Source organism: Antedon mediterranea, chromosome 2, assembly GCF_964355755.1.
Source record: "Antedon mediterranea chromosome 2, ecAntMedi1.1, whole genome shotgun sequence".
NCBI lineage: Eukaryota > Metazoa > Echinodermata > Crinoidea > Comatulida > Antedonidae > Antedon > Antedon mediterranea.
The window spans coordinates 15,111,780-15,400,137 of record NC_092671.1 but is presented as its reverse complement, the minus strand read 5'-3'; the positions used below and the strand labels follow the sequence as shown (position 1 = coordinate 15,400,137).

Genomic DNA, 288,358 nt, shown 5'->3' with positions numbered 1-288,358 from the left:
GCATAAACATCGCTCTTATCCAAGGCTATATAACTACAGGACACTGAGCTCGCCACGCCAACATAGGAACTCGTAACAATCCTTTGATCTTATGTTTGGCTGCGACAAACACCGACAGTATTACTGTACCATTATTTTCCACGGCGCGGTGTCTGTTAAGGGTCGTGGAACTAATAGTGTCGCAGTCGGAGCTCAGCATCTAGTTGTTAATTGCCTTGGTTTATCATTCACCAAATCACAGCATAGCATTGACTAACCAACCACCTGAGATTGAAAACAACTTTTGTTTTTATATTGTTTGTTAATTTGCTTCCATGCGCCTTCGTTATTCATGTATTGACGTCTGCGATTTTCATCTCATAAATAACATGGTTTTCGCTTATTTATCGTACGGTTCATTCGTCCTATGCAACTTGTTTCTTTTGTTTCGATTTGAAGGTTGCAAACTTAGATCCTCCTCATGGGAAATGCCAATCTTCTCGCAAACTAACATATTATGACCAGTATACGCTGTCTGGTTGTTACATTGAATGTCGTTTGGACAGGATACTAACTGAATGTCAATGCCGACCAATCAGGTAAGTGAGTTTGGACAGGATACTAACCGAATGTCAATGCCGACCAATTAAATAAGGTACGTGAATACACATTAACACTAATTTTAATTCGACGGATGGAAAAACAACTGTATGCCGATTTCGCCTAGGCGAATTTGTTCGCGCGAATTGAAAGCGTCAAGTTTATACGCATGCGTATTAAGATAAGATAAGATAAGATAAGATAAATCTTTATTGTCATGAACACAACAAGGCGAACATGAAATTGGTTTTCCTTGATGCTTAAAAACACATACAATATATAAAACATTAAAAATATCAATACAATACATTAAAACTATATACAGTGGTAAACAAGTAAACAAACTATCTTTGGAATGTTGTGTTGGAAACATGAATAGAGTTGTGGACAAATGATTTCCTACATCGAGTGGTATTGCACATTAAAGTACGAATTCTACCTGATTTATTAACAACACATTTATCATTCAATGGGTGTGAGTTATCTTCCATTATTCTTGGCTAATAACATCGCGCCTGTAAACTGCGTCGGTAACATTGACATTCCTTCCTATTATTTTACTAGCAGTTTTCATAGTACGGTCAAGTTTCTTTTTAGTCGCGTGGAAGCGACTCTATAGTTCACTATGTCGGTCGGTCGGTCTGTCTGTCTGTCTGTCGGTCTGTCGGTCTGTCTGTCTGTCTGTCGGTCCGGTATCACTATGCGTTTTATCGCTTTATGACCTTATCTTGATATCAGTTTAATCTAGCTAAGTCAATTTTTCACAGAATATTCCTTATGGCCAGGAATCGATGTGGTTATGTTTTCACGGTGCGCAATAAAAAATTACGCGGTCTACGCACGATTTAACGAAATCACGTTTGTAATCATATCTTAACAACCATGAATCACAATTAAATAAAATTTGGTACTCATAAATTTCAGGGCATAAATCATCATATGGCAATACAATTACGTGCGTAGCGCATGTAACGCATGCGTACGCGCGCTTAAAATTTTCAAAATTTATTTTCGATGAAATAAGAGTACGTTTCAGGCAATTTTAAGCGTTTATAAAATTGCCATGAGTGCGCAGATTTTTGCGCGCGCACTGCGCGTTAAATGTTATTGCGCACTCTTTTTGCCCGATTTCTGTTTTCTTTACTTACTTTTCAACTCGAAATTACGTTATACGAGCACGTCAAAAGTGACAGGCTACGCACGTGTAAATTAAAAAAATATAAATGTTTTTAAACATTTCAACATTTTTAAACATGTTCAGTAATTTCGGTCAGTATAGTTCAGTATGTCGGTCGGTCCGTCTTTCTGTCGGTCTGTCTGTCTGTCGGTCTGTTTGTCTGTCGGTCCGGTATCACTATGCATTGTAGCACGCGACTTAATGGCTGTTGGCCTTGTTATCATTTATAGCACTCAGACTATTGTACCAAACAACACAGTTGAAAGTTACAACACTAAGAATAACACTCTGGTGAAACATATTCATGTATTCATGTTTCCTTCTTCTAAATCCTTCTTTACGCATGCGTATAAGCTGACGCATAAAAAAGAATATTAAAATGCACGTCACGCTTGTTCGTGGTAAACCCAAAGATTGGCGGCGCTATACAATCTTTGGTAAACCCTCCATTCATACATTCATTCACAAAGCCGTTAGCCTTAACAAAACCAGAGCCAGCATTGAAACATTTTTGTGTGAAATTATAGAGGGCATCCTAGAATATTATCTAAAATATCCTTATTAAATACTGTATAAATAAGAATACATATACACTGTATGCATTTCTTATATAATTCAGTAGAATATTAAACATTATAAGACGAAATATTGTTATTATTGGTTTTTAGATACCCTGGTAAAGCAACAGAGTGTACACCAAAACAAACGAACTCATGTGCAAAAGATGTACTTGGTAAGCGCCAATGGGCCATGTTCTGTCAAAAGAACAATTTACACAGAAGAGCGGTAGCTTGTACCACATAGAATCTGTAATGCTCATAATAACTACACTTTTACTCGGGGTACCCGAATCTAGGACTAGGCTCTATTGAGCCACCTTTCAAGTCCTACTAGTTCTGACTGCTCTGAAATATGGCATGCATATACCTAGGGTAATAGGTGAACAAAGCTATAGAGAGAAAATGTTCGTACTGCAACCGGATGCAGAATTATGATGTCATAAAGATGGTACCAATCGAGTATTACTCCTCCTTTATTCGTTGTAGTATTGAGCTGGGATTTTGGCATGGGTATACTACAGGGACATTTCCTCAAAGCTATAAAGCCGGATTTTTTAATTTCAAACCGGATGCAGTCATATGACGTCTCGAAGATGGTACCTTGGTGCCAAACGATTTTCGCCGTAATATAGCCGTGTTTGGTGTCATTTCAAAGGTCTTGACTTGGAGAATAAGTAAAAAAAACCTATCTATGACATCACTTCTGCTCCCGGAAATAGCAAAAAATCACTTTGAGATTTCATAATTTACCTTAATTATGCCATTTCCGGTTATGTGACGTAACTTTCCGGAATATAGCCGTATTTGGTAGCGAGGTTATTGATGTGTATATGACGTTACATCCCGTCTTATGACGTCATTACAGCTTCTTTTGCTGTACCCTGAGTATCGCACATTCGTGCTTGATATCATCATCATCATTATTATCATTTTGATTTCTAGAGAAGTTAAAGAGTGGCAAAATACGAGAATGCGACTGTCCAGTACCCTGCAAATACACAACGTTTGATACATCGGTAAATTACGCATCAATACCGAATAAAAACGCCGAAGCTGACTTTGACGCCACACCGGCATATATCACGTGAGTGGAAAAATGCAATGACATATAAAGCGTCAAATGTTCGACGTTAACGCGATTAAGTCTACATCAGAGCGTTCAAGAAATAATTTCTAACAAATACAAAATTTGTTATTCATTAGCTTATGCTTGGTTCCCACTAGAGAAGGACGTAACGCAATGTAAGTAAGCTGACCAATCACAAGCAAGCCTGGGATTATTCGAACGGTCGCTTGACATTGGTCAACACGCTTGCATTGCGTTGCGTCCAAGCTTAAAAAACGTTAAAGTACAAACAATAAGAAGTAGTTTTTGATGTGCATCTATTTAAAATAGTTAACAGTGTTCAATTTAAATATTTTAGTAGATTTATTTTTTTGTTTACTGGTTAAATTTAAATGTTTCCATCTTAACAGAGAAAACTTTATCTTACTGGACGTGTACTACGCAGAACTTAACTTCCAGGAGTATAAACAGAATGCAGCCATGACTTTCTCAGCCCTTCTAAGTAAGTGTCGCTGATTTTAATCGTTTTAAAGCGCAAAGTTAGGCCTATAGATAGAGTAAATGTCTACAAAAATTTAAATGAATTGAGTAAACTATACGTTGTGTACTGGAAAGGGCGGGAACTCACTAGAACACTTAAAGCTCTGTCTACACTGTCAAACTGTAGTTTGACAGTACACAAATAATGTGATGTGCCCAAATATGGTAGTGCTATGACATCATCATGTCCATGTATGGGCACATCACAGTTTTTTTGTCACATAAGGTTTGATAGTGTAGACAGAGCTTGAGAAATGTTTCAATTCTTGGAGGCATAACAAGATTGTTCTATTCTGTAGGTGATATCGGTGGCCAGTTAGGCCTTTTCATTGGTGCTAGTGTCATAACATTTGCTGAGCTTGGTCAGTTTTTTGTGCTGAAAGTACAATCTTTGTTCCAAAAAATCAGCAAACCAAGAATTGGAATAGATAACAACGAATTGGAAATGAATTAAGATTCAGTGTTGGAAGAATACCAGAACTAAGTGGACGTCATAGTATAAATGGTGACGATACCTGACACATTTCTCGGACAGGCGACGTAATTTGGTAAAGTTATCCAAAGTACCCTCCAGGATTACAGCAAAATCAGACATATATATATATTTCAAGAAAACTCTGCTAAATTTTCTGGCTGTTTTACTTTATCGTTTTTATTTAGCGTTTTGCTATTTTATTGTGAGATCCAGCTACTGATACTCACAGCATTGTCATTAGTTTTAGTAATTTGCCTTTGGATTTATATATTTGTATAATTATGTACAATACATTATTTATAACATAGAATTGAAGTAAAAGTGAGATGAACTCATCCAAGAAAAAAATAATATATATTTGAATCATCAACTTCAAGATGTTCATAAACAACGCAATAAAAAGATGACGATACAATTGATTGATGCTTAGTACATAAAAACAACGCATCTGAAAAATAGCCAAATGGTATAAGGCGTGTATTGAAAACGTGTGTCAACAATAGGGAAACGCTCTTCTTTCGTCACCTAGACTTTTATATCTAAAAAGTATCGATCTCAACCCGCCTATAAATTAGTGTATTATAATAGCATACTTAAAATACATGTTCCTAACATAAATATTAATTCTTGACGTCATTTCATTAAACGCGTGATAGTTTTAATACAATAAACGTATACAGGAGTAGAACCTGTATTAAGGGGACACTGCCGGGGCCCGATAAAAGTTTGGTTGTAACTTGCAACGCAGGAACGACATCAACGCACCGGAATTGACTGTTGCTTGCGATCATTCACGTTGCGCCTCGTACGTCCTTGTAGTCCATGGGATTTAGCTAAAAAATGACCCTTTTCTCACACAAATTGCAAGAAAAGATTTTTTTGATGAAATGTGTTCTTTAGACCCTACTGAACACATTTATCAACGTTAGGACATTTTTCGACAACGGAAAGTAGCCCAATTTGCATAATTAAAAATGGCCGCCATTTTTAATAACGTACTCTGTATCTTGGAAACCGCTAGTCACAGATACTTAATTATGGTGTCAAAATCATTATAATATATGTTTTTATATTCACTTTATTGAAAAAGTTTGTCCAAAAATGAATGGAAGTGCTATTTCTAGCATTATTGACCTTTGACCTTGAATTCTCATATCTCAGCAACCACTAATCGGAGATATACAAATTAGGGCTTAAATTGTTCAGAAACTAAACATTTATATCCAGTCTAATGGCATGTTTTTGCAAAAAATGGCGGATTCTAACATTATTGACCTTTGACCTTGATTTATCATATCTTAGCAACCACTAATCTGAGAGACACACAATATGGCTCAAACTGTTCAAAAACTACATATTTATATTTAGTCTAATGGCATGTTTTTGCAAAAAATGGCCGATTCTAACATTATTGACCTTTGAACTTTGCACTACATAAAATCGCATAACTTTGAAAATATTGTACATATGAAATTATTTTTAGTGTCAAATTGTTCAGAACATACATGTTTCTATAGAGTCCAATGACACATTATGTCCAATAATGGCCTATTGTATGGTTATTAACATTTGAACTATATTTGAAAAGTCTTTCAATCCGGAATCTTCTTCATGTGGACATCCATTAGAACATGTGATTTGGCACTCTAAAATGTAAGAGTTGCCACGTTGACTTATTATGTTTAGTTTAAAGTAGGCCATGGTACATTAAATGTATAAGCATAAACTATTGCATTCATCCATAAACTGCCTACAAGTTTACACATTTGTTTATTTTATTTCTTATCGTTTTCGCAGCTGAAGCTGAATTACAAGATATTTCTATTAAAAGCATTAAAATTGATGGTTAAAAAATGGTAAAAATTAAACCACATAGAAACATGGTACATACAATACAATACATTCACGTAAAAAAAGTACAAAAACAAGTTATAAAAGGTTAAAAACTATACACCACTAGTAGTCGTACTGTATATGGTTATTGAAATAAATAAATAAATTCCACAAGAAACTGAGGTTTTTACTGTATACGGCGAAAATATTGCAAGTGGTGGTCAGCCTAATTATGAGTCTCGATAGCCAATTAATTAAACTAAACTAAATATGTTGCATTAATATCGATCTTTTAAAATTCCAGTTGTCAACAATGCGTCTATAGTAGAAAATGCCTTCTTAATAAGACTATGTTTCAACCTAAAATAATGCCCTCAAGAGTGATGCTATCCTATCCAAAATATAAACTAAATAATCTTTAGAAATTTGTTTTTTTGAATATGCCATTTAATGGCAATTTAATTTGATCAAAAAATAAATTACTAACTTGAAAAAAACGTTCATAAACCTGCAAAATGGCATGGCCTATTTAAAGTATGTACAATATATCATTAAAAAAAACTACATTTTTGTTGGCTCTGTTAACCCTTTCACTGCGGAGCATTATTCCCACCTCTGTGCGTAATGTATATTTAAGAAAAACATATGGTATTTTAATAAATTGCAAAAAAATACTAATTGAGATAATTGTGTAATTATTTTTGTGGTGTGTGATGGGCAAAGGGTTAGTCTACAGTTAGGTATAAAAAAAATGTAATTTGCATATTGATGACGTCATGTGACGTCATTACAGGTATTTTGGATTTCGTGTTTTTTATCGAATCAATGATAAAAACTATATTTTCTATAAGAAATTCTTATGGAATACGTTTTTCCAACTGGATATTGATAAAGATACGTATAACAAATAAAAATATAAAAAAAAATTGAATTATTTTTATTATTTTATAAAAATTATGCACAAATCAAAGTTTTGGGGCAAAATCGTGAAAATAATGACATTTCCCAAAAATTCACTATAGTACAAAACTAACTATTGTTTCAGAATTTTTTTTTTTTGCGTGTTGTGATAAACACAATGTTGCCCTATTGGGGCTGGTAAATTTTGGTTACTTTCAAAATGGCCGCCATTACGCTACACTATACTATATATAATATAACTATAGAGGGCGCATGATTTTCAAGACAATAATACAGCTATAGAGGGTCGTTTTTTTTGCTGGAAAATTTTTTTAATGACTTGCAAAAATATTCAAGTTCATCGAACAAATATAGAGGGTGCTATATATTATAGGCAAATACGATTAAATCATTGTTTTGCCCATACCCGGTATTACCGGGTATACGCACTTAAACGACGTTTGTTTATACCCGGTAGTACCGGGTATACGCAGTGAAAGGGTTAATAGTGTCAACACCAACTTTCTTCTGAGTAAGATGTAAGACCTAATTAAAAATGTATTAATAATCCAAACCTATTATGTATGTATATATAGTCTAATATTTTTTTTTTAAAGTGAATATTTTCAGTTTTTAAATTTAATTTAAATCAACTGGTTACATGCACTTTAAATTACCACCATATTCTAAACAAGTAGTGCCAAATCACATGTTCTAATGAATGCCTACATGAAGAAGATTCCGGGTTTAAAAATCTTTTTCAAATATAGTTCAAATGTTAATAACCATACAATACGTCATTATTGGACATAATGTGTCATTGGACTCTATAGAAACATGTATGTTCTGAATAATTTGACACTAAAAATAATTTCATATGTACAATATTTTCAAAGTTATGCGATTTTATGTAGTGCAAAGTTCAAAGGTCAATAATGTTAGAATCGGCCATTTTTTGCAAAAACATGCCATTAGACTTAATATAAATATGTAGTTTCTGAACAGTTTGAGCCATATTGTGTGTCTCTCAGATTAGTGGTTGCTAAGATATGATAAATCAAGGTCAAAGGTCAATAATGCTAGAATCCGCCATTTTTTGCAAAAACATGCCATTAGACTGGATATAAAAGTGTAGTTTCTGAACAATTTAAGCCCTAATTTGTATATCTCCGATTAGTGGTTGCCGAGATATGATAAATCAAGGTCAAAGGTCAATAATGTTAGAAATAGCACTTCCATTCATTTTTGGACAAACTTTTTCATTAAAGTGAATATAAAAACATATATTCTAACGATTTTGGCACCATAATTAAGTATCTGTGACTAGCGGTTTCCAAGATACAGAGTACGTTATTAAAAATGGCGGCCATTTTTAATTATGCAAATTAGGCTACTTCCTGTTGTCGAAAAATGTCCTAACGTTGATAAATGTGTTCAGTAGGGTCTAAAGAACACATTTCATCAAAAAAACCTTTTCTTGCAATTTGTGTGAGTTAAAAGTCTAAATCCCATGGACTATTGCGTTGCGTCTAAAGCTTAGTTAAGCTGCGTTCTAGTGGGAACCACGCTTTATCACTAGAAACGCAGCGCAAGCGAGTTGACCAATGACAAGCGACAGTTCGAATAATCCATCGCTTGTGATTGGATAAATCACTTACGCCCATAGTCGGAACAAAGTATTACTATTAGCGGGAACCAAGCTTTAGGAGTGCGCAGGGGGAGTATACATTTGTTTTGTAGTTTGTTCACTAAAACTGTTAGTATTATGAGAGATATATTACATGGATTCAGTGTAAGGAACACGAAAGTAAAACAATAACTGTTCTGTACGTGATAAGTAAAATTGATTTTTTCTAAAAAGACGAAATAAACAAAGAATTATCCTGCTATATAATATATATAATATTTTTCTGATAATGATTTTGCTTTTACATTTTTTAATACATGATTTATGAGGAGAATTCAAACGTGTTTATTGCCTATTCATAACTGCCGGTGTATTTAATAGGAACATAAAACATCTAAATGAGGAGAAAGTAAAACAATAACTGTTCTATACGTGATAAGTAGAATGGAGTTTTTCCTAAAAAGACGAAATAAACAAATAATTATCCTGCTATATAATAAAAACGAATAATAATGATTTTGCTTTTAAATTTATTATAGCATATAGCATATAACTGTCGGTGGTTGTTTTTAATTGCATATTACTGTAGTAACAAGCTAGCAAAAAAAGTCATGATTTTCAAAATCGATGATGAGAAAATAAAACTAGATGAAAGATCAATTGTGTTATTCTATTGTGAAAGTTTATAGTATATATATATATACTATTAGGCAATGAACATTAATTCGAAACCGCCCGGTGATATACTGAAATTTAATTAATTAATTTGAAACAATAAAGATGAGGAAATCTGTGAGAATGAGAAAAAGTCGCCCCAACCGAGACTCGAACTCAGACCGCCTGCTTGATATGCAGATGTACTAACCATTAGACCACTGAGGCTTTCATGCTATTGTTCAAACTCGATTGGATAGCGCTAGCGACTCTCTAACATTCTCGGCGTGGTGTACGGCGGAACAGCACTAGTCCTCAGTTGTACGCACGCGCACCAGAGATCAAATTGATACGCCCTCATCTTTCAGTATTTTTATTCACGAGGCGGGATCTCCGAGATACTTTTATATATATAAACACATTAGGCAATGAACATTAATTCGAAACCGCCCGGTGATATACTGAAATTTAATTTTATTATTTATTTAATTTGAAACGATAAAGATGAGGAAATCTGTGAAAATGAGAAAAAGTCGCCCCAATCGAGACTCGAACTCGGACCGCCTGCTTGTATATTTACAACAAGATGAAATTAGAAGGAAAAATATGACGACAAATATAATAAATCGTCGGGTCTGCAGCCGATGAGGTAATGATTGACAGTATTACACCACCTGACGTCAGAGAGAGTACCACATTGAAAAGTGTAGAGGCGCATTTTGACAGTTGAGATCCGTGTAGAGTTACATGTATCCTATTCTTTATCACTTTTCTCAAGTTTACCAAAACGACTATAGTTGAGAACAGTGTTAAACTACATCATACATTAATGTTATATTATTTGTTGTATATTGTTACGTGTATCCTATTCTTGATCACTGTGCTCAAGTATACCAAAATGACTATAGTTGAACTTTGAACAGTGTTAAACTACATCATACATTAATGTTATTTGTTGTATTTTGTTACGTGTATTCTATTCTTTATCACTGTGCTCAAGTATACCAAAATGACTATAGTTATCGTATATTAATGTTGTGTAATTGTATATTGTTAAGTTTATCCTATTCTTTATATTTCTATTAATTGTACTAAATTATTAAAAGAAACAGTAGTAAGTATAACATTTCCCCACTCCTACATTAGCATGGTAGGACATGGTCGCAGTTAGCTCAACTTTATTTTAACTGTAATAGGATGGACATGGTCCTACTACCACCAGTACAAGGAAATCAGCCTATCCGATTATACCAGTAGACTTCGTCGTACAGTAGTTCTGCGGTAATAGTCGAGAATTCTCACTAGTCAATTTGGTATGTTTTATAAATTAAACTTTATTGAACATACGCATTTAAATTGGCGGCACACGTTCTTCTGGGGGGTGCGTTCTTACATACATTACATACATTATGTTAGCCTGAAGGTTAAATAAAAGTATAAAGAGAAAATAAAAAGAAAAAACATTTATAAGAAAGGAAACGGATTGTACAAAAAAAGAAACTATAAAGAGCGGAAAAGTACAATACTTAACTTTGATTGAGTGTTATTAGGCCTACACATTCTATTTAACAAGCTTGACGCAATTAAAGTTGATTCACTGCAATGGTTTAAGTCATATCTAAGTGATAGAAGCCAAGTTGTTCATGTCAATTGAATTTGTTCCAATAAACTTTCAATTGATTGTGGTGTTCCCCAGGGGAGTATACTGGGTCCATTGTTGTTTTTAATATACATTAATGATATATCTATCGGGGTGGATTCTGATTGTAAACTTATACTATGCCGATGACAGCACCTTAATTTATGATGATAAAGACCCTTTGATAATTAAAAATAAATTAACAACTAACTTAAATAGTTGTAATAACTGGCTTATTGAAGCTATCATTGCATATGGGTAAAGCTGAGTGTATATTACTAAAGCAAATTGATCAATTTAAAATAGAAACTTTGGATTACTCTATTGCTTCAACTGTTAATACTAGGTTAAAGTTTCTCTACAGATAATCTGATTATCTTAATTTTAATTGTAGAAAACGTCTATCAACGGCCCTTATCCTATGTCTTTTCGATTATTCATCTTCATCGTGGTAGCCTATGTCGGTATATCCAAGAAATATCAAAATAAACTTCAAATTGTTCAAAACAATGTAGTTAGATTCATTAATAAGAAAGGCCCCCGGACTCACGTCGGTCAAAACGAGTTGAATTTGTTAGGATTTCTGAATGTTGATGATCGAGCAAAGTTTTTAAGATTATGTCATGTCTATAAAGTTTTTCACAATAGCAGCCCACAATACTGTACAACATGCATTACAACTTCCATAGAATTGTTCATTCCCACAACTATAACACTAGAAATAGTTCATTTAATTTTAGAATTCCCACTAAATCATCAAATACATTCTTCTACAACTCTTTGCCCCTACCAATTAAAAGTAACCCGACAATCTACTCTTTTAAATTAAACGTTAAGAAACATCTAAAAGACAAAGCACTACATACATAATAATAATTACGATAAAAATAATAATAATAATAATAATAATAATAAAAACAATATAAAATATCTATTGTTCTGTTTGCTGTTTTTATTATTTGTTCTTTTTGCTATTTTGTTATGTCTTCTGTTTAAATTTTATTATTTTTAAAGGACCCCATTGGAAATAAGTCCTATAACTAGGACTTTCATGGGCTATCCTTGAATCTCATAGTCCGTTTTTTTTCCTGATTTTAATTGTATTATTGAATTGTAGTTAAGTACAAATAAAAGAGATTCAGTAAAAAAAAAAATGCTTAAAAACAATGAAGGAAAATTTTTAAAATGATTGTAATAATGTATGATGTATTTTTTGTAGAATAACTTTTTAACTTGATTTTGTGTATTCTTGTATTTCCCCACGTCATATTTATTGAGATGCAAATAAAACAAACCAAACCAAGACGGTTACTTTGGTAAAACTAAGTTCGTCTGATGTTATTAACTTAATACGCGCAAATTAAAATAATTGAGCTTGATTGGCTTGTTGTTTCATGCATAATCTGAATCCTCATCACAGATGGACGACGTTTTGACGTTTTTATAGATGGCGCTGACATTAAGCAATTATGATAGTCTTTATTTAGGTATATAAATAAATATGGTTAACAAAACACTAAAAATAAGATTAAATATTAAAATTAGAAAATCAAAATAATAATAAAAATAATACCACTTTAACTAAATAACAAATAAAGATCATAACTCATAATATACAGTATTAACGAGAACATAAATAATAATAAACAATATAATATTTAAATTAAATGACATCTTTAATAATAGGTCTAATAATATTTTCTTTAAAAAATAACATACTAATAACATTGATAATAATACTAATAATAATTAACGGTATCAAATTCTTTTTGTAAATCCAAAAGCACCATCCCAGTAAGTTTGCCAAGTGACATTTGGGTTTGAATGAAGTCCAATAAATGAATCAGACACGTTTCAGTGGAATGGCCACTACGAAATCCGGACTGAAATTCATAATTGGTTTGTTTCTGAATATTTAACAAGCTGTTAATGTATTGCCCTTTCGAGGATTTTCGAAACTACAGGCAGAACACTTACAGGCCGATAATTATATACGTCAGTCCGACTGTTCTTTTTGAATAGTGATTTTACTTTAGCCACTTTGAAATCATCTGGGACAATACCGTTAATAATTGACAGGTTTACAATATACATGTTTAAGTACCGAAGCTCCATCTTTTAAAAATCAAGCAAGAATATTATCGAGACCTGCGCTTTTGGTTGCATTCAAACCTTTAAGTTGATCTTCGATGAATTCGTCATCGATAGTACAGGGAGAACCTATTTTGTAATTTTACCTTGGTAGAATGACAAATTCGCTCTGTGTACAAGCTTCTTACAATTGGAAGCTTATTTACTTATTTACGTCCGGCGGTTAAGTTTATGAAACAAACAATAGCAGAGCATCGGTAGCCTGGTAGGTACTAATTAATTATTGTTCAATATAATTAAAATACCCAATTTTTTAATGCAAGTTTAAGTTAGGCCTAAATATTTGTAAGTATGTTAAACATCATATCTATAAATCTGAAACTACGTAGGAGGAGCTGAGTTGGAGACGTTTTAGACCATTGATAAAACTTTTTCACAAAAAACATCAAAGTCATGCATGTTCATGTTCACGCCACGATGTATTGGGTCGGAAGCCCTTCTACTCACTAGGCCTAACTAGCCTAGGAGTCTATTAATTTTCATTATATATAATTTTGTCATTAAATTAATTATCCATTTAAAATTGAAATAATGAATATAAGGCCGAACAACAAATCCATAATATTTATATTTCAGTATAATCATGGAGTAAAGTCTTTACTCCATGGTATAATGTGTTTTTCCTCGTTTTTACTTTTAGTAAATAAATTAATTAATTAAAACGTTACTGGTATGAAATAGCTTTTCATTATTTTATAAATGATCAATGATTTTCATTAAATGTAAATAATTGGCTATTATCTAGTTATTGCAGTAGCTTAATTGATTTAAGCCTACTGTGAACATGGAGGTATAAAAATACTGTGAACATGGAGGCATAAAATTAGGTCCATGACATGACTCGCGACCAACGTACACTGCTGCTGAAATTCTCTTTCCAGTTCTTTATCAAATGAATATTCATGTTATGCGCGATTTGAACGATTTGCGCAATTTGAAATTGCGCAAAAAAATCCTTGCGCAATTTGAAATTGCGCAAAGAATTCTTGCGCAATTTAAAATTGCGCAAGGATTTTTTTGCGCAATTTCAAATTGCGCAATCAACTTGCGCAATTTCAAATTGCGCAAGAAAATCTTTGCGCAATTTTAAATTGCGCTGCACAATTTGTAAATTGCGCAAGATAGTTCTTGCGCAATATGACACCTTTGCGCAATTTGAAAACGAACTGTAAATTTTCAAATTGCGCAACAAAATTCTACCAGACAATCGGTATTATAATAATTTATTGGAAACTAAATAACTCAAAATAAAACATAATAAATGCGAAGATAACATGTGTATAATAAATACATAACATTTATTATTACAATTAAATAATATTATCACTGTAACTTGAAATAAATCAAAATAAATGTAAAAATTAAGTTTTTAATATTAGTTTAAGCTAGGCCATGTAACCTAGTCAGTATCAGTAGTCCAGACCCTAGCTAGGCTAGAGTAGTATAGCCGGCCGCCCGCGCCGCGCCCGCCTGGTGGAACACCACCGCTTCGTTTTCCTTCGTCGGTTCTTCGACGGTATGCTAACTTATAACAATATTTGCACTACTAAAATAAGGAAATGCGATATTTATCTTTAATTTTGAATCATTCTTAGAAATTACTATAAAAATATGGGTGTGCATGATTTCACAATCTGTCGAAAAACCTTGCGCAATTTGCAGATTACTTGCGCAATTTAATACGTTGCTTGCGCAATTTGAAACACATGTTTCAATTCAAATTGCGCAAGGATTTTTTTTGCGCAATTTCAAATTGCGCAAATCGTTCAAATCGCGCATAACATTCATAATCGTATTATGTACGATAAGAAGACATCTCTCGTTCGTCGTCACGTACACCATATTGGTGAACAACATATGGCACAGATTTCCTCAGATTTTTAAACGGGTTAGTTGTACTTCATTTAGTATTTTCAACATATATTCAGTATTTATTCAATGTACATGTAGCACCTTTTAGTAGTAACCCAAAGTAGTGTTTATTGCACTGACAGTATTACATTTACTATAACATGCTAGGCTAGTAGTACTTATAGTAGGAGGCCTCTCTCTGTTTGTAGCCTGGTTAACCAAAATGGAAGGATCACATATCTGAGCAGAAGCATGTTGGCTTTGGTTGAGGTCGTTTCGCCCTACATTTTTTGACATTTAAATTTTTATTACCAGGGTAGTCACTTTTTTCAATGTTTTTATTTTAAACCACTTTACTTTACACTTCCCTTTTGTACACTACTACCAACAATTGTGCTTTTTGCAGGAACAAGTAGTATTATTATATTACTATTTATTAAGTTTAAAGTTTATTCCAGTAGTAGGCCTAGTAAATACTAAAATACAATAATTGATTGATTGATGTATATTATTCCATACCAGCCTATGTAGCAAGTTGACACACAACAATGTCTGACTCAAGTGCAGATAACCTTCCTATTGATATTTCATCGAATAAGCTTCTTGGTAAGTGTATATTTTATATTAATATTATTAACATTTTCTTAAATTAATCCTTTTGGATTGTCTCGTTATAAAATATAAATTTAGAAAAAGATAAAAATGTACACAACCGAAATAATATAACAGCAAACATGAATGGCATCAAAGCCTAGGCAAAGTATGGAACTGGAGTAAATGCGAAAGCTATCACAAATGTGGATTGAAAGAGACAGAAATTCAAAAATAATAAATATGATATTAATGTATTCTTATTTCATTTTTATTTATTTACTTTCCTGCAAGAGTTTATAAATTTCCATTTTATTTATTTTATTTAGATTGGCTGATTGATCGTAGACATGTTCAACCTAAATGGACTTCGGTGGCGCTGTCTGTTCGTCAGAAGATTAATCATGCGATTCAAGATATGCCAGAAGTTGATGAGATCAAACAGCTAGTAGTTGGAACATGCAAGTATTCTTAAGCTCTGTCTACACTATCAAACTAGTTGGAAAAAAAAAGTGTGATGTGCCCAAATATGGTAGTAATATGACATGTCCATAATATGGGCACATCACATTTTGTTGTCACATAAAGTTTGATAGGGTAGACAGAGCTTTAATACAGAATTATTGTCACAACCTAATTTTCAAATAATATACAATAAATAAGCCCAGATTGTGATAAAATAAAAATTGATACGAAGCCCAGTAGAATGGTAACCTTCTAGATCTACATGTCCTGTGGTTGTTTCCAGGGTTCATTCCTGACCTAGTGTCTCACTGCTCTTCCAACTCCACTCCCTGTGGACCTAAAGTGAGACTTAGTTTATATTATAAAAAAATTATAATTTTTAAATAGTTTATCCATACTGTAATTGGCAAGTTACTCGCTGTTGGATGCATATGGAATTTAAAAAAACACAAAATGAACATCTTTTAGACTGATTTTTTTTCTTTTAATTTTTTCTAGATATTAATTATTTCCATTGTAAAAAGATTGTTGAATTATTGAAAGTATCAGAATCTAACACAAAGAACATATTTGGACGTTACTCCTCACAACGCATGAAGGTAAAAAGTAGCTTGGTGGTTAACATGCATGCAAAGTCCACAGCTGTTCATTACTGGTTGTAATTCATGACTGTTTCTACTTCGCTACATAACCCTTAAACAAGATTTAAGCCCTGTCTACACTATCAAATTTTATGTTTAAGTGATGTGCCCATATATGGACATGATGATGTCATATCACTACCATATTTGAGCATATCACTACCATATTTGAGCATATCACTACCATATTTGGGCACATCACACTTTTTAATCAAAGTATGCACAATGTATAGTTATTTGTGTTGTATTAGTCCTTCCTACCTATCATCAATTATGTGATAATATCCATTTTTGGAAAAAATTGTAAATTCTCGCATAATTATTTCCAAAGGCTTTAAAATCTGATGAATATTGAATGCATGATTTTATATAATGAATGTTATGTTATGTTTTTTATAGGATTGGCAGGAAATTGTATCAATATATGAACAGGATAATCTATGCCTTGCAGAATCGGCTCATCTTCTGTCTCAGAATGTCAATTATGAGATTCCTGCACTTAAAAAAGCTATATTCAAATGTAAACAACTACAAACGGTATGTATTTTAAAAGCTCTGTCCACACTATCAAAATATATGTGACAAATGTGATGTGCCCATATATGGACATGATGATGTCATATCACTACCATATTTGGGTATATCACTATCATATTTGTGCACATCACACTTTTTTTGTCAAACTAGTTTGATAGTGTAGACAGAGCTTTACAGTGTGGAAATGTGCAGATATTGAACAGGAAACAAGCATAATGTTTTTTATTAAACAAAAATATCTTTACTACTGTAATAAATTACCATTCCCTAACATATAGAGTAACATAGTATTTACATGAACATTCTAGAATAAGATGTTTTGATTTAAGAAACCATGTATAATTAATAAGAACAATCAAGAACATTCCAGAAGTGCTATTAATAGAAACTGTAATCATGTAATAATGAGAAGTATAAGGAATGATCTAGAAGGTTATGAACATATTGTATATAAGGGGAAGTATGACAATTGTAAGGGAGAGAAGGATTTTGATTGAAGCATTTATTTTGAAGAAGGTTGTTGGATTAGAGGTTGGATTAGAGGTTGGATGTTATATTGTAAAGTCATTGTAAAGCTGTTGTTTAAAGTGCTTACTGGATTGTTAAAAGTTGAAGTTGATTGAAATTAAAGCTTTGTTTTTGAGTTATTTTACAACTTTGTGGATTTTGTGTGTATACTTTTTTATGTCACAAGGGAGTTCCTAAAGTATTTTCAACCGCTCGGAAACATACGTGAGAGGAGTTTGTGACATAATTTGGTGGCAGCGGTTATTTCGATCTACTGTTCGACTTAACTGTGTATTTATCTACTGTTGTGATATTTTGTGGTAGCAGTTTGATCTACTGTATTTTGCCATAGATTGGTGGCTGTTTTAGGATCAACTGTACTTTATTGATATTTTGAGGAAGCGGTACTTACGATACTGTGATATTTTACGGAAGCCGTGGTGCTACGTTTTGTTTAATCGTAAGTACACAAACATTGTTTAAAGAACAGTAGATTATTTTATTTGGAACAGTAGACTTGTGAACGTCTCGGTAACTACGATTAACTAGTAACAAGACCCTCATCCAGATTTAAAATATGGCTGATAAACAATCAACAACAAGATCCGGTAGAGAATACAGCGGCGGCGATGAATCTGATTCTGAGGTAGAATCGGTTCAGTCAATACAACCTGAACAACAGGCAGAAGAGTCTGGACCAACCAGTGGACATAACCCTACAGGGGCTGACTCATCTTCAAAAGATGTTTTGTTGTTGATGCAGCAGCAAATGCAGCAGCAAATGCAGCAGCAAATGCAACAACAGAATCTTATGATGCAGCAGATGATGGAACAACAAGAACGTTTACGCAAAGAAGATATGGAAAGACAAGAACGTTTACGTAGGGAAGATATGGAGAAACAGCAAGCATTAGTAATGGCGTTAATGGATAAGCAAAAGGACAGTGAGGAGAAACGATTAAAAGACATAATGAGATTGAAGGAAGTTCAGATTGCAAAGCTTTCTGATAGTGATGATATTGAAAATTATCTCACTACGTTTGAACGAATTGCTAACACCTATGAGTGGCGAAAAGAACACTGGGTAGTAAAACTGATACCACATTTGACAGGCAAAGCAAAAGCAGCCTATGCATCATTACCAGTGACAGAAAGTAACCAGTATGACATAGTGAAGAAAGCAATATTACAAAGGTATGACATAACTGAAGAGACATATAGACAAAGGTTTAGGTCAATTAAAAAGAAAAGTGAAGAAAGTTATAGAGAAATGTATGTTAGGTTAAAAGATTTATTTACTAAGTGGGCTAGGCCTGCTGATAAAAGCAAAGATGATTTAGCTGAAATTGTTATTTTAGAGCAATTAATAGATATTATGCCCACAGGGGTACAAATTTGGGTTAGAGAACATAAACCAGATTCTGGATTAAATGCTGCAGAATTAGCAGATAATTATTTTCAAGCTAGAAAAGGTATCGATTTTGAGAAAAAGTTTCAAAATAGAAAACACGAACATAGAAACAACCAGGAGAAAACAGTGAAAGGCACTCCTGAAGTTGACAGTAAGGGTAATAATAATCCCCCTGATAACTTTCATAAATCACAATCTGACGCTAGACAACCTCTCGTTTGTAGACGGTGCAAAAAAGTAGGCCACATAGAACGATTTTGTCGAAGTAAGGATGGCTTTTTGTCGACAAAGACAGATACTGTTTCAAAACCATGTACACCTTACGTTTGTAGAGGCCTAGTTGAAGGATGTGATTGTGAAATTTTGATAGACTCTGGATGTGATATGACACTTGTTCATTCTGATTTAGTAGCGGCTAAGAAAATTAATCGCGCGAAGCAAGCTAAAATTACATGCAGGTGCGTCCATGACCATGTCCAAGCCTATCCTACTGCATTCGTCAATATTAAGGTTAATAACGAAGACCATAATTTGTTGGTTGGCGTTTGCAGCGATTTACCAAGAGATGTAATTCTTGGTAGGGACTTTCCTAAATTTGGAGACTTATTAGGGAAGGGGGATAAGAATCATGATAGGCATAGTTTTGTTGCCACTAGAGATCATGCTAGAAAAGAAAAACTAAGAGAGGAAAACGAATTAAAGTCGGAAAAAGCTTCTGGGGTTATTTCACATCAGTTAGATGATGTGGTTAATTTTCAAGAAGAATTTGGACATTTAGATGGCCAACTACTCAGTAACAACCCTCCCAAGGAAAAAGTTCATAAAACCAGAAGTGAGAAACGAAAAGTTAGGAAAGAGTTTGCAAAAACAAAGGAAGCTCAATCTAGCCAAGATAGTGAATTAGACATTTTAGATATTGGCAGAGATAAAATTAAGGATTATCAGGTTAAGGATAGAACTTTAATTTCACTTCGAGAACAGATGTTAGTACAGAAGGATGATGACACTATAAAGATAGTCTGTAAGGATGGAATTTTATTTAGGCAGGTTTTCACTAAACACCAGACAGAACCAATAGACCAATTAGTAGTTCCATACCCTTGCCGTAATAGTGTATTGAAAGTCTCACATGATATTCCTTTGGCAGGTCATTTAGGTAGGAAAAGACATTAGATAGGATAAAGCAGAGATTCTTTTGGCCTGGTATTAGAAAGGATGTGACTGAATATTGCAACACTTGTGAGATTTGTCAGAAAACTTCAAAGTATAAAACTAAATTTAAGGATTTTATGATTCCTATGTCAGTAATTGTTAGTGAACCATTCCGACAAATTTACACGAATATTGTTTGTTCATTATTAGTAATTATTAATGATTATGTTGTATGTTATTATGGCGTAATTAGGTTTTATAGACTAGGAGTGGGTTAAGTTTTGACACGTCCGTGTATACTTGCCCCTCAAAACTCCAAGAAAGAGTTTTGAGCTCAGAAAGAGGGGGGAGTGTAATAAATTACCATTCCCTAACATATAGAGTAACATAGTATTTACATGAACATTCTAGAATAAGATGTTTTGATTTAAGAAACCATGTATAATTAATAAGAACAATCAAGAACATTCCAGAAGTGCTATTAATAGAAACTGTAATCATGTAATAATGAGAAGTATAAGGAATGATCTAGAAGGTTATGAACATATTGTATATAAGGGGAAGTATGACAATTGTAAGGGAGAGAAGGATTTTGATTGAAGCATTTATTTTGAAGAAGGTTGTTGGATTAGAGGTTGGATTAGAGGTTGGATGTTATATTGTAAAGTCATTGTAAAGCTGTTGTTTAAAGTGCTTACTGGATTGTTAAAAGTTGAAGTTGATTGAAATTAAAGCTTTGTTTTTGAGTTATTTTACAACTTTGTGGATTTTGTGTGTATACTTTTTTATGTCACAAGGGAGTTCCTAAAGTATTTTCAACCGCTCGGAAACATACGTGAGAGGAGTTCGTGACAACTACTATAATTGGGGAAAAATTATTTATTTAGTAAACTAAATTAAGCTAGAAATAATCAAGTTGTAATTTCAGATGTAAATTAGTATTGAGAACTAAAATATATAAAATAAGAGCTACACATTTATTTATTTATTTATGTATTTTATTTTATAGGAATGTGATAGAAAAGAGAAGGATTATCTAAGCCAAGCATCATCAGCTAAAGATGACTTCAAGTCCTCATGTAACAAGCTTGGAATCAAGGTTAGAAACAAATTAACTTAGCAATCAGTGGCCATATTCACCAATCATTTCCCTTAAATATCAAGTATTTCACTTACCTCAATATATATTTAAGTATCTCTCTTAAATTGTATTCACTTAGATAGGAGGTTTTTTTTTATTTTAAGGGTAAGTGTATCCCTCAGTCTAAGTGTGAATGGTGAATACGGCCACTGTGGAATAAAAGAAAAGTCAATTTTTAAAGATCTAATTTATTTTCTGTTTTTTTCTTATTTCAGGGAGAAAAAATTAAAACTGAGCTAACACAACTTGTATCAGATTTACCACTCATCTATGATAAAATCCTGTCAAAGACAAAAAAGCTGGACAAGGTCTCTGAATTTTATGAGGCATTTGTTCAATTTACAGTTGAAAAGTAATTTTTACATTTTATTCTATTTAATAATACTTAATTCTGAATTCTGATTTGATTTCATCATTTAGTATTAACAATTCTCATAAAATTCAATTTTCTCAATATTTTTATATTATTCCTAAAACCAAGGAAATCACACAACAGGATGATAAGCTCCAGATCAAAGGTTTTACCCCTAGTTGCGACTTGGTCAGTTTCCACCCTCTAAACACTTGACTGAATTTTGATTGTACAATTGGCTTCCTCCATGTTTAGCAAAATGGTACCATGCATAATCTGTACACTTATTGATAGCCTTGATTTGATTCAAAACCCTTTCCATTCAAAGTCTATTACGATAGCCTATCTTGGCAAGTCGGGCTTAGTGTCCTGTTGTTAGCCTTGCTAAAACTGGATTCACCAGATAACCAGACCAGACATACATTCAAGTTTTAATTCTGTTTCATTTTAGTCAGGAGAGTGGTGCGGTAGATAAGTTTCCTATCTGCCCAACATTACGTTACATGCTACAGCATGGTAACACTACAGTATATCGCTGGAGGACAGGTGAGGAACCAAAATCAATAGAAGAGGTTAAATTGATAGCGCCTGATGAAGAAAAAGATATTCAGGAAGACGAGGTATATTAATTAACTTGGATGATTCGTTATACAATGTAACATAAAAATAAATGCCAGAAAATTAAGAAAAATACAAGTTACTATGAATTTTTAAAGATGGAGAAATAATTCCATTCCATCCTTTATATCTCTCTTTTTTTTAGATTGATTGGGGTGATGGAGAAATAGATTTTGGTATCTCGCTTGATGAGCCGGTCGGTGTTGATGTAAGTCACACACTAATCTACGTTTTCTATTCAATACTTTCTATATTTGATAGATAATAAATTAATATTTGAGAAACTTGTTTGCAAAGTCAGGGTTTGGAACTGTGTCTACACTGGTGGCACAATGTTAGATTATTTTGTTTATATATTTAGGCGAATTGCCAAAGATAGCCATAAGCGAAATCATTCACTATCCTTTTTAAAGGTGGCAATCTTTGGGAGTGAAGTTGTAAATTGTCATTAGAAAATATCCTGAAGTGATAGTACCTGAACCCAGGACCATTGAATTGGTAGCCAAACATCATAACCACTAAGCCACAACTCCTCTCCATTGAATTGGTAGCCAAACATCATAACCACTAAGCCACAACTCCTCTCCATTGGATTGGTAGCCAAACATCATAACCACTAAGCCACAACTCCTCTCCATTGAATTGGTAGCCAAGCATCATAACCACTAAGCCACAACTCCTCTCCATTGGATTGGTAGCCAAGCATCATAACCACTAAGCCACAACTCCTCTCCATTGAATTGGTAGCCAAGCATCATAACCACTAAGCCACAACTCCTCTCCATTGGATTGGTAGCCAAGCATCATAACCACTAAGCCACAACTCCTCTCCATTGAATTGGTAGCCAAGCATCATAACCACTAAGCCACAACTCCTCTCCATTGGATTGGATTATTTAAAAAAATTTTTTTTAGGAAGAAGCTAAAATCGACTGGGGAGAAGATACTAGTGGTATTACTTTAGGGTGTGATTTAAAAACTGCAGATGATGGTGTTGCTAGAGGTACTGATGCTCTGACCCTCCTTGATAACTTAGAAACGAGAAATGCATTTGTGAATGACATGCTAGAAGTAAGTTAATTTATACCTTCAGAAGGTGGTAAAAGTGTCTGCTACTACAGTAGCAGATTATATCTGACTGAAGATAAGGTATTAAATTCAGTTACCTGCTGTCAAAGATGTATACTTTACTTTTATTTCTTTTATTTAGTTATATTGATTATCATGCATATAACCTTACTGATTTTTTCAGAATCTTTATTTATTCTTTTTTTACCATTATTTTGTATGTCAATTGAGATTAATTACATAGAGCTACGTCAATTTTTCAGATTCTATTCTGTATGACCAGGAATCGATGTGGTTAGCTTTTCACGGTGCGCAATAATAATAATAATAATAAATACTTTATTTTAACATGGAAAAGCTTGTGTCACCATAAAGGTGTTCTTCTACAAGGCTGTGATCAACTAACAGTAATACATTACACATTTAAAAATAACAAATTTTAAAAATAACAAATTAGAGAAAAAAATATATCAACAGAAACCTTAATTACATTTATGCTAAGAGAAATAAAAAATAAATAATAAATTACACCAATAATTTTTTTAAAGTATTTAAATTTGTGGCATTTTGCATTGGTTTTTCTAGAGTATTCCATAAACTAGCACCATGATATGAAAAACTTTTTTTTTATATTCTGTTTTGGGTTTATCCAATTTTAATACATCCTTTGATCTTGTATTGTATGTGTCTAGTTTGGGTGTAAATAGTTCGCAATCAAAAATTAGATCTTCACAAGCATGTATCATAATTAAACCAAATTTGGTACTCATAATTTTCAGGTCATATTTCATCATATAGCAATACAATTACATGCGTATTTCTATTGTGACGAATTAAATCTAGTTAAGTATTATTTTCGTTTTGACAATTACAAAAATCTGTCCAAGCATGAAAACAATAAGCACAAAAGCCGCTGAAACACTAATTACAGTAATTATTCTCATCCTGTACCATATTTAAGTTACTTCTTGTATAAGAAGTTAGATGTATACAAAATAGTGGAAAACTACTACAGCGACAACTCTATAATACCAATTTGGTTGAGTCACAAATTACCAACTAAATTCCAAAAGAAAAAGACAAAAAATTGATAGATTTGGCTAATGTATGTGTAATCATTACAATTGCTTATATTAAATTACTTGACTCATTTCAGCTTGAGTTTTTCTTACGACAAAGATTAAAAGAAATGGGAGGTGACGTAGACATTATATCTGTCAATCAGTTTCAAGGAGCACCCTCTATATGTCAGATGCAAACAGTTCACGATGTTACGTGCATGTTAAATTTGGTACAAGATGTATTAAGTCATCTTCGTGATTCCACTGTACAACACTTTTTAATGATTAAAAGCTCTCGAAGGTTAGTTTACTGACAAAATCTCTTTTCTCTTTTTGTATATCTAATCATTTTTATGTATATTTTATATGCAAATGACAATAAAAGTAAGTTTCCACTGATGAATGAATCTATCAACAAGGCTGAAGTTCTCATCTAATACAGATCATTTTCATAGATAATTGTATTTTACTTTTTTTCAAGCTATTTTTACATTAAAAAGAGATCCCTTCATTTTTAGGTATGTTGATAGACTTGCAGACTCGCTAAAAGAAAAACTTGTTTATGAAGAAAAAATGATTGCAAGTAAAGTTGCAGTAGTGGAGAAAAGACAAGCTTCTCTGGAAGAACAAAGAAAGCTTGAACCTAAACTAGATATCTTGATGGCCAAAACAAGAGAACTAAAACAACAAGTACGTTTTTCAAATTTATTTTTGTGTAAAGTAATGGAGTTGGGTAGCTGAGTGATGACACTTTACTGTACTAATACAGAAAGACCCAGAAAGAAACTGGCCACCCTACCACATAATGCAGAGGCTAGTACAATGAGCTCAGCTCATTCACCTATGTTCAGAGTGAACACAGGACTCACTTTTACCTTTAGTGTAAAGTAAATGCTTTGCTTTCTAATAATTGTGTTTGTTGATATAAAGTTTGCGGTACACAACATACATGATTCTGAAAAGAACTGTTGAATTTCTCCCAGAATTATATATACTGTACCTGGTGTACCTCAAACTTTATATCAACATTTGATTTCGCCATGCAAACCTTCAAACAATATTTGTGTTCAATTTAATATTAATTAAATGGTTTGTATTACAATACTGTTCCTCCGTCTTTTATATAATTATTTCCATATTTTGTCCTCAGATTGAACAAGAAATTTCTAAAAAGTATAAGAACAGACCAGTTAACTTAATGGGAGCCATTAACGCGGCACTTTAAACAAAGCAAGCAAATATGTATTCATAAAAAGGACATAAATGTAATTAGTACAAACATAAGCCTATAAATAATTTATGAGAATGAGAAAAAGATTCGAGCTGGAACTATCTTGATATGCAGATGTCCTAACCATTAGACCACAGGAACTTCCATTGTATTGTTCAAAATCAATTGGATAGCTCTTTAACACTCTCCATGGTACAGCGGAACAGCATTACAGTAGTTCTCACTTGTACGCATGTGCAGCAGTGATATTCACTCATCATATACACATTCACAGCAAGACTCTTAACTACCCAGTGGTGTACTGAAATGTTTAATTCATTAACCAAGAAGATAAGTGAGAATGAGAAAAAGTCACCCAAAACGAGATTTGAACCTCGATATGCAGATGTCCTATATTACTTATTTTGACACAAATGAAAATTCATATTGTTTATTTTTGGCAAGTAGCATTTTATTTGCACAAATTGTTAAATTACAGTCTATCCAATGGTAATGAAATAAACAGATCTTATTAATATTTAACTATTATTGTGTTTATACAACATTCTTTTTTATCATGATGAAGTTCTGAAACTAAGCATTCACATACACTACAACAGTATGAATAGCACCATTGATTTGTGAAATGGTTTTAAAACATGGGGAAATTACCATATACAGTATTTTAAAACTATTATTCCTCCATGGTTTAAAGCTACACTAATCAAACTAGTTTGACAAAAACGATGTGCCCAAATATGGTTGTGATGCTTAAATATGGTAGAGATATGACATCATCATGTCCATATATGGGCACATCACATTTTGTTCTCACAAAAAGTTTGATAGTGTAGACAGAGCGTAAGTCTCTTATTTATTTAGCAGAGATAGTTTATAATGGGTAAATATTCTAACCAGCTGTCTAGACCATTTAGGATCCCTGCATAAATGTATAACCAGTGAATGAATATAAACAGTACAGTAAATAGCACAAACTCTGAAGCCATGCAATACCACAATACATTACTTGAGATTTTACCTGAGATCAACCCAATGTTACACGACACAGAAAGCGGACAATATAACAATGAAGAACACAAACATACAGTTCCACAATTTTTACAATAGTCTACATCAACAATACAAAATATGTTTATATAATATGTATTTTTTAGATTTAATTATTATTTTGTTTTACATGCTGTACATGTTAATGTTACTATAGTAATTCATTATACAATACTCTATACACAATAAATATTCAAATTTCTATTAACAAAACATGAGTACAAAGAAAGCTATGATACTGGTACAATAAATATAATTCACAAAACAAAGGAATAGAAAAAGTAACCATAAGAAAAAACATGGATGGACTTAATATTGTATACTATTTGCACTAAAAAGCTTGGCGATCCCACAATGCTTTGCTTGATGAAACAACCTTCTCATAAATAATTATGACTCAAGTTGTTTTGTCAAAATTGTAATCTATACAAAATATGTACATTAAAAATGTATGTAATGCTGTATACATATTCATAAACATTGTCTTGCAATAGTATCTAGACAATAGTTTCTATAATAATATTCTAGAGTGATCAGAAAGACTATTTTGCAATGTATATCTCTTTGGTGAGCATATAGACAGTTATGTTATGTGGTTGAGCCAGGAATTAAGATCTTTGATTCAAAAACATTATGTCTATATTTTTTCTTGTCCTAAAAAAGCTGCTGTGCGACTTGTTGGCTAAACACTTTGAGTAGATTATTTTTAATTCCTAAAACTTTTCTTTACATTTAATAGTAGAATATAACTGTATTTTCACGGTCACAACTGTATATATACAGAGAAACATACATTACAATACCTTATACCTTAATCACTTTCACAAACACCATATATCTTACAATAATGATTTTACATGTTTACATCCTCTATTGAGTGTGAAAAGGCAATACAATACAAATATCCAAAATATAATTTTGCTATACATACAGTTATCCTACCAATAATTGCACATTATTTTTAATGGACACAGTTTATATTTACATAATAATGTTAGTGAAAACATTGTCTGTTATCTGTACTGCAACAAAACTAAATAAACTTTCTGAGATTTGGTTCAAGCAAAATAACATTCCTATTGAAATTACTATAATATGCTCATTATAAAAAAAGAATAAAAATATCAACGCATGCACCATATTTAATATACAATTATATACAATAAATGGTAAATTGTTTAGTGAGATTTCAGCAGATTTTAAGTATCTAACATTCATCAGGCCAATTGCTATTGGCTTTGATAACTCCACTTGTTAATAAACCCTTTGTTTTTTTATACATAGCACTAATAAGTTTAATGCAATTGAGTACACTGAGCATGCCTGCTATCGGCACAAAAAATAATAAGCCTTGTAAGTAATGACAACTTCTGTCACTACCCCAAATTTTAGAATTCAGTCCATGCGAATAATTCATTTGCAAAAGCCTATAAGTCTTGTTTAATAGGGCAGGTTACATGGCAATGTTTCTTTATAATATTTAATACTTTATATGATAAATTGCACAATTTTTAAGCAGGATGATTGATTTATCATTCAAACAGGTTAAATAAAATACTATATTAATATTTTAAATATGACATTACTTCCACAAAATGAATGTGCAACATACTTTCTGTTAATAATAACTATGTCAATTAACACTCATGATGAAAATTCCATAAACAAAATGATAATAGTGGTATTAAATAGCAAACTATTTTGAAATTGAAATAAAAGGACAAAATATAATTAAATTTTTTATGAGATACCAGGTGTTATTGTGTTACCAGTTATCTGTGATGGCATGGTAATGATGGTGAAACCAGGTGTGGAAGATTTAGTCATAACAGATGTTGGTGAGCCTAAACTGATTCTAGTTCCTGGAGTTACAGGCGTGCCAGGCTCAACCGATTTCACTACACCTGCAGATGTTGGTGTCGCTAACACGTTATTTAGCTGCGTCAGGATGATACCTTTAGACGATGTTGGCGTCAACGGCGTTGTTGGAATGCTTAGGTTTGGCAAGGTGGTTGCTAGTAGTGGTGTAGAATTCTGCTGAGGTATCTCTAATGGCTGAACTGCCTTCGGTGAAGGGGAAGGCGTAAGCACTGTTGGTGGGTGATGCGAAATCATGTGGTGACGAAGGCCTTGAGCAGTTTTGTAACTTTTGCTACATCTACATTTATACGTTTTCTTTATCTGTAAAATCAAAATAAAACCGTTTAATCATTAAATTGTATATTGCTAGAATGCTTGTTATATTAATCATAATAATAAATTGTAGCACTTTGGGAAGAAAAAAATTGATAGCCCTTAGTTACTGTAAGATGTTTTTAATTATAATTAGTTGGAACAAGCATAAACAAAGTGTCTATTCTAAAGCTAGTCAACGCCTATTTTTTTTTAGGAAGCTTAAGAAATTTAATGTTGGACAAGATACGCTGTTCCTAATTTCCCAAAGTGAATTAAATCTGTTATGATGTTCTGTTGTATCGCCTGGTATTCAAATTTAAACAAGAAAAACATCAATCAAATATGTAAAATAAATTAAAAAGTAAAATAATTGGCGTAGAAATTAAAAGGATAGGTAATCTTTGTGTCAGATAAAATGGCTCTGAATAAATTAGAATGGATAATTAAAGATGTGACCCAGCCACTAAATAGTATTGTAAGTTTTAATAGATCTGGTAGAATTGGGCAATGCAAAGTTAAAACCAACTGTTTTAGAGACTCTTTTTACCATATGCTTGTTTTTATATTGTGTTTTAAATTGTATTGTATCTATGTTTCTAAGCTCAGGAAAACAAATGTATTGTTAAACTTTAGAAATGTGGCGGCCATAAGCAATGATCAGAGTGAAATTAAAATACCAAATTACTTTTATTTCTTTCCTGTGGCCATTCCTTGCATGGTACTTGATTCCATTTGCATTTTTGTAACGTTTTTTACAGCCAGGCACTGGACAGACGAACGGTTTATCATCTGTACCACTAGAGCTTGCCATCCGTAGAATTAGATCCGAGCTAAATTCATCTTGTGTGGTCCATGAATTGTCACTGTCCGATTCGCTCCCAAGTTCTTCATCAAATTCACTTCCTGAAATGAAATCCAATGGTGGAAAATTAAATATAAATTTACTTTATTTTCGTCCTCACATATAAGAACCACATCAATGTTACAGCTAGGAAAATATCTCGATATGTAGGCATACTATATAAAGTAAGACATTTTTTACCAACCTATGCTCTCTGGACAATATACAAATCACTCATTGAACCAGTATTAAATTATTGCAACATAATATGGTGTAGCACATTTCCAAGTTATTTAGATGAGTTATTTAAACTCCAGAAAAGGGCATTACGAGCTATAACATGGTCAAAGTTTAATGATTCAATGACTGAATGTTTCTATAAATTTAAACTTCTTAAAATTGCTGATATCAATAAGTACCAAATTGGGCTTTTCATGTATAATGTTACTACTAATCAGGACGTGCGTTTTTCATCGCTCTTTATTAAAAATGGTTCTTACCATAATTATAATACAAGATCTAAAGACAAAATGAGACTCAGAAAACGTAATCGTACTTCTACTAGTTTTACTGTGTCATGTGTGGGACCCAAATTGTGGAATGACTTGAATTACGAACTACAAAGTACCAAATCAATATATATATTTAAATCATTGTTTAAAGAACATTTATTATCATTTTACAAATAATTTTAAAAATTATACTTGTTGCAGGATTTAGCTTTTTTTATTATTTATGTTTTAGTTTTTTAGGCTAGTTAGGGACTTAGGGGGACACAACTAATCAAGCTCTTTTGAGTTTTTATGTGTTTCCTTTTCATCTTTTTTATGTTCTCATATATTGTTGTTGTATATTTTCATGATAGAGGATGAATAAAGAATATTTGAATTTGAATTTGAAATAGGAAAATATTTTGAGTGTATTTCATAGAATATAAAAATATACAAAACATTAGGTTAAAAGTATAAAAATATTTATATATAAAACACATCATAATAGTATACAGATAAAAATGATAAAATCACAAATACGTCATTTAAAAGTCTGATGGAATACGTACAAATTGCATTGCAAAAAACGACTATTGCACGATCTCAGCAAGTATTTTTTATCTCATTTTATCATAGTATTTATTTAAAGGATAATTTAAATCATCACATGTTTTCGTAGCGTTAGTAACTATAATTTTGTTGCATAGATCAAGAACCAAGTTAGGGTTTTACAGATCTTTGAAATATCAAATAATTAATTTGTATCAAGTGTGAATGGGACTGGTTAATCAGCCTCTATTAAGTACCTGTTGGAGTTGAGCTTCGAGGTGTTGGCACTGGTGTGGACACATGATGAATCATAGAATTTAAATGATTCTTCAACTTCTTACGACTTTGAATTAATGGAATTGGTGAATTCTGCTGGCCATTTTTGGCAGCTTCAGTAACAAATCTGAAAAGAAAATATATAGTCAGGGACAGGCCTACAAAAACTGTAGGGAAAGTACTGAAAATTGAGGAAAATGACAAGATAATTTCTTCATTGATAATTGAAAAAATAAAATTAACCGACAAAAAATAACCCATTGAGCCCCCATACTCACATTTATCAATTCTAATTTTGAAATCATTATTTATTTTAATCCTAAATATTTACTAAAGAGGTGATTTTTATAAAATTGGAAATTTGTTTGATATCTAACGCCTTGTCTACACTATCAAACTTTATGTTACAAAAAATGTGATGTGCCCAAATATGGTAGTGATATGCACAAATATGATGGTGCTATGACATCATCATATCCATATATGGGCACATCACATTTTTTTTTCACATAAAGTTTGAAATTGTAGACAAGGCTTTAGTATTGTATCAAACAACAAATTTCCAATTGTATTACTGTTTATGAATATTGGACAATAACAGTTTTTGAATTTGAATATTATTTAAAAAAAATAGAAACAAATAAATGAAATGTGTGGAACAAAGCTTTATGAATAAAAGTAGGAAATTCAGGTGCATACTGTAAATCACACTAACCTATACTCAAACGAGTATCTATGTTCATTCTTCATACAATAAATGTTAAATTTTGTTCACAGGTAATAATAATTGATTAATACGGAAAATGTCAAACCTTTTTACATAGCTGAGTGCTAGTGAAGTAGGCTGTTGCAGCTCTTGCTTTTCTAGGAATCCAGGGTCTTTGTCTAGGGAACAGTAAAACACATTCAATTATGCAAATATATAATACTACAGTATGATATATTTTACAATAAATAAAAATATTATTTAAAAATGTCAAAAATATAATTTCAAATCTATACTATAGTAACCTAATCTTTAGTTACTTTACTCATTTTATATAATAATTAATTTACTTATTATTTTAATGATTAAATATACAACTATTAATTTTAAAAGGTATGAAGTAAAAATTAAATATTATCAGATACAAATTTGAAGAGCACTATTTTTAATATAAAATAATACTATAAATACTAATAATTACTTATAAATAATATAATAGATCAACAGTTGGCAAATATGTCATTAATATTAAAGATGTATTGTCCCTTTGTCAAATTCCAAAAAAATAAAAATAAAAAGATTTGGAAAAAAAGTGGGTCATTTTGAAGTATCATAATAGTTATTAACTTTCACCAAAAATTTGTCGAAAAAAAAAATCATTTAACTGAAATAGACGTTTTTTGGTTAAAAAAATAACTTTGACTTCCAGTCAAAGTTTTCGATCAAAACATATATAATACAATGCGCTAATTTGGCTACTCTGTATGCATAATCATAAAACTTCCTCGTGATCTGTGTGAAAACACCTTCTCAACCGTGACGAGTTGTAAACAATCCTAATTAGCATCATGCATAACAGACAGACGAAATGTAATTAAATTAATTTAGCTGTTAATTACGTAAAATTGTTGTTTTTGGCTCGAATTTTTGACTTAAAGTGAATAACTTTAATATTACTTTTGATATGGCCAATTAAAATTTAGTATATTTTGACCTTCATTTTTTTGTGTTTCAAGGGACAATACATCTTTAACTAATAAGATATTTATTGTTAAATTTATTTAAATTATTTAAGGACTTGTGTATAACGTGTGTTTTTAGTACAGATAAACCAAATTTATTATGACATAGCCCGGAAGGGTAATTTGTAAAACCTAGGCACAGAATTAACTCTTGAAATAAGCATCACACCCTATAATGATAGTACAGTACAGGTTGATATTTTTCTCTTTTTGTATCTCATTATCAGTCATAATAATCGGTTATCCTATATTTCTTAAATTATAAAAAAGATTGGAAATGGTTTTTAGGCTAAAAAAAATATAGGTATAACACATTATTATATTACATATATTAATGTGTGACTGTGTATCATAATTGATCATACTAGGCCTAGGCCTATATAAACTATATATCAGTATTTAACTAAAATGAGAAATTATAAATTAATTATATGCTGCTACACTATCTGATTGTATGAGTCTGTGTGCTACACAAAAAGTATAAAAATAAAACATTCATCAGCTTACTGTAAATAAGTTATAATATCCTAGAAAGTTTATTTATACTTTCTTTTACGATTTAGAGTCTAGAGATCACACCTAAATAAAGTCCTAACTAACACCTGCCTAGCTAGAGGATAACCTAGGCTTACTAAGTACTAACAGTGGGTCTATGCAGTGGCCTGTACCTAGGCTAGGCCTAGTCCAGCTCCTAGTTTTAGGTTTTAGAGTAGTTTTAGGTCTAGCCTGGCGCCCAGACCGTACCTCTAGAGCCTTTATTTTTTAGCCTAGGCCTAGCCTAGCCCTAGAGTTAGGCCTAGCCAGTCAGTAGGGCCTACTATCTACACTACCTCGAGATAAAAACAGTTCTAATATTTACCGATATGTGCATCCTCAATGTGTTCAATTAAGCGATTAACAGATGAAAAGTTTAAGTTACATCCTGAAAATCTGCAGACATTTACGAAAAAGAAAGCCATACTAAATTTACATCTCGATCATCACACACAGTGGACAAAAACACCAGAATGACTTTTGTTCTTCCTTTAATTAACATATATTTACATATGCAAAACAAAAATGAATATTAATAGCCTCTCTAGGAATTATTTCCAGGTCACTAAAAATCCGATAAATTTCACGTGATAAAAAGAATTGATTATTCTCACATTATTCTGTTCAAATTTTTCAAATACTATTAACTAATTTCACTGCTAATAAATTACATTTATTAATTGAAATAATTCTATTGAATCAATAGTAGTATTTTTATAAAGAAAGAATTATTAGATTCGATGACCAGCCATGTCCATGTTATGCACAATAATGTTTTCCTAATGTGTAGTACAATACACAATTATATATACTTACTAGTATTATATTATTTTTAATAATTTATTTCAAAAGAATTTTATTTTTTTAATAAATATTTATAAGCAGATAGTTTATTACAAACATTTTAATATCACTACTCAATGTATTCCAAATCGGTTTGGCTGCGGGCATGCGCAGTGTGCGAATACTCCTTAGTACGGTAACCGGCGATCATTAATTGTCTGATTCTGTGTAGGTATGATAATCCTTTCATTTATTCGCGAACTCTCAACCATCAGCTTTCAATAGTATTTGCAAGCTTTTATATATATGTAGTTTTATTGATTGCAAGTGATAATATTTCTTTTTTAAGCTTAATTGTAGGTTGTTTTATTGCATTTTTATATGCGTGAAGAATAACCGGCTTCGCCATTTTGATTTGCATTTTTCAGGTCAAGTGTGCCAAATTCACCTTCAAATTCACCATGTATTGTGCAAGACTTTCTATTCCTTCAGCACAAGTTGTTGTAAGTTATATTTTGTGTTTTTACGAAAAAGTGCATTTATTCTTACTAAAATATGTCAAGTATTTTCATTCACACTAAATTTCTGGTCCCGGTTAGAAGTTGATTACTTTTGATTGGTGGACCGGTCGGTGGGGAATCTGGTTAATCTAGGCCCTACTGCTTCAACTTCTCTAGTAGAGGAGGCATAGTAGAGGGCCTAGCTAGGGCAATCCCTAGCTAGGCACATACTTTATTAATAGATGGCACTGTGGATCGTAATTATTGATACTAGGCCTAGTATCACAAATTCCTGAGTGAATGTATTTTACAGTCGATCAACTAAAATTAGCCGTAAATGTTCACAAGAGAAGAAGCAAAAGCGTGGGCTTAGTAGTTATACACATGGATATTCATTTTTCAAAATCCCTCTTTGCGTCAATTTCTAGTTTGCTCCAGTGAAATTGGTAGTTTTTCTAAATCGAAAAGCTCAGCAGACATGCAATGAACATGAAAATCACAGCTACTCTTCATAATCATAGTATTAGTAGTGCAATTTTTTTCCTGTGAAATTTTGAATTTGCACTCTCTCTAAAACACAAACATAAAAAAAGGTGATTTAAATTTTTTTATAAATATTGTTTTAATTACATTTACAGGCCAGAAGTTCAAGAGTTATAAGACCTGCTGCTAGTATAGTAAGCTCTTCAAATGGTCAAGAACAAGTAAACAGGTAAATTATCAGTAAGAATAGATTGAGAACTGCACACATTCAATTAATTTAGATTGTGTTGTCCACAGTATATAGTAATTTTTGAAATAATTAATTCTTTTGCAGACGTTCTCTAGCTACATACAATGGACTCCCTGGTTTGAACACAGTATCAAGTCCATCAACACCAAATGTATCGGCAATAGTTAATCAGGTAAAGGGCATTATAATACCATTTTTTACTCATAAAAATTGCATGGCATGGTAAATTTTACATTAAAATCTTTGGTTAAAATGTATACAACTTACAAATTTGTTTTGGTATAATTTGTTAACTGTATGAATGAATTCTCTCAAAAAATGTGTATGGATAAGGTATGAAACGAATGAATTTGTTAAAATATTGCAGGTCTTAAGCCGTGGATTCCAAACCTCAGCTGTCCAACAAGATGTAGAAGCAGCTGCCAAATTTATTGGTGCTGGAGCTGCCACCGTAGGCATGGCTGGATCAGGAGCTGGTATCGGAACAGTCTTTGGTAGTCTAATTATTGGTTATGCACGAAATCCATCTTTAAAACAACAGCTTTTCTCATATGCTATCCTTGGATTTGCCTTGTCTGAGGCCATGGGTCTTTTCTGTTTGATGGTTGCGTTCCTTATTCTTTTCGCAATGTAAATTGTGTATAAATAGTTTGAAATATACCAGAGTGTTAAGGCTGTTTTCATTAGAGCTGCAATCTCCACGAGAATGCCAGTTTAAAATGCAGATAATAGATTTATGGAAAGAATTTGAATTAATATCCTGTTGTATCTTATAAATAAAATACTTATTATAGACAATAATAAATCTCTTTATACAATTGAAATTTTTCACAATGATTGTGAAACTAATTATTATGAATTGTAATTGTCGGAAATTCCTGGTGAATCAAATGTCTCTGAACCATGCTTGCAAAAAATCACTTTGATATTTGCATACAACTCTATTCAAACAACTCACAATTTGTAAACTCTTCCATCATAAGTATTGCAAATACTATAATTTGATAGACCAAACAGTCCTGTGTGTTATAAAGTTTGGTTTGTTTTCACCTTTGTAATATGTGGTTAGCCATAGTATCACCTGGGACAATAATTAACGCTATTCCACAATGTACACCGTTCTATAATAAGAGTGTTGATAACAAATAAATACTTGAGAAAAATAAATTGAAGGCTTGTTGGATATTTGTTAATGTGAAGACTACCTTTGATATTATTACTTACATATTGCTACACTTGGATGTACTCAAGGGGTTTTGGTAAATCTGCAGCAAAAATGGAAGCATGCTTTAATTGATCAGATCTGTCAGACTACCCCATCATATAGTAAGTAACATTTCTAAAAACATGGATATCGCATGATGAAGTCGACAACACAGCATTGGCGGCTGCCAGGCATGATGCCAAGAAAAATAAAGTCCACTCTCCCAATGAAAACGAAAACTCAACAAATATTCTTTGAGTCAAAACAATCTAATCCATCCCAAATTCATTTTTACCATTAAAAACACCAAACTTTCTGGAAAAACTGACATGTTTGGGCAGCTCAAAGTAAGGTGTCCGGAATTGGGAGAGTTGACTGTACGTCAAAGGTAATGACCGAAATTCGTCGTAGTCTGATGTTCACAAAGATGGTTAGCATAACAAGTTCATCACTGTAGCTCATATCCATCTATCACATAATAAAGTAAATTCAAACATTTACCAATTATTTGATTGTTTATTTTACAATAGAAAATGGATTGTTTCAATCCATACCTTTTTAAAAATAAATTTCAATATTGCATTTAGAAGTTATTTAAATTGCATACAATATGATGTTATAATTTTAAATTGTGTTGAAATAAGAACATCCTTTATAAATTATATTATTGTACCAACACATTCTACTTATAATATATTTTTACATCAATTTCTAAAAACCATGCTTCTATTGGCCTCTCAAGCTCTGTCTACACTATCAAACTCTATGTGACAACAAATGTGGTTTGCCCATAATGAACATGATGATGTCATATCACTGTCATATTTAAGCATATCACTACCATATTTGAGTGTAGAAAGAGTATAAGTCAAATAGGCTATTGTTCAATCCAGAGTGATCTCTCATGACCATTTATCAATATTATTAAGAACTTTCAACACTCGAACATCATTTAAAGCATCTGTAGATAGTGACTGGTGTGGTACACTTAAATCCTCTTCCTCGCCTCCTCCTTGCTGTATCTCAGCATCCATGCGATCTTTGACCACAGGTTTACAGTCGGAGAACAGAAGTTGCTGTAAATAGCTTAATCGATCTTCAACTTCAAACAATTCCTTTGAATTCCACTCATAAAAGGGAATCTATTAATTAACAGAAAAAACAATTTAGGGAAAAGGGAGCTTTAAAAACTCACTCAAACTTTTCATTTCTTTTACTTTGATGTTTTTTCTTCATAATGCAAAAAAGCAGTATTATTATTATTAATAAAACAGTACACTGTACAATTACTGTACAACCTTTAATCTGTGTAATGTATGTGTGCTATAACTCGCATGCTTTTATTATTATATATTCCAAATAAAGACGAGAATTTCAGAACCGTTTATAATCTGGACAGCCTATCCCCAAACTTGAATACATTCAGCAGAAATGTCGCGTGCACACATACTACAGAAACAATAATACATAAACACTACAATCTGTTCTGTGTGTAGGGAGGACTGTATGGAGTATCTTACCTGAATAACTTTATAACCAAGTAACTCTAGATTGTGTTTTTTGACAGTAGAGTTAGCTTTACGATGTTGAGACTTCAAACAGAACTGACTGGGGAACAAGAAGTCAATAGCAACCCTGAACAGAAAAACAAGAAATCAATTATGTGTTTAAAGTGTAAGGCATGCAACTGGAGATTATTTTTAAACAAATTTTCACTTGCCTTTGTGCACCTTGTGGCAATTGTTTAACACTAACCCCCCATTTTGGAGAATGGGATGTTCCAATCGTTACATTGTTGCTTTTATTCAGTATACTGCCATAGTCAGCACTGTGTAGTATTCTACCATCTGTATCTAGCAAACATTCAAAATCTGAAAGAATATATTTTGGAATGTGAAATATTGTAATTGTACAATACAAGTTTAAATATAGAAATGTCAATAAGAAATAAATAAATCATAAAGCAGATTTTGTTTTTTTTTATAATAATTTTCCTCAGCAAATAGAAAGAAAGAATTAGATCAGGCTTTAACAACGTATGTATAGCTGTGAATAACTTCAGGTTGCATCCAATAATTTAATTAGAGTACATCATCATCACAAACATCTTCCATCATAGCGCACTTAACAAGTCTTCTCCAATCAGAGCGATTATTGGCCACAGCATGCATAGACTTATTTTTCTTTTTGTATCATCCTCTAGTTTTTATCCAGGTGGTTCTGGGCCGTCCCACTAGTCTCTTGAGTTCCGATAGTGCTCATTGTTCTGGGATATCAGAATCTAGACAAAGAAGGTATCAACTAATGCCTAAAATGCAACTTTCTGTGAAATATATCAATTTCATCTTCCATTGTGAGTCAGAGTACAAAGTTCACTATTATTTTTTTTATATGCATCCAACAGCGAGCAACTCGCCAATTAAAGGTTGGATGGTTGCTGGTGACAAAGGTATTAAAGCACAGTTTAAGTGTAAGTAGCATCTTCTTATGATGTATGTCATGATTTATTGAACACAAGGATGGCAAGCCCTTTTCTTCTATGTCATTCCTTGTCTCAAGTTTACTTACTACTTTTTTTCTTTCATTCCTCATCTTTTTTTCTTTCATTCCTCATCTTTTTTTCCTTCATTCCTTATCTTTTTTTCTTTCATTCCTCATCTTTTTTTCCTTCATTCCTCATCTTTTTTTCTTTCATTCCTCATCTTTTTTTCTTTCATTCCTCATCTTTTTTTCTTTCATTCCTCATCTCTTTTTCCTTCATTCCTTATCTTTTTTTCTTTCATTCCTCATCTTTTTTTCTTTCATTCCTCATCTTTTTTTCTTTCATTCCTCATCTTTTTTTCCTTCATTCCTTATCTTTTTTTCTTTCATTCCTCATCTTTTTTTCTTTCATTCCTTATCTTTTTTTCTTTCATTCCTTATCTTTTTTTCTTTCATTCCTCATCTCTTTTTCTTTCATTCCTCATCTCTTTTTCTTTCATTCCTCATCCTTTTTTCCTTCATTCCTCATCTTTTTTTCCTTCATTCCTTATCTTTTTTTCTTTCATTCCTCATCTTTTTTTCTTTCATTCCTCATCTCTTTTTCTTTCATTCCTTATCTTTTTTTCTTTCATTCCTTATCTTTTTTTCTTTTATTCCTCGTCTCTTTTTCTTTTTATCGTGTTGGAAAGAATAATGTTTAAAGTTAAATGTCTTCACTTGATTTGGATTTTTTTTTTTTTACATGGTTGATGGGTCATTCCATTGCTAGTCCTGCACGTTTGTACGTCAGTCCAAGCAATGGGGGAAACCAATACAGATTCTTCATCAATAAGTAGTCAATTTTGGCCCCCAATTAAGATGTCTACTTACGTATACAATAATGGTAAGGTGTTAGAACATTTGTCCGTAGATAGGATGGGCCTCCGCAAAGTTCTGTCAGATAATATTTCATCTCCTGTATCGTTGGATGCATCATTCGATCTTTTTTACCTGAAACAACATTTGATTTTGGCAACTTCTTTAATAACAGAATTTTATCAATTCCAGACTTAAAAAATATGGGGATTTTTAATTAACTAAACTGAAAAAAAATTACAGAGAATAATATTAAGATAAAAAAAGCACCTATAAAGCAGGATCTTGTGATAAAATTCATGTAAAATGGTTATAAAGTGTTCTTAAATAGAAACATTTCATCAAGTTAGTTTGGCTTGGTATGAATTCAGATTGGTGGGCTAGGTGTGGGTGGTTTACACTCTTGGCTAGATGTGAACATGGCTTAAAGGGGGAGATATAAGATGTATTGAAAGTTATTTAATGTCAGTTGTATTGTATTGTAATATTACATTAATCAAGTACAATGCATTGTAAACGAACATTTTATTGATGAAGAAATAAAAGTGGGTGGTTTACAAACTTGGCTAGGTGTGAACATGGTTTAAAGGGTGTTAGTGGTTTACAAACTTGGCTCGGTGTGAACATGACTTGAAGGGAGTGGGTGGTTTAAAAGTTTGTGGGTGGTTTATAAATTTCTATACTTACCTTGATGACTAAATGTTTCAGAATAATCATGATGAAACCAAGGAATGTTGTATTGTGGGCACTGCAGTACTACTGACCTATTCACCAAAAACAGTCTATGTAGGTTGATCTCTTTCGTCTTAGGTGAAACTAAAGTATACATAAATAAAATAACAGTAAACACTTTCAGTATTTATTACACTGTTAATTCATAGGCAAACATTTCATCAAGTTATACTAGACAGGATGTCTAATTTTTGAAGCAGAATGACACCTGGTGTGGATGGGAAAACATAAAACAGTTCTTTCCTATAAGGCTTGTTTTAGTTGGATGCTGTTTTGTTGGAAGGCCTTGTGTGGAAAAGTTAACCAGTCACCAGCATAATTAGGAACATTATGATTTTTTTTAACACTAAATATAAAGACTTACTACAATTGATTTGTTGTCTATCAAACTTCAGTAGAAATTCCACACTGAAAATTGTTCTAATGAGAGGCTCTGGAAAACTGCCATTTAAACTCAGCAAGTATGCAAGATGAAGAAGATGATTTAATGATAGCACTTCCAAAAATGGTAGAATCATTTCAGCACAAGTGTCAACGAATTTGGGCACAGAAGCAGGAAAGTAGTCAAACACACAGTAAGGTATTAACAGGTTTAAAATATGATTCAACGAAATACATTCCAGATTATCTGAAATGACCTCAGCAGCTCTGTCCAAGACATCCTTCTGCAGATATCCCGATTTTCCAACCCTGTTGATACTCTGAACTGCCATCTTTGGACTCAAGCCATATAAACAGTTACTGTACTGATCCATGGCGTACACTAGAATGTCTTTTTCAGCTCCTGATCTCATTAAATAGTCAAGGTGCTGGTTCAGATAAACTATGCTTTTAAAATTACAGATGTTCACTTCAGAGTAACTGTGAACCTTTGAAACAAATGCCTGTAACCTACTCTTTACATAACCACTTAAAAATGTTCTTTCCAAAAAAATATTTAATATTTTTTTAATTTGATGGATATCTCCAGGATGAAAAGAAGACCACATATTTTCTAGTCGTTCTATAACCATTATATCTAGAGACTCACTCGGCAAGAGGGATAAACAATATGCTACATTTTTTACTCGTCCAGGTGTAATGGCAGTTTCTAAGATTTCCAAAAGTCTTTTTGTTAAAATGTCAAATATTTTGTCTTTGGGTGAGATGTCAACATTCTTAAGGCACTCGCATACACGTACTAGGTCATATATTGTGAGGTCAGATGAGAATTCTATAATCATATTGGTAATTTTTCTCATAATGGGCGATTCCAAATTGTACTTCATTAAACGCAGTCCATTACAAACCCCTTGTATGAACTCTATAGATATATCTTGGGAATTTGCAAGAAGCTTTTGTTCCAATCGATGTCTAACAAATGAAGATAGGCTTGGTCCTAAAACTTGCATTGCGCATATAATATCCTTGATTTCTTTAATTTCTGGAAGCTCTTTCAAAAACCGTGCACGTATAGATGAATTAATTTGTTTGTGACTGAATCCAAGGAAATACAAATTCTGGTGAATAGAGCCAAGATCACTTAATGACAAATTCATCAACCGTGGCAAAAGTATGTTAACACAATGCTTTAAAATCGCTGTATGGCAATTCTTCATGCCTACTAGTGTTTGCAGAATGAGCTTAACAGTTTGAGCAGAAACCAACTCAGGATCTGACGTTTCTATGAGGCATAATGCTTGTTTCAAAGACTCTTCACCAAATTCTTGGCTACATATTGGCATAACAGCTACCATCAATCGTGCAAAGGTTTCCAAATCATTTATCTGGTACAATTCTTTCTGGTAAATTGCAGCAATCTGCCCCAAAGTGTGATTCTTAATCTGTTTTCTCTTATGAAACCAATTAGCTACATAAGACAACTGACTATGGTTGAACAAATGTAAACGGTTATGACACTCGGATTGAACAACATTTGATAGACTCAAACACTCATCTCTACATATTATATACAGACTGTGTAAGATAACTATTAGCTCATCATTGCTGGTTTCTGAAACAAGATTTTCTGCTAAAATGCAAAGATCTGCAAAACTCTTATTTTCTTCAAACAAATTATCAACTTTAATGTTGTCATTGTTTTCTACTATCTTGCTGAGTTTTATAAATGCTTCGGAGATTAGCATTGGGTTCATCAAAGATCTTCTTTTCTCTACAACATTTAAAATGTCTTCAAATGTGTTCCCGGCAATAATTTCATCTTTTACAGACACAGCATCTGAAAAAGAGAAGATTCTCCAAGGAATAAAATGTCTTGATTGATTGTTTGCAAAGTTGAGTGACCTCCTTGATGACGTATTCAAAGCTGATTTCAATCTTTGTTGGTAATACTTTCGAGTCTGCAGTTGACTTGCTAATTTCTGAGACAGTAGATTCTTCTTCTTGTTCAAAAGTGACAATGTTGATTCTGGTGAAAAAAAGCCCCACGGAGGGCAAAACGGTCGTGCCCTGTTACAAAACAACATTTTTTTAATGCTTTACCAGTGTACTCTGTAATTACAGTAAGACCATGATCACCTTTTTCCTGTAAAATAATAATAAACCATTATTTCTAATAGAGGATTGTGCTACAAAATTTATCTAATATAACAATTAAATTAATTAAACTCTGTGGATAGGTACGCCCAGCAAACCTTTATATCCTAAATTGATAAATAAATGTAATATAATAATATTATTGAAATAAATTAACAGAATACAATTTCATAAATAAATAAAAAGATTTAGGCCTATGTTTTTATAATAGAGAAGAGAAGATAAATTAGACGGCACAATTAGGAAGATGCGATTCTCTCACCGCCGCATGGATGGGTGTTATATGATGAGCTAAAGTTGCCTAGTGCAACCAGATCAAGTTTAGCTGATGACTTTGTGTTACTTTGTGTTCAAAAAATTGCCCAAGGATATCCTTGTGCAATTTCAAACAAATTGCGCATAGGCCTAGGCCTAGGCTAATAACATTGGCCTAGATATTTTGATGCAATTGTCAAATGTCTTGTTTGCCCAGTGCAGTGGGGCTAAAGTATAGGCCTAGGCCTAGTACTAGTAGCTACGGTAGTAGAGGATCCAGTAGAGGCATCGGATTCCATAGTCTAGCTTAGCTAGCTTCTATATGTTACCTAGTAGTAGTAGGCCTAGTAGTAGTACTAACTACTACTAGAGGACTAAAAAAAACAAAGTCTGACATGACACATAAAATTAAAAACATATTCATATCATACAGATAATTAAACGCCTAGCCTAGCTAGACCTAGGCCTAGCTAGGCTACATTCCCTACTAAAGTAATGTACTAAAATCCGTACTAACTTAGCCTATTATCATTTGTCAACAAATTTAGGCCTAGGCCCATTACACTATTACCTGGCCTTCCTTCCTTTTCAAAAGGAACGTGGTCGGCAAGCGGCATGGGGTATCCAATATGTCAGCCTCCATGAACATTTTGCCAGGATATTTTATAATTCTATTTATTAACAACAATATAATTAAGAATATAGTATAGCCTATATAAACATGGTTATACTAGGTATAATCTGTTTATTTCTTATGACTATATCATTAAATAATAATCGTAATAAATAAATTAATCATATTTGCTTTCAAATTGTATTTCTTTTTTTAGATGGTTGTCTGGCAATACCGTTTCGATTTGTAAAGTTCTTTTTATTTTAATCGCACGCGATGCACGGGGTCAGTCTAATTACCGAAAACAACCGAAAACAACCGAAAACAACCGAAAACAACCGAAAATAACCGAAAACAACCGAAAACAACCGGAAACAACCCTAAACAACCGAAAACAAACCGAAAACAAACTAAAACAAATCTAATTACCGAAAACAAATTTTTTGTTATGTCGCCCTCTATATTAATGATATATTGAAGTAGATAGCACTGCGTTATTACACGTGAGCCTTGGTTTGGTTGTCAGGATCTGACGAGTATTCGGCACCAAAATCAGGGGCGGATCCAGGATTTTGAAATAGGGAGATGTGGGGGGGGGGGGAGCAAAGGTAAAGTTTTCCCCTATGACATGTTCATTTCAAACTGAGAAGCAAAAAGCAAAGCTAAATACGTCAGAGGTGTTTTTTTGTTTTATAGTAGGCCTATACCCCCAAGTACCCAACAAATAATCCACTGAAAATTAATTAAATAGTCTATTATTTATTAAACTTTGTTATTCGGTGGCCATATAACAGCTAGAAGGCCTACTAAGAAATTTGTAATGCCTGAGATGATCATTGTGGGTGGGTGGGTAAGTTTAGTTCTGATAAAATGATAAGAAGTATTGGAACCATGGTGGGGCCTGTGACGAAGCTAATTTACTCCCATGACACCCCTAGCTAGATGGCCGGAAATGGGTACTCTCGCGCGTAAAATTCATGAAAAATGGAACCTCATAACTCATATCATTTGACGTTATTTTAATGTTGATTCTTGAATTTATTTGTTCACTAAACGAATAACTGTAATTTATTTGAATGCAAATAGAGAGAAAATGATGCCTATGTGCTCACGCATGAATTTGTTCAAAGTACTTGTTTCATTAAAAAATCAATTTGAAAGAAAGAGTATAGCTAGCCTTCTGGTGTAATGCCCAATTCACCACTAGACTAGACAAGTATTGTAATACAAATTAAAATCAAGGTTAAAATAAAAAAGAAAAATATATAAACATTTATTAAATAAGTTAAATTCTTAATTCCAGCAGTGTGCGTTTTAGAGAGGATTCATTTTAAGTCTTTTGCAGCGACAGCTTAATTTTGATTAAGTTGTTTAACAATTAAACGTAATGTTGTTTCCCCTGATTAATGAGTTAATGAATGTTTTTCTCCGTTGAAATATATATATATATATAATAGTCTGACAAAAATGATGACAGGAAGTGAAAACACAAACATGTTTCATTAACTTGTAAATCTTTATTAACCTTAGGCCTAATCATATTGAGAGAACATGAGAACACAACTCAAGTCTGTAACATCTTTTTAGTACTAAATTTCATTTTGTTTTCGAGGTACAAACTCGATTCAAGATATCAGATGTATTATCAACATCTAGCCATGTTTGTTTAACTACAACAAACTAAATTTAAATAACATAGTGTAGTAAATAAATAACATTTTTCATGTTTTAAATAATACATGAGAACACAACTGAAAATCTGTAACATAATTCCTTTTTTATTTTTTTATTTTTTATTTTATTAAAATAAAAACCAACAGCGATAATTACCGCCACTAACAGGTTTGATACAAACAAAGCCAGGACTGTTTAAAGCACCTTGATTGGTCCTAACATTGGTCAAGGGCTTATCTCGTCTCTTGACCAGAGGAAAGGCATTAAATATAATGTTTTTGAGGTATACAAACTTGATTCAAGATATCAAATGTATTATCAACATCTACCTAAATTTAATTTGTAAAAAAAAACACACAAAACATACTGAAATCTAATGTTTTTTTAGGTATAGGTTGAAACTCAATAAAATATCAATTTGTGAATTTTTTTTTGAAAAAGAACAAACTTAATACACATGTTTGTTGAAGGCAAAGTGATTTATATTCTATGTGGAGAAAAAATACAAATTATCGAACAAAAGTTTAAAAGAAAAAAGAAATTTTATAACTTAATGCTAATTGCAAAACTGAATATTTACAACTGCTAAGTTGTCAATCTAAATCGGATACGATTGCATTGCTTTTAAAAATTGTTAGACAGAGAACGTATGTTTTTAGGAAGTAGTGTTATACAAACCATGGAGGACCTCCATGTACAAACCAATATAAACATATTTAAAATTGCAATAATAATCTGTAAATGCTATCTAGTAAATGCGTTATTAAATAATAAAAATTTAACACTGTGACAAATACTGGAGTAAATACATAAGTATATTTAAAATGCGACTTAACTTTAACAATAATTAATATAAAAAGATAGATTTAATAAGTGCAAACAGAATTAATAACACGAGAAACTAAGGTAGGCCTACCTTTAATAATAAACGTTTCATTGTTAAAGTAATAGTAAAACGTACGAGATGTGGAATTATTAAATGTGCGACATAAAACACAACTGAGAACATTTAATCAAATTACTAGCTTTTGACACATTGATGGCGTGGATAATGGGGTTCTTCGACAAAATTTAGGGAAACCGATTGAATAAGCTTAATGCACTTTTTATTTTTTTTTTTGGTGTAAAATGGTTCAATAGATATCTCGGAACCTCTTCAATATGAAAACTACAATACAATTACATCACGACGTGTTAAATAGAGTAAAAATTAGTTTGTGTAATTGTCGCCCTAATTAGAGGGGTTGGGTTGCATTTATTCAATTTATTCGAATAAATACGGTACTATTTTTTTCACATTCAAATCTTTGTATTATACAAGTATATACTGATTTAATATAAATGATATTAAGTTAAAAACATATACAAAACAATATTATTATAAAAAGAGTGTAATTATTGTAGATTATGAGTTTCAAATAAGTGTGAATATAAAATAGCCTAAGTAAAATCTTCACCATTAATTCTTTCAAGTCTTGATACAACTCTTATTTCTTACTGAATGATGTGGTTTTTGCAACTCTGGTTCTTTTTTTTTGTCCTGGTTTTTTAGCACATTGTGGTGTTGCAGGAATAATTAATTTCCCGTCTTTAGATGTTGTTGTTTTTGCAACTGTTTTGTTCAGTGATATTTTCAAAAATCGTAAAACATATTTGTTTTTTTCATCTTCAGATTTCCCTATCCAAACCGAATTTGGCACTGTATATTTCTTTAATCTAGGGATAACGTAAAAATTGCCTTGTCCGTGAATTGCACGCCGGGCGTCTGCATATTGTAATTTCGCAATTTTGTGTAGAATTTGTACTAAATCTGGAAGCCTTTGTGGTTTCCAGTTAATGGATAGTTTTAGAATGTGATTTATGCTTTCGCAGTTGTTGTTTGTCCAACGGTCCGGAATCACTCGGTCGGTAATATTGGGTCTGAAAACCTTTTCTTTTAAGGTTGGGCACAGTTTATCTCTAAAATAATTTCCAAATAGTGGAACTTGTTTTTGGAAATCTATTTCCAATTGTAGTGAACGTTTGTCAAATTGTGAAATGTTTGTACTCCCAAGTAATCCGGACGGCGAAAAGATTTTGTTTAGTATTATTTGTCGGTACTTATTATTTGCTCCTTGCTTTTCAAGCAAGTAACGAGATGCATTTTGCTTGATATGCCTTGTGCACAATATGTGTCGCGAATTGGGGAAAGAAAAGTTTAAAGCTTTCAAAATTGCCTTTTCTTCGTCGGAACCTATGACCATATTACAACTCATACCAACTTCGGAATTGTTTATGTCACTGTCAAGCTGACAACGCAAATGTGTAAAGAAATCAAGATACGTGCTGTACCGACCATCCCAGTGTAATAGCATCGGGCCGACAAAAATGGGATGATCATTTGCTTCTTTTTTAAGCAATAGAGTGTTTTTAAAAACAGTAACCGTTAAATAGCAAGCCCCCAAGTTAAAAGTCCTATCGATCCCTAGTATACTTTGAGAAATATTGCCACAACAAAACCTTCGTAAGTCATTAATTTGATTGTTTGTGTACAGAATTACACAAGGAGGCTGATTAGGTACAGCAAAGACTTTTTTTACAAATTCATGTTTTGTTAATTCGGTTATTAAATTTTGTATATCATCGGCAACATTAGACCTACTACCTGTGGTGAGTTTTTTTGATCGGTTATATTTCAAATTTCTCAGTTGTTTCATATCTCTGGGTGCGCTTTCGGGGTTAGAAAAAACCATATCTGCGTAAGTATCCCTGGGTTTGGAATGGACAAGTCTACATTCAGCATCACGTAGAACTTTCGGATGAGTACGTACGTATTCTGTGTGTGTATGTCTGTCATTACCATGTGACGAAATGGTAAAAGGAAAATTGCCAATGTATTCAACTACTGCTTTAGGCCTATTGAAGTTGTTCATTTTTTCGTTTTCGTTTTCTATCCACGACACTCGTTTTTTGTACCCTTTGTCTCGTTTTAATTTACAATAACACCTATGCAAAGTTATAATATTAGTCGGTTGTGGTACGAGCGGGACCCAAGTACCGTTTTTTTTAATGCAAAATCTATCACACTTAAAGACAATGGTGATAAGCCTTCCAGCTACTCTTGTGAACTGTGTCTTCGGAGTACTACTACTTGACGAGTCCCATACACCACAATCATCAGGAAAGAAGCTACGACCACCTCCAAAACGTTGTTGTACATTGCCTTCATTGTTGACAACAAATAACATATTTTCTTTAACACCCTGCGGAATGTCTGGGAATGTTGCATTTTCTGATGTTTTCATGAGGATTTGGTATAGTTCAGACACCTGAACAAATTTTTTGTTTAACAACCGCTTTGTGAACCTTTTGCACGACATTCGGTCACCTAAAACGAAGCATATTGAAAATTTCAAAATATTTAATAACAGTAATAGGCATGTTTCCTTTTTTGCGGGCACTGTTTATAAACTTTATTTCAATAGTTACTTTTGAGCAAATGTATGATGCATGCATTTTCTATTTTATATGTAATATTTTCACAATAGAATATTAGTATATTAGTAACATGTAATTGTACCTTAAGAACACGCTAAAACGTAGTCGATACATCTAAAGATAGTTTTATTTGGAAAATAAAAGATATCAGCCGTCACAATTTCCCACAAAAATAAACAGAATTATTTTAATTTTAATTGCATATTGGAAATGATAATGAATTTTGTTTTCGAATATTGTGTCACACAAAGATAATGTAGATTTTATTAATATAGTGTTTCAATTAGGTTGTGTAAATTAAATAACGAACCTTGCTTTTCCAGATCAGAACTAAATGAATTGTTTATGTGACTGTATCGTGTTTCGGAATTACTTAGAGCAACTTCAGACTCGGACGAAGAAAATATAATTGGTGAATTATCGCCGACGTCTTCAATCTTGACAAATGCAGTGTGTCCCCTCTGTTTTTTTCCTTTTTAAAAATATATAAATATTTGTCAAACCATAAAGCAATACATAACTTACAAATGTATTCCCCTATATTTTCATGCTATTGCTGGGAGCTTTTCTTTTGCTTTTTAACGGTAAATAACATACAGTACATGATAAACAATCAGACATTGAATCGTGTTCTATATCATGATACATTTTATCCGCATTTTATGCAGGTTGACCGCAGTACTATTGCAAATAACAGTACTTACAATGATAGGTGTATTTTAAACACTACCCTCTTATTAATAATGACACGATTTACTGTATTTGGTGATTTGAGTTTTCTATTTGAATAATGAAACTCGAATCTTGTTATTGAAATATCATAAATTTAAGAAACTCAAATATCTGAGTTTTTTAGATCTAGGAAACTTAGATATATTTAAAACTTGTGTTTTCTAACACAGATCTTGTAATGCGAAGATCAAAACGAACAAAACACTTACTTTCATGTTGCATAGTTTTTGTGGTTTTCGAGTCGGGCGTTGTCATCGACGTGCTTTTTTCCTTTATGATTTCGCTGTGGGGGTTACAAATTGGGGATTGGAAAATCACACTATCGCCGGAAGGCCTTCCTGTTATAGGCGTATGCAATACATCATTACGATTAGGTAGTAACTTTTCATTGGTGTCTGTATGATCACTGCTGTCGTTGTTGGAGTCAGAAAATTGATGTGATAATGAAATCAAATCAAAATCTATATCGGAAGATTGGCTAAAAAAAGAGGTAGCTGGAATGCCCTTAAAATTAGCCATCGTGGCATTTGTGTCTGTCTTTTTGCTGTTGTCGCTGTTTGGTGTGGAGCGTGGAGATATGGAAATCATATCACGTTTATGGAAAGGTTGTCTATCAACAGAAGTGGAGGGAACGTCTGTAGGATCAACCTGTGGTGTTGAGTCAACGGAATCAGATGATATGGTTGCGATTCGTTGCTTCTTCTTCGGTCGCCTTGTTTTCTTTTTCCGCACTATAAAATGTAGATTCATATCGATAAGTAAAAACACACAATGTTATATGATCTAGATACATTCAGATATCTCAGTTTCCTATAGACACCTACACTTATTGAATAAAACATTACTTTGTTAAAAAAAAAAACAACAGATCAAAACACTACCTCCTGCATGATTCGTTACTTTCGTGGTTTTTAAGTCGGGCGTTGTCATCGACATGGGTACGTTGTCGCTATTTGGTGTGAACAGTGGAGATATGGAAATCATATCCCGTTTATGGAAAGGTTGTGTATCAACAGAAGTGGAGGGAAAGTCTGTAGGATCAACTTCAGACTCGGACGAAGAAAATATAAATGGTGAATTATCGCCGACATCTTCAATCTTGAAAAATACAGTGTGTCGCCTCTGGTGTTTTCCTTTTTGAAAATATATAAAATATTTGTCAAACCATAATGCAATGCATAACTATACATGTATTCCCCTATATTTTCAGGCTATTGCTGGGAGCTTTTCCTTTGCTTTTTAAAGGTAAATAACATACATGATAAACAATCAGACATTGAATCGTGTTCTATATCATGATATACATTTTAGCCGCATTTTATGCAGGTTGACCGCAGTACTATTTTTGGCAAATAACAATGAGTACTTACAATGATAGGTGTATTTTAAACACTACCCTCTTATTAACAATGACACGACTTACTGTATTATGTGATTTGATTTTTATATTTGAAGCTTGAAACTCGGATCTTGTTATTTAAATTTCATAAATATAGGAAACTCAAATATCTGAGTTTTTTAGATCTAGAAAACTTAGATATATCTAAAATTTGTGTTTTCTAACACAGATCTATTCTTGTAATGCGAAGATCAAAACGAACAAAACACTTACCTTCATGTTGCATAGTTTTTGTGGTTTTCAAGTCGGGCGTTGTCATCGACGTGCTTCTTTCCTTTATGATTTCGCTGTGGGGGTTACAAATTGGGGATTGGAAAATCACACTATCAGAAGGCTTTCCTGTTATAGGCATATGCAATACATCATTACGATTAGGTAGTAACTTTTCATTGGTGTCTGCATGATCACTGCTGTCGTTGTTGGGGTCAGAAAATTGATGATCAAAATCTATATTGGAAGATTGGTTAAAAAAAGAGGTAGCTGGAATGCCCTCAAAATTAGCCATCGTGGCATTAGTGTCTGTCTTTTTGCCGTTGTCGCTGTTTGATGTGGAGAGTGGAGATATGGAAATCACATCACATTTATGGAAAGGTTGTCTATCAACAGAAGTGGAGAGAAAGTCTGAAGGATCAAGTGTTGAGTCAACGGAATCAGAAGATATGGTTACTGTGGTTGCGATTCGTTGCTTCTTCTTCGGTCGCCTTGTTTTCTTTTTCCGCACTATAAAAATGTAGATTCATATCGATAAGTACAAACACACAATTGTATTTGATGTAGATACAATCAGATATCTCAGTTTTCTATAGACACCTACACTTATTAAATAAAACATGTCTTTGTTAAAAAAAAAAAAAACAGAACAAAACACTACCTCCTGCATGTTGCGTAGCTGTTGTAGTTTTCAAGTCGGGCGTTGTCATCGACAAGGGTACGTTGTCGCTGTTTGGTGTGGAGATTGGAGATATGGAAAACATATCCCGTTTATGGAAAGGTTGTGTATCAACAGAAGTGGAGGGAAAGTCTGTAGGATCAACCTGTGGTGTTGAGTCAACGGAATCAGACGATATGGTTGCTATGGTTGCGATTCGTTGCTTCTTCTTCGGTCGCCTTGTTTTCTTTTTTCGTACTATAAAAATGTAGATTCATATCGATAAGTACAAACACACAATGTTATTTGATCTAGATACAATCAGATATCTCAGTTTCCTATAGACACCTACACTTATTGAATAAAACATTTATTTTTTACAAAAAAAAAAACAGAACAAAACACTACCTCCTGCATGTTGCGTATCTTTTGTGGTTTTCAAGTCGGGCGTTGTCATCGACATGGGTACGTTGTCGCTGTTGGGTGTGGACAGTGGAGATATGGAAATCATATCCCGTTTATGGAAAGGTTGTCTATCAACAGAATTGGAGGGAAAGTCTGTAGGATCAACTTCAGACTCGGACGAAGAAAATATAATTGGTGAATTATCACCGACATCTTCAATCTTGAAAAATACAGTGTGTCGCCTCTGCTGTTTTCCTTTTTGAAAATATATAAAATATTTGTCAAACCATAATGCAATACATAACTACAAATGTATTCCCCTATATTTTCAGGCTATTGCTGGGAGCTTTTCTTTTGCCTTTTAAAGGTAAATAACATACATGATAAACAATCAGACATTGAACAGTGTTCTATATCATGTTATACATTTTAGGCGCATTTTATGCAGGTTGACCGCAGTACTATATTGCAAATAACAGTACTTACAATGATAGGTGTATTTTAAACACTACCCTCTTATTAATAATGACACGATTTACTGTATTATGTGATTTGATTTTTATATTTGAAGATTGAAACTCGGATCTTGTTATTTAAATTTCATAATTCTAGGAAACTCAAATATCTGAGTTTTTTAGATCTAGAAAACTTAGATATATCTAAAATTTGTGTTTTCTAACACAGATCTTGTAATGCGAAGATCAAAACGAACAAAACACTTACCTTCATGTTGCATAGTTTTTATGGTGCTTTTTTCCTTTATGATTTCGCTGTGGGGGTTACAAATTGGGGATTGGAAAATCACACTATCGGAAGGCTTTCCTGTTATAGGCATATGCAATACATCATTATGATTAGGTAGTAACTTTTCATTGGTGTCTGCATGATCATTGCTGTTCTTGTTGGGGTCAGAAAATGGGTGTGATAATGAAATCAGATCAGAATCTATATTGGAAGATTGGTTAAAAAAAGAGGTAGCTGGATAGCCCTCTAAATTAGCCATCGTGGCATTTGTGTCTGTCTTTTTGCCGTTGTCGCTGTTTGATGTGGAGAGTGGAGATATGGAAATCATATCACGTTTATGGAAAGGTTGTCTATCAACAGAAGTGGAGGGAAAGTCTGTAGGATCAAGTGTTGAGTCAACGGAATCAGATGATATGGTTACTGTGGTTGCGATTCGTTGCTTCTTCTTCGGTCGCCTTGTTTTCTTTTTTCGCACTATAAAAATGTAGATTCATATCGATAAGTACAAACACACAATTGTATTTGATGTAGATACAATCAGATATCTCAGTTTTCTATAGACGCCTACACTTATTAAATAAAACATGTCTTTGTTAAAAAAAAAATAACAGAACAAAACACTACCTCTTGCATGTTGCGTATCTGTTGTGGTTTTCAAGTCGGGCGTTGTCATCGACATGGGTACGTTGTCGCTGTTGGGCGTGGACAGTGGAGATAGGGAAATCATATCCCGTTTATGGAAAGGTTGTGTATCAACAGAAGTGGAGGGAAAGTCTGTAGGATCAACCTGTGGTGTTGAGTCAACGGAATCAGATGATATGGGTACTATAGTTGCGATTCGTTCTTTCATTTTCGGTCGCCTTTTCTTTTTTTGAACTATAAAAATTTAGATTTATCTCGGTCAATAATATAAACACACCTCTGAGATAACTTCGTTACAATAAAAAATAACAATGAACCAATCTATTGCGTACACTACGTACGGATAAGTTTTGTGTATTCTTATCCTAAAATTTTATTTTTTTTAAATTTGTACAAATAAATAAGAAACCATTTGTCTAAATTAGTAGAGTAGGCCTAATTTACCTTTCCTTTTGATTACTTTCTTGTGACCAATGTCGTCATACGAAGTAGATGACAAGCAAGATGACAATATTTCGGGTAAACACACTCTCTCATCTATTAAAGAACTGTCCAATAACGGGACAAAGTGGTTAGGAATCCACGTACCCTTTGAAGAAGGTAATAGTGTACTAGTCCACATAATAAAAATCGGATGTCTGTCAGCTGTTTCTTCGCAAGGATAAAAACTTCTATTCAATATGCGATGTGCATTGTCAGTAACGCCATTATAAGGAGGATACACAGAAATAATTTCTTGCCCTATAACACTAGACAACGCCTGTATCTGCCAAGCTGAAGAATAACCGCTTTCACGACTACAATCTGAACAAGCGAGATTGTAATCAGGACTGGTTAAAGCAATTTTTGAATGTTTGTGCAGTTCCTTGTAGAATGTTTCTTTTTCTACCATATCAACAAATGTTCTTACGCGAAGTTCAGTAGCAATGTTTTCATTGCCAGTCAAAGCAACAGCTACGGCATTAAACAAGCAGCTACCGTCACCAGCGACAGATACAGGGATTAAACGCCCACCTCCACATTTGTTCATTATACTTGTAGAAACAGCATCGATGACATACTGTTGAGATATCGTAAACGGGGGTTTACTAAAGCGATGATTACGTAGAAATAAACGTTCACTTTGCGCTATGTCAAGTATATTGTAATTGTTTTTGGTAGCTGAATCAATACGCTCTAATGAGGCCAAAAAATCAAAACTGCCATTAGGGCTACAGCATTCGGAACAAGTGAAATGCAAAGGAGAGTTACCTAAGCTATGCAAGTTTGCTTTAGTTAAGTTTTCGCACAATATGTGGAACCAGCGTAAGCAATAATCACAAAATATACTGTCATTGTTGCACGCAAACTTACAAACACCACAAAAGTATTTCCCCGTTTTTTTCTTGTCACAATCAAAACAAGTTAAACAAGGTCTAGTTTTTTTGTGCTGCCTTTTTTGTCTGTACATATTCTGAAAGTAAAATAAGAACAATTGGTTTGAAAGCAATTGTAAGGTCCTATCATTAGCAAGTACACATTATATTTATCAGATTATATTTACACTTTTGCAGCATTTACTATTTATAGAATAAAAATGTTATCTGCACTAAATAAGCCAGTCGGTAAATCTTTATGGAATTCATTTAAAAGCAATATGTTATATAACATTGAATGTGAAACATATAACAATAAAGAAAAAAGTATAGAAAAATGGGTAGCTTTAAGAAATAAGATTATGATAATATAATTTCTAATTTGATACGATTAACAGAAAAAGAATTACAGTGATACGGGTTACTGGTGGTACTGAGCTATTATTGTTTATTTTTATCATGTATATAAATATATTGTATAATCCGGGTTGTAAAATGAAAACAAACAAATGAAAATGTGTGAACTATTTTAAAACGGGATAGATGATAATGATGATCCTGTCAAGTGTATAACAAAATATAAGAAAATTAATGAAAAAAGGAGTAATACAGAATTCATATATGTAAAAATGTTACTTATGAACTGTAACGACATTTACAAGTTAAATAATACGATTTTATGTAATATGAGATAATATGAATGTGAATAAAAGTGGTGTTTGCGCCACAAAAGAGAAAAAGAAAAAAAACAAGTACACAAATCAAATTGCTTAACTTAGGCTTTATTGTTTTTCAATTCTTTATATCATTATTAGTCAAAATGATTAGTTTGATGATTTTTGGGTAAAAATTATACGCGAAAAATTGCGATTCGCACAAATAAATAACTTGAATACCGTTGTAGATATTTAAATTAAAGCATTCTTTATACACTGAATAATGATTAACTATTAAAAAATGAACTGTAAATAATTATGAATGACTTACCACTGTGTGCTCGTCAGAACCGAACGGTTAAGTAAAAATAGACTGAACTGTTGTACAACTGAACTGAACTGTACAAAAATAAAGATTTAGATGGATTTTCTCCAGTGAGAATTCAAGAATAAAGGTATGATGTGTTTTTTTATCGCTTTAAATAGTGGAAAGAAACTTCAGCAGAACCACGCTTTTTACATAGTTGCATGAAGGTCTTTTTTATTGGCTTATTTTCTGAAGCCTAACACCGTCAAAGTTCTAGACCAATCGCAATGCACATTTTGCCAAAGCTGCTCTCATATTTGGGACCATCTTTAAGAAATCGGAAACCAACAGGCTGCTTTGATAATAACCGCACACGGAACCGGTGCTATCGCCATATCAAACACTATTTTGACAAAACCGTCCGACTCCGATAAAATGCCAGTTATTCCACTGACATATTGCAAAATAGGTTACCGTCAAGAATAAACATGTAAGGAACTCCTTTGTATGATCTTGATAAAATTACTAAGGTTCTTCGAACACAGAGACCAGAGACTAAGAGATAGGTCGAAACGGGTGTCTCAAAAACAGAGACCAGAGACCCGAGACCCAGGGTCTCTGTTTTCGAGAAAATCTGGAAAACAGAGACCCCCACTAAAACGTCTAAATAATACGTTATATAGGGGGTCTCTGTTTTCCAGAAAAACTCGAAAACAGATACCCCCATTAAAACGTCTCAATATTAAGTCAATATTACGTTACATAGGGGGTCTCTGTTTTCCAGAAAAACTCGAAAACAGATACCCCCATTAAAACTTCTTAATATTAAGTCAATATTACGTTATATAGGGGGTCTCAGTTTTCGAGTTTTTCTAGAAAACAGAGACCTCCACTAAAACGTTTCAATATTAAGTCAATATTACGTTATATAGGGGTCTCTGTTTTCGAGAAAAACTCGAAAACAGAGACCCCCACTAAAACGTCTCAATATTAGGTCAATATTACGTTATATAGGGGGTCCCCACTAAAACGTCTCAAAATCACAGAATGACGTATCAGTAATAAACGGTAACTGATATGCCGATATCAAAGAACATGCCGCAACGATAAGAAGATTGATGAATTCTTGAACGCGTGTGAAGAGACTGTCATTTTGGAATACAAGGTCGACGTCCTAGAAGTTAAGTAAGATGTATAAATGCATGTTAGAAGCTAAAAAGCGGGAGATTATTTCAAAAACTGACACTAGTTTCGTAACCTTTATTAACAAGCATAAAAGATAATAACGTACAATGCAATAACAAAATGATATGAGGTCAGACTTTGAGGCAGACTGGAGGATGAAGACAAATATATTGTGTTGGGCGAACCTTTAAAAAGAAATGAATTAAAAAAATAAAAATAAATTGATAAATAAATAAACATAAATTCACGGTTTTTGCGATAAAAGTTGGGTTTTAATAATTTATGACCAAGCTCGTTGGTGGGTATTTGCAACACTCTCAATAAACAGGGATTATATTAGGGGGTCTCGGGAAATCTCAAAAAAAGAGACCCCCAATATAATGAGACGTTTTAGTGGGGGTCTCTGTTTTCGAGTTTTTCTCCATTAGTATTTGTTTTATTATAAGGTTGTTGACATTATAATGTGTCTATTGTATATTTTAATGGTATTATACATATGCCTACATCATTATAATATAGCTCATCCCCACCCTCCTACCTCCTCCATTAGGCCTATTCCCTGCCCCACCGTTCGATAGAGATTAAATATAAATATATGAAAATTCACTAAAATTAGTTGTGAAATTAGGTTCTTTTTTCGTAAAAAAATTAGATTTATGAATAACTTATACAAATTCTCAAGTGTCAACAATAAATCGTCTGTGTTTTTAAACAGTGAATAGTAGCCGATAAATTCACGTGCATCCTTCACAATAACAATACAAAATATAACAATATACATACAGAAAATTATAAAGGCAAAAAACAACTAACAACCCCTAAAATATCCTCTACCCTCCGCAACACCCCAACCAATTTTAATCGATACATAGGGACATAGGGTAGATCATTACTGTACAAAAATGAATAAAGAAATATAGTGAAATTGTATTAAATAAAATCAACAGAAAACACAGCTTATTAATAATACAAACGATTTGTTTTGTAATTCAATTCTCCATTCATCTATCATTATAGAGTTAAGTTTCTTAAAATTTTAGACATTTAAAAGGAGAGAGGAGAAAATATATTTGGATTCACAATTACACTTCCATCTTTAGTATTTCATACAAAGAGCGTTATGGATCTCAGTTAATTGGAGACCAACCAGAGGTGCTTTTTTTAAGGTATAACGCGCCATTTGGAGCTTGATACGCTTTAGCTTATCTTTATCTATTCTATACTTAAAGAGCACCAAATAAATGAACAACCATAGTTGATAGAACTATCGATCTCCACAGAGTATCTCCATAATATACTAGTTCAAGTTACTGATACCGTATCTATAAGAAACTGAAATACACAGCATGCTTTATACGTGTGTGATTGCATTTGATTGTGGGAATAGACATTTCTCAAATGTTGTGGTCTTCATGACGTGCTCTTTTGAAACATCATATTCATACTGGTTCAATAATTTTGTTAACGCTAGTTTTTGCAGGTTATTTATCCTTTTGATACGATAGATCACGACATCCTGATCAGTCGTATGCAGAAGGAATTTGGCATTACTGGCTTTTCTTTAAATTGGGTAGATAGAATATTGATGGATCCATTCTTCTTCCTTGGTAGTTTTAATATTTGTCTCAGTCGAGCCTTGTATTTCAGGACCTGGTACCCAAGCTATAGTTTTCCAGAGGTTCTCCCATGTTGAAAATCTCAGACTGACTTATTTTCATTACTATCTATGGGTGCTGCCTCATCGATAGTTAGTGTCATCAACTACAGAAACGCTGGCCCTTAATTATAGCATCTAAAAAAGGGTGTAATTCGCTCTCGCATACTTTTTGTGTTGTAGTTTGTAACATATTTCATGCCTTCTAAGTTCATCTAACCAATATTCGGATTGGATGGTGCGAGGTATTGCATCATCCCAGCCAAGTTCTTGACGGCATCAATTCTGTAAAATAAGTTAGTAAATTAATTCGATGAGTTGCATAGGCCTGTCAGTTATGGCCTTAAGACAGATTTCCGAGGAACTACGTAGAATTGTTTGCCGTGATTAATTACAATTTTTGTATGAAACGTATATACAGGTTCGAATCCCGCCAGAGACATTTTTTCATACAACTAAAAAATACGGAACTTTCGCCAATGACGCGTTTATGAGATCATGTTCCGATGAGCACTGTAATTTGACAGTATTTATTTATATATAATTTACACAGTGCTTCGCAATACAATTGTATAAATATAAAAACACAACAGGCATAGAAATAAATTCCAAACCGCCCGGTGATACACTGAAAATTATTTAATTAATTTTTGAAATGATAAAGATGAGGAAATCTGTGAGAATGAGAAAAAGTCGACCCAACCGAGACTCGAACTCGGACCGTCTGCTTGATATGCAGTTGCCCTAACCATTAGACCATTTCATGGTATTGTTCTTTAACTCGATTGGATAACGACAATTTAACATTCTCGGCGTGGTACGGTTGGAACACAACTAGTCCTCAGTATATATATATATATATATATATATATATATATATATATATATATATATATATATATATATATATAATCATCAAAGTAAAAAAAAATGTATAATACAGCGCAACACATAATCCTTGATGTACATAAAATAAAGGTAACAACAATATCGCCAATGCATTTAATGTAAAAATATTATATCGTCATTCACCTCTGGAAAGTAACCTGGCATGGTTATGACGAATTTAATGAACATGCAATCGTAAAAGTTTGTAAACAAATCAACGTATAGTTAGAAATAAATACCCAAATAGATATTATGTTTTTCTCCTGTCATTTGTTTAAATCGGGCTATATACAAAATATTTGTACTGTGTATTTGACCTCCATTTTTAAATGTAGCAATATATCCGTTTTGCCCATTTTTATCCTAATACATTTTAAATAAAAATAAAAGTTTTAAAACACAGAATCGATTGAATTTATATTTATACTGGGTAACCTCTTCAGTCAAAGACTGGTCTCCCAGAGGACCCAGTTGGTGATCAGTGGCTGTAATGTACTAATACACCGGGGTAACCCCCTACTCGTCTCGTACTAGGTTCTTTAAAGTGCACACGAGCGAGATGTGTACACTGGACCTACGGTTTATAGTCCTTATCCGAGAAGACTCGTTCTAACCACCAGAACCACGGAGTGAGTGAGCCTCGAACCCCTGCCGATGTTATGGCTATAATAATAATAATAATAATAAGCTTTATTTAATCACGGATACTTAACTCAACTAAAAGTTGTTTTTCAGTAAGACCGTAATTACTGTTCCACTGTCGTAACCGCTCGGCCACTCACTCCCTACGAATGTCTACTAATGTTGATTTGCGAAATTATTGGTTTAGGTTCCCGACCAAATCAACATTAAACTCAGATTTTCGCCCAGTTTCTAACCTTCATACGTTAGGTAAGATTATTCAGTATCTAACCATTTCCTGTCTACTTTATGAAACATATCAGTCGGTATAAATAATATAATAAATCTCATAGTACGGAAACTGCTCTATCGCGTTAAAAGTGATATATTATGTTGATGAAACATGATAAAGGGTGATATATTATGCTAGTTTTGGCAGTTTTTTTTTTATCCTTTTGATACGATAGATCACGACATCCTGATCAGTCGTATGCAGAATGAATTTGGCATTACTGGCTTTTCTTTATTAATTGGGTAGATAGAAATAAAATTACTTCAGCATTACATAAAAGGGATTTTTTTATTGGCGTCTTTCTTGATTTGTCAAAGTCAGTCAAATACCACAATACTTCTATCACAATTAATTGATTGGTTTAAAAGTTATTTATTATTTACCTCCGCCAAGGAGGTATCTCTAATCGATCGCGTGTGTCTGTTTATTTGATTGTCTGTCTGTTTGTTAGCAGAATTACTCAAAAAAGTTATTGCAAGAAATATGTGGCCAAGGACCACTCCATTACATTTGGAGGCAATCCGGACTACGGTCCCAATTTTTGACCACTTTTTAGTATTATTTTCAGACCTGCTAATTTACGATTTGCACCGAATAGAGGTGTTTTTCACAAACTGTTTTACATATAAACACAATATACACAAATAAACGTCGTAGAAGTGGTGTATTATTGTCATGCGGTAAGTACATTTGAAATCGCTGAAATTATACTATGTATTCGAGAACCATCCCTAGTTGTTAAAATTGTTATAAAATACTAAAAAATATTTTAGAAGTGATTATATCGAATTACAGTATTTAAAAATGCTTATATATTAAAATGCTTATATATTATGCGTGGTGCGTGTTAGTGTTAGGCTACTATTATGTAGTTTCTTTTATATTATATGTAGGAATACTTTAACTTTCCAACTTGTATCTTTAAAACCTTATTTCATGTTTTTTTCTATGATAATGTTTTATTTTTCAAAGGGTCTTACGACTACAGACAATTCCTTGTCTCCGTAAGATTCATGTAACATATATATTAAATATCTAACATATTGTAGATTCTGTAAGTAAATGCACGGTGTTATCATTGAGTTTGTACGATATTGAGTTAAATTTTGTGCACACTTCCATTTCGTATGGTCTCTATCTCCTTGGCTTTGCGCGCGCGGTCTTGTTGGCTTTAGAAACACCTATCAATAGAGGGCGACATTTAAAAAATATACTGTAGAAATTTGTTTGGCGTGCGAGGTCAATATAGTAGCTGCATCAAATTTGTTTTCGGTATTTAGATATTGTTATTTTGTTTTCGGTTTGTTTTCGGTTGTTTATGGTTGTTTTCAGTTGTTTATGGTTGTTTTCGGTTGTTTTCGGTTGTTTTCGGTTGTTTTCGGTAATTAGACTGACCGGATGCACGAAACAGAGAGAAGAAGGTGACAAAATGAGCCCCAAAACTATAGATTTGTACATAATTGTAAGGGAAATAAACACAGGTGAGCATAATATAATCACCATCCTAATATGTTAGCTGAGCACAGACAGTATTAGTATTTGAAATAGTTTCAAACTAGTACTAGGCCTAGGCTAGGCCTAGTTAGGCCTAGGCCTAGCCTAGCTAGCTAGCTAGGCCTAGGCCTAGGCTAGGCCTTTTAGTTAGTAGGCCTAGGCCTAGCCTAGTAAGTACAGTAAAGTAGGCTATATAGCTGGCCATACCTAGCCTAGGCGAGGCATAGTAGTTAGTACAGTAGGCTTAGGCTTTAGTTTAGGCCAAGGCCTACTCTCACTCTAGCTAGTACTAGAGGGCCTAGTAGTAGTACTGTAGAACTACTAGGCCTAGTACTAACCTAGGAGGTATAGTGTAGTGTAGGCAGGCCCTACCTAGCTAGTAGTAGTTAGTAGACAATAAGGTTTATCGCAAATTGTGTGAGTGATCATCATGCATTGTGCAATGACGTTTCTCGTGAAATCAAGGTATTTGCGATAAACCTATATAGGGAGACCAGCAAATTTGGGGACAGGGGCTGTATTTGAAATGGAGTACTAGAATTACAAACTTGCTTACTTTATTATTTTCTTTCATTTTCATAGGTTGAGTATTGAGACTGAGAGGACTTCCAAGATGGTTTCACTTTTAGGTCGAAGATGTAGTCAAATGATAAAAGATTGTGTTTACAGTAATAAATGGTCAACTTTATATGCATCATTGAAAACCCAGAGAAACTGCAAATATATTCAAAGAAATTCTTACCATGTTTCGTGCAAGAAATCCAGCAGCAGCAGAAGACCAGACTTATCAGAGACTCTTCAAAGACCATTGACAACTAATGAAGCCGTTCTCTTGAGAGAGATAGAATTAAAGAATGATGTTGATTCTTTATTTGAACTTTTAAAAAGTAAACGATCATTGTTGACAACGGCCCACATTGGAGCTGCAATGATAAATTTGGTGAAGCAACAGAAGAGTGTTGATGATTCTAACGCAGTGATTGAAATAAGGAACTACATAAGATTCCACCCAGAATTTCATAGTCTCTGCATTTTGGCCGAAAATAAAGTATGGGATATGGATAATAATACCCTTGTGAATACACTCTATGGATTGTTGAAATTTGTACTGCATCATTCAAATTCTCTTGTTGCTGAGATGATAACTGAGGTGCACAGACGACTGAGTTCGTTTAATGTTAATGAACTTGCAAAATTTGCAGCATGCTCAGAAGATGCCCTTAATTTGAGTAGTGTGTTGCTCGGTAATGTTACAGATTGTTTCCACAAATTCATTGAAAAAGAATCAATGGATGTCCGTGATGTATCCACATTATTCCGCGCCACTGTTACATTGACATCATATGGATTTCGTCAGCAGATTTATAAACTCCTTTTAAAGATGTTAGAAGAAAATAAAGATACTGTTACTACAAACGATTTGCGGAAAATTCTGCAAGGTATTGCAATTAGGAAAGATAATCCAAGATTGTTAATACAGAAATGTATATCATTGCTAGAACCACATATCAAGTCCTTATCCATATGGGAACTTACAAGTATTTATCACAGTTTAGAAGGACATGAAGATGGTCTTCAATTAAGAACTGACATTACCAAATGTATTCAAAACTTTCTTCCTACTTTGAACAATCCTTCAAACCTTGTAAGAGTCATGTCTGTACTAGCACAGAACGCTTCGCCTGAATTGAAATTCACTCTTGAAGCGTTGGCAGACCAGGTTATCTCTGAAATACCACACAATCAACTTGGAGATCTCTGCAGTGCTCTACGAGTGATGGGCTTTCGAGTTCCTTGCCATCTTACCACTGAAATAGCTAGATCTTATCAAAGTTCAAGCAATTTTCAATATAAAAATCTACTAAAAATTGTTGAATTCTTTCACAGTACGCACCTTCCTCATAATAATTCATTTTTTGAATTTTTAGAAACAAAAGTTCTTGACTTTTACAAAAAAGCTTTCTCGCCAATACGTTTTCTTGGAATAACCTATCTTCTTTCTTTGCTACCAATTTCAAATCTTGAGCCAAAGATTATTGACAAATTAGAAAGAATGCTTCCACAATATAGTGTGGCCTCTATAAGTCAGTTGTTTTTATCTCTTAGTCGTATCAGTAAAAAACTTGATAAAGAATCCAATGAAAGAATTGGTCTTAACAGCCTCTTACAAAAATTAAACATGCAAGCAGTAGAGAAGATAATTGATGTTAAAAGTGTTGTTTATTTGAATAACATGATCAATCATATGTTAGAAGGAGAAACAAACAGTGCCTTGATATCAACTATCATGTCACAGTATACAAATTGTCTACATAAGCTGACTCCAAATTTGGCGGTAGAATGTGCAAGAAATGTGACCAGGACTCGATTCCTTCAAATTCCACTTCTGGAAGCTATTGCTGACATCACATCTCAAAACATGTCAAGAGTGACCCCAAGACAAGTTCTTTCGCTTCTTTCTCCATATTGCATCTTGAATTACAGGCCACAGAATACACCAGATTTCTTTCACATCTGTCTAAGAAGATTCATGCCATTTTTGGATCATCTGCCATCTGTAATGATTTTGGACATGGCATTCTTGTTGTCTTTAGTAGAGGAGTTTCCTGAGAAACTTTTACACAAACTTTTTAACCTGCAATTTCTTATCAAGCTTGAAGAAGAAGTGTATGGTGAGAATCACTTTATATTATTATCTGCTAACTAATTACTTTAGAACCAAGGGAACATTTTAAGTGTCCCCTTAATACAGGCCTTGTACTGTGTTTGTTTGGTAGCAGAGTTGATGAGATAAATACTTGATGTTTTTAAAGGAGAACAGTACATAGCTTTTAATTTATAATTAAATCTTTTATTATAAGTATACTTGTTATTTGTACTTGACATCTGAAACTGTTTTAACTAATGCTATTATTAGAATTATTTTATAAATGTTATTTTATCAAAATAATCAGCAAGCCCAAGGAGCAGGATGTATTGTCAACGTCTGATGCATTTAAACAGAGCTGTAGTTATAGAATGTAATCACCTACAAATTCCATGGTTCCATGAAGACTACTGTCTAGAAATCCTCAAAACAAGTGAGTATCAATGAAATATGCAGTACTTTTACTCTAGTCCCATGTCATGTCTGCATTTTAGAAACATTCTGGCGTGTTGTTGTGCAAGAGAGAAATTCTATTTATTGAATTTTTTTTAATTTAAATTTATTTATTTATACTGGGTAACCTCTTCAGTCAAAGACTGGTCTGCCAGATGGCCCAGCTATGATCAGTGGCTGTGTGTGTACTAGTGCACCGGGGTATCCCCATACTCATCTTGAAAGATGTACTGTAGGTTCACATGAACATGTGCACATGAGCTAGATGTGTACACTGGACCTAGTGTTTATAGTCCTTATCCAGGTAAGTGGATAATTATTAGATAGTTTCGAGATTCATTAGTTATTTGTTTCATTTCAGGAAAGTCTTATCTACCAGCTGTTTTGAAGTCTCTGCAGAGTTGCCTCAGTCAAATTCTAGGAGGCCCTCAATACTTCCGGTCATTTGTTCTCTCACCTTATTTTTATGACATTGGTAAGTGTTACACTGGAGGAATTATTATCAACATACCATCCTTCCTCATAGTCAGTACTCTCTTAAGTATTTAGCCCCCTCGTCGAGGAGCCTCCGCCCCACCCCCCAATTAAAGGCAAAACAGACCACCACCACCACAGACCTGATGTTTCCAAAGTATAAAATGCAATTTTTGAAGACCTGCAGTTCTAGTTTTAAACATTTTCTTAGCTCAACCATAAAGCTGGTCATATTTCGAAATACAATAAGTGCATTTTCCGGGACCTAACAGCTCTATTAGCTGCCCCCTGGCCCCCAGCCTAGTGATGCTCGCTTCGCTCGCATAGCCCCCTCGTCGGGGAATGTATTCCCTGCGTCGGGAAGATCGTGGCGCCACCACTGGACACAATGCAAGCAAATTGACCAATGACAAGCGGTCAAATCACTTACGTTGTGTTCCTAGTGGGAACAAGCTTTACAAATAAGTTACATGAACTTTGTCCTTTGAGAGTGGGAGAGGAGAAATTCACATGCTTTGTTTTTAATATAAGATGGAGAAATGGGGACTATTAATAATACATATTTATATATTTACCCCGCAAGTGCATTATGCTATTGAATATTTTTCTCCAATGATTAATGGTAAAGTTAATTGTGTTTGTTTTAATTACTTAGATTTTGAGTGTGTCCTTGATCGCGGTGGAAAGCCTTTACCATGTGCCGACTATGGGAGCGTGTTAAACAGGTCTGGTCAAGTGATTAGTACAATGTTATCAGATCTCATGCAGTGGGGAACACAAACTAAGCAGGTACCACAAGGTGCTCAGAGGTAAGTACACACATACAGAAACAGTAATATTTTTTTTTAAACTGTTCTAAAAAATAGATAAATGATACATATAAAATTACTGTAAAAAATTACAATTTTGTGGGTATCAGTGGCCGTATTCACCAATCTCACTTAGGCTAAGGGAAATACTTACCCTTAAAATTTAAGAATTCCCTTAACAAAGGGAAACACTTAAGGGGTATTCACAAATGAGTTAAGGAATTCACTTACCTAAGGAAAACACTTAATTTAAGGGTAAAACTTCAGGGTAAAAATAATCATAAATATTCATGAGTTTCCCCATTGTCCAATCACAGAGGATTTAATTCCCCTATGGTCCAATCACTTTCCTCTCTAATTTGCATATTTAAAAAACGAGTAAGGGGTTGGGGGACGGGGAGGATGGAGAGAAAAGTGTGTGGACGATGATCAATAAAAAGAAAATGGCAGTCAAAACAAAAACAAGTAAATGAAGAAAACCCTTAATATTTCTTGATTTAAGGGAAATTCTTAGGATTTAAGGGAAATATCTCACTTAGGTGTGATTGGTGAATACGGCCACAGGGCTGGATCTCAATGGAGATAAAAATAAAATTAGCAAAAAATTATCAAAACAGCCAGAAAAATTTGCGTAGCGAAAGCGGTTTAGTTCGCTGTTGTCCCCCAGGTCTAGCATGTGTGATGTATGTGTTATTGTTTATATTGTAAAATCCAGAATAGATTGAATTGAATTGAATACTAGCCCTTCATCAGTGCAAGTACAGCATATGTATACTTTATTTTGCATTATTGAAATCCAGCCACTGATACCCACAGCATTGTCATTTTTTTCAGTTATTTCGATTTCAAGTTAAAAAACATTTATTTATTCACTAATGGTATATTATTGTACAGTATAACATAGGTGTGTATTTAAATGAACATGGTAATGAACCATCATTTGGGGTCTTCTCTAGAAAAAATCAAGTTTCTTGTCTTGAGAAAGACCCCAGAAACAATTATAACTAAAAAAATAAATAAATAAAAAATAGATAAATGATATATAAATTGACATAAACATACATATAAACTAATAAAATTTACTACTTAAAATAATAATTAAAAAAAATTATAATTTATATATACTCTAGTTATATCTTTTTGTTTCAGAATTGCAATTGATTTTCTGTCAAAGTCTCAGTTCTGTCTTAACTCTCATCATACGTCTGGACTCGTTGCTGCTAAAAAGCGCCATCTTGAGGTAATGGGTTACAAGTATATACAAGTAAGTAGAAACAGGTATAAGTAGTGTTTATACTAGGATCAGTGGCGTAACGCAGATGCCTAAGGCCCCTGGTTTAGGAACTCCAAGTGGCCCTCCAATGCTGGAGGCCTTGGGCATTATTAGCCTTTTTGCGACATATTCTAATTTTCCTCTGGGTACTGCTCAGGGGCCCCCATAAGCTCTGGGGCCCCTGGGTTTAGGCAGTGAGTGCTTAAAGCCGTTACGCCACTGACTAGGATTTAATTTTTGACTCCTCAATGCTCCTGTCAGCACCCAAGTGGTATTGCCAAGAATACAGTATTCATTATTTTCTCAGAGAAAAGTGGATATCTTGTGTAGATTTGTTGTATAGGAATGGTGGTTGCTTCCAAGTTTTTTTGTGTCATATGACAGTAACACCAAGATATGACTCATTGCCAACAAAGCTTTGTCTACACTTTCAAACTCATTTGACAAAAAAAGTGTGATGTGCCCAAATATAGTAGTGATATGGAAATATATGATAGTTATATGACATCATGTCCATATATGGGCACATCACATTTTTTTGTCACATAAAGTTTGATGTTAAATCTTAATTGCCAATGTAGTTTCTGGATATATTATTATTTTACAATTCTATATTTATTTTAACTGCTTTTGTTTTTCAGATACCGTACTATGTTTGGGACAGACTTACTTTGTCTGAACACCACAATGAGTTAAGTTATATGCAGGATTTAATCTTTGATAACAATTTGACTTCAAGTGAAATAACACAAAAACACTCGCTTGTGAAAGATGACCAGAAAGGCAGCATTATTAGAAACAGTGAAGAACACACTATGGTCTTAAGATTCCTAAACCTTTTGGATAGAATTAATCGTTGATAATTAAAACAACACAGTATAGCTGCCCTTTATTAATACAATAGTCTTGTTGCTGGCAAGTAGCACAGTAGTACATTCTATATCCAAGTCTCCAGAAGTGTCCCAATGTTTTCAGTGATTTTCCTTCCAACTACTAAAAGTGCAATTTCTCCCAATTGTTTTGAATGCAAAGGAGGAAATCCATTCTTATAGTGCATACATTTTTTATACTCTCTTCTTGGCCTCTTTTGATTGACTAAAGGCATTTGCCACACTTTAAACATCTGGTATAGCGCCTGTTACAGTAGGTGTAGAATGATGCCAGTGGATGGCTAGTTGGGAAGATTGAAAAGTTTTTACTATTTATTGAACGGCTGATTTAACAATTAAGTGTGTTAATATAATAAATATCTGGTAATAACACTCTAATTCTTACTGGTTGCCAGTTTACAATAAATGCTTATGGAAAATGTTTTTTTATAGCCCCTCTATTTTTTGTTGTATTTTCTTTAAACTATACTACCATCTATGGTGTGGATAAGATTCTATAAATATCTATTTTGTTTTCACGCTGCTGCTCTAGCCTGCTACATCACAAGAGATGACTCATTTATAAGCTGAAAGCAAGCAGCAGTTATAGTACTAGACACTGACGTTTTTGCTAAAAAGGATTCTCGACTATAAAATATAGGTGCCAGCTGCTGGACCCAAAAAAAGAGTCTATGAGGGCTAACGGTTAAATGATTTTGGATTCTTGCCCTTTGATTGGTTGACGTGAATCAACAGATTGAACTGATATATAAACTGTAATTCGTTGTCAGATAATCATTGAATTATTATCAAAACAGTCCATTAAAGTTTTTGTTTGTAATAGGATACTTCACACATGGAAGTATCTAGGTGTGATAAAGTAACCCCCAGACTTGACCTTAGCAATAAAATAAACTAAAGTGACAGAAATTGAATCTGTGTTTCATATCAAAGTTATTCACTTCTGTAACAAAATTATTTATTCACGTATAAAAAGAGACAAGAAACGTTTAATTATAACCCAAAAAAACATTGCCAGACAATTTAAGTATTTTTTGCATTAAATTACATTTTTTCAGGTAAAATAACTATTATGTGACAATAAAATGACACACTCAAAAACAAATTTGAAATAAAAAATATTTTTCAGAGGGACAATATACCTTTAAAACTATTACGTCAATAAGCGAGAAGCGTTTTTTGTAAGAAATATTTCTTCTTTAAATATCCATTTCTACTGAAAAATTCTTGAAAATTTGATTATTGATAAGATTTCATTTAGACACGATTGATGAGAATAATAAATAAAGCCTGTTATATAATATTAGTATTACATTGTTTTTATTTTATAACAAAAAAGATAACTTTAAAGAGTATGAATTTTGTAAAATATATTTTAATAAATGGCTTAAAATATAAATCTAAAAGTTATCCATTTTTCTGACATACTATATTTTATTCACTGTTTTATTAATTGTTATTGTTTTCATTGAATTTAACAATGTTATACTGTACAAACATAATTACAGTAATTCACTATTTTAAATATCCCGTAAACAGTATCTCAAAGAATGTAGTTTCTTGTAAAGGTTTCTGGCGAATACTATGAATACACCGTGTGTAATAAAATAATCAGTTTGCCGCCCTCTAGTTCTTCAGGTTTTAGTTGGAACTTTCAATTTGACTCTTATCTGTTGTTGTTATGATAGCTCTGCATATATGCAGCGCGCGTCGTGGCAAACGAAGATATAACATTTATATTTTTTTGTTAATTTAAGCTTTATCAGCTTTATGATGTAACAATTGTCAATAATCACCATCAACATAATTTTATTTTTGTGTGGTATTTCACAATATATTATGTTTTGTTTTGTTATGGGCTGCTGCTGTTACTAGCAATAATTTATTTCACTTCTTGAAACTTGTTTCACATAATATAATTTTCATTTTTATCATCACATTTATAATACTTACTTTCGTGTGAAAACGGCGATACCAATTCTATTGGAATAAAAATATTATTTTAATACTAATTTAATTTATTCTTTATTTATTATTAATTTAAAGTTAGTAAAAACGTACGGTAACGAGTGCCATCTCGAAAAGTTGCGTTAAAACTTATAATAATTAATATCATACCAGGTATGAGTCTTTGATAAATGATGGAACTCAATCAATCAATCAATCTATCAAAGTAACATTTATTTCTCTTAAAGTTCATAATAATAATTAACAATAATGGTTTGACTTTATTTAGCAAGTCGTATTTATTTATTCGATGGAAGGGGTGATATTTTTGGTATAAATTGTAACATGTATAAATTCTCCCGGAGCGTTTATTTGAGGAGAAAATACTATGGCCCCGGGGATTATTTGAGAGGCAGTTTCTCCAAACGATGTTCTATGGAGGCTTTATTAAAAGCGGAACATTTATTCGAATAAACGGTAATTATTGCCATAGAATGATATTTTATTATTTATACGGCGCCCGGTGGAGGTATGGTTATAAAAAAAGCATTGTTTTTTTTTCTTTTCGGGGAGTACAAGATTTTTTTTTCTTTGTATGCCTATTATTTACTAACAAAGGGTATTTTATTTCGTTCGTTTTTTTGGCCCATAAGTATATTTACTATAATTAGTATTACTACCAGGGCGCAGTGTGGATTCAACCATTTAGTAATTACTTCAACATAAATAAGAAATATAAATTAGAAATAATAACATTACATTATCTAATAATAAATATTATATATAATATTCTGCGCTATTTTGTTTGTAACATATGTATGGACTTTATCCAATGATAAGGACTGGGATATTATATTCACTGAATAACCTATAAATATAGAAGATCGAGAGGGCGTCGTTCATATCAAGAATCATGGGCTTTACATCCCATAATGACGTAGAAATTGCTGTTCCAGGTAGATCTACCCTCTGTTGTACTATCTAATATCGCGACATTCTTCTTTATTATCAAATTTTAAAACGTTATTTAAAAATATAGTCATTTATAATATCACATTGAAAAAATATATAAATTATAAAAGCACATATAATAATAATGAAGCAAACAAAAATTTATTTTCCCAGAATTCCAGCGGGGAGACTTTGACAAGGACCTTTCCCAGACACGCCCAGTTTCAAACATTTATTGACCGTTTTCAATAATTTGTCCGATGGCACCTTCTACGCATGTGTAATTTTGGGAGGCGAACTAAGTTACATAACATAATGCCAACCTTAGCTTAGTAGATTAATGAATTAATATTGTGGCATAGTTTTTCTATTCAAAAAAATAAAATGTTGCATTCCATGAATATAAAGATAAAAGCTACGCTTTACTCTGTGGTGTCTAACGAAAAAGAATTATGTTCTGGTCGCTCAGTACTAAAGCAGTACATTGATGATTGGTAACCAATCATATCGCATTAATTTGTATACGCATGTGCAGTACTATAAATCGTCAGGCGGTGTACAATATCACTTTGTGTCTTAGCACACTGGCTCACAGGAAACCTACTTTTGCTGTATTCCGAGGGTGGTTTGGGGTGAAAAATTTGGGTGATAGGACGGTTAGCAGGGTCTGAGTCTGAACGATATTATCAAACATTACCTTAGGTACAAGGGTCCGGAAATTCAGGGGAGAGAGTGTACTTGGTTTGGTGCATACGCTTCGCCAAACTTCGGCACTCAGTACGCTGAGAATAATTTTCTTACCAAGATGGCGTGCTGTATGAGCGAAGAGGCGAAGGAGGCAAAACGTATAAATCAAGAAATCGAAAAGCAACTTCGAAAAGATAAAAGGGATTCACGAAGGGAGCTCAAGTTGCTATTACTAGGTAGGTGTATGTTGCATAAGACCACTGAAAACTGCTTTTTTCAATGTAAATATCGTGGGAAATCCGAGGGGTGTGTACCTATTTTGATCTGGTTGGTGTATTCGGTCTGTTGGCAAACCAACAAACGACACGGAGAGCTGCTGCTGCTGCACATAAGCGACGGTCTACGGTGGTATGATGTGGCAGCCTTACTAGGCCTAAATACATCATATTTACGAAAAAAAAATGTTTCAGTTATATTCATAAAATTGTTCTCGTAAATATGAACGAGTGTATCTATTATTTAGAACAGTAATTTTCAAGTTTGAATCCTACAAAAAATGTTCAATAATTTTGACAGGACCTTGCTTTTGGGTTCACACCTCATCAAACAAACCTAGGCTATGCACAGGTGTACAGTACTATCCAGGTGGCTTAAATATGCAAATTCCTCTTGAGTTAATAGTGGTGATTGAGCATTTCACAGTATATCATTCATACTCATTTTCTGTAAAGTAGGTGATTACGTAAGATCCATGGAACCTATTTAGACATATTTTAAATTTGTAGGCCTAATCGGTTATCAAATAATTTTATTCAGATCGTAACTATTAACTTTAACCTAATTAGGTTTCATTTAGGCGTCCAGCTCAAATAATTCAAGCTTTGTACTTTCAGCAATTTTAGTGCGTAAGCCGTATTCTTGCCCCCTTTTGAAAAAAAAAAATGTGTTAAATGGTTAGCGATTACAGAGATTAAATTCTAGGGCTGCAACTTGATACAATCCTGTGGTATATTATGGGTAATAGCCCTGATTAATATTTGAATCCAATTCCCCAAATAATATAATTAAACAAATGTCCCTCCTAATTGAAGGATGTTACCAATACAATTACTACTCATTCTCTATCAATAGTAAAGAAACGGGGAATCCCCCGGTTTGATTCCAGACAATCATAAATTTTATACGGTTTTAAATTACAATTACTCTGTCATTTAATTAATGATTTATTGTATTTACTTTGCTCCTTTATAAATATTTTATGTTATAAATTAATTATACATTTCATACTTGTAGTGTAGTAAAAAGAAGCCGAAATCCATCAGATTGGTCTTAAGCCAAGATGCATTATTGTTTTCTTGATACATTGACCGATGTTTGGTAATTTTCTGAGTTGCATTTGACCAAATTGCTGTTTAATCAGATTTATTTCTTTGGTGCTTTCAATAAATTTAAAAACTTCAATCGCCTTTTTTACAAATAGTCAACAAATTTCTTTCTGTCAAAAACAAATTTATATTTTAAGCAGAATTTTCTTAGGCAGGCACTACCACACAGTTTTATACCAAGACTACAATACAAAGCATTGTTTGCATTGTGTAGGCTATAGTAGTAGTAGTAGACACATTTTCACAGTTGCAACTTAATAACAATATTTTGATTGGTTTTTAAAACTACGTGTACACATCCGCAAACCTAAATCTTTGGTTTGCGGATTGTTGTATAGTTGGTTATTTGATTAAAATTCTTTCACATTAAAATACCAGGGCTAATACGCTCACTCACTAACATCTTGTGGGGAAAAGGGCTTTTTTTCTTTTAATATTTCTACAAAATTTCCATCACACTACTACAGTATGTGAACCTACTGTACAGTAGTTGCAAGTTGTGAAAATGGTATTGGAATTTCTTCTATGACGCATGCCAAATTCAGGAAAGAAGAATGAAAAACATTCAACAATGCTTTAGTCATGAGGAGAAGAGTGTCCAAATTTTGTATTTTTTAAAGTCAAATTTTACTTACAGTTACGGTTTTTTTACTTTGATGTTTTTAGGTACAGTAGTTTCTTTTTCGTAAATTTCATTCAGCAAATATAATTTTAAAATTTGGTAAGATTGGTGTTTTCACAGTGATATTCCTCAACTACACTGTAAATAATCTATAAAAAAAAATCCCCATTTACTGTATACCTTAAATTATTAATTGCCAATATAATTGATGTGGTATAATAACAGGGAGCTTTCATTTCAATTAGCGACGACCTACCTAGGTCAGGTCAATCGATGTGTCGTCAGTCGTTGCCGGGACCTAGAGTCTACAGTAGGTCAGGAGCGAGGAAATGCGTCCGAATATCCCTGCATGTACACAGTGAATAAACATGACATAATTTAGTCGTCGGTTTGAGACAAATCGAAAGCTCGCTAATAATGCGAGTATGTTCTGTTATGCTTCAGTGTATGTTTTCATATCATCCAGGCTGTTGCATACTTTACTACAGCAATTATCATACAATGTAAAGGCTCATTCAATCTTTACTAAGCTGTTAAAATTATGGTATTTATTGGTGGTAGCATTATAAAAATGATTTTGTTTTTTACTGATCTCGCTTTCTTTAAAAATGTGTATATAAATAATGGATATTCTGCCAATTGCCATGCACACAATATTATTGTATTACATTGTGTGATGATGTATTTCACAAATATTATTGCACAAAATGATTTTCTAGATATCAACATTTTAAATGGCAAAATTTGATACAGGTTTCTCACCAGCATTTTAGAAGTGCTGGTGTGCGACCAACCCCCGGGGGGTGTATCGCCAATCCCAGGGGTTGCTTTTCTCAAACTTCATTCAAATGACCTGTAACTTTCAAATGGGTTATGCACTCCTATAAGTTCATTAATAAATAAAGGATTACCCAATGATATTTTTAAAGACTAATTTTATTTTAAATTCTTATTTTTAAAGATTTCTTTTTTACGGTGTTACAATTTACATACTATACCCGGTCTGGGGTAGCACTAACATTTCATTTTGTTTAGCCATTTGGCGAAAGTCAAAATATTTTTTTTAGTCAAATCAGTTTATCTATAGCCAAAATGGCTAAAGTCAAATTTTTTTATTTAGCCAAATCGGTTTATAGCCAAAATTTAAACTTTTTGAAATATAGTGGTAAAAACATTTTAGTCAATTTATCTATGTCAACTGGTCTATACACTGTTCCCTGAACATTTTTGTAAGGCATTGAGATAAAGAACCATGCCTAAATCACTGTATGATTAAAAAAAATATTTTTTTTGTATTTTTTTTACATGATCAAAACAATTGTTCAAATTGTTTTTAATCATACAGCATTCATACAGTTATCAATTTAATAAGAAACATTTTACAGTTTTCTGAACTCCCCTGAACGCTATGTTACTTTTGTTTTTACACTTGGCTGGCTGGTCATGTTTGCGCGTGACGGCTTTCATGGCGTACCAGGCGAAAATCGTGTCCTAGAATCACTCAGAATCACCGCCGCGCAGCGGGTTAATGTTTTTAAATTGGGTATGCTCAAGAGGTGCGAAAGTGCAGAACCGCCGGCCTAGCCTAGGCCTACAAAATTATGTACAACAACGCAACGGTATATCGTATGCTAAAAATATTGAGGAAAATTCCTAGCAAACGAACACTCGTATCGTTGTTAAACGTAAGATAATATAGGCCAAAGCACACAGAGTACACGTCTTTCCATCCCTCAAGGCTGCTGCGCCGAAGCGTTTCTGTCAGGGCGAGAAATTTATCCCGATTATTATTTATTTACACAACAACACAGAAGCCGGCGGCCGGTCCCGCTCAGATGCACGTGTGTGTTTAGACTCTACCATTTCCCGCATGTTGTTTTGTTTACACTGACGCACGAGGGAAGTTTATTAAGGGTAAAATATGAAACTACATTAAATTGGAAGACTCTAAAATGCATAACGCATACATTTTTGATTTCGATAAGATTAAGACGTCATTCATCGAAGATACTATAATGTTTCTTTTTAATCTGAAAAGTACACCCCTATCGAAAAATAGACAATCCCGGTAATTAGCCGACCGTCGGCTACGTAGTAGTCTATCGTTTGTGCAGCGCACAACACGTGATAGTTTGGGTAGACTTCATCATCCATGTGTCGTGTAACGTCTGTCTCTCTGTGCAGTCTACCTCTGCTATCTCCATCTTTTTGAAATAACAAAGAGACGCCTGGTACAACGAAACAAGTTGACGAAAAATGGAGCTTGAAGTAAACAACGTGATAACGAACAAAATAAATGCTTGGAGATCGACAAATGGACCTTTTAGTTGGACTTTATGCTTTCGCCAAAATGATTATTTAATTATCTATTTTATCATATGTCATCGCCAAAATGGCTAAAGTAGCCGTTTTATTTTTCGCCAATCTAGAAACGTTTTCGCCCATGGCGACTTGGCGATAGGCCAGTGCGAGCCCAGCCGGTGGAAAATATAGATAAGAAATCTGTTCTGATGAATTAAAAGTACAATGTGCCAAACAACTGGTGAACCTCAACTACTGTAGGCCTAGGTCAACTTCTAAATATACTGTAGTTATCAAACGTCTAGTAGCCGAAAAATATAGCAGCAGTATATGTTCTGTTCCGCATATTAGATTGCCGTAGATTTCTATTACACAGTACAAGATTTTTGGTCACATGGTAGATGAAACACGATAGTCTAGCTGCACACATCATCTTTCCAATCCAATGGATGCCCACATGTTTCCTTGATCCAAATTCTGGCGGTCAGTGATATTTTGATGATAACAAATAAAGTCTGACATGTGAGAGTTGTTTAGGCCAATTTTCTTTTGCACATACTGTAGGCCTAGCCGTAATATGTATACTATACTATACTATACTTATGAAACATAGAATATATTAAGTTTGAATTTATTTCATGTAGACTTCGTTGCTTAAATTTTTTTGAAAACCAAGGTGCGATTTACTTGAGCATGCCCTCGCTAGAGCCATAATACAGCAATATTCAGTAGGTTGACCTCTTAGTTAAGTTTAAGTGGTCACGGTTTGGCATTACAAGCATTGCTTACCTAGGCTAGACAACGTAATGATAGCAATTATGAATGCCGGACAGGGCCGACGGGCGCTGACCAGCATGGTGAGAACCCTGGAGTGGTACTGTTATATTGAAAAAAATAGAAAGAAAAATAGTGTACTTAATATCCTAGCATTCTACAGTAAAACCACAATAAGGAAAAAACATGAAATAATACAGTACTGTATGTTCACAGCTAACCTAAGAATTCTTGTATTAGCAGAAAGTGAAAAAGAAATAATTTTACACAGTAAATGTACTTGAATTGATGCTAAATATGGTAAGATTACTGTAATATATTTCAATTCAATGATTGAAAGTAATCTCTTCCTTATTGTACATTATTATTTTATTATTTAACACGATTGCTATCGCATTCGTACTGTTTCAAACATATTTTGTCTCAGTGACGGATCCTACATTTTGAAATACATTTCATTTCACTGGGCTCACCAATAAAATATACTGTGCTGAAAGACAATCTTCCTGTAAAGGTTTTTTTTTTTTGGTAATTTAATCATGACTTTTCATAGTCATTATTGAAGGATACAAACACGATAAAAGAAGAGGTGGTCCCACTTTACGGGAGTCAGAAACTGATAATATATACCGTATTTTCCGGAGTGTAGGTCGAGACTTTGTGGGAAAATTTTAATTGCAAAATCGGGGGGTCAACTTATACTCCGACCATGCGATTTTTGAAAAAAATCAGGCCGAAAAAATATGTTCAAAAGCCGTCAGCTGTCAAGACCCAGCAAGGTCAGTGGCCTATCATCAATCACTCACAGAAGTTTTCAATTTAATACCTACATTGTACAAAATAATACAACTCCAACAAGTACTGGTCAATAAAATATTAATATATCACAATGACTCATTTTGATGTTAATATTACGCTTTTAAGATAATTAAGAATAAATAGTTTTCTTTATGCTTCTTATTCACTCTCGCGAAAACATCATAACACACACCACAGACGTCGGAATGTCCATGCAGCATGTTTGTTATTGTGCGATATTTTCATCTATACACATGCGCAGTTTGTTTGTTTGTTCGTAATTACAATTACTGCGCATGTCTATTCATAAAATAAATTCTCCTTAGTCGGGCGCGTGTACATTTACAGATAACGCGATTTACAACTACTCGCCTGTACAATTAATAAGCCTCCTAACGGAAAACTCGTTTTAATTTATTCGAATGACGCGAAAAACATCGCTGATGGCAAGTAACGCTACATCGCTGTCATTTATTATAGGCTGGTGAAGACGGCGGCGAAGTCGTCGTCATTACGTCCGTCCGATATTGATTAGGCCTACACTTTAATAATATAAACAAATAACCACATTTCATACATTTCTAGCCCTCTTTGAACTTTAAAGTAAGTTGTGTTATTAGCCAATTTTGGGCGTCGACTTATATTCAGGTCATACCAAAATCAACGATATTCTAGGCCAAAGTTGGGGGTCGACCTATACTCCGGAAAATACGGTAGGTTAATTGAAGCGACTTACAGTATTTGGATCATTATCTGACAACTTGGCATCCGATCCAGAGGACGGGCTAGTACATGTACATCTTGCCTACTAAGGACCAAGACAAATGGTCGAAAGTGTCTGATACATTCCACCATTTTGCCTTCTTGTACTCGGCATGACATTAGCTGAACATGCTCAATTAAGTGTCTTTTCCGGTTCGGAAAAATTAAAAAATCGTGTCTCAATGTCATTTTCTTTTAACCTGGCTTGCACCAATCCTTTTACTCCATATGCGTCTATCCGTTAATGCTATAAGCACAATATGATGTGAACCTGAACTAGAGCAGGCTTGACAGACCCTTTATATTATAATACAAGTTTAAAGTTTTTTATTATTTATTAGTTGCTACAGCTTTCATCATTTGATCATGCAACCTATTCAGCAATTTTGAGGTTTTTTAAAAAGACACAATTATGATGCATTGGTTGTTTTGAAGAAATATTTACAGAATCGAAAATTTTTGAAAAAATAGATGCTTACACACTGTTTAATAGGCTAGAGAAACTGTTTCCATCACGCTTAATAACAAATATTACATAATGTAAATTTAAATAAATCTTTCCTAAATACTGTACGGATCTTTTTCGACAAACTAATAATAAACTTTGATCGAAAAACCTTTAAACAAAATGAACATTTGTTAATGCGGTACTCCGAAAATGCCTCGATAGTGCATGTGTTGTGTACCGTGTTTTGGTGGTCTGTTAACCTCAGAGATATATACCCTACAGCTACAACTTTTTTCGGCCGTCCCGTGTACATACAAGACATTTCATGTTTATTTTATGTCTATAAAATAATAAAAGAACACCATGTTTCTCGTTTATTTTTATCGTTTATACTGCATACCATAATAATATTATACAAAAAACCTTCATGCGCAAGAAAAAAGTTCCCGATATTAAACACTCCACTCAGTGGTGTAAATATACCACGCTAACGCTTGCACAAACGGAAATTAACTGCAATGGAAAATGGTATATTTTTGGAGAGTGATGACGTCAGCATTCACACGAGGGGAGCGAGCTTGACAACGTGACGCTGGTAGTTTTAGGAGTGCATGTGTTTTGAAAATAACTCAGTTGTGGGTATTTTCCGAAGATTTTAAATCGTGTTTTCTTTTTAAACTCTTGAATTCATAACAGTAATTGAAATCTTAGCTCTTTCACTGTGTAGGTCTAGGCCTATTTACACAACTATTAATGCTAACTCTAGCTCTGGTAGGGCCTAGCTAGGCCTACTCTTCTTAATTAAAAGATTAATCCACGTCTAGCGACGGTCAATCGCGGGTAGGTTGCATCTTTTTTTAATTTTTTTTTAGAATTAAGGGGGGTGGCTAGCCACCCTATTCATCCCTAGATCCGCCACTGACCTGGTAAGATCAAGACACAACTTTGCGCTGATTACTAGCATTATGGGAGTACGTTTCTATTTGTGTTTGATGACCGGGGATATTAATATTATTGTGTTTGGTCATATCTGGTAAATCATTAATTGTGGTATGTTTAAATGATGTTTTGCTTCCTTACAGGTACTGGTGAAAGTGGTAAAAGTACATTCATTAAACAGATGAGAATTATCCATGGAAAAGGATACAATGAAGATGATAGGAAAGATTTTATTCACTTGGTATATCAGAATATTTTCACAGCCATACATGCCCTGATTAGGGCAATGGAACGACTCAGAATTCCTTACATAGACAATACAAATGAGGTAAGTCAATATCATGAGAGTTTTAGACAACTATTTATTTACAGAAAGGGGTGGATGGACATAAAGTTGCATGTAAACACCAAAACAAACCACCTTTGGCCTAGTAACCCATTTATTTAGGCGATGAAGTTCGTATGAGGTTAACCCATGGATATAAAAAAAACCAGGACATCTCAAGAAACTAGCCACCACTGGCCAATCTAATGACAGTTTGAAGTCACACACCACTGTGCCTGTGTTAACTGTTATATCATGTTTAGCAGATAAAAATGGGCATATGATTCCTATGTGCAAACATTTAATATTAAATAAACTTTTCATATTTACCAAGAAATTATTAATACAGTATGCTTAACAATTTAGTTTTTTAAACATAATATCCCATAGTTTATTTCAGGCTATACTGACTATCGCTACAGTATGTAACAATAAATTATGTGTTTAGGATCTATTTACTATTTAATAAACTGTACTATCAACTTTGTAATTCTTTTAGTTCAGTCGTACCATGCAACACATTCTTTGCAGCTGTTGTAAATAATTAGTCACTTGACTTCGATATTCTATGTTTAACATTGAATTTTATATTTTATTATACCTTTTCAATACAGTAAGTTAGTAACCATGATCTACACATATTATTATTAGTAATTAATATTGAGTCATAATCACACTATGAACTCATACATTATGTACTATGCTTTTTGTTTTTATTAGTGGAACAAAGATATTCTTAAGCCATCACACCTTCCCCCTCTTCAATATCTTTACATCGTAATAGAATGTATCACAATGATGTAATTGCGGTAGTATTTGATAATTTACTGTTTATCGATATTGCAATTAAATAACGTCCATTTCAATTGAAAATACTCAATTGAAATAAAAATGGGCTAGGTGAATTACTGTATACTACTGTACATATTTAATTAAGAACCTACAGTTTGTGTAGGCAGTGAGCAGATTGTACTGTAGACTGGGACAACCCATTTTGTGTACAGTAGGCTAGCTTTATTAATCTACAAAACTACTGTACAGCACAAGTCTGTTCTACATCACTTGTTTTGTTGAATGTGCATTGCGTGTTGACATTGAATTGTGGCTATTTTTTTGACTTATTAATTGAATAGGTGATTTCATGGTTAAATCACCTATTGTAAAAAAGGGTGTTTCCACATACATTGAATACCAGAAAAGCTAAAAATTCTTTGTTTTGAATTCTAAAATATCAACTTTTTATTATATTTCTTCTTATATTATTGTACTGTTCTTTTAGGCAAGTGTACTATAATAATAGACAAGACTACTTCATTTTCTTTCCATTTATATCAATTTTCATAATTTAATTTCTATACTTTGTTGCACTGTACAGTATTTGCTTTAGTATCATGCGGACAAAGTAACTTTATTGAATGAAATAAAAGGATGTCAAAACTAGTATACAAATTATGAGTTGGATGGTGGAGAATTTTCCATGAGTTGAAAGACTGGCGAGTGTAAAACAAGGCAGAAGCAGAGTTAAATACAGCTCCACCATCGAAAAATAAAAAGCATTTATTTGTCCGAACAACATATTCCTAAGCAAAGTCTAGCTAGGCTAGCCTAGTGTACAAAAGCAGATTAGCAATATGAAAAATCGCCATGCAATTGAAGGCTAATCATTTTTTCCAACAATTACATGTCTTATAGTAGTTGTTCCCATTAATTACAGTAGTTAAAATCGTACAATTATGATTAATTAAAACTATTTTAAGTGCTATTTTGGTCTCTTTAGTACACATATTGCTATTTAAAAATGTTACTTTCAACTGCACGCCATTTTGAATGTTATTGTTTGTATGCCAATCAATCAGTCAAGCAAGAAATTGGCAGAGCTATTGGATTTTTGCTGTGGCTTTTTTTTTTCGTACAAAAAAAAATGAAAATACTATCACATGATCGTTTAAAGCAACATGTGACCCACAATTTGTGCTCTGTGTTAAATTTGCAACATCTTTTTTTTTGTTTCCTTTTAGGAGAAATCAAATTTTGTTAGGCAAAAAGATCCAGAAACGGTACGGACCTTTGAATCCCCTTATATTGAATACATATCTAGTATATGGAATGATTCAGGAATTCAAGAATGCTATGACAGACGAAGAGAATATCAGCTATCAGATTCCGCTAAATAGTAAGTATTACCATGTACACAAAATTGTTCTCTCTATTCAAGTTGATCAATCTCTGAAAAGTCATTGTTAAAGAAAATAGTACGGGTATGGGTCCAAGGTGTCAGAAATGTTAGCCCTAGCTCGCTAGAAAATTTTCTCAAAATTTGAGATTGCTATAGTTTTTTCATCACTACCTCTTTATTAGTAAAACGTGGTGGTGGTTAGTATTTAAAAAAAATGTCTATACACTATATTAGTTTTAGATGAGCTACAGTAGGTCCCAATATACCATGCCTGTATAGTTTCCTATCTGAAAGGGTCTTGCAAGAAAAAAATGACGATACAACGAGCCAGACCACTTAACAACCTAGTGAATATTCACCGTAGCACAAGACCAGCATTCTGTGTGTGACAATTAGGGCAAAAAAAAAAAATTATTGTGTTGACCACACCCGACCGACCCTAAACTGACGAAAATAAAGGTCGGCTTTTTTTTTGTGAGCCAAACGGCAATTGTGAATCGAAATGGTGAAAAAATATTGTCTTATTCGCCAAAGTGGCGAACATATTTGAACACCTCCGCCGGACGTGTAAAAACGAAGCGTGCAACCAACCATGAATCAATCACGTGATATCCGGAATACGCGATTATCAATTTTTTGGGGATTCAAGTTTTAATTAAATAAACGCTTTGATTACACAGTGGTTGAGACAAGTTTTTAATAGTTATCACATTTTTTAACCCTCATAATTAATGGACTCTACCAATGTTGATCTGCAGAAAAGAACCACAGATCGTACATCGCACAAGGTTGACGACGATGTTTTTTGGTTTTATTGTACAGTACTACGATCCGATTACGAACTTGTTAAATGATTTAAAAGGTGTGGATTCGCCAAGCAAGTAGGCCTAGGCCTATATACGTTTAATAAAAATTTACCTAAGATTATCATAAACTCTTTTGTTCAAACTTTTTATTTAAATTATCGACTTACAGATTTGTAAAAAAATCTTAGGCCTAAACGCTACGGCTACTGTAGGCCTACAATAGTAGACCCTGTCGCGATCGTGGCCCACACGATGAGCCTTCTTGAATTGAGTTTGCTTAGTTAGCTAGCTAGGCCTAATAAATGCTAAGCCTCCTTTATCGGCAATGACAAACTATTGTTTTTATGGTTTAGGCCGTAACAATAATAAATACATTTCGGTTCTTATTCGAAATCCATATCCCTTGTTTATTGCCAAATGTCTAGCACAAAATGTGTACCCACAAAACGCCAATTAGGTTCTCAACTCTAAAACAACTCACAGATGTATACTTAAGCGAGTTATAGGATGCCGCCTATGCTATACAACCTGCTTGAGAGAACCGATATGGTCCCACATTATCACCTCTCTGTTTTTTTTTTATTAAATTACAGACGTTTCATCAGCGTTTTTAGCGTGTTGTTGCCTCGTGATTTGTGACTTCGATATAAATCACTAAAAAATGTGTGTATTCAGACCGCAAAAAGAGGTTGACTTACAAATAAAAATTACAGTTATGTATAGGAAAGAATTAGGACTAAAAATTTGACTTAGACGGAGTCGACTGTAGTTTGATAGTGTATACAGTGGATGCTTTACAGGTTATGTCTGTTTAACGTAAATAGCTATGTTGGAAATGAGTCCGGTATGAATAAGGCTCATTGGTTTGTTAGTTAAAAAGCAAACTATTTCTGAACTAGTTAAATGCAAGTCATGCTTCAGTAATTGGGTCTTTCAGGTCAGGATTATTTTATGAACATTTAAAACCTGTCATTATAAATCATTTAATTTCTAAAAACCAGCAGTTAATATATCTATTTCATTCAAGAATTGGGTAGAATGCAATTTAAGAGGTACATTTAAACTAACGTATTGTTTGTGGATTATTACTGACCGATATTTATACCCATGCAGTGTTAAAAAATAAAATTCCTATCCCGTTATAACCATTGGTTCCTACAGTATAATTATAGTCAAATTTATAAGAGAGAGAGTTTCAGCGAATATAATAATACAACTTTATATCTAGTATTTATTTCAAATTCATGTCCTCATTGAATAATAACAACATGGAAAGTACTACTAATTAGAATGACAAAGAGGATAATACAATGGCTAAAATTAACTGAGGAAATACTGGTTGTCTCTCAGCTGGTATGGCATTACAATTGTCTAGTATCATCAAAGAAGACAATGGATGCTTTGTACAAATTACCCTATACAAATAGCGATGCTACTTCTATTGAATTTTTGATATTGTAATAAATGGTTTTTATTTTGTTTGATCCTGATAAAATACATTACAAAATGAACTATAAATTCCCCCCTTTATTCTACTGTGTTTACTGTAGTTGAGTGTTTGTGGTTTCGAGCTGTTTGATAGGGATCAAATCGGAATGTTATTATTACAGTCAACTGTTGACTATATAATAAACAAATATCTGCTTCACAAAAAATACATTGGTTGAGTGTGCTGTAGATGATGAACGTCAAATCAAAGTTTAAAGTCTGTCAAATCCATGTAACATTTGCATAATATACAACTGCCCAAAATTAACCAATCCGACAACTATGATCCCCTTTGTCAGTCATGCACCCTTTTATTTTCCCTCATTTAGTCCAAGTGTTAATGTTACACTGAATCAAATGTAAGAACTAAATTCAATGCCATTCTCAAAATAGAGTAAAAATACTACAAAATCTATATTTTCAATTGTAAAAGAAAAACACATCTTATTGGTACACTTCGAAAAGAGTAGGGGATCATCTCCCGGTGTGCTGATCTGGTAGGCTCTGCACTGCTGGCTGCTGTGGGTCCATGTAGAGCCTAATCCGAATTTCCTTAGGTTCCAGTTAAACTTGACCAGAAAAATACATTTAATATCTTGTAGATTCTATCTTACTCATGTCTCGTCACTGTTTCCTACTGTAGTTCACCCTATAGACTGAATCTATTATGGCTAGTATATCTTTGATATTTTGGCATGCTAGAATGGTTGAGGATGCTAGTTGTAACTTTTCCTTATGAAACATGTTTAAATTGTTTTTGTGCTGTTAAAAAGCATGGGTAAATACCAAAAAAAACTCTATCAATCGCCATTGGTCAGTACAAAAAAAACTATTCAAATTTATACAATAACAATGCTTTTACAGTTGTTGCAACATAATTATGTTAAATTATTTTTGTGCTGTTTAAAAAAGAACAACATTTTTAAACCATTTTTATAAGCATTGGTAAATACCATGAAAAAAAAACTGCTCATCTATACCTCAAACATCATTGGTCAGTTTCAAAAAATTATTCAAAATTTATACGATAACAATAACATCGCATTTACAGGTGTTGCATAAAAGGTTTCTTATCACATAACTATGTCAGTTAGCACCTTCATGGTGTAAACAGTAAAAGCAGTTAGTAATCACTATACAGCCACACCCAACATCATGCTCTCTATTGTATAATGTAATATTCTATCTAATGCAAATGTAATCTACATTATCGTTTACATTTTAAAATTCAATTAATAATACAAAAATAAACATTATTAATTACTTATCAATACAAAAATATATACACTAATAAATATTGAATTAAGGTACTGTACTATTTTAAATATTATTTGCAAAAATTATTAGTATATTAATTAATAGTTACTAATTTTCCAGGAATTAAAATATAAGCAAATTTAAAATATACGCAACAATTTATAAATTTTTTGTGCTAAAAAAATAATAAGGTACGGTAGGTAGAAATGAAAGGCATGATTAATCATCATTTTAGGTAAGCAAAATGTATTGATTTGCTTTGTTGTTAAAATTGATAGTTGTAAGAAGACAATTGCTTTTGAAACAATCCTTATTGCTCTGGTTTCTGGCATTGTAGGCTACTTTCCTCCTCTCTATTTCTACTTCAGTTGACGTATTCTTATGACGCAAGGGAAATCGCTTGTGATATTTTTAATTTTTTCTGCCTTCTATTTTAGATGCAACGAATGCGCGAACACGTTTGAATTCATCTTTGCTCAAATGCAGCTGCTATAACATGTACATGTACCTTGTCTTCTGTATGGCTGACCATAGCTATTAATATTTTTCAAAATAGTTCTTTTTTTATATCTTGGGGAACACATTGTCTATTTTTAAATTTTATAAAATAAAGAGCATCTACGTAGGCAGTGACGCTAAGGTGTGCAAAGCCAATAATGAAATGTAGTACAGTACTGTACTGCATAAAGTAAACCAAATCTAAGTTATATGGAATTAATTTGTTATTAAAATTAAAAGTTAAACATTGAATGTTACAGTTAGTACTTAAATTTAGAACTCGCTTTTTTATTTATACCACCAGACTTTAAGTAGTACCTTTTTCTTAATGTGAACTCTGGTATCGTATTAGTGAAAAGGTCCTTTCTTTCCCATACAGATCGTATCACATACAATGGCGTATCAAACATAAACACGTTGAGTTGTGCGGAATTTATCAAAACTATTTCTATGTCCTCATTCATTTAGTCTTCTACATTTGAAGTTATATAGCATGCTACATATAGCATGTAGCATTCATCCAATTTTATAGGATGGTATAAATAACATGGACCATTGTAATTATGATTTTTAGTAAAGGTGTCTTTAATAGTGTTCACAATTATCCATTATGTGTTAAGTGAAATGGATATAATAAAACATTTGTAGCTTCCTACGTTGGTATGAATCTAGGCTTTATATCCATATCTGTAAGAGATAAATACTGAACATTATTTATTGTAAACGGTAACACTATCTAACATTATTTTCTGTTTTGTTTCAGCTATCTTAGTGATTTAAAAAGAATTTCCCAGCCTGACTATGTGCCCACAGAACAAGATGTGTTGAGAGTAAGAGTCCCCACCACAGGTATCATTGAGTACCCATTTGACTTGGACTCTATCATATTCAGGTATTGTCTAAATAGTCGCTTTCATTCAATAGTATGAAAACAAGATTTTTTTAATGAATATTTAGTTTTTAAATGAGAATGATGCAGGCTGTAATTAATAGTACAGAGGTTCTCAACAAGTTGTCACTAAATCAATTTAGCTCCTTTTAGGGCATAAGGCTCTCGCAGGTCACCTGAAACCCAGGGTATTAAAGTTCACAAAAGGCTTGCAAACCTAACCGTTTCTGTCCGAAGATCTACAATGATGGCAAAGTTTGATGGTTTACAAAATATTCTTTACTTACAGAATGGTAGATGTCGGAGGTCAGAGGTCAGAACGTCGTAAATGGATACATTGTTTTGAGAATGTGACGTCTATCATGTTTCTCGTGGCCTTAAGTGAATATGACCAAGTACTGGTCGAATCAGACAATGAGGTTTGTACTTTACTGTTAGACTTGAAACAAGTACACTTGGATTTTGCAGGCACTATTTTATGTGTAAAGAAAACAAGTTTAAGTTTAATTTCTAATATCTATACACTGATGCCAAGAAAAACACCGGATAAATACACCAAAAAAGAGATGTAAATTTAAAGTGTATGGACAATCTCAAGCCTAGGTAGTTAGAACTTTATTTATTTAGTATGTTTCCTATAGACCAGTTGTGTGGCTGTATTTCACAATTTACTGTACAAACTAAATAATTGAGTAATTCTAATTTAGGGGAAAAATGAAAGTTTTGTGACTTAGATGATGCAACATAAAATTAAGCAAGGTTTTTGTTTGTTGTGTCGAATATCATTAACATAATATATTGAATATTGCCTCAAAGTGCACCTGCTCTTGAGTTAATATGCTAATGAGTTGGAAAGTAAGAATTATTAGGATATTACAACCATAAATTGACAGTGGTCTTCCAGGATGATACTCATTAGGATAATAAAATGGAAACAGTATATATACCTCTATTATGGGACCACTTTACACAGACAAACGGTAAGCGGAAAACAAAATATAGAATCTGTTTGACACAAAATACAAGATTGATGGGCAGTTTAGTAGAAACCTGCTTAAACCTACTACACATTAAATATTTATTTACCGAACAATTTGGCCATTTTCATCATTGAAATAAAGAATTGTCACAACAAAATCTATTACCGCTCGTCTGTGTTAATTGGCCTTTAGTTTATAAACTATATATGGTAAGTGTGGCTAAGGCTGTGAAATGGTTTGTCTAAAATAGATTACATATAAACAAAAATTCAAGTTAGGATTACTGTACCCCATCATTGTTAGGACAACTGTACCAATATACCATGATCAACTATAAACTTAAACCTTTGGTAGTAATATTTGTTTTCATTCATTTCAGAATCGAATGGAAGAAAGTAAGGCGTTATTCAGGACAATCATTACCTATCCCTGGTTTCAGAATTCCTCAGTCATACTGTTCTTGAACAAGAAAGATCTTTTAGAGGAGAAAATAATGTACTCTCATTTGGTAGATTATTTTCCAGAATTTGATGGTAAGAAATATGTTGAAATAGATGGTAGGAAGGTTTAAAGGTTTGCATGGCAAATACATTCTATTAAGGTTTGCAAGAGATAAAAAGCAGAAGTTGACAGTGTCTTTAAAAGTTTTGGTTGTTATGCTACAACCATCTTCTGGAGATTCATGACATAAACCTTAATTGTAACTTTTCCCAATTTGCATGTTTTGTGTAAGCTCTGCCCGTTTATATACTTGAACAAAAATTGATTTTAATTTTGTTGTGAGTACATCATTAATCCCAAGTAAATATTTAATTTAATAACATTGCTAACCACCAGGGTGGAGCTTGCACATTATGTATGCATAAGACTGAACATGGTTACATAGCTTCTAATCATGCTCATTAACATTATTCCAAAATCATTGGTTTGGTATTTAACAAGGTTACTCTTCTAAGATATCACTCAAATGCATATGTTTGACTCAACCAGTCAATGACAGCCTGGTGTTCTCAATAGACACTTTACGAAACAGGACGGTTAAGGGAGGACGACGGACATCCTGTGTTCGCTAGATTGTAAAATCATATACAGTCGACATATCCAGTTTATTAGTTACGCACCCTTGCGCAAAGACGATGACCGGCAGTATCTCTTTCCCTCCCTCAAGGCTCTTATGAATCGCTTGGCTGTGGTGATACAGCATTGGCCTTCCTAGCTAGGAGCCTAGCATTCCAACGCTGCGCAAAATGTATTGCTTTTAACACAGCCAATTTAACCTAATAAAAATATTATTTCATTAAACAATTAAATTAGAAGTTCAAAGATTATATAGAGTTGATAATTCCACGTTTAAGTGTAATTTGAACTGTATATTTAGGGTTATATGTACATCATTTCTAGCCGTTCTCTGTAAACGGTAAAATGGCAATTTTATCGTCCTCAAAAATTTGAGGATTTACGCTAAGCTCCACCCACTTTGTTAAGGGTCATGCATAAATTATTCATGAGCACCGTCCTTTGGCTTCCCATCCCGTTTTGTAAAGTCCCTTATAATGGGAATAAACGGTTTACAAAACGAATAACTAAATTAAATTCCCAGTTTCCTGGAATTTCTGCATTCTCACTCCTGAGGATGATCAAAGTACTGTATATTGATCTAAACGTAAACCGCAGACTTGATTTCAACATATTAGAGAGTTCTATTAACTATTAATTTAACTATATCTTGCAGGTCCTCAGCAAGATGCGAGTGCTGCACGAGAATTCATACTCAAGATGTTTGTAGAGTTGAATCCAGACAGTGACAAGATCATCTATTCCCATTTCACTTGTGCAACAGACACAGAAAATATTAGGTTTGTGTTTGCGGCAGTCAAGGACACCATCTTACAACTGAATCTGAAGGAATATAATTTGGTGTAGCCTGTTAACATGGATACAAGCCTTGTACACACATCAGCAGGACATCGGTTTTGACCGCTCTGTCTCTCCTGACAAATCAAGTGCTGTTAGTAGACGTACGTTTTTTTTGTGTACATGATTTCTGGGTTCCAGATATGACGTATCATAGGGATCTTCAGCCAATGTTGGACAATAAAGATTGATTATGATTATGATTATGATTATGAATGCAGTCTTTATTGATACCGTTACACCATCAGTTGCGGTTTAACCTTGCTGGCTAAGGCCAACATCAAAATTCCTGCATGTTTTTCCCAAATCGGTGGTGACTGAAAAAGGAAGTGGAAACGTTAAAAACATAAGCAGCGTGGAATTTGACTGTTTCATGTACACAAGCAATTTTGTAAGTTTTTGAAGAAGAGTATGTAAGCATGTAATGTGACTAGTTTGCCATACATATGACGAGACGAAAGTCAACCTTAATTCCAGTGTTGTTAACCATCAGAGCACAACCTGCTGCCGAAATGACAACGATTACGAGGCATATGCCCTTATACCGTATGTCTTAAAAATTTAAACCATTTAGTGTAATTTAATCATACGGATTGTGACTGAAAAGTTGATTTTGTTGTGGGTTTAAGCTATGTAGTTAACTACATTGGATATTTTAATACAGCCTGTGATACATACAATCTCATTTTCACCTCTTGTTGTAGAGAGACCACAAATATTCACAAGTATTGTGAATACCGGTGTGTGTAATACATTAACCCATGGATATTACATCATTTTGACTGGGTATATTCCGTTTCTTTTTCATTTTGTGTGTGTATTTTATTAACAAAACAAGTAAAATAATGTTAAAAGATTAATTTGGGCAATTCTAGTAGCATTTGTTGTTATATTATTGAGTTAATGAATGAATTAAAGGGTGGTGAATGCTAGTGTCTTACAAACTCTTAAATACCAATATCTATACTGATTTTATATTGAAAAAAAAAAGATATGTTTAGAATCCTATGTAGAAATTGTAATGACTAGTACAAGCGATATAGACTTGTGTCTGGTTAATTTATATTGTAAGTTTTGTGGTCTGTATTTCGTGGACGTGAACGTACCTGACTATTGTGAACACTTAGACTATTCTAGTTGGTTTATGATGACTGGCTAATACTAGGTTGACTTTTTAAGAAGACATACTCATTGAGATGCGACTATTTTAAAGGCGCGTTAATTTGAGATGGACAGTGATTGTTGTGACGTACAACTCACTGATTAACCAACCCGTCTGTATTAAGATGTTTTAGACAAAATACGACATTTACTTGATGAACGCATTGGACCAAATTTAATTTGGATGAAACATGCCATCGACGACTTCTTTTATTTGTAATTTTACTTATATGAAATTTTAATAATAATAAATAATAATTACTGTATATACAGTATGGGGTGACATAGTTATATATAAATTATATATCTATAGATGTATATGTATGCATATACATACACCCAGCACTTAGGCACTCAATTCAAAGGTTGTTGGAATAATACATAATTTTATATGGTGTGTCCCATTTTAATATTGAATGATGCAAAAATGAAACCCATCATTGTATCTTGTATCATCATTTCAATATTGCACATTGGAACAAGTTTTATTGAATACAACTTCTTAGTAGATAAATACTTGTAATTGTTAGGTAATTGTCTGTTATTGCCAAGGCCTTACTCAATACATACAATACTAAATTTGACACACATTGTGGCCATTATGCTCCTGTACACTACAAGTCCAAGTCTGGATACTTTTTATCTGTTTCTCTGATAGTAGATTGCAATTATGTTCTTGTATTCATTCTATTGCATGCTGTCTGGTATTTAAAAAAAAACCAATTTTAATGGGAAAGTAAAGACCCAGCAAATGTATAATCAATTTATGGCAATACCCATGAAATCTGAGCGAGTGTGCAAGGGGATATGTTAGCGTGCGTGTCTAAGTGCGAGTGAATCAGTGGGTGCAGATGGTATGTATGTATATGTATACATGTCTATATATTCATATTAGGATGGGGGTTCTGTTGCTTCTACTGTTAATATTTAATAAATCGCACCTAACTTTAGAAACTGTATTCAGTAGATTGTAAAAGCAACAGAGGCAACATTAATAAATTAAACAATTCCTTTGTTGTGGAAAATATAAAATTTAGAAGTTGTATTGTACTAACAATGTAGAGATAAACTTTAGGCAGATGTCTAGTGGTATCTGTCACCTGTTTATCTTATTGACATGACAGGTTTAATAGCAGTCCACTTTAAAATGTAGACTTGTATTGATTTTTTTTTTCTATTTTGTTAAAATTAATTTGCAATTTTATTCATAATATATGAAATTTGAATTATTTAGCTTATTAATGTGATATTTTAAAGGTGCTGTATTGTTGCATCTAATTGACTGAACATTTTACAATTGTTTAATGATTTTTACTGGTTTTTCAAACAAACCAGAATTTTAACTGTAATACGGAAGGAGCAATCGGTATAAATTAGAATGACTTGACTGGTCGGACAAGATGATGTCCACATTATGAGCAATACGTGATTGAATATTAGATTGTGCTGTTTTTTTTAATTGATCCACCTTGAATCAAATCTGGTGTTTAAACGATACACCCACCTGGTAATTTAGATGTCAGTATCTCACTTACATATTTTGTGCACTGATTGACTATTCAAAAAACACTTGTTCTTTTTTCATGTCATGTTATTATACCAATGTATGTTTACTACAGTTTGTAAGCTGTATTGTATTGGACAGTGAACGTCAAGACTGCGTTAGAGAGAGTGGACATATCGGCAAACATGTAGGATAACTACAATTTAGATAGTTGTTGATTTGTTTGATGGCTACATTATAGGGTGTTTTTTTTTTAATAGAATACAATTATTTTATTTTAATGTGCTGTTTAGCAGCTGGTTGTTGAGAATATGCATAGTGCAATGATATTCATAAATTGGCTGTTTCATGTACACGCCATACCTCTGTTGTGTATTGTATGTAGGCATGATTGGTACCACTCTTGTATACCTTGTTGTTTTAAGAAAACTGAGCTTAATGTGAACAATTGGTAAAGTGCATTTTTTTCTTCTTGTTGGGATATCCACATAAAACCGCGAACTCATTTGATGAATCGGAAATAAGCTAACTTTTTCAAAGTATCCATATCTTGTTTTTGATAGTGTACTACAATGGTAGTGTGTACACCTTTACATTGATGTATGTACCACATAGTATATGATGTATGGAAAAAGTACCTTGTATATGGTGTAGTAGATATTTCAGTTAAAGTACATTGGTTATTGTACACCACTATATTGGTACATGGGTACATTGGTAATTGTACACCACTATATGGTGGTGCTGTAAATACCATGGTTTGATATATTTCTAATGGTGGATACAGTGTAACCTTTTTTGTACATACTGCTCATTTGGTATTTCCACTTTTGGTGTGTTCCAAATATGTGTTGCTATGCCACAAGTAGAGCAACATATTGTGGTACATTACCTTAAATGGATTATTTGGTAATCATGGTCAATTAACAACAAAATTATCGTGATTTGTCGGTTGTTCAGTCAATACCATTAGAAGTTCAATAATGATAGTACACAATTTTTGGAACATCAGATTGCCAATCATTATACTAATCATCTTTATTACCCAACACCGTAAAATAGACAATACCCATAAACTTATGGGTTTCGCGCACATGCTGATGTGTATGCCAACCATCAGGACGTTGTCACTTTTTAACTCCTTTTTCCATTGCAATATATTCATACGCATTAGAGACTGACCCATTTCATCAAATGCATACCTAGTCTCGTTTTTCATTCGGCTATGATATTTTACTAATGGTTTAGTAGAGTGCATCATTTTGGGAGCTAGCTATGTACCAATCAAGTCTCATGCAATACACCACTATATTTTGTGTAAGCCAAAACCATGTATAAATCAACTTGATTGAAATTAACTGATAAGATAAGTTTAGAAAAACCAAACTGTTGATATAATATAACATGCTATTATGAGCTCATAATTTTCCTTTTGTAAAAGTTTAATTTGATGTGTAAACAATTAAGGTGCTACTTACCGGGCCAATATGTAAGTGAAAGAAGTGATTACTAAGATCTAAGTACAGCATTACATGCTACCAATGCCTTGCACTAACATAAGTGGTTTGTGGGTGCTCCTCTTTCATTAGTTGTATCAAATTGTTTTCATTTCTAATTTATTGGGGTTTATTTCACATTGCTGTATTTGTAAATTCCGGAAGTGTTTTTTGACCAATTTGTCGATATCGTTATTTTAAAACATTATTATATGTATTAATTGTATGGTGTTGTGAGGTTTACGAGGCTTCTTAGTTTTAAGCATTTTAAACCATGTAGCGATTGTTATGTCAATTTCCCACATGTCATTATTTTATTTACATTTTAACAATGATAGTATGATGGCAATAGTAAATGCATATAGTTGTTTTGTATCCTGTCTCTACCCAGTTTCATATTATTGGCATTTTATTTCAATTTGGTGAATAAATAAACAACGGGGAGGGGTGGTGATTGCGGACATTGGGACTACTCCTAATAAGCGATGTGCACTTAATTTAGTGACATACGCCGATGCCCAGTAACAAGACGCATCAGCCGGTGGCACGTACCATCCTATTGCCACGTTATTCGCAACGTGCGCTGGTATGTTGCGTGCTAGGCTGAGCGTAAACCGATCGTTAGTTGTGGATGCACTTAATCACGATTGGTGTAGGGAATGTCTGTAAGAGGGTAGCACTATAATGTTTGTTGTTCGCCATGTGTTGTTAACTCTGTACATACCTTGTGTAATTTAAATGGAATACATGTATTTCTCATTCGTTGTACAGATCAATGTGAGGCTATAGTATTCCAATAGATCTGATGAACATTTTCTCCTGTGTCATCTTTTGTTTTATTATTTGCTAATTGTTTTCAACATACATACACAAATGATAGCAAGTTGTACATCACTTTAAAATAAATGGTTATTATAAAGGCGTTGAAACTATACCATGGATTGAAATGACACTTTACACAAACTACATTTTTCTATTTCAAGCCTGCAGTTTGGCATACCTATATATTGCCCAGACCACTGATTGGCTCATTGTGCATTTGACTTGATTTACATATTACACAGCAAATAGTTGACACTGATTCAGGACAGCAGGTGCCTTCACCAATCCTGGAAAAAGCAACACATTGTTCAGTCTCCCAACAAATCTGGGTTCAATGATTTGGAAAGCATGTATCAGCAAACCTATTTTGCAATTATTTGAACAAATATGGCTTATAAATAGCAATATTTCTTCATGGTTTTGGCATCAGACGACGCGTACTACTGTATTCGACTCTTACACAGTTTCAATTAAATCCTGAAATAAGTTGATCAATGCGTGCTGGAAGAAGCTGTACCATCTCTTCGCATATATCTAGCTCTGCCTGCAAAAACAATGAAAGAATTGATAAACATGACAGTGATGAACAGCAACAATTTCAGAGTGAGTTCCCAACCTGGACCCAATGCAAGTAATTTGACCAATCACATGCGATATATTATTTGAACTCATTATTTTGCCTACCTCAACTAGTCTCTTTACATCAGGGTGCCTCTTGCAATAGTCAACAACTTCTTTGTATTGCATAACACTAAAACAAAGCAAATAAATAAATAAAATACCTATATTCAATCTGGCATGTGTTGCATCCAAAGGCAGTAATTACCTTTTTTTTATATTTTTGCTCAGTTCTGTCTGCACTATCAAACTTTATGTGGTGTGCCCATATATGGATACGATGATGTCAAATCACTACCATATTTAGGCACATTACATTTTGTTGTCAAACTAGTTTGATAGTGATAGCTTTATGACATCGGTGTCACACCTTTTCTTTTTACAACGAGAAAACCCATTTATAACCCATTTAGTGTATACTATTATGTGCATAACATGAGCATAGAATATCAGAACCTATTTCAGAATGAAAAAGAACTTTTCTTACCTGTGTCTAAGATTCTCCACTTTATTCCTAGGATCACCTATGAGTTTAGAATACCTTTAAAAAATGACATTTACAAATACATTACATTATCCATAAGGGTACAACTTTGAGCTTTATATTATGTGGTACTTATAACCCTTTCACATCGGCTAGCAAAACTCTTGTTCACACACACCAGGGCGCACAAAGCATACAAAACGTTGGTGTTGACGCCCGAGTGTGTGTGTACATTTTTGCTAGGCAATGTGAAAGGGTACTGATTACAAAATCAAAATATTATAACAGAAAATTATATGATAAAATAAGGTTTGAGGTACACCATGCCTATTACTCCGAAGATGGTTGTAGTCTAACAGCTGAAACATTGAGACGTAGTACTTCCTTCTGGATACACATGATGCACCACAAACTACTTTACTATGGTATTTAGTAGGGCTTTTAAAAAACTTAATAAGCCTACTTACAGCCTTCCCATACAAAAGTATGCAACCATTGCTGGTCTAACCACATCTTCTTCTAGAGTATCGGGCATTGTTTCATCAGGTTTACGCAAAGAATCTAAAACGGATTACAAAGTAAGAGTATACACCCACAATATATTTTATATTCACAATTTTTCAAACAAGCCATTATAAATCATATTTAATTACATTAAATATACAACTTACTTATAAATGCTTGGTATTGGCCAATTGAATTCATAATACTGAAAAACAAAGTTTAAACTATTTACTCAAAGCCTAGAATAAAACTCTAGTAAAACTAGGTTTGTTGCAATGTACACCATTATACTAAACATTTTGGTTATCATTCTACAATATATATGTTAGAATGATAATTACATTTTCAACTTTACTATATTTTTTATTGCTATGCAAATCTTCAAACATACAAAAAAATAATACATACAGCATATTGATCTTTTTAACGGCATGCTGACTGGCAGGAGGTGCCTCTTCTGCTATACTGATTTTGAAATCCACCATCTCACTATTAAAACAATTAAAATTAGAAGCATCAGTGTTAAAAACCCATAGTAATATAGATTGGCTATAGACTGAAATCCAATTAAATGTTATCGCAGTTAGAAAAATGATTCTTCATGGAGAGGGAGCCAACCAAAAAGATGGCGGCTGCAATGAATCAGTTGATACGCCCCTATGCAGTTGCTCACTATTACGCATGTGTTGAGGGTATCACTGTGAGAGGTATTCTTTACATTGTAACATACGTTACACAACTAAGCGTGTTGAGCATATAAACGCTAACACATTATACAAAAAATGCTAGACAAGAGTCTGCCCTCTAGCCAATCTATATGTAAACTCTTCGGTTAAACCGACTTTAGAATGAACCAAACCATCCAACCTCCTCTTCTAAAGATCTCTCTACACTGTCAAACCAGTTTGATGTACTCAAATATGGTAGTGATATGCCCAAATATGGTAGTGATATGACATCATCATGTCCATATATGGGCACATAACATTTTTTTGTCACATGAAGTTTGATAGTGTAGACAGAGCTTAAGATGCTTACCTATAAATTTCAGCACTTTCAAATATCAGTTGCCTACACAATAGCAGGAAATGTTGTGGATTTAATTGCTTGATAACATTCTGTAACATGTCTACTCTGCGTTTGTACATCTTACACTTTCGTTCTGGATCAAGCTCAAAGAAAGCTAATAATTTAAATAACGTACTGTGATCCTAAACAGAAATAATAATGTTAGATTGAGGCAAAATCTGACCAATCACATTTAGTAACAACTATTCAAATCTCTTCCCATTGGCCACTGTTGTTGTTGTTTACAAAAAATGATTTACATACTGTTATAAAACAAGCTTGACTAAAACTATTATTTTCAGTAATTTATTTTAATTATGAAAATAATTATTACTATATTGTTTGCTTACCTTGACAATTTCTATATTTTCTGAAACAAATCCATCAAATTCGTAAAATCTTTTTGATTCTCCTATCCACTTCTGTGCTGCTAAAAACACACATCTAGCCTAAAAACAAAATCAAACAAAAACAAATATAATTAAATATTTAAACATTAATTCAAGTCAATAAATGTTATGGCATAATGGTAAGAGGTATTGGATTAGCATGTGAGAAGCATGGGTTCGAGACTTGTCTGTGACATTTTTACATTATACTTTACCTCTTCAAATACTGTAACATATTGGTCAGTAACTTCACTTTCTAAAGACGTCAGTTCTAAGCTTTCAAACCTTTCATGTAGTTTTTTATTTTCATCAACATCATCATCATTTTCTTGTTTTTCTTTTCTGGTTTCATCAGCATTCTCAACGAGTAGTTTTTCTCTGGAAAATAATAGTGTGAAGTAATGGTTTATTTCATTCACACTCTACCATAATCATTAAACAAGTCATCTAACAACAGTGTGTACAAAAACATGAAGAGTGGGACACACCTGGAATCTTGAAGTAATGAGATGCAATATTTGGTCCAGCATCTGTACAAGTCAGCCTCACGATTGGCAATGTCTTCCAATCTTCTCTGCTCTTCATCTTCATCAGTCTTTTTCTCCCCTTTGTCTTTATTTAAAGAAAATATAAAGCTAGCACTTGCTAAAAGAAGAAAATATGTAATGTAGAAAAATATAAACACATATTCATAAGGATCTTAGTAAAAGTGTGTCATGCCTAGCTTATAAAATTTTTAGTAAGAGCTGATAATGGGCTATTGTATCGTTTTGGATTCGAGGTGGAGAAGGTGGCCAAGTGGGAAATTCTACCATGGAAAGTTGACAAAAGAACATATGTATTTTTCCGTGGTTACAAAATATATAACTTACCCAGACAATGCCTAGCTTGCGTATAGTTTGATTGGCAGATGTAATATTGTGAAAGGGTGGCGCAGTTCAAAGCCCATTCTAGAGGCTCGTACTGATCATACTTTAGCTGCCTTTGTAGTGTTATTTGGCAGTAACTTGCAGACTAAAAGGTAATACAAAGAACAATGTTATGAAAAGAAAATAAATGTGGTCAATGAATACATCTAGCCAGTTAATAAATATGGTCCTTTAAAGAGTTTGACCCTTAAAAAGGGTATTTTTTCACAGTAATTTACCTTGTGATTTTCGTTCTGAGCACCATATACCTGAGCTAGGTAATACAATGTGTGAGTGTATACTTTTTCAAACTCCTGCCATCTTTCGTGATCGCTTTTCTCCTCGCTATCCAACAGTCTAAAATTTAAAAAAACAAATATTTTGTTGAGATGAAATACAGAATTTCAGGAAATAAGAGTAACTGTAGATGATCTTACAACGAAGGACCATCATGAATTATCTCAATTGTTCTATGATACATGGTGATATAAAATAAAAATGTTTTTTGGGGAAACACTGATATACAATTATACCATACCAATAATTTAGTGAACTCACTCATGTATGTAAATAGGTGCTTTATCAACTTCATTTTTATATTTATTATACAAATCCTGTGCATTCTGCAAGAAAACAAAAATAATAACAATTTATTAATAACAAAATTGTGTGCATATTACAATAACTGAGGTGGCTACAGGAATTCCTCAATTTATCATTACATTGGCCTACCCACTTTATTTTCTGATAGAAGGTGTACAGTACATTCACATATCTACCTACTATTCAGAACCAAATTATTTTACTTTACAAATATGATTTACCAGTAAAATTTGCAAAGCTTTTTCATTGTCATTTCTTGTGTTCCAAAGTATTGCCATCTATGCATTGAGAAAAAAAAATTATCATAATCATTATATTTTAAGTAATAGTGGTAATAATAGACAATACAAAAAAGATACTGTGTTATTGTAATGTTATTAAATGTCATCATCAGGAAACATAAATGTGGGAACAAAAGGGAGAGATACATCTCCCTGGATGAACTGATGGCCTGCTCAACCAATGAATATTTTTAATCGATCCCAATTCTATAAAAAAATCCAATTATTTTAATTGTTGACATTTATTAATGTAAGATTTACTATACATAGGCAGACTCAAGGGAGTCTTGATTTTTTTTTGTGAATATTGTTTTTTTTTGTTGTTATTCAACATATATTAAACAAGAAATATTTCTTACAAAAAACGCTGCTCTACATTTTAAAATTAATCATTGTTATTTCTTCAGATATATTTATGATTAATTATCAAAAAGATGTCCTTTAATCACAACAATACATACAAATCAAAGATAGTACTTTAATTATGAATCACATGTCCATTAAAAAATGGTCAATTTTGAACTTTAATGTGCTGTGTGTGTGTGACCTCAACCCGTAGGCATGCAGCAGAATACCCTCTAGAGACAACGTGACTTCACGGTAGTACAAGTGAGAAAATTCTTCCACAATCTGTTGATTCGCGGCAACCAATCAAAGGACGAGAATCCAAAATCGTTCAACCGTGAGCCCTCTTAGACTCCCTTTTCCCAGACGTTTTTTGGGTCCAGCAGCTGGGATCTATAAATTATAGTCGAGTTTACAAAGTAGCAAAACTGTCGGCCTTAGATACTATAACTGCTGCACGCTATAGCTTCTGAATGAGTAGTCCTCATGGGACCATTAGGAGAACGAGCCCTATTTAGCGTGAGCTTTTGCCTCTGGCATCTTACTTGTTTATTTTTGCCTAAAGCCAGTCATTAATGTCTTAGGCAATTAATAAATCACGTAACACCTTGTTCATCTTCCAGGCTCAGCCTTCCTTGCTTCTGATTGGCTGCAATGCACAGCCTATTTTGGAATTGGTCACTCATTGTATTTAGAAACCACCATTATACCATGGGTAAATTTTTTGCACACAAAATTAAAGAATGCAAGTGGCCTTGTGGTTAGCAAGGTCAGTTCTAATCTAACAGCAGGGAGCCAAAGAATGAACTGTAGAGATGAGTTTAAAATAAAAATTTGTGTTTTGTGCACCCAGACTAAAATCGCTGGAAAAGCAAAAACTTTTGTTTTGAAATTAAAACTATATTTATAAACTATTTCATGTTCTTCAGCTGAGATCTCAAAATGATCTCTATGGATTTGCCACCCCTCTAATGTTAAATATATAGGCCTATAATAAATAGTACAGTAATACTATTTCAAATTATAAGCAAACAATTAAATACTGTATTTTATAATCATATTTTATATAATAGTTACTTTATGTCTCAATTATAAACCCCTTTTCTTGAGTATACCCCAATTGTATGCACATTTATGGAGGAAATATATATTTATGTTTTTCTCAATACATAATAGTTCAGTTTTTTTTTCACATTAATGTGACATTTGTTTGTCTAAGTTGTGTGAAGTAATGATACCAAAAATGTTAACTCTTAATTTGTAACTCCTGAATTGTAATCAATAGATTAGGTCTAAGTAAATATTAAAAAATGGTTGTTAATGTTACAGATGGAACATTTTTGTTATAGGCCAGGATATCATTATTTTAACGATTAACTAAAAAATCAGATACTGTAATTAATACACTGAATAAAATCTGTATGTGCATGTTATATATTTATTTTAATTTGAAAATTAACAATTGCCATGTAAACATATATTATGGGCCTAATTTGAATTAAATTTTATAGAGTATATATTCTTAAAAAATTCCTGTCCGTTAAAAAACAAGGCCAACAGCCATTAAGTCGCGTGCTACAATGCATAGTGATACCGGACCGACCGACAGACAGACCGACAGACCGACCGACATAGTGAACTACTGAACATGTGTAAAAATGTTGAAATGTTTAAAAACATTTATATTTTTTTAATTTACACGTGCGTAGCCTGTCACTTTTGACGTGCTCATATAACGTAATTTCTAGTTGAAAAGTAAGTCAAGAAAACAGAAATCGGGCAAAAAGAGTGCGCAATAACATTTAACGCGCAGTGCGCGCGCAAAAATCTGCGCACTCATGGCAATTTTGTAAACGCTTAAAATTGCCTGAAACGTACTCTTATTTCATCGAAAATAAATTTTGAAAATTTTAAGCGCGCGTACGCATGCGTTACATGCGCTACGCACGTAATTGTATTGCCATATAATGATTTATGCCCTGAAATTTATGAGTACCAAATTTTATTTAATTGTGATTCATGGTTGTGAAGATATGATTACAAACGTGATTTCGTTAAATCGTGCGTAGACCGCGTAATTTTTTATTGCGCACCGTGAAAACATAACCACATCGATTCCTGGCCATAAGGAATATACTGTGAAAAATTGACTTAGCTAGATTAAACTGATATCAAGATAAGGTCAGAAAGCGATAACATGCATAGTGATACCGGACCGACAGACAGACGGACCGACCGACCGACATAGTGAACTATAGAGTCGCGTGCACGCGACTAAAAATGTGAACCTGCATAATGCGATAAAGTATTGTTGGCACATATATTAAATCCCGTCACAGTATTATCTTGTATCCTTTAACATTTGGAATGAGTTGGTGCATGGTAAGATATAGGAATATGGATTATGAAGGGGATGAAAAAACGTGAAAAAGATAGCACAATTTCTCAAATAGGTATACCGTACGTACAATTTCTCAAAGAAGTAGCACAACTTTCGGAATGGATTGCACAATTTCTCAAAGAGGTAGCACAATTTCCCGAATGGTTAGCACAATTTCTCAAAGAGGGAGCACAATTTCTCAAATGGTTAGCACAATTTCTCAAAGAGGTAGCACAATTTCCCGAATGGTTAGCACAATGTCTCAAAGAGGTAGCACAATTTCCCAAATGGTTAGCACAATTTCTCAAAGAGGTAGCACAATTTCCCGAATGGTTAGCACAATTTCTCAAAGAGGTAGCACAATTTCCCGAATGGTTAGCACAATTTCTCAAAGAGGTAGCACAATTTCCCAAATGGTTAGCACAATTTCTCAAAGAGGTAGCACAATTTCCCGAAAGGATTGCATAATTTCTCAAAGAGGTAGCACAATTTCCGGAATGGTTAGCACAATTTCTCAAAGAGGTAGCACAATTTCCCGAATGGGTAGCACAATTTCTCAAAGAGGTAGCACAATTTCCCGAATGGGTAGCACAATTTCTCGAATGGTTAGCACAATTTCTCAAAGAGGTAGCACAATTTCCCGAATGGTTAGCACAATTTCTCAAAGAGGTAGCACAATTTCCCGAATGGGTAGCACAATTTCTCAAAGAGGTAGCACAATTTCCCGAATGGTTAGCACAATTATTTCTCAAAAAGGTAGCACAATTTCCTGAATGTTGCATATTGCACAATTTCTCAAAGAGGAGCACACTTTCTCAAATGTAGGTAGCACAATATTTCGTGATTGTATGACCACAATTGTACTGGGAAGGTTTTAAACTATATTTAAAAAAATCACAGTGTGCAGAGGTTAGAGGGGTTGGAGGCTTAGTGATTTGCTGGGGTTAGTATCAATGACCACATGAGTAATGTGAACTGGGGGTATGTTTTAACTGCATTTGAAAACCGTCATAAAGCCGGGGTGTGCAATAGAATTTGTACCAGGAAGTTTAACATTATAAGTTAAAAAATCCCCGAGTGCGGGTGTGTGTTGGGGAGGTGGGTGCATTTTAGGGCATCTGGATAATGAGTTATCAAATGATCGGGAATGTACTGTGAAGTTTTAAAACTACATAGGAAACCCGCCCGGGCGTGTATAATTGCTAGTCATCAATGTTTTAAAATACTAGAGTGCTAAAGTGAACATAATGTATGTAGGCCTATGTGCAGTTTTCTTAGAATAACATAAACAACTAAAATGAGGCATAATCCCTCTATTATAATATCGTATAACATCAACTTGTTATTACACAATAAAAAAGATTGTTATTTATATGGGTTTCGTTTATGTTTATTAACATTCATTCAATTACATTTTTTTAAATAAAAAGATTTATTTTTTAGATTTTTTAGTATTATTAATTAATTCATATATCTGGTCCTATATACTAATATAGCGCAAACACTTTTTGGGAAGCGTATGGGTACCACCCCCTACGGCTACATTATTTTATTTGAATTTCCCGCTCATATTCTCAAAAATTGTAGGCCTACCTATACCAGGGAGTTGTTATTAATAACAACTCCCTGCCTATACCTCAGCCCGAGTCTGATGTGATGGTGTACCTCTTGACATCCCTACCAAATCCCATCGCACCATCCCAGTTTATTTCAGAATCCATTTGTAGTAGGCTATGTATTTCATTGGTAAATTAATAAAATTAAAATTATTCAATTGTAATTGGTTGATCGCTTGACTACTCAATCTAAGGTTGAACTTTGTAGCTCCCCATACAATGTTGTTAAAATGTACAAAATCGAAAAGGAAACATGGAAATAAAGGCTTACTTAAATAATTATAAGGCGTGAAAAGGCTATTATATAAATATTCATTTATTTCATGAAATCAAACTATTACCTAATCATTAAAACATGCTGTAACTGAAACCTGATGCTGTCGGTGATTGGCTGTTGGCAAACAAAGTGGGCTTGGCCTCTTTTAGTACCCAGATACTTTCCTGCATGATTGATGGCCACTGTTCTGTTAATTACCCATCAACAAGACTGATCAGGGTCAAAACAATTACAGGCAATTATAGTACCCCGGGTTAGCCGGGGTACTAAAAGCTCACGTTAAATAGGGCTCGTTTTCCTAATGGTAGCTGGCTAGAGGAGCAGCGTGAAAAACAAATCCATCGAACAACAAAGCAAAGTTTTGGATAAATTGTTTTTTTAAACTTAGAAATAAAAGCAAGCAATATAATAACAACAAACTTTTAAGTGCTATACAGACCAACAAGAATGATTAAAAAAGGTGAAATTTTAGAAGTAACTTGAATTGAAAATAAATCCTGCAGATAATTTTGCACAGAACCAGAAACTGATTTGTAAACAAGAGTGGATATTTAATATAATCTTCCCAATTCCATTCAAGAGTCACCTTTAATTTCAAAACCATTTTAAAAACCCATCTTTTTAAGTTTTTGTAATTTAATCTGTTTTCTCTCCCATCTCAATTTTTATTTCAAGCGCTTTTGGAAAATCTGCTGATTGTTAAAAGTGCTATATAATTCGACAACATTAACATTACAAACATGTTAATGATTGGAAGGGAGAAATAAAGATTAAGAAGAATGATCGGTTAACTTAATTCAAAATAAGTCAGCCTTGTAAATTACCAATCAGAATTTAAGTCTCATTCACACGCACTGATTGTATTCACCCTCATCCCCTTTCATATCTAGACAAAGTTTCCAGTCAAAAGGGACCGGGAAGAGCTCTACTATGGTTATCATACTATGTACCTGATTCAAGGTGTTCAGAAGCAATGAAACAAACTGATAACTCAGGTGCTTGTCTTGCAGCATTTTCTCAACCTTCTTCAAATGTTCTTCACCAGTTGACACCTCTGTGGTGTCAATATAATTGACAGCCAGTTGGTATTCCAACAAGGCTTCACATGCAAGTACATCTATAACAAATAACATGAACAAGAGAATGATTATCAATTGATGAGTATTGAGCTAAAAAACCAAGCTACACTATCAAACTTTGTGACAAAAATGTGATGGGCCTATATATATGGACATGATGATGTCATATTACTACCATATTTGGGTATATAATTACCATATTTGGGAACATCACACTATATTGATAGTGTAGAGCTGACTAAACAGAGTTTAAACCTTTGCTTGATAGCATTACATTATCATTGGACAGATATTTAGATATTTTGAATCTCAGACTAATGCACTTTTTTATTGGACGAATACTACATATGACACAGCAACAATTGTTTACATATTTGTTATGCATGATGTTACCTTCTGAGAAATCCTGTTGTTCTTGTTCTGAAAATTCACTCAGACTTTTCTTGAGTTCAGCCAGAACCTCACGAGCCTTGTACTTTGATTTGAATGGCTCTGTTTCCGGGTCATGCTGTGAAAGCTGTATGTAGAAATGTCAAACATAATATGGTTAGGCCTAATAATTGTGTATACTCTCTATTTTTGTAATGCCCATTTTGTTCCTCAATACGTTCCTTTCATTGCGTTCACTCCTCTGACAAATCATTGCGATCTATTCCCCGTTTTCGAACCAAAACTTACAGTGTTGCATCCTCTCTTTGGAACAAAATCCCTCTTTTTGTAAAACTTTTACCTACTTTTGACTCATTTATTATTAAGATTAATTAAAAAACTCATTTATTTAGAAAATTTCAGGATACAATTACATCATTATACTCTGGGGCTAAAGACACATTTAACAATTAACTAAGCTCAATTTTAATTTATATTCATGCTGTATTCTGTTGCATAAGTAGCAGTACTATTCGATGCCACCTTACAACATTTAGGCCTACGCACTGGTAAAATGGACCCGGGAGACAATGGTGTTTCGACAGGCGAGCTCGCCATCGACTAACCTCTTCGGATAGGTGCCTAGCTTCCAAGTACTGTTTACATCCGCTTGCCAATCGAAACTGATCGAAAGTTGACATTATTTATTACACTAACATATAAACAACATGAAGAAATTATTTTTAACAAAATCGTAAACGTGATTAGGTCTCAAAATTCTAAATTAAAAGTTAGGGTTATTTGTTATGGAATGGATGACTGATTTAGAGTTTATACAACCTGAAATGACTATAGGCCCGGTTCAAAATTTTCTATTGGCACGACTGCCGTATTGGTGTGGCGGGAAAGACGTGCGATGTGCGCGCGTGATTGATGGAGTTTTCGATGTATTTTTTTTATATACACCAGGGTGACAGTTACCATGTTCATTTGTAAACAGTGTTTCAAATATTATACAGATTGCGTTTTTAAATATTTGATGTATTTTCCTCCAAAACATGAAAAATGAATATTAATAAAATCAGTTTTTGATGCGTTGAAAGGCTATTTTGCTGTTTTAATAAAGTTATTCGCTTCCGTAGACAAACAGGAATGAAAAATAATGATTTCACTTCCAGGTAGGATAAATATCTGATAGGCCTATCATGATCCAATATCTGACATTAAAATTGCATATTCAACAAAAAATGTTAAAACATTATTTATCAGATAATATCTTTAATATTAAATATCTTACACTAAAAAAAAAGTGAATACTGTAATATGAATGAACTGCTAAATTTAATTTGTGTAAAAGTTGTCTTTTTTTTACAGACATTTGGCTTCACATCCTATAAATAATAATACAAATAAACAATAAGATGTACTCTTATTTCGGCGATCACGAACATTTTTATTAAATATCAATCTTGCTGAACTTTTTGCTGATACACATCAATTCATTAATATGGAAAAAAATATTTTGAAAATACGAAAAATTAAAGATCCACCAACTAAATTGTATTAAGCACCTAACAAATCAGAACTTTTAAGGTTTTGATTGAATGTATCATAGCAACGTGTACCACGTGATCAATCAATTAGCAAAGTAAAAACTGTCATGGCGGTGTGTTTTGTCAACATAATCGGTTTTCTAATTGTTGTAATGAATTATTAATGACTCGACTTTATTCATTTAACTCATAATATTATTTACAGGTAGGATACTGTTTTCTGAAGGTTCTATAATGAAAGCTTTAAGCAGCCTTATAATATACTAGGCCTAGGCTAACTAAAATCTAGTCACAAGCTAGCTAGTAGGGCCCAGGCTAGCCTATTATTATTATTATTATTATTAGGAGGCTAGGCCTAGCTAGGCTAGGGCAGCAGGCGGATCCCGGGCCGGCCTACCCATTCGCTAGCCTAGGCCCAGGTAGGCCTATATAATATTGGCCTAGACCCTAGGCCACCGGGTTAGGCATAGGCCTAGATTTATAATAAATGTTTAGAACAAAACAAAAATAAAATATTTATAATATTAATTGTTTACCAAAATAACTGCTGCTGTTCTGTTCTACATTTTTCTGTCCTTTTCTTTATTATTTGTGTTTAGATTTAAAGCAATTAAAATATGGATACCTTGAACACTCCGTTTTGTGGGTCCATGTCTCTTTTGGACCGTGGAGATGCACCAGCTCAGATTGTAATTGATAAAACAACTCGATCAATGGCAAAACGTCGAGCAGAAGAGACACAATATGAACTTAATAAAATACACAATAGAGTTGATATGGTAAGAAGGAAAAAAATCATTGAATATTGTGGAGTGGTGGTGATACAAATTTTTTTAATGCATTTTTACAATTATCAACTTATAATTTATGTTATAGAGACACTACTATAATCATTTTTTTTTTTAGATTTTAAGTTATAACTTAGTAAAGATAAGATTTATTGAACCCATTTTTCCATTAATTAATAAGAAACATAATGTTTGGATCTTAATAGATACTAATTGGCCTATTGACAATAATCAACACCATGCTTATATTTAGATGTCTTTTTACACTAAACATTGGTTACAAATTAATCTTTGCTTTTTATTTTTAGACCATGGCTGCATTTGAACTGAATGAAAAACTTATGGAAGAAAATAAAGCTACATATTTTGTTCCTGATTTGGTAAGATATTAAAGCTCAATGATGTAATGCTCTTTTCACTAAAAGTTGTAATTGATGTCCATACCTTTAGTTTATAATTGCTGCGTCACACTTTATTGCTTGTCAGATCCTAAAGGTCATGGTTTGTCTACAAAACGTTGGCCTAAAACAACCTAGGCAAAGTGTACAGCTTTTATTCTCTGTGGATGAAATCAATTATTGAAGGCCATCAAAATGGTGTTATGCTATAGATCTGCTTGCAGTACTCACTTGCATTTTGGAAATTTCTCATTTTAAATATGTTATGCTTTATTTTCATTTAATTTTCTTTAAAATTGATTGATTTTTTAATAGATTGAGTTGGAGAGGATAATAAGTGACACTATTCAAAAGAAAAAGTATCAGCAACAAGTCATGGTGTTTGTTGTAGGTTTTGAGAGCAATGCTACTGCTAGGGTGAAGCTTCTCACCCAGATCAATGAGGTTTATATTCTACAGTCCCCTTTCAATTTATGAACACTATTACCACTAGGAACTAGATTCATCAAATCTTTCTATTCATTTAATTTAATCATTGTATTTCTAAAAATAAATTTAACAGAAAGACTTGCATCTGTCTGTCTTGAAACTGTTACAAAATATACAAACGTCATCTTAGTTGCGCATATACTGTTAAGCTATCTTTCCAAGAGCAGGAACCGTTGTTTAAGTTTGACTAGGCCAGGTGAATGGCCTGACAATATAGGATTGTTTTTTAATCTTACCACCGCAAGTCCTGTTAATCATCTTCTTAGCTGCGAATGTATCGTTGAGTTGTCCCAGAGCAGGACACCTAGGCCTAGTGAATAGCTTGATAATGTAATGCAGAATATCCCCATCCTATGCAAGTCCTTCTGTTTAATTTGTCCATGGTAGATTGTATTTATTTAAAAAAACAATAAAATCCTGACCCAATTATCTTTGTAAACCATAGTTTTTCAATACACACTCATCAAACTTAGAAGAAGAGTTCAATGCTCCCCCACAAGAGTTTGAATTAGAAGAGCTATCAAGCAAAGTGCAAGATGCTTTGGAAACAGCAGATACAGCTTCCAAACGTCTTCAAGAAATCAACCAGGAGATGGTCCGTTACGTGGTGGCTATGGGAGGTGGAAAGGCTGCTTCAAAGTGAGTCAACCTAGTTTATTTTAATTGTTGTCAACTGTTATATTTTATGTGATTGTATTGTTCTGCTGTTCCCCTATGATCAGCTTCAGCTGGATGGACCACTCTCGTTAAATTGTTGAAATAAATAAATGTTATATGGTAATATAAATATTTGTTTTAAATGTAAAAGACAAATAGGAACATTCACTTTACAGATAAACAAGTTCAAGTTCAAAAAACATTTATTTATTCAACAATGGCATTATACAATAATATAATTATAGGAACATTCACATAAATGAAAACATAGTAATAAGCCATCATTTGGGGTCTTCTCTAGAAGAAAACAAGTTTCTTGTCTCGAGAAAGACCCCAGAAACAATACACATACATTTAAACTAATACAATTTACTACATAAAATAATAAATAAAAACGATGAAATAAAAATAGATACTTTCAGTGTACTACAATCATAATAATATTAAAATTAGTATAAAGAAATAAGATATTTTTTTAAATTTTTACGAAAAGTATAAAGAGATTTAAAATGCTTTAGTTTATCATCAAGATCATTCCAGATTCGCGGTCCTGAAACAGAAACAAAATATTCGGAAATTTTCAGTCTAAAAGGAGGTACATCAAGATGCTGAAATTTATTGTCGATACGTAAATAGTACTTGTTACACTATGGTTTCAATAAAAAAATTTATTTGTTAGGAGCAAGAAAAAATTGGAAAAGGCACTTCTTCAGGCCAAAGAAGACATAATGAGTTTAACAGATAAGCTACTGGGAGCTCAAACTGGTAAGTATTTTAAAGATTGCTAAAAAAAATAGCTAAAACCAAAATATGGTGTGGTATTATACAGTGGCAATCTTGAACTCATTTCTATTTCTATCACAATTATTGAATATTTTAGATTATTAGCAATATTGTGCTATGATTTAATTAAGTATTTATGTGTTTTATGCGATATAGAAATTGAAGATAAGGAAGATCAAATGACCAAATTATATCGTCAGATTGATGTGAAAACCTTGGAAATTCAACGTTTGAAACATGCTTCTGAGATGGCTAAGGTAGGCTCTTTTTGGCCTCCATTCTCGTAAATTTACTAATAAAGATTTTTAGTTTAAAACTTGCACTGATGAAGGTGTTGCTTGAAAATATTTCTGGCTGTTTTACTTTATCAGTTTGATTTAGCTTTTTACTTATTTTATTTTGTATCTTCATTAAGATCCAGCCACTGATGCCCACAGGATTGTTATTTTTCCAGTAATTTGCATTTGGATTTAGTTTTCTTATATCAAACTGCCTTTTAATATTTTGAAAATGTTTCTTTTATACATGTATAAAATTGTTTATTTCTTAGTTATTATTTTCAATAATCTTTTTAGAAAAACTTAACTGAAGTTGATGTACTAAAAGAGGAAGTAAAAGATAAAGAAGATGAGATTGTTTTGTTGCAACGTCAAATTTCTGATCTTCAATTATCATTACAACAAGTTGAACATACAAGGGAACACACAATAGCTAAATTAAAAGCAACCAATGAACAACAAGAGGTAAGATATGTATGATTTATTATTTTAATATAAGGTGACTGCTAAATTGTAACTTTATTTGAAATAATCTGGTAGGATATAGACTAGCTCAAAATATAAAAAAACTAAATATCATAAGATAAGATAAGATAAGATAACTTTTATTGATCCTCAAAAAGGAAATTCATTGCTCGTCACAATAACAAGAAAACACAATAAAAATAAATATAGCATAAAACCATTCATATAAAAACATCAAAAAATACAAGATAAAATTATCTTCTTGACTTTCTGTTGTACTGGATGATACCGGAGGGAATAAAGGATTTGGCATATCGATTTGTTTTCACACTAAGGAGCCTCAATCTACCACTTGGATTAAGTTGGTCTATGATCACTTTGTGGAGAGGATGAGAGGCATCCGACTCAATGCGTTCAAAATCTTTCTGGAGGTGTTCTAGGTGCACATCGGTAATGGAAGGCAGTTCCAGACCAATCATTTTACCAGCCCGACGGATGAAAGTTTCAAGGCGTCCTTTATTCCCTCCGGTAACATTACCAGCCCAACAGGAGAGGCAGTACGTCCAAACACTACATATAACGGAACTATAGAACGAAAGTAACATCAAATCACAGGAGTTAAATTTATATAAAGTTCTCATACAATACATTCTGGGATTTAATTTTTTGCTGATGAAGTCTATATGGTCTCCCCAATTCAGTTTATCATTGAAAACAATACCTAGATACTTGTACTGGTCAACAATTTCAATTTCTTTACCTTTGATAGTGATTGGTTGAAAATTAAATTTATGTTTAGTCCTAAAATCAATGATCATCTCCTTTGTTTTAGATGCATTTATTTGGAGATAATTATCGTCACAAAATTTAACAAATCTTTGTATTTCGCTACGATAATGTTCATCATTGTTAAACTATGAGACCAATAGTACAAGTGTCATCAGCGAATTTAACAACGGGGCAAAGCTCATCATTTAAAGATCTGTAATCGGCCGTATACAAGGAATATAATTTAGGTGCGTTGACAGTACCCTGAGGAACACCGGTGTCAGAGGTTACGATTTCTGACTTAACACCATTCATATTAACAAATTGTTTTCTATCACAAATGAAATTTAAAACTAAACGAACAATCATATATTAAAAGTGTACATGGTCAATTATTGTTTATAGTTTAAAGAAGAAAAATTGACATGAATGATGTTCTTTATCACCTCTATTCAAAACGTTTGTGTATTACTTAAACTAAAGCTCTGTCTACAATATCAAACTTTATGTGACAAGAATTGCGATGTGCCCATATATGGAGATAATGTCATATCAGTACCATATTTGGGCATATCACACTTTTTTTTCAAATTAGTTTGATAGTATGGACAGAACTTAACTCTATGTAGTTCAGTCGTTGCAAGTTAATTATTTCTTATTTTGATAATTTAAATGTTTTATTGCTTATATTAGTGTTTCATTATTGAAGACATTATTTATATATTTTATCTTAATTTGTCCATTTACTTCTCTTCAACCTCTGCATTCTTAACAGTCAAAACACCAAGTAGGTTCTACTATTTTTACCATTCTCTGTTATTGCAGTGTACACAAATAATTAATTATGTATAATTGCTGTTGATTGGCGTCTTTATTTTATACTCGTCAAATGCATTGTATTTATTCTTTAAACTATCTAAACAACTATGATACTCAACCAATATTTTGTACATATTTTATTTGAGAATCAGAAATGTTTGTGCTTTAAACATGTTATTTTTATTATTTATCTGTTTAATTCATAGCTAATTTTGTTCACAGCACATCTAAGTACTAACAGATTGTTTTTGCTATTAATTTTAGTGCATGTGATGAGCTTATGATCACATTTATTTATTGAACTGAGCCCTCTATCATGCAACAGATGATAGTCATGTTCACATTGTCACGAAGTATTGATTTCTTTAATCTGCTACTGTATCAACTTCTAGCCCTATTGTTTTCTTAACCTGATTATGTTGACTTTTTAAAGCTAATTCTATTGATTTGTCATTTGTTTTTTTCTTTACATAAACAGCATCTTCATTTAAACGTTGTTATTGGTTATGAACTGCTAGGAGACAAAACCGTTACAATAACCTCCCTTGACATTCCTATAAAGTTAACAGCTTTCTATTTTATACCAGTTCTACCATTTTGTAATCTAAAATCTTTAATGTAATTGAATAGATTTTTAAATGGCATTAGATATTTTTATCAAAGGCAATGGACAGACTGGTGAGTTTATTTTTGTATTTACATTGGTGGTTTTATTTTTCAGTTGGCAATTAACAAACTTGAAAATAAATTTTCTGGTTCCCAAGTGGTATTTGAGGATACAAGAAAAGGTGATAATTTGTATATTATTATATTAACATTTCTTTAATTGTTTATCTTTTGTTTTCAAATTAATTTCAATCAATTATTTTGTATATATACATTTACAAACAATTCAAGATTCTGTAAGAATTATTTATAGTAAAGTATCTTTGCATAAGTTTCATTGCAAACAATACATAGTGCTTTTTTTTCTCTTTCCTGTTACGATTCTATAAGAATCTTTTCTGTAATTCTTTAACACCCCTTTTTTAAGTATCTTAGCATAATTTCTATTGTTTTATTGTAGGTCTACAGAAGCAACATGATCTTGAAATTGCTAAACTTAACAAGGAACATGAAGAAGAAGTAGAAAAAATAAAGCAAGAATACACAGAAAAACTAGACCAGATTGAGGTCAGTATCATTATTATTGGTTTATTTCTTTTTATATAAAAATTAAATTTATAAACGAAAAAACTCTTTAATTTAAAGAGGTCTTAAACAAATAAATGTTAAAGGTGTTAAGGAATATTATTGGAAAAAAAATATAAAAATGTGCTACTTCAATGTTAACACTTTATAGAGCACAAGAAACATATAAAATTTAAGGGGAAAAAGTAGATTAATTAGCAATATTAAAAGTAATATTATTAACAGTGAATGTTAATTTTAACTTAACCAAGGAGGAGCATAACGGCTCTGGTATTTCAAAGGCATCTTCCTCGACTTCTTCTATGCCTTCGTCTCCAACGTTATCGTCTTCATCATCATCTTCGTCTTCTTCTCGTCGCTCTTCCACGTCATCGGGGGTAAGGCCATGTGACCCACTGCATGGAACCCAACCTTATGTGCAAATAGCAGTCTCCCTGTAAAATGTTTAATATATTATGTTGTAGATGCTTCTCATGGTTATTTTTTTTTTGCAAGCTGTAATTATTATTTTGCATGCCTGATTGATCGGTATAATTTTGTTACTTTTAATGCTTTATTTTGTATTCTATTTTTTATTGTGCTATGCTTATCCATAGAGCTAGTTTTCCCAATAATTGCTATAATGTTTTTACTTTTATAAAGTTACTACTGTACGTTGTTTTTAAACACTGTTTTGTCTTTTTCAGTGTATAAATGATTAGTATAAATGTACAGTGTGCCTGTTATATATTTTTGTTTTGATAATGATATAGTTGTTTAATTGTAGGAATGTTTGCAAGTAAATGTACAGTTTTTGTAATCATTTTTTTTGTATGCTTATATGAACGTAAAATTTTCATTCTTATCAATTAAATCTTGTTTAAATGTTGGCAATGGCTATGTTTTTTAACTACCTCAATTGTTGTTATCTGTCTTTCCCTGTAAATTATACTCCAGTAAGTCAGTATGTTTTTTATTCTGTTTTAAGTCTAATAATTGATGTTTTCTAGGAGAATTCTGTAAACCGAGTGAGGAGCTGGGCGTCCGACTCTGATGATGAACAAGATTCATTAGGAGTCAGCAGGCAGTCTACTAACATTAGTCAAAAACGCAGTTCTAATTTGAGAAAAAAGGTAATCATTACTTATTAAAGTTTTTTATGTTTTTGGGGAAAAATTAATACATCGTGAACTACAATAATTTCAAAAGTATTATGTAATTTTAATATTTAATTTGTTAACTATAATGATTGATTTAAAATTGGTTTAATTTTTTAGGAATCAACATTTGGTTCATCATCAATCAAAAAGGTAAATGAATATACAGTCCAACCCTTATTAAGTTGAGTGAACATTTTCAGGGCCCAATAAAGTGGGACTGTCACTTGAATAGGAGAAGGCCCTAGTGTAAAAACACTTTTTTTTTCACGTTCAGTTCGTGGGGAACTGTCCCCTAAATAGGAGTTATAGAGGTAGAGTTTATACTGTACTGGGATTATGAATTTAATAATTAAAGAAGTAGCGATAAAAGTGTCTTTTGATAAAAAATACTTACTGTATACATATTATTGTTACAATTTTTGCAGGTTTCTCTTAAAACATCAGCACCTTCAACACCTAAAGAAGGGTCATTAAAATCAGTGCAAACAAAAGGTATTGTCATTTTAATGTATTTTTATTTATTTTGTCAGGTGTATTTGTAGTATATTTTCACAATACATTTTTAACATGATCTACAGTACAAAATCCACCACTGCACATTACATGTACTACACATTATTGAATATATTACCACTAGCTTTTTACAGTCCTGTATAAAGTATTAAAAAAAGAAATTATCTGATATTTCTTTTTAATTCATCTTTGTTAGACTTAGATGGTAGCAAGTCATCAACGCCTAGAAAGGTTTCAAGAACCAAGTCTAACTTAGAGCCTGTAAGTGAAATACCATTTGAAGACAAATTTGCATTGGAAGATGAGCAGAAGTGGGTACAAGTACCACCTGAGCAATTATCATCAGCCTTTAAGCATTACAGAGGAGAGGTAAGATATGGCATAATAGTAAGATGCTCACCTTCCATTCGTAAGGGCAACGGTTCAAATCCGAATGATTGACTTTTGTGACATACAAACTCTTCTGAGACTTTTTATGAATCAAATTTGGATTTTGAGTTAATATGCCTTTTATGTATGGATGTTGCTGTATGTGAAGGGATCACTACCTATCTGTAAAGTAGTGAAATATGTAAACAAATTATAAATACTCTACATAATGAGTTTATTCAATTCTAGCCTGGTCTAAATTATCTTACAGAGTTTAATGGTAATACGTGGACTGTCAAATGAATTGAAAACTGTTAAAGAAGAACACCATACCAGAGTTAAAAAGCTACGATCGCAGTTGATTGATAGGCAGCAAAAATGGGATTCTGTAAGTAAAACATGTCATTGTCTCTAATCTTTAATAGTTAATTTGAATGTCTGTAAAATCAGAATTTGCAATTGTCTTTAAAAAAATAATTTCTTTTTTCTTTTTAATAACTCTATACTTTTACCATTTAAAATTATGCATTTGTAATTATTGTAATTAAATATATATTTTTAAAAGGAACGTCAAGTGTTGACAGTGCAGGTAGAACAAGCTCAGAAATTACAGAATGACGCAGAGAAGGAAGCTGACGGAGCTATGGCGCAACTTGAAGATATTGTTAATGAACAAGCAAAACTTGTAAGTGCCAAGTCTGTACATACTCAATCGTGCCCATTGTCTTTTAAGCTCTGTCTACACTATCAAGCAAGTTTGACAAATAAGTGTGATGTGCCCAAATATGTAGTGTTGTGACATCATTGTGACCATATATGGGCACATTAACATTTGTTGTCACATAAAGTTGGATAGTGTAGACAGAGCTTTAAACATAATTAATTCTAAACAAAAACTGCTAAGAAATATAAACCACAAATGTAGTCTTTATTTAGATAAAAAAAAACATATCAATTTTTATAGTGTTATGTATGAACAAATTTTGTTTCAAAGATATTTTTAATTCAACCAATAATATTTAAATAACAATCTATATTATTTTTTTTCTGTTAGTAATTATTATAATATAGGATTATAAAGTTATTTGTATAAGCTAAGGTAGGAAATAACATTAAACAAACACAATGAGGATTGCTTGGTTAAACTCAAGTGATGTAATTATGTACTTTGATTTCAAATGTGGAGATGTAATTAATGAAATTTGTTTCATTAGGTTGAATTTGCAGAGATATCAGAAGCAGGAGAAGTGACATTAACTGTTCGTAAAGGAGAAATGTCATCAACATATGTTCAGACAGATCCTAATGTTGACGAAAAAAGTGACAAGATAAAGGTACAGATTATCTACTTTAGGGGATTTTAAATGTAGTACTAAATACGGTGATGCACTAGAGTGTGATACATATCCACACATGTGTATATGCTAATTGATATTGTGATAGTTTTGGCAACTACCACAAGTTCGGAATTTGACATGATAGCAAAGAAGTTTATTACGCGTTTTGGTCTTTGCTGTTGTGCCATTTCATCAAACCTAATGATTTTTTTGCAGTTCCTATCAAATACTATACATTTGCTCTTTCATCCAACTAAATATTTAGTTTGTTCATTCAGTTTCATTCATTCATCATTCCACATTTACAGCAGGTTGAAGATGGCACTGAAGCTTCAGCAGACAGTATATCAATCCAGTTGAATTCCAGAGAAGTAACTGCTGTTGATTCCATTCCTGTAAGTATTTCATACATATATCACCTTATCTTATCTTCTTGCCATTCTAAAATGTGTTCTCAACTCTGTATTAGGTTCTTCAGTACAACTATTTCCAGCTTCGGTCAATCCTTTACTCATACATTTTAATCAATGCGTTTTACCACTCAAGACATGCCATATTAAAGTGGTGCCATGTAAAGGGTAGACTTGTATTGACTTTTTTTTTCTATACCTTAATATTATCACTATACAATATTACGTTTTCACAGTATATTTATTTGTGTCCTTTGTTTTTTTTACTTAATATTGTACTGTAAAATGTAAACACTTCACTTTTGTCTGTAAAATTCTTTTAGCGTCACCATCCTCTATACAATCTCCTTACGAGTGATTTAGACATATCAGACTTCCTCCTTAAGAAATTATTCAAGGAATATGTCGATGTTGACACTCAAACTGAACCGCTTATTGTTAATGATGCGGTGAGCTATCCAGAAAAAGAAGTTGAACAGTTTGATCAAATATCTCAAGCACACAGTGAAGTCATTAGCCCTCATTTCTCTGTGTCAATGTCACATGATAATGATCAACAAACTGCGGCATTGTGGGTAAGAAGTGCATCTACAATTGTTGCTGCTGCATCTTTACTAATTTAAAGTATATTGGACCTAATATAATGCTGATTATTTGGACTTTAAATAACACAAATAGTTATTAAAGTGGAACAGCAATGCATGGATAACTGTGTGGGTTGCTTCTAGCGCAATAAATTGATGCATTGTGGGTAAGAGATGCATCTTGGATGGGTTGAAATGTATTAACTAATTCAAACTATACAAATAACTAACATGAATGCAGTTAATCTGAGGTTTGCTTTTAAGTTTTTCAGCATCATTACATAACATTTATTAAGTAAGTTATTTTGCTAGGAACAAAGCTTCTCCTATGCTCGTAGTACATGACCCATTCATTGTCAAACATTTTTGCGTAACAAAACATTTTGATAAACAACATTTTGTCTAATATATTTGTTTTTTTATGGGTTGCTTTTGTGAAAATCAACAAACTCTAGCATTGCAGAAACCACAGAATGTTGAGTATGAACTGCACCAATAAGATAAACCTAGAAAGTAGTTTTTATTTTAATGAATATCAAGACATTTTTGTAATGCATTTTGTGTCATCAATAGACACATTTCTCGCTCGCGACCAATCAGAAATAGTGGGTATAGATTTGTAAACAAACCGAACACCTCTCGCCTAGTGCGTGTTGAAGCATAGCGAAATGGCGACTGCCGAGTGCTTTTGTTGCAAGGTGCATCATAAATGTTGTATATGTTGGATAAATCGTGAATTTAACTACACAAAATCACTGAATAATATTCCTGTTTTTAATTTTCAAACACTTGCTGAGTGGTTTGCGTCGGCTCCGAAGGATAGTGGCGCAAAATCTTGGAAATTGTTCAAGGAAAGGTACGTCCACGACGTGCTCGGGTCTCTCCGCCCGCCCGGTGGCGTTGCCTGATGCGATACTTCGTCTACTAGGCCTAGGAGGCTTGGGTGTCTGTTTAAGCGCCGAAGAACATCACATAATACATGGAAGATGCAATAGGAGCATGAAGAAGAATGAAAGATAATAATTAATATATTTACGCAACATTTGTAAATAAAATCAACAGTTAACATGTATTAAATGCACCGTAATATATATGTATTATGTGTCAAACCAAAAATGACAATACATAAATAAAGTCGATGATTCCGAACCAAATGCCCAAATAATTCTACAGTGAATATAAAACATAAGTTTAGAAAATAAATAACATCCTTACCATGCCATTCCATCAAAAGGCTAGTTTTGACGATTGCTTTTTAAGATGATCATCTCTCAGTTCTCCCATGCTTTAACATACCTCTCGCTGTGTTTGTTTACCATTGTATACCCACTAAAAGGTCAAACTGACGGTGACCTCGCGAGCGCGAAACGTGTCTATTGTAATTAATAGAAGTATTACTGTTTTTATAACATTTGTTTCTCTCCGATTTATTTCCTATATGCCAATCCATCAGAGTTGTAACAAGTAAGCCGCCACAAACTGTATGTCTACATACTACTTAGCTTTATATCTCATAACAGGTCAAGGAAATCAACAACAAATAATAGTAATTAATTTTTTTAAATGAAAAATAGTGAAAATGAGCCTGATCTACTGTAATAGTGCATGTTGTTTATATAGAATGTTTATTAAGTTAATATGTTTGGTTTAAAGTAAGCTATTAATGTTATAAATATGCCTAATTATTTGTGTTTATAATGTGTTTTTATGCATGGTGCATTGAAGGGTATTAATTAAAGCTATGTTGGTAATAAGAATATAAAAATGGTTTTGGGGTTTTCTAACATACTAATGCATGAAATACTAAAAATGTTCCTTTACAGTTCATGTTTTTAATTGTTGGCTTTTGCCTTATATTACTATAAAAGCCGGTTTCCGTCAAATTAAAGATCTCTCAAACTATAGACCATGTGATCTACAGTGTGGTTTAATATCACTTCTCTCTGCAATTGATATTTAATTTAAAAGAGGACCGGTTGGTAAGTTGGGCTTTAGTTAGGTGGCAGCAAAGCAGGCTGGTGGTGGGTCAATGTAGCAATTAATTAGTTTTTCTGTTTAAATAAACTAAATGTTATTCTTTTTTAAGGTTTCCAACTTAGCAACTGGCAATGCTTCCGAGTATGAGAGTGAACGTCCATTTTCTGCCAGTAGCCAAAGATCAATGTATGAAAAATACAAAGCAGAATTGGAACAACGCAAAGCAGACATAGTAGAGCGTAGATCCAAAGGAACATCAATGCATGGCTCGTTACTGAGTGCTAGTCGACCGGTTACAGCTACAACTAACACTACTATTCCAGGAATGCTTGAAAATGAAGGTAATTGTATAGTAATAATTATAATACTACTGTTAAACCAAAGATAACCAATGTTTTACTCTTGATATAAAACTATAATAAATTTTTTTAAATTTTGTTATTGTACCACATAAAGTAAGAAAAAAAAGATCATAAGAAAAGGCCTTGTTACAGTCCATGTTTATGTGTGGAATCTCAAGTAAGCCAAGACTGAGTTTCCAAAAGACAAAAGTTTAATTACAAAAATGAAATTGGTTTTTACCTCTACACTTTAACCCTTAGAAGTAAAGAAAATATTCATTACATAATATGTTATCAGTATTTTAACCCCTTAGAATGCTGTGTTTATTATTTTTACCTCTTAGATGCTATTTCCTGTTTTTTCATTCATGCCTACATGCCTCAACAGTCACATTAATTGTCTATGTTGAATATTCAAACCCTGGTGTGTAATTATCATTTTAGGTGAAGTAACAAAGGTGGACATTGCAACTTCTCCTTATTCATTTTCATCCAGTAGTCTTTCTAAGTAAGTGATTTATTTATTTTTACATATCTATAATAATAAATATTCTTGAAATGATGGTGTTTGTCAAATGTATATTTATAATAGTATCATGAATACAACCTTTGTGACATCCCATTTCTGTCACCCATCTCTTGAACCACCTGCCAACAAACATAAGTGCTTGCAAAACTTGGAACTGGATTTGTAACATTTGATCAATTCATTAATTGTCTGAGATGTTTTTTCAATTGTGTGTAAAATTTCATTTAAATTTAGTAGTTTTTAGTACCTATAAAAAAACTTCCAGGTTTCCTGAGATCCCATTTCATTATTCATCTTTATTTAAACACTGCAGGCCTACATACTACAGTATTCTCACTGACATGATTATGTGATAAATGATGAATAAATATATTTAAAATATCATAACAAATAATTATATTATGAATCAATTAATTTGTAATATTGCTAGGTTGTCATTGGCAGCTAAGGAGAATCCTGTAATTTCTGATTATTTGAAGACGTATGATTTCATAAATGAATTCAAAGATTCATTGATACAGCTATTTTCAGATAAAGGTTTGTACTTCCAATGCTTTCAACTCAACCAAAACCAGACACTAGTCTAAAGCTCTTTCTACACTATCAGACTAGTTTGACAAAAAAAAGTGTGCCCAAATATGGTAGTGATATGACATCATCGTGTCCATATATGGGCACATCACATTTTTAAATTTTGATAGAGTAGACAGGGTCTAATGAGCAGTTTTCAGAATACTGTATGTTTGAAAACATTAATTTGTATCAAAAGTACAGTAGAATTCCTATTAAGGGGATACCTTCAGGACCCAACAAAATCTCCTCAATAATATGTGTATCCCCTGAATAGGCGTTGGCAATAGTGCTTAAATATATTCCTCATGTTTGTTTCACAGGAAAGTGTCCCCAATTTTAACAGTGTTGTCTTATAAAGAGGGATTTCCCAAAGAAGAGTTTATACTGTGGTGCTAAAAGAAAGATTTAATAATACTCTTTGTGTTACTTAGTAAATATTTGTTTTTTGTTTGGCTTGAATTGATTTATTTAATCTTATTTGTATTACAGAAATGATGTCAGCATCAGAACAGTTATCTGATTTAAAAATGATGCCATTTTCAGATGAAAAGAACATTCAAAATCAGATTGAAGAGATGACATTAAATACACATCACTGTAAGTACATGTTATTTTTCTTTTATTGAAAGTACATACTTGTGTTAATATACACACAATCAATTGTATAATTAATATACAAGGTCTCCTTGTCTCAAGATGTTTATCATATAAATAATTTTTTTTTATAGTCTTAAAAGAAGCTACTTACATTATTAATGCTGTATTTCACTCACCATATGTAAGTAAAACATTTAGTTCAATTGTTTATTTTTATGGCACAGTTACACTGTTTATAACATTGATTTAATAAGTTATTTTTAGTTTAGCATTTTATTTATTGTACTCAATAGGAGCCTGCTGTGTCTTCTCTTCTGTCAAGAGGTGATACTTTCAGATCTATTTTACCATCAAAGTCATCCAAATCCACCAGTATGGATCGAGAAAGAAGCATGTTGAATATAGAGAGGGAGCCCAGTATGGCAACCACAATAGATGGTGACCATGCCAAAGAACTGCAACTCGAAAATGAACAGCTGTAAGTAAAGTTTTTAGGTATAATTAGCAATTAGGGAGGTTTCGCAACCTTACTAATACGATAACGAAAACGGATACGTCATACATTTGTGAAACTTTTGAGCTGATCCCCATTTCATATTCGTAAAGCGTATTCGTGTTGACGAATATCACCAGTCATATTCATAACTACAAAACGAGTATAGTTTTTGATCTATTTTGCACATTTTGCATTTGAATCAGGAATGATTCATGATTATAATATAATTATAGATTTATTGAAAGTAATTTACTAAAATAATTTACTAAAATGCCAAGTCAATTTTGATAAATAGCAGTTTTTAAAGTCCTCACTCGCTTTGATGTTACGCTAGGCCTAGGCAGCCAAGCACCAAGCAACACGTAGGCCTACCTGCGCTTCGCTCAAATTTACCGCAGTCATATTTTGGACGCGCCTCAATATTTCGTTGCCTTGCGAAACAGACTTTTTATGACTTACGAAAACGAATACGTGTGCGTGACGTATCCGTTATCGTATTCGTAAGATTGCGAAACCTCTCTATTACCAAAAGTGAATTCAATCATGTCCTAATAGGGGTTCATATAATACTCAAAAGTCTTTGGAGTTGATAACATGTGCGTGAAGAATTTCTGCTTTGTTATATATCTGCGCTTTGTTCTGTTTTATTGTTTTTTTTATTATTGTTCAAATATAGTAGAACTCCTATTAAGAGGAAACCTTCAGAACCCAACAAAATTACTTGTTACAAGATGTATCCCCTGAATAGATGTTGACCGTATTGTTGAAACATATTCCTCCTCATTTGTTTCACAGCAAAATGTCCACTAAATAGGAGTTGACAATTTACAATCAAACCTCAATGATTAATTAAATTAGTAAATTGATTGTGATTATTTATAGGAAGAAAGACAGTCAAAAACAAAGAGAAGAATATGAAGAGAAACTAAAGTAAGTATTCAATTAGCGAAGACCGATGTGTAAAACTATTTTTGTTAATTTGTATAATAGTGGCCAAAAAAATGCTTAAACCTTGGATTAATGAAAATATTATTTAAAAGAAATAACTGAGTAGATTAAGGAGATATTTTAAAATGAAATCCTGTTTTTTTATGTGATTAGGAAAACTCACTGATGATTATTACACATACATAGTGAGTATTGTAGACACAGTAAAATGGAAGACATTGAAAAATTTAGAATGTAACAATGAATATTTCATTTTTATATTTCAGTCATAATACTGTTGTGATGATGGAAATGCAAGATATGATTCAGGAGCTACAGCGTGAACTAGGTGCATTGAATGGTTCATCTAAACCAGTGTCCAGAGCTTCTCTTTATGATATCGAGCAAACTATCATCTTCTCTCGCCTTGATTTTGAACGAAATCAAAAGAATCTCAAACGGGCTGTGCGTAGTGACAGGGTGAGCTGATAACAAATTAATATACAGTACTCTGAAATGCAACATACTGACAATATTTGTTCTATTAAAAAACAAACAAATGCAAAATACAATATTACTCATAAAATCCCTAAACATTGATATATCCAATTGCTCAGATCAATACTTTTTCTCCTAAAGTTGATATTTAGAATGCATTTGAAAGAATTTTACTTTTTTTAAAGTACATAAATTCCTGTTTTAAACAATACATACAGAATACATTTTCACATTTCAGCTAATTCATAAAATGAAAGAAAAGATTTAGCTCAAAATGTATTTATTTTTTCAATTTATGATATTTGTCTGTATGTAAACAGATATCAGCTGAAAGATACAATGAAGTTGTGCGTACAATGGATGAATATGTAAAGATCCCAAAACAACGGCTGGAGAATCTTGTTAAAAAGTACACACATCATACAAACATGAAGGCTATTGAAGGTACAATTATCATAATTTCTTACAGTAGGAAGATTTTGATTTTTGATGACCGATGATCAAACGTCATGTTAGTTCATTGTGCGCATGTGGAGATAATGGAACATGTTTCCACACTCCTCACCTTGACACAGGTTTGATGGCAGCAACTGAGCACACATCAATTGACCTGACCTAGGTTGGTCGTCGCAAATCGAAAACTCCCTATTATATACCATATTGTAAGATACCATTACTTTATTGTTGTAATTTGCATTTTTTGTGTGTTTATTTTCAGCTAATGTTCGAAATAGCGGTGGACTTGATGATGAAGTTTTCAAGCTTTTAGAGAGAATGGAAGCTCTTCAAAGCAAAGTAAATTATTGTATAAACCCACTTATTTATTTTATGATTGCCTGTGTATAAATAAATTAATAAAATATGCTTATTATATCTTTGTTATGTATAAACAATATTGTACTAGATAAAATGGAAGCCTTAAGCTATGTCTACACTATCAAACTTTATGTGACAAAAAATGACGTGCCCATATATGGACATGATGCAGTGGCGTATCCAGGATTTTGAAATTGGGGGGGCCGGGAATTGCCAATTTGCCGACAAAATTGGTGTCATTATCTGTACATACACGACGTCTCTGATCAATATATGTTCTAGGATTACATAGTCATATTGTCTTATATGGGATAATGATGCAAAATTAAAACCAAACCAACATTATCTGTTAGTATGTTGTATTCATATTACAATAAAGAAAGAATTAGGAAAATCTGATTTGTAGTTTTCGAAATATAGGGTCTAAAACATCGCCGAAAATGATCGTTTTTAGCCACGAAAGAAGTAAAACAATTTGCAGCCTCAGTCGACAATTCTATTAACTACGCCATTTTTGGTTAAAATAATTACATATAATTACGTTTTTTAGTAATTTATTTTATATATCACCATTGGAAATATCAATAAAACATGTTATTAAATGCTTATAAAATATATAAAGTTGTTTACTTAACGGAATTCGGACAAATTCATTGCTCTAACTTTGTGTAGTAACGATCAGAGAGATTCATGGTACACGCGCGAGAGAAAACATTCCGCTGCGGGTGATTCGCATCCACCAATCAAATCAGCTAGAATCCTAAATCATCCAACCGTGAGCAATGCCAATCGCGAGAAAGCTCAGCTTTGATTGGCTTACGATGACATCATATCACAAAATGGTGGTTTTGTAGTTGAGCCTCACGGAATATTCTGTTCCAAAAATGAAATAGGGCCTACATGGATATTTTTTATGGTATATGTGCTTTTTCTTTAAAAATTTTGAATAATAAAGGCCTCATATCGAGAAAAAAAAACCGGGTTTTTGTCACTTATAATAAATATATCTTAGACAAAAAAGCACATGGCATGTGGAACTATATAATCTCTTAGCGTAGGAAGACATACAAATCCCAGGTCATGAGAGGCTCAACTGCATGCAAAAACAAGGTTTTAGGGTAAGGTCAAAGACTTTTGAGTAAACAATCTACCGCGTACGGCCGTACGTACGTGCTACACATTTTTTACGTGTTTCGTTAGATGTAATGAAATGAAAAATGAAAAAAGTTGATCTGAAGGGATCAATGATGATATGATATGTAAATAAACAAACACTCAAAAGAATTATGTTTACAGTTCAATTATTGTCAGAATAAATAGTTTATTTTTTTCCCGGCACCTTTGTTTGCCGACGGCCGCGATGATGTGCCGACGGAAACGAAATCAGGGGGGCCCGGGCCCCCCTACTGGATACGCCACTGACATGATGATAATGTCATATCACGACCATATTTGGGCACATCACACTTTTTTGTCAAACTAGTTTGATAGTGTAGACAGAGCTTTAAAAATCAAGCATTATTTGGTTATCTATAATCACATTTCTCAGAAACTTGGACAATTTGGGTAGTGGAGGTTGCGTTCCATAGGTTTTTGCTCTGTTTCTAATCTATAAAGTAAAATGTTGTAACATTAACATTGTTTTATATTTAAAGAGAGCTCAACGATGGGGTGATGACATGGATAAGCTAGCAGAGGAAAGGCAAATGCTTGCAAACCTGTTGATGGAAACATTAAGTATGATAGAGGAAGAATCTGGTATATTTATGATCAAACCAATATTATCATGGAAAGGAAGGTAAGACTACTTGTAGAGATGTCGTTGGGCAAATTTCTTGGATTCAAGCACATACTTTACTTGAAGCTCTGTTTACACTCTCAAACTTGTGTGATGTGCCCAAATATGGTAGTGATATGACATCACTGTACCCATATATGGACACATCACATTTATCACAAGTTTATACTTTATTGCACATTATAATACATCATATTGTAACTGTAACTTATATTTATTTAATATAGAGGTTGGATTCCGTCGTACCCCCAAAGATCTTCAAGTATCAGAAGCCACGAGAGATTGACTTCCAACAGAACTATAACACCACGGAACAGCACTCCTTTTAACTTTGCTCCTGCTCCGACCCCAGCTTCATTCCACCGCATGAAGTCGGCCAGACCTCCATCACAGGTAAGAGAATTGGTAATCAAATATTTGCTTTGCCGTATATGCTCACAAATATATTCATTTAGGTATATTTATTCATAAAAAGACATCAAAATACAACGGCAGCCAAAAGGCTGAAAAGTAGTATTTTACAAAATTTGATAAAAATATATAAATACATTATGTATAAAAGGTAAAACTAGTTTAAAAAAAAAAAAAAAAAAAAAAAAAAAATAATAATAATTTACCACATTAAAATTGGTCCACCTGTAAGTTAAAATAGTGCCAGCCTATTCAATATTCATCATTAATGAGTCGGACTAAAAAAGGGACTGGTGAAGATCTAAATCTTTCTGTACGACCAAACGGGATTTTGAGTAGAGGCTTACTCGCAGACCTCAGGGTTCTGCTAATGTCACGAACAGGTGGAAGAATGCTTCTAAATGTATCGGACTTTATTATTCCTTTACCAAATTTCAGTAAGAGTTGGACTCTTCTGTTAACTAGCGATGGAAGGTCTGACAATTTAAGAGCAGACTCGTAGGATACATAGTTCATGCCATAAATGATTCGTAGAGCTCTTTTTTGAACTCTTTCTATTGACTTAGTTTGGTCTTTCGTAATTGAACTATATATTTGTATAAGAAGATGTGTGTACCATGAAATTGATTTGTTTTTGTATATCTCAGAGCAAGCATAATTTCTATGTATATTCTATATGCAAATAAAAATAAATGGAAATAATTTTCCAATTACAAAACCCCTTATTAGAGTTCTACTGTATTTAGTTGTTACATAAAAATAAGAAATATAAAATAAAACATATCAACTCAATAAAAAATCATCAACTAAACATTTCTTTCTTTTGAGACTGAGTTTTAATATTTAATTATAACGTTCAATTATAAATGTAACACTTGCCATTATGTTATGTTTTTAAGGGAGGTGAATTTGCCACTAAAATCTCAAATGATGTAGCAGTACCTGTAGGCAGTAAAGATGTGGCGGTGAAGGGAGAAACTGTGACCTTGTTGGGTAACACACAGCAGCCCATGTGGGCCATGACATCATCTGTTCCAAGACCTACTGCTAACAATGGTGATGTTACTAATAGTCTGTCTTTACTACATACACCTAAGTTGTTGGAGCTGGATGTTAATAGGCTGTTGATTGGTCAAAACATTGTTAGGTAATTATTTTTCAATTAGCAACCAATTCAAATCCAAACTCATTATCTCTTTAATAAAATCTGAATAAATATTTTATTCATTCTTTACTTTTTATTCTTTTCTATTGTTTTTAGTGCGGCTACGAAATCACTTTTAAGCAATGATCGTTTAATCAATGCTGCTAATAGTAGCGTTCGGTCCTATGTGAGTGTGCCACGGCTTGCAATGTCTCAGACAGGAGAGTTGAAGCAGAGTAGGCCTCATTCTACTGGAGGTAAGGCACTTTTTTATTTTATTCGTATCTAACAGCGAGCAACTCGCCAATTACAGGATGGATAAACTGTTTTATTTATTGTGCTTAAAAGCTAAGTCTCATTTGAGGCATAGGGAGTGGAGTTGAAAGAGTCATGAGTTACAACCCTGGCACTAGGTCAGGATTGAACCCTAAACCCTAGGATTGGAAGCCAAGCACATTGACCACCAAGCTACAGCTCCAATTAATCTTAACTGATCTACCCGATATTGTGTACTTCTTTACATATTATTTTTGTCGCAGTTCTCACACTTAAAAAAAAAATCTTACAGTATCAAGCGATCAAAAGAAAGTTTCCATCCCTGAATCAAGGTCCATTATTCCACCGGCAACCAGCAATAATCGACTGTCTCCGGTTCAACCTCTTCCACCAATTAAAGTACCATCTGATGAGCGGCAACAGCCAATTACCGAAGAGAGTGAAGATGAGCAAGATAGGCCGATAACTGTGGGGTCTTATCAAGGTGAGAATGGATTAAATACTTTTAATTTAATTTTTAATAATTATTTTTTCTGGTAAATAAGTATGGTATCAACTAGAACCAAACAAAGTTATTAAGTTTACTGGAAATGCAATAGACCCACAGCATTCATGCAATTTATTGGCTAATAATGATTAATTATAGCAACACCCTCATACTTTAATTACGCAGTTAATTTAGATAAAATTTTCTACAAGAGGCATATTGTTACTCTGCAACAGAAAAGTGTCATTTCAACCCATCACATGGTTTCAAAGCTATTGAATTTGAGAAAAGCATACACTATACTAATAACCCTTGTAAAAAGACAACCTATATCCAGTGACCTACAACCATAAAATAGATTATGGAGGACACTGCACTTTTCTATTTTGTTTGTCACCTAAGCTCTTCTCTTATCAGTAGTAGTTTAGGTCTGTTCATAAGATTTTGAATTTACTTCCTCTAGGAGTCTTAAATATTCCTTTTTTTTTACGATGTGCTGTATAATTATAAGGACTGAATCTTTACAAAATGTTAGTTTATGACTGAGTTATACAACTGTAGGCATAACTCTGTTAATAATGAATTTTCTAGATTTTAAAATTAGTAATAAATAATTTGTTCAATATTTCAGCGCATTCAAAAGCTATGAGCTATCCATCACCGCCTCAAACGCCACCAGGGTCTTCACTACGACACTCTGTATTACAATCACCTTACAGTGATCATGACATCACAGAGCCAAGACCGTCAACACCAGGTCATGTGACTAGAATAACGACGAGATCTGTGTCTCAATCTTCTACACGCAACATGACACCTGAGGGACTCTCTGTAAAAATGTGAAATGAAAGTAAGGAACATTCGATGACAGATTCTGCAAGTAGAATTTAATTTAAAACTATTGTCTGTTAAAACATATCTATATTTAATATAACCTTCTGTACATTGTCTTTGACCCTGTTAACACTTAAATGATAATTGCCATTTAAAGTACTACTAAGATAACAAATTGTACCTGCGAATTGTACATCACTTTTCTGAGTTTGAAAATATTTAATAGTTTTAAATGAAATTCATATATTAAGTTATTCTTGACAAACACAATAGTTAAAAAAGTATTTTTTTAATTCTATTTGCAATAAAGATCTTTCAATTCTTTTAGAACACTAATCAATTTTATTTTTCCTGTGCATGCGATTGAACAAGTACTTGCATACAGTATATTTCAAATTGGTAAACTTCCAATTTTAACTACAATACGTTTACGTTTTAGCAAAAGGTTAAACAGAAACTAGGTCAATACATTCATGTAACAAATTCAGCCAATTCAATGTGTAAAACTTTAAAACAAATGTAGTATATATTTTCAATGTGTAACCCAGTATTTCATTATCTTTTTCTTCAGAAAACTTCTGTTATATGTTATACTTATAAATTGATAACATCGTAGGTGTGTTGAAGGAACTGCCATACATTAACTACTGTATTCCTGCTGGTGGAAGGGTCATTGTTGAGTTCATAGCTTATCTGATGATTATTGACAAGATTTGTAATGAAATATAAAAGTCAGAGACCAAACTGGCCATTAGCCAATAAATTTAAAAGCATCGCAAGGTGAGAATAATTCTAAAAACTGAAATTATTCTTAAAGATGAAGGTTAATTTTGAAGACTTACTTTCTCGCAATGGAAGTTGACTTTTTTTATTTGATGGTGGATGAAACCACAAACTTTTGTATCCTTTAAGATCACCATGTTTCAACATAGAGAGATAACGTATACGTTTGTGAAGTGATAAGTTATTAACCATCTGTAAATAATTATCTCATTTTGAGTAATTTACTATCATATTTGTGTACAGATTAATCATGTTAAAATTGTCTTAAAAGTATTATTACTTTTATTTTTGATAGCTAAAATATATTTTATTTTATTCGTCCAAATACACCTTGAACAAATTTTATTCCACAGCTTTATTTGAAATATTGTTTGTAAATAAATTGTTTAAATGTACAGGAATTCTTTAACTATAGAATAAATAGTACCATTAAATATTATGCTTTTATACTGTTATTTGTTTTATACTATTTCCCATTCCAATGACTAGTCAAACAATACTATAAAAACAAAGAAACTAAACAACAAAGAATTTATTTTAAAACATACAAAATATGTATAAAAGTATACTGTACTAGAATCACTATACATGAACATTTAAAGTTACCCACTGTAGTTATCTTTTCAGTGGCCAGATTAACATAAAACAGAGCAAAAACTCAATTCAATTTGTTGTATATAGAAACAAAAACTATTAAAATACCATTGAAACATCGGTCTTAAAATGTCAGAAATTTTGATTTATACCGTAACGTACATTTCAGAGAAAAAGACGGTACTGTATCCATTTGGTACAATTGATTTACTATATAAATGTTACTGTTTAATTTCCGTTAACTCCATTTTTCTTTTATTTGAATACCCTAATTGATATATTTTTCTATCAGTGATTTCATTTCTATTTTCCCAACTGTTAATTCAAGTTCTCTTTCTAAAATTGTTTTATTGAACGATTTTGGAACGTGGATATGCCTGGTTTGTTTTGTTATATTCACAGCACTGCATTTATCTGTTACCATTGTCACATCTCCACGTAAATGCATTGCAGTTAGTTTTGTGAATTCGTGGACCATATCGTGTTGTTTGCCTTGGAAATCAAACGTCGCATTCTCAAAATAATGTCGCCATATCGGTGTGCTATGGTGGTTTTCGTCAAAAGGGTAAAACCCGTATAAAGTTATATTTTTACAAAACGTTCTAGCGAAAGAAAATATGTTCATTCCGGTACTTGCGTATTTTCCCGGCTTCAAATGGTAACGCCTGCAATAAAAAATAATTTTAGCAAAATAATTATTTTTTTGTAAGACCATGATTAACTATGCAAACATAAATAGGCCAAATGATGTTCGTTAGATTTGAAAATATTGGGTCACATCCATTCTTTCCATCGACTGAATCTCCTCTGACAATATCAGCAATATTCTTTCTTTTGCGGGTCAGTTCTTACTTTCAGTTTTCGGTAGTTGCAATGGAATATGGACGTTTGTGAGTGCGATGGTACACATAATTTCACGATCGTTTAATAGTACAGTTGATTTGGGTATAAAAATAATACTTGTTGTTACTTACCTTTCAACCGACGCCGATCGCATTATATATGCCATGTGTATCGGCAAATTATAATAGTTCTTTAACAATGCAGAGACTTCTTTTAACTTTTCCGCAGCATGTCGGGCCGTCGTTGCTTTAGTAAACCACAGTATGCTGTCGTTCAAATAGCGAATGTTCTCTATCGTAGCCTTATGGTCAGGATCTTTTACCTCTTTGTTCATCAGATTCTGATAAATCGTTTCCAACTTCTTAAAGTTAATCCCAGTTACGTTTACTTTATTGCCAACATCGTTTGTGTAGTTGGCAATGGGTGCCAGATTGCCCCTAATAACAAAATCATGAGAGTCAATCTGTGGACCACAACCGCTATTGATTAGTTGCCCGCTTGCCCCAACTATAGCGCATGTTTTGCTCTGTGGTATTGTAGTAAGGTGTGGATAATAAATACTGATATTACAATGTACTCCGTCAAGAGAGCCGTATGCCTGTTCCTCCAGGTATGTTCGCTGGTTTAAACGCGGTCGAATTTCCTGCATAAAACGCATGTCTCTTGCTTTTACGTCGTCTTTGTACACTAGGATCGTTTCTTCAGCATCATAGCAGTTTGTGTTATCATTCCTACGTAAATACAAATAATGCAACAAATTATCTTTAAAAAAAATGCAACATATGTATATCTGTATAGTTTGAGCATCCCGCCGAGTGTTTATTAGAAAAATTAGGTCGCAACGCAAGCGAATTGACCAATTGGCTACTAATGTTAAAACGATTTAAACCCGACGGAATTGAATACTTTGCCTATTACACGTTAAAAAATGAAAGTATGAAAGTCTTACGGTTCACAAAGAAAGAAACATCTTTTATTTTTTGTGTAAGCCGAGTATATCGTTCTGCAAAAAATAAACATTATTATTTATTTATTTTTTTTTATTTATTCAGGTTTATACAATAAAAAACATGCAGCCCGAAGGCTGAAATTGTTGATTTACAAAAATATATATATAAATATATGGAAACAGAAACATTAAAAAAAATACAAAAATTTATACAAAACATTAAAAAATTTGAAAAAATCAGTTAAAAAAATAAAATTATGTTATGTTAAAAAGATTACAAAATTTATATACAAATGCATAGGCCTATGTAAATATTTATAACATAGCCATCTTTAGCGTGATCAGGTACTGTTTAAATTAAGGATTCTACTTATGGTAAGGGCAGGCGAAGTCTTAAGACGGTTAGTTCTGCAAACAGGTATATTAATTAGGGGTTTATCTATCATGGTTTATCAAAATAGTTCTGTACAATTCCGATTTCAAGAGCCTTTCTCCAAATTTTTGAATCAACGTCTCTCGTCTGGATGCGAGAGTGGTCATATCAGTAAGCTCAAGAGCTGAATCATACGTAAGGAAAGCGGGACCCAGAATAATACGTAAAACTCTCTTTTGCACTCTTTCAATGGTCGATATTTGGGCCTTATTGATTCTTCCATGCCACACAGGGCAGGCGTATTCTAAGATTGGGCGAATATAACAAACATAAACGGATATCATATCATGAACTGGTACATTGGCCCTTCTAAGGATATATAACGTATACAACCTTTTGGATGCTCTTTTTACCATGTCACTGACATTATTATCCCATTTCAAGTCATCCTGGATTATAAGTCCAAGGAGCTTCATACACGAAACAACATTAAGTGTTGTACCGCTAAGGTAATAATTAGGAGGGGGAATATTTCTTTTCAAAAAATTAACTCTCATGATATGACACTTAGAGGGTTTAGGGACCATGTGATTTGTATCACACCACTCAGTAAAGTCATCAAGACAAGATTGAAGTTTAGGGGCATTACCATGTTTAACAGTGTCACCAAGAGTGAGATCATCAACGTACTTCCACCATCTGCAGCCTTCCATAGAGATATCATTGACTAATATAAGAAACAAAATTGGCCCAAGCTTTGTACCCTGTGGAATCCCACATGTGATGTTGGCATAAGGGGAAAAGGATGAACTAAGTTTAGTATTTATTTTACGATCCGTCAGAAAGCTACAGATGGTGGGAATAATAGGTGTTCTCACTCCGATGTCGACTAGCTTTCTAACAATGGCCGTATGGTCAATTCGGTCGAAGGCCTTCGTAAAATCAACGGCACAAATATCCACAAAAGAATCACCTTTTTCAATATCTCTAATTACAGACTGAATCATGTCCACAAGATAATGGCTAGTAGATGAGCCTTTACGGCAACCAAATTGTTTAATATCTAAATGTTGATGAATGTCACTAGTCACCCAATCAGTAAGGAATGACTCAAACATCTTGGCAAAGATGGGGCCTATAGTAAAAACAACTCATAGTGGCTTTAGCAAAACCCAAGTCATCAAATATCGTCATCATGTATGATGACGATATTTGATGTTATTGATATTATCTTCACTATTTTAATCTCATGCATTATGGTCACCAACGTTATCGTCATGTATATTGCATTTTGTGCTTTTTCCTCCTCATGCTTTCTTATATTTATCACCACAATCTACTCTTATCCTCAATATTTCTCGTGTCTTCAACACCGCTGTCGTCTGTCCCTCTTGCTTTCCTATTTCCTATAATTCTATTATTCCCGATTATCCGTAATCATTTTCATCATCACAAAACCCATCTTCATTCGTCTCATCCCATTCGTTGTCATCTTATATGAGGAGAATAAAGATGATTATTGTGATGTCGAGGTGAAAGATGATTATTCTAACGCATCTTTCTCCTCGTCATTACAATTACCATAACAACACAATTAGAAAAAAGAATGGTAAAATATCAATAACCGTCTTTATTCTCCTCATCCCCGATTCGTTGTCAACTTATAAGGTAATGAAAATGGTTCTGATGATGAGGATTACGCCTATCATTCTTTACACACGTCATCATAATTTCATCAACAAAATTAGACAAAAAATAGATAAAAATTGACTAAAAAACAATAACCATCTTCATTCTCCAAATCCCATTCATTGTCATCTATTACTGTCACCACTTCGTCATAACATCACGCTCTTCGACACCTTCATAATCTGTTTAAAACCTACTTGTTGATCATTCCCCATTTTTCTGCAGTTATGTAATTTGACAATCGAAGCTTGGTGCGATGTCCCTGTTTCCTCGAGGCTTGTTTAATCTTTGGCGGGTACCCTCTCAGATGTATAGTGGAACAGAATATCGCCAGAGAGACAACACCCAATATAAGTGCTCCAAATAACTGGTTCAACATCTTTTGTTTTGGTGTGCTTTTACTCGTTTTGAAACATAATAACTGCGTCATTTTGTTGTCTGTAGAATTACTTCGAATGTATTTATCTGGAAAGCTTAAAAAGTATTTTTTAATTAATAAGAATAATTTTGTTATGATACATCTCCAGATACATCTTTAGTATTCGATTTTATATATACTATAAATATAACATAACTATACATAAACCTAAAAAAAAAAAGTGACCCCTGAATATAAAGGTTTGCCGTAATGTTACTGCTGTAATAAGTGTCCCTTAATACTATAGAAGTATTGATTATAGAAGTGTCTTCTAAATAGAGGTGTCCCAAAAAATGTGCTCTACTTTATTAGACTACAAATTCCTACTTTACTTAAAACATGGATAAAACAGGTATTTTTCCATGAAAGACTCGCAACAAGTATTGAATGATCGATGTTTAGGCTAATTGTTTTTTCATATTTATTTTGATATTAAATTATCCATTAGTAAACGAGTGATGCGGATTCACCGAAATGTAGAGAAAACATTTATGATCCTTTGTATCCTGTGGATCAGTGTCAAAACATCTTTACAAAAGACTTTTACTTCAGTAAACATTATAAATCATCCAATTCCTAACTACACAGATGCTTCATTTAATTTTTGTGTTTATATAGAATATCTGTAACAAAGTTGTAGGCCTAGTGTACTTTCCGCGTTGATTTTGAATTTGTAAAAAATATTGAAATATCCCTGTTACTCATTTCTCGACTACTTTATTTTGTATATGCATTTTTATTAGTTTTATTCGATAATTAAGCAGCTTCAACATGAATTTGTTGAATATTCTTCTTCCTTCAACACTGAATTAGTCCGGCCTGCGTAACCTGGTGTAGGCCTACTCCGGTATAATATGAGAATAAGAAAATTTATATAGCGTACGTCTAAACTGGATTTTTTTTATTGGTGAATAGAAAATGTGATTTGCATGTGCCCTTAACACATACACAATTATTATTATTTTAGATAGGCCTATACTTTACTGTATACTCGCGTTGTCCGGTAATACCGTCCGTCACTAGTCAAAACCTTGAAGAAAAATACAATGAAGATATTATCATAATTATATTATTTTCTTATGAATACTTTAATGCTTCCCACTTATCCATTTGGGAACGTACTTTGGTTTCGGTGTGGACCCCCCTTTGCTATTCACAACATTCCATACGTAGTAGTTGGACAGGTAAACACAGCGTTACGCATGGGAGGTCAAATGAGGTTGATTATACTGTATGCTGATGATGATGATACATCCTGATTGTATGATGGGATAGAAGAACACAACAGGGAGGATTCACCAAATAACTGATAAATATAAAATGTAGGAACAAAATAAAACAAAGACTGAGACCAGAGGTGAGTTTGTGTTCTTTAAAATTCAATATTATTTATAGTCTGCCCATTAGTTAGCCAGGCCTACTTTATGATTGTCAACTGCACAGTGGCATTTACACAGGAGCGGGCCAAAGAGGCCTGTCAGTTACTTTCTCCACCAAATATGGTTTGGTTGGGGATTTGTTGTATTAATTATAATTCATCCATGACTCATCATCCATTTATCCCTATCATGCCCGTGTATTGTAATATTTAAAATCAATAATATATGATGATATTAAACAATACAATGTGTACAGTACAGGTTGTTTTTAATGTGTTGGCTGACTGACATGCTTATGTTGTAAGCATATGTGCTAAGTAAATGTTCATTCAAACGGCGGGTAGGCGTAGATTACCGTACGTAGCCTCTCACATCTAGGTAATTTATTTATGGTGCAAAATACAGGGCCGTAGACAGCATGTGACAGACGAGGAGAGCTCGCCACCCACCCCAACCCCCAGCACAGATTGTCATATTTTATATTAATAATTATATTTAAAGCATCTTTTCCTCATTTGTTTTAACCGCTCGTTACGGTCTTGGAATATATAAGTTTATATAATATTTTCATTCATTGTAAAGAATATATAAGTTTAATGATATAATTTCATTTACTAATGACATGTTCATTATGTCTAATTGATAATTGCTTTATTGAGTGGCACTGTCTTTAAGTACATGTTAGCAATAGCCTATTTAGCAACGTCCTCGGTTCAAGCCAGCACAAATCTCAATTTTTATATTATTAAAAGTGCTGTGTTTTGTGCACTTGTTCTCGAGTAGTTAACTGAGGTTTAACAATAAATATGATCATGACGTTTCTAAAGAGTTGTAAGTGTTTATTCTGTATTGGTATTCACAATAAAGGTTGTGGTTTATAATAATGGGTTTGCTATCATAAGTAGTAACTGTTAGCATTCAAACAATAAGCTTGTTGTGTTTGTACTGTATTAGTAGGGAACGTAGATTAAAAAGGGATTTGTAAAGAACATTTCACAATATGCATATTATATTTTTTAAAGATGAAACCCTTGCTCTCTTTGGCCATCGTCAAGATTTCTGTCCATATTACACCTTTCACAGCATAGCAAAACTCAACAACGTTTACATACAGCGGGCCATCAAAACCGTTTTGTGTGGTGTTTGCACCCTGGTGATAGACTCCAGAATTGCTAGGCGATGTGAAAAGGAGGTATATACTGTATATGATAATAAGGATCCTCCAGTATGATTGTTTATAAAAAAATTATATTATACCATGGAGAATATTTGTTTGCCTGTCACAGATCTCGTACAACCTTTTATTTAGTCTTTTGTATATTCCCTCAAAGTTTTTACATTAGTAGTAAATTATTTTAAAAACAAATATATATGTAATGTCTAGGGGGAAAAATGACAATGATGTGAGTATTAATGGCTGGATCTTAATGGAGATAAATCCATAAAGTAAAACCAGAAGAATATTGCATAGCTTTCGGATAGCACTAACCCATTCTCAGTGTGAATGACATTTATATTATATATTGATAATATACTAGTGTTTAAGACTACCATTCTTTTGTGATTGAATATAATTGGCCTACTTGGAGACGTGTTTCACATCTTTGCTCCCTACAGTTTTATTATCATTTCCATCCAACGATTCCTCTAAGTAAACATTCCATAGACAGTTACGAAATTAGTTATGTAAAACAATTCATGAGAATTTTACTATGGCTAGTAACCTACATTTGTGTGTGTATGCATTTCTAAATTGTATGAATATTTTATTATATTGTGTAGAATTATTTGTCTCTTTTAGTTATTTATTATGGTTAATTAAAAACATCAAAATCCACAGCCAAAAAGCTGAAAAGGTTATAAAAGAAAAAAAAACAAATGCAAACATGATAGAAATATCAATTATAATAAGCAGAGCATGCAGTATTTTACTGTGCCGATATATACTGTACATATATTTATACTGTTCCGATATTATACTGTGCCGATATATACTGTACAGATATTTATACTGTTCCGATATATACGGTACAGATATTTATACTGTACAGATATTTATACTGTACAGATATTTATACCATTACTGTACAGATATTTATACTGTACAGATATTTATACTGTTCAGATATTTATACTGTTCAGATATTTATACTGTACAGATATTTATACTGTACAGATATTTATACTGTACAGATATTTATACTGTTCCGATATTTATACTGTGCTGATATTTACTATGCCGAAAGCTTATATTTATAAACAGTAACTGAATTAGATATATCTTGAATATGATTTACATTTTGTTGTATTATAAAAAGACTTACACTCAGTGCATACCTCTGAGGTACCTACAGTATTCGAAAATTAAGCGGATTGGAAGATATGTAATATAACCGGTCATTCCCGGTTAGAAAAATTTGTAAATGAATACTGATAAGTAATCATATCATAATTTTGTGTGAAATTCATCAGTGTTACAGATACATAATAATAATATTAATTTTGGTTGATAATTAATCAATAACAAATGTTTATTTAGTGTTTCAGTGGTGCCATATTGATCAATAGTATGGATGTTGCAGTTATTGCAGTTTGTCTAAAGCTCTGTCTTTATGTGACAAAAAAAATGTGATTGTGACTACCATATTTGGGCATATCACCACCATATTTAGGCACTTCACACTTTTTTGTCAAACTAGTTTGATATTGTAGACAGATCTTAACTGTAGTTTGTCTAACCGTTTTGATGTGTGTAGACCAATGTAGGTTTAGCAATTTATAGGGGCGACAAATATTAACAAGGATAAAATGCTAAAGATACACAGGGTTATTGAAAGGTTGAAATGTAGATTTATGATTGTATTGCAAGTGACAAGTTAAGGGTTAAACATTGAGATATAAGGGTTTAACAAGAGGTCAAAGTTTAATGCAGTCTACCTATGAATGTAAACTTATAGTTCAGGAAAAGTGTATGCTCTTGTTTTTTGCACTAGTGGCCTCATTTGACAATTATTTTGTCCCTGGAATTAAATTGGAATTAAATTTGGAATAAGGTTTTATCTTGAATTATATATAAATAAATCAATGCAAAAGGTACAGTATATAAAAAGCAGGATTTGAAATGTTGTAAGCAAAGCAAACAAACTAATCCAACAATTTGATTAAAACACAAAGAAATAAAAACCCCGCTTTACACTTCATAATTCCATCAATGAAAAAAACTTGGTATTTTAATGCCATGTTGGTTGTGTGGGTAAATGGCATATTTTTGTTTTGTGGGCTTTGGTGACAAAGACCGGTTTTGGTATCTTTTGTTACTGTATGATTTATTGTTATTGTTTAGCGCTATGATTAGTGAATTTTGTTGGTACCTAATGAGGCAAAAAATTGGTCGGCAAGCACTGATCAATCATGAAGTGACTAATTGGATAATAGAATAGCTAGGCTGCTACTACTACCATAACAGTTCACAGTTTGTATGAAGTAACCGTTACATTTAAACCTGTGACACCTTTCTACCTGTAGTGTAGGGTAAGTTTAATTTATTAAATAATAATAATGCTTGTAATATTATGAAACATCTGAGTAATAATATTATCTGTAGATGGTTTGTAGGATAAATTATGTTTCTCCTCTATGCCTGATCAAAATTTGTGGCATTTATTTAGTTTCTTTTTTAAACCTGTAGCTTTGTAAGGTAGATTGTTAATATTTTCAAATAAACAAATATTGTCTTTAAAATGCTGTTAAAACATTTTTAATTAGCTTAATTAATAAGATAAAGTATTTTACTATCCCCAGGAATATAATTAGATATTTTGTTGATTCCGTATACAAGGCTAAATTTGTGTTTTAACGTTTTTAATTATAAATAATATTCAACAAAGTTGTATTTTGATGCGGTACACCACAAAGAACTGTTGAAATTCTTGACGTTTCGATCAATATGCTTTGATCATCATATCAACATTTGATTTTGCCATGCAAACCTTCAAAAAATAAAGTTGTATTTATTGCTTTATGTATAGTAGACCATTAATGACCTTACAGCTGGATCCATATATTCTCCGATGAATCAATAGATAAGGATTAATAAAATCCTTTTTTCAATAAAAAACATGTTATAATATAAGTTGCAAGCCATATTGATTAAGACACTTAAGTTTATGAGAAATCAATATGTAACTCAAATGTTATAAGCATTAAATACATTTACTGTTGACATAAGACATTGTTTACTACCCATAAATGTCACACACACCAAAGTAACATTTTGATACAAAGATTCTCATACTTATTTTTCTCATTTAATTTAAATGATATTGAAGCATGTAATTCTCAACATATCTATTTTAATTTTTACCTAAATTGAAATATTACTATTAATTATTATATTATTAATTAGCATATTATCATGCATATGAAAAATATTACGATACATTGAAATTAGCTAGTCTACACGCACTGTACCTATTTCTCGGTTTAGCCGAGTGATCTAAATGCTTTCTGAAATAAAATATGCGTCAGTCTTTGCAACGAGTTGATTCAGTATCAAATTATGCGAGTTTGTATATTATATTATGAAATAAATATGGGCGTTGTGTCTATGTTCATTCAGCTGAGAGCTAATTGTAATTGCGTTTTATTCTTTATAGCTTTAGTAATCCCCAGTGGATGTTGTTGACTAGTGACCAATATGGAAGATATTAGCTCACAACATAGCTTAACAAGTAGTCAAGTAAGTATGTGCAAGCTAATGTGAAAATTAAACCTTCTCTAAAGTACACATACCCGCTCTAAGCTATATGGATACAAGATGAGATGCAATGCTGCAGTTTTACTAACCCCCATAATAGACTTTCTTACCTCCTTCTGCATTTGATTCATTTAGATATTTGACCATTTCAAGTTTTGCCACGATTCAAAATCAATTGATTGCTTTTAAAATTGTTCTTATTATAACCTAAATTAATTTATATAATAAAAACGTGTAATGCAGTAGCACCCATCCTTTGGGAAACACCCTTAAATTAAGGAGACACCTCCCTGTGAAATGAATGAGGGAAAATATTCATAACACAGCCAACCCCTATTCCAGGGACACCCCTATAAAGGGACACTTTTTTGGATCCTGAAGGTGTCTCCTAAAAAGGTTTTACATTACACTATTCAACTAAATTTCTAATATGAATTAATTGTACTTACCATGCACGTTTCATGCAATATACAGGTATTTTGATATAATGTTCGTTTCTCTGCCTTGTCTTGTTAAGTGGTTGGTTTGCTTTTGTACTTTGGACTTGTTAGGTGATCATTTAGAATAAAATGATCACCTATTGTTATTGTATGAAATCTTTATTCTTATTCTTATTAGGTGATCATTTAGAATAAAATGATCACCTATTGTTATTGTATGAAATCTTTATTCTTATTCTTATTATTTATTTCTCTCTGTACAGATTTTGTGTAACAAATATCTCAAAAAGTTTAATGTTAATGATTACCAAAATTTCACAATGTCTTTCAAATACGTTAACTTAGTCCTAATAAGCTTTTCAGCGTGATCACTCATCCGTGACGTCACGTATACGCCATTTTGTGAAATCACATTATCAATCATATCTCCATAATTCATTATCACATATTAATGAAAATCACTACACGTAAACTTGAGGTCAAGGTAAAAAATATTAGCAAATAAAAACTCGGGCGTTTCAAGGTCATGCACGTGAAATCGCGCGTTGAAATTTTAAAAAGCTCAAAATTTAGTTTTTATCAATTTAGAGCATGAAATAGGCCATTTGTGTGTTTAAAAAAATTACTGCGCAAAAACACATTTTTGCGCACGCGATTTTTAAAAAGGGTAAAAAATAAAATTTGATGTATACATCATATTCTACTCACAATCCTTAGTACATTCTCCGACTTTGAGTCCATTCCGACTTAAAATAACGCTATACGAGCACGTTAAAAATGACAAAATACGCACTTTAATTGTACAAAAGTGCTAAAAATGGTAAAAAATAAGGACTTTTTAAAATGAATATAACTATTCAGAATGGCAGGTGACCCCCAATTTTTTTAACTTATTATGGAAGCCAATAAGTTGTATATACAAATGTATATACACATTAGACGTACAAAATGGTATGACGTCATCAAATGGCCACTTGAATTTAGAAATTAGGAATTTTTATCGTTTTGTGTGGGTTATCACATTCAATAGAGCGCATCTCCGTTATTTGAGCCCGATTTTCGCACAAATTTTAGTATGTGCTTGCTCAATTAATTATCTTTCTAATGAGTAGTCAACATTTTTATTTTGATTACTTCATCACGCGTAAAAACTTGAATAACCTAGGTCGTGTAATTTCAGCTACACCATACATTTGAATATCTTAAAGCTCTTCAGAATTAAAGGTGACCTTGAAGATTATAATTTATTATGAAAGCTGATGAAATGTAGATATGAATTCATATAAAAATTAAGCGTATCGGATGTTGTGATGTTATCATATGGCCAGTTGAAGTTAAAAAGTAGTTTTTAAATTTCTTTAGTCGAAGTTATAAGAATTTCAAAGAGCGCGCATTGCGCTTCTACGTGTCAAATTCTCTTCCAATCCTTATATCTATTTGCTCAATTCATTATCTTTCGAAATTGTCATCTTCGAGTTTATTTTGATAATTCCATCATACCAAAAAATTTGAACTTGATGTGTGTCCCATAATTTCACCTATGCTACACTGTATATAGATATACAGTATATACTGTACATTGTATATGGCATATAATAGGCATAACTCAGCACTATAAGCGTATAATAGGATGGCATACATCAACATTTTCCTATCGTATGTTAACGTACGTACATGTTTAAAAAAAATTTATTTCATTAAAATGATAAAAATGATCACCTATAATTCGTCAAAGTGACGAATTAAATTCTAGTTATTTATTTCTCTCTGTACAGATTTTGTGTAACAAATATCTCAAAAAGTTTAATGTTAATGATTACCAAAATTTCACAATGTCTTTCAAATACGTTAACTTAGTCCTAATAAGCTTTTCAGCGTGATCACTCATCCGTGACGTCACGTATACGCCATTTTGTGAAATCACATTATCAATCATATCTCCATAATTCATTATCACATATTAATGAAAATCACTACACGTAAACTTGAGGTCAAGATAAAAAATATTAGCAAATAAAAACTCGGGCGTTTCAAGGTCATGCGCGTGAAATCGCGCGTTGAAATTTTAAAAAGCTCAAAATTTAGTTTTTATCAATTTAGAGCATGAAATAGGCCATTTGCGTGTTTAAAAAATTACTGCGCAAAAACACATTTTTGCGCACGGGATTTTTAAAAAGGGTAAAAAATAAAATTTAATGTATACATCATATTCTACTCACAATCCTTAGTACATTCTCCGACTTTGAGTCCATTCCGACTTAAAATAACGCTATACGAGCACGTTAAAAATGACAAAATGCGCACATTAATTGTACAAAAGTGCTAAAAATGGTAAAAAAATAAGGCCTTTTTAAAATGAATATAACTCTTCAGAATGGCAGGTGACCCCCAATTTTTTTAACTTATTATGGAAGCCAATAAGTTGTAGATATAAATATATATACATATTAGACGTACAAAATGGTATGACGTCATCAAATGGCCACTTGAATTTAAAAATTAGTAATTATTATCTTTTTGTGTGGGTTATCACATTCAATAGAGCGCATCTCCGTTATTTGAGCCCAATTTTTGCACACATTTTAGTATGTGCTTGCTCAATTAATTATCTTTCTCATAAGTTGTCAACATTTTTATTTTGATGACGTCATCACGCGTAAAAACTTGAATAACCTAGGTCGTGTAATTTCAGCTACACCATACATTTGAATATCTTATAGCTCCTCAGAATTAAAGGTGACCTTGAAGATTATAATTTATTATGAAAGCTGATGAAATGTAGATATGAATTCATATAAAAATTAAGCCTATCGGATGTTGTGATGTTATCATATGGCCAGTTGAAGTTAAAAAGTAGTTTTTAAATTTCTTTAGTCGAAGTTATACAAATTTCAAAGAGCGCGCATTGCGCTTCTACGTGTCAAATTCTCTTCCAATCCTTATATTTATTTGCTCAATTCATTCTCTTTCGAAATTGTCATCTTCGAGTTTATTTTGATAATTCCATCATACCAAAAAATTTGAACTTGATGTGTGTCCCATAATTTCACCTATGCTACACTGTATATAGATAATATACAGTATATACTGTACATTGTATGGCATATAATAGGCATAACTCAGCAATACAAGCGTATAATAGGATGGCATACATCAACATTTTCCTATCGTATGTTAACGTACGTACATGTTTAAAAAAAAATTAATTTCATTAAAATGATAAAAATGATCACCTATAATTCGTCAAAGTGACGAATTAAATTCTAGTTTGTTTAAATTTTGCTGGTTTCTCATTTGATCATGTTGTCTATATGATTAATTGTTTGTTTTGGTTTTTTACCGCCAAATATTTTTGTGTGATAATATCAAAGTTTAAGAGAAGCTGAGAATAATAATACTTTAAATAAGAATTCATTTGCCCTGTTAATTTGATAGCTGTATGTTATGGATGTATTTTAATATTTATATTTGTTAATATACTGTAGTAACTGCAAATACGTACCGATGAACATGTATAATATTTGTTTATTTTTTTCAAATTTCATATGCAACCAACAGCATAGCAAGAAACTCGCCAATTAAATTTATTTTTTATTTCAACAATATTTTACGAGGGTGGTTCATTCACAAAATTGTAAAAAATAAATGAATAATTAGTATCAAAAGGGGAATCAATGAAAACAAATTAAATTGGCCATCTCATAGAGAAAAGACAGGATACAGGAAGCAATTAAACAAGGAAGGAATAGTAAAATGAAGCAAGTCTAAAGAAAGAGAATTAAAAAAAGTTGGAGCATTGAGGCTAAAAAACTGTGATCTGCCGTGTGGCCTTGCGGCCATTAGAATAGAAGTGATCTTAGAAACTAATTGATTGAGGAACAAGATGGTCAAAGCTATAGGAGTGGAGTAGAATGAGTCTGAGTTTCAACCCTGAAGGATTGAACCCTGGATCTAGGACAGGATTGAACACTGGACCTTTGGATTTGAAACATGTCAATCACCAAGCTTCATCTCTACTGAAAAGTTATTGTTATATATTGTATTACTTTATTTAACAGGAAACAGAGGATGGCCAAGATGCTGAGGAGTATGATTTTGAAAACTTTAACAATGAGGAGGATGAAATGGATTACTTGGCACGACATTTTCCTTACATTGCCGCACAAGTGATGCAGAATGATCCAGAGGCCTCTGAAGGTATCAATTAGTAATTATTTTTTTATTTAAAAAAAATGTATTCTGTATATTAAAACATCACAATTAATTATATTAATTTAATAAATCTGTTATAATTAATTATGACATTAATGCAGTTTATTCTTTACAATAAAGTATGTCCCAGTGAAATAAATCTATTATAATCAATCATAAAATCAATAAAGTTTAATCTTTACAACAAAATATATTCAAAATGATTTTAATTTATACAGACAGCTTGTTTTGGACTCATTATGAGCTGTTTGTATTCTGTGTGTGTAGGTGATTGTATGCCAGTCTTTGCAGCTCTGTCCGCAGTTTCAGCATCTACTGTATTACTAGGGCCCTTGTGTTTTTCAACTTAAGTTGAGATTCTCATGCAACTCTTTAGATAAGCTCTTTATAGATCATCAAGTAACACTAAGTACTGGCCTTCACAAACATTGCATTATTGTGACAAACTTTCAACAGTACAGTCATTTGTAAAATGTCCATACAGTAATATTAAAATTACCACACTACGTTATTTTATAAATGTGTGTAATAAACTTTGGTTGAAAATTACAATGATATTCCTTTTTTTTTATCATTGTCAGTAAAAAATAATCTTTGATAAATTGCCATCAATTGAAACAGACAGCAGTTGGAATTGAGGTTCTGAAAGCCAAGTGCAGTATTTCCCACTGGGAGAGCTTTCTTTTTAGCCTAGTTTTCTTGCAATTATTCTTCTTATCCTGGGTTTTTCTCAAATCCCGTTAGTCTACAACGCATGTATTGTATGGACTAATTTTGAGGAAAACATCAAGAAAATGCACGCTATTGTGTAATTGGTTGATAGAAAGAAAAGTCATTTGTATCTTCATACACATTGGGTAAAGATGGATGTATAATTCTCTGTTTTGATTTACCACATTTTCCTTATATACATTTATACATAGTACATTAAGGGGACCTAAAAACCTAAATCTAAAATGTCCTGAAGAATAGAAATTTCAATTAATATAAAAGTACTTGATGATTATATCTTATGGAATGTTGTAGAACTAGGTCTAGTGCTAACAGTAAGCTGTACGGTATCCTAAGTCCTTAATTAGATAGAAAGTTGTTAGTCTTTATAAAAGTGTACTTACTTTAATAAGCTTTTATTCTTAATGAGCTTAAGAGATATTAGGTGTATTGATTTTCTTTATCCTAGCTTCTGGGAGTAAAGGTAAAGGAATGTCAAAGGTCAGTCATTATCTGAACCCTGCTAATTATACAATTTTATTTCTTTAAATAGGATCTATATTGGTAGGGGTTAACAGCGTTATCTAGATTATAAAGAACTTACAAGTAAACTTTTTAGAAGAATTAATGACATGACTTTAACCAGATTATCACTATAAAATGTCTTTAGATTTAAGAATAGTTTATTAGCTACAAGTTATTTGATATTTATTTGCTGGGTTATTGATATTTTTTGACAAATAAAGATCCTCATATGAACTGTTGGGAAAGTATGTTGTTGCCCCAGCATATTGGTCCATCTCGTCTTTGTCGTTGTGGACAGAAGCAGTGCCGTTTGATGGCATGAAGGAACTCTTTCGGAGATAAAAGTTATTGTATATGTCTAATACTCTGCACATTGAAAGATTGTATTTAAATAAGCTATATAAATATGAATCCATTATCCGTTAAAGAAAGGTCCTTGAATAGAGGTTTTGGTAGATAATTTATATAGATTGTAAGGGAAATAAAACCAGGTTTTCATGAGTAGACCTTTGCTAATATAAGTATTGGGATATTAGCGATGAAGGAAACTTGGAAGCAGCCAGGCTTACATTGAGTAGACATATGTAATACAAGTAATGGAATAAGTCATTGAGAGGTACATGGATAGGGTTTTCTGTAAAATAATGTGTGGAGATTTCCCTGAAGTGTGCTAAGGAAACTTGGGATTTAAACAAGATTGGAATGCCAGGTTTACATGAGTATGATACAGCAAAATCTATGTTTTCTGTATTGCCACTAATACACTTAGATATCAGAATTGATAAAATTAATAAAAATTGATAAAATGAACATTTTGCGATAACTTTGTTGATTTAATGCGTGTTTTCAAGTTTCAGACATTTAGAGTACAACTATATATTGACAGTATACAACGTTATTCATGTACTATTACATTTAGGATTAGAGTGTACTGATTGTGGAGAGAAGACATTTTAGTTTTACTGTGTCTCCTCTTAATTTATTTAAAATTTTGATTTTTCATAATCCAAATTTACTTTTACATCTAATTTATGATTTATTATAATTTGTTATTTTCAGATTAAAATTTTTAGTAATCTGCACATTTGCATGATTTATATATTTTTTTTATATTTATGTTTTTGTTTTCATTGTAAAGGCAAACATTTGAGGCAATCAGCCAATGGAGGTAGAGTAATAAATCATGTGGTTTGCTGTGCTTATATGTATATCTCATGAATATTCATCCTTATAACCATCTTACATCTGGTTTTCACACATTTCTACATTTTGCTTGATTATTGAAATATTTTATTTTTCTTATAGCTATTTATAATGGAATATTTATAATAAAATACTTTATTTCTATTTCAAAAGCTATTTTATAAAACTGTATATTCAGACATCTCAGAAAATGTTGAGATGCATTGAAATGTTACGCTTCTCGGTGTAATTTAATCATAGTACTGTAAATGTCAGTTTTATTTTTCATGACATTTAGTCAAATGTTCTGGTTTGCGCAGAGTAATTCTCTTGGTATGCTATAAGCTCATTGCGATTGAACGTTTTGGTTAACATAATATATTTACTAATGACGATGTCAACGAATCTAATACTACATATCTGTCAGTGATCTATGCTTCTGTGGTATGATAATAAGTATTTGGTTGTGAGTATGTCTATTAGGAAATAAATTTGTTATCATATGCTAATTAGGATGTATATTGTTTGTTTTACATTTACGTAATATATGTATCATATGCTACTAATCACTGATTTCATTTGTTGATCAATTACTTCTGGGTTTTTATGTAAATATATACAAAGTTTATTGCATACTGTATTTGTTTTCTTTAGCATTTTGTCTTACAGTATTGAATTTATTCTGATCATTGTATATTTTATTTGATCAAATTTGTTTGTATTTTACAGACGCTCTTCTCTTTACGTCTCCTGAACATAAAGAGGCAATGAATACTGAAACATATTTACTTGGTTTACCATCGATTGATCTAACTGAATGCATGGACGGAACAAAAACCATCTTAGAGGAAACTATTAACGGTAATCAGTCACATGATACAATCAAAGGGGATGATGTCGATGAAAAGGAGGCGCTATTTGACTCGTTACTCGCAACAAACTCAACCGAAATTGATAATGATGTATTGAATTTTGATATCAATTCAGAGGAATTGCAAAAATTCATTGAAGAATTTGAAGCAATATCCAAATACGATGAACATCTTTCAAAACAAAAGCGTAAACGGAATATTAAAAATGGGAAAACTGATAAATACAGAAACGGTGATAACAGCACTGACTGGCATTCACCAGGTGGTAATAGTAAGGTAAAATTCAGCAAAACAAAACAATTGAAAGTACTAGTAGCAAATTTGTTAAAAAGCTCAAAAGTATATCGAACAACTCGACAAACAGAACAAAAAACTGAAACAGGAACGGATAAATGTAAGGACAGTTCATCAGTAACTGTTGACAAATCAATTCAAGATGAGAAACAAAAATTACCAACTCATAGAACAAATGGAACAGAAAAGAAATCAGGTAGTATAACAAGATTTTATTGTAACTGACCTGAAGACTTTTGTTTATTTAGGAACAATAGCATTTAATGTTTATTGCCATATAAGTAAAACAATTTTCACTATAGTATAAAAGAAAAAAGTTAACAGTTAATAACAGGACCTTAAGAATGGACTCAAGATATTTTACCGAAATAATGGCCAAAGAGAAATTGTGGTGATGTAGTGGTGGAGCTGTAGCTTGGTGGTTAACGTTCTTGCCTTCCAATCCCAAGGTCTAGAGTTAAATACTGACCTAGTGCCAGAGTTGTGACTCAAGAATCTTTTAACTCCACTGCCTAAGCCTCAAATGAGACTTTTATAAGCACGATCAGTTATAAAATAGTTTATCCATACTGTAATTGGCATGTTCAATTCAATTCAATTCAATTCAAAAAACATTTATTTTCCTCCATAGCTGTTGGATGCATGTGAAAAAAATTATATATAATTCTTAATTGGTTTAATGAATTGAATCATTCTTCCAATAGGTGATATTCTATTCACAGAGATGCTTTTCTTATTCAGTCACAGTGAGGGGAGGGTGGCGTTCATTTGAACTCATGACCTTGGTACAATAGGAGACCATCTTGCAGTTACGCTAATAAGACATTATTCTTTCTAAACATAGTAATACTATTTTTATACCAATTTTTAGTAGGAAAACTGTTAGGTACCGAAATCAAAAACTCTCCCAGATCAAAGACCAAACATAAAGAGAATGTGCCACCTCAAGATCGCCATGTCAAACAGTCAACAACTGAAGACAGGATTCCTTCAAAAGCGCCCTCAAAGGACAATTATGAAAAGCAGTTGAGTAATGAAAGATTGCTTGTGAAAGCTACAATGAATGGTGATTTGAACAAAATGGTAAATAATGTTCATTTTTTATTCCACCTTTGTAGATTTAACTAATGGTTGTTGCCGTGCAGCAGCAGCTTGTTTGCGCAAACTCTAAACTTACAAATACATGTTCTGCTTGCATACTATTTGTTTCAGCTGCCATCATTATAGTTGGCTACCAATCCGAGGGTCCTGGGTTCAAGTCCTGTCATATGTCAGGATTTGTTCTAATGACAAATTACAACTCCACTCCCAAAGACTTGTAATAAAACTTTATCTATGTTGAGCATCTTGTGTATATGTATGTCTTGTGAACGGGATTGCCACCTTTCAGAAGATAGTGAATGAATTCGCTTATGGTTATCCTTGGCAATTTGCCTAAATATATAAAAACATTTAGCATACAGTTTTGTATTTGTTTCACTACGTATTATGAATTTTAAGAGCTGTTAATGTTAACAGATTCCGATCCAGTAGGTATGACGAAACATCCAAATGTTATATTGAGATGATGTCATACTGAAATGATGTCATACGAGACTAGATGCTTAATATTAAAAGAAGCTTATACAATATTCAGTGAAGCATTTCGATATACAACATTAATGTTTCCTATTTGGATCAACAAAGCGAAACTTTTCCATTTTAATTTATTACATCCGGATGACACTTTGATAAAGATAAACATACACATCAAATATTTTCCTTTTTAGAAATACTTTCTAGATTCAAATGAAAGCCTATGCAGTATATCGGACTTAAAGGGCAACACGCTGCTGCACGTAGCTGCAAAGTTCAGCCACTTGGAGTGTCTGCAGTATCTCTTAGCAAGAGTCAGTCCTGATCTTCTACAGAGGGAAAATAATGACTGTTTAACGCCCACAGCATTGGCAGTTAAGGTATGGTAAATTATAGATTAAATAATTAGAAGGATATGCTTTATTCTGACATCAAACTCTTTATCTTTTCTGCCGACAAACCGCGGACTGTTTAAGCTATACATTGACAACATCATAGGCATCATCCAGGATAGGAATTTCACATGAGTTATGTTTGCAAGAGTTTCAGATTGATGTGTTTCAAGCTCTAAAATAAGCCAAATGGTTTCTGAGGTAGGCCTACTTCCATTCATTTAATACTGAATGGAATAATTGTTTCCCCAACCAAGTAATTGGAAGAAATATTGTTTTCTGTAAATACTAAATACTGTAATCAAAATGTAATTCTCCCACTTACTTTCCTGAATCATGCAAAACAAAATGTGGGATCTCATTATTTGTGATGATCACCATAACAAAATAACCAATGCAAACTTTCAAACAATATTGAAGCCTTATGAAGCTACAGTGTTCTGTTTGGAAATACTAGTGAGTTTTTTTATAGTAGCCTTGTACTTTATGTTTGCTAGCGGTAAAGACGCAAACAAATCTTGCCGTATATCATCTCGAAGGACATTAAACAGCAATATTTTAGAGCTTCCTTGGCAAAAACAAAACTATACATTAAAACAACTTTAAAATTAAAATATGATTTGGTATTTTGTATATGTATATGAAAAGAGAATCAAAATAGTTATTGTAAAAATATCTGTTTTGTAGAAAAATTAGACATTAGATTATTAGTAGATATACCGTAAAACCTCGAAAAGAAGCCCATGGGCTTCTTTTTTTAGTGCCCTTGGGTGGGCTTCTTTTCGAGATGGGCTTCTTTTCGAGATGGGCTTCTTTTCGAGAGTACTTTTGCAAACTGTAGAGGGGGGCTTCTTTTCGAAATGCATGCTGTAAATTTTGTGAATTTCTACTACAATAATATGACTTTTGAGAAATTTTTTTAATCATGAAATTATGTTTAATATACCAATTAAAAAAACAATATAAAAAGCAAAAAAAAAAACAGTCCTATGATTCACCGGAATACAATCATTTGTGGAAATTCCCTGCCGATTTTACATATTTTCCAACGAAGCAGACAAGACAAAGATACAAGATGCGATCAAAGCACCATTTGGACGACAATAAACTGTAAAATAAATGTATGATAAACGCGATCATACATATTAATTATTTAAGTATCTGGCATTAAATTATCCTACTACAGTAACTCTTAATCACGTGTTTGTATTGTTTATTTCTGTTCCTTTGACGTTCAGTTAATAAACCTACATTCTTAATACAGTATAGTAGTCTATCTCGAAAAGAAGCCCATACTATCTTGAAAAGAAGCCCAGGGGGCTTCATTTCGAGATGGGCTTCTTTTCAAGAGTCCTTTTGCAAACTGTAAAGGGGGGCTTCTTTTCGAGGTTTAAGCCCATGGGCTTCTTTTCATGGTTTTACGGTACTGTAATAGATGCTGTTTCTACTTATCAGTATGCACCTATGTATGAGCACGTGGGTGTGGAGAAAATACAAGGTGAACACCTGAATAAAAAGATAAAGTGTCTCGTTGAACAGTGAAAATGTGCTATCTACAGTGATTGAACCCTGTTTAGGTAAATGACCTGATTTGACCAGTAGACATTTTGATTTTTTAATTAACTGATAATTGCGTTAATTATGATTTATCATGTGCTTTTATTTAAAAATTCTATATTTGGAATGTATCTCCAACAAGAATGAATTAATTGTTTACGGAGTCAGTTACACATTAGAACCAGTAGAGCTTAAAAGAAGTAGTGCATACCACTTGGGAATTTGAAAAGTGTGGCGCAATGGTAAAGCATATATCTTAAGGCCTGAGATCAAAAGTTCAATCATCAGTTGGTCATAACTTGTATCCTTGGGCATGCTACTCTATCTATTTGTAATATGTATTCAGCCGCTACAATATTACTGTACCTGGCACTGTACAACACGATAAAGAAGTCAGTCTTCAGATAATGATGATCACGGTTTATCCCCCTAGAGAGTTATGGTTTATGGCGTATTATCTTGTTGTTTGCATATCCAATGACAACGTTTATAATATTCATACAGCCATGACTTTATATGGGTGGAGTTGCATAGTTTAAAGTCATTATCTTTTGGATTATCTCCAATATCGAGCCTGAATTTACTTTTAAATTATTAGGTATTAAAATGTGTTTATTGCAGCTGTTGATAGTGTAGTGTTAATTTAGAGTTTCCTATTGGTAAATTAATTAGCCAATCGGATCTCTATCTGTCAAACATTTATTAGATTTGAAATAAGATACTTATTGGCGTCATACAGGTGTTGAATTCCACTGAACTATAATTATTATATTATATTTATAAAAAAATATAATTATTGTTTGTAATAATAATATCTGTTTTTTGGCCTGCATTCAAGGTCAAAATTAACGACTGAATGGTCCTAAGAGACCTGTTGCATCCCTACTAGATCATATCTATTTCTTGAAAATCTATTTACAAAACTTCTTTATTTATATCAGTGTGTTTAATTTGTTTACAAATTTATTGTTTATATGTCATTATATTGCAATGGTGGTTGTTCACAAAATATATACATTCACATGTTATACAATGTATATTGTGAATGAAATCAAATGTCCACCACCAGAATTGGTAGACAGATGTTATCAAAATTCTGCTAAATACAGTATTGTTTTATCAATTATGTTTAATAACCGTCCTCCCTCCAACCAACCATGGAGTTATACAATTATTTATACCTCCATGGTCCAACTATTATAATTTCTTCTTTTATTTACATAGCATGGGCAGAAGATGTGTATGGAATGGTTGATAAGTGAAACCAGTTCAGTTGCGGAGTTGGAGGTTCAGGACAATAGATGGTCTCTCCTCCATATAGCTGCTAGATATGGACAGGTATTTTACTTCTATTCAATGGATGATAAAATTAAAACTGAATATTTAGTTTGAAACCATTTAGCTTTTGCATGAATATCATTATGAGTACATTGTAATTGTACAAAAATTGGAAAAACGGTCGGAGTGAGAACCATGGGTGTTGCCGAAGTGTAAACATGTAGTTGAAATTGACAAGTGGCTTTACAGACCTTGGTCAAGTTGAGTCGAGTGGCCGAGCGGTTAAGTCAAGGGCGCCGCAAACAATAGCTATACAATCGGCACAGGTTCAAGGCACTCCTCGACCATTGTTCTGCTGATAGAAAAGTCTTCTTAGATAACGATTTAAAACTGGAGGTTGTACACATCTTTCGGAAGATTAAGGGGTGCCCCGGTGTACTAGTCCATGCATTCCCTGTCGACGTGGACAAACGAACGGACACCATTTGGTGGCAGCATTCGACACAAAGGAATCCTTAAAGAAGAAGAAAGTTGTGGTATGTGTTTTCCACACCTATGCGCAATCGTTTACATTTACAGTTGGGTATATGGAAATTTGTAAATACTGTATTTAAATTTCTTAATAAGGAATCACAAACAGCATACAAAATGACCTATGGAAACTAATGTTTTCTTAATGGATTGTTATTCAACTTTGTAGGTTGTATATATTTTGCCCTGTGACTCATTTGTAACTTTTTTAAAACCTTCAATTTGAGTTTGGATTCACTCTGCCTGCCTGCTTGCAAGCACATAGACACCTTATGTGTTGCACTTTTTTTCTTTTGTTCTTGTTTTTTTTTCTGAGAAGTCTTTTAACTGGCCTACTTTTCTGTTAGACAAGCTCACTCAGCTTTGCTTTGTCCTTTGATAATTTATTTTGATTTGCTAAATATATTGTTTGAAACACATAAAGCAAATCTATTTTTAGTATAGTTTGTTTGAGTGACATGTAGTGGTTTTTCTTCTGGATCTGTCTATCGGAATAGAAATAGCCATCTTGTGGACGATAATATTTGTGATATACATTTATATTCAAGATATTTCATATTTTTTCTTGTATTCCACATATTCAATATAGTGGTAATTCAGGTAATTCAGCAAAGTGTATTCATGATTTATTTACACAATTCTGGAATTGTTTAATACCTGTTTAGTGATACAACCCTGATAGAAGGTGCATTTTTACATACAAACTAATAAAATAACTAATTATTGAGTAAAAAGTATTGGTAACAGTAAACTGGATCTCAATTTAAAAAATTAAATTACAAAGGAAAACAATGACAATGTTTACGCTGTTTATCATGAAACTATGTCAAAATGAAATTAATAAACACACGAGAGTGGCACTGATTTCTTCTAATTAAAGTGTTTTTTTTACAAGTTTACATTTAAAAAAATCATGTGATGATTATAATTAGCAGTGTCATACTTCTGGGTAAGGACGTCCCTTTGGAATTTAAGTTATTGAGAGTTTATTTATTTATCTTCTAAATTTATACTTTAACCTAGATTCAAATAGGCGGGGTTCAATATTAAAGTCCTGTTTGGCAAACTGGGACATTTCATCATTTAACACCTTCTTTAAGCCTCGCTTTCACTGTAATTTGAAACGAAGCTCTGATTTCCTATTTTCAAATTCGCACTCTTTCAGTTCACGTAAATAAATCAACAAATTATTTGTTTAAAAATGTCGTCTACATTTTAAACTTTGCATAATAGTGAATTTTGTATGATTACAAATTGTAAAAGTTTACTTTACCAATACCAGTTCTAAGTAGTATTGTGTTATATCTTGAACTTCACACTCTTTTAGTTCACGTAATACATGACAAATTATTTGAAAATTGTAAAAAATATCCATTATTTGCATAATTGAGAATGTATTTTATATGATTAATTATAAAAGGTTATTTACCAATACCAGTTCTAAGTAGTAAGTGTCCTATCTTGAAATTCGCACTTTTTCAATTTCATTTCAAATTCATTGACAATTTTAAAAATTATTATTTTATTATGTAAATTTCTTGTTAATTCTGGAAGATTTAATTGATGTTTCTGTTAGTTGTTTTAAAATGTTGTATTTGTTAATCTGAGGCGCCTTGAAGCTAAGATGGTTCCATCTTGTAAGGCGCCTCTGTGTAATATACTGAATTAAAAAAAAAAAAAAAAGAACATCGTACACATTACAAACTTTTCATTATTGTAAAAGTTTAATTTCCCAATTTACCAGTTCTAAGTAAAATTATAGAACTTCTTCATGCGAAGAAGATTCTAAACTTTTTAAAGGAAATCTTTAATTGAAGTTATCTGATTTTGAATCAACATAATCCATTTGTTGGATTGGATGACTCACTTATAATGTAATTATTAGTTTAGCTAAAGAAGACAGCGTTGTGCATTTACTGCCCTCTATAGTCAGGGTTGTTGCAATAAGGTCACGGATGTATGTTTCAATAGTAAGCCTACTGAGTTTCCTGTACAGATTCATAGGTATCATTAACCAGGAAACAGTATGTTAACACCTTAATCCCAATGTCTTTAGAGACTCAGTATGTTAGAGGCACCTATTTGCTTTGTCCTCTGAAGATTCTCTCATCGTACACAGATTTCCTGGTACTGCGTCAAAACTAAAGGAGCTGGCACTCGACTTTTTATCATAATCCACTCCTTATTCTTATACCTTCTTTTGAAAAACTTTCTGTCTATATTTTTTTTCGATTGTGTAACCTACTTTCTATTCAATAACTTTTTCCTATTAGTATTTTCAAGACAACATTTAATGATTACTGTAGGGTTATCATGAAACTATTGTACTTCAAAATTAAATTTAAAAACAAATAAACTATTTCTAAACTAATTTCTTCTAATTAAATACATAAATATAGTATTTTGGGACATACAAAGATATAAATTTTTCCACATGGTGTTTTAATTATATATTTTTATCATTAAATTACCTGGCTACGAAAGTCTGTATGCTGAATTTCCTTGACCCTGGACTTCCTTTACTTACAAATACATTGTATTATGTTAAAAATATTGACAGTTTGTCTATTAATAATTAATATATTTACATTGTGTATGCCAAGTTTAATACACGTTGACATACAACAAGTCCAGGTGTGTATACATTTATAGTACCTATCTAAAAATAAAATAATATTTTCATACCATGGTCTATGTTTAGCCATCTAGTTTATAGGTTCTTGAGTAATTTGATGGAAATAAAATGTGCTGGCGGTAGTTGTCAGATGAAATATTATTTGAGTGTTGCTCGAGAGACTTAATCAAGAGTGAAAAGCACATGTCCGACATAACAATTCAAAGTCTATGCGTGTGATACCTAATAAAGCCTATCTATACTAAACCTGGTTGTGATCATTTGTTTGTGATAGTGTAATTGAAGCAATTGTCCGTATTATACAGCATAGATGTATCTAAGTCATGATCGCCGCACTGGGAATCGCCGGTTTGCTGCAGTCACATAGAATGCTGTCCAAAAACATTCTGCGAAGGAAATGACGTTAGTACGTCTAGGGAGTAAAAGATCTAAGGGATTTAACGAGGGAGACTTACTCATATTCACAGCGTTTATCTCATTGGAAGATATCGAAATAATGTGTTAGATTTATGACGTGACAGGAATGGCTAGGCTGGTATCTGTTTAATGTTATATTGACAAGAGGTGAATTGCTCGCAGGTTGCAGTCCCTGAATCGGGCTGGTGTTAAACAAAACTGTCAACTAAAGCTGATGCAAAGGGACTAGTGATTGTCACAATACACAGCTGGACAAATTAATACATATACATACAATATTTCTAGCAGCAGCTTTTCAACATTTAAGCATGAGTTAGATATACAGCAGTAAAACTAAACATAGGGGATAGGGGAGGTCAGTGGTTAAGATAGGCAATTGCAGTGTCATGTTGACCAATTTCGTAGCAAAATCAGATTATGACTAAGGACAGATATTACCCAGAAGGAAACAAACTAAATATTTGATTTAGATAATCTAACCAAAATCATCAAAAATAAATTAATTTATATTAATTAAACCTACACTGTATTTTTTTATATTGTCTTATGACATATATTTTACCCTTTTCACATCGCCTGGAAAAATATATAAAACGCATGTGGTGACACCCAGTGTGTGTATTAACATCATAGTTTTTCTAGACGGTGTGAACAAGGTTTTATTTTTAATTCAAAATAATAATTGTTATCGTCATTATCTTTGTCAATATTATAATCATCATTAAAAACTCATTATAAACTAAATCATCTCCAATGTTATTGTCTATAACAGGTATGAATACAATTATGAAAATTAACCATTATTTTTTTTATAATCATGTGCATTATGAATCATGTAACATTTTGTGATTTTAAAAACAAAACTTAGACTGTGTCTGTCTTGTTTGCAACAAAATGAAGATGATAGATGAAGTGTTTATGCATGTGTGACTCACAAGGGACTTACATATGATTTGATCAAACCGGAACAACTTAGTAATATGGGGTCACGGAGGACACGTCAGGTGTACTTGAGGTGTTTGATCAAATTTTCAACTTATTCTACATTTCAAACTCTACGCCTTTATTTTTTCAGAATTCCATATTTAAAAAAAATTGGTTAATGTAGATTTATGAATATTCATTCAATGTAGGTATAGGTAGTTTTTACTAGGACTCTCTCATCTTCTCTTCCATCTGGACACTATTGAGTAAAAAGTGCGATTAATAAAGTACTACTCCTCTCTTATTCGTTGTAGTAATAAATCTGGGATTTGGCATGAATATACTACAGGGACATGTCCTCAAAGCTATAGAGCCGGAATTTTTAATTTCAAAACGGATGCAGCCATATCACATCTCGAAAATGGTACCGTATAGCCGTATTTGGTAGCGAGGTTATTGATGTGTATGTAACGTTACATCCGGTCTTATGATGTCATTACAGCTTCTTTTGCTGTACCCCCAGTATTGCACATTCGTTCGGAAGATTATTTAGAGTTTATTAATTTTTTGCCTTTCATTTTAGACAAATCCTAGTGCCACCATTGTTTTAAATTTTTGTGAAAAACGTCCCACCTAATCCATAGTCAGCATCTTTATTATAGTGCCATTTATCTAAAAGGTAGTAGTGTTCCATACATTTTTTTCCCATTTAAATTCATAGTATACTGAACATTTTTTCTGTTTTTTTTAAACATATAAATGCATATTCATTATAAAACAACATTACTGTATTTCTATTTATTGTTATTATTTATAATCCCATGTTTAGCTTTCAATTAACTATTTTTCTGGTATTTTTTTTACCATGACAATCTGTAAAACAAATCTTTGAACTTTTACACCAATCACAATGGCTGAAATTGGTTGCTTAATCATGCTGTATTTTTAATAATATGAGCTGTCGTAAGAATGTGTCACGAAAAAATATTTTGCCACTTACCGTGGTGAAAGTTAAAAACCATCAACACCTAAGGTGAAGCGAAGTTTGTGATGGTCATTACAGGGAAATTAATTTAACTTTGTAAATTAAACAGAGGATATGAGACATGTTGACACGATTGTATTATAAACTGCACGTGGTCTTCTCATTTGCATACAAATGATCCCATTATTTTCAGTGTTAAAACCAACATTGGTAATGATAATTGTATGGTATAAAGTATGCAAAACATTCGTACATGTAAAGTTTGGTTATTGGATGCATCCATTCACATGAGAAAATGACTGAAATTTTCAAATGAAGGTTTTACTACATTTAAAACTGCTATGGGACGGGTAACATTGCTAGTTATTTAATGTATTTTGACCCCCACAAGTTTTTGTTTTTTGAAAATTGCATCTCTTGATTTGAATATGAATTTTTAAAAATAGATGAATTAAAGATGTATTGTTCCCTAAAACATGAAAAATGAAAATTAATAAAATCAGACTTTGAATAGGCCATTTTGTAGTTTTAACACAGTTAGTCACTTATAAAATAATAAAATAAACGGTTAAATTTAACCAAAAACCCATTGGCTGACATCCAATTTGACTATTTTTTCCTTTAAATTACAGTTTTTTTCAGGTAAAATCATTTTTTTTTTACACTTTTTGGTCAAAGTTAATAACTATTATGTGACATTAAATTAGCATTAAAAAAAATGTAAACAATTATTTTTTCTGAGGGACAATATATAATATAATGCAACAATTTAAACTATAAGTAAACTTTTGTTTTCTATCACTTAATATTTCAACTATCCCTTCCAATAGCATTTGATATGCAATGATATACACAAATAACAAATGTTAAGATGCATGGAAATGGTCATTCAAAGTGGTCAATAACCTGGTCTAACTCCCACATGAGTATGTTATGAAGGTAGAGTAGGACATACATTTCGATCTTAAACATGGGACCACAGCTGTTCAAAGGAACACAACCTTGATGCCTGTAAAATGACAAACCATTATGAAACCACCAACATTTTGGCATGAAGACCCTTTAAACCGAGCTTGATAAATTGTTATTATTAATCCTTGAAAGGAGTCATTCAGTTGGTGATACAAATAAAATATATACTGTTACAACCTACAGTTGAGATATAATTAATTATTATATTTTTGTAGTTGTAATTAATATTAACAAAACAATACATCTATGTTTAACCAATTATGTGAATGTAGATATTTTGTTTTGGTTTAGGGAGACATTTCAAAAATATCCTTTAAACCTGACCTATTCTTAATTGGTCATAATTTTAGATATTAAAACGTTATTGTCTCAATGTTGTCAACATATGGATACTATATAGCCATAATTTTCATAAATTAAAACCAAACGTTTTCTGTCTGGTCAATAAGTTTAACAGCACACTAGCTTAGTTTCTAATAAAGGTATCCATACAGTTAACGTTTATCAACACGGACATATAGAATAATCACATGTGACCGCAAACTTATAGACTAATCTTGAGTGTGTTGTTTGAGCAGTGTTTTCACACATAGTATACAAGATACCATTATTAATCTCCTTCCTGTCTCCCTCCCCATCCTGACCTCTACCAATATCGATGTCTAGTCTGTTTTAACTCTTTCAATACAGCAGAGGTAATGCAATCTGTAGCTCCAGACCTTTTTACTGTTAATCATCACAGCCCTTTCAATCAAGTTGGTCAATACTCGTATTTTAGATATCAATGGCATATATTTATCTAATAGTAAAAGCGTTTATTTTCGTTTTATTATTCAAATGCATTTCACTAATATTGAAATAGATGGTATATGGGTAGGATTAATGTACTGTACCCCCAGTGAAAATCCTAAAAAACAAGGGGTTAATACAGAATGTAACAAACACTTTTGCAAACAACATTTTAAACAAAAATCAAGAAATAAACAAGATGAAATGATGATGTTTTAATACCATGGCCAACCTCTTAAGGGGTTCTAATACAGTTAATTGGATTAAAAGTAGATGTTTGAACTTCTACATATTAAAACGATAATCAAATTATATCCTTTTTTTACTCACATTGTATAATGCATCTTAGGAAAGTAACGGCTAAAAATCTAACCAGATTTAGGTTCATTTTTAGGCAAGTAATATAACATCATATTTCTAATTTAATATTACATGTACAGTTATGTTTAAATTGTTTTAAACATTTCCTTTAACATGTCTTGACGTGTTGGCTCAAGTCCAGTGACTGTGATTGATAGCCAACAAGATTGAAGGTTTATATAGTGATGAATTAAACGTTATAATAAACTAAAACTGTAGAATCTGTGAAAAGTTGGCAGATTTTATCAATAGGGATGTAGGCCTTGTCTATTGGGAGCCAGATGGTTAGAATACAAGTCCACACTTTCTAGGTCCACAGTGTGGTTTCCATTTGGGACCCAGCTGGAAATGTAAATCCTCATTTTGTAAACTCACATTGACTTGTCCATTGGGATTCCGCCAGTCCATAGCTTTCCAAGTTCATATTTCTAGGCTCACATTATCTTTTCCACAGGGAGCTCATGAGCTTATTGCTGAAAGGTCTTTTTATCTAGGCCCAACATGTCTTTTTCATTGTTGTTTAGCTGGCTCATTGCTAGAATTGATCAAGTATAGCTAATTCATTAATGATTGTTGATACTGATGTACATGATAGATTAATGCACCTGATGAAAACAACAAATGCCATACATTGTTATTATTGATCAATATTGCCTAATACTTTAATCTGATTGGTGAAGATTAGACCTAAGTGATTCGTGTGGAGAGTTTGAAGAAAACATGATTCTCACTCACTTTTAAACAGTTATTTAAAGTTTTATTATAAGCTGTTGTGCAATTTCATTACTATCATTGATCAATATTGCCCAATACTTTAATCTGATTGGTGAAGATTAGACATGGTAGGTGATTCGTGTAGAGTTTGAAGAAAACATGATTTTTGGTTTAGAACCAAATAGAGAAAAGGCCTCTATCCTCACTCACTTTTTTAACAGTTATTTAAAGTTTTATTATAATCCATTGTGCATTTTCCCAGATAACTAAGCATTATATTATGATCAAGACATAATGTATGCAACTTAATAAAATTACTATACTACTATATAACTTAAAAAATGCAAATTTTCACGTGGATTTTAGGCTCTTCCATCTTATCTTCTCTTTTCATCTTATATTTTACACAATTGGTCATCTCACAGCAAATTGATTTATGCTAATACACTACTTGTCCTTATTTGGCTCTGTTTGTTTCTTTGTTTTGTATGCCTAATATAAATATCTGCTCCGGACCACTGTTCGCATCACTGCTATTAGTTTTAAGAAACTCATCTTCATATATATAAACCTATGTTAAATCATATTTTCAAGGCCTGACTTCTTCATACAAACCTGACCAACAATTGTCGGTAGTAATATGTTTTTTTTCTAGGCCCACCATACCGTAGGGATATCAACTTCTTTCTGTGTTGTGTACTGTAATATGTTTGACTGACTCACAAACTACTTCCCGTATAGTGAACTCTATCCAGATTCAATGTATATGTAGAAATGTATTGACTCTTATGTGTAAAATGATATATCATTCTATACGTAAATACTGTATTTTGAATTTTAGTTTTATCAAATGGATATTGAAAAGCCTATAATAAATGTAATATAATGATTGTTACTTGCATAAAATTAAAATTTGAAGTGATATATTTAAAAGATATTCATATACTGTAAGTAATCAGTGGCAGTGGTATAAAGTATGATGATAAATAATAACAATACATTGGAAAAGCAGACATTTCTGGACCATCCCAAGTATGTGCATTTTTAGGAATCTAGTTGAATAGTGAGACAAAAAAAAACAAGCATTCAGTACTCTTTTATTTAGAACATTTTATACCTAGAACAACATGAATGGAAACAAATCTGAGAAATTAGTAACAGAAAAACGTGGGTAATAGCTGGGTCTTTCCTGATGTTTTAGTCACATTATGCCCTCCAAACCACAAGGATCAACGCAAATTTGACTCCAATTACCGGTATTATTGCAATGATCTTGTCAAAATGTGATGTTTTAAGCTCATCTGGTTTCATTTTAACCTAAATTCACAAAAAATAATTGAATGTTTCAATTTCAAGGTGTATCTGGGTCATATCGGATCATATTGAAGACTTGTAACAGGGGTTTGTACCCTGATTTTGTGACTTTTTTTGGTGTTTTCTACAACCAATTATGGGTTTTTCGAGCTTGAACCCAAATTGTTGGTATTTTTCATCAACAGGGAAAGGTTATTAGGAGTACAGTGTCTCAATGCCAAGGGTACATTTTCTATTTCTTTGTTTTTCAGAAAGTTTGATCTCATAATTTTTTTCTACATTAAAATATTACTCATTCTTCTCTTTTTTTTTTGGTATGCCACAAAATTTAATACGCATTTTTTCAAAACGCAACAAAAGAAATTTACAAAAGCATTTTGAATTGCTTGTATCAAGGAATAACAAGTTATAAACTGTTGCATTTATGTAATGCCATTCATTGAAATCGTTTTCTTTATTTTCTTTCAATATAACAAATTGCTATTCTCTTCACTAATCCCGTTTTTACCTAGCTTATATCTATCTATGTTTGCGTCCCCATGGCTCCACTCAATAACTACTTGCTATTACTCCCTTGCAATTTATCATATCCTCCCCCTGCCTCCCAAGTGCTTTGCCCCAATCCATTAAACTAATGCGGAATTACTTCATATCCTTTTTGCCAACTATTAAATAAATTCTTTTTACAAATTCACTTTATTTAGTACTTATAATTGAAGACATGCTGCTTGTCTTTTGAAGATCACACTGAACATTTCTTTTTATTATTTAAAATAAACTGATTTAAGTTTGTATTTCTCCAGCAAATAGAAATAGTACAACTAATTATATAAGTGTGGAAAGCTTTTATAACTATAATATTTACAAGTTTTAACTTTATTTTAGGTTTATCTATTTAAAAATATTTTTATTATAAAAGTTATAAGAACATATTTAAAGTTATTTAAAAATACAAGCCAGGTTTTAGAAAACAAACAAAATTCAAATTTACCCTTATTCTGAATTTTCAGTCTTTAGAAGTTATTGACAACTATGTGTCTGATTTCAGATCTTGCATTTGATAATTGTTGTAGTACTGTACTTTAAAATGAATTTCATTGTGTATCCTCCTATTATACCATGGTTAATTTTAACATCATACGGTACTAAATGGTCTACGTTTATTTTATATTAAACTTCATTGCTTCCTACAGCATAGAAATTAGTACTATAAAAGTCTACAATATTAAATTTTTCATAAATTTTATTGTATGAATGTGAGTCAGAAGATTATCGCAATGACTTGTAGAATTGAAGCAAGCACCTGTCCGCTATTGCAATTCTAGTGACACAACATATGCTATTATATCCCCAGACGCACCGCAACGATCGGCACCTGGTGTTGTCCGGGGTTTGTACGCTTCCCCGACTCCGTGTTATCGTTCAGAATAATATTACCCATTTGATAAAATATTTGTCACAAATGTTTAGATTTTAGGCCCATAGCCTGTCATAATATATAAAATTTAACAATTTTGTAAAAGAAAATTGACTTTAGTATAAAATAACATAAGTTATATAGTTGATAAAAATTGGATGAAGCATAACATATTAGTTGATTTAATTAGTTCAAACTTTTTTTTATTGAGGTCAACATTTATATGAAACAGATGAGAGGCGTGATTTTTTATAAATTATCTAATTTTTTTATTCAGTACATGTTTATAGTTTAATAGAAATATGTATATTTGAGACATTACGTGTACCATATTATGTATATTTTCAATATTAAGTTTACACAAAATGTACCCATAATTTAACAATATGCAATGGTAGGCAAGAAAATACTAAAGCGTGGTTCCCACTAGCGACGCAACACAACGACGTAACGCAACGCAAGTGCATTGACCAATCACAAGCGATGGCTTATTCGCTTGTGATTGCTAACTGTCTATAACTTCGCTTGTCATTGGTTAAAACACTTGCGTTCTAGTGGGAACCAAGCTTTAGCAATAAATAAATTTATTTGTAATATCCAGATTTGCCAAATCACAAATGTGTAGGACTGTATAAATAAATTGCTTTAGTGTGTTTCATGTAGATTCAAGTTTAACCTAATTTTCTGTGACCCAAACTAGTGTAAATTGCTGTTTCTTTGTAGCATGTACACAAACCGAAACTGAATTGAAAAACCCGATGATTGATTTTAACCTACAATTATCTTGAAATACGGTGCCACAGGTTTCTGAATATACATGAATTTAACAGGTTTTTTTTCTTTTCTAGATACTAATGTAGAATTTCATATGAAAGGCATATTAAGCTTGGTGGTTGACATGCTTGTGCATGGTGTTATCTTTAAATCTGTTTGTAATCACGGTTTTTATCATGACAAAACAGCTCCTTAAGTACCTTGAGATTCATACATGTTTATCCTTCTATTAACAAGCTATGTTTACTACTTTTAGATTGCAAACTTTACTTTAAAATTTAGGAAAATACGTCTACTTTCCTTTTGAAAAAAGTTATAGTCTATTATATTATGCCAACGGGCCTATGTACTGGAATAAATAAATTCTCATAAATGGAAGGAAGAAGTACCTTTAATAATTTTAATTGAGACTTACTTTAAGGTCTTATTCTTTTCTTTATCGTTTATGTGTATTGTTCAGGTACAGAAATGGTGCTGGGTGTTTGCTCAGATAAAAAAAACATTGACAATAGATTGTCAATGTATTATTTATGATAATCACTATACTAATATTATTAATTAGATTATACTCTATAACTCATCAATAACTTATCAGGTCATAGTCATCATAAATGTGGTTACCGAACAACCCTATAAGGTCACATGACCTGTACGTGGGAATTGAGAGATACCTATCAACATCTTAATCATATGAATCAGATGGGTACGGTAAACAATGAGTAGGCTACAATGGTAGTGGGAACAAGATGATATGTTTTGACCTTGAACTGTAAAACCCTGTGTACACACCGATGGATTTCCAATTAACTCGTGCTCCACGACTGTCTCATGTAGCCATGTCATGCTACCTTGTTAAGGTTTATTTACGGAGGTAGTGATCGTTAAGGCGAGGTCCTCAAAGGAAACAAACAGTGGAGAGTACTCTGCCAAATATCACTTAGAGGTTGTTGAAGGTGATGGGGTTGTCAACTTTGGTGATTCATACACTGTAGGGATATTAAGTTGCATCGGTGTTGATGGATTGATCATCGTCAAATACCGCATAACCTTCAATCATCAACTGTAAAATTTGTCATATGCAAACTCAACATTTTATTAATAAATGCCTGATACACAGGGCCTACACGTACACCTGCCCCCTCTCAACCCTTCCATCCAAAATTTTGTGAGGGCAAGAAGTGTAAGTGTATTGTAATTTAATTTTGTAATACAAACAAAAAATTAACATGGATACTTGCCAGTAATAATTTCACTTTCATAACACTCTGTTATTGAGAGAAAGGGACTTTCCTGTCTGTCTTTTATTCTTATTGGTTCAGCATGCTGTAGTGCTAACAATGTGTAATTATATTAGGTGTTCATCCCTAAATTTTGTAAATTACAATGAAAATGGTAATTTTTAGGCTATAGCATGCTCCCCCTCCTTCTAAAGACACTTCCAATTAAAAACTCCATGTATCCCAGGTGAAGTAAAACTCAAAAGATGGCCTTTAGTTTGAGCTGTGTTCTACTATAGGTGATTGATAGTGGTTAGTGTTTAATTATGAATCAATAGCTCAAGCTCTTTAAACCTTAACATTCATGATTATTACCACAACTTGTATCTAAATGATATCCTTGATATAATCAATTAGTAATAATCTCAATAAAATTGGTACAACTAATACGATGGTTGAGCTAATCACCTCACGACAATACCAGTTTGTTACTCATGTATAGAACCAACAAGGCTTTTCTGTTGAGTCATGATAACCCCTACTTTTTCATGGACACACAATTTACAGAACCAATAAGTGATACATTGTGACGAGTTATTAGTGCAGTTAAACTATTATCTGGGTGGTTGGTTGAGTGATAAACTACTAGAATTGATAGGTTGGTTGATTGCTTGAGTTGTTGGTTGATAGGTTTGCTGGATTTTTTGTGTGGTGGTTGATTGGAAAGCCAAGAACTCAAAAGGGACACCAAAGTTTATAAAACAATTTCAAATGGAATTAAGGCAAATTTTGCGTGGACTTGTCCCCAAAACAAGCAGACTAAGAATAGTCCATAAAAACTACCATTCAAAAAGAAAAGATACTATACATCAAACAGCCTTCTGGTTCAAGAATTGCAGTTTTGGAAGAAAAAAATCATATCAGATCATCCAAGAAGTTATTAGCAGAAATGGGGAAGCTCAAAATATAGTATTTTAAACTGTATGTTTATACCTTGTTTTGCGTCATTTCATCATTCGCGGTACTACGTACCATTTATTTGTATCAACAGAATATATATATATATACAGTATTTCTTTCACAAGAATATTTCTATAAGTGTAATCTAAATCATAATGAACGGAAAACGTATTTGATACAAAACGGGTATGCAATGAGCCGAAGCTCTTAAACGCATTACCCTACATTTGCAACAGAAACAGGCTCCATGATCATAGGCCAACTATATATACTGTACATAAATATATTAATAAAACGATACAAGATGAACTGAGATTACTTCATATATATATGTATTCAGAAACCTTTCAAATAAATTGAAATGAAACTTATATTCAGATCCTAGACAGACAATGCATTATTTTAGATTAGTTTCTCCTTAATAGAGGTGTATAGTGTTATATTACCCTAGTTTTCTCTTGATAGGCCTGTTCCCTGAATAGGGGTGTCCCAAAAGAGAGGTTCTAGTTGTATTTAATAGTAGTTATATTTCTAGTTTTAACAATTGTTTTATCCTATACTGATGACACATTATTTTGCATGACCATCGCCAGAATAAGAACCCCGAGGCTTCTGAGGTTCACCAGATTAATAGTGTCTGTTCAACAGGTGCTTCTGCAGGATCTATGTGAAAGATATATTTCAGATAATGCATTAAGATAATCTAAAAAGATTATCATTTTGTCGTAACGTTTAACTTGACTATATGGTTAACACGTCAGTTGTTTAACATGATCTTTTGAAACATGACACATTAAATTAAATTTTGCCAACATGCATCTTGTAACCTTTTCCAACTGTTAGAAATGGAAACCTTCAAACTTAAATATTTATTTTGTAATTTAATTCTAACGTTTTTATTTTAATAGGTAATAAAATTTCACTTTTTTTTCTATTTTCAGGAATCATGCTTAAGGTGGTTGCTGTCATACATGCTTAATGAGGATCTTCCTCTTGATGTGTTAGATAACAAAGGTAACACACCAGCCCATCTCTCCGCAAAGTATGGTCATCTACCCTGCGTCCAGGTCAGTCTACCAATACCTATATTCACACTTTTTCAATATCAGTTAATATCATCCTTGATACTGAATTATCAAACTAATTCCGCTTCTTTATTTAGACCAGCACGATTTAAATCTGTTACTAATCCACACGATTAGTTGTAGATCTCGGGGGGACACCAATGTTTTCACAGTCATCAACAATCTTTTCCAATTTAATAAGATGTCAGTCATTTGTTTGCCATCAACAGCTGAGATACCTCAAGAACCTAGTGGAAGGGGACAGGAAGTAAGCATATCCAGACATCTTTTCCTGTATCCTTCTTTGAGGGGATCATGGCATACGGTGTTCTCATTCATGGCTGCTGTCACTTAGATTTTCAAAGTAGAAGTTGCCAGGAATTTTTATTTTGTTCATTGATATTTTTGCAATTTTTTGATGTCCTTTTGTAACAAATTGTACTCAAACTAAAAAAAGTTTAATTCTTAAAAACTATGGGTTTAGTTCTCTGGTTCCTATCTTGGGCTGTTGATATCAGTTGATATACATTAAAAAAATACACATGAATATTGAAATATCGTCAAAACACTTTACACAGTAAAAAGATTAAAATTATGAAGAGCAAAACAATGTCAGGTGTCGTAATAGATGAACCCTCTACATTAATTGATGAATGTATAATGATAAATGGTAAAGATGATAGATGGCTACAGTAACTATGGACAAAGTAAAACACTAATAATATTAGAAGCCCATAGAAAGAAGCTCAATAGAAAAACTTATTCAGCCTAGCAAAACAGCATACCGATGACAGGCTAGATCTGGTTTAGGAAAAGTTAAAAACGATTTTGGCAAATATGATTAAATGAATTAGACAGATCCCTTGTCTTAACTAAAAGATTGTGGACCAAACATAGATGAACAGGCTAGAAACCATTGTTTCATAATCATTATATTAAAATTTGTTATTTACTTCAATTTTAGATATACTTTTTTATAAAACAACATGGCACAGACCAAGAACAATAGAATTCAAACATCTGTGTAAATTCTGAAACTTTAATTACTTAATAGACTTGTTAACAGCTATGCTGTATTTGAACACATCGGTAGTCTCATGATTTTGTCTCATGTTGCGAGCATGCGCATTTATGTCTTTTACACCCAATTGTGTAGTTTTCACGTAGTCCCTCTCGTTTGATACTAAACGTAACTAATGTGTAGCCACTTTTGACTTATTGACCCAGAATAATACCTACAGGGATTTATTATTATTCTGAATAAAATTTAAAGTTTTTCTCGACCTGCTAACTTAAATTTATTTCTTGATATTGTACATTAGCAGTTCTTTAAAGAATATTTTGTCGACCCAGAAATATAGTCTAATGGGATTTATGATTCAATAATTTAAAACAGTTTTCTTGAAGAAAAAAAAACTAAATTTAAATGTCTGTTGCCTGTTGTTGATTTCAACACAAAAGTGGAACCTATTTAAGTAAATTTGATTTGGATTATGTTTTCCCTTGTTGGAAAAATGTGTGTGCATTGCAAACAGTGATTCCTTTTCTAAAGGATCTCATGAAGAGAACCAAAAGACTAAGATGTGAGAACTCATTTGATGTTTTTTTTAAATTACTAATACTAGATTTTCATAGTGTTAAAGCAGGTATTCTTGTGCTTTGGCCATGACTCCACAAGGAAAAAGAACAATTGGATTGATATAAGCAAACATGTTTAATTCAAGCTACTGCCACTACAATTATATAAAGATTATACATAAAGATTGCAAATTGGAATTTTTGACAAACAATTTTTCATAGTAGATCAAAATACCTATGTTTTTACTAAATGTTGACAGTGATTGTGGAACTTTTTGCTAGTTTTTATCAAGAAAATATGTATCCATACATAATGATAATGTAGATAGACAGCACCTCTTATAAATTTTAGTAGTATTTCCTCTGACTAGTACCACCGAAGGAATTACCTATTTATATTAAAGGGAGAGCATTTTTTTTCATATTATTAGACATACGATATCTCCCCAAAATGTTGCCAAATGATTCCGAAAAATGTTTTGGTTGACATACAGTCTAAATTATAATTTCAATTTTTCAAATCTGTATTTAATATCCAAAATGTTATTTTTATAACCTAACATGTATTTAGCAGAGTTAAGTTAAGTATTGATTTTTTATGAAACTCAGTATCTTTCTTTAATTAGAGACTATACCTTTGATATGGTTTTAATTTTCACAAATTTTAATAGAACCTTATATTTTTCGATATTTTTAAGTAGGAATATATCCTTTAAATATAAGATATGATTATCACATTTTTAATCAAATGTGATCTAACCCCTGACTTTTGTAATCAAATACAAGTTTACTATTTTCCTGTCCAATTCCCACAGGATCAATAACGGTTAAAATAAAAATGTAAATTTGATTTTTTTTTTAAAGAAAAAAAAAAAGATTAAAATTGAAAAAAGCCAGCTGTTGCGCTGGTATTTATCAGATGTCTATAGTTGATATTTGAGTACTAGGATTCTTTTGGCGCCTTTCATAGTTCGGCAGAAGGGAAAGAGGGAAATAAAAGGTGTTTTTTGCACTTGACCTCATGGAGGTCACATACAATTCTGTCATGATTGGCTGTAAGTTAGTTTATGCAATTTTTTTTTTTGTAATATGACTTGAAAGGAAGTTGGAATGTGTTCCTTTTTTGAACTTTTGAATGTAATATCTTGTCCCATCTGTATCATTCCCATTTAAATTTGTAAACTGAATACTCGGTGCACATGGGCTAGATATAAAAACATGATGATACAATAAATGACATGTAAGATAAGCAAATAAAAAAACATAGGATATTTGATGACATACAGTATTGAAAAAAATATATAAAAAACATTTAATATATTCCTTTTAAAATTTATTATAATTTTAGATTGTGTATAAAAAAATTGAATCAAGTACTCTCACTTACACTGAGAAAGGGCTAATGTTGTCCGAAAGCTTCGCAATTTATTTTTAACTGCTTTATTTTATTGTTTTGTTTTAGCTTTTTGCATGTTTCATTTGTATCTCCATTGAGATCCAGCCACTGATACCCACAGCATTGTCATTTTTTCATTTCAGTAATTTGCCTTTGGATTTATATATATATATTATGTGTATAAATGAAAAATCAAGACTCAGGTTAATATTTGAACATATTTATTAACACTACAGACTGTTTCATGAGAGAGATAAAAGTACCTGCTCAATCTTCAGGTGTTAGGCCTGAGTCTGGATTTTTTATTTATATTGCTCTACTTCTGTATCAAGCACTCTTATTCATGATCTGGATCAAGTCTACCATGTAGATTATATATGTGTATATAAATGCATAGAAGACATTCTAAAATCTGTGTGAATGAGAAAAGCTGTCCTCCCAGTATTCAAAATGAGAACCTTCTATACATGTATAGATATAGTCATGAGTGATGAGTTTTTTTTTAGAACAGTTATTTTTTTCTATTTATAGACATTGGTTGAGTATAATCAAGATATAACATTATTAAACAAAAAGCAACAAACACCTTGTACACTGGCTCTTAAGCATGGATTTTCATCATGTGCTCAGTTTTTGGTCGTTGTTGAAGCATGTTCTACACTGTCAGATCAGGTTGTTCGTCTTCAGCGGGAGCTAAGAGAGTATGTTAACTTACATTTTTAATGTATTTCATAATCCTTTGAAGTAAAACATCACATTTTTCATAAATTGATTTTTTAAATCTCTTAAAGATGTATTTTTGGCCAAAAAAATAAAGATGAATAAAATCAAACTTTAAAACGAACCCAATGCATGGGGGGAACCTTCTAATTCTCTTGTGATAACTTAAGTTTGTTTCACTTGAAAGCATTAAAAAACAAATATTATTTTTACTGCTTATCTTAAAAGCTTAGCTAAAAATAAATTTCTAATCCTAGAATAACTTTATTTAATCAATATTATTGTATTATTCAGTAACCTGTTGCATTTCTTATCACAAGTTGTTAAATCAATTTGGTGTTTGTGTTTCCTCAGCCCCAGGGTAGGATATCTACAGTAGGTGTTGACCTGGACTTAGGTGGATCAATAAATCTGAACTTGAACTTGAACTTACCTAATTTAATAATTAATCTTTGTGATTGCTAATTCATGCATTTACTTGACAGTGTGATCCCTCCCTTTCCGATGAATCTCTCTTTTATGAATCTTAAGTTAAAAAGTAGAGTGAAAAAGATATGATTTATTGTCACATGACAATCCTCCCTACGAGAAAATTTGATCGTTTGGTTAGTGCTGTAAAAAAGGTAAAAGTTTTACCTTTCACAAAAGTGCTTCTGACAAATAAGTATTATAATAATATAATCAACAATTATTTTTTTATAAACATAACTTTTAATAGAATATTCTATTAAAAAACGTTTATAATTTTTGTGCTTTCTTAATTTTAACATAACTTTTTTTAGAATAACCATGTCAAGTAATGTGGGACCACCACTAAAATAAATAAGTACTTCTCAGTGTGTTACTCAAATAAATGCTGCCTGTAGTGTCATTGTAATATTTATTACCGCCTCAATCATTAAACAGCAAAATATATTCAAGCAAGTCAATATAATTATGACATGGTTAAAGATATGTATTTTTTCCTCAACAGGATTGAGCAAGAGAACACTGTGTTGAAGTCCAGATTAGATGACGTAAGAACCTCTTATGTATCATCATTAAGATATTTACAATAGAACCTCTATTTAAAGCTTGGTTCCCACTAGAACGCAAGCGTTTTAACCAATGACAAGGGAAGTTATAGACAGTTAGCAATCACAAGCGAATAAGCCATCGCTTGTGATTGGTCAATTCACTTGCGTTGCGTTACGTCCTTGTGTTGCGTCGCTAGTGGGAACCACGCTTTAGAGACACCATTGGTGTTGGCATTCTAAATCAGACTTGGACTTACAGTAGTCTAAAACAAACACATGTTGCCTCTTGTTTGAAACTTAGTATTGGTTCTTCTGTCATATTTAGAGATACAGGGTTCTTCTATCTCTTTGTATGATTTACTGACACTAGTAGTCCAGAAGGCAGTTTGAAGCAGGTTGTAATCTGCTTGGGGTTGTATCACCCACTAACGTAACAACCAACCAATAATGTAACATTAACCACTGGACGTAACAAAAATCAACATGGCTGTTTCAAAGCGTTTTGTAGTGTTATACACTGTAGGTCCAGTGTACCCAATTCGCGGCTTGTGTACATTAAAAACAAAATTACATGAGGTTTATTTACTATTAATAATAACCATGATTTAAATATATGATTTAGATGACACATAAAATGATTGACATTGTAATAAAATTCATATATTTAAAACTCTCAATTTTGAAATTCAAACATTTAAACTGAAAACTACGCATAATTTTAAAAGAATTAGGACGGTGAAGTGATAGCCCCTTGTGTCACTGCGCCTTACACGCAACAGACATTGAACAAATCTATCACTCCTTTTTTGATTGATTGATGAATATGCTGCTAAAATCAATCATAAATGTCAATTATTAGCAAATATGATAATAAACATGTGGTTTACATAATTATGACGTAAATTAAATAAAGATAAAAAGATGTCTCTATCTATTATGGTGCATGTTGTCTCTTCTTGTATATGTGTTATACTTCAAGATTCTATCTAGCCAATGAAATAGAAAATTCATATTTAGATTTTAAAATCTACAATTATAAAGTACAAGAGGTAGATAAAACTATACATTTCTGTGGTGATTGCTATTATATTGGACATAAAAGTTTTCTTAAATTAAGATATATTTATTGTCTAAACAAAATCTGAAATTATATAATACAATTACTATATTGTGTATAGGTTTTATTTAGATTTTCTTAAATGTATTAATTTATTTTCTAGGCTGTTACTTGTACAGATGGTTTGATTCAGATGCAAAAGACAGATTTGATGAAGAAAGTTGATGAAGTTAGAGCAGAATATAAAAGTCTAACGAGTATGCTGATTAAAAAACTTGATATGATGCATTTACAAAGCAAAGACAAAGATTCAAATTCCAGGTGAGTTTATTCAAAATAGTTATTCACAATTATGTTAATTTCAATACTTGATTGTTGATTATAGGAAACCATTACAAAACAACAATAAAATAAATAAACAACAAATAGAAAAACAAATTCAAAATTAATGAAATACGATTTACAGTATATGTGTTTTCAAAAAGGAAAGTTATGTTGAAAATTTCTCTATTTTTATTTTCTTTTTAAAAAACATGTAGTGTACCGCAAACCTGACTCAACTAGTGTTTATTCACCATTTAAACAAAATAAAAAATATATTCCACATGACTTTACATTGAATAATTCTTTTCAGATTAAAATATTAAAAAATAAAAACTTTCATTTGATTACTGTAAATTGCCTGTTTAAAATACATGCTACTATATTTGTAGTCTATTAGTATGCATTAACTAAACACTTTGAAATGGAAAGCTATTATTTAATCTTATCATTTAATTATAAAGTAGTTCAATGATTTGGAAATGAATTCACCTCCTAGAAAGTACATACTTTCAACTATTTCAAGGTCATCGTGACATTAAATATGAGGCATAGTTTGTTGAGGAAGTTTCACTGGTACAAATACAAAAATACTTGGTTTGATAACTCAGAAGCAAGAGCCAGGTGTCTCAATCACCCATTTCAGGAAACTCTTCAAATCACGCATTCCTGAAATACTTAACCCAATACACAGGTGGACAGGAGAAATTCCGAGCTATTTAAATTACAAACATACTTTCAATTTCCCTTTGTATTGGCCACCTGGGATTCTTAACATATCCAATAAAATCTCATAGGAATGTCAAAATAGCATTTTTTTTAATGATACTTCGTTGCGGACAATCAAGTAGAGAAACCAATGATTTTAACTTATCACTTCAACCGATGTTTACATTCGTAGTGCCCAAGCGAAAGAGAAAGCTGATTTGTTGAACGACGTTTGCGATTGTTTGGTGAATGAGTGCAGTAATCGACGAAGTCCAGAGGGCAGTGAGTTACAAAAGATTGAAAACACCATTCAACGTATTCAAGAGCCTTATCAACGACCTACTGTGTCGTCTGATGAGCCCCACCAGCCAATGAACCTGTTGAGGTATTTAGGTCAATGTTATATTCAGGCTATGTGTTCATTATTGATACTATTCTTGTAAATAGAAAGTGTTAATTTTATCGTTTGTTGGTGATTAGGTAATTACCGTAATTCATTAATAAATACTTAATTATTCAATTATAGTACTGTATTGTGTTTGTTTAGAATTACGTCACTCACTATTTAAAAAAATGTTTTAATTGATTTTTATATATAGGACTACTTTATATTGATTATTAGCTTTGCTATTTTATTAATAATTGCATAATATTATTTATATTGAAATGTATTGTCATCAATATTAATATTTTCCAGGAGTAAGTTGAAAGACGTTAGCCTGCAAATACTTAAAGTGACTTCTGCCAAGACAGATGAAGATAAGAGGGCATGGGGCATGAAACCATCATCAGAGAACAGTCTCTTAACTAATACTCAAAGTTCTACTCTTTGCTCTACTCAAAGCTCACCACCATCTTCCTCTATTTCAAGAAGTATATACGAAGATTGTGATCGAAAGCAAAACATTAATTCAGGTTGTTATGTGAAATTTAAGCTCCAAACACAATTACCTACAGCTCAAAATGGTGATGAGTTTGCTTCTCATGATAAATTCTACTCAGGATCTTCTAAAAAAATTGAAGCAAAAACCGCAACTATAGTGAAAAAACCAGTTCATTCTCCTCAATCAAGTGGTAGCTCTTCCAGCTCGCTAGGCCTCGGACCAAAGGTCTCAAAGTCTGAGATGAGAGGAGAAAGATTACGTACTTATTTTGCGAAGAAATCAGAAGATGGACATTGTAAAGTAGTGAATGGTGATATGGTGCCATTGGATTCAGATCACGATTCAATAACGCACGAATTAGCGAGCCAGTCAAGTTACAATAGAACTAAGACTACTCCTAATGGTAGTATTTCTGGATCCAGACAGTCACAGATTATTTCAAGTCATGCCAGCTTAAACGATTCACCTGCCGTTTCAACATCATTAAAAGATGTCTACAAGAAATCAAGGCCTTCACCTATTGTCGAAAAAATTGAAAATAGTACAGAAAATTTACATCGTATCTTCTCACGGCATCTACCTGCCAATAAGTATGCCGCATTAAAGCAAATGCCAGATTATTTACGACAAGTTCAGACAACAAAACCACAGCAAAGAAAAATGATTAAAATAGATATTGATGGGGAAACAATGTTGTCAACAGTTGTTGAAGAACATCATGAATTATTGGACACAATTACTGATAGTAAAATATCATGTGATGTACCTGTAACTAACGGTAACACGGAAAAACACATGCGATCTGGAATCTTAACTCCACCGGGTGAACAAAGAAAAAAGGGGAAAAATAAACACATTACATTCGCTATTGATGAAAAGTCATTATATAAAGAACGAGAATCCATGAATGATCACAACTTATTCTATAAACAACAAGAAAAAGAATTTGAACAAAGAAACACAGAAATGAAATCTAAATTTGATAGATGTATAGAGAAACCAAGTTCTTCGGTTATGCGAACAAAACCGGTTCAGAAAGCGAATATTCCTCCGCGCAAGATTAGACCAAATGGCCAACTTTTGCAAGATAATCTAAGAATTGCTAACGGAATGGTAAGACTTATTACTCATAAATAGGCTGACAATGGTTTAATGTGAATAGATATGACAATAGGAAATGAACGTAAAGGGTGGAGTTGACATTGATTATTATTTTCGGAAATGTTGTTAAATTAAACAAAACCGTTATCACTTAAATAGATAGTATAAACTTTACCTGTATATTTTGTTATCCATTTCCTAATATATTAATTTAATTATTTTCTTTTCCTGGTGCTTTTTTGTAATTAAATTTGTTAATGCCAATTGAATCAAGAAAAATTGCGGATCCCTACAAATTCTTTAGAATTGATTGCAAGAAAATAGTTATTTTAATTTAAAATTTCAACATGTCTATTGAATTTAGATGGCTTTTATCTTTGATTATTGACAATATAATTTAGATATTGTAAACTGTAATTAGTCACATGGCCTTAGCATAGGAATACATTAGAACCCCTAATTGGGGGGAAATGCGTAATGGGGGGTCACATACAGTATATATTTTACACTACAGCCAGTACCCCTATTCAAGAGACACTCCTATTAAGGGAAAACTTTATTGGGTCCTGTGTGTGTCTCTTGCTTCTACTGTACAAACAATTCATCCAGATTTAGTTGAATAAAATGTTGAAAATGCATTGCAGTTCTGTATCATTTAATCATGATTTACAATCTATCATTTACAGACAGATGAAGTTGGTGATTTCGGTGATATGGACTCGACGTGGAATGAGACCGCTTCAGACGACACACATTCAAGAGCCTGGTAAGTGTGTGATACATCATGTAGTTTTAAAACAACTTTTTTTCCCCCAGAAAAAAAAATATGTAAAAGTGTGAAGCAGGAAATAAGTTGAAATTTATCTAAAGCAGGTTGGAATCGAGGACGAGCATGACTCACTAGACGAGTGCGACTCATCGCATGAGGGTGACTAACAAACTTAATTGAAGTCACAAAGAACATGTAATTAATGCCTACGCACAATCAGGTATCTCACGTACCAACAATCTCAAAGCAAGAGAAAGAAAAATGTGTTTGCGGTAATTTTCGAAATCCCAAAAGACTTATAACCTGGTTTTAATGTGTTAAATAATTGGAACTGTGAACTGTATCGTATCTGAACAATTTAAAACATGACGCTGTATTGATTTGGTTTTAGGTGGGGAAACTGATTCAATAACATTACTCAAGTCATTTAGATTTTTTCCCATGATATGTAATAAAGTACAATAAGAAATTGTTATACAAAATAAATGATTATGATTACAATGGATATACTTTTCGCCATGACAAATCCATCCATTCCACTAACACAAAATATTTTATTATCTGTATATGATATATTATTTGTTTTCATATCTACTGTGATTTGCTAAGGCTAGACCCAAGGCCCAGAACAAAATATTCGGAATTTGGCCACTGGGTTAAGCATTAAATACTGCGCACAACAGGTTGGTTTTTCGAATCGCAAACGTCGCCTTCCTCGCTTTGCACAAAATGTGTATAGTACAAGTAATGAATAGCATGTGATGCATCAACCAATCAAATGGCAAGACACTTGTGTGTTATAAAACCGGCTCATTAAAAAAGTATTTCAGAATTTATTTCAATAGTAAAAAAGCTGATAATAATAATATAATAATTATGAAGAATTGATTGTTTGTTTGTTTTGTGCAATAACAATAATATATGTATATTTTTTTAAATATTAAATGAATTCAAAATATTTTAATTTATTACAGTTTAAACCTTTATAAGGATTTTTAAATATTTTTCAGTAAGTCTATATTAGTTATTTCTGATATGGTGGTTCTTTTTTTTTTTTTTTTTAAATGTCCTTTTTGGGTTGTTTAACGTTTGTTTTTAATGGTTTTCTTAAATTCAATTATTAGGTTTTCTAGTATATAAAATGGTACTACAATTGTATCTACTATACTTTTCTGTGTGGTTCTGGGTGGTTAATTTTTATTAAGAAAAAGAAACGAGAAAAAACTATTAAAATATTTAATTGAAAGAAGACGTCTTTTTATCATCAATTTTTAATGTTTTGATTGATTGTGACAATGATGCCAAGAATAATTCAAAAAGGTAAAATGTTATATAAAGTATTATGTTAAATTTACATAATTTACACAGTTGCAATAAAAATGCAAAATCAGATTGATTTAATTTAATGTGTATAATGAGAAATATAACAATCGGACACAATTTTTAACATTAGATATTTCGACTTGTATATTGAAATTTACTGTACGCATTCTGGCTGCTTTTAATTGATACTAAATATGATTTCATATGAAAGTAATAAGTAATATCTATTTTTTGATTTAATATATAAATTTACTAATGTCTTTCAGGTATGATAGTTCTGATGAAGAAGTTGAGAAAAAACATAAAGAAAAACATGAAAGTTACCTGTGAACAAAAAAACACCTTTAAGCGAAGTAAACCAATATAGTATTATTTATTAATAACTTATTAAAATGTATTATATGTATATACGTAAGTTAGAAAATATTTATGTATAATAAAATATATTATAAGCAGTATTATATGTTAATAGTGTAAATGAATTATGAATATTGAGTCTATTATAACATATGTAGTACAGCAATAGTGATTACAAAGTTAGTTTTTATTCTGCTATTTTATTTTATACTATCTATATGCATATATAACATATTATAAAGTACATATAGGATTTTACTGCAGTTTTGATATATTTTAGTATTTTTAGAATCAGTCTTTTAATACTTATAAAGCTGTGCAGATCTCAGCCACAGAAAATTGATCTGTAATTGCAGGGTATCTTTAATTTTAGGATGTACATGAAGTTAAATCTAAGGATGTTGCATGCATGTTACCTTCAATTTCTTTAGTGTTTATAGAAGGAGAATGTTAGGGTATCTTTTATTTTTTGGTATACAGTATTTTATTGGAATGTATCTCTTAATGGAGCGGGTCTCTTAATTGGAGTTCTTCTCTCTAGTGCCGTGTTTCTGCATCTATATCAAAATTATCGGTTAAGTTTTGAACCAATCAGAAAACTAATAACAAATAAAGTGCATATGATCAGACATTAACGACCAACCAAGTGGCCAATCACAACACAAGATTTTTATCGGTTAATTATCAGTTAATTTGTTTAGCTGCAGAAACACGGCATAGGAGACATTGTAAAAAAGTCGCTAATGTTGGGATATTAGGATGCGCTGTAATTTTATAATTATTATTTGAATATTAGAACAAAAAGTTAGTGGAAAACTTTTATGTAAAATATTTATGTTTGTTGATATATGAATAACAGTATTTACAATATTGTTTTATTTTATTTGAATGATAATCTATATTGAATGATAAAATCCCATGAGAAAGTCTGTCTGCAAATCGGTATAAAAATGAAAGTTTAAAGTTACAAATAAAACAGTCGAGCAAAGCAACTTAGAAAATGTATTATTCATATTTATATATTTTCCTTTTTCGTTTAATAGAATTTCTGAAAATTAATTTCATATTTAATATACATTTTATATTTATATATACTAAATGCTAACTTTTCTTGCTGTTTTACTTCTCGTTTTGATTTAGCTTTTCGCTTTTATTTTGTATCTCCATTGAGATCCAGCCACTGATACCCACAGCATTGTCATTTTATCAGTAATTTGCCTTTGGATTTATATACTAAATGTGTGTTATGTTTTCTGAGCTTTATTTCTATCTATCGAGGTACCTAGAAATATTAAGCATGTATTGTGTGAATACCATCTTTTTGGTTTACGCTTTATATGCCTATGACTTCCCCAATCCCATACCAAATTCGATGTTAAAGGGGATAGGCTAATACCCGTGTCAGGCGGCAACTATTTTCTAGCATTCACAGCTCATACAGAATTATTCAGTCAATTGAGTGTCAGTCTTATCACATGTCTATATGTGACCTTAAATGTTAGTAATGTATAACAGAGATGGTTTAGTAGTAAGTTCACTTTAAGTTTAACTAGGACAGTGTTCTCTATCTCCTTGGAACATAGCCAGATATGAAAAAAACCTCTTCAAATTTATTATTATCGCTTATGATATTATCAGACATCCAATCGATGTTCTTAAAGTCAGTATCTTTCTTTATTGTACCGATGTTTTAGAATTATATTCTTAGTGTGTTCAATATATATGTATTATCTGAGAGTAATATGCTATTTAGAAAACATAGTCTCTTGTATCAAAAATCATATCATCATCTAGTTAAATGCTCCAAGTTTTTTTTGATGGACAATAAACATGTTCGATTTTGGAAAGGTATTAATTAAGTTTTAATTGACACGTGTTGCTCGTGCGAACACTAATCTTTCTTGATGAACTCCGTTGTCAGTTTGAAATCCGGAAAAACTAACAAAATATAATTAACTAAAGTGTTGCCGCAGGTCCGTAAAGTGTTTTAACGATACGCAGTGCGCTTGTTTCGCTTTGACTCTTAGGTCATTTTCTCTCAACTATATATTTTTATTTATCAGATCAGACAGGAAGCCTGATTCTGGCCTGTTGTGTCGTGTATAACAGGTGCGAAAAACTCGACAAAGCCCATTGAGAATTTCCAAAGTAACCTTAACAGGCAAAAAAACCTGTTTTTTCCATGACAGAGTTAACTTCTTTGCTGAATTCATCGTAGCCTCCTTCCTAGATGAGTTGAAGGACGTGTTTGAACCACAAACCATATACGTAACATTTACAACTGTCAAGCAATTGTCCACAGCTTGTTTCAACGACTCATAATGGTGGCCTCTGTCGTCATATTCAACCATGCCCTAATGCGTGTTTCCATCAGTACTTGTAGTACCGTGGTTGATATAGACACCGCAACCCAACGTCATTCATCAATGAATGTTATCTCTATCAAGATTTACATTTAGATGATAGATTGATATGATTACCATTAACCTACTATCATCTTCATCATCATTGAACTTGAGGAGTCTGAGTTGCGGTTGCCCTTTTTTATATAACCTACCGCGTCATCTTCGTAAATCGTTGTTTCAGTGTAAAACCTCTGGTTATATACAAAAGTAAGGCCAATTTAATTCGAATTAAATTTCAGTAAATCACCGGGCGGTTTAGAATGTATTCTGTGCCTGATGTGTCTATATATATATCGTATATATTGGCTACGTTGTCTTTAGATCCCAAATGATTATCTTGTTAAAAAACTTGTCACGGCCTATATTGGAGTTTTGTTTTGAAAAAAGGTTGTCATCATTCTGTCTATTCATTGTTTCTTCATCATATGTCACTCTGTTGGTCAATTATTTCCTCCTGTCCGGTCCTGGTGATAGGTACTTAGTCAAACATGTCATTTAATATAGGTAATAAATTGGTGAAATAAATGACGATGCAATTTTATCGTTTTGCTCAACGATTAACACTCCAACCATGTGATAGACTATGAGAGAATTCTGCTACCAACACTTTTATAGGTATATTATTACCAACTACATAGCTAGGTCTAACCTTGTATTAGGCTTATGTATATTGACTTATGTATATATGTTCTTGTATACAACCAAACAACAGTATTTTATTTTCTCTGATGGTAGGTAATGTCATGATGCTCTTCCTGATAGCCAAACATGTATAGGCTCTAATCCCACAATTGTGTTATTTAAATTGTTGAATAACATTTCCTACGCGACAGACCTATTTTGAATGATAGGTTGTAATTTACCGTATGTGATTTTTGTTTCCCTCACCCTTGTTCTTTTAATGAAATTAAATATTTGATGTATTTATTACCCTCTAAACATTTAAATTTGACATTAACTTTCTATAGTGCTTAACACTTACTCTAGTTTACAAATTGACCAAAATCCGGTTTATGATTAGGCCTACAGCACATTAATGCTATGAGGGAACGCGCGCTGTCAAATGCTAATTAAGATATGTCAGTTGTCATCACTTCTCAAACCAATAATTAAAATCGTTTCAGTACATATTTTGTTTGACGTGTACGCCTACCGTGCAGTAGACTCTGCGGGGAGTAGGCTTTGATGCATGATTTGTCGGCTATTCGCGTATGAAATCTCAAATATTATGACATAATTATTATTATATAACTTGATCAAATGCTACAATATATTTGCGGTTATGCCGACATAGGCCTATCGAGCTAAAAATACCACTGCCGCTAAATATACAGTAATTATATACATTTATCTGCAACATTTATTATAGCTATCAGGCAGGAGTGTGTACGTGCGGGTGTACTTGCGTACATGTACGTTTGTTATGTCGTGTGCGGTGATTCATGTCTTTGTATATGTAAAAATACGACAAATAAATACAACAATGTATCAAACATGGTATGAAGCATTTCATTCATTTTATTAATTGTCGTCACAGATCTAGACACCGTTAAGTTCGTTTATAACAGCACTTTGTATTGCACTAATATAATACATCATTACGTTTGTACATTTAATATTTTGTATGTGTATGTTTAAGGCAAAATATGTTATTTATAAATATAAAAAAACTAAAATAATAAGTCTACATAAAAATCAATGATATTTTATTGTATCGGTATTAATATTTAGAAGAATAATCGAGTTTTTTTTAATTTGGCCCAACATTTAAACTATGAACCAAGTATACCGAAAGAATAACTATTATAATAATGGCTTGATTTGTAAATGATGACGTCACGTTCAATTATACCTTCACGTTCGACAGACATCACAATGCAAATGTAATACTATAATATGTGCTATGTAACATACAGCAAACAGACTCTAAAATAAAATATAAAATCAATCGCTCATAAACTGTAAGAAAATAACAATTAAAAGTGAAATTTAAATTAACACCCGGTCGAAAGCCGTGCCTATACATTTACGATTTTCATTATTCCTTTCGAACTTTTCAGTATTGTACAAATAATAATATTAGGTTAACTTTTTTTTAACAATTTTATTTAAAGTACATGGTACTCATATATTAATCGGTTTCATTATACCACGGATGAATTATTTCTCCATGTTAATTTACATAACCATGTTTTATAAACAGTTATGTTATTAACGAAACAGATGTTTATTATAGCTATGCTATTTAGTCACAAACATTACATACAATGCATTCATAATATACACAACTAAAAGAAAAATGTATGTACAAACTCTACATATTTACAGTGTAGATCAGAATAATGAATATCGTCAAAGCTATGACATGAATCCCATTTATAACAATTAGACGGATTTGTTTTGGATGCAGCATATACAATCAGTACATTTTTTTTCTAATGCTTGGTTCCCACTAGAGACGCAACACATTTGACCAATCCCAAGCGATGAAATATTCGAATTGTCACTTGCCATTGGTCAACTCGCTTGAGGCTTAAGTCTCTAGTTGGGAACCAGGCTTTAGTTATTGCGGCCAACGCAAATACGTCTAAGTTGTATATGTGGTAACCAAGTCTTAAAAGAGTACTGTGCATACGAATTTAGGCAACAAAACCTACGTGCAAAATGATTCTACTGGAATGTTCAACATTAGGCTAGTTGCATTGGTGAAAGCTATCAATGACCGTTACATCTATGATATGACAATTTAATTCAATTGTGAAACTTAACTCGATTCACCATAACACATGTTTCGTAACACCACTTGGCATGTTTCTTTCATCATTTAACATACACCAGTATTTACATGTATACGCATGCCTTGTATCTACTCATGCCTTGTAACTACGCATGCCTTGTAACTACGTATGTCTTGTAACTACACATGCCTGGTAGAGCTGCTGCTGATATTACATTGCTGCAAACTTTATGTTCTGTGCAAACCGGTTGCTGAAAAACGGTGTCTTTATTGAACAAGCAAAGCACGATGCACAGTCGATAATTGCAAACTTTGTGTATGCGCAGTTCGTGAAAAGATTGCGTTTGGACCTTTTACTATGGTATTAATAATTGATGACATTGCCAAAAACGCCGTTGCAAATTTTCTATGCAAACTTCCACATTTTATTGTCCTCTTTGCTAACAACCAAATAATTGTAACAGCGATGTTTAGCTATCAATTTTGCATTCATGTTGTATCTCGGCTCATTATAATATATTGTAAGCACTAGTTAGGATTCAATTATTATTACTTTGAACACGATGAGGGACAGTACCTCTTGTGTCATCAAATCCATAACTGTGAGAACGACTTAGTAAAGGCTTAGCACAGTCTTTCGTTTTATATTTGCCAGCATCATATGATTTCAGAAGCATGCTAGGTGATGGGGGTGATATACGAAAATCAACAGTTTTACCTCTATCAGAAGTCCATTTATTAGGAGGTTTGCCCAATAATTTTCCACATTTAGGTTTTCTATCAAGTGTTGTATATACACCAACGCGGTCTTTTGTCCTTAGTGAAATAGTAGGGCTACCACGTGGGCTTGGGTTCCGTTTGCCCTTTTCTACTTTTGTATACATCACGCCTTCCTCAAAAGATTCACAGTCACTCATCAGCTCAAGATTTGCATACAAATCATCTGCGAATAACTGTTCGATATTATTCCAACTACTTGATTCCATAGTGCTGTCTGGCTCGCTCGTTTCTGGTTGACTAAATTGTAACTCTGCATAAATTGGATTAATCGCTTCAATATATTCACTTCCACAACTTTTAATTTGTCTGCGAACTGATCGTGGTCTGTTGTGAACCTGATCATCATTTGTCTTTCCGTTATAACGAAGAACATTATTTACAACGTCACTCATTTCATCCGATATATTTTCACTACTACCTTTCTGAACGTCGTATTTAATTCCTGTATTCTGTAGATTGTATTTCAAATTTGAATACATACTACTCTTCATGTCACGATTTAATAACGCACTGTCCTCTGTCACATCTGAAATCTCAGTTTTAAAACTTTCCTCAAATTCATTTATGGACATTGGGCAAATGATAATATTAGAATAGATTGAAGATAGATCATTTAAGCTACTATTCGAATCTCGTGTGTTAGTGGAACTTTTATGCGTGGGATGCATCTCTGCTTGAAGCACATGTATATTTCCTGCAGGAACACCACTACTATCACTGTTCTGGATGCTGATCTTAGGGATTTGTCTTCCTGGACAATCAAACGCTTCCTCATAAATATCTTCAGTTTCATTGCTCTGTCTGAAAAAGTTCCACACCGCGTTTTTCATCAACCCCATGTATTCTGGTTGTGCCTCCTCTTGTTTGTATTCCTGATACTCACCAGACGCGTCAATTGGTGTTGGCAGTGATGCCGGGGAACCAGCTGTATCTCCTAGACACATTTTAGCAATATGATGTTTTTCTTTTGGAGTTCTTGGGTAAGTGTGGCTTACAGCAGGGTTATTGGCATCATCGTAGACTAGATGCATTACGGTCATCCCTTTCGGTAATATGTCTATAACACTGTTGTATGTTTTATTTGTAAAGCACTGACTTGTTGGCCGAACACCTGTAAATTACAATTTTTAATTGAAAATATATTATTTACAGATGGTTAAATTATTCCATTTCAACATTATATTTGGTGACAATGTGCTAGATTGACTAGTAAGCATTCTCATATAGATTCATGAAAAAACGCTGACAATATTTTCTATTTATTTATCGATATATTAAGGACTACTTCCCTATTTTTAATGTCCTCTTTCTATATAGTGAAGATTCAGTTTATAAAATCATAAAGTTCTTACATGTTTCATTGCTTTCAAGACATTTTTCTTCCATTTCATTGACAGTGGCATAGGTGTCGTCTCTGTGAGGAAAATAACATTTTATAAACACTAATGAGAAAGGTTTTCATCATACTGTAGAACTATATACTGCACTATAGAACTATTTATGCTGTATTTGGTAACAATATTTTTATTTAAATCCAATCAAATGTTTAGATTTCTTTTATGTATGAATTAGAATGCATATTTATCGTCAATCGTTATCATCTAGTGCGAACGAGCCTTTAGGTATACATACGATTTAGACAGTATTATTCTCCATGCAATCACGTGTTACAAATAAAAGTTTTAATTTGAAAAGTATAACTACAATAGACCTATGATGGATCATAATACAATAATGCTGTTGACCTAAATTATTTAAACCATCAAACGGATTGTAAATTAGATTCAGCAAACATTACATTTTCTGCAGGTGTTTAGGTTGTGTCGTGTAATCATGATATTGTAGGCCTAACGTAATTGATCGATACACAAAAAAATAGCAAATATGATTGATATTCAAATGCCAAATTGTATGACATACATTTCTTGATTGATTATGTATTTCACAGGTGAAGGGTTAAAGTGAATTAAAGGGGATCTACATCTCACGAATCCACACAATGTGCCAAGTGAAATATATCTGATTCATTTTCAGTTCATGTTTATACCGTATAGTAGGCATGTGGTGAATTTTTGACAGAATCGATTAGGAACTACTAGCTGTGAATATTATTCGTAAAGTCTGAAACAGGTCATATCTATTTATTTATAGATATCATTTAATTAAATATCGTTAGCAATACTAATTACTTCTATTACTACACTATTTTAATAAACTAGAAATTGTGTTATAATTATAATATCCTTAAGTAGGCATTAAAATACAGATGAGAGAAATACAGTTGTTAATAGTTATGACGGTGACGAAGAACACATGATAATACAAAAAAAAAAAACATGTTGAGGATTATGTTGAAAAATAATTTTATATTGTTACAAAAATGTTCGGTAAAATATATGTCCACACTATCAAACTAGTGATAGAAAAAAGTGTGATGTACCCAAATATGGTAGTGATATGCCCAAATATGGTAGTGATATGACATCATCGTGTCCATATTATGGGCACGTCATATTTTTCTATCTTTAGCTTTATAGATAGAATAAAAATAAATATGTTTTTAAATATAAACGATTAGAAATGAATTTATTTATTTGAAAAAAATGCGGCTAACCTTGAATTGGTTTTTCTGTTATTTCTACATCTTGTGCAGACGATCTTGGTAGCCAGTGCCATGATAGCACACAGGACGAACATAGCCGCCGGAAGACTAGCTGCTAGTAGTGTTGATGTTTGTGTTTGCGAATCTTTCTCATTTTGTTTTTCTAGAGACAACAAATTACTATGTCACAATCATGAATTTTACATTCATTGTTCCATCACTCATTCTTTCCTTCATTCGTTCGGTTCATTCGTTCGGTTCATTAGTTCGGTTCATTCGTTCGTTCTTCCGTTAGTTCATCATCATCATCATCATCATCATCATCATCATCATCATCATCATCATCATCATCATCATCATCAATCATTCACTTACGTTTCCTTTAATTCATTCAATGAATAATCAATCAATAAACTATTCATTCGATTATTCATTCAATCATCAATCATTCATTCATTCCTTCCTTCCTTTAATTCATTCGTTCATTCGTCGTCCGTTGGGTCATTCATTCATTTTCTCCCCACCCCCATATTCATTTTGTTGAGGTACCTACCCGGTACACACGTCTGTCCTTGTACACATCCACAGTCTCCGTCCGTAGTGGTACAAACGGTGGAATGAGGACATCTGCATTGTTGTAAACATTTACTACCAAAATACCCGGATTTACATGGACTATCACATCTAAAGCATGATAATACAAATAATATATAGTGGAGATGCACTTACAATACAGAGTATTACTATACAAATGTACGTTATATATTATATTATTCTTAAGCTCTGTCTAGTTTGACATGTGTGTCCAAATATAATAGTGATATGCTTAAATATGGTAGTGATATAGCATCATCATGCCCATAAATGGGCACATCACATTTTTTGTCACATAAAGTTTTATAGTGTATGCAGAGCTTTATACGACTAGCGAGTTGATAAGAAGGGTATGGTGACGATGCCGATGTGTAAAGTTGTTAATGGAAGTTCCAAAGACGAAAAATCTACGTTCAAATATTATTATAATAATTTATTAATAATCAGGATAGTGTATGCATCCGACAAGAAAGTTGATTGACATAAAAACAAATTGATAGAAGGGACATTGAGACACGATGTCACGTTTTAGAACTTCTTCTATGCCAACCCCCACATATGGTACCAATCTGGATGCTAAGACAGGTGTAAAGCTCAAACACTCAATTAAAATCCGATACACTATTACACTAATTGAGATGTAACTTTCTTTTGTTTTCTTAACAAAAACTTGGAATTTAAGGCGATTAGGAGCTCCAATTAAAAACAATTTTATAGGCAGAATTTAATAGTGTTAAGTGTCATCTCTTAAAGAGAAATAATGGTTGTTATTTCTGTGTTGGTCTTACTCAATGTGGTCTCTAATTAGAGGAATTATTTAATTGGAGTGATATCTTGTCCAGAAAATGTCTAGATTACGATTACGCATGCGCTGCTTATTAAGTTAAAAACTTATCAAACGTGCCCTATGTGACTGACATACAATCATTCATTCATTCATTGTAAAAACTATCAAATTAAACTTCATGAATAAGGTATTTAAATCACGTCCTATTGGGATCTTACCACAAATGTCTTTAACCTATTTACGATAGACATGTAAAAACATGAATAAGCGTTTTTACAATGTTAATTTGATTTTATTAGTATATGTATGATTTTAAACTAAACCTGTCATTTATATATTATAGTACTGCACCGCCGACTGTCAAAACATTTCCACTTAATTTCTTATATAAGGTTTTCGTTAAAAATAATTTCTACAAGTCGAGTCACCAGTCACAAATAACAAAGTTGTCCAAAACATTCCAAAAAATCTAGAAATATTTACTTTGTTTTTTTATAAAATTCAATAATTATTTGAATAATAGTAATAAAATAAAAAGTAAAAGTATAGCCTATTAAGTGTAAAATAATATCATATAAGGATTTAATAATATTGTTTGTATTAAGAAAATAATCGTATAAATATTTAATACATATACATACTGTACATATTTTATATGTGACAATTATTTTTTCTTATCTAGAAATAAGTATGAGTGAAAAAAACAATTATTTTAATATTAAGTGTTATATTTATTCTTGGTTAGGGCCCTATAAGTGTTTAATCATCAACATTGACGATCCTAAGAAAACGTGGTAAATTTGTTTGTGATTTTTTTTTATGCTTAACAGGAAATTTGTGATTGAAGTTTTAGATATGAATTAGTCATTGGATCATTGGAACGGTCAAGTATACATATTGTGGTAGACTTACAATCCCTGACAAAACGATAACTCATTACAAAGATTTAATAATTTCCTAACAACCGAAGCACCTTATGTAGTTTATAAGCACGTTCTCAATGATAATATCAATTGCACTATCAACATTAATCAATGTTAAACATAGGCAATAAATTTAAACTATACGGATTCTGAGAACTATTCTTTTTAAGCGCATGCATAGTGATATATGTAAATTATTTGTGCGGAGAGAAGCTAAACCAAGACAATAGAAAGAATGTATTTTGATTAAGACAACGAACAAGACAACACATGTGAAAAGTGAGAGCGTTAATTAGTATAATGTCGACTAAACACTGAATGCTTGAAACGTTTCAAAACAAGAACGTAGGATTCACGTAATATTTATGTAGTTATATTAAGAATTCAATTTATGCCCGTATGAAGTAGGCATACAATACAGTTTTTGCACGTCAAGATAGGAAAGTACATGTCATGTTTATGTTTCCATTTTAAACTATAGATGGGCATACTACTGTAGGCCTACATGTAGGCTACTAACATTAAAACTGAAAATATAATAATATGGTAGTTTAGTTTGTATGTGTCCCTTAGGTGACGGTGATCGTTCGTCTAAGCCCTCGTCCCTTATGGCAGATCCACGTGTTGCTAAATAGTCAGATTTGTAAATTCTTGACAAATTGGTTTAAACCTTCTACGCTGACATATCACTCACTTTCGTTAAATATACTTTATATTGATTCTAATAACAGTAAATAAAGCATGTATGATTTGGTGATTTGCGAAGTCATAGCCGGGCTCAATCAACCAGGTTAGGTTATCAGAATTCGGGCTACAACTGACAAGTGTTAAATGACATCTTCTATAATGAAATATTGGGTACAAAAATCATGATTCACCGAATAAGATTATCTTATTAAAATATTAAGGTGTCTATAATACCTTTCTTTGTCTACGCAAGTACAGTGACCTGTCACGTGATCACATGTTGAGTTATTACTGCACGCTCCACATTTGTGTCGACATCCGTCACCATAGTAACCAACAGAACATTTTTCGTCACATTTGCCCGACTGCCATCCAGGTGAACACAAGCACATCTCACTTTGGTTCATTCTGACAATTGTCCCGCCATTTTTACAAATGCAATTTCCTGTAAAATCGGGATAATGTAAATAAATAAATCGACATACAATAGAACACCCTAGGGAACATCTATTAAGGAGACACTTTGTTGGGTCTCCAATGTGTCCCTTAATAGAGGTTAAACTATATCTTTTTAATGTATACAAACCCTCTTTAAGACACTCTATTCAGGAGATACAACCACCAAGAAGACACGTGTTGGTTGTGCCTTAACATTTATATGGCTCACCCTTATCTTCGAAATAATCTTTTTTTTTTACATTACGCCTATACAGCATTTACTTCACCAAACATACAGACTAAATGCTTGTTATTGTATATCATTCAATAATTCAGAAATTCATGTTTATTTTATACAAATAAAATACATGAAATGTACTTGTAAAATACAACAATGTAACTTTAATACAAAAAAAGTTAAATGTTAAAATATGAAGGTAGGTTAGGCCTATAATGAATTAATAATAATTAGTTATTACTGGTTGATACCAGTTTTAACGAAAGGGAACACAAATAATCGCAAAACTTAATTATATAAAGTTGCAGTCATGAGTGATGACGACGATAATAATGACATAGGGTAGTATTTTATTTTAGGTAAAAATAATATAAAATACCTAATATTGTGTCACATCCTGCGTCGTCACAAAAACATTCCTTGGAGCAGTCGGCACCATAGAAACCACTTGGACATCTGTCCATACAACTATATAAATTATAATAATTATAATGATTGTTGATGGTTAAGAGTAACACTAACACTTTTCTCTTTTATGGCGTAAACATCACTTTATTCAGAACAATGTCATCTTTCATTTCATCACCATAAAATCATATTACTTTCAGTATTATCAAATTTTTCAACTTCATTAACATTTTAAATCTTGTAAATTCATTTAATGTATTCCATATTACTTTTCATAAATTTTCTTATAATTTTCTATATTACACTTACATTAATCATGGAGGTATCCATGCATTAATATTATTATTGATAATTTTAATTCACTCAGAATGTTACACATGTTTGCCCTCTAAACGGACATTAAAACTACACTATGTAACTTTGTATATTCGGTATAATATAACCCGAAAAGTGAGGCAACTTTATTATTAGATATTTCGTTTGGTTCTTATCAGTTTGTATCCTTTTTGTTAACTATTTCAATTGCTAACCCAGTACATTTTTTCTTGGCTAACCCCTTATTTTTAGAAATGAATAAATGTGGTATGTAATGTATTGTAATTGAGGTAATTTTACAGGCGCATTACGTAGGCATAAACACGCTGATTATGTATTGTAGCTCTGTCTATCGAACTTCATGTGCCCATATATGGACATGATGATGTCATACTACCATACTTGGGCACATCACATTAGTTTGATCGTGTAAGTAAACAGAGCTTTATGAAACAAATAGATGATGCTGGTGGTACTTACTCTGCCTCTTTACAGATACAATTACCAGTGAAACGGTCACATCGCGCCCCGTCCCCACAGTTACATCGATGTGAACAGTTAATTCCGTATTTTCCCTCAATGCACTCATCTTGACAGAATGGCCCTGTCCATCCGGCAGGACAGATACACAATCGTTTATCAGGCTCACATTTAGCATTATGTTGACATGGACAATCTGGAGAAATAACAACAATATTTAAACCAACATAGCCTATTATATATTACCATATTTTTCGTTAAATATATATATGCTTATTCGGAAAATAAATCCAATCCAATAAAGACAATTGAATGATCAATGCTGTTGTTATCAGTGATAGGATCTCATTAAAGATACAAATAAATATTATGTCTAAAACAGTCAGTCTAAAATCAAACGATAAATTAACAGCCAGAAACATATATACCAAGCTTTCGGATACTACTAATCCTTCATCATATACAGTATGTATAGGCCCTATATTCGTTTTGTTTTCCCTAAGTATAGGCATCTAAAAATAAAAAGACCTTAGTATTACGTGGTGTTACGTAACGTACAGGAAAAATTAAAAGACAGTACAAACCCTAAGAAAGAAGACAGACTAGCGAAAGAATCATGTTATCGAAAACAATCTATAGATGAATGAAGAGAAGTATGGTTTATGTCAAAAGATCGAATTATATCTAATCTTTACAAAATATGTTTGTATGCCTTAATATGGAGAAATTAGTGCATACCTTATATTAATTTAGTGTGTGAATATTAGCCTAATATACACATAACATTTTACAATATAATTCTTTTTTTTTAGCATTTAGCATTAATTTTAATAAATACATGGTAGAAAAGGAAAGCCCAGATTGGGGCTTTTAATATTTGAATATTTGGGTCAATCAGCTACAGTTCACTATATGTTGACCCTGGTCTCCCCAATTTCAGTTTTTTTGGTTATGTATATACTGAAATAGACCGAAAAAATAATGAAATGAAATGTTTTTATAAATTAAAACAGTGTAGCCACTATAAAGAGTTCCTGTAGATTAATTCCGGTAGTGTCCGGAAGTGACAAAAAATATCTTCTTTTTATCAGAAAATAATTTCCCAAATAATGTGTTACTTGTATCATAGATACATTATATTGAACTATAGTATCTCTTTCTTGTATCGGTATTCGATATTCACAATGGTGCATAATGTATCGTTATGTTATACCGTACTTACCAATAGGACAATGATTTTTATCAGCAAATATATTCCTACAGCATGTAAAATAAAGATCCCAACCTCGACGTTTAACTACAGCATTACTGAAATGTAAAAAAAAAAAGAAAATTGAATAACATTAGTTGGGACTTTCTTTATCATAACATGGTTGGTTTATATTGGTACAGTAGCCTACGGTATGTATCTATACAGTATAAAGTATGTGCTTTTCTGATAGGGACTATACACTAAAAGAATGTAGATTAGATAGTATCGCTGTGAATGCATATACACACCGTTAGAACTTTATTTGTCTACTTATTTATTATCATTATTTATTTAGGGTCCCCCATCCTTTTTCTGTGTAAAATTGCTCATTTAAGGCCGTCGATAAAAACATAAAAATAGCAAAACATCTATCTATAATAGATTAAGAGGATATTACTTGTGAGAAGGGGGTGACTTTTTCGGTACCGAAAGTGCCCTCTTGAGAGGTACTGTAAGTTGCTAATAACAAACTTGTATAACACACCTTGAACACGTCTACGCTTTTCTTAGAGAGAATTTAAGTAACATTCAATTTTGTAACCAAGTATTTCTACCTTAATTTGAACTATACCTCATATCATTAATAGGAACATATACAGTAGATGTGGTCTATAGAGTATACCACTATTCTGTCAAGTACCCTGCTACGATAAGATCTAACGATCAAAATGGAAATATTCAACGATTCCATTTTAATAATCTTTCAAATCTTGATTTCACTTTCATTTTCCGATAGTTCTCATATTGTGTTTTTTGAAATCTATGTTTCTGCGACATATATTAAATCTTTTCCTCTCCTTTCTCTGTGGACCTACATTCGTTGCTATTATTTTTACATCGCTCTGTCTAGAATTTCAACCATTGTTTAAGACAATATCGTTTTATTTTATTATGTACAGTCAGACTATTATGTAGTTCTATGCATATTTACATCTTATCATCATAATTCAGTTTGATTTCATTGTATATGACTATAACACTGAATGAGTCTCCGTCATATACCCAATCTGTCTATTTAAATCCATGTCCACTTTAATAAACTATTAACCATTGAAACACCTTACGATATTTTCGTCTACCTAATGTATTACTACTGGTTATTCAGTGTCGGTAGTTCGTGCGTTCATAATTTATGTATCACAAACTTTCAACGTAACACAAAAGAATAGAAGGTATGCAGAAATAGTACTGTACTGTTAATAATAATAGTGTGGCAGAACAAGTGTTACAGTTAGTATATAGTATAGGGATAGTGGTGATCCAAAAATGGGTTAATATTGTTCAGCGCTTAGAGGTTTTACAACATTAGGCGCTATATAAATCCAGGATATTATTATTATTATCACTTGAGTGAGTGAGTGGCCGAGCGGTTGAGACAGTGAAACCGTAATTACGTAGTCATAACATCGGCAGGGGTTCGAGGCTCACTCACTCCATGGTTCTGGTAGTAGAACGAGTCTTCTCGGATAAGGACTATAAACCGTAGGTCCAGTGTACACATCTAGCTCGTGTGCACTTTAAAGAACCTAGTACATCTTTCGAGACGAGTAGGGGGTTACCCCGGTGTATTAGTACATCACAGCCACTGATCACCAACTGGGCCCTCTGGGAGACCAGTCTTTGACTGAAGAGGTTACCCAGTATAAATATAAATTTCAATCATTTCATTATTAGTAGTATAATAGAGGTAGTGGTATAACAGTATAGATAGTGACGTAGCAGTATAATAGAGGTAGTGGTGTAGCAGTATAAGAGAGGTAGTGGTGTAGCAGTATAATAGAGATAGTGACGTAGTAGTATAATAGAGGTACTGGTGTAGCAGTATAAGAGAGATAGTGACGTAGCAGTATAATAGCGGTAGTGGTGTAGCAGTATAAGAGAGGTAGTGGTGTAGCAGTATAAGAGAGATAGTGACGTAACAGTATAATAGAGGTATTATACTGCTAAGTCACTATCTCTCTTATACTGCTACACCACTACCTTTATCATACTGCTACACCATACCTCTATTATACTGCTACACCACTACTTTTATCATACTGCTACACCACTACCTCCATTATACTGCTACACCACTACCTCTATTATACTGCTACACCACTACCTCTATTATCCTGCTACGCCAATACCTCTATTATACTGCTACACCACTACCTCTATTATACTGCTACACCACTACCTCTATTATACTGCTACACCACTACCTCTATTATACTGCTACACCACTACCTCTATTATACTGCTACACCACTACCTCTATTATACTGCTACACCACTACCTCTATTATCCTGCTACGCCAATACCTCTATTATACTGCTACACCACTAGCTCTATTATACTGCTACACCACTACCTCTATTATACTGCTACACCACTACCTCTATTATACTGCTACACCACTACCTCTATTATCCTGCTACGCCAATACCTCTATTATACTGCTACACCACTACCTCTATTATCCTGCTACGCCAATACCTCTATTATACTGCTACACCACTAGCTCTATTATACTGCTACACCACTACCTCTATTATACTGCTACACCACTACCTCTATTATACTGCTACACCACTACCTCTATTATACTGCTACACCACTACTTTTATCATACTGCTACGCCAATACCTCTATTATACTGCTACGCCAATACCTCTATTATACTGCTACACCAATACCTCTATTATACTGCTACGCCAATACCTCTATTATACTGCTACACCACTACCTCTATTATACTGCTACACCACTACCTCTATTATACTGCTACACCACTACCTCTATTATACTGCTACACCACTACTTTTATCATACTGCTACACCACTAGCTCTATTATACTGCTACACCACTACCTCTATTATACTGCTACACCACTACTTTTATTATACTGCTACACCACTACCTCTATTATACTGCTACACCACTACTTTTATTATACTGCTACACCACTACCTCTATTATACTGCTACACCACTACCTCTATTATACTGCTACACCACTACCTCTATTATACTGCTACACCACTACTTTTATCATACTGCTACACCACTACCTCTATTATACTGCTACACCACTGCCCGTTATTATACTAATACACCACTATCTCTATTTAAATCGTACAGTACTTGCTTTATACTGTCTGGAGGTCTGTCGTTGATATTTAAGATGTAGTTCAATTCTTGACTGAAATAGATTAGGCGATTAGATTGAATCATCATACTGGAAATGTGGTTTGCAAAAGTGTATTATTTATAACCTAAGTCTGGTGTGTTCACACTGTAAAATAATATACACATCGTGTCTTTTGTAACATTTTTTTTACATTAAATAACTGTCCCATTACTATATTTAATTTATTTATTATCACATTTTCACTATGGCGTGTTCACGCTGTTTTGTTTACTTTATATTTATTTTCCATTTGTTTTCTCTATTATTTTGTTTTTGGCATTCCCGGCACAAGGGTAAACCATGGAGGGTATTGAATATTTTCTCGTCAATGATTACACCTGTCTAGGATTCTCCTTTCGTTTATTACCTGTTATCTGTACAGTACACTGTTCATTTGCCGAAATGTAATTGTCATTTATATTTATGCACATACCGGTAAACTACAACTGGCTGCCTTTAGACATAAATAAATGTTTTTGAATTGAAATTGAAAATAGATGCACATGGTTCACTGCTGATGTATTCCATGCGTTAATGACTGTGTGGGCCTACTTACTTTTTCACAATATAAAAATAAATAAATGTAATGACTCACCTGCACTCATAACCACCGTTTCGTTGTTTATTACCCTTATTAGCCATACCATCAATACATCCTACCAGGAACGGTAAAATCAAAGCTAAATGTACGATTCCCATATCTAGGCAATAATGAATCCACAATGTGCATTGGTATCCTTGTTAAAAGTTCACATAGGTAATATATCTCTTTGGAAAAAGGAACAACCAAGTACCAGCTAAACGTGTATTATAAGCCTATGTGATTTTAGGCCAAGTACCGTTTACTGGTGTATACAGAAATGTCAACAAGTGGGGATCCACAGGCAATATATTTAACGCGATACTAGTGAATATACAGATCAGGAAACGGAAAAAAGACAAAACACTGATACCTCCAGAGAAATCGCTATCGATTGGAGCAACAAATGCGTTCAAACAGGTCTAAGAGATGACGCGTCTTTTCTATAACTCGTCACTTCCTTTATTTACCAGGTCAGCCTGTTAAAATACACGTAGGATTTAAGTATTGTCAATTAATTGTTCTTACTCATCCGCCACAAGATACACTTATAAATAAGGATTAGTACGGTCATTCATGGAGAAATAACTAACTTATTTCTCCATGGGTCATTGCAGAGCTACATTCGTTTGTTAAATGTGTTTGAGTAGCGTATAGGACAAATTATGGCAACAGGATACTCATGGTTGTCTTAAATTCAAACTTTACACCAATAAAGATTCATACCTACTGTGCCTCTTTTGCACTACGCTAATGTATTCGCGCGAATAGAAAAACATTGACTAGTGCGCATGCGTATTTATATTTGCACCTACTTTTTTTAACGTGAAAATTGTGCCACTAATTAAAACTTACGTTTGTCCGATTCGCGCGAATATATTCGTCTGGTGGAAAACAGGCTTTAGACATTAGATAAGGACAGCTTTTTAATGCAGTCATGGATGAAAGAAATTATTTATATTTTTTATTATAATAGTTTGTGTTATGCATTTTTTTGTTTGCCTTTTTTAAACATTATTATTACGTTTCTATGATGTTTATATATATATATATATATATATATTAATTATGATTCAATAGAAGGAAATAAGTGTTTATATTGAATTGAATAGAAATTTCGTGTAGGAGGTAACAAAAACCTAAAATTCAGAATTGAATATATTTTGTATAAATGTTATGTTAAAATATGATTAGGCCTATATATAAACAAATCAGATTATAGCATTGTGTGTTGCGTGTCCAGGGTTATGAATCGGCGCCTATAGGATGTGTTTCAGAATGTTGTGCAGTATATTTGTTTTCAACGTACTGTGGCTATAATAATTCGTTCGCTTTCTAAAGCAACTTTTTATTCTGTGTTATCATTTTCTTGTTATACCACCTCCCACTTGGACGTAACACAAGGACGTAAAAGTGTTGACCAATGACAAGCGACGGGTTGATAGATCATGATTGGTCAAATTACTTGTGTTGCTTTATCTTCAATATAGGCCGCCCTCTGTCGCTGTCTGCTTCCAAGTAGTTCGCTCTGAAAACATTAAACAATGAGTAAATATCACTTTTTAACGTGAACTCATAACTTTCTGTTCCTTTAGGAGAGGCAGCCCTTCACACTTTTTATTTTGTTAAATAAATTTAAAAGAGCTGAAGCATTTCCAAAGAATTTAAAAAATTTTCTATTTTCTCATTCTTTTTCTTTTAAAGTTCGATACTAATAACATGTATTGAGATACTAATTTTTTTGTACTATATAGTACAGGGAAATTTTCCAAAAATTGCCAAATATCAACTCTTTTATTTTTGACATAACTAGTTACCATATCATAATTGACATGCGTGTTCTGCGCTTGTCAATTATGATAATATGCTAACCAGTTATGTCGAAAAGTAGAAAGATCGGAAATAAGATGGTTATAATGCAATATATGCGCATATAGGCCTATAGCAATGTTATTGCATAGTAATAGTATTTTCAAAAGTGCGTATTTTGGCCATTTAAAAAAATTATCTGTCTCCAAAAATGGCCAAAATACGCCATTTTTAAAATAATAATAATAATAATAAACAGTATTTATATAGCGCCTAATACTGTTAATATGTAATAATATTGCTATATATGTGCATATTATTGTGTTATAAGCATCTTATAGACATATAGTAACCATTTATGTCAAAAAATAAAAAGGTTAAAATTTTGCTATTTTTAAAAATATCCCTGTAGGCCTATTAGGCCTATAGTACAGAGATTTTTCTTCTAAAAAATTGCCAAAATACGCACTTTTTAAAATATTGATATTTTGCCATAATATTGCTATGCATTATAAGAATCTTATAGACGTGTAGTAACCATTTATGTCCAAAAATAAAAAAGGTCTAAATTTGGCTATTTTTTGAAAATATCCCTGTACTATAGTACGGAGAAATTTGAGAAAAGTGGCCAATTTTCGACCCTTTTATTTTTTGACATAAATGGTTACTATTACATAATAAGCATGCACAGAGACGAATAATGGGTTCTGCGTATGTCAATTTTTTGAAACAAGGCCAACAGCCATAAGTCGATTGCTCTCAGAAAAAAATGAACTTTCAAAAAGTAATGTACTTTAAAACTTTTCTGTACATCAAAACAGTTCAAAAAGTACAGAAAAGCGATAAAACGCATAGTGATACCGGACCGACAGACAGACCGACAGATCGAAAGACCGACCGACCGACCGACCGAAAGACCGACCGACCGACATAGTGAACTATAGAGTCGCGTCCACGCGACTAAAAATATACTATAAAAATGTATTTCTTATTTTATTTAAAAAATCATGAGTCTCCTCTCCTTAATTGCCTAAGTCACACAGTTGACTTAGGCAGAAAAACACAAAAACGATCTGAGCATGTGCAAATGTATATAAAAGCACTCAGATTTAAATGTACAGAGGGCAGTATAATGATATAAGCAGTGAGTTAGGCAGATCATACGTCAGCTCTCCTTAATTGCCTAAGTCACACAGCTGACTTAGGCAGAAACACAAAAAATATAGTATATTGATATAAGCAGTGAGTTAGGCAGATCATAAGTCAGCTCTCCTTAATTGCCTAAGTCACACAGCTGACTTAGGCAGAAACACAAAAAATGTAGTATATTGATATAAGCAGTGAGTTAGGCAGAAAAAAAAATTATGACTTAGACACTTTTGTTATGAGGCTGTCGATATCATCTATATACAAAAAATGCTACCTTTAAGTAACAAAATTTAATAGCATCAGCTCTTCAGATTAAAATTAACACTGATGAATTTAGAAAAGAAAAGTGGCAATAAAAGAGAAAGAATTTGTAACAAATGGGTTAAAAAATATACTATAAAAATGTATTTCTTATTTTATTTAAAAAATCATGAGTCTCCTCTTCTTAATTGCCTAAGTCACACAGCTGACTTAGGCAGAAACACAAAAAAACGATCTCAGCATGTGCAAATGTATATAAAAGCACTCAGATAATGTACAGAGGGCAGTATAATGATATAAGCAGTGAGATAGGCAGATCATAAGTCAGCTCTCCTTATTTGCCTAAGTCACACAGCTGACTTAGGCAGAAACACAAAAAATATAGTATATTGATATTAGCAGTGAGTTAGGCAGAAAAACAAAAAACAAATTATGACTTAGACACTTTTGTTATGAGGCTGTCGATATTATCTATATACAAAAAATGCTACCTTTAAGTAACAAAATTTAATAGCATCAGCTCTTCAGATTAAAATTAACACTGATGGTTTTAGAAAAGGAAAGTAGCAATAAAAGCGAAAGAATTTGTAACAAATGGGTTAAAAAATATACTATAAAAATGCATTTCTTATTTTATTTAAAAAATCATGGGTCTCCTCTCCTTAATTGCCTAAGTCACACAGCTGACTTAGGCAGAAACACAAAAAAACAATCTGAGCATGTGCAAATGTATATAAAAGCATTCAGATAATGTACAGAGGGCAGTATAATGATATAAGCAGTGAGTTAGGCAGATCATACGTCAGCTCTCCTTAATTGCCTAAGTCACACAGCTGACTTAGGCAGAAACACACAAAATATAGTATATTCATATAAGCAGTGAGTTAGGCAGATCACAAGTCAGCTCTCCTTAATTGCCTAAGTCACACAGCTGACTTAGGCAGAAACACAAAAAAATAGTATATTGATATAAACAGTGAGTTAGGCAGAAAAACAAAACAAAAATTATGACTTAGACACTTTTGTTATGAGGCTGTCGATATCATCTATATACAAAAAATGCTACCTTTGAGTAACAAAATTTAATAGCATCAGCTCTTCAGATTAAAATTAACACTGATGATTTTAGAAAAGGAAAGTAGCAATAAAAGAGAAAGAATTTGTAACAAATGGGTTAAAAAATATACTATAAAAATGTATTTCTTATTTTATTTAAAAAATCATGAGTCTCCTCTCCTTAATTGCCTAAGTCACACAGCTGACTTAGGCAGAAACACAAAAAAACGATCTGAGCATGTGCAAATGTATATAAAAGCACTCAGATTTAAATGTACAGAGGGCAGTATAATGATATAAGCAGTGAGTTAGGCAGATCATACGTCAGCTCTCCTTAATTGCCTAAGTCACACAGCTGACTTAGGCAGAAACACAAAAAATATAGTATATTGATATAAGCAGTGAGTTAGGCAGATCATAAGTCAGCTCTCCTTAATTGCCTAAGTCACACAGCTGACTTGGGCAGAAACACAACAAATATAGTATATTGATATAAGCAGTGGGTTAGACAGAAAAACAAAAAACAAATTATGACTTAGACACTTTTGTTATGAGGCTGTCGATATTATCTATATACAAAAAATGCTACCTTTAAGTAACAAAATTTAATAGCATCAGCTCTTCAGATTAAAATTAACACTGATGGTTTTAGAAAAGGAAAGTAGCAATAAAAGCGAAAGAATTTGTAACAAATGGGTTAAAAAATATACTATAAAAATGCATTTCTTATTTTATTTAAAAAATCATGGGTCTCCTCTCCTTAATTGCCTAAGTCACACAGCTGACTTAGGCAGAAACACAAAAAAACAATCTGAGCATGTGCAAATGTATATAAAAGCACTCAGATAATGTACAGAGGGCAGTATAATGATATAAGCAGTGAGTTAGGCAGATCATACGTCAGCTCTCCTTAATTGCCTAAGTCACACAGCTGACTTAGGCAGAAACACAAAAAATATAGTATATTGATATAAGCAGTGAGTTAGGCAGATCATAAGTCAGCTCTCCTTAATTGCCTAAGTCACACAGCTGACTTGGGCAGAAACACAACAAATATAGTATATTGATATAAGCAGTGAGTTAGACAGAAAAACAAAAAACAAATTATGACTTAGACACTTTTGTTATGAGGCTGTCGATATCATCTATATTCAAAAAATGCTACCTTTAAGTAACACAATTTAATAGCATCAGCTCTTCAGATTAGAATTAACACTGATGGTTTTAGAAAAGGAAAGTAGCAATAAAAGCGAAAGAATTTGTAACAAATGGGTTAAAAAATATACTATAAAAATGCATTTCTTATTTTATTTTAAAAATCATGGGTCTCCTCTCCTTAATTGCCTAAGTCACACAGCTGACTTAGGCAGAAACACAAAAAATGTAGTATATTGATATAAGCAGTGAGTTAGGCAGAAAAAAAAATTATGACTTAGACACTTTTGATATGAGGCTGTCGATATCATCTATATACAAAAAATGCTACCTTTATTAAGTAACACAATTTAATAGCATCAGCTCTTCAGATTAAAATTACCACTGATGAATTTAGGAAAGGAAAGTAGCAATAAAAGAGAAAGAATTTGTAACAAATGGGTTAAAAAATATACTATAAAAATGTATTTCTTATTTTATTTAAAAAATCATGAGTCTCCCCTCCTTAATTGCCTAAGTCACACAGCTGACTTAGGCAGAAACACAAAAAAACGATCTGAGCATGTGCAAATGTATATAAAAGCACTCAGATAATGTACAGAGGGCAGTATAATGATATAAGCAGTGAGATAGGCAGATCATAAGTCAGCTCTCCTTAATTGCCTAAGTCACACAGCTGACTTAGGCAGAAACACAAAAAATATAGTATATTGATATTAGCAGTGAGTTAGGCAGAAAAACAAAAAACAAATTATGACTTAGACACTTTTGTTATGAGGCTGTCGATATTATCTATATACAAAAAATGCTACCTTTAAGTAACAAAATTTAATAGCATCAGCTCTTCAGATTAAAATTAACACTGATGGTTTTAGAAAAGGAAAGTAGCAATAAAAGAGAAAGAATTTGTAACAAATGGGTTAAAAAATATACTATAAAAATGCATTTTTTATTTTATTTAAAAAATCATGGGTCTCCTCTCCTCAATTGCCTAAGTCACACAGCTGACTTAGGCAGAAACACAAAAAAACAATCTGAGCATGTGCAAATGTATATAAAAGCACTCAGATAATGTGCAGAGGGTAGTATAATGATATAAGCAGTGAGTTAGGCAGATCATACGTCAGCTCTCCTTAATTGCCTAAGTCACACAGCTGACTTAGGCAGAAACACAAAAAATATAGTATATTGATATAAGCAGTGAGTTAGGCAGATCATAAGTCAGCTCTCCTTAATTGCCTAAGTCACACAGCTGACTTGGGCAGAAACACAACAAATATAGTATATTGATATAAGCAGTGAGTTAGGCAGAACAAAAAAAATTATGACTTAGACACTTTTGTTATGAGGCTGTCGATATCATCTATATACAAAAAATGCTACCTTTATTAAGTAACAAAATTTAATAGCATCAGCTCTTCAGATTAAAATTAACACTGATGAATTTAGAAAAGGAAAGTGGCAATAAAAGAGAAAGAATTTGTAACAAATGGGTTAAAAAATATACTATAAAAATGCATTTCTTATTTTATTTAAAAAATCATGGGTCTCCTCTCCTTAATTGCCTAAGTCACACAGCTGACTTAGGCAGAAACACAAAAAAACGATCTGAGCATGTGCAAATGTATATAAAAGCACTCAGATTTAAATGTACAGAGGGCAGTATAATGATATAAGCAGTGAGTTAGGCAGATCATACATCAGCTCTCCTTAATTGCCTAAGTCACACAGCTGACTTAGGCAGAAACACAAAAAATATAGTATATTGATATAAGCAGTGAGTTAGGCAGATCATAAGTCAGCTCTCCTTAATTGCCTAAGTCACACAGCTGACTTGGGCAGAAAAACAACAAATATAGTATATTGATATAAGCAGTGAGTTAGACAGAAAAACAAAAAACAAATTATGACTTAGACACTTTTGTTATGAGGCTGTCGATATCATCTATATACAAAAAATGCTACCTTTAAGTAACACAATTTAATAGCATCAGCTCTTCAGATTAGAATTAACACTGATGGTTTTAGAAAAGGAAAGTAGCAATAAAAGAGAAAGAATTTGTAACAAATGGGTTAAAAAATATACTATAAAAATGCATTTCTTATTTTATTTTAAAAATCATGAGTCTCCTCTCCTTAATTGCCTAAGTCACACAGCTGTCTAGGCAGAAACACAAAAAAATGTAGTATAATGATATAAGCAGTGAGTTAGGCAGAACAAAAAAAATTATGACTTAGACACTTTTGTTATGAGGCTGTCGATATCATCTATATACAAAAAATGCTACCTTTATTAAGTAACAAAATTTAATAGCATCAGCTCTTCAGATTAAAATTAACACTGATGAATTTAGAAAAGGAAAGTAGCAATAAAAGAAAAAGAATTTGTAACAAATGGGTTAAAAAATATACTATAAAAATGCATTTCTTATTTTATTTAAAAAATCATGAGTCTCCTCTCCTTAATTGCCTAAGTCACACAGCTGACTTAGGCAGAAACACAAAAAAACAATCTGAGCATGTGCAAATGTATATAAAAGCACTCAGATAATGTACAGAGGGCAGTATAATGATATAAGCAGTGAGTTAGGCAGATCATACGTCAGCTCTCCTTAATTGCCTAAGTCACACAGCTGACTTAGGCAGAAACACAAAAAATATAGTATATTGATATAAGCAGTGAGTTAGGCAGATCATACGTCAGCTCTCCTTAATTGCCTAAGTCACACAGCTGACTTAGGCAGAAACACAAAAAATATAGTATATTGATATAAGCAGTGAGTTAGGCAGATCATAAGTCAGCTCTCCTTAATTGCCTAAGTCACATAGCTGACTTAGGCAGAAACACAAAAAAATAGTATATTGATATAAGCAGTGAGTAAGGCAGAAAAACAAAACAAAAATTATGACTTAGACACTTTTGTTATGAGGCTGTCGATATCATCTATATACAAAAAATGCTACCTTTGAGTAACAAAATTTAATAGCATCAGCTCTTCAGATTAAAATTAACACAGATGATTGTAGAAAAGGAAAGTAGCAATAAAAGAGAAAGAATTTGTAACAAATGGGTTAAAAAATATACTATAAAAATGTATTTCTTATTTTATTTTAAAAATCATGAGTCTCCTCTCCTTAATTGCCTAAGTCACACAGCTGACTTAGGCAGAAACACAAAAAAAACGATCTGAGCATGTGCAAATGTATATAAAAGCACTCAGATAATGTACAGAGGGTAGTATAATGATATAAGCAGTGAGTTAGGCAGATCATAAGTCAGCTCTCCTTAATTGCCTAAGTCACACAGCTGACTTAGGCAGAAACACAAAAAATATAGTATATTGATATAAGCAGTGAGTTAGGCAGATCATAAGTCAGCTCTCCTTAATTGCCTAAGTCACACAGATGACTTGGGCAGAAACACAACAAATATAGTATATTGATATAAGCAGTGAGTTAGATCGAAAAACAAAAAACAAATTATGACTTAGACACTTTTGTTATGAGGCTGTCGATATCATCTATATACAAAAAATGCTACCTTTGAGTAACAAAATTTAATAGCATCAGCTCTTCAGATTAAAATTAACACTGATGATTTTAGAAAAGGAAAGTAGCAACAAAAGAGAAAGAATTTGTAACAAATGGGTTAAAAAATATACTATAAAAATGTATTTCTTATTTTATTTAAAGAATCATGAGTCTCCTCTCCTTAATTGCCTAAGTCACACAGTTGACTTAGGCAGAAACACAAAAAAACGATCTGAGCATGTGCAAATGTATATAAAAGCACTCAGATTTAAATGTACAGAGGGCAGTATAATGATATAAGCAGTGAGTTAGGCAGATCATAAGTCAGCTCTCCTTAATTGCCTAAGTCACACAGCTGACTTAGGCAGAAACACAAAAAATATAGTATATTGATATAAGCAGTGAGTTAGGCAGATCATAAGTCAGCTCTCCTTAATTGCCTAAGTCAAACAGCTGACTTGGGCAGAAACACAACAAATATAGTATATTGATATAAGCAGTGAGTTAGACAGAAAAACAAAAAACAAATTATGACTTAGACACTTTGTTATGAGGCTGTCGATATCATCTATATACAAAAAATGCTACCTTTAAGTAACACAATTTAATAGCATCAGCTCTTCAGATTAGAATTAACACTGATGGTTTTAGAAAAAGAAAGTAGCAATAAAAGCGAAAGAATTTGTAACAAATGGGTTAAAAAATATACTATAAAAATGCATTTCTTATTTTATTTTAAAAATCATGAGTCTCCTCACCTTAATTGCCTAAGTCACACAGCTGACTTAGGCAGAAACACAAAAAATGTAGTATATTGATATAAGCAGTGAGTTAGGCAGAAAAAAAAATTATGACTTAGACACTTTTGTTATGAGGCTGTCGATATCATCTATATACAAAAAATGCTATCTTTATTAAGTAACAAAATTTAATAGCATCAGCTCTTCAGATTAAAATTAACACTGATGAATTTAGAAAAGGAAATTAGCAATAAAAGAGAAAGAATTTGTAACAAATGGGTTAAAAAATATACTATAAAAATGTATTTCTTATGTTATTTAAAAAATCATGAGTCTCCTTTCCTTAATTGCCTAAGTCACACAGCTGACTTAGGCAGAAACACAAAAAAACCATCTAAGCATGTGCAAATGTATATAAAAGCACTCAGATAATGTACAGAGGGCAGTATAATGATATAAGCAGTGAGATAGGCAGATCATAAGTCAGCTCTCCTTAATTGCCTAAGTCACACAGCTGACTTAGGCAGAAACACAAAAAATATAGTATATTGATATTAGCAGTGAGTTAGGCAGAAAAACAAAAAACAAATTATGACTTAGACACTTTTGTTATGAGGCTGTCGATATTATCTATATACAAAAAATGCTACCTTTAAGTAACAAAATTTAATAGCATCAGCTCTTCAGATTAAAATTAACACTGATGGTTTTAGAAAAGGAAAGTGGCAATAAAAGCGAAAGAATTTATAACAAATGGGTTAAAAAATATACTATAAAAATGCATTTTTTATTTTATTTAAAAAATCATGGGTCTCCTCTCCTTAATTGCCTAAGTCACACAGCTGACTTAGGCAGAAACACAAAAAAACAATCTGAGCATGTGCAAATGTATATAAAAGCACTCAGATAATGTGCAGAGGGCAGTATAATGATATAAGCAGTGAGTTAGGCAGATCATAAGTCAGCTCTCCTTAATTGCCTAAGTCACACAGCTGACTTAGGCAGAAACACAAAAAATATAGTATATTGATATAAGCAGTGAGTTAGGCAGATCATAAGTCAGCTCTCCTTAATTGCCTAAGTCACACAGCTGACTTGGGCAGAAACACAACAAATATAGTATATTGATATAAGCAGTGAGTTAGACAGAAAAACAAAAAACAAATTATGACTTAGACACTTTTGTTATGAGGCTGTCGATATCATCTATATACAAAAAATGCTACCTTTAAGTAACACAATTTAATAGCATCAGCTCTTCAGATTAGAATTAACACTGATGGTTTTAGAAAAGGAAAGTAGCAATAAAAGCGAAAGAATTTGTAACAAATGGGTTAAAAAATATACTATAAAAATGCATTTCTTATTTTATTTAAAAAATCATGGGTCTCCTCTCCTTAATTGCCTAAGTCACACAGCTGACTTAGGCAGAAACACAAAAAATGTAGTATATTGATATAAGCAGTGAGTTAGGCAGAAAAAAAAATTATGACTTAGACACTTTTGTTATGAGGCTGTCGATATCATCTATATACAAAAAATGCTACCTTTATTAAGTAACAAAATTTAATAGCATCAGCTCTTCAGATTAAAATTAACACTGATGAATTTAGAAAAGGAAAGTAGCAATAAAAGAGAAAGAATTTGTAACAAATGGGTTAAAAAATATACTATAAAAATGTATTTCTTATTGTATTTAAAAAATCATGAGTCTCCTCTCCTTAATTGCCTAAGTCACACAGCTGACTTAGGCAGAAACACAAAAAAACAATCTGAGCATGTGCAAATGTATATAAAAGCACTCAGATAATGTACAGAGGGCATTATAATGATATAAGCAGTGAGATAGGCAGATCATAAGTCAGCTCTCCTTAATTGCCTAAGTCACACAGCTGACTTAGGCAGAAACACAAAAAATATAGTATATTGATATTAGCAGTGAGTTAGGCAGAAAAACAAAAAACAAATTATGACTTAGATACTTTTGTTATGAGGCTGTCGATATTATCTATATACAAAAAATGCTACCTTTAAGTAACAAAATTTAATAGCATCAGCTCTTCAGATTAAAATTAACACTGATGGTTTTAGAAAAGGAAATTAGCAATAAAAGCGAAAGAATTTGTAACAAATGGGTTAAAAAATATACTATAAAAATGCATTTTTTATTTTATTTAAAAAATCATGGTTCTCCTCTCCTTAATTGCCTAAGTCACACAGCTGACTTAAGCAGAAACACAAAAAAACAATCTGAGCATGTGCAAATGTATATAAAAGCACTCGGATAATGTGCAGAGGGCAGTATAATGATATAAGCAGTGAGTTAGGCAGATCATAAGTCAGCTCTCCTTAATTGCCTAAGTCACACAGCTGACTGAGGCAGAAACACAAAAAATATAGTATATTGATATAAGCAGTGAGTTAGGCAGATCATAAGTCAGCTCTCCTTAATTGCCTAAGTCACACAGCTGACTTGGGCAGAAACACAACAAATATAGTATATTGATATAAGCAGTGAGTTAGACAGAAAAACAAAAAACAAATTATGACTTAGACACTTTTGTTATGAGGCTGTCGATATCATCTATATTCAAAAAATGCTACCTTTAAGTAACACAATTTAATAGCATCAGCTCTTCAGATTAGAATTAACACTGATGGTTTTAGAAAAGGAAAGTAGCAATAAAAGCGAAAGAATTTGTAACAAATGGGTTAAAAAATATACTATAAAAATGCATTTCTTATTTTATTTTAAAAATTATGGGTCTCCTCTCCTTAATTGCCTAAGTCACACAGCTGACTTAGGCAGAAACACAAAAAAACAATCTGAGCATGTGCAAATGTATATAAAAGCACTCAGATAATGTACAGAGGGCATTATAATGATATAAGCAGTGAGATAGGCAGATCATAAGTCAGCTCTCCTTAATTGCCTAAGTCACACAGCTGACTTAGGCAGAAACACAAAAAATATAGTATATTGATATTAGCAGTGAGTTAGGCAGAAAAACAAAAAACAAATTATGACTTAGATACTTTTGTTATGAGGCTGTCGATATTATCTATATACAAAAAATGCTACCTTTAAGTAACAAAATTTAATAGCATCAGCTCTTCAGATTAAAATTAACACTGATGGTTTTAGAAAAGGAAATTAGCAATAAAAGCGAAAGAATTTGTAACAAATGGGTTAAAAAATATACTATAAAAATGCATTTTTTATTTTATTTAAAAAATCATGGTTCTCCTCTCCTTAATTGCCTAAGTCACACAGCTGACTTAAGCAGAAACACAAAAAAACAATCTGAGCATGTGCAAATGTATATAAAAGCACTCGGATAATGTGCAGAGGGCAGTATAATGATATAAGCAGTGAGTTAGGCAGATCATAAGTCAGCTCTCCTTAATTGCCTAAGTCACACAGCTGACTGAGGCAGAAACACAAAAAATATAGTATATTGATATAAGCAGTGAGTTAGGCAGATCATAAGTCAGCTCTCCTTAATTGCCTAAGTCACACAGCTGACTTGGGCAGAAACACAACAAATATAGTATATTGATATAAGCAGTGAGTTAGGCAGAAAAACAAAAACAAAATTATGACTTAGACACTTTTGTTATGAGGCTGTCGATATCATCTATATACAAAAAATGCTACCTTTGAGTAACAAAATTTAATAGCATCAGCTCTTCAGATTAAATTTAACACTGATGATTTTAGAAAAGGAAAGTAGCAATAAAAGAGAAAGAATTTGTAACAAATGGGTTAAAAAATATACTATAAAAATGTATTTCTTATTTTATTTAAAAAATCATGAGTCTCCTCTCCTTAATTGCCTAAGTCACACAGCTGACTTAGGCAGAAACACAAAACATATAGTATATTGATATAAGCAGTGAGTTAGGCAGATCATAAGTCAGCTCTCCTTAATTGCCTAAGTCACACAGCTGACTTGGGCAGAAACACAACAAATATAGTATATTGATATAAGCAGTGAGTTAGACAGAAAAACAAAAAAACAATTTATGACTTAGACACTTTTGTTATGAGGCTGTCGATATAATCTATATACAAAAAATGCTACCTTTAAGTAACACAATTTAATAGCATCAGCTCTTCGGATTAGAATTAACACTGATGGTTTTAGAAAAGGAAAGTAGCAATAAAAGCGAAAGAATTTGTAACAAATGGGTTAAAAAATATACTATAAAAATGCATTTCTTATTTTATTTAAAAAATCATGGGTCTCCTCTCCTTAATTGCCTAAGTCACACAGCTGACTTAGGCAGAAACACAAAAAATGTAGTATATTGATATAAGCAGTGAGTTAGGCAGAAAAAAAAATTATGACTTAGACACTTTTGTTATGAGGCTGTCGATATCATCTATATACAAAAAATGCTACCTTTATTAAGTAACAAAATTTAATAGCATCAGCTCTTCAGATTAAAATTAACACTGATGAATTTAGAAAAGGAAAGTAGCAATAAAAGAGAAAGAATTTGTAACAAATGGGTTAAAAAATATACTATAAAAATGTATTTCTTATTGTATTTAAAAAATCATGAGTCTCCTCTCCTTAATTGCCTAAGTCACACAGCTGACTTAGGCAGAAACACAAAAAAACAATCTGAGCATGTGCAAATGTATATAAAAGCACTCAGATAATGTACAGAGGGCATTATAATGATATAAGCAGTGAGATAGGCAGATCATAAGTCAGCTCTCCTTAATTGCCTAAGTCACACAGCTGACTTAGGCAGAAACACAAAAAATATAGTATATTGATATTAGCAGTGAGTTAGGCAGAAAAACAAAAAACAAATTATGACTTAGATACTTTTGTTATGAGGCTGTCGATATTATCTATATACAAAAAATGCTACCTTTAAGTAACAAAATTTAATAGCATCATCTCTTCAGATTAAAATTAACACTGATGGTTTTAGAAAAGGAAAGTAGCAATAAAAGCGAAAGAATTTGTAACAAATGGGTTAAAAAATATACTATAAAAATGCATTTTTTATTTTATTTAAAAAATCATGGTTCTCCTCTCCTTAATTGCCTAAGTCACACAGCTGACTTGGGCAGAAACACAACAAATATAGTATATTGATATAAGCAGTGAGTTAGGCAGAAAAACAAAAACAAAATTATGACTTAGACACTTTTGTTATGAGGCTGTCGATATCATCTATATACAAAAAATGCTACCTTTGAGTAACAAAATTTAATAGCATCAGCTCTTCAGATTAAAATTAACACTGATGATTTTAGAAAAGGAAAGTAGCAATAAAAGAGAAAGAATTTGTAACAAATGGGTTAAAAAATATACTATAAAAATGTATTTCTTATTTTATTTAAAAAATCATGAGTCTCCTCTCCTTAATTGCCTAAGTCACACAGCTGACTTAGGCAGAAACACAAAACATATAGTATATTGATATAAGCAGTGAGTTAGGCAGATCATAAGTCAGCTCTCCTTAATTGCCTAAGTCACACAGCTGACTTTGGCAGAAACACAACAAATATAGTATATTGATATAAGCAGTGAGTTAGACAGAAAAACAAAAAACAAATTATGACTTAGACACTTTTGTTATGAGGCTGTCGATATCATCTATATACAAAAAATGCTACCTTTAAGTAACAAAATTTAATAGCATCAGCTCTTCAGATTAAAATTAACACTGATGATTTTATAAAAGGAAAGTAGCAATAAAAGAGAAAGAATTTGTAACAAATGGGTTAAAAAATATACTATAAAAATGTATTTCTTATTTTATTTAAAAAATCATGGGTCTCCTCTCCTTAATTGCCTAAGTCACACAGCTGACTTAGGCAGAAACACAAAAAAACAATCTTAGCATGTGCAAATGTATATAAAAGCATTCAGATAATGTACAGAGGGCAGTATAATGATATAAGCAGTGAGTTAGGCAGATCATACGTCAGCTCTCCTTAATTGCCTAAGTCACACAGCTGACTTAGGCAGAAACACAAAAAATATAGTATATTGATATAAGCAGTGAGTTAGGCAGATCATAAGTCAGCTCTCCTTAATTGCCTAAGTCACACAGCTGACTTGGGCAGAAACACAACAAATATAGTATATTGATATAAGCAGTGAGTTAGGCAGAAAAACAAAAACAAAATTATGACTTAGACACTTTTGTTATGAGGCTGTCGATATCATCTATATACAAAAAATGCAACCTTTGAGTAACAAAATTTAATAGCATCAGCTCTTCAGATTAAAATTAACACTGATGATTTTAGAAAAGGAAAGTAGCAATAAAAGAGAAAGAATTTGTAACAAATGGGTTAAAAAATATACTATAAAAATGTATTTCTTATTTTATTTAAAAAATCATGAGTCTCCTTTCCTTAATTGCCTAAGTCACACAGCTGACTTAGGCAGAAACACAAAAAAACGATCTGAGCATGTGCAAATGTATATAAAAGCACTCAGATTTAAATGTACAGAGGGCAGTATAATGATATAAGCAGTGAGTTAGGCAGATCATAAGTCAGCTCTCCTTAATTGCCTAAGTCACACAGCTGACTTAGGCAGAAACACAAAAAATATAGTATATTGATATAAGCAGTGAGTTAGGCAGATCATAAGTCAGCTCTCCTTAATTGCCTAAGTCAAACAGCTGACTTGGGCAGAAACACAACAAATATAGTATATTGATATAAGCAGTGAGTTAGACAGAAAAACAAAAAACAAATTATGACTTAGACACTTTGTTATGAGGCTGTCGATATCATCTATATACAAAAAATGCTACCTTTAAGTAACACAATTTAATAGCATCAGCTCTTCAGATTAGAATTAACACTGATGGTTTTAGAAAAAGAAAGTAGCAATAAAAGCAAAAGAATTTGTAACAAATGGGTTAAAAAATATACTATAAAAATGCATTTCTTATTTTATTTTAAAAATCATGAGTCTCCTCACCTTAATTGCCTAAGTCACACAGCTGACTTAGGCAGAAACACAAAAAATGTAGTATATTGATATAAGCAGTGAGTTAGGCAGGAAAAAAAAATTATGACTTAGACACTTTTGTTATGAGGCTGTCGATATCATCTATATACAAAAAATGCTACCTTTATTAAGTAACAAAATTTAATAGCATCAGCTCTTCAGATTAAAATTAACACTGATGAATTTAGAAAAGGAAATTAGCAATAAAAGAGAAAGAATTTGTAACAAATGGGTTAAAAAATATACTATAAAAATGTATTTCTTATGTTATTTAAAAAATCATGAGTCTCCTTTCTTTAATTGCCTAAGTCACACAGCTGACTTAGGCAGAAACACAAAAAAACGATCTGAGCATGTGCAAATGTATATAAAAGCACTCAGATAATGTACAGAGGGCAGTATAATGATATAAGCAGTGAGATAGGCAGATCATAAGTCAGCTCTCCTTAATTGCCTAAGTCACACAGCTGACTTAGGCAGAAACACAAAAAATATAGTATATTGATATTAGCAGTGAGTTAGGCAGAAAAACAAAAAACAAATTATGACTTAGACACTTTTGTTATGAGGCTGTCGATATCATCTATATACAAAAAATGCTACCTTTAAGTAACACAATTTAATAGCATCAGCTCTTCAGATTAGAATTAACACTGATGGTTTTAGAAAAGGAAAGTAGCAATAAAAGCCGAAAGAATTTGTAACAAATGGGTTAAAAAATATACTATAAAAATGCATTTCTTATTTTATTTAAAAAATCATGGGTCTCCTCTCCTTAATTGCCTAAGTCACACAGCTGACTTAGGCAAAAACACAAAAAATGTAGTATATTGATATAAGCAGTGAGTTAGGCAGAAAAAAAAAATTATGACTTATACACTTTTGTTATGAGGCTGTCGATATCATCTATATACAAAAAATGCTACCTTTATTAAGTAACAAAATTTAATAGCATCAGCTCTTCAGATTAAAATTAACACTGATGAATTTAGAAAAGGAAAGTAGCAATAAAAGAGAAAGAATTTGTAACAAATGGGTTAAAAAATATACTATAAAAATGTATTTCTTATTGTATTTAAAAAATCATGAGTCTCCTCTCCTTAATTGCCTAAGTCACACAGCTGACTTAGGCAGAAACACAAAAAAACAATCTGAGCATGTGCAAATGTATATAAAAGCACTCAGATAATGTACAGAGGGCAGTATAATGATATAAGCAGTGAGATAGGCAGATCATAAGTCAGCTCTCCTTAATTGCCTAAGTCACACAGCTGACTTAGGCAGAAACACAAAAAATATAGTATATTGATATTAGCAGTGAGTTAGGCAGAAAAACAAAAAACAAATTATGACTTAGACACTTTTGTTATGAGGCTGTCGATATTATCTATATACAAAAAATGCTACCTTTAAGTAACAAAATTTAATAGCATCAGCTCTTCAGATTAAAATTAACACTTATGGTTTTAGAAAAGGAAAGTGGCAATAAAAGCGAAAGAATTTATAACAAATGGGTTAAAAAATATACTATAAAAATGCATTTTTTATTTTATTTAAAAAATCATGGGTCTCCTCTTCTTAATTGCCTAAGTCACACAGCTGACTTAGGCAGAAACACAAAAAAACAATCTGAGCATGTGCAAATGTATATAAAAGCACTCAGATAATGTGCAGAGGGCAGTATAATGATATAAGCAGTGAGTTAGGCAGATCATAAGTCAGCTCTCCTTAATTGCCTAAGTCACACAGCTGACTTAGGCAGAAACACAAAAAATATAGTATATTGATATAAGCAGTGAGTTAGGCAGATCATAAGTCAGCTCTCCTTAATTGCCTAAGTCACACAGCTGACTTGGGCAGAAACACAACAAATATAGTATATTGATATAAGCAGTGAGTTAGACAGAAAAACAAAAAAACAATTTATGACTTAGACACTTTTGTTATGAGGCTGTCGATATCATCTATATACAAAAAATGCTACCTTTAAGTAACACAATTTAATAGCATCAGCTCTTCGGATTAGAATTAACACTGATGGTTTTAGAAAAGGAAAGTAGCAATAAAAGTGAAAGAATTTGTAACAAATGGGTTAAAAAATATACTATAAAAATGCATTTCTTATTTTATTTAAAAAATCATGGGTCTCCTCTCCTTAATTGCCTAAGTCACACAGCTGACTTAGGCAGAAACACACAAAATGTAGTATATTGATATAAGCAGTGAGTTAGGCAGAAAAAAAAATTATGACTTAGACACTTTTTTTATGAGGCTGTCGATATCATCTATATACAAAAAATGCTACCTTTATTAAGTAACAAAATTTAATAGCATCAGCTCTTCAGATTAAAATTAACACTGATGAATTTAGAAAAGGAAAGTAGCAATAAAAGAGAAAGAATTTGTAACAAATGGGTTAAAAAATATACTATAAAAATGTATTTCTTATTGTATTTAAAAAATCATGAGTCTCCTCTCCTTAATTGCCTAAGTCACACAGCTGACTTAGGCAGAAACACAAAAAAACAATCTGAGCATGTGCAAATGTATATAAAAGCACTCAGATAATGTACAGAGGGCATTATAATGATATAAGCAGTGAGATAGGCAGATCATAAGTCAGCTCTCCTTAATTGCCTAAGTCACACAGCTGACTTAGGCAGAAACACAAAAAATATAGTATATTGATATTAGCAGTGAGTTAGGCAGAAAAACAAAAAACAAATTATGACTTAGATACTTTTGTTATGAGGCTGTCAATATTATCTATATACAAAAAATGCTACCTTTAAGTAACAAAATTTAATAGCATCATCTCTTCAGATTAAAATTAACACTGATGGTTTTAGAAAAGGAAAGTAGCAATAAAAGCGAAAGAATTTGTAACAAATGGGTTAAAAAATATACTATAAAAATGCATTTTTTATTTTATTTAAAAAATCATGGTTCTCCTCTCCTTAATTGCCTAAGTCACACAGCTGACTTAAGCAGAAACACAAAAAAACAATCTGAGCATGTGCAAATGTATATAAAAGCACTCGGATAATGTGCAGAGGGCAGTATAATGATATAAGCAGTGAGTTAGGCAGATCATAAGTCAGCTCTCCTTAATTGCCTAAGTCACACAGCTGACTGAGGCAGAAACACAAAAAATATAGTATATTGATATAAGCAGTGAGTTAGGCAGATCATAAGTCAGCTCTCCTTAATTGCCTAAGTCACACAGCTGACTTGGGCAGAAACACAACAAATATAGTATATTGATATAAGCAGTGAGTTAGGCAGAAAAACAAAAACAAAATTATGACTTAGACACTTTTGTTATGAGGCTGTCGATATCATCTATATACAAAAAATGCTACCTTTGAGTAACAAAATTTAATAGCATCAGCTCTTCAGATTAAAATTAACACTGATGATTTTAGAAAAGGAAAGTAGCAATAAAAGAGAAAGAATTTGTAACAAATGGGTTAAAAAATATACTATAAAAATGTATTTCTTATTTTATTTAAAAAATCATGAGTCTCCTCTCCTTAATTGCCTAAGTCACACAGCTGACTTAGGCAGAAACACAAAACATATAGTATATTGATATAAGCAGTGAGTTAGGCAGATCATAAGTCAGCTCTCCTTAATTGCCTAAGTCACACAGCTGACTTGGGCAGAAACACAACACATATAGTATATTGATATAAGCAGTGAGTTAGACAGAAAAACAAAAAACAAATTATGACTTAGACACTTTTGTTATGAGGCTGTCGATATCATCTATATACAAAAAATGCTACCTTTAAGTAACAAAATTTAATAGCATCAGCTCTTCAGATTAAAATTAACACTGATGATTTTATAAAAGGAAAGTAGCAATAAAAGAGAAAGAATTTGTAACAAATGGGTTAAAAAATATACTATAAAAATGTATTTCTTATTTTATTTAAAAAATCATGGGTCTCCTCTCCTTAATTGCCTAAGTCACACAGCTGACTTAGGCAGAAACACAAAAAAACAATCTTAGCATGTGCAAATGTATATAAAAGCATTCAGATAATGTACAGAGGGCAGTATAATGATATAAGCAGTGAGTTAGGCAGATCATACGTCAGCTCTCCTTAATTGCCTAAGTCACACAGCTGACTTAGGCAGAAACACAAAAAATATAGTATATTGATATAAGCAGTGAGTTAGGCAGATCATAAGTCAGCTCTCCTTAATTGCCTAAGTCACACAGCTGACTTGGGCAGAAACACAACAAATATAGTATATTGATATAAGCAGTGAGTTAGGCAGAAAAACAAAAACAAAATTATGACTTAGACACTTTTGTTATGAGGCTGTCGATATCATCTATATACAAAAAATGCAACCTTTGAGTAACAAAATTTAATAGCATCAGCTCTTCAGATTAAAATTAACACTGATGATTTTAGAAAAGGAAAGTAGCAATAAAAGAGAAAGAATTTGTAACAAATGGGTTAAAAAATATACTATAAAAATGTATTTCTTATTTTATTTAAAAAATCATGAGTCTCCTTTCCTTAATTGCCTAAGTCACACAGCTGACTTAGGCAGAAACACAAAAAAACGATCTGAGCATGTGCAAATGTATATAAAAGCACTCAGATAATTTACAGAGGGCAGTATAATGATATAAGCAGTGAGTTAGGCAGATCATAAGTCAGCTCTCCTTAATTGCCTAAGTCACACAGCTGACTTGGGCAAAAACACAAAAAATATAGTATATTTATATAAGCAGTGAGTTAGGCAGATCATAAGTCAGCTCTCCTTAATTGCCTAAGTCACACAGCTGACTTGGGCAGAAACACAACAAATATAGTATATTGATATAAGCAGTGAGTTAGACAGAAAAACAAAAAACAAATTATGACTTAGACACTTTTGTTATGAGGCTGTCGATATCATCTATATACAAAAAATGCTATCTTTAAGTAACACAATTTAATAGCATCAGCTCTTCAGATTAATATTAACACTGATGGCTTTAGAAAAGGAAAGTAGCAATAAAAGCGAAAGAATTTGTAACAAATGGGTTAAAAAATATACTATAAAAATGCATTTCTTATTTTATTTTAAAAATTATGAGTCTCCTCTCCTTAATTGCCTAAGTCACACAGCTGACTTAGGCAGTAACACAAAAAACAATCTGAGCATGTGCAAATGTTTAAAAGCACTCAGACAATGTACAGAGGGCAGTATAATGATATAAGCAGTGAGTTAGGCAGATCATAAGTCAGCTCTCCTTAATTGCCTAAGTCACACAGCTGACCTAGGCAGAAACACAACAAATATAGTATATTGATATAAGCAGTGAGTTAGGCAGAAAAAAACAAATAATGACTTAGACGCTTTTGTTATGAGGCTGTCGATATCATCTATATACAAAAAATGCTACCTTTAAGTAACAAAATTTAATAGCATCAGCTCTTCAGATTAAAATTAACACTGATGATTTTATAAAAGGAAAGTAGCAATAAAAGAGAAAGAATTTGTAACAAATGGGTTAAAAAATATACTATAAAAATGTATTTCTTATTTTATTTAAAAAATCATGGGTCTCCTCTCCTTAATTGCCTAAGTCACACAGCTGACTTAGGCAGAAACACAAAAAAACAATCTGAGCATGTGCAAATGTATATAAAAGCACTCAGATAATGTACAGAGGGCAGTATAATGATATAAGCAGTGAGTTAGGCAGATCATACGTCAGCTCTCCTTAATTGCCTAAGTCACACAGCTGACTTAGGCAGAAACACACAAAATATAGTATATTGATATAAGCAGTGAGTTAGGCAGATCATAAGTCAGCTCTCCTTAATTGCCTAAGTCACATAGCTGACTTAGGCAGAAACACAAAAAAATAGTATATTGATATAAGCAGTGAGTTAGGCAGATCATAAGTCAGCTCTCCTTAATTGCCTAAGTCACACAGATGACTTGGGCAGAAACACAACAAATATAGTATATTGATATAAGCAGTGAGTTAGGCAGATCATAAGTCAGCTCTCCTTAATTGCCTAAGTCACACAGCTGACTTGGGCAGAAACACAACAAATATAGTATATTGATATAAGCAGTGAGTTAGGCAGAAAAACAAAAACAAAATTATGACTTAGACACTTTTGTTATGAGGCTGTCGATATCATCTATATACAAAAAATGCAACCTTTGAGTAACAAAATTTAATAGCATCAGCTCTTCAGATTAAAATTAACACTGATGATTTTAGAAAAGGAAAGTAGCAATAAAAGAGAAAGAATTTGTAACAAATGGGTTAAAAAATATACTATAAAAATGTATTTCTTATTTTATTTAAAAAATCATGAGTCTCCTTTCCTTAATTGCCTAAGTCACACAGCTGACTTAGGCAGAAACACAAAAAAACGATCTGAGCATGTGCAAATGTATATAAAAGCACTCAGATAATTTACAGAGGGCAGTATAATGATATAAGCAGTGAGTTAGGCAGATCATAAGTCAGCTCTCCTTAATTGCCTAAGTCACACAGCTGACTTGGGCAAAAACACAAAAAATATAGTATATTTATATAAGCAGTGAGTTAGGCAGATCATAAGTCAGCTCTCCTTAATTGCCTAAGTCACACAGCTGACTTGGGCAGAAACACAACAAATATAGTATATTGATATAAGCAGTGAGTTAGACAGAAAAACAAAAAACAAATTATGACTTAGACACTTTTGTTATGAGGCTGTCGATATCATCTATATACAAAAAATGCTATCTTTAAGTAACACAATTTAATAGCATCAGCTCTTCAGATTAATATTAACACTGATGGCTTTAGAAAAGGAAAGTAGCAATAAAAGCGAAAGAATTTGTAACAAATGGGTTAAAAAATATACTATAAAAATGCATTTCTTATTTTATTTTAAAAATTATGAGTCTCCTCTCCTTAATTGCCTAAGTCACACAGCTGACTTAGGCAGTAACACAAAAAACAATCTGAGCATGTGCAAATGTTTAAAAGCACTCAGACAATGTACAGAGGGCAGTATAATGATATAAGCAGTGAGTTAGGCAGATCATAAGTCAGCTCTCCTTAATTGCCTAAGTCACACAGCTGACCTAGGCAGAAACACAACAAATATAGTATATTGATATAAGCAGTGAGTTAGGCAGAAAAAAACAAATAATGACTTAGACGCTTTTGTTATGAGGCTGTCGATATCATCTATATACAAAAAATGCTACCTTTAAGTAACAAAATTTAATAGCATCAGCTCTTCAGATTAAAATTAACACTGATGATTTTATAAAAGGAAAGTAGCAATAAAAGAGAAAGAATTTGTAACAAATGGGTTAAAAAATATACTATAAAAATGTATTTCTTATTTTATTTAAAAAATCATGGGTCTCCTCTCCTTAATTGCCTAAGTCACACAGCTGACTTAGGCAGAAACACAAAAAAACAATCTGAGCATGTGCAAATGTATATAAAAGCACTCAGATAATGTACAGAGGGCAGTATAATGATATAAGCAGTGAGTTAGGCAGATCATACGTCAGCTCTCCTTAATTGCCTAAGTCACACAGCTGACTTAGGCAGAAACACAAAAAATATAGTATATTGATATAAGCAGTGAGTTAGGCAGATCATAAGTCAGCTCTCCTTAATTGCCTAAGTCACATAGCTGACTTAGGCAGAAACACAAAAAAATAGTATATTGATATAAGCAGTGAGTTAGGCAGAAAAACAAAACAAAAATTATGACTTAGACACTTTTGTTATGAGGCTGTCGATATCATCTATATACAAAAAATGCTACCTTTGAGTAACAAAATTTAATAGCATCAGCTCTTCAGATTAAAATTAACACTGATGATTGTAGAAAAGGAAAGTAGCAATAAAAGAGAAAGAATTTGTAACAAATGGGTTAAAAAATATACTATAAAAATGTATTTCTTATTTTATTTTAAAAATCATGAGTCTCCTCTCCTTAATTGCCTAAGTCACACAGCTGACTTAGGCAGAAACACAAAAAAAACGATCTGAGCATGTGCAAATGTATATAAAAGCACTCAGATAATGTACAGAGGGTAGTATAATGATATAAGCAGTGAGTTAGGCAGATCATAAGTCAGCTCTCCTTAATTGCCTAAGTCACACAGCTGACTTAGGCAGAAACACAAAAAATATAGTATATTGATATAAGCAGTGAGTTAGGCAGATCATAAGTCAGCTCTCCTTAATTGCCTAAGTCACACAGATGACTTGGGCAGAAACACAACAAATATAGTATATTGATATAAGCAGTGAGTTAGATCGAAAAACAAAAAACAAATTATGACTTAGACACTTTTGTTATGAGGCTGTCGATATCATCTATATACAAAAAATGCTACCTTTAAGTAACACAATTTAATAGCATCAGCTCTTCAGATTAAAATTAACACTGATGGTTTTAGAAAAGGAAAGTAGCAATAAAAGCGAAAGAATTAAAAAATCATGAGTCTCCTCTTCTTAATTGCCTAAGTCACACAGCTGACAGATTAAACTGATATCAAGATAAGGTCAGAAAGCGATAAATCGCATAGTGATACCGGACCGACAGACAGACCGACCGACTGACAGCCAGACCGACAGACCGACAGGCCGACCGACCGAAATAGTGAACTATAGAGTCGCGTCCACGCGACTTAAAATCCTTGTACTATAGTACAGGGAAATTTTCGAAAAGTGGCCGATTTTCGACCCTTTTATTTTTAGATATAAATGGTTACTATTGCATAATAAACATGCGCAGAGACGAATAATGGGTTCTGCGCATGTCAATTGTGCTATAGTAACCAGTTTTATTGAAAAATAAAAAAGGTCGAAAATTAGCAATTTTTTTGAAAAATGGCCGATGTTGACCCTTTTATTTTTTGACATAAATGGTTACTATTGCATAATAAACATGCGCAGAGACGAATAATGGGTTCTGTGCATGTCAATTGTGCTATGTTAACCAGTTTTGACATAAATGGTTACTATAGTATAATAAACAGCATGTTTATTTTGCAATAGTAACCATTTATGTCAAAATATGAAAGGCTCGAAAATCGGCCATTTTTCGAAAATTTCCCTGTACTATAGCACAGGAATTTTTTTCAAAAAAATTGCCATTTTCGACCTTTTTATTTTCGATAAAACTGATTACTATAGCACAATTGACATGCGCAGAACCCATTATTCGCCTCTGCGCATGTTTATTATACTATAATAACCATTTATGTCAAAAGTGGTTACTATAGCACAATTGACATGCGCAGAACCAATTATTCGCGTGTTTATAAGGTGTATTATTCCCTAAATAGCCCAAAAAGCTAAAAAAGTGATTTTTGAGATTTTTTTTTCGAAAAATGGCAAAAATACGGACTTTTTAAAATACCATTTATGTCAAAAAAAAAAAGGGTCGAAAATCAGTTTCTGTATATATTTAGTGTGTACATAGATTTGTAACTAAAAATAAGTTTAAAATATTGTTTTTCATGTTTCTTGTATTTTTACTTTAGTTTTAAGTATTAATTTAAGAGGGAGAATATTCACAGCTTGCTGTGCAATTAACACAATTGCTGTGCACTTGAATGGGTTTCCTATGACATAATAGGTGTTAATATGTCATTTGAGTGAGTCTTTCATGGCATTTGTAGTTGAGTTAGTCTTTGGTGACAATAGTAACACACACTTGTAATTGAGTGGTATTTTGATTTTTAAATTTCATATTTCTAGTTAAAATTGTGAATATCTGAATATACCACAAGGTGTATCATTTCCTAAATAGCCCAAAAAGCTAAAAAAGTGATTTTTGAGATTTTTTTTCGAAAAATGGCAAAAATACGGACTTTTTAAAATACTATTATTATGCAATAATATTGCTATATATGTGCATATATTGCGTTGTTATAGGCATCTTAGACGTATAGTAACCATTTACATAAAAAATAAAAAGGTTGAAATATGTCAATTTTTTTCGAAAAATGGACAAAATACGCACTTTTAAAACTACTGTTATTATGCAATAATATTACTATATATGTGCATATATTGGGTAATCATCTTATAGAGAAGCATAGTAACCATTTATGTCAAAAACTAAAATGGTCGAAATTTGGAAATTTTTTTGAAAAAATGGCCAAAATATGCACTTTTTTAAATACTGTTATTATGCAATAATAATGCTATATATGTGCATATATTGCGCTATAAGCATCTTATAGATGTATAAGTATCTTATAGATGTATAAGTAACCATTTATGTCAAAAAAATAAGAAGGTCGGAATTTGGCCATTAAAAAAAAAAAATCTCTGTACTATTGTACAGGAATTTTTTCGAAAAATTGCCAAATTTCGAATGTTTTATTTTTTGACATAACTGGTAACTATATCCTAATTAAACATATAACGTGTTCTGCGCATGTCAATTATGATATACTAACCAGTTATGTCGACTCTTTTATTTTTTGACATATCATAATTGATTAATCATATAACGTGTTCTGCACATGATATAGTAACCAGTTATTTCAAAATATAAAAAGGTCGAAATTTGGCCATTTTTAACCTCTTCTCCACTTGTTGTCAGTATGTTTGTATTTGTGTGTTTTTTCGAAATTAATAAAATAATATATATAAATAAGGTAAATGAATAAACTAAAGCTTGCATTAGAACACCAATGAACGAAATTATTTAGTTTTTACCTAAAAATTTTACTTTAATTTAATATCGCTAGTATGTTTAAAGTAATATATAATAATATATAAATGAAATTGTGTATTATTCATAGCTGGTTTCTGATTTAAATTATATATTATTTGATACATAATATAATTACATTAAATCATGTATGTTTTTACATGAAATTATATCTGTAATTTATAGTATTTTAATATAATTAATTATTATTATTGCATATAAATAGCACACGTTTAATAATATGTTGAGGTATTTCAGTTAAATCCATTAGTAGTATCCATAGTAGCCAGTAATAGCTGAAAAAGAAATAAAATAAGTTGTTCAATTTATCTTTATACGGGTACGTTCCCATTTGAACACCCTCCATTAAAAAAGAAAATATTTACTTACTTTGACACCGGTCACCTGTAGTGTGACGTGGACATGAACACCTATACGCATCACATACGTTGAATGAAATAGGAGAACAAACACCACCATTCAAACAAGGGTTATTGCTGCACGGGTCGATACCTAATAATAATAAACATATTTTAAGATGAGATTAGAAGAAGAGTGTGGAAATGAACCATTCCATTCTCATCGATCTATCATCTTTCCATAGAAAAGCATTAGTATCTGAGGTATGATTAGAAGAATAGGCGAAGAGTGGGGTTATGGCAAATGAACCATTCCATTCTCATCGATCTATTATCTTTCCATCAGTAGTATCTGAGGTATGGTTAGAAGGATAGGAGAAGAGTGGGGTTATGGCAAATGAACCATTCCATTCTCACAGATCTATCATCTTTCCATCAGTACTATCTGAGGTATGGTTAGAAGGATAGGAGAAGAGTGGGGTTATGGCAAATGAACCATTCCATTCTCATCGATCTATCATCTTTCCATTTATAAAAGCAATAGGCCTAATGAGGTATTCATGGTTAGAAGATCTTTATATATCACTTTGCAGAAACCAGTATAATTAAAGAGGAACCACCCAAAACACAATGTAACAAAAATGGAAACCTACGTTCTGCGCATAATGGTCCAGTGTAACAAGATTGACATTTACAAATGTACTGGTTACACAATGTTGCCTTGCACTCACCACCATTTAAACATTGGTGACCATTACATGCATCGTTTATATCTATACAAAAAGTGTTTATGTAATTAGTATTATAGTATATTATTCTATATAGTATTATACAGGATCAATATAAATAACAAATGATTTTTTTTTTTTTAAAGGCAAAGCCAAGCTGGCCAATTTGAATTAACTGCCTATGTCCAATATTGGATGGCAGGCAATCACTGTAGAGATTTAAGTAACTCTGAATAAATGCTTCCTACAATTCTACTTTGATTCGTGGCATGTAACAAACAATGTTGAATTAACTTACACAATTCACAAAATTCTCCATAATAACAACCTTGACATGTACATTCTGCAACACAAGTATTGCTATCAACATTTATGACAGTGTTACAGGTGCCACCATGTTTACAATCACAGTATTCACATGGATCATTATCTGAAATTATTATAGTAATTAGTAGTAGGAATAGTCCACCTTATAATTATATGGTATACAAACTACTTCCTGCAATATATATCCTAATATTGGTGGTTATGTTGATGAGTGAAGTGAATGGTAATTTAGAAGTTTTACTTACAATTTTGACAGAATGTTCCAGAATAACATGGTAAGCATTGGCATTGAAATCCACAATAATCATCAGCTGTTGTTACTTGACACGTACCACCAGACTGACACTGGTCTGGAGCGCATGGATTTGCAACTTACATTTAAAAAAAAAATGTGTAATATTTTTAAATATTAGTAAATTCAACAACTCTGCCACGTTTATGAATAATACAGAGGCCACAGAGCATTATGGCAAATCATATATTTACAGTTACATTACCAATTTGTATTCCTATTCTTTAGATCATCTTCATGTAACTCCAATATTGATGGAATAAAGAGTAAAATAATAGAATTGTTTATTTTACCATTTTCACAGAATGGTCCAGAATAACACGTTGGACATTGGCACCAGAATGTACATTGTCCATCGATTACTTTCGTCGTACAAGTTCCACCAGCTTGGCACAATACGCCAGAACATGGATCTGAAGCTAAATTAAAAGAGAATGAAATAACCACATCAAGATGTCAAGATTTTTAATTGATGGAGTGACGTTGGAATAAAATGATTTGTGCTAGGTTTCCTTCTAGATTTATTGAATAATTGCCATTTTAACTGGGATATCAGTTAACTCTTTCCAGAATTTTTTTTTAGAAAAAAGGAATGTATATTGCAAACCAGTCGGATCACAATGAATGAACAGGAATTTTCATCGGTTTCTAAGATGTTAAATTAATATAAATCAAACAATTTCACAAATTTTGAATAATCTCCTAATTATTATGTTTACCTGTTTCGCACAATGCCCCAGTGTAACACGGTGCACACGTACATTCTGGAACACACTGATTGGTTCCTGTAGTGATACTACACACGCCGCCATTTTGACAGATAAAATTATCACAAGGATTGTTATCTAGTAAAAAAGACAATAATTTTGATAACGGTTGTTTGTAATCATCAGTTTTAGACTATTATATTATTATTGTTCTCTTGATTACTGTGCACTAGAGGTAGGAACATTTTATATTATTCGTATTAACTAAAATACAAACATTTAAGTACTCTCAATCTTAATTTGTGTTTGTCTCTGTACTTACATAATTCACAAAACGCTCCTTCAAAACATTGTAGACATTTACAAGTCGCAGCATTTGTATCATCAACACAACAAGTACCTTCATTTTGACATATTATATCTTCGCATGGATCAACAACTAAAATAAAACAGAGTATTATATAATACATGAATTATGAGTTATGGGCACATTCTGAAGATATTTGTAAGGAAAATATAATAAAAGTGTACAATTGAGGAAATCAATTCTTAAGAAGGTACATTTCGCAATTACCTATTTCACAATCGTTGCCAGTAAAGTTTGGAAGGCATTCACATTCGTATTTGCATTCTGTTGTAGTTGATATAACGTTACAAATACCACCATTACAATCCACATCATTACAGGGATCGTTATCTGAAAATAAAACAAATAAATTAAACGCTCTGGAACACTTGGCAAAATGCAGAACGACAGAGGCGTGCTATTTGATATTTCAGCTCATATTGAATATACAGGTAACTCGAGTTTATAAGATGTGAAATTTGATAAACATTTGATCTAAAACGAATATCAAATAATGTATAACACAACCTACAAGTCTGGCAGACATCTCCAGTGTAGCATGGAAGGCACTGACATTGGAATCCACATTGTCCATTGGTTGTCGTCACCTGACAAGTTCCACCTGACTGGCACACAACACCAGAACATGGATTTTGAACTGTTATAAAATAAATATATATAAATTTGTTTAACTATTAAAAATTATTTATTTTTGGAAGTCACATTGTCCATCAGTTGTTGTTACTTGACAAGTACCACCAAATTGACACACAATATCTGCACATAGATTTTGAACTAAGATAAAAGAAATTAAATATGATCATCTCGACCGTTTAAATATTATGTTGTTTTATTATAGCTTTTCTCTTTAGAAAAATGAAGACTTTATGACATACATACCATTTTCACAGAATGTTCCAAAATAGCACGTTGGACATTGACATTGGAAGCCACATTGTCCATTGGTTTTTGTTACCAGACAAGTACCACCAGATTGACAAGTATCAACAGCACAAGTATTTTCAACTACAGTAATAAAAGAGGAAATGTAGAAGAATTTAAAAAAACCATAGACCACCAATTTATTTTATTTAATTACTAGATATAAGACTTTCTATAAATAACAGCTATGCTTACCGACTTCACAGAAAGTTCCTGATAAACATGTTGGACATTGACACTGGAATCCGCATACATTATCGGTTGTTGTTACTTGACAGGTTCCACCGAATTGACAAATATCAACAGCACATGGATTTTGAACTGACAAATAAAATATAATTAATTACTACTGTACAATATAGTACTGTAGTAGCAAACATTGATAAGGCTACTTTGGATGTTCTTACTAGAACTAAAATGAAAGAGTCTCACCACTTTCACAGAATCTCCCAGAATAGCACGTTGGACATTGACATTGGAAGTCACATTGTCCATCAGTTGTTACTATTTGACAAGTACCACCTGACTGACAAGGGGCATTGGCACACGGGTTTTGAACTATTAAACAAAATACCAATTATAATAATAAATTGTTCATGAATTTACAATAACTTAAATTATAAATTGTAAAAGTCGTGTTACTATCTGCAGATTATTTAGAAAAACAAATTAAGAATTATCTCACCACTTTCACAGAATCTTCCAGAATAGCACGTTGGACATTGACATTGGAAGTCACATTGTCCACCAGTTGTTACTACTTGACAAGTTCCACCTGACTGGCAAGGTGCATTGGCACATGGGTTTTGAACTATTAAACAAAATACCAATTATAATATTAGATTTTTAATGAATTTATAATAACTTAAATTATAAATTGTAAAAGTCGTGTTACTATATGCAGATTATTTAGAAAAACAAATTAAGAATTATCTCACCACTTTCACAGAATCTTCCAAAATAGCACGTTGGACATTGACATTGGAAGTCACATTGTCCATCAGTTGTTACTACTTGACAAGTACCACCTGACTGACAAGGGGCATTGGCACAGGGGTTTTGAACTATTAAACAAAATACCAATTATAATATTAAATTGTTCATGAATTAACAATAACTTAAATTATACATTTTAAAAGTCGTGTTACTATCTGCAGATTATTTAGAAAAACAAATTAAGAATTATCTCACCACTTTCACAGAATCTTCCAGAATAGCACGTTGGACATTGACATTGGAAGTCACATTGTCCATTGGTTGTTACTACTTGACAAGTTCCACCAGACTGGCAAGGGGCATTGGCACAGGGGTTTTGAACTATTAAACAAAATACCAATTATAATATTAAATTGTTCATGAATTAACAATAACTTAAATTATACATTTTAAAAGTCGTGTTACTATCTGCAGATTATTTAGAAAAACAAATTAAGAATTATCTCACCACTTTCACAGAATCTTCCAGAATAGCACGTTGGACATTGACATTCGAAGTCACATTGTCCACCAGTTGTTACTACTTGACAAGTTCCACCTGACTGGCAAGGGGCATTGGCACATGGGTTTTGAACTATTAAACAAAATACCAATTATAATATTAAATTGTTCATGAATTTACAATAACTTAAATTATAAATTGTAAAAGTCGTGTTACTATCTGCAGATTATTTAGAAAAACAAATTAAGAATTATCTCACCACTTTCACAGAATCTTCCAGAATAGCAGGTTGGACATTGACATTGGAAGTCACATTGTCCATCAGTTGTTACTACTTGACAAGTACCACCTGACTGACAAGGGGCATTGGCACAGGGGTTTTGAACTATTAAACAAAATACCAATTATAATATTAAACTGTTCATGAATTAACAATAACTTAAATTATACATTTTAAAAGTCGTGTTACTATCTGCAGATTATTTAGAAAAACAAATTAAGAATTATCTCACCACTTTCACAGAATCTTCCAGAATAGCACGTTGGACATTGACATTCGAAGTCACATTGTCCACCAGTTGTTACTACTTGACAAGTTCCACCTGACTGGCAAGGGGCATTGGCACATGGGTTTTGAACTATTAAACAAAATACCAATTATAATATTAAATTGTTCATGAATTTACAATAACTTAAATTATAAATTGTAAAAGTCGTGTTACTATCTGCAGATTATTTAGAAAAACAAATTAAGAATTATCTCACCACTTTCACAGAATCTTCCAGAATAGCACGTTGGACATTGACATTGGAAGTCACATTGTCCATTGGTTGTTACTACTTGACAAGTTCCACCAGACTGGCAAGGGGCATTGGCACATGGGTTTTGAACTATTAAACAAAATACCAATTATAATATTAAATTGTTCATGAATTAACAATAACTTAAATTATAAATTGTAGAAGTCGTGTTACTATCTGCAGATTATTTAGAAAAACAAATTAAGAATTATCTCACCATTTTCACAGAATCTTCCAGAATAGCACGTTGGACATTGACATTGGAAGTCACATTGTCCATTGGTTGTTACTACTTGACAAGTACCACCTGACTGGCAAGGGGCATTGGCACATGGGTTTTGAACTATTAAACAAAATACCAATTATAATATTAAATTGTTCATGAATTTACAATAACTTAAATTATAAATTGTAAAAGTCGTGTTACTATCTGCAGATTATTTAGAAAAACAAATTAAGAATTATCTCACCACTTTCACAGAATCTTCCAGAATAGCAGGTTGGACATTGACATTGGAAGTCACATTGTCCATCAGTTGTTACTACTTGACAAGTACCACCTGACTGACAAGGGGCATTGGCACACGGGTTTTGAACTATTAAACAAAATACCAATTATAATATTAAATGTTTAATGAATTTAAAATAACTTAAATTATAAATTGTAAAAGTCGTGTTACTATCTGCAGATTATTTAGAAAAACAAATTAAGAATTATCTCACCACTTTCACAGAATCTTCCAGAATAGCACGTTGGACATTGACATTGGAAGTCACATTGTCCATTGGTTGTTACTACTTGACAAGTTCCACCTGACTGGCAAGGGGCATTGGCACATGGGTTTTGAACTATTAAACAAAATACCGATTATAATATTAAATTGTTCATGAATCTTTAATAACTTAAATTATAAATGTTAAAAGTCGTGTTACTATCTGCAGATTATTTAGAAAAACAAATTAAGAATTATCTCACCACTTTCACAGAATCTTCCAGAATAGCACGTTGGACATTGACATTGGAAGTCACATTGTCCATTGGTTGTTACTACTTGACAAGTTCCACCTGACTGGCAAGGGGCATTGGCACACGGGTTTTGAACTATTAAACAAAATACCAATTATCTATATATAAATTTACGTAAGGGCAAAATTAGGTAAATCGCGCCTTACTTTTAGAATTTTTACTCGATGGTATATAAAGTTGGTTCGTACTTTCGGTACTGATTTTAACCACCTGATTTAACCCTATTTACTAATTAAATTAAGTTAGATAATTAGTTATTGACGATTAAAACGAATTTAGGTTCAACGATTTGCCCCAAAGAGGGGTGTTTTCCGATCGTGGTATGCACTGTCTAATGGATGTCTATCTTGAAAAATACCCGCCACAAAAATGCGAGGAGGCTTTGCATTTTCCTATCTCCTCCTACGATAATTGTTTTTAATAGCTAAAAACCCGTTGAACAGCTAGAGTACAGCATCATAATGTTGAAGACAGGCCGATTTTCTTAAAAAATACTATTTTGATAGATTTAATATACGATTCTACAAATGTATTGATTTGCGATGAATGGAACATCCCAATCTCTCAGTCTGCCAGAGTGTAACACAAGTAGGTAAATTTATGAGCCCTTGGTTTAACACATACGGTAGGTAAATATATGGGCCCTTTGAGAATAAACTTGCAATACTTCGACAATACTGTAAATACCTATTAATAACTATTGTTGGTCAACATTTGAATCAAACATTTCTAACTGTGAATGTTCATACTGTTAAATGTAATATAAAAATATATACAAATAAACTTTATTACTGAGATTGTGGATAGGCTCTACTGTTAGATATATAAACACATTATTATATACAAATAAACTTTATACTGACAGTTCCTTCTCAACGTTTGTATTAATTAATAATTACCAAAAATATAAACGTCGTAGTGGTGTATATCATGTACTTTAATATTTCAATCGATTATGACAGTGACAGTTTTAACAAAGTATTAAATCGCAAATGTTTTACTGTATTTAGATGTAGGCCTATATTATTTATAGGTCTATAAAACATGAAAGAAATATTTCGTTACTGAGTGGATAAAGAATATATTTAAAAATTGTTCTTCTTTGTACCTATCCGCTTTCCCATCCCTCAACCCTAATGTTACATACAAAACACAAATTGGGTTTCTTTAAATAAGTCCAAATCAAACATTTGGACTCATTTTGTGATAAGTTTCTCCTTCGGAAGTAATTCCCAGGGTGCTAATTTTAGTTGACTACATAAATCATCGTGTCTATTTATTCGTTTCTGTAAACGACAATGTATTATAGTCCTGCGGTACGTACATTTGAAATCGCCAGTTTTGTTACGCTGAAATTACTGTGTATTCGAGAACCATCTGTGGGTACGACCTAGATGGTACGCGAGCGAAGCGAGCGTACCATCTAGTAATATTAAATTGTTCATGAATCTTTAATAACTTAAATTATAAATTTTAAAAGTCGTGTTACTATCTGCAGATTATTTAGAAAAACAAATTAAGAATTATCTCACCACTTTCACAGAATCTTCCAGAATAGCACGTTGGACATTGACATTGGAAGTCACATTGTCCATTGGTTGTTACTACTTGACAAGTTCCACCTGATTGGCACACAACACCAGAACAAGGATTTTGAACTGTTGATAAAAAATAAGAAACGGTTTGCATAGATCTATTTGCTTACTATCGTTATATTTCTTTTTTACGACTAATTGTTTCCAACTTTCTTCAATGAAAAGAAAATCCAAATGATATTAATACAAATCTCGATTAAGTATAATACATAATAATGAAACTTGCCATTTTGACATAAGATTCCAGAATAGCATGTTGGACATTGACATTGGAATCCACATTGTCCATTGGTTGTTGTTACTTGACAAGTACCACCAAACTGACATGTAACGCCGTCACATTGATTTTGATCTAGTAAACACAAACACGTTTGATGGTAAAGAAGCATCTTGTTCGTTTAAAATTGAAAATAGAGAAACTCAAAAGTAAGAATCGAATTATAGTGAGTTTTACTTACAGTTTTGACAGAATGTTCCAGAATAACATGGTGGGCATTGGCATCGATATCCACATTGATTATTGGTCGTCGTTACCTGGCAAATGCCACCAAATTGGCATTGAATAACAGAGCATGGAGTTTGGACTAAAAAAAAAGAAACGTGCTATTATTGGTATAATGATTTGAATAACTGTACAATTATTTTAACCTATAGAATGAGAATAAAATGTTTCAATATATTATGGACCAAACAACTATCCATGTTGAACTATTTGAATTGCGCATCTACAGTGTGTTACCAGTAAAACAATTTAGCGAAGTAATATCTAAATAGTATGATCGACTAGTACAGTTACTGAAAATAATTTTATTGGCAATTCATGTTAAGATGTCTAACCGTTTTCACAGAATGTTCCAGAATGGCACGTTGGACATTGACATTGGAATCCACATTGTCCGTTAGCTGTAGTTACTTGACAAGTTCCACCAAATTGGCACTCGACACCAGAACATGGATTTTGAACTAAAGATAAACACAACATAGTAGTATGAAGTGTAGGGATATAAAAAATGAAACTTTAATCGAATTCAAATGACTTCTCCTTCTTGTAAGAAACTCGTTATGGTATAAAACAATAATCTGTTGTATTATAATATTACCATTTTGACAGAATCTTCCAGAATGGCACGTTGGACATTGACATTGGAATTCACATTGTCCATTAGCTGTCGTTACTTGACAAGTTCCACCAAATTGACACAGGACACCAGAACATGGATTTTGAACTAATAATAAACAAGACAACGTATTACGACGACCTTGTAGAAGATAATTTGTGTTTATTAAAGCATACATGTACTATATTATAATTATGAAAGTAATTTTACCATTTTCACAGAATGTTCCAGAATGGCACGTTGGACATTGACATTGGAATCCACATTGTCCATTAGCTGCCGTTACTTGACAAGTTCCACCAAATTGACACAGGACACCAGAACATGGATTTTGAACTAATAATAAACAAGACAAAGTATTACAACGACCTTGTAGAAGATAATTTGTGTTTATTAAAGCATAAATGTACTATATTATAATTATGAAAGTAATTTTACCATTTTCACAGAAAGTTCCAGAATGGCACGTTGGACATTGACATTGGAATCCACATTGTCCATCAGCTGTCGTTACTTGACAAATTCCACCAAATTGACACACGACACCAGAACATGGATTTTGAACTAAAGATAAACACAAGAAACAAAGTTTTACGACGACCCTGTAGAAGATAATTCGTGTTTATTAAAGCATAAATGTACTATATTATAATTATGAAAGTAATTTTACCATTTTCACAGAATGTTCCAGAATGGCACGTTGGACATTGACATTGGAATCCACATTGTCCATTGATTGTTGTTACTTGACAAGTTCCACCAAATTGGCACTCGACACCAGAACATGAATTTTGAACTAAAGATAAACACAATATAGTAGTATGAAGTGTAGGGATATAAAAAACAAAACTTTAATCGAATTCAAATGACTTCTCCTTCTAGCAGAAACTCGTTATGGAATAAAACAATAAAGCTGTTGTTTTATTACCATTTTGACATAATACTCCAGAATGGCACGTTGGACATTGACATTGGAATTCACATTGTCCATTGGTTGTCGTTACTTGACAAGTTCCACCAAATTGGCACTCGACACCAGAACATGGATTTTGAACTAAAGATAAACACAACATAGTAGTATGAAGTGTAGGGATATAAAAAATGAAACTTTAATCGAATTCAAATGACTTCTCCTTCTTGTAAGAAACTCGTTATGGTATAAAACAATAAAGCTGTTGTATTATAATATTACCATTTTGACAGAATCTTCCAGAATGGCACGTTGGACATTGACATTGGAATTCACATTGTCCATTAGCTGTCGTTACTTGACAAGTTCCACCAAATTGACACAGGACACCAGAACATGGATTTTGAACTAATAATAAACAAGACAAAGTATTACGACGACCTTGTAGAAGATAATTTGTGTTTATTAAAGCATAAATGTACTATATTATAATTATGAAAGTAATTTTACCATTTTCACAGAATGTTCCAGAATGGCACGTTGGACATTGACATTGGAATGCACATTGTCCATTAGCTGCCGTTACTTGACAAGTTCCACCAAATTGACACAGGACACCAGAACATGGATTTTGAACTAATAATAAACAAGACAAAGTATTACGACGACCTTGTAGAAGATAATTTGTGTTTATTAAAGCATAAATGTACTATATTATAATTATGAAAGTAATTTTACCATTTTCACAGAATGTTCCAGAATGGCACGTTGGACATTGACATTGGAATCCACATTGTCCATCAGCTGTCGTTACTTGACAAATTCCACCAAATTGACACACGACACCAGAACATGGATTTTGAACTAAAGATAAACACAAGAAACAAAGTTTTACGACGACCCTGTAGAAGATAATTCGTGTTTATTAAAGCATAAATGTACTATATTATAATTATGAAAGTAATTTTACCATTTTCACAGAATGTTCCAGAATGGCACGTTGGACATTGACATTGGAATCCACATTGTCCATTGGTTGTTGTTACTTGACAAGTTCCACCAAATTGGCACTCGACACCAGAACATGGATTTTGAACTAAAGATAAACACAATATAGTAGTATGAAGTGTAGGGATATAAAAAACAAAACTTTAATCGAATTCAAATGACTTCTCCTTCTAGCAGAAACTCGTTATGGAATAAAACAATAAAGCTGTTGTTTTATTACTATTTTGACATAATACTCCAGAATGGCACGTTGGACATTGACATTGGAATTCACATTGTCCATTGGTTGTCGTTACTTGACAAGTTCCACCAAATTGGCACTCGACACCAGAACATGGATTTTGAACTAAAGATAAACACAATATAGTAGTATGAAGTGTAGGGATATAAAAAACAAAACTTTAATCGAATTCAAATGACTTCTCCTTCCAGCAGAAACTCGTTATGGAATAAAACAATAAAGCTGTTGTTTTATTACCATTTTCACATAATACTCCAGAATGGCACGTTGGACATTGACATTGGAATTCACATTGTCCATTGGTTGTCGTTACTTGACAAGTTCCACCAAATTGACACAAGACCACAGAACATGTATTTTGAACTAATAATACACAAGACAAAGTATTACGACGACCTTGTGAAAGAGAATATTGGTGTTTCTGAAACAATAAATATGCTATATTATTTCCAAAGTAATTTTACCATTTTCACAGAATGTTCCAAAATAGCACGTTGGACATTGACATTGGAATCCACATTGTCCATTAGCTGCCGTTACTTGACAAGTTCCACCAAATTGACACAGGGCACCAGAACATGGATTTTGAACTAAAGATAAACAAGACAAAGTATTACGACGACCTTGTGAAAGAGAATATTGGTGTTTCTGAAACCATAAATATGCTATATTATTTCCAAAGTAATTTTACCATTTTCACAGAATGTTCCAAAATAGCAGGTTGGACATTGACATTGGAATCCACATTGTCCATTAGCTGTCGTTACTTGACAAGTTCCACCAAATTGACACAGGACACCAGAACATGGATTTTGAACTAAAGATAAACAGAAGAAACAACATATTACGACGACCCTGTAGAAGATAATTTGTGTTTATTAAAGCATAAATGTACTATATTATAATTATAAAAGTAATTTTACCATTTTCACAGAATGTTCCAGAATGGCACGTTGGACATTGACATTGGAATTCACATTGTCCATTGGTTGTGGTTACTTGACAACTTCCATCAAATTGACACAAGACACCAGAACATGGATTTTGAACTAATAATAAACAAGACAAAGTATTACGACGGCCTTGTGGAAGATAATTTGTGTAATATGCTATATTATTTCCAAAGTAATTTTACCATTTTCACAGAATGTTCCAAAATAGCACGTTGGACATTGACATTGGAATCCACATTGTCCATTAGCTGTCGTTACTTGACAAGTTCCACCAAATTGACACACGACACCAGAACATGGATTTTGAACTAAAGATAACTAAACATAATTAGAAACAGTAGACTATAACTTTAACTTAGTTCTCCAACAAAATATTTATTTAACTATAAAAGTGGTATAAAAGAATAGCTGTTGTATGATTACCATTTTGGCACAATACTCCAGAATAGCACGTTGGACATTGACATTGAAATCCACATTGTCCATTGGTTGATGTCACTTGACAAGTCCCACCGAATTGACACGTAATACCGTCACATTGGTTTTGATCTAAAAAGTAACAAAATGTATATTATCGGAATAGGATCGGTTCATACATACTGGCTTTCACAAATAAAAATCTACAAGACTTTCAACAGTAATAAAACTCAGAAGGGTAAAATTATATTATATTTCTATTGTTGCCGGTTGCTATACTTACAATTTTGACAGAAAGTTCCAGAATAACATGGTGGACACTGACATTGAAATCCACATTGATTATTGGTTGTTGTCTGGCAAATACCACCAAATTGACATTGGACTGCAGAGCATGGGTTTTGAACTAATGAAACATAAATTGTAATTTTAAATTGTAACAGAAATATCATACTCGTACTGCACTGTACTAATACTAAAACATTGGCTGCAAATATTATCAATACTTACAGTTTTCACAGAATGTTCCAGAATAGCACGTTGGACATTGACATTGGAATTCACATTGTCCATTTGCTGTTGTTACTTGACAAGTACCACCAAATTGACACAACACACCGACGCATGGATTTTCAACTAAACATTATTGAAATTAATGAACACGTTAAAAATCTTAATTTAGAATAATACAATAATAAAGGAACCGCAGTACTGAACCTTTATACGTTGTTGCTGGAAATATGGAATCACTTAATATGGAATAACCGACATTTGTATAGTAGGTATGATTATAGTCAGGTGCAAAAAACTGTAAACAAGTCTTATACGAACATGTTTCACACGTGGTTCCTGTATAACAGAGGTCACAATGGCACCAGAGCACACATCTGTCAGACATGCAAGTTCCAGTTGTGCTGCACGGATCTCCGATACAAGGATCAATATCTGTATATGATACAAAATACATTAGTACTATTCCGTTTGTAACACCGACCATTCCGCAAAGATTTCATTACTTGAATACATATTTGTACACTTACATGTTTCGCAGCTATCTCCCTGATAACAGCTTTCACATCGACACTTTGCAAGGCAGGTTCCTCCATCTGTAATCGTTTCACATTGACCGTTGCCTTGGCAGTCATGCGCATCACATGGGTTAAAAGCTACAATTATGAAACAATGTAGTCAGAGAGGGGAAACATGTTTGGTTTTTGTGTTTGTAATTATCTTTATTATATATCTGTATTTGTATGTTCAACCTTCAATCTTCCCTGGTTCAACATAGGTTGTAACATACAGGAGAAGAATAAGTGGAACTTTTGTCTAAAATTAAAAGGCAACGAAGGATCCTTTACAAATTGAATAAATTAGCAATAACAAATAAATATTAACCAAGGGTATGGAGTATGTATGTATTTGTTTCTCCATATATCCTAAAGGTAGCACATATATCATATACGATTACTTTTATAGATAATAATTTCAAGTCAGAGAGCTTGATGAGGGTTTCCATTTCATAGTTTGAGGAAACAATTTACTTGGGAAATACAGTTCTTAACTAAACCACTTCTTTCTAATTATTCTGTAGTGTAAAAGCTGCTTTACCTGCATTGCAGAGGGTTCCATAGTAACATGGATCACAGGTACATGTAAACGAGCAACCAGTCGACGTACAAGTTCCAAAATTACCACAGGGATCAGCATCACAAGGATCATTATCTGATACGAAAAACCGTATAAACATTTATTTAGATTAAGACAATGACGGCTACATTCGTATTTAAAAGTGGTACTTAAATTACCAGATTTACATGAGTTTTAATTAGGCCAGCTGCAATGACGACATAGTACTTTATATACATCATATATTAAAGAGCTAATTGACAAATCTTACAATTTTGACAGAGAAAGCCTTCATAGCAGGATAGACATAAACATCTGGCAGAACAGGAACCTCCATTTTCCACAACTTGACAAACACCTCCATTCAAACATTCGAATGCGTTGCATGGATCGTTAGCTGTAGGAATGCAATTTTAGAGTCTTAAGCCTAGTCTACAATGACGAAGTGTCTATGCTAAAAACATGGAATGTGCTTGCTACAAGTACACTTTTAATGACAGAATAGATATGATTGAATTGAAATGACCGCAAAAAGTCACCAAACTATATAGCAGTAAAACTGCAACAAGTCACATTTCAACACTCAAAGAGGATGAGCAACCTGCATTGTCCATGCTTGATACTGATTAATGAAACCGATTAATGAAACATAATGATCATACAATTTGAATTCACTGTAGACCTAGCTGTTTTATGGACTTACATGTTTCACAAAAGTTTCCACTGTAGCATGCTGTACATTGACACTGGTAACTGCAACCATTTGGTACACAAACACCATTATTGAGACACGGAGAATCGTCGCATGGATTAGAGTCTGTTTACAAAAGTATTATTATAAATATAGAATACATATTAAATAACTGATACTTTACTAATAAATATATATTGAATTGAATACTTAATAAAGTTGAATATATTGTGACAGTATCTATTTAATGTTACAGGAAATTTAAAATCGTTCGCAAGGTTTTTGACTGAGTTAAAACAAACGTTTATGATATTTACAAAGTAAACGTCATAGGATTTATGGCAAACGTAAAATTCAATGAATTACCACATCACATTTTAAATATTTTTAATTACTGTGACAGTATTTAGGCCTACTCATAACCTCAGAACAGAAACTGAATTCAAAATTCCCTTCACAAGACTAACTTGCAGTCAACAGTTTATACACATGGACCAAAATTGTGGAAAGAATTCACTTGTAATGGTGGTAATAAACCGGTTATTTTAAAGAAACAAAATAAATGTATAAAAAAACAGGTCAAAAAATACTTTTTATCACTATATGCTAATTAGCAACACCTTTGTTTTATTTAAGTTCTATATACTTGTTCTTATGTAAAAGGGTCCTACAAAAAAACGAAGCTACAGCTTTTTTATGCAGGATCCCTGTTTTCAGTTGTACTGTAATTATGATGTACTGTAATTGATGACTAAATAAATGTGGAATAAATAAAAATAAATAAATATGAATCCTCTATGTATGTTTTCTTGTGCGTGAAAAAATTATACCAACTTGAATTTAATAAAGGTTTATGTGATGATGATGATGACACTTTCCTCCCTAGAAATCATGTCAATGTGTTCAGTTTTTCACTTACAAATTTGACAGTTGTCACCGGTGTAGCATGACCCTTGACACTGACATATACCTGTGCAAGAAGCATCTTCTGTGCCCACTGAAATTTCACAAACACCGCCATTTTCACAAGTAATGTCATCACAGGGATTTGTAACTGTATAAAGTAACAAAAATATTATATTGAAATATGCTTCTTGATTATACTGTATAATATTAGATCTATTGGAAATATAGGTAAGCAAGAGTTTTGTTTTACTGTATTAGACTAGGACGGTAGTCAGCATTTTGTCAAGGGTGAGTTCAGCGGTGGGGTAAGCAAATGATTATGACATACTAATAGAGTTTTTATTCAAGTATTTAATTGTTTTCTTACATGTTTGACAAAAGTCTCCGGAATAACATTCTGGACAGTTACATTGACTGTTACATTCTGTCGGCGTTGCGACAATTTCACATACCCCTGGGTCGCAATTAACACTGCTACATGGATTTGTCACTGTGAAAAAAAAATCATATCTTATGTATCATAAGGTAGAAAAATGTGTATTTCTATTACTTACTATCTGGTATGGAATATATTGTAATATACATGTTACTTTGTGCAGCATCAATATCCAAAAAACAACTTACGATCTGTACACAGGGCCCCAGCGTAACATGGATCACAAATACACTGGAAGGCACATCCTTGTGCAATACAAATACCGTTTTCACCACACGGATTCAAGTTACATGGGTTGTTATCTGAAGAAGGAAAAGTGTCAACAAGTTAACACACGGCCAAGCTCTATACTGTAAGACTATTCTTATAGAGAAAGGGTTATGTTAACGACAATAGGCGAATTGAAGAGAAATATAAAACAAAATATATCCATAAATGTCGACGTACAGAAATGTATACACCTTAATTATATAGGTAATCCATTAAAAAATGTTGGTTACATTAGGAAGAACAAATTAAAATGCTTAAAATTACAAATATTAAAAATACTTACATATTTCACAGAATGCCCCTTCATAACAGGACAAGCACTTGCACGATGCTGCATTTGTATCATCTACACAACAAGTACCTTCATTTTGACATAATATATCCTCGCATGGATCAACAACTATAATGTAATTTGTACTGGATTTAATTTCAAAAGAATAATACTATAGATACTTACTTTACCCATGCTATAGATACTTAGTCATGAGGTTGTGACTATGTGTCCGTTCAAGTTTTATTTACCTGGGCAAGTTGTTTTCATGGGTAGGCCTATGCCTACATTTATCGCTAACTTTGGCGGGTTGGTCCTCCTCTTACCCGGGTAAATAAGTCTGAAGTGGTCCTAAGTAAAAGGATTATTTGCAACATTTACTAATCATAAATTTGTAATAAATGTGTAATTACATATTTCGCAATCAGTTCCAGAAAAATTTGGAGGACAATCGCATTCATAGCTACATTCACTAAAAGTTGATACAATAACACACTGACCACTATTGCAGTTAGCGCCAATACACGGATTGTTATCTAAAGAAAGAAAATATTATAATTAATACAAAGATAATTTATTATTATTATTTTTTAAATACTAGATTTGACTAAACTTAACAACGTGTGGCATGTGTTCTCCAGATCACTTGCTTTAGGTTTGAGTAAGTTCGAGATTGTAATACAAGGTACTGAGTACTTTCATGAAGTATATATAATAATAGTGAAGTAGTAACATAAAATAGTAACTTACATGTTTGACATCTGTTTCCAGAATAACAAGCTGGACATGAGCAAGAATAGCCACAGGCCTGTGCGGAACACACGCCTCCATTTTCACAAGGTAGCACAGCACAAGGATTGTTGTCTGAAAAAAAGGTATTATATTTTATAGGCCGAAATACATAATGCTTTATAAATTGTGCTCAATCGGATCCGATTTAATAACGATTAAAGTGGGCATGCTTTGATCACAGCAAGATAATACTGATTGTCCAGCAGATACATGATTCGAATCCAGTTTTTTAAATGATTATACAGTAAGACAAGCATGCATAATGTCAACGATTATCAATGAATAATTTATAGAATGACGTAATTCAGTATAATATGTAGAAAAACAGAACTTATTGTTCATTGCTGGTGCAAGTGGATCGAATGTATACTAATACTAATGGCAGCTTTCTGAATGAACTCACATTGTTCACATAGAGTCCCAGAGTAACAGCTTAAACAGTTACACACAGCTGAGTGACTAATTGATGAAGCCAGGCAAGTTCCATTATTACGACAATTCACAAACTGGCAGGGATTGGTATCTGGTAAAAAAAACAATAACATTTAAATAATTCAACATTTTTTGTATCGACTAACTTGTGAGTACATTAGAAATATGAATAGTATTATTGTAACATAGTATATAAACCATATATGTTTTAATGTTTAATATATTAAATTTTAATATATTTAGAAATTAAATATTGATACATTGGATCAACAAATAAAATTTAAAGATAATTATTAGTCTAGTATTACCTTGAGTATGATGGACAATTGAACAAATGAAAATCAGGATTTAAACGAATTTATTTGTTCAATATAAGCTTTTAAATCTACTTACATTGTTACACTTTTCAACTTCTTTATAAATGAATATTCTAACAATTGAATTCGACTCGGTTGTTTGGAGTTACGCTTTGACAGCATGTAATTATGCGGTAAACACATACTCAAATATTTAAACTAAATTCTTTGCTTTAGGAATTTAATTTATTTGTATTTTATTGAAAATCAGTGGTAAAGAAATAACAAACTACTTAAGTCGGTAGATTATCAATATAATACCAGTTGATCTGTGATCAAAGACTACAATTTATTTAAGCTTTCGAATTGCCATCATTTTGAAGAATTTTATATAATTTTCAATTGATCGTTTCTCAGAAAGAAAAGTTCAGACAAAAATAGTACCGTTTCTGTAGAATTGTTATGGACGGCAATACTTACATGTTTGACAGTAAATTCCACTGTACCAAGGTGGACAATCTGTACATTGGTAACCACATTCAGTGGATGTTTGAACGACGACACATCTTCCACCATTGCAGTTTATACCGGCACATGGATTAATTGCTAAATGGAGATAAAACACTCACTTTATCTTGTCTAGTTCATAACTTCGGATAATAGTCGTTCAAGAAATAATTTTGTTAGGATAAAATTGAATTGGTGTCTTTTACCATTTTGCTTTTAAACTATTGTCACACAAATTAAAAAGAGGTACATGCCTACTATGATAAACTTTCTAAAATATTCATAATCATTTTAGACATTCTCCATCATTTTGGCTAATGTTTGAATCCCATAGAGGGACAGATAGCGAGATATTTTCTTTTGGCAGTACCTCCCTTTCGATTCAAGCTAAATTTGATAATATAAGTAGAGTGTTATGTTATCTGAAATTATTTAGATGGTGCTTCTGAAACAGGATTCATATTTTAGATCAATGAAGATAATTGACGACTGTTTATAATATTATAGTTTCTTGTTTGTTGTGTATTTAGAAAAATTAAAATTGTATTTATCTCTATTGAATGCTTTAAAAGACTGGTTTCCTCCAAGAAAACATTATATGGTACAGGCATACAGTAGGCTGTAAACATTTTTAAATTTGTGGTTTACCATAAGTGTAAAATATTGAATTAATAATAACTTAGGACTACACGTACCTTGTTCACAGTAGTGACCAGAGTAGCACACTCGGCATATGCATTCAGCTTCAAATTCAGAGTTGACGATGCAAGTTCCGTCATTTTTACAATGAAACGTTTCACATGGGTTTTTCTCTAAACAATTATATTGTAATTATGTTAAATAAACTCGTCTAGTCGTCATTATATTTAGACCATGGCGGTATAAGATTAGCCTAAGGGGAAGATACCGCATTTTGGTAAAATTTTATGTCGAGTTTCTAATTTATTGATCACAATAGGAGTGCTATGAATAAGGAGACAAATTATATCTACTCACCTATTTCACAATTTGTACCATAATATAAAGGTGGACAAATACATTGGTAAGAACAGTCATTGAAAGTTGAAATAGTATTACACTGACCGTTGTTACAGTTAACTCCGTTGCAAGGATTGTTAACTACAAATGAAAACAATTGAACAGTTTCAAATTTGATAGATGACCTATACGTTTGAAAAATACAATTCACTTTACACCATTTCCTTTAAAAATTAAATAAATATATGAATATAAAGAATGGCTGTGTTAAAAAAGAAGAAAATTCAACAGATATGAAGAAGTACAAGCCATTGAATGAATACCGAAGCTAGAAGCTGGTATTATCATTAGTTTTGATATTATTCATTGCAGAAGCAACCATTTTATAAGCATGTTAAACTGACAAATGCCCCCACTTTCTATCAACTTAAATATATTATATTGCTGTACATCTTTACTATGAACAGTACGCATTCTTAAAATAATATAAAAATAGTATAAAACCACACATTAATATGGAAACAATACTTTATATTAGAAATTATAATACATTGCCAATCGTGTGGAAATAAAGAGTTTGTTGTTATACATTGTTTTTAGTTACTGTCTGTATTTGACAGTCTTACATGTTTGGCACTGACTCCCAGTAAAACAGCTTGCACATCTGCAGTTAAAGCTGCATCCATCCTCTTCACAATAACCATAATCGCCACAAGTTACACCAGAACAGGGATTGGAATCTAGAATTGGACAATGTTCGATAATTAATAATTAGAGCTATAGGTTAGGTTTGTTCAGTTATGGTATGTGATGATAGTTCTATGTAAGACGTTGATAAAGTTGGTAAAAGCTACTTTCATATTGGATATGGTGATGTTAAACATAACATAAATATGAAAACAATTAAATAAAGCTGCTTGCTGACAGATCTTTGATCAGGATGACAGTGAGTGAGTTGTTTATACTGTAACATTATCAATAATTAACTAGTAATGAAAAGAATAAACTTACATATATCACAGTATGCACCACTGTAGCACGATCCCACACATTGACAGTAATATCCTGTTCCCCACGCATTTGCAACGCATATTCCGTTGTCACCACATCGGTGATTTAGACAAGGATCACCAACGGGTATATAGCCTAAAATAAAGTTAATTTATATTTCTAGTATTAGCGTTAAGTAAAACTAAATACTAAGCTAGTACAAAATAATTCTTCAACATAATATGCTAGCCTGTGTCGGAATAGGTCATTAGGTTGATTAAAACCTATTTAAATGAAATAAACTGCAGAATGATGAGTGAGTTTATATTTATTGCATTAGCGTTAAGTAAAAATATCTTCTACAAGTTCTAATGGTATGTATATCTACTATCAATAAAACATACTAAGGTATGAAAATAATTTTTCAACATTAGATGCTGGTTTATGTGTCGGCGGACAAAGTTTGAGTTTGATTAAATACTATTTACAAGTAGAACACATTTATTCACATTTATGTTGAATAACCATTAATTGATAATACATATATTTATTTACATATTCACTACTACAATTTAATTACAGAATGAGTATTGACTTACCAGCACTTGAAAAACTAAATGTCCCTACAATTACAATTAACAACTGGAGTTCCATCTTCCTTGTATGCTTGACCCAATAATAAATATTTTGCACAAAAATTTTTTTTTATATATATACATGCCTAAATATGTTAATCTTCATTTAATCTATTTAACCATATTTTACATTCATTCTGTTAGTTCGCTACAATACAATTTCAATTGTTTAAACACTCAATACTGTCCTTGTCGTCAGTAAGCTGAAATCGTTCGAATACAATTTATGTTGATCCTGTTTATAGTAATTTTTTTCTTTACGAAATACTTGAAGTAAGTAAATAGTGTATTAAGTATTTTAATAATCCCTTCTTGACAATCCCGACGCGAGGTGATAACTACAATGTATACAATACAGGAATTCTTTCATATTCCTTAGTAACCATCTTAAGACATGAACTCCTAAGTTAATAACTCGGTCACTGTCTAGTGCTGTACAATTATTTTAGTTACGGCATACCAAGCATGGGGGAGGGTGGTGGGTTAGGGTTCGATTTAGGGGGTTAGGGGGATAGGGAGGGGGTATTTTTTAGCAAAAAGGGTACCGTTACCAACTGAATGAAAGATAGATTTAGGCTTACTCTAGACTAGGATTTGTACATTCACATAGCATTTTCAATGGTGGTCTCAAGTTTGAAAAGGGCACGAACCTCTGACTACGGGCTTGGTTAGACTAAATGCCGCATAAACATTATATTTATCACATATGTCAAATACAAAGGTCGAGGAAGTTGAATTAGAGGCAACCTTAATTTGTGATTCGGTACACACGCACAGTTAAGAATGTAATGAGAACTACGACCAAAAAAAACATAACAAATATCGGTCAGCCTTTGAGCTGTCGTCCAACAGTTGATAAAAAGAGAAATTTAAAAAGCAAAATATGATTCCACAATATTAAACTTTGTGATAACAAAGACTATAAACCGTTACAGTATAGTTCCTAATAACTACACAACTGTGCCAACATCTTGACCTGGATTCCACATCTAAAGCTTACCGATTGGATTTTCTTTGAAAAATTCTTTTGTAACGTTTCATAAAATCTAAAAACTCGTTTAAAAATGTTGGACGGTTAGAATCTATGGTAAGGTTAGAATCTCGAGAGGGTACTGTAGAATCTCGAGACAGTATCGGTTGGTGGTGGTCCACACGATGAACGTATACTCAATATGCAAATCACACCTTATTTAAATAGGCCTAGTACACCTTTGACCTGTGTAGTATTTATTGAGAATTACTTTCATTAGGCGGCACCACGTTGTATCTTCGGCCCAGCACTTACTATAGCAACCGAAATTCTTTTGAAACCAGTATCAATTAACCTGGGTGAAGATTGAGAGAAGTGGATCACGAGAGAAGCAAAGTAATATCTTTAAAACGCTGGATTAATAACGAATATTTGATAGGAAAAAAGAAAATCTAAGTGATAAATGCTATGGTTACCAATATCAAAAACCACATCCGGGTCCGGGTATAGAAGCGAATTAGGCCTATTAAGATGATCAACTTTAATATTAAAATATGCATTAATAACGATTACTAGGACTAATCATACAAAAGATGACAGATGAGCTAGACATGTTGGACCGTTTTGACAGTGATGATAACATAACATAAATGACAATGACTGTAACCATGATTATGATAACAAATAATGATAATGATCGTAGTCATGGTGATTCAATGGTGATGACAATAAAGACTATGGTCATGGCGAAAATGACGTGACAATATAAATTGTAGTCTGTCATGAATGTCATAGAAATGACAATCGTAAAGTGATTATGTTTATGTTACTTTTAGTGAAGCATTTTACAATAATATACCACCAATTTAATGAGATGTTATTAACCATATTTATGTATATTTTTACATTTTATTTGCAGTTTATAAACATTTTCGTATTACATTTTTTTTTATGATTAGACCAATAAAGATTAATATGAATCATAAAGACCAATGATATTAGACACGAGGTAAGAACAGCAACAATTGGTTGGTATCGTAGTAACTCGAATGAATTGTTTTGTACACAAGATTTAATGTAAGTAAAAGGACTTCTTTAGCTTTGTGGTATTGTAGTGGTGATTTCGTGAATTCCATTGTTTACTTTGCATTAGATATGAATCAGTTGACTATATATAACATGTTTTTGTTGAATATGCCATTTTAATGTAACTTTAAATATTAAACTTTAACCAAAAATTGGATCGAAAAAAAAATTATTTACCTGAAAAGCAAAAAATACTCAAATTGTCTCAGACAATTAGTTAATTTGGCTTCTTATAAGTGAAACCATTATTTTTTTCATTTTTCTACAGCTTAATTAAAAATACACAATGGCCTATTCAATGTCTGATTTTATTAATCTTCATTTTTCCGTCATGTTTTTGAGAGACAATACATCTTTAAACTCTGATCGATGAAATACATTTCACATTAGAAATGCTATAATTAATTAGACGTTCACAACTTTTAATAATTGTTAGATTTGCTATTATCTAATTTAAAGTTATTTGATTATGGAGTAACAAAAATAACGAAGTAATCACAATTTTAATTTTAAAAGTACGTTTATTAAAATGTAGAAAGTAAATGTCCTACTAAACAAATACAAAACAAATCAAATATCATATTATTTTATATTTTAGTTCAAATTGAACACCGTTTATATAAATAAATTATAATAATTTTTTTCTGGTTTTACAAAAACCCATGAATTTCATTGTAACAAATTAATTATACTGTAACATTAAATTCAAAATACAGTACGTCCCTAGCTACAAATTCTATCAAACTAAAAGTTATATTAATGCTTATATTATATTATTTAATATTTAGTTCCAGTTTTATTTTATTGGAAACTTGTTATTTTCTATTGTTAATCGCAAAGAGGCTTTACCCTGTATGCGCTCTAAAAATGTATTATTATTAGGCCCTATTATTATTATCTTAATGAAGATAAATTAACTTTTACATATTTATTCATTTATTAATATAAATTCTTATAAAACAGTATTAAAATTACCAAATATATTATATAATATAAATAAATTCACAAATATTAGAAATATCTTACTGAATGATTATTGGAGATGTGATAGAAATAGAATCGTGTTAAACATTGTTTTCACACAATTCCTGCTTATTTATATAATATTTATTTCATATTATCCTCCGTATGGGGCGTAGTAACCAGAAGTATCTGCAAGTAAAATTGTAAAATGTTAGTCTTATCACATAAATCACTGTACTCCGAGAGGCATTGTTAATTATGACATAGGAGTCTTGTTAGTAACAAATAAATCACTGTAGACCGAGAGGCATTGTTAATTATGACATAGGAGTCTTGTTAGTAACAAATAAATCACTGTACTCCGAGAGGCATTGTTAATTAGGTAACAAACGCATAAACACATACATTTTGTAATCCGTGTTCATACTTACATTGACATCTATTGCCAGTAGTTCCACGACGGCACCAACACCTGTAGCGTTCACACGATGGTACAAGTGGAATACAAACTCCATTGTTTTGGCACCCATGATTTTCACATGGATCAACTCCTGTTAGTGTATAAAAATATGATATTGAAACAAACAGTAATTACAGTTAGAGATTACAGAAGATCTTAAAAACCTAAATAATTAGGTACTCCTTATACTGATGAAGGGTTACTGTTACCCAAAAGCTCTGCAAATTTTTCTGGTTGTTTTAATTTATCATTTTGATTTAGCTTTTTGCTTATTTTATTTCAGTAATTTGTCTTTGGATTTCTATTAGCCTAATAATATATATACATAAGCAATATGAATGTACTGATGTGCAGACAAATTTGTATTTAAAAGAGAGTGAAGTCTTACGGGAGGCACAGTATCGTCCAGTGTAACACATGGGACAAACACACTTGTACGTATTACATCCAGTTGATTCACACACGCCACCATTACCACATTTATGACTATCGCATGCACTGCTTACATCTAGTAAAAAAAAACATAACATAGTTATTAAATATTTTTAAAACACCATAATACGGTTATCCTCTTTTGACTCTAAATTTCAACATATTTTATGCGCAACTAGAATATATCTTCATTCATGTACTTTAAAGTTAATTATTAGCAACGGTTTATGAGTTTCTAACAAGAAAAATTCTTTAATCAGTCTTTTCTATATACAAAGCTAAATGTTTAAAATATTACATATATTAATATACATGGAATAAGAATAATGTTATTAAGCTTTGTCTACACTATCAAACTAGTTTGATAAAAAAGTGTGATGTGGCCAAATATGGTAGTGATATGACATCATCGTGTCTATCCATATATGGGCATATTACATTTTTTTGTCACATCAATTTTAATAGTGTAGACAGAGCTTTAGATTTTACTCACAGTCTTGACATAGAGTGCCAGAATAACACTCTTTACATTTACATTCAGTAGTGTGGTCTGGTTTAACTACACAAGTTCCATTATTTTCACAATCAGTGTATTGACAAGGGTCAATATCTAAAAAGAAGGGAAAAAAGTTATTAGTAATAATTTATTTGTCTCAAAATAACAAGAAGAAGGAATAACTTGAATAGAAACAGTGTAGTTTTGAAAATTTATGTTGGCCAGTTTTTTTTTTTTCATTCTGAAATGAAAAAAACATAACATACACATAACTAAAAGCTCTGCCTAGGCATATGAAAATTAAATCGCATGTTTCCATACAGCTATGAAACCATCCTTTAAAATCTTATGAAAATGAGGCAATACAGTTTTCTACTTTCTTTTATTTACCCACAAATATAAAGTATAACCATTATAACACAAATAAAACATAATATATCCTGCTAACCAACAAATATAGACAGAAACAAACACACCCGATTTACCTCATAACCTCCTGCAATTCTGGTGGAGGTAATAAATGACATCTAAAAGTTATGATTTCAGGGAATTTATAACCAAATGGAATGCTTTAACAAGTAATTGAATACTGTACTTACAAGTTTCACAATTGTTTCCAGTATAGCCATATGGACAGTTGGTACATTCATATGTGCACTGACTGATGTTTGAAATAACTACACATTGCCCGCCATTACAATTCACATCTTCACAAGGGTTAATGTCTAAGTAGAAAATAATTTATTAAAATTTAGTGAAATAAATTCATACAAACACAATTAAAATTACAATTACAACAGATAGGAGGATGGAAAGTAAGACCTTTCAAAATGATTTGAAAATAATGCTGAAATGATTAATTATTATTTTATAAGAAAAATGTATAATAATTGTAAAATTATAATTAATATAAGAACTTTGTATGTATGTAGATAGGATTCTTACAATATTCACAACTGTCACCAGTATAGCATGCTGGACATTTACACCAAAAATTACAACCCTCAGAAATACAGAGACCAGAGTTTTGACATGGATTACTATCATCATTACAAGGATCATTATCTGTAACAAAAATGGGTATAAATTGTTAATTATAATTCAAATAACTTAAGTAATTGCAGTAAATAATTTTGAATTCAAAATTCAACAAACTTACATTTTTCACAGTATGTTCCAGAATAACAATCTTGACACGCGCAATAAACTTGGTAATAAGAATTAATGTAACAATTTCCACCATTTTTACAATCAACTGAGTCACATGGATTGGTATCTGAAGAATAGAATAGAGATGATTAAAGCACAAATGATTTTATATGGAATATTATTTGATAATGATTAATGAATGTAGAATTAAGTAACTTACATATTTCACAGTTATCTCCAGAATAGTGAGCAGGACAATTAATGCATTGGTATGAACACACTGAATCTGTTGAGATTACGTCACATTTGCCACCATTACAGTCAATATCACTGCAAGGATCAATTTCTGTAAAACAATAAAGTAAAATGTCATCAAATGAAATAATGTTTTAGCTGTTAATTTTTGTTTACTAGTTACAACACTGAAAAACATATCATAAGTTTTATTTAGCCATAAATTTTTACTCATTTTCTAACAAAGAGGTTCATGTAATATATGTAATATTAGACAGAGTGTTTTACCATTTTCACAACTTTCACCAGTATAGCATGCTGGACATTTACACCAAAAATTACAACCCTCAGAAATACAGAGACCAGAGTTTTCACATGGATTACTATCATCACTACAAGGATCATTATCTGTAAGAAAAAAGTGTATAATTCCATTATATTTAAATTAATAAATTGTTAGTTTTTTTTCAAATAACTTTAGTAATTTTAACTAAGATAGAAAAAATAATAATTGTTGATCAAAATTCAACAAACTTACATTTTTCACAGTATGTTCCAGAATAACAATCTTGACACGTGCAATAAACTTGATAATAAGAATTAATGTAACAATTTCCACCATTTTTACAATCAACTGAGTCACATGGATTGGTATCTGAAGAATAGAATAAAGATGATTAAAGCACAAATGATGTTATAAGGCATACTTGATAATGATTATGAATGTATAATAAGTTAATTTACATATTTCACAGTTATCTCCAGAATAGTGAGCAGGACAGTTAATACATTGGTATGAACACACTGAATCAGTTGAGATTACATCACATTTGCCACCATTACAGTCAATATCACTGCAAGGATCAATTTCTGTAAAACAATAAAGTAAAATGTCATCAAATTAAATAATGTTTTTGCTCTTGATTTTTGTTTACTAGTTACAACCTATCATAAATTGTATTTAGGCATTACATTTTCAAATTAGTTGATTTGTACTCATTTCTAACAAAAAGGTTCATTAAATATATGTAAGATGTTAGACAGTGTCTTACCATTTTCACAACTGTCACCAGTATAGCATGCGGGACATTTACACCAAAAATTACAACCCTCAGAAATACAGAGACCAGAGTTTTCACATGGATTACTATAATTATTACAAGGATCATTATCTGTAAGAAAAATGTGTATAAATTGTTATTCTTATTTCAATGAACTAAGATAAGAAATTTTGGATTCAAAATTCAACAAACTTACATTTTTCACAGTATGTTCCAGAATAACAATCTTGACACTCGCAATAAACTTGGTAATAAGAATTAATGTAACAATTTCCACCATTTTTACAATCAACTGAGTCACATGGATTGGTATCTGAAGAATAGAATAGAGATGATTAAAGCAAATGATTTTATATGGAATATTATTTGATAATGATTAATGAATGTATAATTAAGTAACTTACATATTTCACAGTTATCTCCAGAATAGTGAGCAGGACAGTTAATACATTGGTATGAACACACTGAATTAGTTGAGATTACGTCACATTTGCCACCATTACAGTCAATATCACTGCAAGGATCAATTTCTGTAAAACAATAAAGTAAAAATTCATCAAATGAAATAATGTTTTAGCTGTTAATTTTTGTTTACTAGTTACAACACTGAAAAACATATCATAAGTTTTATTTAGGCATACATTTTTACTCATTTTCTAACAAAGAGGTTAATGTAATATATGTAATATTAGACAGTGTTTTACCATTTTCACAACTTTCACCAGTATAGCATGCTGGACATTTACACCAAAAATTACAACCCTCAGAAATACAGAGACCAGAGTTTTCACATGGATTACTATCATCACTACAAGGATCATTATCTGTAAGAAAAAAGTGTATAATTCCATTATATTTAAATTAATAAATTGTTAGTTTTATTTCAAATAACTTTAGTAATTGTAACTAAGATAGAAAAAATAATAATTGTTGATCAAAATTCAACAAACTTACATTTTTCACAGTATGTTCCAGAATAACAATCTTGACATTCACAATAAACTTGATAATAAGAATTAATGTAACAATTTCCACCATTTTTACAATCAACTGAGTCACATGGATTGGTATCTGAAGAATAGAATAGAGATGATTAAAGCAAAAATGATTTTATATGGAATATTATTTGATAATGATTAATGGATGTATAATTAAGTAACTTACATATTTCACAGTTATCTCCAGAATAGTGAGCAGGACAGTTAATACATTGGTATGAACACACTGAATCTGTTGAGATTACGTCACATTTACCACCATTACAGTCAATATCACTGCAAGGATCAATTTCTGTAAAACAATAAAGTAAAATGTCATCAAATGAAATAATGTTTTAGCTGTTAATTTTTGTTTACTAGTTACAACACTGAAAAACATATCATAAGTTTTATTTAGCCATAAATTTTTACTCATTTTCTAACAAAGAGGTTCATGTAATATATGTAATATTAGACAGTGTTTTACCATTTTCACAACTTTCACCAGTATAGCATGCTGGACATTTACACCAAAAATTACAACCCTCAGAAATACAGAGACCAGAGTTTTCACATGGATTACTATAATTATTACAAGGATCATTATCTGTAAGAAAAATGTGTATAAATTGTTATTTTTATTTCAATGAACTAAGATAAGAAATTTTGGATTCGAAATTCAACAAACTTACATTTTTCACAGTATGTTCCAGAATAACAATCTTGACACTCGCAATAAACTTGGTAATAAGAATTAATGTAACAATTTCCACCATTTTTACAATCAACTGAGTCACATGGATTGGTATCTGAAGAATAGAATAGAGATGATTAAAGCAAATGATTTTATATGGAATATTATTTGATAATGATTAATGAATGTATAATTAAGTAACTTACATATTTCACAGTTATCTCCAGAATAGTGAGCAGGACAGTTAATACATTGGTATGAACACACTGAATTAGTTGAGATTACGTCACATTTGCCACCATTACAGTCAATATCACTGCAAGGATCAATTTCTGTAAAACAATAAAGTAAAAATTCATCAAATGAAATAATGTTTTAGCTGTTAATTTTTGTTTACTAGTTACAACACTGAAAAACATATCATAAGTTTTATTTAGGCATACATTTTTACTCATTTTCTAACAAAGAGGTTAATGTAATATATGTAATATTAGACAGTGTTTTACCATTTTCACAACTTTCACCAGTATAGCATGCTGGACATTTACACCAAAAATTACAACCCTCAGAAATACAGAGACCAGAGTTTTCACATGGATTACTATCATCACTACAAGGATCATTATCTGTAAGAAAAAAGTGTATAATTCCATTATATTTAAATTAATAAATTGTTAGTTTTATTTCAAATAACTTTAGTAATTGTAACTAAGATAGAAAAAATAATAATTGTTGATCAAAATTCAACAAACTTACATTTTTCACAGTATGTTCCAGAATAACAATCTTGACATTCACAATAAACTTGATAATAAGAATTAATGTAACAATTTCCACCATTTTTACAATCAACTGAGTCACATGGATTGGTATCTGAAGAATAGAATAGAGATGATTAAAGCAAAAATGATTTTATATGGAATATTATTTGATAATGATTAATGGATGTATAATTAAGTAACTTACATATTTCACAGTTATCTCCAGAATAGTGAGCAGGACAGTTAATACATTGGTATGAACACACTGAATCTGTTGAGATTACGTCACATTTACCACCATTACAGTCAATATCACTGCAAGGATCAATTTCTGTAAAACAATAAAGTAAAATGTCATCAAATGAAATAATGTTTTAGCTGTTAATTTTTGTTTACTAGTTACAACACTGAAAAACATATCATAAGTTTTATTTAGCCATAAATTTTTACTCATTTTCTAACAAAGAGGTTCATGTAATATATGTAATATTAGACAGTGTTTTACCATTTTCACAACTTTCACCAGTATAGCATGCTGGACATTTACACCAAAAATTACAACCCTCAGAAATACAGAGACCAGAGTTTTCACATGGATTACTATAATGATTACAAGGATCATTATCTGTAAGAAAAATGTGTATAAATTGTTATTTTTATTTCAATGAACTAAGATAAGAAATTTTGGATTCGAAATTCAACAAACTTACATTTTTCACAGTATGTTCCAGAATAACAATCTTGACACTCGCAATAAACTTGGTAATAAGAATTAATGTAACAATTTCCACCATTTTTACAATCAACTGAGTCACATGGATTGGTATCTGAAGAATAGAATAGAGATGATTAAAGCAAATGATTTTATATGGAATATATTTGATAATGATTAATGAATGTATAATTAAGTAAACTTACATATTTCACAGTTATCTCCAGAATAGTGAGCAGGACAGTTAATACATTGGTATGAACACACTGAATCTGTTGAGATTACGTCACATTTGCCACCATTACAGTCAATATCACTGCAAGGATCAATTTCTGTAAAACGATAAAGTAAAAATTTATCAAATGAAATAAAATTTTAGCTGTGGATTTTTGTTTACTAGGTACAGTACAACACTGAAAATGTAATATGTAAGATTTACCATTTTCACAACTGTCACCAGTATAGCATGGTGGACATTTACACCAAAAATTACAACCCTCAGAAATACAGAGACCAGAATTTTCACATGGATTATCATCATTATAACAAGGATCATTATCTGTAAGAAAAAAGTATATAATTTCATTATATTTAAATTAATAAAATAATATTAATTAATTGTAATTAAGATAAGAAAAAATAATTTTGGATTCGAAATTCAACAAACTTACATTTTTCACAGTATGTTCCAGAATAACAATCTTGACATTCGCAATATACTTGGTAATAAGAATCAATGTAACAATTTCCACTATTTTTACAGTCAACTGAGTCACATGGATTTCTTTCTAAAAAATGTAATAAAACACAAAGTTACAGTATGTTCACACAAATATTTATTTCACTTTTAACATAATATTTTAGAAAATATTTCAACTGTAGTAAGAACATCAAACTAGGCCTACAATGATTAAATTTATCAATGGCTTCATGCTATATTAACATAACATGCTATATTATCAACTTACTGAGTTCGCAATGACTTCCATAATAATATTGGGGGCAATTTCTGCATCTATATGAACATTCAGAATCTGTTGAGATGACTTCACACTCACCGCCATTACAGTTAACCTCGTTACATGGATCGGAATCTTCAAGAAACACAAAAATAGAAAACAATTGAAGGAAAATTATCAACATCAACAAAACTGTTGATATGTTGGCTCAATAGTTCATCATGTTTAAATCGAAAATTATACAAATGATTGTGAATGGAGTGGTAGGTCATATGTTAATAACACAAGAATTATTTTTGTTTCTTTTATTGTATATAGATATAATAGCAGGGCAAAGTGAAATTACACTAAGACAGTACTCAACTACAGTATAGTAGGTATAGGCCTACTATATACAATATAACAGTAAAGTACATTTTAATTAGGGTGTGAAATTATACTATATAGTAATTACACCAAGTAATTTTACTCATTGAATAAAAAAAGTCAACTTACATGTTTGGCAAACCTGCCCACTGTAACACCCTTCACATTTACAACTAGCATCACATCCATCGGATTCACAAAGTCCACCATTCTTGCACCATATACTTCCACATGGATTGTTATCTGAAAATAAGATTAAACAATAGAGTAACATAACATTGGCTTTATAATAATTTATTACTAATACTACCGTCTAAAAATCACATTGGAAAGTATTTTTCCATTATAATCCTTGTGAGTATATCCAGCATTCCTACCCAATAACACATATTATATAAAACATAAATAAATTCATTTCATTTGATTGGATGATTGTGGATCACATGGCATGCAATAGTATGCACTAATGAACGAACATTTAATAGTACTTTTTTTATTTGTATAATATTGCCTGTTATACATGTTTTCCTGTATCTTAGTATTTTTTTTTAGTATACATAATTATATTCATGAAAGTAATGATACTTACAGGTAGTACAATAGGGGCCACTATAGCATGACTCTGTGCACCGACAGTAGTAGCCTGTACCCCACGCATTGGCTACACATTCTCCATACTCGCTACATCTGTGATTTAAACATGGATCCCCTACTGGTATATAGCCTATAAGAAATCAGTGGGGTAGTAACATTTCAATCAACACTATGTATTCGAGTGTATTTGTTTCCTATTATCTTCTTCAGTCAAAACAATTAATTAATTATTGTGTGAACATTTATTTTTTCATTCATTTTGTAGTATTTTTTTTACAAAATTCTTACAATCTCAGGTATTTTATAACTTATTAATGAATAACATTGGTAATTTGTTTTCACAAAAAAAAATTTTAAATTAACACACTTTTTTATAGTATTAACTACACTAAATTTGTTATACTATTTTTTATTTTAACAATTTTAATAATTTACTAAATTTAATTTCTACAGCATTAACCATCTACACAAATATGAAATAGATAAGATAAAGACTTACCAGCATTTGCAAAATTAAATATGCTCAAAACAATTAAAGTAATTTGTAGCTCCATGGTCGTTAGTATCGGAGGATGAAATATTACATATTAAGTGAAAGTTGATCATTTATATATGGACTAATCATAATAAAGATAATATCATAACACTCCTTTACCATTCCTTAATTCAGATTTCTATAACTTAAACTTAATTCCTTTTTTTTTAAGCCATTAAGTGGTTGAAAATCGTTCAAATAGAGAGTGCTTCAGTTAAGCCGACCTCTTTAAGATGTGTTTACCAAGAATGCATCATTAGTTTCAAGTACTTGTAGGAAGGTAGTGGTTATGGGGCGCTTATAAGTTTTTTAAAAGTAAATATTAATTCTGGAAAGTAAGTCAAATTGTGGTGATATAACCACCATGAATTCTACGAAAGTCATAGCAACAGTATATACCAATAAAAATATGTTGAGAGCATGTAGTGGTTAGGAAGTCAGATGTTGAAATTAAATAACTTTGTGATGTGTTTCTTAACTATATGTCTGTTTACACAATATTGACATTAATTTATACAGGATATGAATTAATAGTTTATCGTTACAACAAATAATATAATCAGTTATAATCCAAAAACATAACGTATATATTATTATTTATAAACATTACAACTGGTAAGAACAATTTACCTAATTATGAAAATGATTCACAGATTTAAAATTAGTAAATTAAATAGCAACGAACCGAGAATCGATGTTATCAATAACAACTATGATGTGAGCATGCTTACAGTACAAAGCAATACCGCATAATAATGAATAAGCGTCCATGATTTCCAAATAAACAAAAACTCATTTAAAAATGATAAAAAGTATATACAGAAACTTTTTTTCACAAAAGGTCATTTTCCCTCCAAAAAATGGCAAAATCATCCTATCTAGACAAGTTAGGCTTATTTATCATCACTTCTTATCCTGGTCTAGTTTGCAAATGGCATTTCATGAAACAGGGTGGTTTATTTAAAACTTAAAAACCTCTCGCTACAAGCATGATATATGTACTTAGCCGCATCTTAGTTTATTTTGCATTGAATGTGGCTTTACAATAATTCTGGCGTTGGTATCTCTATAGTAACCAATTTTTAAGGATTAGGTAAGGCACAAATAACTGGTTTTGATGTTGTGAAGTACTAACTTTTAAGTTCTGTCCTGCAGTTTCCCAATGTGGGGTAAATTTGAAATTGAATTTTGTCTGGGAAACAATTATTACAGAGAGCTTATATTACATCCTGGACTAATTAACCATCAAGCATAATTAATTAAATTAAAAACTACAGTAGACCTTCTATTAATTAATAGGTTGGCCCATGGAGTAAAGAATTATTCTTTAATCCATGGTCGGCCATAGTGTTATATAAATTTCCCCTTATTCTTTTTACAAGATACATTGATTTCAAAGTGTTCTAATATGGGTGTCTCAAAGGAAGTTGATTGTGGTTTTTTCTGTGTAAACTAAAACTATAAACTACACATTTTTAGTTAGTGTATAGATCATACTCATCAATGTAGGACAGTTTAACAATAACCAGTTACTTTGGTGTTGGTATTTCAAGGTCACTTTGATAAGCCTGTTGATTTATGAAAAGGAAAGTAGCATTTAATTGATCTATTGATTAACCAATATCGTCCGTTTCTTAATCACGAAAACCACTACCTTCAAGTACTTGAAATTTTTTTCAAACCAGAACAAGAAAATGTTTTTTTTTTCACACTGTATGTCATATTTCAATGATTATTTTATTATTATAGTATTTCATTCTGACTGAACTATTCTGCATTCTTCCCAAACTACTTGTCTCATGTTCAATGTGAAATTTTATTTTATATAAAATTTAAATTGGACCAAACAAATTGAAAGCATTAAGTCATAGATCGATAAACAAGATAAAAACAAAGAAATATTTATTAACGCATTTTTTATTCTACAATAATAAAATAACAAATACAAATAATTATTTTCAATAAAATAGATTATATATTACATGTATAAAAACAACTAATAGAAAATTACTATTAATATATAGTACAGTATTTTTATAAATTTGTAAATATTATATATATGTTTATATCTATAAATAATTGTTTAAGAATAATATAATAATAGTTACAAAAATAGTATTGTAACATCGTTTATTAAAAAATAAAATAAAAACATTAAAATATCTCTATATCTGTTTTAGTTTAGTTAATTATATTTTATTTATAAAACACTGAATATAAAAATATCTATTATATAAAGTATAGTCATGGTTGAAAAGCGTCACTAAGAAGTGGAAATTTCCCGTTACTAAAGCAAGAAAATGGAGGTAACAAAAAAATAAAAACAAAATTTCGTAGGGTTATTTTATTTATTTTGTTTATTATTGAATGGAATTAGACAGTTGTCCCTTAAGAATGATTCGGGAAAGTTAAAACAGGCCTTTTATAATCTTAGAAGTACTTATATACTAAATCTTAAAGCTCAGGTACAGGCATGAATTTTAAATATAATATCTGGTTAATTGTACATAAATCAAATATTTGTAACAGAAATCAAGACAAAAAACATGAATTTCCATTAATATGGTCAAATACATAATTTGGCAATATTCTGCTATAAAAACCAGGAAGACTTTTTCATGTTATGTAATAACATGTCTGGTGACTCCCTAAAAGGTGAAAAAAGATGGTGGATATACTACTGATAATTTTTGCTATAGCATGAAAATAAAAATCTGATTTTACTGTGTAATTTTAACTATCCCCCACTGATAAGTGCTTATTTTCAACAAGCTTGTGTAACACAAATAAAATCCCAAAAATTATGAAACATAGGGGAAACTATAGATCGATAATTATTGGAATGTATGATCAATAGAAATGTTTTGCCCGCACCTGGCCTTTAAGCTGTAAAATTATGATTATTTATTAAGTGATTAAATTTATATTCACTACATCTGCCTTGATCTATGCTGTTCGTAGGTATATATGCTTGGTTGATGTGCAGTCTTTTCACATACTACAGAAGCAAGAAAGAACAATTCAATAAACAAATGCAAACATTTAATTTAATTAACATTTATAAATACTATATTCAATTATTATTATTATTGGTATTATTTTAAAAATATGTATGGCAGGATGTGCTGTTTGTTAGTTAGTATGTTTGCTATTTGGTTGTTACTTATTTGTAACTAGAAAACTTTATTATTATTATCATTACTAGATGGTTCTCGAATACACAGTAATTTCAGTGTAAAAAAACTGGCGATTTCAAATGTACGTACCGCAGGACTATAAATACATTGTCGTTTTCAGAAACAAATAAATAAACACGATGATTAATATAGTCAACTAATTAGGAATTAGAGATAGGAATTAGGCCTACTTCCGACGGAGAAACTTGTCTTAAAAATGAGTCAAAATTTTTTATTTGAACTCATTTAAACAAACCCAATTTGTGTTTTGTATATAACATTCAAGTTGAGGGATGGGGAAGAGGATGGGAAGAACAATTTTTAAATATATTCTTTATCCACTCAGTAACGAAATATTGTTTTAAATGTTTTATAGGGCTATCAATAATATAACACTAAACACAGTAAAACATTTACGATTTAATACTTTGTTAAAACTGTCCCCAATAGTCGATTGAAATAGTAAAGTACATGTAGCGATACACCACTACAACGTTTATATTTTGTATAAGCATTAATTAAAATTCAAACGTTGAGAAGCAACTGTCAGTAATAGAGTATTTTATTTGTATATGTATATTTATATGTGTTTATATATCTAACAGTAACCACATTCCAGTAAGAAAATTTCAAATGGCGACCAAAAATGGTTAATACGTATTTACAATAGTGTCGAAGTATTGCAATACTATATCTCAGTTGTAAGTTTATTCTTCCAGGGCCCATAAATGTACATACTTGTGTGAATCCAAAGCCTCATAAATTTACCTACAAACTGGGAGTCTGAGAGATTGGAATGTTCCATTCATCGCAAATTAATACATTTGTATAAACGTATATTAAATCTATCAAAATAGTATTTTTTTAAAGAAAATCGGCCTGTCTTCAACATTATGATACTGTACTCGAGCTGTTCAACCAGTTTTCAGCTATTAAAAACAATTATCGTAGGAGGAGATAGGAAAATGTGTAGCATCCTCGTATTATTGTGTTGAGGTATTTTTCAAGAGGACATCCATTAGACAGTGTATACCACAATCGGAAAACATGCGGGGCAAATCGCAAACCTAAATTCGTTTTAATTGTCAATAACTAATTATCTAACTCAATTTAATTAGTAAATAGGGTTACATCAGGTGGTTAAAATCAGTACCGAGATTCTAACCAACTTTAGATACCATCGAGTAAACATTTTAGAATTAACTCGCGATTTACCGAATTTTGTCCTTGCGTAAATTTATATATAGATTATTATTATTATTAAGTTTAAAACAAATTAAAAGAAGTTTATGTATCTTTATTATTTATATATTTTGGCATTCCTAATTTATATTGCAATGTGTTTATTTAAGGAGCCTATTCATTTCAAGCTGTGGTTTCTATCACTTAATACTTTTTTTTTATTGAACTGAAACTAAAGGAAATAAAATAATAATATTTAGTACTTACTTACTTTCATACAGGATTATTCTGAAAGAAAAATAATATTTTAATTATTATGCAGACAATTGCTTGAATACCTGATTTGATTTGGTTTATTTGGTTCAAACACATAAATGACATATAAAAATGGTACAGGAAACAAAATTATTTTAGAGGTTTTATATGGAAAGCTTATATTAAGCAGAGTGGCGATCAGAATTTTTCCTACTTCACGGTAGGTGAGCTATGTGAAAATTAAGCTAGTTGGTGATCAATCATCATTTGAATGTGAATTGTTTTAAACATTTACCATCAAATTGACAGTTGTTGCCAAAATGCCCCTCTTCACATTCGCATCTATAAAAACAGATATTTTCAGAAAATGGGACTGGTACACATGTTCCTCCATTTTGACAAGGTGTGCCATTGCATCCACCTCTCACTAACAATAAAAAAAAAAGTTATGGTGGTTATCTTGTCAACTTTACAGCTCACCTCTGTCAAAGTATCCATTCTCGTTTCATCTACTACTTCGCACTTATTCTTTGCCATTTAGCAACAAGCTACATTCACATTAAGCGCGCATTTGGTCCGGTGCCTTAAGAAAACTCTGGGAGAGGTCAAGTTTGTTTAAGTATGTTTCTTAAGGCCAATTTACACGACGAGCAGTAATGTAAGCAAAAAAGCATATAGTATTCCCCGTACAATCTGTTTTGTGTAAATGGTCATAAGAAATAAAAGATTAAAAATGTTTGTTTTTCGCTTACCAGAATGTTTTTAATGATTTTGGTGGACGGGCATCTTTTAAGATGAGTGAGTGATAAAACCTGGTGTACTAGTTCATGTATGTTTGAGTGTCTGTGTATGGGTCTATGCAGTGACACGCTTTCAAAAACTCGCAAATGCATTTTTAGTAGCAGAACGATACTAAAACATACCATTTTGACAATTTGATCCCCAATAGCAGGGAAGACAGTCACAATCATAACCACATTGATTTCCACTAATGGCAATGGAACATTCTTGAAACGCATTACAAGGACTTGAATCACATGGATCAGTATCTAAAAATGACAATCCAAAAACAAATACAGAAATGTATTATAATTTTTAGGTTTAGGCTTACACTAAATAAAACATACATGAAAGAAGAGTGTGTTAACTTAAATCTGCTGATGATAATGGCTATAAATAATACTGTATTCTTATTTGGTAAAGCCTGTTTTCCAGAAAAGTTTAAATAACTGGATTCAACATTTTTACAGGAACCGAGTTCAACTTCATTGATAGTTAAAACTAACCAATCAAATGGTTCCCAAATTACGTCATAGTTTGTAAAAAAATAAGTTTGCACTGACAATTCTTGAATTTTTAAAACGCGACAATGTTTATATATATTATATATATTTCAAAATAACAAGTGTAAGTCAAACTTAATTATAATACAAACACAATGAAATACATTTTTTTCTTATTGTAAACATAGATTAAGATATCAGCATAAACAGGTTGCAGCTGAGTATCAAGAACTTCAGACTTTTTCAAATTCGTATGTGGTCCCGGCTGCGTGTAGCTGGCCCGCGGTCTGCAACACTTCACGTGAGAGTGTCCCAGCAATGCTCGATAGAACCAAGAAAACCATGAACGATCACATAAAAATGCGTAAATATTAGCGGTCTGGCTCGGTTATTGGTATTTATTTTCAACTTTAACAATTTGAAAATTCAAGGCAACACAATGTCGACTGGAAAACATGCTTAAAGAAATTGACAAGGTAAAGTACAATGCTATGGTGTAGAACAATCCTGAGCATCTGTAAAACTTTATTCAAATTGAATTTATATTTTTGTATCTATTCATAGATCACTCACTAATCTCTGGCCAACTAAATATTCATATATAGAATATATCGTAATAATTTTTAATATTATTAAGTAAAGTATTATCAAGTAAAGACAGTAAACTTACATGTCTGACAAGTGTCACCAGAGTAACAAGCATCACATGCACAAGTAAATGAGCATTGATCAGAACTACAGTCTCCATTGGCGCCACAAGGATTTGAAGTGCAGGGATCATTATCTGAAAAACAAACAATCTGGTTATTGGCAGTAAATTATCTGAAGCGTAACTATTGTCTGTTGACCTATTTGGCTTTGATGTTAAACTGTTTTCAAATGGAATTGAAAGACCGTTAAGCCAGTAAACTTACATGTCTGACAAGCAGCACCAGAGTAACAAGGATCACATGCACAAGTAAATGAGCATTGATCAGAATTGCAGTCTCCATTGGTGCCACAAGGATTTGAAGTGCAGGGATCATTATCTGAAAAACAAACAAATTACTGAAATAGCTCCTGGATATTGACTATCTGGTTATTGGCAGTAAGTTATCTGGTTATTGGCAGTAAATTATCTGAATTATCTGAAAAAAAGATAAAGTACAATGCTATGGTGTAGAACAATCCTGAGCATCTGTAAAACTCTATTCAAATTGAATTTATATTTTTGTATTTATTTATAGATCACTCACATCCCATGCCAACTAAATATTCATATACTGTATAGAATATATCGTAATGTTTTTAAATATTATTAAGTAAAGTATTATCAAGTAAAGACAGTAAACTTACATGTCTGACAAGCAGCACTAGAGTAACAAGGAAATTACTGGAATAGCTACTTAATTGAGATTGACTATCTGGTTATTGGCAGTAAGTTATCTGAAGTGTAACTATTGTCTGTTGACCTATTTGGCATTGATGTCAAACTGTTTTCAAATGGAATTGAAAGACCGTTAAGTCAGTAAACTTACATGTCTGACAAGCAGCACCAGAGTAACAAGGATCACATGCACAAGTAAATGAGCATTGATCAGAATTGCAGTCTCCATTGGTGCCACAAGGATTTGAAGTGCAGGGATCATTATCTAAAAAATAAACAAATTACTGGATTACATACTTAATTGAGATTGACTATCTGATTATTGGCAGTAAATTATCTGAAGCGAAACTATTGTCTGTTGACCTATTTGCCTTTGATGTTAAACGGTTTTCAAATGGAATTGAAGGACCGTTAAGTCAGTAAACTTACATGTCTGACAAGCAGCACCAGAGTAACAAGGATCACATGCACAAGTAAATGAGCATTGATCAGAATTGCAGTCTCCATTGGTGCCACAAGGATTTGAAGTGCAGGGATCATTATCTGAAAAACAAACAAAATATTGGAATAGCTACTTAATTGAGATTGACTATCTGATTATTGGAAGTAGTTTATCTGAAGCATAACTATTGTCTGTTGATCTATTTGGCTTTGATGTCAGACTGTTTTCAAATGGAATTGAAGGACCGTTAAGTCAGTAAACTTACATGTCTGACAAGCAGCACCAGAGTAACAAGGATCACATGCACAAGTAAATGAGCATTGATCAGAATTGCAGTCTCCATTGGTGCCACAAGGATTTGAAGTGCAGGGATCATTATCTAAAAAATAAACAAATTACTGGATTACATACTTAATTGAGATTGACTATCTGATTATTGGCAGTAATTTATCTGAAGCATAACTATTGTCTGTTGATCTATTTGGCTTTGATGTCAAGACAGTTTTCAAATGGAATTGAAGGACCGTAAAGTCAGTAAACTTACATGTCTGACAAGCAGCACCAGAGTAACAAGGATCACATGCACAAGTAAATGAGCATTGATCAGAATTGCAGTCTCCATTGGTGCCACAAGGATTTGAAGTGCAGGGATCATTATCTGAAAAATAAACATATTACTGGAATAGCTACTTAATTGAGATTGACTATCTGGTTATTGGCAGTAAATTATTTGTAGCGTAACTATTGTCTGTTGACCTATTTGGCATTGATGTCAAACTGTTTTCAAATGGAATTGAAAGACCGTTAAGTCAGTAAACTTACATGTCTGACAAGCAGCACCAGAGTAACAAGGATCACATGCACAAGTAAATGAGCATTGATCAGAATTGCAGTCTCCATTGGCGCCACAAGGATTTGAAGTGCAGGGATCATTATCTGAAAAACAAAAAAAATACTGGAATAGCTACTTAATTGAGATTGACTGTCTGGTTATTGGAAGTAGTTTATCTGAAGCATAACTATTGTCTGTTGATCTATTTGGCTTTGATGTCAGACTGTTTTCAAATGGAATTGAAGGACCGTTAAGTCAGTAAACTTACATGTCTGACAAGCAGCACCAGAGTAACAAGGATCACATGCACAAGTAAATGAGCATTGATCAGAATTGCAGTCTCCATTGGTGCCACAAGGATTTGAAGTGCAGGGATCATTATCTGAAAAACAAACAAAATATTGGAATAGCTACTTAATTGAGATTGACTATCTGGTTATTGGCAGTAAGTTATCTGAAGTGTAACTATTGTCTGTTGACCTATTTGGCATTGATGTCAAACTGTTTTCAAATGGAATTGAAGGACCGTTAAGTCAGTAAACTTACATGTCTGACAAGCAGCACCAGAGTAACAAGGATCACATGCACAAGTAAATGAGCATTGATCAGAATTGCAGTCTCCATTGGCGCCACAAGGATTTGAAGTGCAGGGATCATTATCTAAAAAATAAAAAACAAATTACTGGAATAGCTACTTAATTGAGATTGACTATCTGGTTATTGGCAGTAATTTATCTGAAGCGTAACTACTGTCTGTTGACCTATTTGGCTTTGATGTTAAACTGTTTTCAAATGGAATTGAAAGACTGTTAAGTCAGTAAACTTACATGTCTGACAAGCAGCACCAGAGTAACAAGGATCACATCCACAAGTAAATGAGCATTGATCAGAATTGCAGTCTCCATTGGTGCCACAAGGATTTGAAGTGCAGGGATCATTATCTGAAAAATAAACATATTACTGGAATAGCTACTTAATTGAGATTGACTATCTGGTTATTGGCAGTAAATTATTTGTAGCGTAACTATTGTCTGTTGACCTATTTGGCATTGATGTCAAACTGTTTTCAAATGGAATTGAAAGACCGTTAAGTCAGTAAACTTACATGTCTGACAAGCAGCACCAGAGTAACAAGGATCACATGCACAAGTAAATGAGCATTGATCAGAATTGCAGTCTCCATTGGTGCCACAAGGATTTGAAGTGCAGGGATCATTATCTAAAAAATAAACAAATTACTGGATTACATACTTAATTGAGATTGACTATCTGATTATTGGCAGTAAATTATCTGAAGCGAAACTATTGTCTGTTGACCTATTTGCCTTTGATGTTAAACGGTTTTCAAATGGAATTGAAGGACCGTTAAGTCAGTAAACTTACATGTCTGACAAGCAGCACCAGAGTAACAAGGATCACATGCACAAGTAAATGAGCATTGATCAGAATTGCAGTCTCCATTGGTGCCACAAGGATTTGAAGTGCAGGGATCATTATCTGAAAAACAAACAAAATATTGGAATAGCTACTTAATTGAGATTGACTATCTGGTTATTGGCAGTAAGTTATCTGAAGTGTAACTATTGTCTGTTGACCTATTTGGCATTGATGTCAAACTGTTTTCAAATGGAATTGAAAGACCGTTAAGTCAGTAAACTTACATGTCTGACAAGCAGCACCAGAGTAACAAGGATCACATCCACAAGTAAATGAGCATTGATCAGAATTGCAGTCTCCATTGGTGCCACAAGGATTTGAAGTGCAGGGATCATTATCTAAAAAATAAACAAATTACTGGAATAGCTACTTAATTGAGATTGACTATCTGGTTATTGGCAGTAATTTATCTGAAGCATAACTATTGTCTGTTGATCTATTTGGCTTTGATGTCAAGACAGTTTTCAAATGGAATTGAAGGACCGTAAAGTCAGTAAACTTACATGTCTGACAAGCAGCACCAGAGTAACAAGGATCACATGCACAAGTAAATGAGCATTGATCAGAATTGCAGTCTCCATTGGCGCCACAAGGATTTGAAGTGCAGGGATCATTATCTGAAAAACAAAAAAAATACTGGAATAGCTACTTAATTGAGATTGACTGTCTGGTTATTGGAAGTAGTTTATCTGAAGCATAACTATTGTCTGTTGATCTATTTGGCTTTGATGTCAGACTGTTTTCAAATGGAATTGAAGGACCGTTAAGTCAGTAAACTTACATGTCTGACAAGCAGCACCAGAGTAACAAGCATCACATGCACAAGTAAATGAGCATTGACCATTGGCTGTGTCAGAATTGCAGTCTCCATTGGCGCCACAAGGATTTGAAGTGCAGGGATCATTATCTAAAAAATAAACAAATTACTGGAATAGCTACTTAATGGAGATTGACTATCTGGGTTGATCAAATCAAGTGCATTGCATTTAAGTTGGTGTGTTGCATCCTAGTGGACACTCTTGAATCAATCTTTATGCACAGACTATTCATTACATTGTATACAACTTGTTGTAACTAACCATCTTCACATAAATCTCCTGATGTGCATGGATTTGTACAAACACATACATAGCCACATTCATTATTAGAAATATCCTTAATGCAGACTCCTGAATTTTCGCATGGATTGTTTTCACAAGGGTTCAACTCTAAAACAAAAAAAGAAGAAATATTGATTTAATTGTTTTAAATATTCCTACCACCAGTTGGAATATCAAATCACTTTAGTATACAGATAATTGAATATCCTTCCCTATTTAATAATAAAAGGGTTAGATCCAGGGGAATTGCGCTTGAGTAACACACCATCTTCCCAGCTAAAATTAAATTACTTTTTTGATTTTTGACAGACTATTTAAGTTATATGTATATACTGTAGCTCTCCAGTTTGAAAAATCCACGATCCGTCTTGGTGCTGCTGCATGTTGACAAACTTGAGGGAATTCAGAAAGAAGCAGTCAGATGATTCTCTTAATATAAAAAAACATTATAACTCCAGATGTGAAATTTGTAAATCACTCCTCCAATCACAAAGACCTCCAACAAATACTAATGAAAAAAAATCTTAGACATAAACCTCTCATCACCTCATCATAAAACAATGCCCCAAGCGTAGGTTACAAAGGGTTACGTGTGGGAACAAAGGAGTAATTAATAGCTGAACTGTAACCTCACCTATATTGCAATTATCTCCACTGAAACAAGGATCACCACAAACACATTTATAACCACAAACTCCACTTGATAAATCTGGAACACATTGGCCAACTTGACATGGATTTTCTTCACATGGATTATTATCTGTGAATAAAATATACTTATGTGTAATGTAATGACAATTGCATAATAACATTTCACATTTACATTTTCAAAACTTGGTAATGTAACTATCTGCTGATCCTCAATATGGTACAATGCCACATCACCATTACTCTTAGTGGTTAAGAATTATTTTGCTTAATAAATCTCTAGTTTTCTACAGGACAACCACCAAAATCTCCCAGAATACAATTTTCCAATCTGACAATCCTGACATATTATTTTTAATTAATTTAAATCTTTTTGAGAAATAATAAAACAAAGTAAAAAAATAATAAAATTTGATAACTTACAAATATTACATGTTGGTCCAGATAAGCACAAAGGACACGGTAGACAAATGTAAGTACATTGTGCTGGAATGGGAACACACACACCAGTAGCACAAGGGTTTGATGAACATGGACTAGTGTCTGGAAAAGAAGTTTTGCAATAATTGATTGATTTCGGCATCAAAAACGTATAAAATTACAGAACATGACAATTGAAGGTGTATAAAATGTTGAGAAACAACAGAAAATTTTACAATTCTGAAAAATCAGAAAAGAACAAAAACACAAACTGAACAAAAGATGCCAAGGATAATCCATAAAATTCCTCAACAGACCTGTTTCCAAGGAGGAAAATTTAAGAAAACAAGAAACTAGGTATAAATAAATATATATAAAAATATTCAGGCCTATGTAAATTTATTATATATATATATTAACACGCCTTATCATCGTTAGACATAGCGCAGCCTACTACTTTGTGCGTTTATTCTGGACGTGGGGGCCGGGTGTGTCTTATGTGGGCCGGGTGCGCCTTTTGTGGGGCAGTGTAATTTAATACTGTTTTCAAGTCATTCTGTATCACATTTTTATCCATATTTTCTTTGGTCTTCCAACAGGTTTTTTACTTTCTTGGTGTATTAAATTTATTATCATTAAACCAGTACTAATCTGTTTTGCACCGAATAATATATAAAATATGAAAACGGTAGAGAAACAAAGGTTAGTAGTTTTACATTTAGTTTACAAATGCTATTGAGTATACATACATGTTTCACAAACACTGCCCGAGTAGCAAGCATCACATGTGCAATCTATTAAGCATGAATCAGTACTTTGGATGGCAGAACAGGTTCCGTGGTCACCACAAGAATTTGCAGTACAAGGATCATTGTCTAAAAAATGAAGAAAAACATTAATCTATCAAATTGTTATATAATTCAGATTCCTTAATGTTATAGTTATATAATAGTATATATATATATAAGCAAATAACATTAATTCTAAACCGCCCGGTGATATACTGAAATTTAATTAATTAATTTGAAACGATAAAGATGAGGAAATCTGTGAGAATGAGAAAAAGTCGCCCAAACAATATATATACGTTAAGTCTGGAAAAGAAGTAAAAACTACAGTTTGGTCTCTACAGGCTTGTTTCGTGAGTCGTGAAACTCACTCATCAGGAGTTATAGTCTCCTGATGAGTGAGTTTCACGACTCACGAAACAAGCCTGTAGAGACCAAACTGTAGTTCTTACTTCTTTTCCAGACTTAACGTATATTTTAGCTCTACTTTACCGTATTGAGCACTTTTTAGACGGTTACATTGAACCGAACATTTATATATATATATATGTGTATAAACATAGCCTATGTAAACGAATACCAGTTGTGATTGGGCAAACTCACAGTATCCTCACAGTATCTACAGAAATACTTTCAATGATGGATTAGACAGAATTCATGAAAACGATTCTCAATGTACAAATTCATCCGTTAATGTAATGAATATGGTAAGGTCAATGTATCAAATCAAATAGTAATTATTTATACTAATTCTTTGCCGAGATATTAGATGATTTTCTACGTTGGCTAAGGCCAACATAGGCTAGCCAAAGCTTTAGGGCTACGGCCTATAGCAACTTACATTTTAATAACAGATATTGCAATTTACATTGGTGTAACTAATATTTGAGATCCTCCTTAGGAATCCCTTAAGAAATTACACCTCTGAGCAGGCAATATCTGTATATAATATACACTATAAAAAGATGTGTTGTTTTTAGACATACATGTTTCACAAACACTGCCTGAGTAACAAGGGTCACATGTGCACTGTATTAAGCATATATCAACAGATTCAAAAGAAGTACAGGCTCCATTGCCACTACAAGAACTTGAAGAACATGGATCATCAACTAGAAGAAAAGAAACCATTAATGGAATAGCTACTTAATTGGTTCTAAATATAATAGTATAATAAAGTTTTGAACATTTAAAACATATTTCAACTAACACTGGATGATTGACACACAGTAGGCCTATTTCTATTTGTCATACTTGCGCATAATTCATGTTTCTAGATCTGACACTAACCAATTAAATGCTCTGCGCACAAACACACACAAAAAACAACCATTGCAAATAGGTTTTACTTACATGTTTGACAGTTTGTACCAGTGTAACAAGGGGTACATGTGCATACATATCCTCCATTGATTCCAGTTGAACATGTACCACCATTCTGACAAGGGTCTATGTCACATCCACTATCATCTAAAGGAAATTAATAAGAAACACACAAGACGTTCATTGCATTGCAACTTTTTTTTATATTTAAGGGCTTTAGAATACTTTCATGATGGTAGTAAAAGTATATATATCATGATTTATATTATGTTGAATTCTATGTGGAGCAATTAAGAGTTTTCATAAACCTAGGACCTATTTTGTCAATGGTTCTTGTCTGAACCTAGAATTCGCCAAAGCTATTGAGGAAGCATGCCACAATGTACAATGTTTGAACTTGATGCCTTTTCACACTGAATTAACATGATAAACTAGGAAATTAAAGATGCTCCACACATTAAATTGCATATAGTGGACATTAAGCTTAATCTTACCCTGTTCACAATTAGTTCCAGAATAGCCGACTGGACAGGTACATTCATAGTCGCAATTAACAGAAACTTCTGTTGGAAATGTTATAGTACAGGTCCCTCCATTCACACAAGGAGAAGGGTCACACGAATTATCAACTAAATTGTAAAAACAAATATACATCAAAAACTAATTTAAATATTTTTTATTTATGAAATAATAAGCATAAACAAATTGAACCCTAAAATAAGCTCAACGGTTATGCAGGACCTATAAAAATTACAAAGTAGTTTTTTTTCTCTACTTATAATTATATGAGAGCAAAGAATAGCATTGATTAAGATAAACAATTATTCCTGTTTCTCTGGAAAACAAAAATGTACCCAATATGAATAAACCATTAGTCTGGTCTGGTTATTAGTTTATTTTTTATTTTTTCATCTTTAATAAATTAATAACATTATAATATTGATTAAAAAAAAAAAAAGAAGGAATACATGCTTACAAGTTGTGCATAGAGGTCCATTAAAACAAGACTGACATTGACAGCGGAATCCACATGTTCCTAATGTATTATCCTGAATACAGTTTGCAATTCCACATGGATTTGAAGCACATGGATCATTAAATGCTGTTAAAATAATTGTTAAAATTATAGTACTGAGCTAAATGATACCTAAAGGGTCTTTCACACCCGTTCTGGCACGGTTCCGGTCCGACAAATCAAATTGAACGTCAATGTTTCGTTTTCACGCGGCTATGCGCATATCGATTGGAGCATAGTCGTGTAGAGCGTCATGAAAATTAAAACATTGACATTTGATTCGCCGGACCAGAACTGTTATGAAAGACCCTTTAGCCACAGGGTTTCAGGTTGTAAGATACAATTTGGGATATGTTTGGTTAAGGGAAAATGTCATTTGTAGTGTAGAAGTTCTTTTCAATCCGAATATCCAATTTTAACCTTAATTATAGAGGGTGACCCTAAACAGCATAAGCTGACAATCAGCCCTCATATAAACCCAACAAACATATATAAAAATAACAAAGAACTAGACAAAAAAATACTATACAAAAATATACTATACACTAAATACTATACTGTACATAGTGTTTATACTCTGTTCCCTAAGTCTCAGATGAGATAATATTAGCATGATCAAGATTATACATTACTCAGTTTTACATGTGTATGAACAAAAATAATAATTAAAATAGCACTACTATAAAAATATGTATACTTACAGTATTGACAGTATGGCCCAAAGTTACATGGGCCACAAGAACATGTGAAGCCACACACACCAGAGGGAGTCTTGTAACTATTACATGTTGCATCATTCAAACAGGGGTTTGAGGAACATGGATCAGTAACTGCAAAAGAAAACATTAAGTAGATCCAAAAAAAATACAATGGAAATGACATATCCATTAATATAAGCCCACCCAATAGGACTTTGGTTTACATATTTTGATATACAGTATGTACTTAGTTCAGACTATATGATCCTAGAATTGTTAAAAATTGCTTTGCAAGTCCATTTGACTGGTTGTTCCTTCCAAAACCAAAGTCAAAGTAAATTTAAAATTAAAATACAACTTACAAACTTCGCAGTTTAGGCCACTGAAACAGTCCTTACATAAACATAAAAACCCACTAAGTTGCTGAATACAAGTTCCACCATTCTCACAAGTTGAATCATCACATTGATTAGTACCTTTATAGATATCAAAATGTAAATTTATGTCAAAATTATTTGAATCCGAAAACAATTGTCTCAAAATAAACTAATAGGTGCTCATTAGGGACAATGGTCACACAAAAAAAAAATATTATTATATTAAAAATATATATGAAATCAGATGTCAGGTATGCATTATTTTACTTTTTCCAGACTGTGGCAAATACGAAAAAAGAATTACCCTGCTCGCAATGTATTCCAGAGTAACCAGGTCTACAGTAACATACATAAGAGCATTGATTGCCGCCAATATTAGCATTACAAGTACCTCCATTATAACATGTAACTCCAGAGCATGGGTCAGAATCTATTAGAAACAAATGCAAAGACAATTATACATGCATAGATATTGTACAGTTTTCTTTGAAGTTAACTACCATAAAGTATAGAAAAATAATCACCATACAATGAACATCAAAGCATAAATTATTGGGGACGGGTGTACGGAAGTAGGGGATCATTGAAAGAATGGGGAACCCAAAAAAGTTTCTTTACTAATTTTATAGTGATTTTATGCGATTTTAATTAATGTACAGTAAGAATATTTATAACTTAGTTTAAGAAATCTTATTTCGAATAATTTGAGGTTACTTTTGTCTTTATGATGTGAAGCGCCTTTGAGCATGAGTTTTCATGAAAAGGGCGCTATAGAAATCTGGTAAATAAATAAATAAATAGTCAGTGAAAATCTTAGAATATGGCCATGCCATTTCTTAACAATTTGAAATCAACTAGCATGGTAGGGCTGAGGCACTAGGCCTACTACTTCATAACCTCAAATTTCATCCTATCAACAAAAAAGTGCCATATTAAAAAATGTTTGGAATCATCCATTTAGTTACATGTGTTGCATGTGTATCCTGAATAGCACGGTGGACAATGAAGACAGTCAGCTTGACACTGATCATTTGAATCAACCACACATTGGTAGCCATATACACAGTTAAGGTTAATACATGGATTCAGATCTGAAATATATTAAATAACAACACAATTGAAATAGAGCAAGTTCCTGTAATGAATAATAATATGTAACTGGTGCACATGAGACAGGCTGGACTGGACAATTACAGGATAAAAATAAAACCATTGCTAAGTTTTATAATGTAACAAGAGAGATGATTCTGAAACATTGGCAACTTCATCTCCATACATTTTAATCTTGCTGAAATATTTAGCCTATTAAGCTATATTGCAGGACATGGTATTATAATTTACCGGATCCAAAATACATACATACTAAATACTAAACTCACATGTTTCACAATTCTGACCAACAAAACATCCAAGGCACGAACATACTTGAGATCCACCAAATTGTATCGTACATGTTCCTCCATTTTGACAATAGTTGTCGTCACATGGATTACCTTAAAAGAAAACAGAATTGGTGGAGAAACATGGTAGAAGAAATATAACATTAATACTGTGTAGTACCGTATGTATGTTTAAAACAGATCATGACACTGAGATTCAAACTAAAGACTGGACCAATAGCATTTATTGAAACCAACAAGAAGTTAGGCAGACACATAGTCAGATAACAAAACAGTCATACACATCAACTTTTAGTAGAATCATCATCGAATCATAGTGGAACCAAAACAAATTTTGTTCCAACTTTTTTTTATTAGTTTTAACGATTTAAGCCCATTCACTTGTATAACAGATTGGTCTTATAATTTAATTCTGTGTGGGTTTTTTGTGAATGTGAACTTTTTTTTATGTGAATGGCTTTGTCCCCTTTTTATTGTCAGTTTTTAAGTATCTTATAGTTGTTGTTTTTTAAACAATTCTATCATGAAAAAACCATCTCCATTCATTTTTACTGGTTTAAATACAACAGTGGAACCAAAAACAATTTTGTTCCAACTTTTTTTACTAGTTTTAACGATTTAAGATATAATAAAAATATGCATTGTATATTCTTTATTAAGATTTAAATCCATTCACTTTGTATAACAGATCGGCCTTTGATTTGATTATGTGTGGTTTTTTTTATGTGAATTGGGCTTTGTCCACTTTTTTACTGTCAGTTTCTTAGTATTTTATAGATGTTATTTTTAAAACCATTTTATCATGTAAAAACCTCTTAATTCAGTTTTACTGTGAAGACTATTGTTAAAATGAAAAAAAATTTACATTATATCAATGAACTTACTTTGTTCACAGTTTTGTCCCGAGTAACCAGGACGACATATACATTTGTAGGCACATTGATTATTGCTAGTATCGGTCACACACGTTCCTCCAAATTGACAGGTTACACCAATGCATGGGTTTTCAACTAAAGAAAGAAATATTGATAATATATAATCACAATAAATGAAAAAAATGATTTGAGTATCCCTAGAAAAAATGTGCAGAATTCTGGTTTTACAACAGAGAAAATGAAATTGCTCACCACTATAACAACCTGGTCCATATTTACATGGTGGGCACTGTAATATTGGTACACAAGTTGCTTCACAAGGAGAGTTAGGGTTTACTACACAATTGGAGTTAGCTGGACATAATATGAGAGCACACGGCGTTGTGTCTGGAAAAAAAAGTAAGGTAATAAATTATTACAATTGATCAACACCATGAACGATTTTTTAAATCACACTGAATTCTAAATTTTATGGGTTTCAAGATTAAAATTAATTATAGCATTACCATTGTTGAAATAAATATAGTTCATTAACAGGCATTTACAAAAAATATGTTGTCTGCCTATTGCTTATGTCAATGAGTGAGTTAAGACAGTGGAATCATAATACGTAGCCATAACACCAGCAAGGCTCACTAGCTCGATGGTTCTGATGGTAGAATGAATCATCTCGGATAAGGACTATAAACCATTACATAGGTCAAGTGTACACATGTAGCTCGTGTACACTTTAACGAACCTAGTACATCTTTCGATACGAGTAGGGAGTTACCCTGGTGTACCAGTACACTGTCACACACAACAACTCATAATAACTGGGCCCTCTGACTGAAGAGTCCACCCAGTATAAAGAATAAATAATAATAACTATGATAATAAGAAAGTTGCATTACATATTAAATGCATATTATTTTGATTCTAATTTAAAGGGTGGGTTCACAGAACATATACTATTATATTATATATAATATATAATATAATAACAGGATTTTTATAGCGCACATACCCCTCAAGAGTGCTCAAGTAGCATTAAAAAAATAAAAAACAAAAAAAATAAATAAATAAAAAATAAAAAACATTAAAAAAAATAAATAAAAACATAAAAAACAATAAAAAACATTATACATTTTTTCTTTCCATTAAAATGTATTTTTTCTATTTATAATCATAGTCTTACATGCTTGACAGGTGTCTCCTGAGTAACAACTTAAGCAATTACATCTGTATCCAGAACTAACTGAACTATCTGATACACATGTTCCTCCATTTTGGCATGTGCCATCTGAGCATGGGTTACCAACTGAAATAAATAAAAAAAAATAAACTAAATTAATATTGAATCAGTTGTACAGATAGTAGTAGCCCTTAGTTTCATGGTATAATCTAAATCCGACATGTTCCACCATTTTGACATGCGACACTAACACTACATGCATCGCGTGCGGATTGATATTTTCATATTTTGATGTGATGCAACCACTTCGATCGATTGCGTGAAAGGGTAAACAAATAAAAGAACCATAAATTTTCACAATTAAGACAAGAAAGACAATTAATTCAGCAACGCGACACCGTCAGGCTAGACCTATAGCTAGCTTATGATGTTCGTACGTTAGTTACCGCTCTTTACCAGCTAGACCTACAAAACTAAATCTAACTAAGCTAGAAACGTCTACGAGAGAACTTTCGACACGATCTACTAATAGGAAGTGCATTGTTTTTCTTTTTTTTTATCATAATTAACCTACAGTACAGAAAGAAAGTACTGCAACTTTACCTACGAAGTAGCTTCGTAGATAGAACGTAGGCTACGTTGTTGGCTTCGTAGGTTCCATTGTTTGGCTTCGTAACCGCAATAAACAACTTTCAATGAGCTACGTTCTGAACTTCGTAGGGAGTTCGTAACCTATATAAACAACCCTGCGATGTTCTTAGTGAAGTAAGAACAGGGCCGTAGCCAGGATCTGTCAAGGGGGGTTTGGTCACTATTTGGGTCACCCCCCCCCCCCTGGGGTGGGGCCTGAGGCAAAGCGAATTTTGTTAAATGACACCCCTAGATGGCCGGAAAAGACACTCTCATGCAGCATGCTACCAATGAGCAAAACGATCGTACTTAGACTTGTGGACTATTTAAAGGACGATAACATTTGTTGCCGTATGTTAGATGCGCATGCTCTGTGTGGAACTGCCGATTGTTTGATCATTTACTCGGTATTTTGTTTTGCGTTCAAGTTCAATGCGAACGTACGTCTAGGAGAAGCCCCGAAAAAAACACACTGGGTGAAGGCAAATGCAATTCTTATTATAGCTCTATCTATAATATTTATAATTTGTTGAGAAAATTAAATATGCCAATGTAAATAGGTGATATTGATACATTTGAGTACGTATCGGCTGGTGGTCTAGAAAAAATAATCGGATGCCATACTGTGAACTACAGTACATGATACCATAGATATTATAGTGTAAAATATTAATATTCACTATAATCCTCTATGATACATTATACTTCATAGCCACACACAAATACTGATGTATGTCAGAAGGCTATATACTTTATGCATGCTGCCTGACTGCTAGTGATCTAAACAATTGGTACGCAGTTGTCTGGCGGTGTCCTTTGTACGAATCGTTCGTGCCCCAGCTCGCTGTGAGACGCGTCAATATCCTGTTACATGCAGGGACCAAACATTTATTTTTCAGTTAAAATCGGCAATTCATTTGCAACTCTTAGAAATTTACAGACACGTATCGCTCGAAGTACGCTCATACAGGGAAGAAGGTACTGTATGAGTTATTCCGAACGAGTTTACAAATTTTTCAATTTACGAACAACTTTTTGTACTGTGGGGCACGTATTTGGAGGATTTTCGGAGATGAGGGTGAGGTATTGGGCATGTCGGGGATGGGGGTTCGCAGTTGGTTAAGGGGGGTTCGCTGTTAAGGGGGGGTTCACCCGAACCATAAAAACCCCCCCTGGCTATGGGCCTGAAGAAGGTGTTAAATTTAATTGGCGGAGGACCAAGTTGTAAATTACTAAAAATAATTAATATTTTTTAATCGTAATCGTTTCCTTCGTGCGTGTTTACCTACTCAACGGCGAATATAAATATAAATTTCCCACAATGTAAACGTACAGACACAATCCAACACAGGTGAACGTCAACGAACAGGCCAACTAATAAACATAATATAGCGAACGTCCAGTCCATCCAGAAACAAAATTCCGAGAAAAAAAGATCGTAAACAATTCATTCTAAATATAGTATCAGAATGTTCAATCGGTCGCTCAAAAAGACTGCCGACAGAAGACCGTAATTAATACAGACCTAGTTTGGTGACATGGCATGAAACACGATACTCTCTGCTTTACCGCAATCTTTCACATGTTTTTTTTCACGCCGCTGCTCTAGCCAGCTATGTCCCATGAGGACATATTCATTAATAAGCTGTTTCATAGCGGTAGCTTTAGTATCTAAGGCTGACAGAAATGCTAAAATGGAAACTCGACTATAATTTATAGGTTGCAGCTGCTGGACCCAATCTAGACTGATATTATAAAAATTTGCTGTCATTGAATTACAATCAAAACAGTCCATAGTAAAGTTTTTGTTGGTAATAGGATACAATTTGTTCACACTTGAATGTCCCTCCTTTATAGCACCTTTGGGTACTGGCCATTTATCACTTGTTAGCCTTGATGAAATGACCCCTTAGAAATAAATATAAACTAAAGTGAAATACATGGATACATTTTTTTTTAAATTTCAATTAAATATCATTCCACTTATAGTTTATATATTTTTTGATACACTAATAATACATGAAAATATCTTACTTAATGGAAACGTACCGATGTAGTATATATGCATGTACGGTATTATTTTCTTTTAGTGATTTGAATTAAATAAATTCAAAGGAGGATACCTTTTTCTATTTTTGTTTGGTTACGTGAACTACTATCTTATCTACTCACAGTACACTACTATAGTTTAGTTTATGATTATATTTTTGTTCTGTACAGCAGGGTAGACTATATATTTACGTTACACGAAATGTTTACTACTGATTGTTAAACAAAAATAATTGATAATAAATCATCTCTGAAAGAACAATAATTAAAGATGTATTGTCACCCAAAAACATGGAAAATGAAAATTTATAAAATCAGACTTTAAATAAGTAATTTTGCAGTTTTAATAAAGTTATTCACTTCTGGAAAAAAAAAAAACTTCACTTATAAAAAGAGAAAGGAAACGTTTAATTTTAACCAAGAACCATTGTCCGACAGAATTATTTTTAGCTTCAAATTACATTTTTTCATTTTCGATCCAGTTGTTGGTTAAAGTAAATGAATATTATTATATGTGACATTAATATGACACATTAAAAAACAAATGTAAAAAAAATTTTTTTAGGGGGACTACATATCTACTACTACTGTTACGTCAACAAGCGAGCGGCGTTTTTTGTAAGAAATATTTCTTGTTTAACTCAGTACGAGAGGGTACTAGGACATTTTGCCGAATGCCATTTCGTCGACAGACATTTAGTCGACTGGACATTTAGTCGACAGGATATTTGGTCGACAGGACATTTCGGCGACAGGACATTTCGCCGATAAGACATTTTGTCGACAATTTATTATTATTAATATTTTATTTCTCTAAAATTGTCTTACCGGACTATCTCACTACATTTTTAGCCAAGCACAAATTTATCCATGGAGCAGGTTCAATTTGCGTTTTCCGACATCTTATAGATAGTCAGTATTAATAGGTGTAGAAAATGCTGTTACACAAGGGGTTGCTTGAAATTGTTAACATTATTTTTTTTTGAAACATTTTTTATGATACCTATATAGAACAATATTGCTAAAATTGGTTTATACTGTAAAGGCCTATCGTATTTTTATTTTACTGAAACGTGTTCTTTCACGTAACGAGACCGTAAAGCACACGTTTTAAATTCAATTCAAAGCTCGTACATAAAAAAAACGGCGGTATCCTGTTGTCAAAGTGTCTTGTCTGTCGGTCAAATGTCTGTCGGTCAAATGTCTGTCGGCCAAATGTCTGTCGGCTAAATGTTTTTTTTTACCTGGATTTTGTGTCACATGACATGAAACATAATACTCTCTCTCCTCCTCTAAAACTGCTCACATGTTTTTTCCCCTCCAAATTCTGGTCGGGCCTTTTTCTTTACACATGTCGTAATCATTTTAAAAGGCCTAGGGCCTAAGCCAATGTTAAATTTTAATATGGAATATATATTTATTTTGCATATATTTTGTTGGTGTCCTAGCCTAGCTAGGCCTAGGTGTCGTCGTTTTTATAATTCGCTAAACCAAGGTAGGATTAAATAATTTAGTGTAGGCCCGGCTGCCGAAACAGCCTAGCCTCGACTCTCTCTACGTGAGCTAAGGTCCACCGGCCCGATGGCGTAGCCTAGATAATTATCATAAAAAAAAATACATCGTAGGCTACGAACAATACATCGTAGGAGAGAACAATACATCGTAGGCTACGAACAATACATCGTAGGCTACAAACAATACATCGTAGACTACAAACAATACATCGTAGGCTACGAACAATACATCGTAGGAGAGAACAATGACCTACGATCTAGCTACACGTAGGCTACGAAAGGTTACGAGTGTTGCCAAAGTGCGAGTCAACGAGGCACGCAATCCACGCATTGCATGCAATCCACGACGGTAATTCAACGGAAAAAATACCAACAAGTGCGAGCCTTCGAATAACAATAAGCCTTCGTTAATATTTGTGTACAATTCATAAACATTTATAAATCAGCTACCGTTAATGTAATTATGTTAACAATTTCGAATATTCAGATGCAACTTCGATGTTTACAGTTAGGTGGTTAGGTGGTGCCTGGTCACCGTCTAAGAAGCCTAGCTAGCCTAGGCCCTATAGTATACTGTAGCCCGCCCGCCGGAGAGACGGCTATTCGCTGTATGCCTACTACGGTCTAGGCCTAGCAATAGTAGCTTCTTTATCAATGTTGTTAATGGACGAATACAGTAGATTACAGATATTTTAGATCTAAGTCTTGTGAAATGTATTTTTTTCAACAAAATATCATCTAGTAGGAAGCCCTATATTGTATTAGGGGCTAGACTAGGCCTGGGCTGTGTGGTGGGCCGGCGGGGGACATTTTGAAAAAAATAATTACAAGCGAGACCAACAAGAAGGGAGCAGCAGGCAGGCTTGACTTTATTTTAGTAGTACTGTAGTAGGGTATGTTTAGACATAACATAAAATAATGATTTTATTTTATAATTACTACTCTCTAATGTTTCATATGAACATACTAATTTATATTAAATTATTTAATATGTTTTATGGTGCCTCGCACTTTTGGTACAATAGTGCAGTTACACTTCGTACTGACTCGCTTGAATTGCAATTTACATGGTCATGTGGGCCGTTGATTCCACTGACTCCAATGAATCCATGGCTTGCAGTTTGTCAACACCCAAAGGTTACGCGTAGATACGAAGCAGTACTTTCTTTCTGTACTGTAACGCACATTTAAGACAATTAATAACCTGTTCAATGTTTAATATGCATTATTTTTTTCAAAAGGTCAAAAATTGCAGGTCTACCTGGATGTGGATATAAATAGATAAATTACACTTACTTTGCTCGCAGTATCTACCACTGTATCCTGGTCTACAACTACATGCAAAATCACATGGATTGTTTGGAGCAACATTACATATGCCACCATACCAACATGAAACACTACTGCATGGATGGTGATCTATGGAGTATAAAGTAAAGAACATAGTAAAATGAAAAGATGGGAGGGAGGGAAAGAGGTGAGAATAAATAAGAAAAACAAAGTATGTGGTAGTATACAAAAACATTGTACTTACATGATTCACAGAAGGTACCAGAGTAACAACTTAAGCAATTACATCTGTATCCTAAACTGGAACTGTCTAATACACATGTTCCTCCATTTTGACAAGGCACACCACCAACGCATGGGTTACCAGCTTAATATAGAAATAAAAAAGGCATTACAATAGATACAAAATAATTGTGCTTTCTTAGCACATGAAATCATCCTTGTTTTCTAAATTTGAAATAGAGGCTTGA

The 288,358-nt window shown here is 32.3% G+C and overlaps 15 protein-coding genes and 2 long non-coding RNA genes across 26 annotated transcripts in view; 7 read left to right on the top strand and 10 right to left on the bottom strand.

Annotated features, from left to right (window-relative positions):
* Nucleotides 1–4,551, top strand: part of LOC140039315 (acid-sensing ion channel 5-like) — a 13,984-nt gene extending 9,433 nt beyond the window's left edge. The window contains exons 7-11 of the mRNA XM_072084920.1: nucleotides 439–578; nucleotides 2,425–2,489; nucleotides 3,259–3,400; nucleotides 3,793–3,884; nucleotides 4,222–4,551. Coding sequence (XP_071941021.1) covers nucleotides 439–578; nucleotides 2,425–2,489; nucleotides 3,259–3,400; nucleotides 3,793–3,884; nucleotides 4,222–4,376 — 594 coding nt within the window. The 3' untranslated portion in view covers nucleotides 4,377–4,551. The remainder of the gene's footprint in view (nucleotides 1–438; nucleotides 579–2,424; nucleotides 2,490–3,258; nucleotides 3,401–3,792; nucleotides 3,885–4,221) is intronic.
* Nucleotides 4,552–15,003: 10,452 nt separating this feature from the next.
* Nucleotides 15,004–26,349, top strand: LOC140040547 (CDK5 regulatory subunit-associated protein 3-like). Its single transcript, XM_072086574.1, has 13 exons — nucleotides 15,004–15,089; nucleotides 15,575–15,658; nucleotides 15,973–16,104; nucleotides 16,607–16,707; nucleotides 17,149–17,286; nucleotides 21,366–21,455; nucleotides 21,713–21,849; nucleotides 22,301–22,469; nucleotides 22,613–22,675; nucleotides 23,383–23,538; nucleotides 24,692–24,897; nucleotides 25,115–25,286; nucleotides 25,747–26,349. Exons 2-13 carry the CDS (start codon nucleotides 15,601–15,603, stop codon nucleotides 25,819–25,821), a joined length of 1,497 nt encoding a protein of 498 aa, XP_071942675.1. The 5' UTR covers nucleotides 15,004–15,089; nucleotides 15,575–15,600; the 3' UTR covers nucleotides 25,822–26,349.
* A 20-nt stretch (nucleotides 26,350–26,369) lies between these two features.
* On the bottom strand, nucleotides 26,370–33,929 carry LOC140040553 (juxtaposed with another zinc finger protein 1-like). The gene is made up of 5 exons (XM_072086579.1): nucleotides 33,794–33,929; nucleotides 32,019–32,091; nucleotides 31,188–31,333; nucleotides 29,735–29,952; nucleotides 26,370–29,055 (listed from the first exon to the last, which is right to left on the bottom strand). The coding sequence occupies exons 1-5, from the start codon at nucleotides 33,891–33,893 to the stop codon at nucleotides 28,615–28,617; spliced, it is 978 nt and encodes a 325-aa protein (XP_071942680.1). The 5' UTR covers nucleotides 33,894–33,929; the 3' UTR covers nucleotides 26,370–28,614.
* Nucleotides 33,930–34,419: 490 nt separating this feature from the next.
* Nucleotides 34,420–36,651, top strand: LOC140040555 (ATP synthase lipid-binding protein, mitochondrial-like). 2 transcript variants are annotated; one of them, XM_072086582.1, is made up of 5 exons: nucleotides 34,420–34,483; nucleotides 34,680–34,754; nucleotides 35,390–35,463; nucleotides 35,569–35,656; nucleotides 35,852–36,651. In XM_072086582.1, exons 2-5 carry the CDS (start codon nucleotides 34,713–34,715, stop codon nucleotides 36,116–36,118), a joined length of 471 nt encoding a protein of 156 aa, XP_071942683.1. In that variant the 5' UTR covers nucleotides 34,420–34,483; nucleotides 34,680–34,712; the 3' UTR covers nucleotides 36,119–36,651. The 2 variants fall into 2 exon arrangements, with proteins under 2 accessions (XP_071942683.1, XP_071942684.1); XM_072086583.1 differs by having other exon boundaries at nucleotides 34,429–34,479.
* A 553-nt stretch (nucleotides 36,652–37,204) lies between these two features.
* LOC140040543 (FAST kinase domain-containing protein 1, mitochondrial-like) lies at nucleotides 37,205–44,183 on the bottom strand. 4 transcript variants are annotated; one of them, XM_072086564.1, is made up of 7 exons: nucleotides 44,118–44,183; nucleotides 41,121–43,280; nucleotides 40,712–40,840; nucleotides 40,040–40,159; nucleotides 38,409–38,559; nucleotides 38,209–38,323; nucleotides 37,205–37,830 (listed from the first exon to the last, which is right to left on the bottom strand). In XM_072086564.1, exons 2-7 carry the CDS (start codon nucleotides 43,219–43,221, stop codon nucleotides 37,591–37,593), a joined length of 2,856 nt encoding a protein of 951 aa, XP_071942665.1. In that variant the 5' UTR covers nucleotides 43,222–43,280; nucleotides 44,118–44,183; the 3' UTR covers nucleotides 37,205–37,590. The 4 variants fall into 4 exon arrangements, 3 of the variants coding, with proteins under 3 accessions (XP_071942665.1, XP_071942664.1, XP_071942666.1); XM_072086563.1 differs by having other exon boundaries at nucleotides 44,064–44,150; XR_011842738.1 differs by lacking the exons at nucleotides 37,205–37,830; nucleotides 38,209–38,323 and adding an exon at nucleotides 38,779–38,969 and having other exon boundaries at nucleotides 38,453–38,559; nucleotides 44,064–44,150.
* Nucleotides 44,184–62,095: 17,912 nt separating this feature from the next.
* Nucleotides 62,096–70,248, top strand: LOC140040544 (FAST kinase domain-containing protein 1, mitochondrial-like). The gene is made up of 7 exons (XM_072086566.1): nucleotides 62,096–62,539; nucleotides 63,135–65,224; nucleotides 65,507–65,632; nucleotides 66,014–66,127; nucleotides 66,782–66,935; nucleotides 68,085–68,199; nucleotides 68,850–70,248. The coding sequence occupies exons 2-7, from the start codon at nucleotides 63,166–63,168 to the stop codon at nucleotides 69,066–69,068; spliced, it is 2,787 nt and encodes a 928-aa protein (XP_071942667.1). The 5' UTR covers nucleotides 62,096–62,539; nucleotides 63,135–63,165; the 3' UTR covers nucleotides 69,069–70,248.
* Nucleotides 70,249–72,585: 2,337 nt separating this feature from the next.
* LOC140040552 (guanine nucleotide-binding protein G(q) subunit alpha-like) lies at nucleotides 72,586–96,022 on the top strand. Its single transcript, XM_072086578.1, has 7 exons — nucleotides 72,586–72,919; nucleotides 80,856–81,040; nucleotides 83,056–83,210; nucleotides 88,026–88,154; nucleotides 88,441–88,570; nucleotides 89,511–89,664; nucleotides 90,864–96,022. Exons 1-7 carry the CDS (start codon nucleotides 72,802–72,804, stop codon nucleotides 91,052–91,054), a joined length of 1,062 nt encoding a protein of 353 aa, XP_071942679.1. The 5' UTR covers nucleotides 72,586–72,801; the 3' UTR covers nucleotides 91,055–96,022.
* A 97-nt stretch (nucleotides 96,023–96,119) lies between these two features.
* Nucleotides 96,120–107,778, bottom strand: LOC140040546 (KIF-binding protein-like). 2 transcript variants are annotated; one of them, XM_072086572.1, is made up of 17 exons: nucleotides 107,576–107,778; nucleotides 106,974–107,097; nucleotides 106,452–106,618; nucleotides 100,824–100,880; nucleotides 100,558–100,622; nucleotides 100,239–100,356; nucleotides 99,964–100,105; nucleotides 99,580–99,736; nucleotides 99,307–99,469; nucleotides 99,053–99,151; nucleotides 98,673–98,845; nucleotides 98,043–98,123; nucleotides 97,802–97,839; nucleotides 97,598–97,691; nucleotides 97,134–97,187; nucleotides 96,713–96,779; nucleotides 96,120–96,572 (listed from the first exon to the last, which is right to left on the bottom strand). In XM_072086572.1, the coding sequence occupies exons 1-17, from the start codon at nucleotides 107,648–107,650 to the stop codon at nucleotides 96,495–96,497; spliced, it is 1,752 nt and encodes a 583-aa protein (XP_071942673.1). In that variant the 5' UTR covers nucleotides 107,651–107,778; the 3' UTR covers nucleotides 96,120–96,494. The 2 variants fall into 2 exon arrangements, with proteins under 2 accessions (XP_071942673.1, XP_071942674.1); XM_072086573.1 differs by having other exon boundaries at nucleotides 99,580–99,703.
* Nucleotides 107,779–108,622: 844 nt separating this feature from the next.
* On the top strand, nucleotides 108,623–132,399 carry LOC140040539 (uncharacterized). 4 transcript variants are annotated; one of them, XM_072086554.1, is made up of 37 exons: nucleotides 108,623–108,707; nucleotides 109,102–109,281; nucleotides 109,599–109,670; nucleotides 110,004–110,132; nucleotides 110,623–110,816; nucleotides 111,514–111,599; nucleotides 111,774–111,874; nucleotides 112,193–112,360; nucleotides 114,669–114,735; nucleotides 115,014–115,120; nucleotides 115,390–115,515; nucleotides 116,128–116,250; nucleotides 116,395–116,427; nucleotides 116,703–116,769; nucleotides 116,987–117,159; nucleotides 117,431–117,547; nucleotides 117,725–117,844; nucleotides 118,374–118,493; nucleotides 118,808–118,891; nucleotides 119,230–119,481; nucleotides 121,577–121,808; nucleotides 122,253–122,316; nucleotides 122,768–122,874; nucleotides 123,400–123,507; nucleotides 123,639–123,688; nucleotides 123,801–123,985; nucleotides 124,886–124,933; nucleotides 125,218–125,410; nucleotides 125,749–125,872; nucleotides 126,147–126,223; nucleotides 127,900–128,042; nucleotides 128,270–128,435; nucleotides 129,353–129,600; nucleotides 129,715–129,854; nucleotides 130,166–130,357; nucleotides 130,992–131,210; nucleotides 131,766–132,399. In XM_072086554.1, the coding sequence occupies exons 2-36, from the start codon at nucleotides 109,120–109,122 to the stop codon at nucleotides 131,201–131,203; spliced, it is 4,590 nt and encodes a 1,529-aa protein (XP_071942655.1). In that variant the 5' UTR covers nucleotides 108,623–108,707; nucleotides 109,102–109,119; the 3' UTR covers nucleotides 131,204–131,210; nucleotides 131,766–132,399. The 4 variants fall into 4 exon arrangements, with proteins under 4 accessions (XP_071942655.1, XP_071942654.1, XP_071942656.1 ...); XM_072086553.1 differs by having other exon boundaries at nucleotides 118,805–118,891; XM_072086555.1 differs by lacking the exon at nucleotides 115,390–115,515 and having other exon boundaries at nucleotides 118,805–118,891.
* On the bottom strand, nucleotides 131,666–136,855 carry LOC140039314 (alpha-N-acetylneuraminate alpha-2,8-sialyltransferase ST8SIA3-like). The gene is made up of 6 exons (XM_072084919.1): nucleotides 136,623–136,855; nucleotides 134,364–134,417; nucleotides 133,546–134,145; nucleotides 132,993–133,236; nucleotides 132,037–132,169; nucleotides 131,666–131,700 (listed from the first exon to the last, which is right to left on the bottom strand). Exons 1-6 carry the CDS (start codon nucleotides 136,853–136,855, stop codon nucleotides 131,666–131,668), a joined length of 1,299 nt encoding a protein of 432 aa, XP_071941020.1.
* A 1,217-nt stretch (nucleotides 136,856–138,072) lies between these two features.
* Nucleotides 138,073–184,729, top strand: LOC140040541 (uncharacterized). Of its 2 annotated transcripts, XM_072086557.1 has the most exons (16): nucleotides 138,073–138,200; nucleotides 142,878–142,960; nucleotides 147,477–147,615; nucleotides 150,005–150,034; nucleotides 150,778–151,410; nucleotides 152,086–152,297; nucleotides 152,984–153,169; nucleotides 155,963–156,076; nucleotides 170,967–171,092; nucleotides 174,595–174,764; nucleotides 175,757–175,799; nucleotides 177,020–177,177; nucleotides 178,079–178,270; nucleotides 178,583–179,882; nucleotides 180,557–180,636; nucleotides 182,229–184,729. In XM_072086557.1, exons 2-16 carry the CDS (start codon nucleotides 142,919–142,921, stop codon nucleotides 182,290–182,292), a joined length of 3,489 nt encoding a protein of 1,162 aa, XP_071942658.1. In that variant the 5' UTR covers nucleotides 138,073–138,200; nucleotides 142,878–142,918; the 3' UTR covers nucleotides 182,293–184,729. The 2 variants fall into 2 exon arrangements, with proteins under 2 accessions (XP_071942658.1, XP_071942659.1); XM_072086558.1 differs by lacking the exon at nucleotides 150,005–150,034.
* A 1,391-nt stretch (nucleotides 184,730–186,120) lies between these two features.
* LOC140039313 (uncharacterized) lies at nucleotides 186,121–201,015 on the bottom strand. The gene is made up of 9 exons (XM_072084918.1): nucleotides 200,734–201,015; nucleotides 196,936–197,021; nucleotides 195,714–195,909; nucleotides 194,890–194,978; nucleotides 194,069–194,279; nucleotides 191,397–191,527; nucleotides 190,856–191,006; nucleotides 189,594–189,655; nucleotides 186,121–189,352 (listed from the first exon to the last, which is right to left on the bottom strand). The coding sequence occupies exons 1-9, from the start codon at nucleotides 200,835–200,837 to the stop codon at nucleotides 188,001–188,003; spliced, it is 2,382 nt and encodes a 793-aa protein (XP_071941019.1). The 5' UTR covers nucleotides 200,838–201,015; the 3' UTR covers nucleotides 186,121–188,000.
* Nucleotides 201,016–228,393: 27,378 nt separating this feature from the next.
* LOC140039312 (uncharacterized) lies at nucleotides 228,394–231,848 on the bottom strand. Its single transcript, XM_072084917.1, has 11 exons — nucleotides 231,782–231,848; nucleotides 231,418–231,543; nucleotides 231,114–231,236; nucleotides 230,862–230,978; nucleotides 230,552–230,677; nucleotides 230,126–230,251; nucleotides 229,786–229,911; nucleotides 229,512–229,643; nucleotides 229,139–229,258; nucleotides 228,517–228,639; nucleotides 228,394–228,422 (listed from the first exon to the last, which is right to left on the bottom strand). Exons 1-11 carry the CDS (start codon nucleotides 231,846–231,848, stop codon nucleotides 228,394–228,396), a joined length of 1,215 nt encoding a protein of 404 aa, XP_071941018.1.
* A 21,490-nt stretch (nucleotides 231,849–253,338) lies between these two features.
* Nucleotides 253,339–256,577, bottom strand: LOC140039311 (uncharacterized). Its single transcript, XM_072084916.1, has 10 exons — nucleotides 256,490–256,577; nucleotides 256,244–256,363; nucleotides 255,942–256,067; nucleotides 255,732–255,848; nucleotides 255,518–255,637; nucleotides 255,172–255,297; nucleotides 254,570–254,686; nucleotides 254,033–254,152; nucleotides 253,616–253,735; nucleotides 253,339–253,373 (listed from the first exon to the last, which is right to left on the bottom strand). Exons 1-10 carry the CDS (start codon nucleotides 256,575–256,577, stop codon nucleotides 253,339–253,341), a joined length of 1,089 nt encoding a protein of 362 aa, XP_071941017.1.
* An 8,216-nt stretch (nucleotides 256,578–264,793) lies between these two features.
* On the bottom strand, nucleotides 264,794–272,644 carry LOC140039310 (uncharacterized). The gene is made up of 16 exons (XM_072084914.1): nucleotides 272,534–272,644; nucleotides 272,256–272,369; nucleotides 271,974–272,091; nucleotides 271,697–271,810; nucleotides 271,419–271,532; nucleotides 271,141–271,254; nucleotides 270,863–270,976; nucleotides 270,584–270,697; nucleotides 270,306–270,419; nucleotides 270,028–270,141; nucleotides 269,425–269,538; nucleotides 269,181–269,294; nucleotides 268,151–268,276; nucleotides 267,523–267,654; nucleotides 267,240–267,260; nucleotides 264,794–265,612 (listed from the first exon to the last, which is right to left on the bottom strand). Exons 1-15 carry the CDS (start codon nucleotides 272,642–272,644, stop codon nucleotides 267,256–267,258), a joined length of 1,632 nt encoding a protein of 543 aa, XP_071941015.1. The 3' UTR covers nucleotides 264,794–265,612; nucleotides 267,240–267,255.
* Nucleotides 272,645–273,368: 724 nt separating this feature from the next.
* On the bottom strand, nucleotides 273,369–275,569 carry LOC140039704 (uncharacterized). Its single transcript, XR_011842559.1, has 5 exons — nucleotides 275,505–275,569; nucleotides 274,759–274,878; nucleotides 274,322–274,447; nucleotides 273,667–273,795; nucleotides 273,369–273,494 (listed from the first exon to the last, which is right to left on the bottom strand). It is a non-coding gene; the product is annotated as an uncharacterized lncRNA (long non-coding RNA).
* LOC140039703 (uncharacterized) lies at nucleotides 275,558–277,872 on the bottom strand. The gene is made up of 5 exons (XR_011842558.1): nucleotides 277,843–277,872; nucleotides 277,361–277,495; nucleotides 276,897–277,013; nucleotides 276,530–276,655; nucleotides 275,558–275,630 (listed from the first exon to the last, which is right to left on the bottom strand). It is a non-coding gene; the product is annotated as an uncharacterized lncRNA (long non-coding RNA).
* Between the last annotated feature and the right edge of the window lie 10,486 nt (nucleotides 277,873–288,358).

Excerpts from the sequence above, each read along its gene's own strand:
- LOC140040547 (XM_072086574.1), top strand. The coding sequence starts at position 15,601 with ATGTCTGACTCAAGTGCAGATAACCTTCCTATTGATATTTCATCGAAT. Across the intron at positions 15,659-15,972 it reads TTCATCGAATAAGCTTCTTG|ATTGGCTGATTGATCGTAGA; the intron begins GTAAGTGTATAT and ends TATTTTATTTAG. Across the intron at positions 24,898-25,114 it reads ATGATTAAAAGCTCTCGAAG|GTATGTTGATAGACTTGCAG; the intron begins GTTAGTTTACTG and ends CTTCATTTTTAG.
- LOC140040553 (XM_072086579.1), bottom strand. The coding sequence starts at position 33,893 with ATGGCTTTCTTTTTCGTAAATGTCTGCAGATTTTCAGGATGTAACTTA. Across the intron at positions 32,092-33,793 it reads CATTGAGGATGCACATATCG|ACAAAGACCCTGGATTCCTA; the intron begins GTAAATATTAGA and ends ACTGTTCCCTAG. Across the intron at positions 29,056-29,734 it reads GCCACAGGAAAGAAATAAAA|ATAAAGAAAACGTATAAATG; the intron begins GTAATTTGGTAT and ends TTGATTTTACAG.
- LOC140040555 (XM_072086582.1), top strand. The coding sequence starts at position 34,713 with ATGTATTGTGCAAGACTTTCTATTCCTTCAGCACAAGTTGTT. Across the intron at positions 35,464-35,568 it reads GGTCAAGAACAAGTAAACAG|ACGTTCTCTAGCTACATACA; the intron begins GTAAATTATCAG and ends ATTCTTTTGCAG. Across the intron at positions 35,657-35,851 it reads TATCGGCAATAGTTAATCAG|GTCTTAAGCCGTGGATTCCA; the intron begins GTAAAGGGCATT and ends AAAATATTGCAG.
- LOC140040543 (XM_072086564.1), bottom strand. The coding sequence starts at position 43,221 with ATGTTGTTTTGTAACAGGGCACGACCGTTTTGCCCTCCGTGGGGCTTT. Across the intron at positions 40,160-40,711 it reads TGAAACATTTAGTCATCAAG|GTAAAAAAGATCGAATGATG; the intron begins GTAAGTATAGAA and ends ATGTTGTTTCAG. Across the intron at positions 37,831-38,208 it reads TTGGTTATAAAGTTATTCAG|ATTCCCTTTTATGAGTGGAA; the intron begins GTAAGATACTCC and ends GTTAATTAATAG.
- LOC140040544 (XM_072086566.1), top strand. The coding sequence starts at position 63,166 with ATGGTTTCACTTTTAGGTCGAAGATGTAGTCAAATGATAAAAGATTGT. Across the intron at positions 65,225-65,506 it reads GCTTGAAGAAGAAGTGTATG|CAAGCCCAAGGAGCAGGATG; the intron begins GTGAGAATCACT and ends CAAAATAATCAG. Across the intron at positions 68,200-68,849 it reads TGGGTTACAAGTATATACAA|ATACCGTACTATGTTTGGGA; the intron begins GTAAGTAGAAAC and ends TTTGTTTTTCAG.
- LOC140040552 (XM_072086578.1), top strand. The coding sequence starts at position 72,802 with ATGGCGTGCTGTATGAGCGAAGAGGCGAAGGAGGCAAAACGTATAAAT. Across the intron at positions 81,041-83,055 it reads ACATAGACAATACAAATGAG|GAGAAATCAAATTTTGTTAG; the intron begins GTAAGTCAATAT and ends GTTTCCTTTTAG. Across the intron at positions 88,155-88,440 it reads TTGGACTCTATCATATTCAG|AATGGTAGATGTCGGAGGTC; the intron begins GTATTGTCTAAA and ends CTTTACTTACAG.
- LOC140040546 (XM_072086572.1), bottom strand. The coding sequence starts at position 107,650 with ATGTCAACTTTCGATCAGTTTCGATTGGCAAGCGGATGTAAACAGTAC. Across the intron at positions 107,098-107,575 it reads CTAGGCACCTATCCGAAGAG|CTTTCACAGCATGACCCGGA; the intron begins GTTAGTCGATGG and ends TTCTACATACAG. Across the intron at positions 97,840-98,042 it reads GTTAAAAAGATCAATATGCT|TATTATGAATTCAATTGGCC; the intron begins GTATGTATTATT and ends TTTGTTTTTCAG.
- LOC140040539 (XM_072086553.1), top strand. The coding sequence starts at position 109,120 with ATGGATACCTTGAACACTCCGTTTTGTGGGTCCATGTCTCTTTTGGAC. Across the intron at positions 114,736-115,013 it reads ATTTGAGGATACAAGAAAAG|GTCTACAGAAGCAACATGAT; the intron begins GTGATAATTTGT and ends GTTTTATTGTAG. Across the intron at positions 119,482-121,576 it reads AACAAACTGCGGCATTGTGG|GTTTCCAACTTAGCAACTGG; the intron begins GTAAGAAGTGCA and ends TTCTTTTTTAAG.
- LOC140039314 (XM_072084919.1), bottom strand. The coding sequence starts at position 136,855 with ATGACGCAGTTATTATGTTTCAAAACGAGTAAAAGCACACCAAAACAA. Across the intron at positions 133,237-133,545 it reads CGATCGGCGTCGGTTGAAAG|GCGTTACCATTTGAAGCCGG; the intron begins GTAAGTAACAAC and ends TTTTTATTGCAG. Across the intron at positions 132,170-132,992 it reads TACGTGGAGATGTGACAATG|ATGGTTAATAACTTATCACT; the intron begins GTAACAGATAAA and ends AATTATTTACAG.
- LOC140040541 (XM_072086557.1), top strand. The coding sequence starts at position 142,919 with ATGGAAGATATTAGCTCACAACATAGCTTAACAAGTAGTCAA. Across the intron at positions 147,616-150,004 it reads TGATCCAGAGGCCTCTGAAG|GCAAACATTTGAGGCAATCA; the intron begins GTATCAATTAGT and ends TTCATTGTAAAG. Across the intron at positions 180,637-182,228 it reads GACACACATTCAAGAGCCTG|GTATGATAGTTCTGATGAAG; the intron begins GTAAGTGTGTGA and ends AATGTCTTTCAG.
- LOC140039313 (XM_072084918.1), bottom strand. The coding sequence starts at position 200,837 with ATGGGAATCGTACATTTAGCTTTGATTTTACCGTTCCTGGTAGGATGT. Across the intron at positions 194,979-195,713 it reads TGTATCTGTAAAGAGGCAGA|TTGTATGGACAGATGTCCAA; the intron begins GTAAGTACCACC and ends TAATTTATATAG. Across the intron at positions 189,656-190,855 it reads AACAGAAAAACCAATTCAAG|AGACGACACCTATGCCACTG; the intron begins GTTAGCCGCATT and ends TTTTCCTCACAG.
- LOC140039312 (XM_072084917.1), bottom strand. The coding sequence starts at position 231,848 with ATGGACAATGTGGCTTCCAATGTCAATGTCCAACGTGCTATTTTGGAA. Across the intron at positions 231,544-231,781 it reads ACATTCTGTGAAAATGGTAT|TTCAAAATCCATGTTCTGGT; the intron begins GTATGTCATAAA and ends ATTTTATAACAG. Across the intron at positions 230,678-230,861 it reads AGGAGCGTTTTGTGAATTAT|ATAACAATCCTTGTGATAAT; the intron begins GTAAGTACAGAG and ends CTTTTTTACTAG.
- LOC140039311 (XM_072084916.1), bottom strand. The coding sequence starts at position 256,577 with ATGGTGGAAATTGTTACATTAATTCTTATTATCAAGTTTATTGCACGT. Across the intron at positions 255,638-255,731 it reads TGGAACATACTGTGAAAAAT|ATAATGATCCTTGTAATGAT; the intron begins GTAAGTTTGTTG and ends TTTTTGTTACAG. Across the intron at positions 254,153-254,569 it reads TGGCACTCTATGTCAAGACT|ATGTAAGCAGTGCATGCGAT; the intron begins GTGAGTAAAATC and ends TTTTTTTACTAG.
- LOC140039310 (XM_072084914.1), bottom strand. The coding sequence starts at position 272,644 with ATGATCCCTGCACTTCAAATCCTTGTGGCACCAATGGAGACTGCAATT. Across the intron at positions 272,370-272,533 it reads TGGTGCTGCTTGTCAGACAT|ATAATGATCCCTGCACTTCA; the intron begins GTAAGTTTACTG and ends TTTATTTTTTAG. Across the intron at positions 270,977-271,140 it reads TGGTGCTGCTTGTCAGACAT|ATAATGATCCCTGCACTTCA; the intron begins GTAAGTTTACTG and ends TTTATTTTTCAG.